The sequence below is a fragment of the Scophthalmus maximus genome, chromosome 9, assembly GCF_022379125.1.
Source record: "Scophthalmus maximus strain ysfricsl-2021 chromosome 9, ASM2237912v1, whole genome shotgun sequence".
Taxonomy (NCBI): Eukaryota; Metazoa; Chordata; class Actinopteri; order Pleuronectiformes; family Scophthalmidae; genus Scophthalmus; species Scophthalmus maximus.
Window position 1 is genome coordinate 15,248,148 of NC_061523.1, and position 260,987 is coordinate 15,509,134.

General features: G+C 42.1%; 17 protein-coding genes, 1 long non-coding RNA gene and 2 other non-coding genes across 38 annotated transcripts; 10 read left to right on the plus strand and 10 right to left on the minus strand.

Annotated features, from left to right (window-relative positions):
* Positions 1–7,890: 7,890 nt before the first annotated feature.
* Positions 7,891–108,772, minus strand: macrod1 (mono-ADP ribosylhydrolase 1). Of its 3 annotated transcripts, XM_035650424.2 has the most exons (11): positions 107,954–108,767; positions 107,305–107,403; positions 106,388–106,495; positions 47,202–47,231; positions 35,930–36,046; positions 20,930–21,051; positions 19,326–19,356; positions 17,033–17,106; positions 13,525–13,606; positions 11,518–11,547; positions 7,891–8,384 (listed from the first exon to the last, which is right to left on the minus strand). In XM_035650424.2, exons 1-10 carry the CDS (start codon positions 108,417–108,419, stop codon positions 11,543–11,545), a joined length of 1,134 nt encoding a protein of 377 aa, XP_035506317.2. In that variant the 5' UTR covers positions 108,420–108,767; the 3' UTR covers positions 7,891–8,384; positions 11,518–11,542. The 3 variants fall into 3 exon arrangements, with proteins under 3 accessions (XP_035506317.2, XP_035506316.2, XP_035506318.2); XM_035650423.2 differs by lacking the exon at positions 11,518–11,547 and having other exon boundaries at positions 107,954–108,760; XM_035650425.2 differs by lacking the exons at positions 11,518–11,547; positions 47,202–47,231 and having other exon boundaries at positions 107,954–108,772.
* On the plus strand, positions 53,445–90,985 carry flrt1b (fibronectin leucine rich transmembrane protein 1b). Of its 2 annotated transcripts, none has more exons than XM_035650417.2 (3): positions 53,445–53,597; positions 82,226–83,269; positions 85,953–90,985. In XM_035650417.2, the coding sequence occupies exon 3, from the start codon at positions 85,968–85,970 to the stop codon at positions 88,170–88,172; it is 2,205 nt and encodes a 734-aa protein (XP_035506310.2). In that variant the 5' UTR covers positions 53,445–53,597; positions 82,226–83,269; positions 85,953–85,967; the 3' UTR covers positions 88,173–90,985. The 2 variants fall into 2 exon arrangements, with proteins under 2 accessions (XP_035506310.2, XP_035506309.2); XM_035650416.2 differs by lacking the exon at positions 53,445–53,597 and adding an exon at positions 61,871–62,375.
* Positions 108,773–109,865: 1,093 nt separating the features above from the next.
* On the plus strand, positions 109,866–120,525 carry fermt3b (FERM domain containing kindlin 3b). 2 transcript variants are annotated; one of them, XM_035650419.2, is made up of 15 exons: positions 109,866–110,054; positions 111,238–111,416; positions 113,593–113,826; positions 115,097–115,213; positions 115,481–115,649; positions 116,910–117,012; positions 117,128–117,235; positions 117,418–117,552; positions 117,734–117,780; positions 117,898–118,022; positions 118,319–118,425; positions 118,546–118,767; positions 118,962–119,086; positions 119,262–119,403; positions 119,820–120,525. In XM_035650419.2, the coding sequence occupies exons 2-15, from the start codon at positions 111,293–111,295 to the stop codon at positions 119,997–119,999; spliced, it is 1,938 nt and encodes a 645-aa protein (XP_035506312.1). In that variant the 5' UTR covers positions 109,866–110,054; positions 111,238–111,292; the 3' UTR covers positions 120,000–120,525. The 2 variants fall into 2 exon arrangements, with proteins under 2 accessions (XP_035506312.1, XP_035506313.1); XM_035650420.2 differs by lacking the exons at positions 109,866–110,054; positions 111,238–111,416 and adding an exon at positions 112,655–112,792.
* Positions 112,068–112,139, minus strand: trnaw-cca. The gene has a single exon. It is a non-coding gene; the product is annotated as a tRNA-Trp (tRNA).
* Positions 116,063–116,134, minus strand: trnaw-cca. Its single transcript has one exon. It is a non-coding gene; the product is annotated as a tRNA-Trp (tRNA).
* trpt1 (tRNA phosphotransferase 1) lies at positions 120,490–124,350 on the minus strand. The gene is made up of 8 exons (XM_035650427.2): positions 124,228–124,350; positions 123,597–123,703; positions 123,288–123,369; positions 122,451–122,620; positions 121,833–122,010; positions 121,505–121,561; positions 121,304–121,414; positions 120,490–121,207 (listed from the first exon to the last, which is right to left on the minus strand). The coding sequence occupies exons 2-8, from the start codon at positions 123,657–123,659 to the stop codon at positions 121,185–121,187; spliced, it is 684 nt and encodes a 227-aa protein (XP_035506320.1). The 5' UTR covers positions 123,660–123,703; positions 124,228–124,350; the 3' UTR covers positions 120,490–121,184.
* zbtb3 (zinc finger and BTB domain containing 3) lies at positions 124,295–129,189 on the plus strand. The gene is made up of 3 exons (XM_035650422.2): positions 124,295–124,430; positions 125,039–125,862; positions 126,139–129,189. The coding sequence occupies exons 2-3, from the start codon at positions 125,042–125,044 to the stop codon at positions 127,184–127,186; spliced, it is 1,869 nt and encodes a 622-aa protein (XP_035506315.1). The 5' UTR covers positions 124,295–124,430; positions 125,039–125,041; the 3' UTR covers positions 127,187–129,189.
* Positions 129,190–129,230: 41 nt separating this feature from the next.
* Positions 129,231–132,028, minus strand: rnaseh2c (ribonuclease H2, subunit C). The gene is made up of 5 exons (XM_035650428.2): positions 131,920–132,028; positions 130,768–130,922; positions 130,492–130,604; positions 129,971–130,090; positions 129,231–129,477 (listed from the first exon to the last, which is right to left on the minus strand). The coding sequence occupies exons 2-5, from the start codon at positions 130,919–130,921 to the stop codon at positions 129,454–129,456; spliced, it is 411 nt and encodes a 136-aa protein (XP_035506321.1). The 5' UTR covers position 130,922; positions 131,920–132,028; the 3' UTR covers positions 129,231–129,453.
* Positions 132,029–132,453: 425 nt separating this feature from the next.
* On the plus strand, positions 132,454–136,805 carry LOC118319789 (seipin-like). Its single transcript, XM_035650426.2, has 10 exons — positions 132,454–132,542; positions 133,266–133,549; positions 133,671–133,749; positions 133,831–133,974; positions 134,085–134,120; positions 134,561–134,695; positions 134,810–134,907; positions 135,321–135,474; positions 135,621–135,702; positions 135,842–136,805. Exons 2-10 carry the CDS (start codon positions 133,308–133,310, stop codon positions 135,907–135,909), a joined length of 1,038 nt encoding a protein of 345 aa, XP_035506319.2. The 5' UTR covers positions 132,454–132,542; positions 133,266–133,307; the 3' UTR covers positions 135,910–136,805.
* A 172-nt stretch (positions 136,806–136,977) lies between these two features.
* si:ch73-22a13.3 (inositol-trisphosphate 3-kinase B) lies at positions 136,978–142,521 on the plus strand. Its single transcript, XM_035649008.1, has 8 exons — positions 136,978–137,117; positions 137,299–138,220; positions 139,170–139,254; positions 139,964–140,177; positions 140,789–140,993; positions 141,095–141,196; positions 141,630–141,701; positions 141,904–142,521. Exons 2-8 carry the CDS (start codon positions 137,345–137,347, stop codon positions 142,153–142,155), a joined length of 1,806 nt encoding a protein of 601 aa, XP_035504901.1. The 5' UTR covers positions 136,978–137,117; positions 137,299–137,344; the 3' UTR covers positions 142,156–142,521.
* LOC118318988 lies at positions 141,807–144,798 on the minus strand. 2 transcript variants are annotated; one of them, XR_004795881.2, is made up of 3 exons: positions 144,436–144,798; positions 143,383–143,556; positions 141,807–142,109 (listed from the first exon to the last, which is right to left on the minus strand). It is a non-coding gene; the product is annotated as an uncharacterized LOC118318988 (long non-coding RNA). The 2 variants fall into 2 exon arrangements; XR_004795882.2 differs by lacking the exon at positions 144,436–144,798 and adding an exon at positions 144,075–144,427.
* nxf1a (nuclear RNA export factor 1a) lies at positions 143,060–155,098 on the plus strand. 5 transcript variants are annotated; one of them, XM_035649003.2, is made up of 23 exons: positions 143,060–143,115; positions 143,375–143,487; positions 145,463–145,522; positions 146,022–146,235; positions 146,601–146,772; positions 146,862–146,945; positions 147,217–147,321; positions 147,564–147,644; positions 148,400–148,469; positions 148,640–148,728; positions 148,851–148,958; positions 149,054–149,163; positions 151,731–151,767; positions 152,063–152,131; positions 152,359–152,414; positions 152,546–152,653; positions 152,879–152,937; positions 153,299–153,414; positions 153,518–153,560; positions 153,665–153,743; positions 154,288–154,470; positions 154,574–154,634; positions 154,728–155,098. In XM_035649003.2, exons 2-23 carry the CDS (start codon positions 143,421–143,423, stop codon positions 154,764–154,766), a joined length of 2,010 nt encoding a protein of 669 aa, XP_035504896.1. In that variant the 5' UTR covers positions 143,060–143,115; positions 143,375–143,420; the 3' UTR covers positions 154,767–155,098. The 5 variants fall into 5 exon arrangements, with proteins under 5 accessions (XP_035504896.1, XP_035504897.1, XP_047190193.1 ...); XM_035649004.2 differs by having other exon boundaries at positions 143,108–143,123; XM_047334237.1 differs by lacking the exon at positions 143,060–143,115 and having other exon boundaries at positions 143,358–143,487.
* A 935-nt stretch (positions 155,099–156,033) lies between these two features.
* Positions 156,034–177,830, plus strand: atg2a (autophagy related 2A). Of its 2 annotated transcripts, none has more exons than XM_035649001.2 (42): positions 156,034–156,586; positions 156,948–157,110; positions 157,653–157,802; positions 158,259–158,361; positions 159,244–159,388; positions 159,939–160,208; positions 160,305–160,404; positions 161,000–161,164; positions 161,633–161,775; positions 162,069–162,147; positions 162,325–162,574; positions 162,681–162,822; positions 163,538–163,636; positions 164,166–164,321; positions 164,650–164,923; positions 165,330–165,402; positions 165,591–165,765; positions 165,867–166,009; positions 166,240–166,361; positions 166,514–166,671; positions 166,847–166,979; positions 167,120–167,304; positions 167,390–167,470; positions 168,807–168,913; positions 169,017–169,109; positions 169,249–169,319; positions 170,054–170,130; positions 170,818–170,988; positions 171,450–171,576; positions 172,240–172,472; positions 172,599–172,828; positions 172,947–173,082; positions 173,323–173,550; positions 173,885–173,986; positions 174,466–174,550; positions 174,804–174,957; positions 175,151–175,220; positions 175,317–175,399; positions 175,611–175,732; positions 175,848–176,002; positions 176,185–176,343; positions 176,601–177,830. In XM_035649001.2, exons 1-42 carry the CDS (start codon positions 156,416–156,418, stop codon positions 176,835–176,837), a joined length of 6,120 nt encoding a protein of 2,039 aa, XP_035504894.2. In that variant the 5' UTR covers positions 156,034–156,415; the 3' UTR covers positions 176,838–177,830. The 2 variants fall into 2 exon arrangements, with proteins under 2 accessions (XP_035504894.2, XP_035504895.2); XM_035649002.2 differs by having other exon boundaries at positions 167,123–167,304.
* An 849-nt stretch (positions 177,831–178,679) lies between these two features.
* Positions 178,680–181,324, plus strand: trmt112 (tRNA methyltransferase activator subunit 11-2). The gene is made up of 4 exons (XM_035649010.2): positions 178,680–178,883; positions 180,014–180,115; positions 180,354–180,446; positions 180,906–181,324. The coding sequence occupies exons 1-4, from the start codon at positions 178,809–178,811 to the stop codon at positions 181,005–181,007; spliced, it is 372 nt and encodes a 123-aa protein (XP_035504903.1). The 5' UTR covers positions 178,680–178,808; the 3' UTR covers positions 181,008–181,324.
* Positions 181,325–183,184: 1,860 nt separating this feature from the next.
* Positions 183,185–191,399, plus strand: tgfb5 (transforming growth factor, beta 5). Its single transcript, XM_035649009.2, has 7 exons — positions 183,185–184,789; positions 186,290–186,453; positions 187,129–187,261; positions 187,363–187,473; positions 189,136–189,316; positions 189,712–189,865; positions 190,880–191,399. Exons 1-7 carry the CDS (start codon positions 184,429–184,431, stop codon positions 191,036–191,038), a joined length of 1,263 nt encoding a protein of 420 aa, XP_035504902.1. The 5' UTR covers positions 183,185–184,428; the 3' UTR covers positions 191,039–191,399.
* Positions 191,400–196,698: 5,299 nt separating this feature from the next.
* Positions 196,699–207,063, minus strand: kcnk4a (potassium channel, subfamily K, member 4a). 4 transcript variants are annotated; one of them, XM_047334418.1, is made up of 8 exons: positions 206,454–207,063; positions 204,047–204,205; positions 202,882–203,156; positions 202,031–202,148; positions 201,306–201,466; positions 200,718–200,904; positions 200,274–200,410; positions 196,699–200,153 (listed from the first exon to the last, which is right to left on the minus strand). In XM_047334418.1, exons 3-8 carry the CDS (start codon positions 203,068–203,070, stop codon positions 199,053–199,055), a joined length of 1,893 nt encoding a protein of 630 aa, XP_047190374.1. In that variant the 5' UTR covers positions 203,071–203,156; positions 204,047–204,205; positions 206,454–207,063; the 3' UTR covers positions 196,699–199,052. The 4 variants fall into 4 exon arrangements, with proteins under 4 accessions (XP_047190374.1, XP_035505652.1, XP_035505651.1 ...); XM_035649759.2 differs by having other exon boundaries at positions 200,274–200,467; XM_035649758.2 differs by having other exon boundaries at positions 202,031–202,169.
* Positions 207,064–207,180: 117 nt separating this feature from the next.
* si:dkeyp-115e12.6 (centromere protein F) lies at positions 207,181–227,566 on the minus strand. 3 transcript variants are annotated; one of them, XM_047334416.1, is made up of 18 exons: positions 227,292–227,566; positions 225,068–225,235; positions 224,282–224,478; positions 223,728–223,831; positions 223,359–223,426; positions 222,587–222,842; positions 220,117–220,310; positions 219,308–219,433; positions 218,945–219,073; positions 216,984–217,106; positions 215,912–216,047; positions 213,813–215,290; positions 212,357–213,196; positions 211,823–212,115; positions 211,593–211,692; positions 210,418–210,994; positions 209,797–209,928; positions 207,181–209,699 (listed from the first exon to the last, which is right to left on the minus strand). In XM_047334416.1, the coding sequence occupies exons 2-17, from the start codon at positions 225,227–225,229 to the stop codon at positions 209,810–209,812; spliced, it is 4,902 nt and encodes a 1,633-aa protein (XP_047190372.1). In that variant the 5' UTR covers positions 225,230–225,235; positions 227,292–227,566; the 3' UTR covers positions 207,181–209,699; positions 209,797–209,809. The 3 variants fall into 3 exon arrangements, with proteins under 3 accessions (XP_047190372.1, XP_047190373.1, XP_047190371.1); XM_047334417.1 differs by having other exon boundaries at positions 207,181–209,928; positions 222,587–222,839; XM_047334415.1 differs by having other exon boundaries at positions 207,181–209,928.
* Positions 227,567–231,520: 3,954 nt separating this feature from the next.
* Positions 231,521–234,470, plus strand: zgc:162144 (RD3 domain-containing protein). The gene is made up of 2 exons (XM_035650184.2): positions 231,521–232,004; positions 232,678–234,470. The coding sequence occupies exons 1-2, from the start codon at positions 231,697–231,699 to the stop codon at positions 233,072–233,074; spliced, it is 705 nt and encodes a 234-aa protein (XP_035506077.1). The 5' UTR covers positions 231,521–231,696; the 3' UTR covers positions 233,075–234,470.
* On the minus strand, positions 233,758–240,676 carry stx5a (syntaxin 5A). Of its 3 annotated transcripts, none has more exons than XM_035650181.2 (12): positions 240,519–240,676; positions 239,884–240,079; positions 238,641–238,711; positions 238,219–238,274; positions 238,041–238,111; positions 237,798–237,914; positions 237,531–237,587; positions 237,325–237,406; positions 235,989–236,075; positions 235,738–235,841; positions 235,513–235,634; positions 233,758–235,116 (listed from the first exon to the last, which is right to left on the minus strand). In XM_035650181.2, the coding sequence occupies exons 2-12, from the start codon at positions 239,944–239,946 to the stop codon at positions 234,957–234,959; spliced, it is 990 nt and encodes a 329-aa protein (XP_035506074.1). In that variant the 5' UTR covers positions 239,947–240,079; positions 240,519–240,676; the 3' UTR covers positions 233,758–234,956. The 3 variants fall into 3 exon arrangements, with proteins under 3 accessions (XP_035506074.1, XP_035506075.1, XP_035506076.1); XM_035650182.2 differs by lacking the exon at positions 240,519–240,676 and adding an exon at positions 240,248–240,473; XM_035650183.2 differs by lacking the exon at positions 235,989–236,075.
* Positions 240,677–246,189: 5,513 nt separating this feature from the next.
* Positions 246,190–259,643, minus strand: vegfba (vascular endothelial growth factor Ba). Of its 2 annotated transcripts, XM_035650266.2 has the most exons (8): positions 258,334–259,626; positions 253,742–253,793; positions 253,456–253,652; positions 253,290–253,363; positions 253,149–253,184; positions 250,569–250,652; positions 248,944–249,168; positions 246,190–248,432 (listed from the first exon to the last, which is right to left on the minus strand). In XM_035650266.2, exons 1-8 carry the CDS (start codon positions 258,409–258,411, stop codon positions 248,411–248,413), a joined length of 768 nt encoding a protein of 255 aa, XP_035506159.1. In that variant the 5' UTR covers positions 258,412–259,626; the 3' UTR covers positions 246,190–248,410. The 2 variants fall into 2 exon arrangements, with proteins under 2 accessions (XP_035506159.1, XP_047190352.1); XM_047334396.1 differs by lacking the exons at positions 246,190–248,432; positions 248,944–249,168 and adding an exon at positions 249,175–249,735 and having other exon boundaries at positions 258,334–259,643.
* Between the last annotated feature and the right edge of the window lie 1,344 nt (positions 259,644–260,987).

Here is a 260,987-nt window from a genome sequence, read left to right on the forward strand (position 1 = left end):
AAAATGACCCTGGTTTATTCAGTAGAATCTCTCTCTGTGTTCTGGAGGCGGGAAATGTCCCCGCGAGCTTAACAAGAAGCAGTAACATAAAGTCAGTCACAAAAAGCCCAGAAGAAAAAAAAAAATTGCGAGAGAAAGGCCACAAAATGAGTGATTAAGTGCCATCTCCAGAAGCGATGAATGACGGATGGCTGCCTCAGCCGACATCATGGTTGGATCTCAAGAGTTTGCTCAGCCTCTTAGTTATTGAGCACCTGTGGGGTATAAAACTGTCTGTGAGAATCACTTGTTCAGCCCATCTTTTTGGCCTTCGTCCTCTTCTGAAGCCCTTCTTCTTGTCTCTCTAAGGTTTATTTTCCCTCCTTTTTCTAACCAAGTAGACTCTCTCTTCCTCATCGCATGGTAGATCTTTCTACATCAATGCACCTCCCAGCCCGCTTACCTCCATTTCTTGCCTGAGCCATCAAATTTTAATGACTGTCTTACGAAAGAGCCCCCAGCGACCAAAAACATCACTTAAACCACTTAGTCCACTAACTGAACAGGTTGGGCATCCTAAATACTTGGACGTGCAATATATTTTTGCTCTAGTGACTGTTTCAGAGAGGAATATGTACAACTATCAACAAAATTCAAATAAAGCTGCTTTGCAACTCCTCGCTGGGCTAATTTTTTTGCAGTCTGGCTGATTTGGAATCAACACACGCCACTGAAAAAGTTGTCATCCGGGAATTGTTGTTTGGCATTTTTTTCCCCAGCAGACGACCCCTAGTCTGGGGCAGGCACCGAGACTAGAGAGCGGCGAGGTGATCTTTGATCGAGAAGTGGTCGTGTAATTCAATTAATTATATTTTGCTCCCGGCAACAGAATCAGGGAAGGGATCGTTGAGAGGGAACACAATACAACTAGGAGGAAAAATAACAAGTGGACTGTGTGTGTGTGTGTGTGTGTGTGTGTGTGTGTGTGTGTGTGTGTGTGTGCAGACACCGTCTGACCCTGCAACCTCGCCTCCTCACAAAACTGTCAAAATCTCTGTGCTTTCACAGGCTTTTACTCAATGAGGTTAGCCCAAAGGTGAGTCTGTTCATCTATAACTTCCCTCCCAAGCTACCATCCATCTCCCCCCCCCCTTTTCTCTTCACCCGCACTCCCCCATCTCCTCTGTTTCATCATTCTCTTCCCTCTCTGCTTCGTTCAGGATCGTTCCTCTCATAACAGTTTGTCCCTGCGGCTCCCATCGCGCCTCCTCCTCCTCCTCCTCCTGCACTCCCTTTCTCTCCCCTAGTGTATTAAGGGGCTTTGACGCTCTCAGTAAAAGCTGATTTATTCTCTGGGTGGTATCGATCGGTTTCTGCATTAAAGATTATAATTCATTATCCCGGCCCCTTTTAATACATTAAACACTCAAAATAAAAATAAAATAACCCCCGCCCACCCAGACTCCCCGTGTCCTGAGGGTGCGGGGAAACACTCTTGTCGAGACGTCCGGCCCTGTCGTCCTGGGCCCCACCTGTGTCTGAGTGTGTGTGTGTCACTGACTCAGACAGAGATACTCACACTCTTCCCTTTATGCAACACTCATACAGTCTGATACACGGCAGACACATCGAACGCAGCCAACAGTGACACAAACGCACAATGAGAAACCACTGATGCAAATGGGCAAAGTGGTGAACAATAGATAGAGTGCGTTGCAACAAGTATTAATTCATAAGCAGAAAATAAATTGCTTTTGTGACCTATGAAGGCAAAAGTACCAAACATTCAAAGATGATTAACCCCCATGACTTTGTTTATCCCTTGACTTTTAGGGAGTCAACGGAGTCAGTGGATGGATTGTCATGAAATCTGGTACAGACATTCATGCTCCTCTGAGGATGATCTTCCTTCCTTCCTTACAGGTCAGGTAAAGGATTTGTGTGCTGCCTACATACTCTCCCCTGTTTGTCAATACAACTTGCCTCTGTGGGATAGTAAGGATTTAAGAAGCACCATGTGTCCCGTATTGATTTTACCCAAAAAGGGCCGCACCAATTCCCTGCACAAAACAAGACTGCCCTTCCCCATCGCCTTGACAGATTGATTTTGTATCTCATCCGTGAGGACTTGAGGGGCAATCCCTCTGATTCTGCCTCCTTGCACTGTCACTCTGACGGACAATTCCCCTCTTCATGCTTACCTCTCCCCATTTCTCCTCTTTCTCCTTCCATTAAAGGACTCTTCTACTTCTCTAAGCTCTAACTCCTCTCTGCCCCCCCCCCCCCCCCCCCCCCCCCCGCCTCTCTTTCCCTCTGACAGGCTTTCAGACAGTAAATCAGAGACATTGATCCAGCGCAGAGCCCAAGTGTCCTGGATTCTGCTAAAGAGCCATTTTCATTTCACAAGCAGTTTACTGGCCTCGCTGCCCCCCACCCGTAAACATCACCCTCCTCCCTTTTCTCTCGCTCTCTCCATCATGGCCTCATCCATACACATCACCCAACTCACCTAACTGCCAGATCCTCATCTTCTCTGAGTGCCGCCCGCTATTTTCTTCCCACCATTTGCGGCCGGCTCTCATCTTAGATGAGAAGTACCGTGACAGGCTTGCGTTTTACTAAGACATACTGATTGCACACACATGCATGTAACCTGCACCTTCATTCCTCCACAACCATTACATTTTGTCTGTTTACATATACAGTAGGAAGCAAGTGTCTTTGAATACCCAAAACCGACCCTTGCACAGGCCACTGTGTTCATCATATCTGTCAGAAATTTCAAATTGTGGCCAATATTTCTCTCTGAAAAGCATTGTGCCTGTTGTCATCATGATTTTTCTTGAACATATATTGTAACACTGATGCTCTGTTAGACTTCTCATGCAGCATATAAACTCATATTCCAATATTCCATATAATGGGTGGTCAAAACCATCCATTATATGCCTCAAAACACTATGTGCTGAATGTAGGTTAGATAATTGCTGACATATATTCTTAAATGGCAGTCACACCACAAGTGATATTAGCCGGTCCACATCGGCTTATTGAAGTGGGACAACAAAGCTGTCAAAGCTCACAAGGTTCCTGACGGTCAGTTGACAAATTCATTATCTCAAAAGCTCGGGCTGGTTGCTTCACACTGCTTATTAAAAAAAAACAAAAAACATTTTTGCTCCAAGTTTCGGCATACCACTGCAAATTTGTGGAAATAATAAGCTAATAATCTCAAACAGCTTGCGGTATTTTGGACTTTCCATCATCACTGAAGGCTGTTGAGTCACAGGAATATATTTTTATTTTTACAATGCAACACATTCCACTGTGGATTGTTAGCAGAAAGTAGTAACATGTCATGAACACTGCTTGTTTCATGCATCTGTGGGGAATTTTTAGGGCACTATTGAGCATTAATTTCACCGTGGACCCTTAATAAAATAGTGTAGTAAACATAGCACACACAGACAGTCATTTCCCTTAAGAGGGCAAGATGCGCCAAAACATTGATCTTTAAAGTAAAAAGACTTCATCAGAATTATTACAATGTCCCCTTCCTTCTTTTTCTCCAACCACAGGGGATAAGAGCGAGTGACAATCTTCCCACTTTGAGTGATTTTGATAGCTGCTGGCAGGTAGAACCAAACGTTGTTATCTAAATAATTAAAATTACTCTACCTAGCACATGCACGTGTCACCTACCGTATATATATACAAAACCGGCACAAAAACAAATTGGCTTATTACACTGCACTTCTCAGGCCTGCAGGACAGTGAACAGTCCAGACACGACCTCGTGAGAATCACATCCAGAGAGTTGAAGTACAAAAAAAACAAATTCCAAGACATATTGCCAAACCAGAACATTTCCCCCACTTAAATATGCAAGAGCATTTCAGCCACACCAGAAAGAATGAATTCAGGTTCAGACTAACAAGTTTATTCCTTCTGGAACAAACTCAAGCAGAACAGCAACTTGTGTCAAGAAAACATTGAGAGCGCAGTAACCTCTTCGCCTGCAACCAACAAAGTCAGCAACAGCCGTCATCAACCAGAAATAAATTCCTCATCAACCACCTGAGCGTTCACCCCCTTCGGATTCTGTTAACTGAATTACCCTCACACATTTTTACTTTCTCCTTCACACACACTTCCACAGCCTTTTGCATTCTGCATTTTTGCCATTGAAAGTATATATACACACACACACACACACACACACACACACACACACACACACACACACACACATAAACACACACACACACACACACACACACACACGGGTGCGCTGTTCGGCCGCGAGCACCGAGTAATTTCCAGGGCCAACAGGATTATCAGTGTATGTTCAGGAAGATGGCAGGGAATCAGCCTTCAAGTTAATGAAACAGTTAGCGTAATTGGTCTTCATCTGTCATCTCAAACAGAACCGTGGACTGTTTGAGGGCGCGAGAGGAAGAGAGAGGGAGGGTGGGAGGGAGAGATCACTGATGAGACAGTGATGAAAACTGGTCGGAGGATAATGAGTCTCGTTGTCTTTTCATCCTCTCATCCTCTGTCTCTCTCTCCCCGTCTCTCTCATTATTCAGAGTGACTAGTCAGAGAAGCTTCACAGTCTGCTGCTTATTAAAAAACCCAGAGTGCCTTTAGATGAGTTCATCAGGCTCTCCATCCCTCTTTTCCCTCCATCCCTTCATCCTCCCGCCAGCTCTGCATCCTCTCATCCATCCCCACCTTGTTTTTCTCCCTTCCCCTCTCTCTGTTTGAACTCCTCCATCCTTCCTCTCTCTGTCTCTTTATCCCTCCCTCTTCCATCTGTTTATTTTTTCCACCATCCTGTTGCGTAAAACAGCAAGAAAGAGATATGAGGCGTGGGATGAGGAGGAGGGGGGGGGAAGAGGAAGGAGACGAAACAGAGGAGAGCCAGACATGGAGAGAATCAAAGAGATCAGGAGAGGAAAAGACAATCCCCTTTGTGACAGATGAAGCTTTTATTCAAAAAAGAGGATTCTCCAAATTTCCTGTTGATATTCTTTTGTAGTTTATTTTCCCCCTACCATCCCTCTACTTCCTGCGGCCCAACATTCCACCTCCCTCCTCCCTGTGCGTCTGCGCCACCGTGGCAGATTGTTTGGAATCAATAAAGATGGCTGTTGGCAGATGAAAGTCATGGGGCGGGACGGTGGCTCGCTAAACACTCATTTCGCTTCACACAAATCACTGCCTGCATCCCGCCGACATGTGACGGCTACATCCTGCAACAAACAATTAAAAAGTGATACAGATGCGCTGTGGGGAGAAGCATGATAGTGCCTGCATAAATACACATATGGTGTGTTGTGACAAGCAGACAGGCAGCCAGAGTAGATGGGATTTGGACAGCATGCAGACAAAAAGGATATAAAGGCAAAAAGAGAGCGAGGGGGGGAGGATTGATGATGGTTGTTAAAAATGAACAGGTGCTGAAGTCCTCCAAAAAAAGGAAAGCTATGAAAGTGAAAAACTGTAAAATGACATTGTTGGAAGAAGAAGTATTGCGACTCTTGAGTCGAGCAAAAGAAGTAACATTACAACATAATCCTTGCGATTCCAAAATTCACAGGTATTATCAGCTTATTATACTTAAGTAAACAATATTTTTTAGAGAAACAATGCATCAAATGAAAATGTGAAAAAAGGTCCCTTGCAGTGATACACTTCAGAGAATTATCGCCTGAATCTGCAGCTCGCCGCGGCTTTACAGAGAATCACTGCGAGCTCCATCTCAAATTCACCGTGTTGGTTCACTCTCATTAAATGTTCTTCCACTTGCAGGAGGCAGCTGCTTTTAGTGAAAATACTCTATTAAAAAAAACACATTGTACACAACCTGCTCAGGACCAAACAGCAGATGGACAGTGACCAGCTGGTGAACACAGTGGAGCATTTAGCAGCTAAAGAAACAACCTCAAGATTAAAGAGCAAAACCAAACTAAAAGAGAGTGATAATTGGGCCACTAGTGTATAAATCAGCAGTGAGCTACAAGTCTGCCATAACAACTTGAAGTGATAATATGTCAAGTGTCCAAACACAACTGAACTGTTATTGTAGGTTTAAAGTACTGAGAGTCCTTTCTCCTTTCAGAGTGACATGTACAGAGCTGCACCACTCTTGTCACACATTATAAGGCATTGCTTATGTTGTCAGTAACACGTGGATCTGTCCGACGGTGACGAGTCAACATGTCTGCTGTTTAAAAGCCTTTTGCTGCCGCGTTGGGGTCGCGTTTACCGGGAACATCCCCCTCGTGGAGTATTCAACACCTCGGACCGCAGAATTCTCTGAAAGGGCTGAGTTTACAAGTTTGCGCTGCCAAACATCAGAATAGCCATAACATTTTGTACAGACCATTGCATTTTATTTATTACATTTCTTTTGCTGACGCTTTTGTCCAAATGGCCTACAGTGGAATCAAACCCTGCCCTTCTGTACCAAAGTCAGCGGTGTAACCCACCAAGCCACCAGCCGCAATCCGTATAGGGTATGTCTATATTATCTAAAATAATAAATATTCCCAATGGCCTCATCTTTTCTTTTTGTTGTTATCATTCAAACTTGATGTATGTAGCACCTTTCAAATAAATAAAATGCAAGTCAGGTGATTGACAAAATATAGTAATTAAAGACTCTTTAAGTCTTTAGAGACCGACAATAAACGAAAGGTAGTCAAAATAATGTTAATAAATAATAATAAAATGTCACATAAAAACACAATAACTATACAAAATAGTAAGATAGTAAAAGGTCAATAAAGTCAAATACAGTCAAATAAATAATAATGATCATCACTAAAAGTTTTAGTAAAACAACATTTTTAAATAATAAAGAAAGTAAATACCAATAATAAAAACCTAAACTTCCAAAACACTACATAAAGGCCAGACTAAATAGATGGGTTTTTAAATTTAAGTTTACGTTTCAGCTCCTCTCAGATTCTCTCGAAGGCTGTTCCAGCTGCTTGGAGCGTGGACCAAATGTTTCTCTATCTGCGTTGTGGAGCAGCTCTGCCTTTGTATTTCCAGCATTACATGACCTGCTTGCTAGCTCGCTAAATTGTTAACGTCTGTGACATCCACGTTGCCGTTGCCTAGCAGTGGTGTTCTCACAACCCGAAACACCCAACATGCCACGCACACAACTTCCCATCGGACCACAAGCACAGGGTTCCATTTGAAGGCAGTATTACTGCTGGAAGTAGGATTTTTGTAATATTATTTTCCAATATGAATTTATGATGAGAGGGACTCAGTGACAATTCAACAGTATTGCTTATTGCTAAGTTTCAGTGGAATTGCATGGTGGAAATTAAACCAGATTCTATTATCATTCTAACAGATACAAACTTTAATTAAAAACAATCAAAATAAGTTCTAGATTTATTGTCTCTTACTGTCTTATTTAAATACCTATTTGTTGAATTGTCACACATTATTATTGGAAAAGGACTAAACACAACATAAATGTCATTTTGATATGCACCCAACCTATCTGATGATACTACTGGCTATTCTTTATATATTACAGAAGTGTAAAATCTTTATCTTCAGAGTAACTAGTACCTACGGTTGTCAAATAAATATAGTGCGGTTAAATTTTCAGTATTTGCCTCTAAATTGTAATAAGAAGTATAACAGAAGCATAAAATTGAAATACTCAAGTAGAACTGCCTCAAAATTGTGCTGAAGTCAGAACTTGGGTAAATTTACTTTCCAGCACTGCCGACAGATAAACAAAGTCCCACTTTCTGTCTCCTTCACATACAGACAGGAGAAAACGAGGATGGAAATATTCATGTGAAGATTTCCCCTGTGACGCTCAGCTCACTGACTCGTATTGCATCTCGGGAAATAATCAATTCTCACACACCAGAAGCCTGTGCGATTCATTTTAATAAGCTTTTGTCACATGCACACACGGTGAAATCCCCATATTCAAACAGCACACACGGCACATAGCTCCGGTTGTTAACGTGATGCAAGGCAAGCACCGACGATCACTGACAAATGGTCGAGTTAGGGCGCAGCTTAAGGTACGCAGTCCATGTTTCACCAGAATTATCAGCATCGCTCCATACATTTCATTTTGACACCTCACACATATTAGTGAGAAGAAACGGAAAAAAAGTGCTCTAATGAACATCTGCCGAGGGGCCGGTATGCACTTCAAAGCTGAGCGACATTAACCTTCAAAAAGAAGCAATCATTCATATAGCAGTCATCCTCCAGCTGAAGAAGGTCTTGGTATGCGTCATCATTGGGGAGAAGGAATCTGGTTGTTGTGTGTTGCAGTACAGTATGTATCCACAGCAACAACATCTGACAGATCCTCTCTCAGAGTTTACTCTTGACAGTGGCTTCTGTGGGAGCTGAGAGAGAAGAGGGGGAAAAGTCAAACAAGGGAAGAGAGCATTTTCACCTTGGTCGTGCATTTTGGCTATTTGAGCTTCGGAGGGATCTGCTAGCGAGGATTAGTCTACCCGGTCCGACGTGGCTGCAGACACATTCAAAACATGCAAACACGTGCACATACACGTCAACAGACGGCCAGTGTGGGTGGTGCCAGGTGTCGGAGACACATAAGGTTCGTGGTGGCGACTTGGAGGGCTGCCTGCAGCGGCTCTGTCACACAGACAGACAGTTCCGCTCCATCTACCAGCCAAGCACCGCTACTGCTCGCTCACTGCTGCTACAAAATCTGCTGCACGTCCATTAGAGGAGAAAGACACCAACAGCGAGCACTGACTCTTTTTTTCTTTTTTCAAAGGGACGCACCTGCGTTTCTGGAAAAATAACAGTCGACAGAGCCAGGGTGAGGGATGTGAAAGTGCCAATCCATGCTTCCAATACTGAAACTTTCACACGTTGAAAAGAAGACAGTCTATCCACCTCTAAAGCTCGGTGGTTCATTATTCATTATATGGAATAAGAAACTGGCCATGAAATCAAAGCTAATATTATGCATTAGTCTTTAAGGCAGCAGAGGAACAAGCTGTAAACACTAACTGATATATTATGACCTGATAAAATTATTGCGGCAAACATGCAAGAAAACAGTTACTTCTAGACACAGAGCCACATTGTGTCTAATACTCACTTCCTTTCAAGCTACATTTCTTTACACCCCCCAACAAAAGCTTTTTTTTTTTTTTTGATGTTAAAAACAGCAAAACAACAGGCTGAAATACATTAAAATGCCCTGTAGAGCGGCTGATAATCCTCTGTGGGTTTGTGACTATAAGTGACATAACACCTTTCACATTACAATATATAAATTCTGACTAATATCAATTTCACTCTAAGTCTATTGACATTTGGTGTAACTGCTCAATGAATCCATTTGGGAACAGGGAATCGGTGGCAGACTTTCGTTCCGTCCACAACCTTAAGACGAACACAAGATTGACATTCGATACGAACTCTCTCTTCTTTGAGGTTCAAACTGAAATCTGCCACTGCTCCTCTCCTACTGTATCTGTCCTTGAGTACAAACGTTGGCTCACTTTTTCCAGATTCCGAGGTTCTGTGTTGTACAGGGAACCGAGACACATTACAAGCTGTTGAACTCATACCCACAGTTGCACATTGTACTGCATGTTCTTTTTCTTAGTCATTGTTACATTTCTATCTTGAAAAAACATCGCTCAGTAAACATCAACATATTGTATTTGAATTTTGTGTACAGCAGAGAGTACAATGGCATCACAGTTTGAGATGCAATTATTTTTAGCAACTGATCTTCCCTGAGGCCTGCACGAAAAGACGAGAGAAATCCTTCATGGTATTGGCCACTACTGTCTGCAAAAAAAATGAAGACTCTTACCCCGGTATCATGGTTTAAAGCTTATGTGAGAGATATATACGGCTACAAAGTTGTTTGGATCCTGCTCTTGTTTTTAACAGGCTGCTCGTCTGTCTCATATAGGTGAAATACTAAGGTGCTTAGTCTAGTGTATGTTTTTATCTTGTGTTATACGATACGTTTTTTTTATGTGAAAGTGTCTGCTGATGTTACATTATTCTGCATTTCTAGATATATGTATCTGTTGAGCAGCATGCATGTTAATGTTATACTGAGTGATACATTCAAACCCGGGCCATTTCTCAGTTGCATTATATTTACTGCCACTGAGTCCACGAAATTTCCCCTTTCATTTAAAATGAAACACAACAGCCCTTCCTCTGGTTTCAGTCTCAGCCTTGCATCACTGGACTGGCTTATGGTTTTGTTATTGTTGTTGTTGTTGTTGTTGTTGTTGTTGTTGTTGTCGTTGTCGTCGTCGTTGTCCATTTTTTTCTCATTTCAGTTGAATTAATGCTATTATTGGTCACACAATCCTGGAAACTGTATTTACTAAATGAATAAAGCCCTTTCATTGTGACCGCAGTGTAAGCTGAAAGCACAGCAGGTGGTGAAGGCACCGACTCAAGCCCATTCTTCTACAGCGCATCTATCTGTGTATTGAGAATATGAATTTGAGCGACCCCGCTCTGTCTGAATAACTCTAACAATTTTGACCAACTTAGATGTCAGAAAAAACTTGAGGAGGTGAACATTTGTGGGATTTCTAGATTATTTTGTCGGTATTCAGTTAGTTGCTGGAGTACTTCTATGATAGCAGAAAGAATGAGATGGTTGAGACCCCTCTCTCGAAATGTTCTGGAGGAGAGAGGTGAGTTTGATTTATGGCAGTGGTAAAGTGAGACATTAGAGGTTATGGCTGCAGTTGTAATACCAATGCTTAATTTGAATAATTGAGTGAATGACTGATCATGCTTAGGAGCCCAGACCGCTGTAACACTATCAATCACGGGTGTAATCAAAACAAATGGGTGAAGTCATCATGTCACAGCTCAAGCCAACACAAAATTTACGTATTTACCTAACTTCATTTAACCACACAGATCAATCCGCAATGATGGGCCATTACTTTCGTTTTAGTCTATTTTGAAAAGTGGGTGAGACAGGAGTCGCGGATGGAAAGGAGAACCTTGGAGGCTGAAATCGTGGCCGTCATCTTCTTTTCTTTCATTGTTTTTCATTGAAAGCAGATATTTTTTCACATTCAGAGGAAAACACCTGCCACATATTCATCCTCAGCAAAAGCTTGTAGACTAGCAAGCTTGAGGCCAACAGTGGCCATTCAGGAATGAGCAGAATGTATTTTAATTTAACTGAGGTGGAAACTGGCAATTTGTTCCCATTATGTTTTTCAGTTTTTCCCCTCTATGACAAAGGATTTACATTTCACACATTGGTTAAGGCTGCAAATCTACAAACAGAAACACAAGGAAGTTATTCCTCCGAACTGACCAAACTATACACGCACGCACATGCACACACGCACACACACACACACACACACACACACACACACACACACACACACACACACACACACACACACACACACACACACACACACACACACACACACACACACACACACACACACACACACACACACACACACACACACACACACACACCATGTTGGTTACCTGAACAGTACACTGCTGTCAGTGGTCAGGCTACAGGGGTGGACACAGAAATGAAGGCAAAACAGATGAGTGGAGTGAGACACGACTTTCCAACAGCGAAATGAGGAGAAAACACTCAAACACAAATTGTATATTTTGCGGGTTGCTCACTGCTGAAAACAAGGTCCTAGAAAGGCGGTAAGAGAATAGTTCTGCATCTTGGGAAACACATTTTTGAGAGTTAGATGATAAGAACAACAGCTGAGTGTAGTTTATGCGGCGTAGCCTGCCTCAGTTTGCTCCTCACATTTACATTTTTCACATCAGGTGTCTCATATGCTGATAAAACCCAGCCGTAATGTCATTTACACTGAGCCACATATGTTCTGTATTCACTGATAAGCCAAAAAACATGACGACCACCTGCCTAATGTGCTGCTGGTCTTCTGTGAACTGCCAAAACAGCGCGGACCTGCCAAAGGCAGGGACTCTACAAGGCCTCTAAGGTTGAAGGTGCTCCGTGGTGTCTGGTACCAGGATGTCAGCAGCAGATCCTTTAAGTCCTGCGAGCTGTGAGGTGGCCCATATCAAAGTAGCTCACGTCTTTACACCTGCCCATTTTCTCCTGCATGCAACCCGGTGTATGTGTCTCTGTATGACGGAATACAAATCTGACTGTAAGGATCAAAGTTTAAATAGCTATCGACTATGTTCCGAGTGGATTTAAAACAAATAATTTTTATAACATATTTTAACAGCTATTTGCTTCTAACCCTGTATGGAAGTGATGATTGCTATCATTGTTGTACTAACTGGCTCAGGTTAAACCCTTTGAAAAAAACAGATACATACTGCAGAGAAGAAGGGATTTCCAGTAGTGTAGCGTATATCGGAAATATTTTACATTGGTAAGTGCAGTTTTAAAGGGTGAAACCTCTTTGAAGACGTGGAATCGGATCTAAACAGACATTTGGATATTCACTGATGACTGATATCAGAGGTAGTGGTATCGGAATCAGACAAACCAACACAAACACACGGATGATTTGCATGGATTGACTCATTCAAAATAAACAAGTTACAAAATGTTAACTCTTGAGCTTTAATGTGTGATTTGTTTTTTAACCTAGACTGAGGGTCCTGAATCCAATTCTGTACCGAACACACTGACATGAGGTTTCTGTCATTGCAAATAAGTGTATATTCAAAAAATATGGACCTTTAACTTTCAAGAATGAATGTTTTATGTCCTTCCAGCTGGGTTTTTCTGGATGCACCTTTTCTTGCGACCTCTATAATATATGAATGGCTGCTGCAAGATGTCAGGAAAGAAGGGTAAGAAGTGACACATTTTTAGTGGTGCAATAAACTCATAAAAAGAAAAGAAATATTGATTTTGTACATTAGATGTTGTTTCTCAGTGAAATATTCCACACCATTACTTGCATGACAGAGTATGTGTAACACAGATCACTATTTGCATTTGTCAAAGTGTCACACATTGAGTGTGTCTCAATGACTTATTAATCACTGGAATCTGTGTTCTGATGAATTAAATTGGCTGCATGAATAAAATAAATAAATTCATGAGCGAAATAACAAGGCTGTTTCTCAGTTTGTCAGTCATGGGAGAGGCCATTCCAATAAACAGAGAATATGCATCACTGCGTGTCAGTTTTTCATCTCTAAATGTCATACAGTGTTTCTCTGTGTGCACTCTTGTGCTTTAAAATCATTTAATAAAAGAAACCTGAACCTTTGCCATTCTGCACGTTTGTGTATTTACATTTTTTTTCTGTCACGACATGTATCTTAACACACACACACGTACTGAATGTGCAAATAGCATGCAGTGGATGATGCAGTGTTTATCACACCAGCGTGTGTGTCTCAGTTAGTGCGTCCAGCCACATTGAACTGGGCTGAGCTGTCCTCACTGTATATTTGTGTGTGTGTGTGTGTGTGTGTGTGTGTGTGTGTGTGTGTGCGCGCGCTCGTGTGAGAGAGAGAAAGAAAAAGACACCTCACCAGCTGGGAAGTAGAGCGGGAGGTTCTGCAGATACAGCTCCTTATCCGTCGGCAAGAACACACAGAAGATGACTCTGTCCAGCTGAGAGACACACACACACACACACACACACACACACACACACACACACACACACACACACACACACACACACACACACACACACACACACACACACACACACACACACACACACACACACACACACACACACACACACACACACACAGAATGACCGTTATCACAAAAAGGCAACAATGTAAAAGTGTGTGACATTGTGTGGCGGTGATATTAGGCGGATGCAGCTAATGCATTAGTCCATTACTCTCCTATTAGCTCCCTATTATAATCATACCACAGCTCAGTGCTTACTACACAGAGAGCTGGCGACAGTGTGCTGTAAAGAGAGAGTGAGTGTGAGTGTGTGTGTGTGTGTGTGTGTGTGTGTGTGTGTGTGTGTGTGTGTGTGTGTGTGTGTGTAGAGAGAGAGAGGGAGAAAAAGAAAGAAAGAGATTAGAGAGAGGAAGGAGTTCTGGGTAGATACTATACTAGATACTACTGAATAAGTACTTGTATTGTGTGTGTGTGTGTCTATGAATGTGTGTATAGTGGAGAGAAAAGGGACTCATGCCCCGAGTGTTATACTGTGTGTGTGTGTGTGTGTGTGTGTGTGTGTGTGTGTGTGTATGTGTGTGTGTGTGTAATCAATCTCATGAGAGATGAGAGTATGAGAAATAAACAGGAGTGGACTCAATCCAGACTCATGGCACAAACTCTGTCCAACACACACACACACACACACACATACACACACACACACACACACATACACACACACACACACACACACACACACACACACACACACACACACACACACACACACACACACACACACACACACACACACACACACACACACACACACACACACACACACACACACACTGCCATAAACATAATAACGTTCAAATAATATCAAGACACTGGTCCAGTGAGTGCAGCTACTTAATGACAATAAACACTCTTTATGCTCTTGTGTTCTTTAGCTCCTGGCCCGCCAGTCTATAAAATTTACATTATGGTCTGTATATCTGGACATACAGTAGAATACATAACACTATATGCCTGATGATTAAAGTTGCAATAGGTACAGTAAAAAAAGAAAAAATGCTTCCAGGGTCATAAACTCCACCATGGTCTATTATTTCTCAAACTTACATTATTACCATTATGATGTCTCTACAAAGTTTTAGATTTTTTTTCCGTTCAGGGCAAGGTAGTACAATTTATAGCCAGGCTGTTTCTATTACTTCCTGCCTGGCGAGGGAGTTAAAGTCTCAATGCTTTCAAAGACATTTCAGCAGCCTGCTCGCCCGCAGCCGGTGTTTTTCAGTCCCAGCTTGTTGCACAATTAACATTACTTGCCAGGATTTGAATGGAGGCTAAAAGGGAAGATATGGAAATTCGTGGTAAGTAACTACTTCCCCTGGGCTACAGTTCCAAATCTCTAACCTCCACACCAAGTTTCCTCCACTTGTGCCATTTTGCAGCCTCCCTCATTCAAATTAAGGGAAATGCTTGTGAGGAAAGATGCAAAATGGCCTCCAGAAAATGGTAGCTGTGGGGAGCTCATTTTGATACTATTGCAACATGGACACAGGAGATGTTAAATCTAACAATAATATCAATATGAATATAATCTACTCTCGCAGAACTGCCTGTCTGTAAGTGAAGCACAGTGCAATAATTCCCCTCCTGAACAGAAAGTCTGTCTGCAGCCAAGTTTGTGGAATGGTTCACTCTGTTCTCACAGATCTGCTGTGTGCAAAGTCTGATGGAAGCAAACTTTACACACAAGTATGAAAGCCCAACCTGACGTGTGATACTGTCTTTTAGATTGCACTTAATAAATGTAAAATCAGTATCAAATACATAAAGTCATGAACTGACTGAGCAACCGTAATCGGCATTTTAAGAGTTTTAAGGGCGGTGAAACAAGAGCATAAGGAATGAACTGTAAATTTAATGCAACACTGTGTTTATCCACTACAGTACTTAATGTGAGCTGGAAAATATGCACGTACAGCTTTCTGCCTTGTAACTGAACATTACAAGGCCAAGATGATGAACATCATGTGATGTGATTGTAATCTCCACTAGTGAGTGGACCTGATTATGTGCGAGGCTGTTTTCTCAAATGTCATACATCGCTTTCGTTCAAAATTTCTTCTTTTTATGTAACTTTGACAATGTCTTGGTTATTACTGTCTTGCAGCATTTTGTAAAAGCATGATCTTTGTTGTTTTATGAATAAATGATTGGGTTTTTATATTATTCCACTTGGTGCAGCTTGTTGGCACGTTGCCCCTCCTCGAGTCCATTTTGTGCCTTACTGTGTCTGCTATTTTCAATTTCCTTTTCTACATTACAGCTTTCCAAGCCAGAGTGAGCTCAACAAATCACACTAAAAAAATATGTAAAACCGAAGCAGCTCAATTCAAGAGTAAACGCAATTTCCTCCGGTAAAAATCCTTATTTTATGTGCATGCAAATGAACTAGGTCTCACAATCTCATTTGTTCACAAAAAAACCGTTCCCCCCCATGAAACAAAACACACAGTTGAGCTATTTCTGAGCAGAACGTAAATAAATGTCTCATTGATTTGGCTTACTGGTCCTTCTTTCAGTCGTTCAAGGCTTGTTGACTTTTGTACTCTATGGTAAATTATGTAATGTTTAATGTTCGCTTATTGCGCTCGGAGTGGGTGATTGCGTCAGTTGGCTGGTATAGACTCTGGAGACACCAGCGCTAACAATAACATCGTCAACACTCTCTCTGGGAGGTGATCCAGCCCGGGAGTTAAAGACAGAGAGAAAGATTGAAAAGTGGAGTAGGAGGAGACTCAAGACGTGAAGACGGAAGAGGGGAGGAGAGTTGAGAGCACGTAAACGACTGATTGGAAAGTTTCTTCTTTGTTCCAATCTGTCATCTCCCCCTCTGTCCCTCCGTCCCTCCCCTCCAGTCATCTATTCCATCATTTTGTCTTTTCTCCGCTCTGTGTTTCTCCGGAGAGAAAGTGTGTGTGTGTGTGTGTGTGTGTGTGTGTGTGTGTGTGTAATTGTGTGTTTGTGTTCGTAGGGTTTAGTCCCGCAAGGAGCTAATTAAAACGCAGACTTTGCCATGAGCATGAGAGCCAGAACTTGGGAGTGTGTTTAAATGTATGTGTGTGTGTGTATGTGTGTGTGTGTGTGTGTGTGTCTCGCTGTGTGTGCGTGCGTGTATGTGTTTTTGTCAGTTCACCCTTCTTCTTGCTCTCACCAGAAAACAAAAACAACAGCTGTGAAAGGAATAATACCTAGAGGAAATGGTAGGGAAAAATTGCCAATCACGCAGTCACAAGCACACACACACACACACACACACACACACACACACACACACACACACACACACACACACACACACACACACACACACACACACACACACACACACACACGCACCTTGTCATGATGTGTGTCCAGATACTCCCTCACAGTTGCTAACGCCTCGTGCACAGCCTGTTCAGGTGGATATCCTACACAAACACACACAACATCAAAAATATACACACAATTTGCAGGAGCAGATGCAGTGACAGATCTGTGTGTTTGCCTTCGGTCGTCTGCATTCTTTTTTTTTTTCACAGGTGTCTGTTCTTCTTTCCTCTATTCTAACACCACGTTCTGTTTTCTCACATCCTCTCATCCTCACTCGCCTGTTCGGGTGGGATGCAGACATAACACACTCGTTGGTTACGGGAAGACAGATTGTGAAAATTGACAGCGCTTCTTCTTTATTCATTCAGCTGACGAGACCTTTCACTGCTAGAAACTGATCCCCACTGTTGGTAAAGCAGCACAAAGGCATTGAAAATTCATCATCTGGCCAAACTGTTGAGCCTAAACAAACACACTGTGGTATTATACAGTAATTATTCCATACGTCCAGACAGGGGGTTCAACATCAGACCATAGGGGAAAACACTGAGGCGTCGAATAACCATCAAAATAAATACATGAAGTATTCACACTGAAAGCAATGTGATATGTCAAATATCAATTATTTGACTTCTTAATGGGATTTTGTTTTGCCTTTCCATGAGTAATATTTAAATCAAATAGCTTTTTTTTTTTATCAAACAAATGTGTTTTAACTCTTCTACATTCATACACTACAAATTCCATCAGCAAATATATTTTGAATGAAATATTAAGTTAACACAAAATAAGACATAATGAGGACATTTTTTCAAGGAACTAATTCGTAAAGGTGCAAGATGCCAATAACAGTCATATTTCTGAAATACTGAAAACTGAAATATAATGTTTTTTGGTCTGCACTCTCTGAGTGCTCTTATTAAGGTTAAGCTTAAATCACTTGATTAATATCAAGGAAAGATCAGGTTCTTAACCTATGTAAAACAATATATTTCCCAAGCTTAAACCAAACAGTTTTTAAATGAACACATATAATACAAGTGTCAAAATTCTGCAATTCCTACTTCCACCATCCACTCAGACCATCTAGTATCTACGTCAGGGTTGCTCTCCTTGATTGGCTGAGGCAGTTGTTGTCCCAGGGAAGTCATACAAATTGTGGGTCTCAGGGGAACAACCACTTGGCAAAATCAGTACGTGCCAGCTGGAATGATTGAAATTGCCTCTGTTGCTGAGGACGACTGCAGGAATTTTGTAATTGTGTCAGACTTTGGAGGGACAACCATATGTTTGGGAAGTAGGATACATTGGTCATATTTTTTCCAACTGAAAGTTGCTCAATTCCTTCAAAATGAATTTGGTTTCCAGGGCTTCAAGTGCAGTGTTTGTCAAAAACTACTACTGGGACTGGCTGGAAGCCATTTTGGCACCACTACCATCTTCTTTTTCAATTTCATCACATCCCAAAGAGGCTGAAACAGTGATGAGTCGAGCTTCATGCCTTCACAGCAATTTAGTCATAGTTCTACCTGTAAACCCCCAAGAACCTTTAAACTTCCCTCTTTCAAAATGAGCTAAGATTGCAGAAAAGAAAAAGTTGTTGGATTTGTTTTTCTTCCTCTATTTAGATATTTTCTATAAAATATTCTTGAGACGATGGGCATAGCAGGTTTTCCTTCCTTCTTTCCATCCAATTGCAGCAACAGAGCATCTTATAACAGTAAAATAAGGCAATCTTTTTCTACTCTCCAAGAAGAAGAGAGAAGGTTACAACAAAAACAAAGAGGAAGACCTGGATAACTCCATGAGTCAATCAGAACTTTTGGCTTTTCCTCTTTCTAGCAATGGGAGAGTGTGTCGACAACCATCCCACCCCGGGGAGTGTTTAAGCACCATCCTTAACTCTCCCTCCTGCCAGAGTGAAGGGGGATTACAGTCAATCTGACACTATCTCTGGTCTAATCTATTTTAATCTGCCAGTCTTAATCCAGGGCCTTAATCAGAGAACCACCTCTGGGCTGCAGGAGATAATGTGACAAGTGGCACCGGGTGGCTCGACACTCTGGTTAAACAGAAACACTGATACTGGAAACAAGGACTGGATGGAAAACACAGCCAGCGTGTGCAGCGTATCAACTCAGGCACACAGATATATTGTTGTTTGATGAAAATGGTTTTGCTCTGCAACAAAAAAAACAACTATTGAATTTAAAAAATGGAAAATTGTGATAACACACACACAGAGATGAAAATGTCATGTATTGCATTGCATTTGTTCTGGTCTGAGGGGAAGACAAACACACAAACACACACTGACCGTAGATTCCAGTGGAGATGCAAGGGAAGGCCTGCAGAGAGACGATGGCAAACAAAGTGGTTTGAGTTCAAATACACACACACACACACACACACACACACACACACAAAGGATCTTGACAATCTCCTGACTGGCAGCCTGTTTTTCCCTCAGACTTTCATATCTGGTCTATTAATTTCATTATTTTTTACTACTACCAGCGTTGACAACTGGAACAATTACAGCACATTTAAAAAAAATATTTTTTTTTTACATAATGGTATTGTTCAAATGACAGGCTTGAAAAATGTAATCTATCTTTTAGTCTGGAGTGGCAGCAGTTAGCGATGCTCACTTTGCATTAGCAGTAACTTAAGACACTGGCATTGCTCTCGGAGAGCTTTCAGTAGATTAGGAGGTTTCTGTCAATTAGCTAAAATTACAAACAGTGACATTTAAGTACAGACATGCATCGCTCCCTGTGGATCCCTTGTGAGTGGGTTGGTAATTTAAAATCAGCTCAGGAGCAATAAAAACGACTAGAGAGGCAGCCACAGGTTGTAAATAGATTGAATGGCTTAACAGTATCAAAATGGAGCTTTACATAATAAAAGGTACTTGAAATCCATATGAGGCAGGTTCATGCCACATGCCCTGGTTCTGAGTTGAGTCATGCAGCCAGCAGACTTCAAACTATATCAAATGTGGCAGATTCTCAACCTGCTATTAAACATGGATGTTGTTTAAAGCAGACAGTGAAGCTGGCCAGTCAGGGTGAGATCAGACATGACTCCCAGGTTCCGTTAAGACCAAAGGCAAACATACAAAAATGGATGGAAGTGAACCAGTAACAAAAAGGTTAAAGGGGTTATCGAAAAAAGAAAAACCCCACTACGCTGCTGCTGGGTTGAAATAGGGTGTAATAAGGTCCAAACCATTTCTGACCAGCCCACATGCATTCAGCACAGAAGTGTTTGCTCAGAAGGTTGCAGCTTTGCTTGTGCAGAGATTTGATTTCAATCTACAGTTACATCTCTTTTCACTTTACTCTTTAGATTTTCAAGGTCGATAATGATGTCACAGTATTGTCTGCATACCTCCACAGCACAAATACATAAATAAATAAAGTTTAGGAATGAAAAAGAAATGCAATTGTAATTGTAAATCTTACAAATACAAAAAAAACTAATTGTTTGCAACTAGTAAAATATAATTCTGTTTTAAACTCTAAAAATTCAGCATCTATCTTCTCACAGCCTCCGTGAGTCTTTCCTCATACTGAACCTCTGAGATTATTTTCATGTTGCTTGAGTGTTTTCCTTTGACTGTAACACCTCGTTCTGTTGTGAAACCTCCCGCTTGTGTGTTTCATAAAACCCTCCTACAAGTAAACACTCCAACCTGCGGCTCCCTCTTTTCTCTTCCTCCGTCCACTTCAGTTTGAATGTAGTTTCCTTTGAAAAATCCTCGCTCTTCTCTCGTCTCAGATTTCTGTTTTAACTATAGAATCTCATCACACAGTCCTGACTGCAGTCCTTGCCTCCTTTTTGTGTCTCTCCTTTAACCTTCCCTCTCTTTTTTCATTCTCATTCTGCCGCCCCTCGGTCTCATGCCTCCGCACTCACCACGGAGCGTGCGGCGTTTTCAGTGGCTGATTGCAGGCTGTTCTTGTAGCACGACCTCAGAGCTTTCCTCTGCTCCTCGCCAACTCCTCCTTGAGCAATCGGCCCCACAGTGTGGATCACATCTGCGGAGAGAGAAGGGTAGATATATATAGATAGATAGATGTATGGACACAGTGTAAAATGAATAGAAGTACAAGGGCAACCTGCACCTTATTTACAATTTTTTTGTGTTGTAGATTAAACTTAAAACGGATAAAAAAAATGGCCATTTTTGTATATTGATCTACACTCTTTGATTCCGTACTTTGTAGAAGCCTCTTCCACAGCAGTTAAAGCCTCTAGTCTTCTTGGGTAAGTCTCTACATTGGCTGAACCACTCAAGAACAGTCGGAGACTTGTCCAGAGGCCGCTCCAGTGTTGTCTTGGCTTCGGCTTATTGTCGTTCTGAAAGTTGAACGGTCATCCCAGTCTCAGGTTGTGTGCATTCATCCATCCATAAACTCTGAACCACTTCTGTCTCTGCAGCTGAGAAGCGCAGCCTACTGCCGCCGCCACGCCTCCCCGTGAGCCATGTGATGAGCGGCGCCTGGCGTTTGCTTTGATTCCTGCCAAAAATAGTCACATTTCCATCTCATAAGACTAGAGAATCTTTTTCCTCATATGTTCAGTCCTTCAAATGCTGTTTACAAACTTCAAGCATATGTGGGCAGTCATATGCTTTTCACTCAAAGTGGCTTGCCAAGTGGCTGGAGAGCTGCTCAGATGATTGTCGTCCCAACAGCGTTCTTGTCAGAGTGACGGTTGGCCCTTCTTGCCTGGTTATTCAGTTTGCTTGAAGGGCAAACTCGAGAAGGAGTCCTGTTGGTTTTAATCTTTTTCACAATTATAAAGGCCACTGTGCTCCTGGGGACACTCAAAGGTCTTAATATCCTTGCCCTGATCTTATACCTCGGAACTCAGAGCTCAGAAGTCATCGTTCCGTTATAATCTCGCCCGTCCTAGTCAAAATTCAGACTCGGAAGGTTAGAGGGAATTCGCCACCCCCACAATGTTTTGGATTGTGGAATAATTTCCCAAGTTTGAAATTCAATCATTCATTGGTACTATTTCACGTTTGATTTTAACAAAACACGTATTGCAGTCATAAACGCCCTGCTGTCACCGGTTTAAATGCTGCATGCAGGTCATTTTTAAATGTAAAGGTGGGGCAGGTAACCCTGAAACACCTGCAACGAATGTCCCGGGTGTTTGTCCTTAATTATAAAGTTAACTGTCCGAAAAAGTAGATTTTGTGTCCAAATTGGGAAATCTGCTGGTTTGTTTGAGGCTGCCAGCCAATTAGCCTGATGACCTCCAGTGTGGCTGCCAGAGAATGTAGCATGACACCAAAGAAGCTCTCTCGACTATTTTAAACTATTCTCACAGAAATGCTTCATTAAGTATGAGTCTACTCAAACTGAAAAGAGTTTTCTGTCTCTCAGCAAAAATGTCTTCAACTGTTTCTAAATTCTTTGTACAATATTATTTGTGGTTTCCTGACATGCAGCAGCTGAAACACACTCGACTAATACGTAGGTTTTTTCTTTGTGAAGTTAATGACTGAGTGAATGTTTTACAAATATTTCATTTGGACTAATTGATTAAATAAAGGGCAAATGAACTGAAGTGTATTGAACTGAAGGCAGAGAGGGGCGTGGAGAGAAAACCTCATAAACAGTCTGAGCGAGGAAGAGAGAGCTGCAGTGGAGACGGGGTTTAACCAGCCCATACACGACTACACCAACACCACCACACATTCTGATGAGGCTCAGCATGTTGCTCTCAGCGTGAATCCCGAAGCTGTGATAAAACCCAGTTGCACCCCTGCCTCTTCACCCACAAAAAAAATCACACTTTTACATTTAATCTATTTTTTTTTTAAACAGGATCCCATGGCAGATCAATCTTGACACTTCCGTCTTGTCAGTTTTGTGTCGGTACTGGACGGATCTGCAGCGTTGCCAGATTTGAATGACACCAGACAGCCCAATCACAAGAAGGAGCCCCATCAGGGGTTTTTGATTGACATGTAAGCTCACGAACAGTGTAACAGCTTATCAGTGAAGGCAATTATTCCATTTGAGCTTATTTGCAATGAGGAACAGGGTTCAGTTCTAATTGTGTAAATTTAGTAGAAAAGCGCTGCCTGCATTATTTGTGTGTGTGTGTGTGTGTGTCACAGGAGTGCAGCCCATGTTAACAGGTTCGAGCGGCCACACAGCCCATGCCTCGCGGCGCGTCATCTCGTTTCTGGGAACAATGCCCTTGATTCCCAGAAAAATAGACATATTGACATCATGTGAGCAGCAATGCATGAAACCAAAACCTTTCACTGTAGCTTCAATGTCTAAGGTGAGGGGCAGGTTTTCATCCCAAACTGCAACAAAAATGATAAAAATTTGTTGAGTCATATTTGCGGGGGGAAAAGAAGAAGAAAATTAACAGAGTTACTGTGTCTCACCCTCCTGGGCCAGATTTATCTTTTACAATTCAAAACAATATTAGTCTAATTAATTATATTAAGATGGACATTAATTAAGCTCTCTCCCTCTCTCTCACACTCACACACACACACACACACACACACACACACAATTGATAAGCAGCTGATTGCACAGCAGAAGGCGGCCAGAGGAAGCTGTTTAATCCAACCCCTTGGGGGATCGGAGACTATTAGGCCGAGAGTTCTGGACTTTTTTAAACATGATCTGCTGATCCCATTTCAGAATCAGAAATCCACAACTAAAGCATGAAAGGCGTCCGTTCCCCTATACCCATTACAGGCTTGTTTGTTGTTAGAAATTGTTACAGCTGTAGCCATTGACAAGGAAATCCTGCCGGCTGACCACAATCAATGGAGGATATTTGGTTTGCGATGCAGGGTCTGCTCATTGCTCCCAGCCACTGGACCAGAGCTCCTGCTGCCAGAAAACTGTACTGTACTGTACAGTGTGTTTTTTTCAAAGTATTTGAGATACTGAAGCTGAAAGAGAGGAAACTTTTGTGAAAAAAGGAAACCTGGTTTCAATCAAAAAATAATTGTTATTAAATATCCTTAAAGAAAAGAAGAAGGCAAGTTGCAGTAAACTTCCAGGGACTGAAAATACAAGAACAAGCAGGAAACCTGGTGTAAAATCTGACTGTAAGAAAACAGTGACCCGTTTAAACACCCAGCAGGTGCTAAGCAGGTATTATATAATTTGTATAGGACTGACGAGAGCACTGAGCAAGAAACCCGACAGTAAACTTATCAAAAACCACACGATGTGATGCTCCGGTGTCCCGCTGAGACCAGAAGTGCAGGGATCAAAGTCTGGAACGAGAGAGTTGCAGATGTGGACTGAAAGAAACTTTGATTAACGTGACAATCCGTCGTCAAGATGCTTGCTGATGAAGGAGAGAGCTCGGTCCCTGAGAAATCACTTAGTCTGACTGCATCAACCTATACAGAAAGAATAGTAAGTGCTCCAATCAAAGCCAGTTTAGACATTGACATGGCTATGAGACACTTAAATTCACCTCTTGCATAGATTTGATTCATGATTTCTTTCATATCTCATGGAATAGAAGATGCATATACAGTACAGAACACTACAGTGCAGCTTCTCATCAGTGACGATCCTCCTGGAGGTGTCATATAATTGTGAAAATTGTATTTTTCTCGGTCAGAAGTGAGATGCGCAGGAGCAAGATTCGTAAACCCCCCCCCCAAAAATATCTCTTTTAAAATCACAGAAGACCAAGAAAAACAGCAAGTACTCATATTTTAGAGTTTGGAAGCAGTGATTGTTTTTCGAATCTGCTGACTTTTCTTAGCCATATTTAAGTAGTTCTAGTACATGAAACATGAAACTTTGTTTTTTGTTTAATGAAGGCTTGCTCAGAATTATTGATTTGGACAACAGCCATTTTTAGGATAATAAAGTAACACGATCATTTGGCTGAAAATAAAAACAAAAAAGGCCATAACCCAGGTTTACACTTGATGTTCATGTGTTGTTTTTGGCTTCATGTTGAGTTGTGCTTCTCATTAAAATTATCTGATGAAAAATGAATCAGCTCATTACAGACACTGGTCCAAACAACTTCCCATCAGAACCTTAAAATACCCTAATGCCGTATTCTGTATGATCCTGCAGCGTCCGAGAGAGTATTAGAAAACCCTTTGTCGCATTAGTACAAAAAAACAACAACACTGGTTTGAAACTGCAAATTTAGGAGCTTCTGAGGACTGGCTATAGAATGAATCACTATTGTGATTCATCACTTGGTGAGCAGCAACATATTTATTTATAGTGCATGAGGATGCTGCGGATGAACAGAACAGAACACGTGAATTAGTTAAAATACAAAGCAGAGGAAACACTTATGGACTCATGAGTTTAATTATCTTAGTCAAACGTGCAGTCGTGCATGAGGGAACAATAAAAAAACAAGACAGTATGAATGGAGAGGAGTACAGTGTGGTCATGACGATACAGTTTGGCACGTTTGCTCTCCACGTGTTTGTCTGTGCGGTGTGAAGTTGTGTATATTGTCGCGTGCGTGTTTACTGTCCTCTCAGTCTGAACTACTGCTGCAAGTAGCCCTGAGTGAGTGTGCGATCTCAAGAAGTCGTTCAGCCATGGCAACACATCAACGGCGCACTCAGCGGTGGCTGGGTTCACAACTCAGTCGCGTGTGTTGTGTGTTGTGTGTTTGCGTGTGTTGTGTGTTTATGTGTGTTGTGTGTTTGTGTGTGTGTGTGCGCGCTGTATGTCTTGTGCTGGTTCGGTTCAACGGTGGGTCACTTGGTGGTCATTCATCTACATGTCATCTGCTAAATGTCACTGCCCCACACACACACACACACACACACACACACACACACACACACACACACACACACACACACACACACACACACACACACACACACACACACACACACACACACACACACACACACACACACACACACACACACACACACACACTTACACACACACACAAAAATACACTGTTCCTGCTAAAATTGAATTGTAATCTTTAATTGCCTTGGGGATTTTTCCTCATTGCCGACTCGGTCATCTGTTTTTCTGACCCTCTTTTTTTTGTTTTGTTTACCGGGGCCATTTCCTCTTTTCCACTTTCTCCCCATCTCTTCCTTCCGATCACTCCATCTTCTGCTCACTCTCTCTGTCCTTTGTCATCACTCTCCTCCCTCCCTCCCTCCATCACCATTACCTCATCCAGTCATCCCACCTCTCCTCTGGCCCCCATTACCCTCTCCTCCACCTCCGTTCTATCCCTTCTTTCATTTGGTCATCCCTCCCTCTCCTTTCTTTTTTCCCTTTACCGTATGCCCCTCTCTCTCCCACTTTGTCCCTCTCATCCCTTTACCCCTGTATCCTTGACTCTCCCTTCTTTCCTTCCCCTATTAGATATTTCCTTCACCACTCTTCCTTACTTCTCCCCTCTCTTCCTCTCTCTCTCCGTCACCTGAGGTAGACAGTTCTGTCAGGAGTCGGCCTTATTTACAGCGTCTCTTTGCTCCTGTTTACATTATCGATCGGCAGGGTTGCTTTAGTTCCACCATACATCATCACCCCCTCCTCCTCCTCCTCCTCCTCCTCCCTACCCCAATGTTACGGCTGCTGGCTCATATTACCCTGATACACAGAGGGGGCGGGGTGGGGGCTTGATGGTGAGATGAAAAGCTAGTGGAGCATGTTAGGATGTATGAGGGATTTATGTGTGAAGGAGTGTGTTGTGGATAATGTGTTGTGGAGCCCGTGAGAGCAGCAGTATTAAAGGGAGAAAGCAGATGTGTGTCTTCTGAAAGTGTGTGTGACTGACAGTAAGAGTGTGTGTGTGTATCTAAAATGTTGAAAACACACCCGCTCACCCTGTATGATGAGTCCGTTGTTAGATCAGAGGTCAGGGCTCTGTCGTACTCTTCCACGCCACACTCAGAAAATCTTTTCTTTATGCACATGGCTTCGTGCACAGAAGAATTTGTGCTCCCTGTATTGTTCCCGGTTCTTGGCCACATGTTGAGCCTCTAAATTCATTCTTTGCTAAGATATCATTTGGTCATCCTGGTTTTCTTTTGCCAGAAGGAGTCAATCTCAGGAGAATTCTTAGGATTAAATTTATTCTGCTGTGTCCCGCCTGTTTTAGCTGGTAAACAGGTAAAGTTGTGGATATGTTGATGCTGAGACCTGTTGGCTTATAAAATATTTCTAGCTTGCCCATCTCTTTTTTTTGTGTGCATGTTTTTGTAGTTGTTGGAAAGGATGGCTATAGGCAAATGTCCAAGCTGCCTGAACAAGCTCTGCTGAATGCCTCTGTGTTCATGTGCAAGGGTTTTGGGACATGAATTAATGGAGAGAAACCAGTGTGAGGATAAAACCTTGTCTCTCTCCGGACCTCAGGAAACTCAGAAAGGTGAAAATATAAAATACATACATACATTTTTCTAACGATAGGTAAAGGCCTGCAACTAGTCAAAGGAAGAAAATTGTGTAGCTTTCACTCACAGCTGACACTGGATAATGGTATGGAAAAAAATACCTTCAACAAGCTTTATCCCCTAATTATTGAAGAAATCTCTGCTTTTCTGTCCGACCGTCTGTGATCATCTCCACGACATCTCATCCGTTCGACTTCACACTTGGTTTGTTTACTGGTGAGGAGTATTAACTGCCCTAACCCTTCAAATGAGCAGTTTGTGAGACCCCAACCATAATCCGTCCATTTATTTTAAACTGGACTCTTTGTAATGTCACTGATGATGAATGTTGAATATACAGCTAACAGCTTCACAGTCAACGCCGCACTTTCCAGGATCCTCAGCAAAATAATCTGGCAGGGTTGAGGTAAATCGGATGAGCGGTGGTCATGAAAATCAAAGCAAAGACACACAGACAACAGATTTCTGGAATTATTAGAAAGATTGAGACACAACCTTTTGAAACCATCTAAATAAAATCCGGTGGACTCAAATGCACAATCAAATTGCATTTACCTCATTATATCAGGTTTCCACAAATCACTGTGGTGGCCTTTTCCTGTGTTTTTCAACAAGCAGTTTTCGACCTAACAGCAGCTATCATTGTGCTAGTTGCACTCAGTGCAAAAACATGCATGTAATGGCCACATTGCATCATCCTGCTGGAAGTTTAATATTTGCAAATCGCCATTACATTAACATGTGCACATGTTGAGCACGTAACACATTAGTTTATGATATGCAGAGAGAATTTCTGCCTGCAGTTGAACATTAGCATGCAATTTGAATTAATGGCTGGCATTACCCCGTGACTTTGCAGTTCAGTGATGCACTGTATCTTTGCCTCTGTGGGGCTGAAAAGGTCAAACTTCCACAAAGAGGAGGGAATCATGACCTATTGTCAAACAGATGAGGCCTTTTGATTTTTACCCTGCAGACTATTTTTTCCAAAGCTCTGAATAACAAGCTTCATCGAATCATAACAAGGTATTCTATGAGATTAAATTCCCTGTGGAACCAATGTCACGTTATCTAGCTGTGCAGTTCACTGGATGTCCACTGTCCAGTTTTTATCTCCTGCCCCTTTTATTTGACTAAACTGTTCTTATAAGCTTCAAACAGGTTCAAATGATTTCTCCCCTTTTGTTAAATTATGTAATCACATAAGCATTTCTATAGCTATTCAACCCCGTAATGTCATGTGTATGTGCCTCATGTAAACTTCTGAGGCTCAATTCAATATTTATATGATGCTTCAAGTACCTTATTTGTGTCTCTTCAAACACTCAGAGACAAAAATTACCAATAATTACAAAAAAATATGTATCATCATGGTTTTGCATTTATTCATACTGAATAGCCATGTTATCTATATAAATTATACTTCTCACTTACAAAACTAATTTCAGCATGTGTAGTGTAAAATCACGAAAATAAAAAATTTCTGAAGTCCAAGCACAAAGAGATTTCCGAGTAAAAATGCTCATCATGGAGGCATAATGACCTCGCTCAGTTATATCTCTGAAGTGACAAGTAACCACAGTGGCAAGATAAATATAGTGGAGTAAAAAGTACCATATGGAAAAATGGAAATACTGAATAACAAAAAATGTTGTCCTTAAATGTACTTTGTCCAAAAGTCTGAGAAAACTTCCTCAAACATTTGGACTCCACTAAATATGATTTAAAGTAAGGCACAGAGCGGGTTGTACTTTCAGTTTCCTTTGAATAGAGACACACTGACTAGTTTCATCAGTCTCATCTTAAACCTTCACCGTCTTCTTTTAGGCACGTTGTTCTGACCGAGACAGCACCCCTCCTCACAAAGTGCTGATGACCTATGTAGATCAGAGTAGTTTCCTCAGCGTGTACAAAAACAGAAATCAATCTGATTACACCTCTAACTATAACACAGAGGCTCTTAGAGATGGCATTAAGACACTCTTGAATCTATGGGTGTTTTCTATAAAGGCCAATCAGATTATGCAAAACTTGCCACTGTAGGCCAAAATATTTCAGAGAGAGAGAGAGGGAGCATTTAGCAATTCAAACACCACTCACTCAGCCAGTGGTACAGATGACAGCAGCTCCACAGCAAGGACAGCAAGAAACCAAGAGACACATCAGCCAAAAATAATGGGATTCATAAGCCTTGATCACCAGCCGCTGTCTGTTGTGGGAGATGAAGGGTTCAGACGACTCTAGTCCTCACGACTCACACAATCTGCCAACTGATGTCCATCCCTGTTGTACCAAAACAGTCCAGACACATGTCGACCGCCTCATGAAGGACAACATCAGAGATATAACTCGTCCTCTTGAGAAAACAGAAGACACTGACTGGGGTGTAAATACTTGGAGACCCACGTTGTTACAAGCATCCAGAACAGATTCTGTGACATTGAATCTGAGCGTCTGTATACCATCACTACAGGCCTTCATCCGAGGTGAGAAAACTTCATTCACACATAATTCACATTCCTGTGTTAGTGTGTTAGTGTGTGAGTGTGAGTGTGTGTGTGTGTGTGTGTGTGTGTGTGTGTGTGTGTCACTCTCGGTGCGTTTGAAAGAGCAGGTGAGAAAACTGGCAAATGACTATTGAAAATGATCCAATTGAGAATTGTTACTACATTTTTCACTCTTGTGGTCTCCACAATTTATATTATGTCCTTGTGCTTCTTTTGCATGTTAACTTACATTTTAACTAATGTTTCTTTCTTTTTTTACTACCCCCTTTGCTGCTGTAACACAGCGATTTTCCCCATAGTGGGACTAATAACGCATTATCTTATCTTGTCTTATGGTATTGCATGCATTGGAAAATGGAGCCAGTGTTCGCTATGAAGCCAAGTTCATGACTACTCAAATCAATCTATGGTGCATAAAATACAAGAATATTTTTTTATTCTCTATTGTCTCATGTTTCTCTAAACTGTAAGATCTCTTTCTCTTCTAGAACGGAGCAGTTGTAACTAGACCCAAAGTTTTTCTGATTGTGATTTATGAAAATAGAATAGGTATCAGTAAATACTGCTTCCAGTGACAACGTTTTGGTTGGGGCATGTTTATGTAAAACATATTGTTGTACATGTTTTATCAAAGGTGTGTGTACGTGTGTGTGTGTGTGTGTGTGTGTACGTGGGCGTCACACTGGCATGGCCCTTAAAAGAACTTGACAGTGAGCCATCTGGTGACACCCACCTAGTCTATTCTGTTTCTGAGCCATTCCAGCTTTTTTTCCCTGCTCATTGTCATTACCCCAGTTTTTTTCTTTTTACCCCTCGTGCTCCCTTTCCTCTCCTCCCCCTGGTCTCTTGCCATTCTTACCTGGGAGGCCACGAGTCACTGCCCCTGCTTTTCATACTCAATGGCCATCCGTCCGTCCTCTCCCCTCCCCTCCCCTTTCTCTGTCTCTTCTCCTATACCTCCATCTGTCCTTCGTCTGTCTTTATCTGCCTTTAAAGCAGGAGGCAGGGAAAAGGCTCGCTGCACCTTTGTGCGCTGGGCCTCAGTTTATGCTCATCCAAGCGGACACAGCTCTTAAATCCAGGCCCCGGCTTTGGCACAAAAGGAATGCTCAGGTCTTGCAAAGGCCCCTATTGCTCTCCCTATCTCTGAAAAAGACAAAGGGGCAGTTATTCTAAACGGGGGGACAACAGTCGATGGAGAGGGGGGAGAAAGATGCCAATGCTAAAAGGAGCACACATAATTCTCTTCATCTCAGAGCGGCCGCAAAGTCGTTCTTCACTCCCTCTGACTCCCTTTTTCCCTGAGCCAAGCAACACTGAGACTTTTTCTTTTTCATCCTTTTTTTCTCCTTCAAGGCGAATGAATTAACCGAATGAATTAACACCAGGGCTTCTGCTGCTGCTGCTATGATCATCATCATCATCATCACCACGCTCATCCTCATCAGCAGAAGCAGCAGCAGCTTTGATGAAGCTTTTTAACACCTAGTAGGATCGCACTGCTGACGCCGAGGCAGGAAGAAGCAAAGACGTCGACAACCTTGTCAAAAAAAAAAGAAAATAGCCCCCCAAACTAGCAAGGTATCACAGTCTAAGTCTTTAGCCCACAGTCTTATCAAGTCTCTTGGCACTACTAAAGAAACCTTACTGCTGATGATGGTTGGAACTGAGGAGGAGTGGGGAGGAGGTGAGAAGGGGAGGGAAACCTGCGAGATACTGTATTAGGGAGAAAATGTGGAAAGAGGAAAGAGAAAATAGGCGGGGGGGGGGGGGGTTGAAGAGACAGAGAGGTGAACAAGTGGATGACGGAAATAGGAGGAAACAAGGTGTTTAAGTGGCTGATCGCGACAGGCAGGAAGAACACATCTTCAGAGAAAGAGAAACAGACACGAGAGAGTGTCAGGGTGACAGACGGAGCAGAGAGACGGAGGTCTTAGAGGAGAGGAAAGGGGTGAGTCCAGGGGAGTGCAGTGAGGATTTTAATTAGCGGTAATTGGCCACCGAGGGAACTGAGACTGGGAGACGGGAAGGGAGGGGGAGCGCAGAAGCCAGTTTTTTGACAAGAGTGATATCTCTCTTGCTTTGTACCTCTCTATTTCCTTCAGCACTTTTTCTGCGCAAGCCTTTCCATCTCCATCTTGTTCTCCCTCCATCTTTTTGCACCTCCAACCGTGTTACTCCCACTCTCTGCCAATTTCCCTCTAAATACAGTTGACTGCAGAAAAAAAACCTATAAGGTATTTGGCAAGTGAGACGAGATAAACCAATGTGTAAAATTGTGCTGAAAAGACGTGAAAGCTGTGCTGCTACAGCTCTACAGCAGGGTTCAGCTTATTCGCCCGCAGACTCTACTCGTGTGGTTCATTCTCACGGCATCAAACAACAGACGAACAACAGTTTGTGACGAGCTGGTGAACTTGGAGCATTTAGCATTCACTCCAAGTGAAATGAATGTGTTGCTCTGTGTCGCTGTGTTAATAATGGCCAGATGTCTTCTAGCAAGTTTGAAAAAAAAGAAAAGAAGAGGGTGATAATATGTCAAAGTTCACAGTTGGTAAACGGTTGCAAGTACTAGAACTCCTAAAGGAGCAGCGTCACTGCTCAAGTGGGTCGACGGCAAACGAATGAGAGAATTACACAGGTCGCACACAAGCTGGGAAATAAGTCAAATTATCCACCACTTTATTCGCAATTCAACAACACATTCAATATCAACACAAGTGCAGCTCCCAGACAATAATTCATCTGCATTATATCCATGGGAAACTATTACGCTGTTACAGTAGTTTGGCATTGATTAGATGTTGAGCACAGTTTATCATCTGATCGTTGAAGCAAGACTGTAAAGCTGTTTTCAGTCACGAACGCAGTTCACAACAACAGGAACATTTCCGGCACATCTGTGGCGTCTGGGCAGAGCACGCGGGAGGCAGGACGTGACGATATTTCACTGCGGGAAGCAATGTTTTGTTATACAGTGATTAACAAGCCCTCTCGCTCACTGTGATTTTTTTCTTAATATTATCCTGCTTTATTCTCACATCAGCTCACACTCAAATTTTTCGTCCTGGTGTGTTTGGCAGGGGAGCGAGGGGTGACTAGGGAACAGGTCGGCAGGGGTAGAGCTGTGTTTATCGGTACACAGGTGAGCTCTGAGGTGCTGGATTGTCCGGACAACACTTTCGACCCACGCTCCCTCGTCTGGCAACCGCAAAACACACACCTACACAAGTGCACATGGATGTCATAGCATACACGGGGCTCGCAAGTGAGCAAGACACTCTGTTATGCGGACACAAACAGACTGATCGCAAACCGTTCCACTACTAATCAGAATCTCATTTACAGTGGCTCATATGCTCCAGAGTTGACAGATTGCTGATTTAACTGCCTTTAAGTGTCAGTCAATGTGTGAATTTATGCAGGGCCGGCTTGGAAAATTCCAGCTGTCATTTGCCAACATCCCAAATTGCATTTGACTCTTGCTAAACAGCAGCCGTAGTGTGCAATGCGCTCTGCGTGTTGCTAGGTTACGGTGCTGGAATGCTGCTGGAAGTGGCTCCGGGATCGTCGACGGACACTCTGCATGGAGGGCTGACAGCCGGTCCTCCGGACCATTTGGCAACTTATGAGTCCGACTCTCTTGGAATCCCACATCTGGTGGCGAGCCCATGCAAATCCAGATCAGAGTGTTGGCTTTGAGACTGGACCTGTCTGTCAAACTCTCTGCCTCTGTCCTGTCAAGTGTCAATTTTATGCGTCGCTCTTATCCACTCGCTCTTATTCCACACAATCCTCTGCCTGCTTTGTTATCTCTGCTTCACGTTCCCTCTGTTTTTGCTGTCTCGCGTCTCTGTCCCTCCTGCTGGGAGATAATCAAGTCCTGTTGCGAGTGTTTAAGCATCGGAGCAGATGCATGTTGAATTATGTCTGGGGAGAAGAGAGCCAGTCTCCAATTCACGTGCAGGGTTACAGCCACGCACACGTGAATGAAAGGTAGAGAGGCTCAGGCATACACATGCAACTGTGCCAGTGAGTGAGTCAGAGAGACACTCAGTCACACAGACATCCTGCTGACAGGTAGTTACAGGTATGAGAGTCATAGGACCTGAAAGGGAGCTCAAACTGTGCACACTGATACACTTCACGCAGACACAGGTAAACACAGTACAGTATGCAGGTACATATTATCATACTGTATCCGCCAGAGAGAAATGCACAGGCACACAATTCCAAACACACTAATATGCGCACGCACAAGGACACACTGTGACCAGCAATAGCATCCACTCACACACATTATGAATTACAGGTAAGATCTTCGAAGTTAAACAACTGAACCAACAAAGGAGAACTGACAATGTGAGAACTCATCTCCTCCTAATTCCCTCCTGTCTTCAGCTCCCCTCGCATCCTTCCCCTCCCCCACATTGCTTTGTTTTATTTTTCATTCTTTTCTTTTTTTTTACCACTCTCCCACTCCTGTCTTATCAATCTTTATTCTCATTCTCTCCATTCTGCCTGGAGCTCGCCTTTGTTATCGCTTCTCTCTCCTTTTTTCTCCTCTGTTCCTCTGTGAACTTAAACTCTCCGTGGAACCATAAGCTGATATCACACAGACTCAGTCCCCCCTTTAATTTCAGTCTTACACACGTGCACACACACACACACACACACACACACACACACACACACACACACACACACACACACACACACACACACACACACACACACACACACACACACACACACACACACACCTGGGTGGTCATTATAATGTACAAAGCTATGCTCTGCATCTTTACTAAATTGGAGGAGTCGGTGGCAGTAACTCAGAGTCATGCAGCGGCATGTGAATCCTTTAAACGACAAGGTAAACCACTACAGATGCAATACCAGACCATGAATACTGTAACCACGAGTAACGAATCGACATCACTCAACACTTCAGCTTCCGTTCATCATAGTTTGATCATCGGCAGACTTGATGAATTCCTGTGATTATTTACAAAATATTTTGAGTGGTTCTTTGCTTGATTATTTTATTTCACTTTGTAGAATGTCACTTTTACATGTCGCTTAAACCAAATGGACCTGCAGCGTTTCTTTTCGTATCTTACTAAAAACTTTTTTCATGGTTCTGACAATGTCGCTTGTGATTCAAGACTCCCCCTCTTCCACATGAACGCGCTTGTTACCGGATAGGGAAACCCCGGGTTGACTGTAAAGCAATGATGTGTTTCTCGGGTCAATTTGACAGATTAGCAAAAAGAAACTGACCCCAAAACACTCACCTCATGTCCTCTGGGAGTCCAGAGACAGAAAGACGTTGTTCATTTTATTTGTATAGTTTTCAGAGTTTTATTTAATTTGGGTCTAAAACTTTCACTGTCACAAGTTTTGACCTCGTGTCTGTTTTGACCTTTCAGAAACAAAATGTACTTATCGATGTTCAGTTCCTCTCATGTACGTCTACGTTGAGAACAGATAATCAAATCCTAAACCTAACACTCTACTCAGGCTCACACATTGTGTTTCCCGTGTCAGGAAAGCAGGGGCTTCTCCATTTTTCTTTTCTTTTTTTTTTGTACTAAAACACCTCAAAAAGCTTTTTCTGTGATGTTGAATCTTCGGTTTCCTCACATTATACATGCTGCAAAGGAGTGCCACTTAATAATTGAGTGCCATTTACTTTGCTATAAATGGAGAGCCGTAAGTGACAATATTATGTACCTTCTGCTGGTGGTTGAGTTTGGGTTGAAAAGGAGAACTACTATCTACTTATTGAAGGGAAAGAAAGTTATTCATGAGGCTGTTATCTTAGATTTTTCTTGGAAAACACAACTGTGCAGCTTTTGCTCTTTATCAGCAACACTCCGCATCTCTGTCACACTTTCCCAACACATTCACACTTGGAAACGCTCCAGCACAGCCACACTGAGCAGCCTCAGAGGAGTCGCTGGAGGTTAAACAAACACTCACACGCTCTCTACTCACACTTTGCCGGCAGGCTGTAGCCACAGGTGATCTTGGCCTCTCCAGTCTCACAGCCGTGGAGGGAAGCACACTGTTTTTTGAGCAGTGGACCTGCAGCACGGTGGATCGCTCCGTCCACTGGGGAAGAGATGACAGGAGATTCAGAGAGTTGGTCTACTTACTGTATGTGCATCCCCTGCACACTGACTACTTTAAAGGAGTCAAAACGTTGCTTGAAGTCGGGCACACACATTTATAGGTGTCAAAGATAAATGCTGAAAGTCCCAGATAATGAGTCGGTATAAGTGCTGAACAGATGAAATCCCTGTCTTCGGTATGTTGCAAACTTTTCACGTCAAATTCTGTTTTGTCTCCTTCTAATAAGTCAAAGCTTCTGACTCTCTGTACGTCAGTCATCTTAATGGATTTTAAGGCCACTGCAGTAGTTAATTGCTCGATTTAATGTATTAAGGACTCGGCTGACTCTGGCTTTTTGGTCAATTAGTCCTTATTAATTACATTTTCATAAATCTACATAATATTCAGAAATGTGTATCCATCTTTGATCCACACCACATCTAAAGACTGTGACTGTGTTCATTTCCAGGAGGGCAATGATGTAGGGAAAGCAATTTTACAGCTGTGCCAATTATAGTTCCAGTCAGAATCTGTGCACCCCTTGCAGTTAGACACATTTCCTCAAAGTTAATATTTGCACAATTTTAATTTCAACAGCTTTATTATTATAGCTCTCAGCATTATGGACCCAGGAAAGTGGCTTGTAACTTCAACAAGATCCCGCTCCGAACAAAAAAGACATAGTACAACAAACAACAAAGTCAAAGGCAGCCAATGAGGAGCTTGTTTCGACCAATAGTCATCAAGTTGTAGTGATTTGATTGACTCATGGTGAGAGCGGCCCTTTGATTCTCAGCAAAGCAGAAAAAGCACAGCCCCAAGTTTTTGTTGTTTCATTTGGCATCTTATGTTTTTATCTGAAGGTTGAAAGTAAACAAAGGATAAGAGATGGGAAATGACACACAACGAAAACAAAGAAAAACTGGTGATGTTGCGGTTCATGGTGTTCGCCTTCAACCCCCAGGCCACCAAAGCACACAGAGGATGTGTTTCAATAATAGAATGTGCTGATTGTAGGAAATGTTTGCACACCGACTGCTGCCTCTGACCACCTCCCAATACGGCGTGCATCCTGTTTATAATTGTAGAGCTCGTGGCATAAACTGAAAACATATTTTGTAATACATTTGTTAGGCCTGTAATATGCAACACATCAGTAAGTGCATAAGAATGCTTATTTTTTTCTAAAAATCGCTCACAGCACTTGGTCAAGGTTAGGGAAATATCCTCCTCTTGGTTGTATAATGAAAAAGGCACTACCTTGAAGCACAAGAAAGAATGGATACATTCACGTTGTTAATACTTAACCCAGGTCACATTTTTCTTTAAACGGGACCTACTTTTTGTTAGCCAGAAGTTAACGGCACAGGCTCCCGAGCTTTGTGCAGTGATACGCCCACTGTCGTACCCGAACATCTCCCTGCGACTTGCAAGAGGCTCATAACTCTCGTTCTTCCTACGTTTCACAACAACGTTGCCAAACAACTCATAATTATCCCAGAATAAAACACATCTGTCTGTCAGGACTGAGTTTGTCACAGCGCTCTGAGACTTGTCAGCACTCGGTGAAAATAGTACAAAACACCCATCCATATGTCACAGCTCAGCGTGTCGGCCTGCTCTTATCTGTGATCGCATACAGACCAGCTGTTGCAGCAGTGTGTTTCGACAAACTTAGGAAGTTCACACAGGGGTCTGGTGTCATCTGAATGTTATTGTGTTATTAAGTTGGCATATCACATGCAGTGCTGAGCTGTAGTGTGCCATGTCATGCTGTGCCATGTTGAACTGGGTTGCACAGTGAGCTATGAGCACAAGTGTGAGGATGTGAAAGGTGAGGTCTGAACACGAGTTACCTCCTCAAGGATGCAGAGAAACAGAAGCTCAGATAACAGACTGAGGCTAAATCCATTAAACATGTTAACATTTAAAACTGAAACTATCTACGTCCACACAAGTGCTTTAGCTCCGTATCAGAATTCATCCCCGTCCATACCAACACACCGGAAACGCATATAGCCTGACCATTGATGTGCACTAAGCTTGTGCATACTGGTGTAGACAGGAAGCAGTTGGTAGTCAAAGAACGTACTATGAATGAGAAACAACAGTGGTGAAAAGTAAGAGCAGGGATTTCTTGTTCTGGACCAAATACGAGGTGGAACCAGTGTTTACAACGATTTGCATTCACCGCTGGTAGTCGAGTCGTGACTGATAAGAACCTGGAAATGAATGAGGGTGACCCTGCCATTTTTAACCTTACAATTTGTGTGTGTGTGTGTGTGTGTGTGTGTGTGTGTGTGCATGCAGCCTTTTTGGTTTCCAATCTCCATGGTAATCTATCCTGTAGCATACTCATGTACACTTATGTATATATCAATTAATAGCAGTACATTTGCTTGTCTCAAGTGTTCTGTTGAAGCTATTAAGTATTTAGCTTGCACGCACGCACACGCACGCGCACGCACACACACACACAGCTCCACCCTTGCTGATATACACCAGCTGAGCCTCAAGCCATTAAAATGGACTGCACAGCCGTGTCCTGTAGCCGCACGCATGGTGATGTAGTCAAACACCTCAGAGATCTACAGTGTCGTTTCATGTTGTCCCGAAGTCTCTGACGACTTTACAAAGGCAGCTGTTTCTAGAGAGGCCACGAATGTATTTTAATCAAACTCTGTGCCTATGAAAAATATGTTTATGTTGTTTGCTCAAGTTCATTTATTTAAAATGTTCTTGTTTATTTTTATCTGACCAAATTTAATGACAAAATCTGTTTTCATTTAAATAAATGGCCACTAAATGACTGGAGGAGGCTCCTTATCCTTACCTCTTTTTTTATCTGCTTCTCTGTCTTTCTTGTTCAGTTGACTTCTCTCATCTCTTTCTTATTGTATTAACGTCCCTCTCTCTGTCTTTCTATCCAGCTCTGTCCTTAGGGGTTTGCTGAGGCAGAGCCATACCGTAGGTGTTAATTAGAGAGAGAGAGAGAGAGAGAGAGAACGGTAGAGACAGAGAGAAGAATAGAACAAACAAGAGAGATGTGAGGGAAATGATGGTTAGAGAAGACGAGACAAGAAAGAGAAAGCAATGAAGGTCCAATAGTAATCGGAAGGCAGTCACCGGGGATAGACAGATGCAAGAAGAGGGATACGTGGGGGAAACACACAAAAATCGTTAGGTACACATCGTAGTGCGCTGAATAGCAAAGTGTTCATCCAGCTTTTTTTTCCATCAGAGGAGAGGCAACAAAAGGTCTTTACAGTGCTTTACTACTCAGTCTCAAGGGTACCTGGGTAAATGTCATTCAGTTAGATCAAACACACACCTGCCAACATTGTTTTCTCACTTCAATGTAGAGGACTGGGCTCAGGCAGCGCGTCAACAACAAACTCAAGGGCAGGAAATTAACCTTTTTTTAATGTCCACTGGCTGCAGTTGCTCATTTATTCCAGAGCTTATCTGCCATTTCAACGTTTCACCGCTTTGATTGATTTTCCAAATGGAAAAGAAAGCCCAGATGATGATTGGAGGTCAGTCAGAGAGTCAATTCATTCAGGCAAGACAGCTACCATGAACATGGCACTACTTGTCGAGGTACTTGTATTGTTTCGAATGTCGTACTAATCGATTCATTTCAAATGGCAGTATCATTTTAACAATTTGAGAGAAAACTTAAATCTTTGAAAAATACACTTGAATTTCAGATTATCTTGTTATCTGGTTTGACCTCCTGTTGTTTTAATGAGAGCATGGACTTGAGCTGGCATAGACTCTGATGACCTGTTATCCCATCTTGATGTGCCCAAGAGCTTCTTATAATGTCGATGGCTTCAAGTGCCCCCATAAATGTTCAATCAGACATAGGTACAGTAGGGAGAATGTGGAGCGAACCCATTGACAGTCTGGCCTCAGTCTTAGTAGTAGTTCACGTTCAGGGTCATTATGGAGCTGCAGCTTGAATCCTTCTCCACAAGAAATGCAAACCAGCATGTCTCTGAAGAGTAGCGTGGTACTTCTCTTGGTCAGTGTGTGGTTCGTTAGGTGTCCAACTCAAGAGAAGGCATACACCCATCTGTTGCTCTCCTCAAACTTGGATTTTATGTTAAAAGGACTTTTTCCCCCCCAGGGATACACTGTGAAATTCTGGTATTTCCCACCCCAAGCGTATGGCCTTTTTGTCACCTCCAGAAAAGTTTCTCAAAAACCACTTCTTGTCTTCTGAGAGCATTTCAGGACAGCTATCTTTTGACACTGTTTGAAGATTGGAATCTCATATCTTTAGTTTTTTTGCAATTTCTGTGTCTCTGATAAAGTTGTTTTTCCCATCTCTTAGGGACACTTTCAATAAATTTACCGTAAAACATTAAAGTGGGATTTACACCTGATAAAACAAGAGTCTGGTCATAGATGCCTAAAGCAATGTCTTTTTATTCATAGTTCAGTACTGGATGCATTGCACCTGTCTAGACGAGTGTATCGCTCATGATCAGGCTGTCTCATGCCTCAAGAGTGATATTCTAAGCGACGTTGGGCTCAAAGGGGCTTATATCACTGGAGTTACATCCATGAAACTTCTATTTCACCATGTCATATTTCTGAACAGGAAAATGCCTGTAGTGTCTGTGTCTGTGTTTGTGCTCGTTCATTCACAGTTACGGTGGCGATTGCATCAGGTTTACAGTGGCAATGTCTTTGCGACGTGTGCTAATCAGTTCAACTTTATTTAATTTCATTGTCTTCAGGATCAAAAATCGTCAACAATTTCGGGCTATAAATAAGGCTCGAAGTCTTGGGGTCATGCGGTGGCAGTCGCCAGCTTGGTGTGGTTGATCATTTAAGCTTTGGAACAAATAAAACATACGGTACTGTAGCTCTTTGAATGCACATATGACATGCAGGTATTGCGATTTATCTTTTAACCATGGTCACAGCATCACATCTCAGGTCATATATGCAGCAAATTGAATCATCCATTCAAAGCCTACCTGCTGTGATGTGCTGCAATTGAATAATAACAAGTTGCCTATCAAACAGTGGCACACGGTTACAAACAGACAGAAACAAGCAGCTGGTATCAGAGACTGTGCTCCGGGTCTGTGGGGAAAGAGCGCACAGGATCTGAACCAGCCATGAAAACACTGCAGGTATTTGATTGGTTTGGGCGTTGCAAGACATCCATACCCAGCACACAATAGATGAGCACAATCCCAATTAAATTTTCATCCACTTACATTTTTTTATTAAAAAGAACAAAATCCTTGCATGCTGGATTTCTTGCAGAGCTAAAAAAGCCAGGGTGAATTTGTGTGTGCTGACATCTATAATCAATCCTCCAGACAGGGAAGGGGTTTGATACCCTGCACTCTCTTGGCTGATGTCCCTGTGTGTCTGCACCTCCTTCTCTCTCCCTCTCCATGCTTTCTCTCCTTGTCTGGATGAGGAGAAAAATGCAGGCGCAGGATAGGCTTGTCTGCTTGCCTCTCGGAACAAATGGACAAGAGAGCATGTATTGTGAATGAAGGGAGAGAGCAGAAGATTAGTTTTAGGGCTCAGAAATGAGACGAGCGGCAAAGAGCACTTAGTGTACCTTCCACATACAGACAATACTGCCAGTGTCACAGCTGCATACATACATTTCCCTGTTTCATCACTGTTTGCAGTGTGTGTCGTGTGTGTGTGTGTGTGTGTGTGGGTGTGTGTGGGGGGATAAGTTTATAGTAGTAGGATTTAACAGGTTGTTGCATACGTGTTAAAGTGTCTGTGCATAAAAGTGCATCTACATCTGATTGGGAGGTAGTGTGTGCATGTGTGTGTCTGTGCATTCACCACCAAACCCATCCTAAATGTTGCCTTGGCAACAAGCTGACTGAAGTAAATGGGTGTCCTAGCTCTGCTGAGGGATTGTGGGAAAGCAATATGCCAGCGTTCCGCCCCATTAGTTTGACAGACAGCCTGTTTGGCCTATAAGAGGTCAGCTGGCAAGGGCAGCCATATTAGTATTCTGTAGGAGAGACCTCCGGATTGGTTTTACTCTAATGTCAATCTACCTGTGTGTGTGTGTGTGTGTGTCTGGTTGTGTGTGCGCGTGTGTTTGTGGCGTGCTGGGGGTTGCAGGCTCCTCGCCAGGTAAGCATATCGCCAATTATCACCTCCCAGTCCCCCTACTTCGCTGGCTCCCTCCCTCCCGCTTTCCCCCAGAGTCGGTCAATATAGAGCCTGTGAGGGAGTCATGATAACACCCAAACTGGTCAGCTGCCGGCTCAGCTGGCTGGTGACTGGTCTACAGAAGCCAAAACAGTCATTTCTATTTCCCTTCCTGCACCCATCCGTCCACTGCATCCTTTCTCCACACTGAACCCCTACTTAACATTCATCGCATCCCCTTTTGACTTTAGCCTTCCTCCCTCTCTTCTCTTCTCCAATCCCCCATCTAGTCTTTTTCCATCTTTGTCTCTCCATTTCTCCATTCTTCTTTTTTCTTTTATGTCTCTCCCGACCCTTTGGGTCCCATCATACTATATTGTATGGTAATGAAGGCTAAATAATTAGCTGGGTTTTTTTTATGGAAATCAATTTGACAGTTCCTACATTTTGTTTGAGTCTCTTGTAATATAAATTCAATTCATGACTGATTCATTATAATCTGTTGATGTGTGTTAGTGTCATTAGGTGCAGCCAATTATGGTGGATTGTTGAGTGGTTAGCATGCGCAAAAGTCAATGGAGTATGAACAACAAGTATCCTTTGACACTGCAGTGATGCTAATTTGGGCTTCCTCTGTCTCCAAGGTCTCAATGAGGGATACATCAATACTGATATATGGTGCTATAGTCTGCAGCTAATATAAGATGGACCTCATTATCAAACAAAGGGAAATTGATTTGCACAGTCGCAGATAAAAGAATCATAGTTCCATGCAAAGCAGAGCCAGGGTGGATTGTCACAGAAATTTGAAACTGCTCCCATTTTATCTGAGAGTCCTGACACTTAAGTTTGTTAAATTAAAAACATAAATAGGGGTACAAAAGAGCCAAAGAAGGAGGAGAAAAAAAGCAATCCATACATAAAGATATAAATTTAAAGTCCATAAGGTCCATGCATACATAAGGTCCATACATATATATCGGTCAAGTTGTGTCCAAACACTCAAGATTCTTCCCATTAATGGCGGCATTTTAAGGAGTTGAATCGCAATTTCTCCGTGTGGATAAATTTAACAAGCTCATGTTACAATTTTCTAAAGCATGGTGGAGTTGGTGTCTTACGTTCTGTATGAATACGATTGTCGCTAGTATCATGCTTAGCAAAGGAGAGGTTTGAATTTATATAGTTAAAAATACCAACAGATAAAAGGTCCTCTGAGCATCCTATACATGCCAGATAAAAGTCTGAGTTCTGTGCGCTTAATTATTGCATTAAATAACCTCCCAAAATTTTACACAAAAGATTAAAATAGTTGTATAAATGGTATATACAGCATCTATGCCAATCTGTGCTAACAATCCCCAAAAACAATGTTTTGCATTTTGAGGAGAGGAAATGTGTTCTGTAATGATTCATACGTGTTAAAAAAAAATCTGTTTCCTACTCACTGCTGATTAAACTATTGGGTTTGTGTTAGCTGCACTATGATGATTTGGCACAGCAGCAATTTGAGATGCTAACATCAGCATCCTAACATACTCACAATGACAGAGTTAACACATTTTTGATGTTCACCATCTTGGTTTATTATGTCAGCATTATAGCAGCTAGTTAGCACTAAACACGTTAAGTACAGTGGATGAGAAAATTGGAAGACCAAAATTTTAGAGCTAAAATTAAGAAAAAAGTTATGACAATTCATCCTGAGGGGTTCAGGAAAGCCTGTACCAGATTTCATCATGTTATCACAATGAGCGGTGGTGTGATCACCCTTCAGACTGACTTTGCAATCCCGGAAGCACTATACTGTGGTGTAGTATATCAAGAAATAAGTCACAAGCACATCACCTGTACCAGCGCCGTACCAGTGGCGCATCACAGGACCAGCAAAATGACAAAAAATAATCTCCGTACACAAAACAGTGTGACATCGAAGACATCAATGCAGAGAAAATTCTTGATTTTTTTCCCTTTTGTAAGATTTATTATTATGTCAACAAGATAAATATTTAATGAAGAGCAGTTTTAATTCAGCCATTCGCAGTGTGACCAGATGGACTATTATAGACGTAGAAGGAAATTGATAACATTGATGCTTTCAGTCACAGGCTGTCCTTGAGCACTAATACACCTGCACATAGCGCTGGTGCAGCTTGCCTTCAAACACATCTTTCATTCGCACTTCCCCTCTGTTCATGAATTCCCTCTTCATATTTGGGACTACATTGAAGTGACAGAATAGTGTCTGAAACTGCTCAGTAGCGTGTGGTGCACACGCTGGGCTATTACACCGGCTCCCACAGAGTCAGAAGTTACCACAGTCTGATAGAAAGCTAACACCGGCTGTCTTCAGTGCCTGCAGACGGAGTGACAACTCTGCACATTAGAGAGCGGGGAGTCACTGAGAGAATGAATAGATGCATGGATATTTATTAGCCCTGCTCAGCAGGTTCGGGCTGCGTCCAAAGAGAGAGAGAGAGCGGTCTATTTTCCTCTATTCTTCTAATCTCCATTTGACAAGGAGCAATCTAAGTTAAACATGAGAACATCAAAGGCCTCTTCCTCTGAATGCACAAAGCGCGATTCATGTCGGAGCGAATGCGGCAGAGTGTCGTCAAAATGACCTTATTTGCAGCTAAAAGGACAGGATGTGACGGCTGTGGTCTGGAGGTGTTCACCACGGGAAATGTTTTAAAAAGACATGGGCACTGCAGTATTGTTTTCATGCATCTCTAAGAACGATTGGCATGGTGATAACGAATGCAGAAATTAGTTAGTAGCTAGTTACTTAGTTCAGTTTAACAACTGAAACCAGTGGCCAGCCAGCCAACATTCGTCCAACCTCCATTGTTCTGTGTGTGGAGTACCACGGACACGGAAAGCGAAAACACTATGGAAAGAAGAATCTCATATGATCACTACCCCCACGGGGGTTGGACATGTTCATTGCGGACATCATTAAACTGTCTTCCAAACAGTTTTCTTATGCAAGGACATGCACCTACTTAATCAAGGTGTTTTGTTGTGTTTTATATATGCGCACGTGTTCTAATATGTGTTGTTGTGTACGTGTGAAAGCACCATTATGTTGTTTTTTTGCATCTGTATTTGCAAAGACCCAATGCAGCACAGTTGTGTTTGTGTGGGACTGTCAGGTCAAAAAGCCTTGCTGTAGCTCAAGGCAGTGCTGTCCGCTCATAAATATCTGGCGAAAATGGCCTGCACACATTAATGTATCTTTCAAACATGAAGCAAAACAAAATATATTGTTGGTTTATGTTTCAGTTACATTCCCATTTCTCTTTTTGATGCCCTTTTTCTTACCTGTTTCTGTTTTCTACCTTCAGATATGATTTTAACCTGATCACATTAACACTTGGTATTAAAAAGAGTCTCCATAGTCCACATTAAGCAATATATCTAATAGTTTTGTCTAGGTCAGGTTACATCCTCCTCTGATTTGCACAGGTCCGAAACGAAAATGAAAAAAATAAGAGAGAAAAAGAATAGCAGGAGACGGTAGTCACTTGTGACGCTATGTTATTGTGTTTTCTTGCTCTCACCTTCACTCAACTGGCCTCCCTTCACTGGCTCCCTCTTCGTTTTAGGATTGATTTTGAGATTTTAGTGTTTGCCTACAAGTCCTTAAACGGGCTAGCTCCAACCTATGTCTGATCTCTTACAACCTCACGCCCCATCAAAGTCACTCAGATCCGCTGACCAGTTGCTTCTGGTCATCCGCAGGTCAAGGTTGAAGCAGAGGGGAGGTCGTGCGTCTGATGTTGTAGCCCCCAAACTAAAATTGAGTTAAAATTGAGTTAGACCGACCCCTACACTTCCTGCCTTTAAATCCCATCTTAAAACACATTTTAACTCCTTGGCCTTCAACTCCGGACGGTTGTCCTTCCTTGTCTTTTGTGTGTAAAACTGGTCCTTTTTTGTGTAGCTCTTTGTTTTGTTTTTGTTTGCGCTTGGGATTTGGGGTATTTTATCGCACAGCACTTTGGTCAGCTGTTGTTGTTTTTATAAGTGGTTTATGAATACATTTGATTTGATTCACTCCATCCACAGGTGTCTTGAATAATATGAGGACTGAGGAGAGGACTGATGCATATGTACCGGCAAACAGCTGCTGCTGCCCGCTGGTTTAGAGCAATCGACTGTAATCATTAGTTGCGTTATACTTGTGTTCAATGTGGTCACAATGAGTCCCTGCGTGGTTTGGCCAATTGGATCAAAGCCCACCTTGAATGCGTCTCAAGTGCATTTACGTCTGCATGTTCATGTGGTCAAGCTCTGCCCGATCACCAACAACACATTTTAATTTCAGGTGTAATTAGAGTATTGGACTTTCCCTCCTTCTCCTCTATTCCTCCATCTAATCACACTTGTCTTTTTCAGAGTGAGGCCACTTTAAAGTTAGTGCAGTGTGTGTGTGTGTGTGTGTGTGTGTGTGTGTGTGTGTGTGTGTGAGTGTGTACAGGTTTGTGCAAATGTGGCTGCCGCATTTGTAATACAGATTTATTACAAGTATCGATTAACCACAGACGTCCAACATCACACACACGCAGCAAAGCACTGAGTCAACAATACACTGAAAAATGACTGTTTATATCCACAGCACTCCACACCCATAAATTATGAACTATCGACTTTGCACCTGCACGCGCACACACACAGACACACACAAACACGGGCAGACAGACGCACTGTGCAGCATGCAAACGCACTTTGAACACCTGCCACAACAAAGAGCTACCTGCTACCAAACACAAAGAAAATACACTCAGACACACCACACGTAGAACATAAAACACACATACACACACCCTTTGGCTAGCACATTGCACTGCATCTTCTGATTAAAAGAGGTACGACATTTCCATTTATTTACTGCCCAGAGTGGAGTATTTGCACCACAAAGCTGCAATAACAGCTGAGGCCTACCAGTATCTTGGCAAGCAAAAGCGCACACGGCCAACAGACCAGACAGGTTGTGACTTACCTCCACCTCCGCCGAGCAGAGTCTTGTTGGCTGAAAGAAAAACCAGACACAAGAAATATTTATGAAAATAACCTGTCTAAAAACATCTGACTCTTTATTTCCAGAGACAAAACATTCAAACGATGAATCAACTGATAGATGGACAGAAAATAAGTTATTCAGTCAACCAAGATTACTGAAGATACAATATACTGAATATGATATTCTCTGGTTCAATCATCTCTGAAGTTGCTTTACATTCATTTAAGTTGAATATCTTGAATATCTGGTTTTGGACTAGTGGTGATACAAAATAAATCACTGGACGACATTACGTGAGAGCATGTGATCTAATGATACATTTAACATTGATTATTCAGTCATAAAAATTGCAGCCCTTATCCAAATGAACACAAAAATGGAACATGTAAACAGTCTTAATTGTTGGCAACAATAATCACTTCTTCACTACATCAAATCTGTTTAAAACCCAATTAGTTAATTAACTGATGAGCAGATCATGAAATGATCAATTAGAATGGCAACTATTTTGATAATAAATCAATAATTGGTGTGAATGCTGGAAGCATTTTCAACATGTTATTCTACCGACATGTTTAAGCCTGTTGTTGTCCCTCTTCTCCTTCCACATTTTTCAACCTAGAAATTTCATTCAAATGCTGAGCTGAATTAGGACATTCCGGCTTCCATAACTTTCCATAACTACCCATTTCCCACTTCTACTCTTCATACTACTTCAGCTTCTCAATTCAGTTAAGCGTCAGCTAACAGCACTCACACTGCAATTTCTTCAGAAATAGCCTTTTCTAGTGAATTTAGTTTTTCAAGCAAAAATACCAAACAGATTTTCTGTTTTATCATTTTAAATTGGATATATTGGGGTTTTGGACTGTTGGTGTAACAAAAATGACATCGCTTGTAAAGAGTATTTTTTAAGAAACTTTAAAAAAAAATTTATTAATCAACAGATAAATTGATAATTAATATAATAATAATTAAACCCAAAATGCAATACAAACCACAGCTGAATACAGTTTTGTTTGCAACAGAAAAATTTTCGAAGTTTCTCTTTTCCTTTTTTGAGGTCATCGATGACTTTGACCTTCCATCGTGAAAACATCTCATCACTCTATTTATCGACGGAACATTTCTTCATTTGCACTGTTGTGTGTGGGTGTGCTGGTCCGAAAATAGCTTGAGTCTTTTCGCTTACATTTACCTACACGGGGGGATAAACATGCTCCACATTTGTCCTTCACAACATAATTTAGTTATTGGTGTCAGCGTTTCTGAACAAGAGCGGTGATCGAGCCAAGTCCTCCGGACGACTGCGTTCACCTGGCATCGCAGGTGTAACTCAGTCCCTGATCCGATGGACAGAATGGGAACCAGCAGGCACCGAGTCCCTTCAGTGTCGACTGATAAGCGCTGCACAATCACAATGAATAGCTTCACTGCCAGCAGCGCTAATGAATAAACCCAAGCATAGACTACAGTCCAAAGGAAAATAAACAACTCTGTGTTAAGAAACCGACGAGGCAATATGGTTCAGTTTGTCTTTTAGTTATTAAAAAAGTAAATCACACAGCAATTTTCTACCTGGATAACAAGCAGGTGACTGAAGCTTAAATATAATAACAATATAATGAGCTCCTTTTCCAGCCAAAGAAAGTATTGAATTAATGCCGGTAGCCTGGCCGGTTTGTGCCAGATCACTACACCTTCCCGGTTTGAATCAAGCCACAGCACATGTTAAAAGAGTGTCAATTGCTGGCTGGGTGACAAGGCTGGCTGCGGCGATATCCAAGAGTTTTTCTCTCCCACATATCCATAAACACGGGTAGTCGGCAGCGCTGGCCCCAGGACATCTGCGGTGTGTTCAGAAAACTGAAACCTGACCACATATTCTATTCGTTCTCCTCAAATGAATCCAATTTTGTTTTTCTCTGACCATGCAAGGAAAATGTGATAAACACATAATTTCTCTGCAAGGGACAGTTACAACGTTATGTCAGAGCACACAGGGGGTGTCTCATTTGAGTTATTCTGTGTCGGTAGGAAATTCGCAAGTTGGGATCACACTAAGATCGTGTATCTGGCAAGTTGCTTTTAGAGAAAGCGAGAGCAAGTGTAAATCCCACAGCCAACTTTCCCTCTCAAGAATCCCTCACTCTTCAACATTTTTCACAATCCCCCCATTGGCTCATTTATGGTAAGTCTCAGTTAATTTCAGCCTTTAAACACACTATACTTCACTGTATATGAGAACCACGGTTTCATTAACATCTCCCAAAGTGCATATCTCCATTCTTCACTTTAAAAATGTGCAGCTCCATACAGCGTGAATTGAAAAGAAAAAAGGAAAAGAGGAAAGCTATCTAATGTGACATGGTGAGTCTATTCCAGGTGCACAGCTTGTTTAAGAGCTGATAGACCTTCGGATGAAGTGAAATAAAATTTGTTCACGTGTAAAAGCACAGACAAATAAAATCTCTCCATTTCAGTAAGTCTCCCATTCACCTTTTGCTTCATAGCTGCAGGCTGCACATAGAGTAATATCAGACACTGGGCCGTGTTAATTTTTTTGGTCCATGCCCTAGGCCACATGAAAAAACTTTCAACTACTGAGTGATGAAAGCTTTTCTTTTTAAAAATTTCCAGTTCCCTGGTGAATGCAAACTCAAATATTTTTCCATGTTTACCCTTTGTCTTTCTAAATTCACTGCACTATCCACTTCCACCATGGCACTAATTTCATCACTACAACAGCAGAGTCAGATCAGGTCTTCTACTTTGCCTGTTTCTCCAAACAATGTTAAACTACCATCAATGAAACTTCACACTAAATCAAGAATTTACCGCCATCCCTTTGTAGATAGGCTTTTAGTGTGCAAGATATAAAAAAGGGGAAAGGGTTTTGTTGACAGTTACATGATGTTGAATTATGTTCCTTTTCACACAAGAAGACTACATAATTCTAGGTTTTCCCTTTTTAAGCAACTCGCGCGCACGAGTTCGTACTTTTCAGTCTGTTAACTCAGGTGCCCCCTGCACACACGTCCGTGTAGCAACAAAAACAACAACAGGTGAGCGCGTCTACTGCAACAAAATACAAATTTTAGTTCCTGTAGTTACACATAACACAAATCAGGAGAAAGGCAAAGAAGAAATTACTGGAATTAATTGTAGCGTGATACCACAATTTCTGTTTAAAAACAGAAACTGACAGCATCATAGTGGTGAGTATATTAATATGACTGTTCTGATTGATTTAGTATTGTGGACTATAGGTTTCTAAATTTACTGTATATCTGCAGTCAGGGTTAATAGTATTCATGGAGTTTACATTGAGTTCATTAGGCTTATGTTACTGGCCTAGTGTTTTATAAAGTGAGATGTATTGGGCTGTTTATGTGAAATGTTTATCAAAAAATATTTTGATCAGCTGTTAACCATACTCCATTGTTTCAGTCTTAAAGGTACAATTAAGACAAACATAATTCTAAGCATGTTGTATAACTATTTGCAAACTAATGTTAGCTGTGTCATTTAGAGTTATTTCCGAACAACAAACCTTTATGTATTTTTTTAATACAATACCATTGCAATTTCATTATTGTCACTATGAACTTAATGGGATATTTTGGCGGATGTCAAATGAGACCAGCGGTTGCCTCACACTAAAAGGTTTTCAACGGCTTAACTTTCTGGTACATGTGGACAAATCCTGTCCAGGATATCAGCAAAACACCACTACGGTTTTACCTTTACTGCACTTCACCCCCTGATGCTTTTACTGTTATGCATCAATTTATGATGTTTAGTGCGTTTCAGGACTCATCTGGTGATGCAGTTCTGAAATGGAATTTTTCCACTTGCTTTCCCTCTACCTGCCTCGTCTACATCGATGTCAGTTGATTTCCCAAAATGTTAATCGCAATAAAAACCTAGAGAACAGTCTCACGGTGACAGTGAAATATGTCTAGAGATAGAAAAAAAAAAAGGCTCTCGAGTTACTCATAACACAACATGTTTTATAGCTACATCACCTTCTGGATTACCAGCGCTGCCATCAGTGCAGACATTTGTATCAATGGATTTCCCCCTATTAAAACTGATGAGTGCCGGCTGCAAAATGGTGTAAAAGTCCCTCTCTCTCCTTCAGAGGGACTGACATGAAAACCAGACAGTAACTGAGGTTTTACACGGTGGATTGTTTTTTTTCTGCAATCACTCTCCATTGTAGCTGCTGGAGTTGTCTCAGTCGGAGCTCACACCGTCTGTGTTTGGACAGCTATCGTAAGCAACAAGAAAAACATACTTCCAAACGCTAACAAAACTGCCCCAGAATTGCCGGGATGCGTTGTTCAGCAGCAATATTATTTGTGAATTTGCCTGATCTGAACATTTGGGAGCACAGAGCCTGCTTATGTATGGGGCCCAGAATTTGGTGCTGCTCCCCTGCATACAGCTCACGTTACAAAGTCATCTACCAGAAATAAAGGCATACATGTTTCTAATAAGCCAAGCAGGACCTGTGTGGATGAAATAACAAAGTTGAGCCAGGTTCAAATGTTTTTCCAGAGCCCTCTTCATCTCCGTCAGATGGATAGAGGGGATGTTTTTTTTCACCACACTGGACTAATGTTGGTCTCAACACGGCCTAACAACGTCTGAAACCCCTTTCCCAAAAGCCTCTCTGACATCAGCTGGAGGGGGGGGGGGTCCAACACCTACATCATGTGTACAGCCGAGGTAAACACAATGAATGCCTCCGAGCAGAGACTGCCTTACAGCACTTGCACAATCTAATGAATCAAGACAAAGACATGCAGCAGACACTTTGTTCTTGGAGAGAGATCAGGGGTGCAGGGTGATCCAGCCAGGGGAGGCCATGACAGCCAGCTATTCACCCCACCTTTGTGTGTGTGGAGGCTCTTAATAAAGGTTCAAACACTATGGCCTTCAGACATGGTCAGACAACATCTTAGTTTGTCTCAAGGATACTCAACCTGTAACAATGCTCTCCTCTATCTCTTTGCCTTGCTGCTACTACTGAGTTCATAATAACATATATGCTTGGCTGCCAAGGAAACTCAAAATGTATAATCCCACAAAATGTTTTCATTTATTTTGCATTTCAGAAAAGGAGCACCAAGTTCAAATTCGAGTTTACCTTCCCTGTTACAAGTGGCAAATTAATTTTCATTTTATCTGCCCATTCACACAAATCCTTTTGCTCCTAATCTTCGTTCATGGGATTATATGATTGAGATTGTCTCATGTAAGATGCAATAGACGTGTAATACATTTCCAATGATCCCATGTAACACTGCTCTTCTCTGTGTAGGTAGGTACTTGAGGCAAAAGCAGACTGTGAGCCCTGTGGGGAAACAAAGCCATCAAAGTAACCAAAATACTCATGTGTATGCACAATCACGCAGTTGCAGAGATAAGGACACACACACACACACACACACACACACACACACACACACACACACACACACACACACACACACACACACACACACACACACACACACACACACACACACACACACACACACACACACACACACACACACACACACACACACACACACACACACACACTAACATGTGCACGCACACATACACGTAGCTGCGGCAGTCACACATACACACTCTGGAAACGCAGACAGAGGCGTTTTGGTGTATGGGTAACCATGGCGACGGCAAGGCCCAAGGTTTGTTACTGAAACCTAGTTAATTAGAGAGAGATAGAGAGAGAGAGAGAGGAGAGAGTAGTGTCGATGCTCGAGGGAAGATGTTTCCCCATCTGTTAAAACCCACATGTATCCTCGACCCGGTCAAGTGTGAAGTGCGTGTGACTGCGTGTGTGTTTGTCATAGTGTTGAGAGGTGCGCACATGCACGGGCCACAGTTGCTGTACGGGCAAAAACTAACACACACTCCCGTCTCCCATGGCGCTGAACACACGGAGGCAAACGGCTTCTCTTTCTTATTGGTATTAGATGACTAATTGTTATAGCTAATGCCGAAAAGCTAAATAAAGCCAGCTAGCATCTGCTGCCGAGACACACCAATTATCAGAGAAGAGAAGGGATCAGGGTGATAAGTTATACATGTACACACAGACGGGGGGTAGTTGACAGGGAGGAAGTGGAGGAGGAGGAGGAGGAGGGGAGGGCTAGGTGTCGGGGGACAGGGGAAGGGCTCGGGGAGGGGGGGAGAGCCACGGAGGTGGAGGGAGGGGTAACGAAGAGGGAGTGAGTGAGTGAGAGAGACAGAGACGGAGTGAAAGAGAGTTGAGGGTGGAGGAGGGAGACGCAGGACTAAATTTGCCGGGAACATAAAACAACAAGATGGAGTGTACTACTTCTTTCTCGGGAGGTAAGTAATCACACCGAGGGCGAGAAAGGGGTAGAGGGACACATGGAGATGGGGGAGGATGGAGGGTTGGACAGATTGATGCATCAGTGAAGGACACGAGCTAAAAGCTTCAAACCCGGCCGAACAGAGGAGCGGGAGCAAGAACCAGAAGTTGGCTGTGACAGAGAGAGAATACATAGAGGGGGCGAAGGCACTCAACAGCAGATGAGTTTTTGTGTGTGTTAGAAATAAGGAGAGGAGTAACAATGATGATGATGAAAACATCATGAAGCTCTGACTTAAAACAGTCTTGTGTGTTTGCTTTCTGTGGCTCTCCATCTTATTTTTCTTTCCATCCACTAGCTGCTCTCTCTCTCTCTCTCTCTCTCTCTCTCTTATTCCCCAGGCCCCAGAGCAACCTGTTTGTGTATTCCTCCCTCTTTCCGCTTCCCTCTCGCTCTCTCTTCTGCCTCTCCCCTGGTCCTAACCACCATTATACCTCTTTCAGTCATTTCATTTCTTGCTATGATTTAGTTGGTCCACTTGAGAATGCCAATCAATTTGCTGCTGTCCTTATGGAAAAGAAGTCAAAGCAACGTTGATTTGCTGCAGGACAAGTGCAGACACAGTTCTGCACCTTTCTTTAAGATTACATCAGATTATAGAAAAATCTGATGTAGTCAAATCTTTTGCAGCAGAGGAAAGTATAACAATTAAAAGAAGAAAGTGGACGAGATGAATGCATTGGCTTTCAAAAACAAACCCCCCTATGGCAGATTAGGTCTATGATGACATGATGTGGGGATTCGCTAATGTCTGCCCCACCCTTGCCAGCCAAACAGTGCAGCTTGACCAGTGTAGTGCTGCATAATTAAATGTTGACTGCATTAAAATACACTAAGTAGTTATTTTTCTGACGGGAAATGCATTTTTTTGCACTTCCAATTTGCTTTCAGCTACAGAGTTTTACTCTAGTTTCATTCACGCACAAAGAAAGTGCATTTCACCTCATGATTGTGACTTTGACATACTAAGACCTAGCCTGGCATAGGGACCTCTCGGAATCATTTTCGATTTCCATGAGGCGTTACCAACGGACGCAGAGCAAAATGCCTCCGGACGCAAACAAGCAGCGAGAGCAACGACTCATGTGACGTCTGTTGAGCAATGCGGACAGACTGGAGCAGAGAGGAGACGCCTGTGATGATGATTCCACAATGTCTGTGAACCGGTGTCGCCAAAAGTCGCTTCTCTCCACGTCACGGTACAAACCCCGCCCATTATCAGATAGTCGGTTGTGACTGGACCGGCGAGTTTTCTGCCTGATCACTTCCCAATGGATGGGATCCAGACCGAGTCTGGCAGAGCAAATGAAATGAGCCTGGGTCCCAGGCTATCTAAGGCCACGCAGTGAACAGAGACAAACACTGCTTCAGCTTTACAACACAAACATCTCAGCATATTCAAATCTTCTGACGCTGTCCTCCAGAGATCTACATTTGTTTGACCGGATTTGGTGTGAAAGTAGATTCATTAGGGACATGCGATGAACTAAAGGTACGTGACTACCTATATATTCTAACCGTGTGTTCACACCTGCAGCAACAATTTGGCACAAAGCAGCTGGTAGTTGCTCATTACAACAAGGAGTGACAAGGGCAGAGATCTCAAACAAATTAGAAACAGGAGAGAGTTGACCAGAGTTCGACTTTATGCAAATGAGGAGTGAGGCAGTCGAGAGACAGACAACTGAAGGGAAGATAAATTTCCTTTGTGTCTTCCGCCTTAAACCCCGCAAACAGCTGCCTACAGTTTGCGTACGTCTTCCGCAGCTTCACAGTGCGAACAGAAACACTCACGACTGACTGTGGGAGAGACCCAGTCAGTCTATATGAATTATAACATAAACAATTATCATTTTAAAGAAACAGACTGGGACAACTGATTGACACCAAGTAAGGGAAATAATTTACAGTAGTGAAAGCTACATTTTTCTTTTCAGTGCAGACTTCCTTGTATATTTGCCCAATCCATTCACATTTAGTGATGCTATAAAATGACGGGGGTACAGTATCAACCAATTCAGAAAAAAAGGCCATGCACATTTTATACATAAAGCCCTGCTCGTCCGCCTGTGAACAAAGGGGCGGGTCATTTATTTTTTAAGACTATAATTGTTTGAATTGTTTCAAATTCTGGATGAATTTAGTAAATCCTAAATTAAGTAAATACATTTAGCAAATCCTGTCATCACTTTTATTAGCACAGAGATACAGGCAGGATGCCACTTCAGAATATATCCAATAAGCCAATATTTCACAGAGGAAGGTTGCAAAGGATGAAAAGTTTTTTTGTTTCCATCTCTGCTCCAACTAGTTTAGCATTGGAGGTGAACTTCCAGCCAGTGTTTGACCATTCATTTAATTACCGTTTAATCTGAAGTATTTTCTTTTGTGTTCAATTATATTTGTTGAGACTTCTTATGTTAAGACCTACATAGAATCAATTCATGAGAAATCTCATCAACATCACATCATATTAATATTTGATGAGTTGTGACCTTCAGGGTCCAAATGGTTCTGCCCATACAACAACTCTCATTAATCCATCAGTACAATTAGACTATTTCCTTTCCACTTGTTTACATGAATGTTTTTTTTTTCCTGGTAAATTAAAGGGATTGTGCAGGTAACATAGTTTAACCTACTTTTACTGAAGACCAAAATTGCCTGCACAGGGCTATTAAACTGATACCATGAGGAATAAGTAGACTATAAATTATAGTAATTTACTGCATATCCACTTATAGTTCCTGAAGGACAACAGCTCCTATTTTTCAAGACCATAAAACCAAATATAAAAAATAAGAAAAACAACGTAATACTATCTATTCAAAAACAGATGAATGGTAAAAAAAAATATTACAACATGCAAAACAACAACACTAAATCAATGATCTCAATTGCATATATCACTGTATAGATGAATTAACAATTTATTTGATATGGTCCTTCACAAAACCAGTTAAAAAAACAACTGTGTGCAGACACAGTTCTGCACCTTTCTTTAAGATTACATCAGATTATAGAAAAATCTGATGTAGTCAAATCTTTTGCAGCAGAGGAAAGTATAACAATTAAAAGAAGAAAGTGGACGAGATGAATGCATTGGCTTTCAAAAACAAACCCCCCTATGGCAGATTAGGTCTATGATGACATGATGTGGGGATTCGCTAATGTCTGCCCCACCCTTGCCAGCCAAACAGTGCAGCTTGACCAGTGTAGTGCTGCATAATTAAATGTTGACTGCATTAAAATACACTAAGTAGTTATTTTTCTGACGGGAAATGCATTTTTTTGCACTTCCAATTTGCTTTCAGCTACAGAGTTTTACTCTAGTTTCATTCACGCACAAAGAAAGTGCATTTCACCTCATGATTGTGACTTTGACATACTAAGACCTAGCCTGGCATAGGGACCTCTCGGAATCATTTTCGATTTCCATGAGGCGTTACCAACGGACGCAGAGCAAAATGCCTCCGGACGCAAACAAGCAGCGAGAGCAACGACTCATGTGACGTCTGTTGAGCAATGCGGACAGACTGGAGCAGAGAGGAGACGCCTGTGATGATGATTCCACAATGTCTGTGAACCGGTGTCGCCAAAAGTCGCTTCTCTCCACGTCACGGTACAAACCCCGCCCATTATCAGATAGTCGGTTGTGACTGGACCGGCGAGTTTTCTGCCTGATCACTTCCCAATGGATGGGATCCAGACCGAGTCTGGCAGAGCAAATGAAATGAGCCTGGGTCCCAGGCTATCTAAGGCCACGCAGTGAACAGAGACAAACACTGCTTCAGCTTTACAACACAAACATCTCAGCATATTCAAATCTTCTGACGCTGTCCTCCAGAGATCTACATTTGTTTGACCGGATTTGGTGTGAAAGTAGATTCATTAGGGACATGCGATGAACTAAAGGTACGTGACTACCTATATATTCTAACCGTGTGTTCACACCTGCAGCAACAATTTGGCACAAAGCAGCTGGTAGTTGCTCATTACAACAAGGAGTGACAAGGGCAGAGATCTCAAACAAATTAGAAACAGGAGAGAGTTGACCAGAGTTCGACTTTATGCAAATGAGGAGTGAGGCAGTCGAGAGACAGACAACTGAAGGGAAGATAAATTTCCTTTGTGTCTTCCGCCTTAAACCCCGCAAACAGCTGCCTACAGTTTGCGTACGTCTTCCGCAGCTTCACAGTGCGAACAGAAACACTCACGACTGACTGTGGGAGAGACCCAGTCAGTCTATATGAATTATAACATAAACAATTATCATTTTAAAGAAACAGACTGGGACAACTGATTGACACCAAGTAAGGGAAATAATTTACAGTAGTGAAAGCTACATTTTTCTTTTCAGTGCAGACTTCCTTGTATATTTGCCCAATCCATTCACATTTAGTGATGCTATAAAATGACGGGGGTACAGTATCAACCAATTCAGAAAAAAAGGCCATGCACATTTTATACATAAAGCCCTGCTCGTCCGCCTGTGAACAAAGGGGCGGGTCATTTATTTTTTAAGACTATAATTGTTTGAATTGTTTCAAATTCTGGATGAATTTAGTAAATCCTAAATTAAGTAAATACATTTAGCAAATCCTGTCATCACTTTTATTAGCACAGAGATACAGGCAGGATGCCACTTCAGAATATATCCAATAAGCCAATATTTCACAGAGGAAGGTTGCAAAGGATGAAAAGTTTTTTTGTTTCCATCTCTGCTCCAACTAGTTTAGCATTGGAGGTGAACTTCCAGCCAGTGTTTGACCATTCATTTAATTACCGTTTAATCTGAAGTATTTTCTTTTGTGTTCAATTATATTTGTTGAGACTTCTTATGTTAAGACCTACATAGAATCAATTCATGAGAAATCTCATCAACATCACATCATATTAATATTTGATGAGTTGTGACCTTCAGGGTCCAAATGGTTCTGCCCATACAACAACTCTCATTAATCCATCAGTACAATTAGACTATTTCCTTTCCACTTGTTTACATGAATGTTTTTTTTTTCCTGGTAAATTAAAGGGATTGTGCAGGTAACATAGTTTAACCTACTTTTACTGAAGACCAAAATTGCCTGCACAGGGCTATTAAACTGATACCATGAGGAATAAGTAGACTATAAATTATAGTAATTTACTGCATATCCACTTATAGTTCCTGAAGGACAACAGCTCCTATTTTTCAAGACCATAAAACCAAATATAAAAAATAAGAAAAACAACGTAATACTATCTATTCAAAAACAGATGAATGGTAAAAAAAAATATTACAACATGCAAAACAACAACACTAAATCAATGATCTCAATTGCATATATCACTGTATAGATGAATTAACAATTTATTTGATATGGTCCTTCACAAAACCAGTTAAAAAAACAAGTTATTGCTGTAATATTGCATTATGAATGCAAACTGCATTGTACTGCATTGTTTAGGTGTTCACTTTTGTGTGTCCACCCTCATTATTCATTACAATATAAATGTATTATTTACTCAGTTTCTCTAAACATTATCTTTAACCAAAATATTGAATCAGCCAAAATTAGCTCTGCTTATCATATCAGTCTACATGTATGTTAACTTATTAGTAACAAGAAAGTGCAGTGCAGACATGTCAATGATACTGTATGTTTGAGGTCAATTAGAAACAGTGTCTGTCCATCACAACACACTGACATATTTATTTTTAAATGTATAATTTCCCACTCATATCTTGATCACAACTCAAACAACTTCAGGGGTCTTTATAACAAAGGTTTATGTTATGTGCGCATGTAATAATGAATCTTACCCATTATCCAAACTAATATCAGAACTGGATTCTAAATTTCAGTAGCGACCAGGCTCTCTTTTCTTTTCTTTTCTGTCAGCGGTAATATTGTCTCATTGTGACTGTGGCAGTCTGTCTTTGGGAGTCACTTGAACTGAATTAGACTAAATCTTGGGAAGCTCTCTCTGGCAGAGCGCCAGAGGGTGCTGGTGGTGCAGCTGCACCCGGACCCAGGGCCCCACGTCGGCCCTCTACAGATGCTCCGGGTGCTGATGATCTGTCCACGTAAAGCTGTCTGTTTGCCGGTCTGCCGTCATGTTCTTCCAGCTAAAGCTACACTTAATACATCTGTGTATACATAACCCACAGGGCTAAACTGTGGTCACTCTTTTGTGAAAGAACAGCCCAATGGTAATAAATGCTAATTAATTGTGAGGCCTTCCTCTAAGGCAAATAAAAATCATTGGTCTCAAAGTCTGAATTAAAACACACCAATAACAACTTAACCAGTGTTGTGTCACAGTTAAGAGACTCTCAGGAAGCCTGATGGCCCGGTCTTCCTTCTGGGGCGGGATGATGTCAGTGACAGTATTTGTGTTACGTTGGCCTGTGTGTATTAAATAAAACTAAAACTGACTCTGGCATATAAGACAGAACTAAGCTTCCTCTCTACATTACCGCCACAAGTGAGAGAAACATTTCTCCCTCCTGTCCTCAAGGACTGAAATCCACTCATTCTCCATGAGAAGGGCCTCACAACGGGCTGCATGTGGGCGGGGCCCCGGCTCCACCAGCTTGTGTGTTTGCTTGTTTGTACTTGCACATATATCTTTGTGAGGACCATTTGGAGTAATGACCTTACGAGGTGAGGAGATTTGGAGAGAGCAGGGGACATTTTTGGCCGAGCTCACTGTGTGATACATCTTCAAAGGGCTGTTTGAGGGTCAAGACTTGGTTGTACGGTTAAGGTTATAGGTTCGGGTTGGGGTTGGGGTTGGGTTAGGCATTTAGTCCTGATGGTTGAGGTTAGGGGAAGGGGCTATGATAATAACTGTCCTCACTACGATAGAAGAAGTACAAGTGTGTGTGTGTGTGTGTGTGTGACGCACTTGTCATTCTAATTCTCGGCGAGTTGTCGGTAATTGCTGGAGCGTGGCGACCTGCTGAACCCCTGTAACGGAGCTCAAAGAACCGATGTAAAGAGTACCCCCACCACACGCGTGAGCGCGCGCACACACGCACGCAGACAGAGAGACAGAGAGAGACAGAGAGAGAATTAACCCCGCGCACAGTCCCGGAGCAAGACGACGAGGAGGAAGAAGAGGAAGAGGAGGGGGACAGAGTGAGGGCTGGAGGCGACACCTGTCAGGTTTTGACAAAAACACAGTCGCTTTAGTTAAAAAGACAGAGGCGCCCTGACAGACCTGGGGGATTAACAGAGGTGGAAATAGAGGCTGGTCGCACCTATCCACGCTGTTTATGCGCTGGGGGGGGGGGGGGGGGGCACGGAGGAGTGAGGACAGAGGAGAGGACAGAGGAGAGAGAGGACAGAGGACAGAGGAGAGGAGAGAGAGGACAGAGGACAGAGGACAGAGGAGAGGAGAGAGAGGAGAGAGGACAGAGGAGAGAGGAGAGAGGACAGAGGACAGAGGAGAGGAGAGAGAGGAGAGAGGACAGAGGAGAGAGAGGACAGAGGACAGAGGAGAGGAGAGAGAGGACAGAGGACAGAGGACAGAGGAGAGGAGAGAGAGGAGAGAGGACAGAGGAGAGAGGAGAGAGGACAGAGGGGAGGACAGAGGAGAGGACAGAGGAGAGAGGAGAGAGGAGAGAGGAGAGGACAGAGGACAGAGGACAGAGGAGAGAGGAGAGAGGAGAGGACAGAGGAGACAGGACAGAGGAGAGGACAGAGGAGAGAGGACAGAGGAGAGAGGACAGAGGACAGAGGAGAGGACAGAGGAGAGAGGACAGAGGAGAGAGGACAGAGGACAGAGGAGAGAGGACAGAGGACAGAGGAGACAGGACAGAGGAGAGGACAGAGGACAGAGGAGAGGACAGAGGACAGAGGAGAGAGGACAGAGGACAGAGGAGAGAGGACAGAGGACAGAGGAGACAGGACAGAGGAGAGGACAGAGGACAGAGGAGAGAGGACAGAGGACAGAGGAGAGAGGACAGAGGAGAGGGCAGAGGAGAGGACAGAGGAGAGAGGACAGAGGAGAGAGGAGAGAGGACAGAGGAGAGAGGAGAGAGGACAGAGGACAGAGGAGAGGGCAGAGGACAGAGGAGAGAGGACAGAGGAGAGGACAGAGGAGAGAGGAGAGGACAGAGGACAGAGGAGAGAGGACAGAGGAGAGGACAGAGGAGAGAGGAGAGAGGAGAGAGGAGAGAGGAGAGATGAGAGAGGACAGAGGAGAGAGGACAGAGGAGAGAGGAGAGAGGAGAGAGGACAGAGGACAGAGGAGAGAGGACAGAGGAGAGATGAGAGAGGAGAGAGGAGAGAGGAGAGATGAGAGAGGACAGAGGATAAAGAGAGTGTTCAGCGTTAACGTCTTGACAACAAGCCGCTCTGGAGTTGAAGTAGCGAAGTTGACGCAGGTTAGATGTCCTGTCGACTGACTGACGGGAGAACTGGGAGCAGAGAAGACGTGGGAGGGAGGAGAGAGAAACGGGACTTTTTATCCGTTTTATCCGAGGTTAGTCTCTCTCTCTCCCTCCCTCCCTCTCTCTCTCTCACACACACACACACACACACACACAGAGGGGGACCACGGGCTGGCAGAGATAACTCGTGCTCATCGCGGAGCTCCGGTGCGGACGCGCCGACCGTCCTGCCGCTGCTCGAGGCTGCCGACCGGGACTTAGCGGACCCGCGGACAACCTCGGAGAAGTTCGGAGGAGGATTTGACGGAGGGTCGATCGACGGGAAGCGGGAAGGGGATGGATGATGAACAGGTATGATGCGGTCCGGGCTGATGGCTGCGCTTTAACTGAGACAACAGCATCGTCCAGAGAGACCGTCGAGTCTCTATGGTGGCGGTATATTCATGTGAGCAGGCTTTCACTTTTGTTGAAATTATGTGGAAATGTGCGCGTTTAAAAAAAAAAAATATATATATATATATATATATATATATATATATATATATATATATATATATATATATATATATATATGGATATGGATATGTGTTCGTGTGTGCAGCTACCTGCTGGACCAACTGCTGAATGGAACCAAAAAAAAAAGTCAGATATTTTTAAACAGCAGGGCTTCAGAGACTTACAGGCAGAGGGAGATTAAAGTGAGAGATTATACTTTGTGAAGAGATAGAATTCCCATTTGCACGTTTTCTCTCATCTTTCTTCCCTAGCCCCCCCCCTCTCCCTCATGTGAGCAGTGGTGTGTGTTTTTCATTCCCTGTTTGTGTGATTGTGTGTGTGTGTGTGTGGTCTCTTCCTAGATGTGTGTGTATTTGCATTTGTCAGAAAAAGGCAAGGACCGTCTTACATGCGTGTGCACCCTCCACCTCAACACACACACACACACACGCGCACACGCACACAGGGCCTGTGTGTTTTGACGCTCATTGCTGTGTGGGACACCAGCTCCACCAAAAACGCACAAACAAAATGTTGCGTCATTCCACTCATGTCAGCTAAACTGCCAAACATCTCTGGCTGGATGTAAACAAACACACATCTCTACACACTCACACGCACACAGGGCCCGGGATTAGCAGTCATACAGGGCCATATTGAGACAGCAGATTAGAATGAGACTCTCGGGGTCAAAGCCGTACAGAACATGGGATTAAAGAAGAAAGGCAGAGATGGATGGATGAAGTGATGGACAGCGGACAGGGGTGGAGAGTGAGCCGCAAAGAGACCAAAAGGGGAGCATGAGAGAAAAAGAGAGAGAGAGAGAGAGAGAGAGAGAGGGCAGCAAAAAACATGAGATTAAAGTGTAATGTCCTAGAGAGGCAGAGGGAAGGAGCGAATCCAGGGCAAGTCGTGCAGATGGAGGGAATAGCACACTGGCAGAATGTGGTGAGAATAAAGAAAAGGAACAGGCAGCAGACACTCTTTCTGTAGCGCCTCCCTTTTGATCTGCTCTTATTTACCCATCTGACAGAGGCAGAGGAGCGCTGCTTGCATAACGCTCCATTTGAAACACAATAAACCAGGGAGGGCTTGAAGGAAAACACAACAGACACTCAACAGATTGTTAGATTTGCCAAACAGAATTCAAATACACAAATCTGGGAACAGAGCTGCTCCCGTTCAAGGAGACAACAGCACTGTCCTTGTGTCTGAATGGCAATATTTGTTTTCATTTTCCTGAAATCTGCCACACTCATCATCCTTCCTGCTCACGCCTCACTTGACTGTTAAAAATCTTCTGCACCTGTGTGAGGCTCGGTTGACTGAGCTTCTGCTGAGTTTCTAACAGCACGTGTGTTTTAGTGCCGGCGTATTTGACACAGCATGTGTTGGCTGTTAACACTTCTGTAGAACCTGGGTGTGTGGTCTTTACTTGAAGCCCAGAGAATGATCCCTGACAGATTAATCTCTTCTTCGGAGCATCTGTTCGTCATTTTGTGTTAAGACGGTCGACACTACTCTGCTACCAGGGCAGCGATGCAAATACCGGGCCGATAGAATACGATCGAACCGCCTGATTTTCTGCCTTTTTTATCAATATTTTGGGGGAAATTGACAAATAATCTTCCAAAGCAATAGCTACACTTAATACTGGTGGAGTACACTGAGTCTCTGTAGTGTTGACTTTATTTTATTGAGGCCCTGTTCTGAATCTGTGCTGACACTGAAAGGCATGGATGAAGTTGATGAAATTTACTGAGTTCAACATTACATTTCTTTTAATCAATGTGTTGTTGTTTGAAATCCTAACGATTCTTTAACCTGCATGAATATACATGTATGCTTTTTGGCCACTTAATAGCAGTGCAAAAAGCTGGAAACACAACATTGACATATTATCACTTCCTTAAGTTGAATGTCATGAACGTGTTTGCAAACAGTTGCTGATTCATGCATCTAGCAGACAGAGCAACAACAGCATCCTTTTAGCTCCATTTTGGTCTCTACCAACTGCTATGGGAAATATCCGAGGCCCTAGTTGCTAAATGCTTCTCTACGTTCACCTGGTAGTTCACATTTGATCTGTCTGTGGGTTTATCAGTGTTTTTTCAGCTGAAGATAGTAGTTGTGGGCTGTAAAACGCTCCATATAGCTGAGGGGCACTGCAGAGTCATGTGATCATTTTCTTTTGGTTTGCTTCCAGTAGTCGGTAGTGAGGGCGGTTTTCCCTGGTGGCAGTTTGTTCAGTGGTGAGCAGTGTTCAAGACTCTGGGTCAGCGCCCTGTGGCAGAAAGAGCAGGTGTCAAGAGGAAGAGATGACTCTCTGTGCTAAGCGGTATGTCTGCTGTCCTGAGGCGAGTTTACCTTCTTATCTAATGTGCCTACCTGAAGGATTCCCGCTTCTATTCATCTATTAATTAATTATTTCACAAAATGTACCTTCAGCCTATCCATAATCTCGTAACGTAGCTGTACGACCAAATGTCGAGGATAGCTTTTACATCACAACACTGTCACCACTGACACCTCTGCTGTATTTCCACGCCTATAGTCATGCCATGCAGTATTAATATTTCACTGCTAAATTTAAATAATTGAGCGGTATGGAACCAAGACTGGACTGTCACTAAGCATATTATCGCTTGTCAACTTTGGCGCGCTCCTAATATTTCCTTTCATTAATGATTGACTATTGGAATTGTTACCCGTCCAAATCAACAACTAATTGTGACAAATGGACGATGTCCATGCTGCTCTTGATTGGCTTGTGGCCTTTTCACGGCTGTTTAATTGATCAGTATGAGAGGAAATCATCATGGCAAATATATAAAAAAGGTGCTGGGGATAATTATAATAACCTAAATAAAATATACAAGTGTATGAGAAGAGACTGGGTTAAAAAATATTTTCCTCCTCATACAAGTAGAACAAACCCCATGAAGAGGAGAGTAGGGGGGCGTGCTGGCTACATACAGTATATATGGGTCTCCAAATATACCTGCGCATCAATGTTTCCAGGCACCTCACCTTATTATAACATGTGTGGGAAACGCTCCACTCGTAGCCAAATTTGGAGTTTAAACCGCCCTCGAGACAATGACGTGATAACAGCGTCCTGAGCGGCTTTACAGAGACGCAGACTGAGACGGCACCCAGGATGATTTACTGAGAATCTTCACATCCTTGAGAAGTACTCAAACTGATTGAATCTATAGTCAGTCAACAACCGAAATCTGAATGTGTTCTTAACGTGTCGACGTAGACTCATCTTAGTTTATTTATATTCACAATCTCTGTCATGCACAACATGTTTGAAGTTAAGGAGTGCATTGTCCCACACTATAAGAAAATGTAGCTCTATCATTTCTACTGATAGAAAATCATAATGATACGTGTGCCCTTAATATGTCATTGTTTCGAGCCTTTTTCATCTCCATCTCCATTCAGTTTCTCGACATTATATCAATTGAAAAAAAAAGAAAATAACTTAAACTGTGTGAAAGAAACAATGTTATCTGCGAATGGAGAACAGACGCTCTCACCATATGACACAGGCCCCGTTTACACCTGTTATGATCATGTGATCTACATCTAGCTCATGCCGCTGTACTGGCACCTGGTATTAATAAGTGTGCTCCTTATCTCAGTTCTTCCCACATTGAGATTAGATCTTAATACTGAAATACGTTTAGTCTCGACTGGGCTGGTGAACACAGACACAGCACAGCCCAGGGAAATGAAAGAACGTCGTGGAGGGACTACAGTACTTGTAGCTTTTGCCACACTTGCTTGAGCTAGAAGAAAGAGGCAGAGTAAGGTACTATTTGTATTTGCTGCGCGATATTTCACTTGAAGCAGCTATAATGCATGGCAATACATATTAATAATGCATTAAATGACATTGTGAAAGTGATTGCTTGTAGTAATGACTACACAAAGACTTATAACCCCAGTTTGAAGCTCCCCTCGGCTTTATGAAGCTTTATAGCGGGTTTCGGGTCATTGTTTAGATGTCGAGCCTGAAGCTTTGGGTCACACTTACCGCTCACATACAAGGCATTCATAGTGGAGCATTTGGCACATAAAAGGGTCGGGTATTTTCCTCAGGACAGACTTAAAACAAAGCTAGAAGAGAGTCTCCAAATGAGTGATAATGTTGTATGCATTCATACCTTGCATTAACATCCATTTTCCTTATCCAGATATACAGAATCTGTGTTGTATGTTGATACCAGGTGTAACTGGGCTCAAACAGTCAGCTCATTCATATGCATGCCATGGTTATCTAACCTCCACACAAAAATATAAGAAAAATAGATTTGTAGAACTGAAGATAAAGAGGACCAACAGATGTGTTTTAGACAACATTACAAAATGAATTCCAAGGAGGCCTAGTCACTGTCTTAGATTATGTATTATGCAATGTATTGTAGGAGGCATGTAACGCTGAAATAAACTGCGTTTTATATAATTGAGGTTATGCCATGTTTTGGCTGAAAATGCCCCCAAAGCACACAATAAATACAATCTGTGAAAAAACCTGAAATAGATAAATCACACACTAGATGCCAGATAAGAGAGATGCATTACACAAGGGAAGGTTTTATAGTTTAGGAGGCTTTCTCACACACAGGCACAAACATGCACACAATAACAAACACAATTGCCTTGCATTAGGCTGTTGTGTGGCTGTATATTGAATTATGGCTTTTGTGTCTGAGTATGTTTGTGTCAGTCCACTCGCTGGTGCAGAGGAATGGTGTGGCAGATGCAGACAGGTCTCAGAGAGTAGGAGTCACACAGAGAAGTTCAGAGATGAGCTGTTGTTTGAGAGCAGCAGAGACAACTTCACAGCGCTTGCTCTGTTCCCTCACCTACTGTAGCATTAAACCAGCCACAGACGCCTCCAGAAATACTGGCACCTTTGATTCAGTAGTGCCAGTTGGAATGAGCGGAATAACCCTAAATAAGAGAAATGAGCTGCGTTCTGTTCGATTATAACTGAGGAGATTATGCCCACTTGTGCAAAAAGAGACAGTGGTGCAGGCTCGACACCAACATACCCAAAATGGTTAGTTTTCCAAAAAACTAATATTAAAGTGATATGAAAAATATGACAGACACAGAGAAGCTGTTCAACAAGGGCTATGAGACATGCAGACAAATAAAGACTTCTGATACAAGTAGGCAATCAACCAAAAATGTCTTCCTCTAGCATGACATTGAGTGAAAAGATATAGGGAATTCATTATTCATTTTTAATCAAGCGTTTTTTCTCCAATCAATCAATTATTCATTTCATCTACAATTTGTCAGAAAATAGTTAGATATGCTGATAACAATCTCCAAGAGCTCAAGATGACATCTTCAAATTTCTTGTCTTGTTCAACTAACAGTTCAAAATCCAAAAACATTTTGTTATCTAACAAAGAACAGGAGCACATTCTCACATTTAGGCTTGAAAAATAACTGATGTAATTAACTGATTATCAAAATAGTTGCTGATAATTTGTTGATAATTTTTCAATTGACTAATGTATTAACCAACTAACCATTTAACGTCTAGAAAGAATCCACTGTACAATTCAATTCAATTTTATTTGTATAGCGCCATATCACAATATACGTTGTCTCAAGGCACTTTACATAGTGAGGTCAATATTAGTACACTGTTTTGTTCACTGCAAAAACACTAACAGAAACATTATCACTAATGTCCCACACTCTAGAAAAACAAACTGTTGTCAATAAGCTTTTATGCTGCAGATTAATAAAAAATAATTACTAATTATGTCATTTTTACCTGCTACTAAGCTTCGCTGTCGCCGGTTAAAGTAACAGCTTAAGTGGCTTAATTAACTTGATGACGGCACCACATTAAACGTGTCTGTTGTCTGTTTGTGTGCTCTCTGCACACCACTGTCAGTACTTGTTAGAGCTAGTTTGTGAGAGATCTTCCACTCTGTAACACCACTGTACTGCGGTTTTGATGAATCCAGCAGTGACACATCTCAGCGTTTCAGGAGATGGCATTTTCCAACTTTCACTGATATTGTATCAATAATTCAAGCTTATATGTTTTATATTTTTGAACAATGACTTTCAGTATTTGTGAAAATAAGGTGTGTGAGATTGACCAGACAACAGCTGTGCTATTTCAATGTGTCAGAAACAAAGGCTGTTTTTGATCAACATTTAGAACATAGATTGTGTATGAGATCAGATTAATTATTGCCAGATACCCAATATTAAGAGTTGGATCGGGCCAGTTGGATGTTTCTTATTCTTTTTTATTTAAGCAGAGACATGGAATCATAGTGTGTGGCAGGGTGTGTCCAGCGGTTCAGCGGGCGGGGACTCAAAATCTGATGTACCATGACAGAAATTAAGGAGAATATATGCCAACTGATGAAAGGAAGCAAAACCAAAGATGTTATTGTTTAGATGGGGGGTTCATTTGAGGAGAAGAAGAATTTCTTTTTGATCCTTATTGGATCAAAGGCTGAGTGGCTGAATGGAGAGGGACATGTATTAAAGCATTAATGCATAAATCAAGCACCTTTGGCCAGGGGCTATTGATTATTTTGGGAGGAAAAAGCCATTAATCATCTCATTTATGAACACAAACTTCATATTTTCAGTACTTTCCACATTTTCATTTTTAGTTTATTTGTGTTGTAACTATGAGATACATAAAAAAAAATGAAAGACATTTTTCAGGTATTCAGGGTTTGTTAAGAAATGTATTTGATATGCAAAACCACAGTGATAAAAAAAAATTAAACAAGAAAAATACATTCGTGTTTCCCCTACCATTGAATTGGGAGGGCGCCCCACCCCTCCAGCAGGAGCCCCCTGCCCCCCCTGAAATGTCAAATTGATTTTAATAAAAAATATTGATAATTATTATTTTATTTTTTGTATTTTACATATAATGTCTAGCAGAAGTCATTTCAGGTCCCTTTCCTTATACACCTTATTCCTCATTCCTGTATGAAAGATTGTGCCCCGCCCCCTCCAAACCAGTAAACGTAGGGGAAACACTGGCATCAATGTGCTACAAGCTCGAGACGGTCTACATTTTCAAATTTAGATCAACCTGCAAGTTAGAAAAGTCTCATTTGGACCAAAACAAGCATCTAAGGAAAACCAAATAGCAAATTACCACAGACTTCAATGGCAACACATAGTGAAAAGCAATCAGCCACGCTATCTGACCTGATAAAATAGCTAAATGAATGTAAGAAAAGCCAATTATTGAGCCATGTTATGTGAGCCATGTAGTACGACACTCACTCAAAGCACGACAAGATGGTGCTTCTTTGTGAGGGCAACAGGGACGAGTATGAGTTTGATCTGGTGTATTGAATTGCAATACATCTCCCCGTACGCAGGGGTCGCGCCTGACTCGGCTTTGATAATCACCCTGTAGCCTTTTCTGGAGTGAGCTCAATGTCTCTTTATAATAAGGAAGAAAGGTAAACAGCGAAAAATGGAACGACTGCTGATTGCCAGAAGTGGCATTGGTTGTTTTTTTAGTTAGTTCCCACACATTTCACACCAAAGTTCTTTTCTTTTCAAAATGTTGAGCTCCAGTGAAGTTTTTTTTCCCCCGACCGAGATAATAATGAAATGGAGAGTGACAGGAAATAATAAAGAGCGAGAGATAAAGTGTTGGTGGGTGAAAGATAACAAAGCTTGTCAGCTGGATTTGAACCTTCAGTGAGGTGCCTGCCACCAGGAGGCCACGTGTACTTCATGTCTTATTGGATTTAAAACAACTTATTTTGTCTGTCAACATTAACACGCACACACACACACACACACACATGCACGCACACACAGAACTCCAGAGATACTTCTCCAAAGGCATAAGTGCTGAGTTCAACCTAGCGAGAGTTATTGTATCCTATCTAACAGCTCCTTCTGGTGGACTTTTTTTACGTGCGTGCGTGCGTGCGTGCGTGCGTGCGTGCGTGCGTGCGTGCGTGTCTGGGTTTAAGTGTGTATGAGGGTGTCCGGCCTGTAAATTGCCTGTCTGTAGATACTTCCTGTGCATACCTCATTCTGAGTGAGACAGAGAGAGAAAAGAGATGGGGAGAGAGAGTGCAAATGCTTTGAGCCGGAAAAACCCTCCATCATATTTAATGGGATTATTTATCCACATACTGTCAAGAGACAATGTGTATGCATGCTGGGCTGTGTGTGGAAGTGTGTGTTTTCCTGAGAGATGAGGTATATCATAGCATCTCCTGGCACATAATATTGCAAGCAGATGACTGTGTAGGTTTTTTGTGTGTAGATAAATTTAATGAATTCTTCCAGCGTCGGACATATAAAACAACCAATATTAAAGCTGTTTATGTTTCATTCAGACAATGGCCTAGTCTGCTGATGGGACGGAGGCTCCTCTCTTATATGAATATGCTTTTATAAAAACTATTTCTCTATCTCTGATGGCAAGGTAGAGAAATCAGCCCTGCATGTTGTGGGAGGATTTCGCTCACCACTTCAGGGGTGACAGTCTGTGAAACCTGCAATGAGACCTGCCTCACTCTGCCTTTAGGAGCTGCCAGCCCACCTCAAAGCTTTCATCTGTGAGAGTTTCTCTGGCCTTTCAGTGTCCAATGGTCTAATTGCCATTGCAGAAGGCTTTTGCCATTAAAATGTTCAAATTTTTAAAGACAGACGGGGAAATTTGGCTTCCGTCAGAAATTGTGGACACCCATCATTAAGCCTGCATATTTGTTGTCCAACCCTATCGGAGGAGAAGCAAGTGTTTGAAGTGGCTGGACTCGAGCTCACAGTGCTGTGAATATATTTTCAGCACCCGAAGCTGCAACCCTCAGAGATAATAGTTTTATCTACTGCTTGTGAATAAAAATCTTTGCGCCGCCTCTGTACCCCACAGTGTGAGATCTGACTATTTTAATTACTAGGTGCTGTGGTAAAATAAAGCCGTCAGCATTTTCATGATTCGCACCATATTTTTGCAAAACACCTTCACTCTGGGTGTCCTGTGTGTGTGTGTGTGTGCGTGTGTGTGCGTGCGTGCGTGCGTGCGTGCGTGCGTGCGTGCGTGCGTGCGTGTCCCTTTCTCTGCCTCATCCACCCTCTTTTCTTTCCTCCTTCTGACGACCTCTCCCTCTTTCTCTCTCATCTCCATCACTGCCCTCCTTTTCACCTCCTCGCCTCCACTCTTAGGCTGTCCCCACCCCACCACCTCCTCGGCTCCTGCTCTGTTCTCCTCTCTCCAGCAGCGCTCTCTGTCAAGGTCTCGTTTACTCCCTCCTCTGCTGTTCACTCCCTCCTCTGCTGTTCACTCCCTCTATGGTAACCGGCTTCCTCCAGGGCAAAAATTCTGCAGCTCACTTCGTCTCCCTGTCTGCCTCCATCTATGCTTCCCTCCTTCCATTTTTCTTCTTTATCCTCTCTCTTTCGCTGCTTTTCACTTCTTTTTTTCCATCTTCTCTGTCCCTCTGACAATAGGTTTCAGGACCCCTTTTTTGAAAAATTCCCATTTGCAAAGCTCGCCTCTCAGTAGCTTGCTCTCATCTTATCACGGTTGGAGTCTTGTCCTGGCTTTACTGCTCAGAGGATGTAGAGGGAAAGAAAGGAAAGGAGGTGTAGTCACAGCATGGAACTCTCCCAACACACACCGATAAGGTTGCAGGGAAGGATTTAATGTAAAAAGCTTATCTATGATTTTCTTGCTTTGCAAAGTTTCCCTCCAATAAACCAGAACCAAACTGAAATAAACTCTATTACGTTAGGACTATGTGATGATGATAAAAAGATAGAAAAAAACATTTCCACAGTATCATTATATTGTTACTCTTTGATACACAGTCCACTATTTGCATTGCTTAACAAAGTACTAATAATTAAAAACCGCAACAGAGAGACTTTGACTTTTAAGTCAGATAGTTGGACGGGTGAGACACTTGCTGCCTCTGAGAAAACCTTTCCAAGCCAGTTACAGCAGAATAAATGTAAAGCGCTGTTGTGGAGAAACAAGATGTCGGTCGTGTGTCAATACGGCTGGTCAAAGTGGACGAGACAGTCCATAATTGGACCAGGCTTTCTTTACCTAAGTCTGACACAGAGCACATACTGTTCACAAAGCTGAAAACCTGTTCGAACAAAGAGGAGAAATACTGTTAGACAAAAACCACCCGAAGGTGAAGGTGAGCTGAAGTTGCTGGTGGTTGCACTCGAGCAGTGGAGGCTCAGGTATAAACACTCACATCTAACTGTAACATCTGCTGTTTTATAAAAGCAGGACATGGTGTCGAGAGGCACGGCTAAAAATGAAGGATTTTAATTGATAATGTATCCTAAGATACGAGGTCCCTGACTGTAAGTAAAAGGATTTTGACTCACAGGATTGGTTTTTGTTAAATTTCATCCTATTTGTGTCTGTTTGCAGTTCACACGGTTATTGGTCATTTTGTAGATTCTAAATCTAAAAGCTTAACAATTTATATACTGAAAACTTAAAACCTATTTTGAAAAAATTGTAAAAAGTAATAATGATAGAGAGGGAAAAAATAAAGGAATCAGACAAAGATGCCAGGGAAAAGGGAACTATAAAAAGGGCTGGCAGAGGAAAATAGCCAAACAGGAGACAGAAAAAAATCCCTGAAAATTGGAAAAAGGAGGACAGAAGACAGAAAGATGACGTGTTGGACAGTGACGGCCCACTGTACGAAGCAAATTCAGAGATAATTGACCTCAACACTCATCTGAGTGAGCTGGGAGAGAGAAGCAGAGATTGTGCCATAGTGTGAACTGCTATATAAGTGGGAGGTAGTGTTGTCACAGTGCATAATGGTGTTGCTATCATTATCACTGGCTAAAAGAACAAAGAACATGAGAGCTGGAGTGTGTGCGTGTGTGTGTGTGTGTGTGTGTGTGTGTGTGTGCGTGTGTCGGATAGAGAGAGCGTCACGGCAAGTTCAGGGGTCAAAAGAGCTCGAAAGTGTGTGTGTTCAGAGCAGAGAGACGGTGACGGTGAGCATGTCTCTGTTTATGTCCGTGTGGAAAAGATCTGGAGAACTTTGTGTGTGTGTGTGTATTTGTGTGTGAAAGGCAGCCATTTTAGGGGAGCAGCTGCTGATCGTGACTGGTGGCGCACAAACCATGCAGGCACAGATCTGCGTAACATGTTACAGACTGTGTTAACCCTTTCAAATAGAAATTATGAAAACCTCAGTTAGGGGTTTTTCCTACGTGTTAGTTATTATTTTTTTAAACAGGTTTTTCTACATTTTCACTCAGATGGAACACATGACTGAGTTTTCAACCGAAGAAATGTATTTAACAGATTAAAAGAATATATGATGTGAAATACTATAAAATAAACTAATGCATTCAAATATTTTACCATATTCTAACTCTGTTCATAGCAGTGCAAAAACATTTCTTAATCTGGCTCCTGACTATGCTGACTCTGCTCTATCTTTCTACTCCTCACCCCTGTCTCCTCCTCCCCTCCGCCTCCCCCTGTTGAACTGTAGACATATCTATATTCAATGGCATGTCATTCGCTGTCCTTCCTCTGATTCATATTTTGGCCATTGCATTTCCTACAAATGTATTCCTTTCTTCTTCTGTCAAGGCCAGATTTCCTTTTCACTTATGGAGTGCATACACAACTGTATTGTGCATTATCATTTATCAAATCTCCAGGAAATAGTTTTAAAAAGATATCCATTATTTCTCAGCCTCAACATCAACAGCATCTTCATCTCCACTTTCTTTAATAATGCTAATATTTGGGAACCCTTAACTTTCTATTCAACCATTCATCATCACCGCCACAAGCATCATCCCTCACCCAGAATGCTCCTCGATTCTTTTGGCCTTCTTTTTTGCAACCTGGGCTGGCATATAGTTACCTTTTTTTTACTTTGACCATTATAATCTGATAACATGAATCTGATTTCACGTGATCTGTTTCAATCCAAACCTGTTTGAGGGATTTCAGTGCTTAACTGTAAATGGCGACAAATAGCACAGCTGAAGAATGACATTTCACTGTGCATCCAAACCCCCACAGAACAGGGCTTTGTCACATCAAATGGATGAAATATGGGATAAAAGTGGAAAGAACATTTGTACGTAGCTGCCACTTAAAAGTTACTTTACAGCTGTGCTAAAGCAATGCACTTGTGTCTCTCTAAAATCATTTGATCCATTTCTGAGTAAGTGAGCGTCAGGGGCAGATCAATGCTCAACTTACTGAATGTTGAGTGTTGTAAGGCTCGTTGTGCTTGACTTTTTTCCTTCTTTCTTTGTGGCTCCAAATCTGGATGATGCCGTAAGCAGCTCCAGTTTAGGCAGGATGACTGTCCACATGTCATCCAATAAAACTATCTGAGGCAGCCACCTACAGCCAATCGTGGACTTCTGATGCCACCTTTTGCAAAGAAAGCTATTGCTCAGTTGGGAGCAGGAATGACTTAGAAGACTCGCAGGCAATGTGACACTCGCTGTGTTTGTGGACACAAATGTTTTATACTGTCTGGAGGGCTTTTTTTTTTGAAGAAAACTAATTTGTTTTCGTTTTTGTCTTTGTCCTACAGGCAACACTCAGTTAATTAGTCTGATGGATGGTGTTTTATTACATGACTAATGTGGAACAAACATGTTTCGCTAATGGAAAAGTTGGAAAAAATGGAAATGGACAATGCACACTAATTTATTTTGAGTCAGTGGCACATGCACCGTCCTGCTGACATAAATACTCAAGTGCACCAAATATGTATTAATCCATAACTGAAAACAGAAAATAACCCCCAGATAATCCATTTTAAAACATTTTAAAAATCTACACGTTTCAAGAAATGATTCAGCTGTGTGTGGGGTTTTTTTTGTTTTTTTTAGTCAAATGACAACTGGGCTTTGGGTTAAGAGCCACGAACGGATTAGGAAGGTCAAAAAGAATTGAAGGACGAACTAACGCTTTTTTTCTGTCATCTTTGGAACTAACTGACAAAGAAAAGACCCCCCCCCCCAAAAAACATCGGCCTTGTCCTTTTACACAAGCGCGCACGCACGCACACACACGTGTGCTTGTTACAGCCAAGTGATGCTAGAAGTGATTGAAAAAAACACTGTATTGAGCCTTTCCCTCCTTCCAGATCTCTGCTGATTATCCCCGCTCTGTTTCGTTCCTCATCTCCTCTTCTTTGCACCTCCCTCTCATGCTAAATGGAAGCTGTGTGCAGCTGTGTTAGGAAGCTAGTCACATCCCTCTCCCTCTTCTTTTTAGCCCCTCTCTGAGTCTCTCCCTCTCTTTTTCATTTCCCACCTCTACCTTTCTCTCTGTCTATCCTTGGCACTCTCTCTCTCTGTCTTTTTCTCTCCCAATTTACCCCCTCCATCCTTGGCTCTGTCCACACCAACACCCGCGACTGATTCTGCCAGAGTCATGGCCTTCAGAGCCTGACAAGAATTCAGTGCCTGCATGCCCCATGCATGTGTGTGTGCGCGCGTGTGTGTGTCTTCAAGCATAGATGAAATATGAGCTGTTAAATGCGAATGCTGGGTTATGACGTGAGTACTATGTATGCCAAGTACTCACGTCAGTCATGCATGGAGGAGTAAAGATGAGCACACACACACACACACACACACACACACACACACACACACACACACACACACACACACACACACACACACACACACACACACACACACACACACACACACACACACACACACACACACACACACACACACACACACACACACACACACACACACGGCGTTCAGTGTGTATGAGAAGTAACTGCAGAGCTTCTGTGGTATTATCCCGGAATCACATTTGCGATCCATTTGTCTGTGATACTTGCCACACAGACACAAAACGTGCACAGAGGCAGGCCCTGGATTCAGGCTTCACTGACTTTAAACCTTGCTCAGTCTGACAGTAATTTCTGCCTCCAAATTACATTCCAATGGCTTCATAAATCTGCTGCCTCCTCCTCCGCCGCCTCTTTCTGCCTCCCCCCACCGCCTTTGCCTCTCTATCTTTCCCTCCTCTCTGCTGTCTCTCCTCTCTCCCTTTCACTCTAGCCTCACTTCATTTTTCCTGTGTAAACCTCCATCCTCCTCTCTCTCCTTTCCCCCCCTATCACTCGTTTTCTTGTTTCCCCACACTCCTTCTCTCTGGCGCTGGCTCAGTAAATGAGAAACAGGGAGGCAGAGATGGGGAGGTTACGTGTGTGGGGTAGTCAAACAGTGTCTCTCTCTCACACACACACTCACACTCACACTCACACACACACACACACACACACACACACACACACACACACACACTCTCTCACACACACACACACACACACACACACACACACACAAATCCATACAGATACATATGCACACCCTCACAAAAACAGATGTACACACACGCTCAGCCACAGATGTGCCCACATAGAGTACACAAAGAAATGTGTAAATACACACACACAAGCACACATCCACAGTCAAACATCATAAACAACACATTACGCTTTGATTGAAAGACAAGCATTTGTGCTGCCATATATTTCCTGTTCCTCTAAATTGACTTGTGTGGGGGAATATGTGCCACACACACACACACACACGCACACACGCATGCACGCACAAACACACAAGCATATATTTGCACACTCTTTGCGATTTTAATGAGAGTGTTCATTTTACAGATAGTGCCTCTAGGTGAAATAATTGCCAATGTTTGGCCCTGATGGCGGCTCCAAGTGTTCTCAGGCCAGTTGTCTTTATGGGCCATGGTGGGCCACAAAACACACCCCTCATCTCCCTCACCGCCACTTTAACTACTGCTCTGCTGCAGCCGACACACACATGCGATGAAGACACGGGCATAATATGCGTAAGCACACAATGTAGACCAACTCACGTATTAAAACTAAACACACACGTACACACACACTGAGGCAAAGGCCAGCAGAGAACAATATGACCGTCTGACAATGGGGCTCGGAGGAATTCTCTCCTCCATATTAATATTCAGCAGAGTGGATGTAGGGAGACTGTGTGTCAGCAGGGACGCATGCTCATCAACCTCACTATCACTGGGGTTATGCAGCCACATGATTACAAAGTACTCAGAGTTTGGTCCCCAGCCCCATAACTAGTAATCCCTAGCCCCTACTCCCTCATTTCCTAGCTCCTAGCTTCCTACAGTGCACACCGAGTGAGCGTGCTGCCAAATATCACAGATGTCACTTTTCTTTGCTTTCCATTTTGTGAAATATTCTGAAGAGCCTGACAGAGCAAAGAGGTGGATGGCAATGGAAATTTGTCAATGTCCTGCCATCACCCACTACAGGATTTCAAAATTGTGATTCTACGGTTCGAAGGTTATCTGAAGGAGACTCTTTGGAAAAACCAAGGATTTCATTTTCCCCTGTAATTTGATGAAAATGGAAGAAACACTCAAGCTAGCACTCAGCCTGCTGGTTCTTTAACATCAGGCTCCTTTGTCTTATTCCCATCATTTCCTTTTATCAGAGCAACGATGTACATGTACGCACCTGTAGTCCAGCACAACACAACTAGTATATAGTTATAAAGCAGTGTTCAGAGTGCAGATGTAGATACATTTATTTTATTTTCTTCTTTATTTTTAAGGACAGTCCCTTTGAGATAAAATATCTCTTATTCCAGGTCAAGATGAAAAAGTTTCATATATTGATATAAGCACGGTCAGATAATTTAAAAAAACATAAACATAAACAAACAGACAAAAGCACAGAACCTACATAGCAACATACGAGAATCAATGGCAAAATTTATTATGGTTTAACCTATTCATAAGTGGTTTTTATTTTTCCATAATCAATTCTGCCATTGATTCTTGTATGTTTCTGCCTAGGTCCTGTGCTTTAGTCTTTATAAATTTGTTTTAAGTTTCTTAGTTGTATGATCAGTAGCCTTCTCTGCTGGTCTCTGTGTCTCAAGCAAAAATGCTAATATCTGATCAATATTGAACAACAGAAAGAAGGCAGCATCATAGTGGGAGTGGAAGGCACAGAAGCCACAGTGAAAGTCATGCACTGAAGTGTGCCTGTAGGATACACAGTTGTCATTGACTGGCTCACAAGAACAGAGTGATTTCTGTCCCCTCGAGGGATGAGATGTTCTCTGTGCTCCCTGTTATGAGGAAGAAAAAAAGTACATAGAAAAGAGTCACAGTGGAGAGTTAGTCAGAAATGTTTTTGACCTCAACACTACATGGGTGATCTGCCCAAAGTATGGCAACTGCTCTCTTTATCACCCTGTCTACTCCTCACTCATTGTGCGAGAGTGTAAGCAATGAAATAGGGAGAGATGCTGAAATTGTTCTGTTTAGAAAATTACATGTTTTACCAATTGAAATAGAAAAACAAGAATATTTCACACTTTATTAATGAGTACTTCTGCCTTTCGAAACTGTACTTTTTAATGTCCTAATGTCTGTGGTCTGCCTCGACTGTGGTCCTCTGTGAGGACCTGTCTTTAGTATATATATAACATCTGAGATTCAATTGTGTACATAATACAAGAAATAATCTAACAATGACACCTTGCAGTCTCAATTTGGTGACAAAAGATTCCATGATGTCTAATCTGGGACTTCAATTAGTGTTTTTTCCATCATTGATTAATCAGTCATATTTTCTCGATAAAATGACAATTGCCCATAACAAATTTCCAAAAAGCCTATAAGACAATATATTAAAATTGTCTGACCAACATACCAAAACCTATAGATATTAAATTTACTATGGAAGACAAAATATTTACCTTTTAAAAGATGGAACAAGTGAATTTTAGAAATATTGTTGATCACTTAACTTGGCATGTGATCTCTAGTGTCTCTTGCCTTTATTCTGAATACGGAGAGTTGCCATGAGAAAAACGACTTTGACTTGATCTTTGACTATGTGATTTTATAGTTAAAACATTTTGAAGTTATAATGCAGCTCTATAATTATACATTGCTAATAAGTGCACTTTTAAAAACTGCACCTATTGACATCAAAGGAATGAAAATCATATAAAAGATGCAATAAATTCAAAGAGCACTCAAAGCTCTTTGTGATCCAGTGAAAGAAAGCTGGCTACATGTCAAGGGTTGTCATTTCAGCTTCAACAGATTAGGTTTAATCTCTGTCTTAGATGTTCGGATGGTTGATAAATGTTGGTTATTAATAAGGGAGATATTTCCTTTGAACTGACAAGAAGAAGCCAATGACTTCCTGTAGCACTTTCTGACTTTCCGTAAACTCGTGACAAACATAGTTTTTTCCTTTTTCCTCTACTAAATCCCTGCTCTGATTCATGCTCCCTATTTCCTCCTTTTCCCCCTCCCCACCACACTCCCCTTTAGCAAGGCTGGATCCTGAAAATCCATCACTAAAAGTTTTAAGGACAGCCGCGACACTATACAGATAGAGCTGCACATATTGATGACTAATGGACAATGGCAGCGAGCTGTGGAAATGCTGCTGATGTTCAATATTCACATCTTGTCCAATGCAGGCAGACATTTTTCCTGTGGTATGTGAAGATTATTGCAGAGTGTAAAAGTAGTTTTGGACCAGACATTGCAACCAATTTAGCGGACATGTTCTAAAACGACAGTTAGTGTTATTAAAGGCAACATCTACTCTTAATACATGACTGATGGCATCCAATTAAAAATCATCATTTGAATTATGATTTGGCTGCTAAGCCACTTATAAGCTCTGGCCTCCAAAAAACTAACACAAGAGGGCTTAATCGTTTTGAAGTACTAGACATCAATCAATGGATTACAAGTGAATGGAAGAGTATAACATTTTATAATGTTCCTACTGCACCAAACGTAAAGCTCTCTATACGTCTACACTGTCCTTGAGTACACCACCATCTAATTTCTCCTTAAACGCCTATCACAAAGTCAACACTTTCTGCAAACAATGTGTTTAACATTCCGTCCCATGTCGAGCTGTTTTCATTATACATGTTAGCCACACTTTGCACATATAAATCCATTATACTGTGCCAAGAATTGGATATTATTCTGGAACTGTTTTATAAAAAGGACAATTTATTTCACCACACGCTGCCAACTTCATCCCACGGCAACCACATACCTTCCCCACTAAACTGCTCACCCGGTTAAACAGAGTCCTTTCCATTTGTGTAACCAGTTACAAACTCACTTCACTCTGCATTTAGACTGTTGGGTGCACAATTTATGGCCTTTTTAAATACCCTTCAAGGATGCACACGAGCACAGACATGAACCTATTGACCAAGTTCTTCCCTGCTGCAGCATGTGTTCTTTGAGAATGAAAATGAGGACAGCTTTATTTGTCTCTATTTGTGTTTAAGGCAAACTGCATGATAATTTCCCAGTTGGTTATGTAGTCTACTTACTCTGGGATGAAGTGAACAGACGAATGTGAGCAGTGGACCAGATAATGGCCTTGATGAATCTGTCTCTGTACACTCAGTATGCCTTATATTTCTAAAGTCAGTGTTCACTAGGGGGTTTGATTCTGCAACAAGATACAGGCACTTAGCGTGTGGTGGTTAATTAAAGCTCCAAAGCTTTACTCAAGTTAAAAAAAAAACTAAAAAAAACAAACAGATAGAAAACATTGAGTCACCTTAATGGGAGGTTTGTGTCCGTTGGGAGCTTAGTGGTGTGCATATGCAGCACTGACCTTCAGGAATATTGTCACGAGGTACTTCATTTTAAACGGTATAACAATTCTGATGGGAATAATTTAGCCTGTGCCTTTTAGTATTCCGTATTGTGCCAATGTTGAAGCCCAAGATCTTGGTGCCATTTAAGGAAAGCTGGTGTAAAAAAATAATATAACTAAGACATGAAAGTATTTTTATTCATTCAGACCCTTGTAATCAGCACACAGATACTGTATGTGTGATTTCTGAACTACTCAAGCAATCTTCCATTTCTTGCCATTAAAAATGTTATATTTGTTTTTTGTTTTTAAATAACCCTTGAAAATACAATTTGAGGCTTTTCAAACATTCTTTTACAAATTTGAAAAGTAGAGACAAGGACCTTTTGGAAATATAGACACAATGTATTGTCACTGTTTCTTCTAATGTCAAAAGTTTTCACACTTAACTCAGAACCCACTGTGAGATCATTGTAGATGCCACAAGATAATTCATGGCAAAGGTAAAAATGTATCCAGTGCATTTATCTTTAGAAATTTTACTTACAGGGATGCTAAAGAGCAGCGTTATGAAACACCATACGTTGGTTAAAAGTTTACAGCGAATGTATGATGTATTCAGCCGTTGATGCAGATACACAAGTGGGCTTAATCATTCAGACACCCTGGAGTAAGACATGCTACTTCTGACAAGTTCAGTTTAATATTCACCTTCACCAATGTACAGTTTTCATGCATCCTCATCTTGCAGCTCAGTTAAATTATATTTACTAAGCCATTTGTATATTTGCATTTTAAAGTTGTGTCTGTCTATGTACTTGTTGTTTATTCTTGTGTTGCTGTTTTTGTGTGTATGTATGTGTTTTTGGGAGAAAAATAATAAATTCATTACTTTAAGTGGACAACATACAGCCATACGAAAAAATGTAGTGTTCATTATTTAGTGTTCATTTCAACGCCCAAAAGAAAAATCTAAGACTGTGCTTTTCTGCTCTATTCTTTCAGGTTGGTGCAGGGTAACACCCCTTGCCTGGTGAAGTCTACTTCAGGACAACACACAGAATTCCATTCAACTAATCTGTGGGCGAACTTTTCACCCTGAGCCACATGACTGGCCACCACCGTGCACCTTAGAGTGGACTACATATAGCATTAACTGTCATTTGACTGCTGCATCTGAAGATGATCTGTGTGAACTGAGAAGGTCGAAATCAAACAGAGGAGAGAGAGGCTCAAACTGCGAGGGAGCACAACTCAAACTCTTGCAGTCTGTATTCAGCATCAGGTCAACCTGTCCATCACAGCCTCCAAACCTGCTCATTACCATCACTGAAGTGTGACATTTATGTTGTCATAATTGCCATATTACGGCCAATAATAACAGATCAAGTTTTCCAAAATAGTTTTTTGCTGGATTTTTTGTGAGCAGTCGAAATCCCAATTACACTGTTCCCACCACTGCTCATTAAAAAAGACCACGACCTGGCAATTCAAAGCGAGTGTAGTACGGCACCGTACTATTTTTGCACAACCCACTGATTGCATGAATATCCAGGATTACGTTCTTCTTCCAAGAAGGACCCTTGTGCCCCCAACCATCTTCTGACTGTCTGCCAAACTTTAGCATTTAGGTGTGGAGGGGTTGTTTTTCCCAATTAGGCCTCTGGACACTCATTGAAGATGACTTGAGTTGACAGGCCTAAAAGCCCCTTACCAAAAAAAAAAAAAAATCTTTTACCCAGAGAGAGTGGGAGCTTGGCAGCAGGACACACAACACACAAATGTGGGTGCCGAGGCGTCTTTGAGCCATGCTGGTGTCGCTACTCCCGGAGCCCTGGAGTACAGGCTATCATCATCCCTATCATCATTCATCCAAGCTGAGGAAGATTCAACGGCCCCAAGGAACGAGGCTACGCTTCTGAACAATTCGAAGAAACTGCGCTTACACACAGAGATCTTCAATCACACGCACAGACACACTAATACTACTCTCCACAAATCCTTGATTCGGAAAAAAAAAAACTGCAGCGGAAGTGAGAGACTGAGCAGGTTAGCAAGCCTTCGGCAATCTCACACACACACACACACACACACACACACACACACACACACACACACACACACACACACACACACACACACACACACACACACACACACACACACACACACACACACACACACACACACACACACACACACACACACACACACACACACACACACACACACACACACACACACACACACACACACACACTTATTCCCTTAATTTATTCCCAACAATAACAATCTTAAATTTTGCTTTCAGCTACATTATAGGGGGGGAAAAACACAAAAACACACACTGGCTCAGTGCTCCGACAAAGCCTTTTATTTCAGAACATGATTGAAGGAGGGGGGGGGGGGGGGGTTACAAAGGGAGAGGGAGGTGAGTACAGAGGCAAGAAAGCTGAGGCCAAGAGGGAATGGGAAGTGCAACTGAAGGAAAAGGGGAGAGGACTGAACCAGAGCTGATTGATCTGATCTCAGAGTGTAGGATTCAATGAATGACTTGGGAGGAAATCAGAGGATTAGACAAGAGATAGTGACGTAGGGAAGGGAGGAAGAGGAGGATGACAGCATGAAAACCTGAAAGTGGATATAATAAAAGATTATGAAGGGAAGGAGGTGATGGTGGGCTGACGGGGAGAGGTAGATGGCATGAAAGATAAAGGTGCAGGGAGAGGAGAGCGTTTCAAAGAGAGAGCGACAGTTGGAAAGAGAGGAAACGAGCCAGGAAGGGGAGAAGACAGAAAATTTAAGGATCATTAAGAGGACGACGTGTCGATAGGAAACCTTGGCATGTAGGCAAAAACACACAGAAAGGTTCCTGCCAAGAGGATTATTTATGAAACGAAACCAGGGATAGTGTGGCACTGAAGCATGTGCTAGTTGATATTCATAGAGCATTTCCCAATATGGTCTCAGCTCCTACCTTGACACTCCCTCTTGTGCGCATATGTTCATCCCCCTTACTTTGTCTGTCTCTCACATGCTGGCACAGCTTAAAAATAGTCTGAGTTAAGATGAAAATAAAAAATACCATTGAGAAAAGAGAAAAATATTCTGGGTCCATGCCAAATTTCATGGGACACAATACTGCTAGTGTCAAGCTGAAACAGGAGCTGGTGGCTGTTGATACAGATCTCGTTTCACATACACATACTTACATGTACCGGTACACATAGTGTAGCTATATTTACACCTATCTTACAAGGAAAAAAAACAACCATTTTTCTTTTTGGGGCAAACCCAGCTGATACTGACTTGAGCCTTCATTGCCAGGAACTCATTTCCCCACTCCTCCTCTGACGGACTGTCCAACTCTCCATCTGTCTCCTCGCCACCATCCCTCCCTCTCTTCCTACCCCCTCCCTCCATCTCTTCTATTGTTGCCATCTCTTATTTTGCTTTGCATGGATTTTGACTGCAGCCAAGGGGCGATTTTGCATCTAGCACTGAGTTCACATATGAACGAGCACACATACACATGCCTGCATGTACAGAAGGGGAGGAAAAAAAGGCTTGCCTTTAGAGGATTTGTTTATCAAATGTGCTGTCAAATCATGTCAGGCATTTCATGTCAGGGCACATTTTCCAGCCTCAGGCTACTCAAAAGAAAGGATTGTAACAAGACTGTGCCACAATGCAATTTCCACAACTTTCACCAGTGTATATTATTCATATTCTATAAATAATGTTCAGTGAATTGGAGTACTCAGAAATCATTTTATCTGAATTGTAAATTTATGTTATTGATGTTGGTGTCAGGGATTCGCTTGGAGACAAGTCACAAAACATCGACCGAGCAACGTATTAATGTTTCAAAAAATGCATCTCTGTAAAACATCTCGCTAAAACATTTCTGGGGATTTCAGGACCACTTTTTTAGATAATTTATTGAAATTTCACAAACAATAACAACCAAAAGCAAACATGCATTATACATTTTAGCTTGTGTTTTAGAATATACGGTACGTACATTAAGCAACCTGGGAAGGTCTTTTGCTAAATGTTTTCCGATCTCGCTTTCACATGTATTTACTTTATAACTTCCTCTGAGCTGTTAGCTGTAGTGCAGTCAAAACAAGTTTAGTACTTCTGTTGTCTTCAACGCTATCAGCAGCACTGTGGGCAATTAATCTGATTTCCTTCTCCCCCATCTCGCCTTCATTTTAGTTTCATGTCACTCAGTCAATTTCCGTTAATCTCCCCGGAAAAAAAACTTCCTCAATTATTTTCACTCCCTGCAACTGTCACTGTCCAATTTTCTCCATCTCTGTTGTCCGATTTCCTTCTCAGATTCTTGTAATCTTTGTTGCCCACTCACCCCACCCCTGATCGCACTCTCTGCCTCAATGTGTCCATTTGTGTTCTGCTTGGTTGCTCTGACCCATATAATAGTGGGCAGGCCGTCGAAATTACATCTGACTGTTCAATCCACAAATCTTCTAGACTTTAGAGATAAAAATAACTTTAATTTTTAACAGCAGTTGGAAAATACAGCACTTGAGGTTAAGTGTGTGGTTTGTCCTTCACATTTATCTAAATATTCTGTCATTTTGCCAACAACTCTTTCTACTTTCTCTTTTGAATGTAATGAGTTACCCCTCCTTTGATTTTACAATCAGTAAATTGCAGTTTTTGTACTTGTTTTAATCCCGTTTCTAATTTCTTCTGTGTCAATCAGGACCTGTGTACCAACATGGCAGCAGAGAGTCTTGCTGAGCTCCGTGATTGGCTCTTTCTGCTCCTCCTGTGCCTCACCTTATTGGCCGAGGTACTGGAATTGGCGGCAGCGGCAATTGCCATGGAGACGGGCGAGGGAGATGAGGGCATTGTTTGTCCCTCAGTGTGCCGCTGTGATGAGGGTTTTGTCTACTGCAACGACCGCGGCCTTAGCATAATTCCTCCACTACCGTTAACAGCTGCCATCCTCTACTTGCAGAGCAACCGGCTGAGTAATGCCGGCCTGCCACCCTCACTGGAACGCAGCACTTCAATACGAGTGATTTACCTGTATGCCAACCAATTAGATGAATTCCCTATACACCTTCCGCCTTCGTTACGGGAGCTCCATTTGCAGGATAATAATATACGAACGTTACCGCGGTCAGCTCTGGCTAAGTTACCATTACTAGAGCGTTTACACCTGGATGATAACTCTATATCCACAGTTAGCATCCAGGAGAGAGCTTTTTCTGGGACTCCACGGCTTCGACTATTGTTCCTGTCTCGAAACCACCTGTCAAGCATCCCTGCAGGCTTGCCAGCTTCCTTGGAAGAGTTGCGACTAGACGACAACAGAATCAGCACCATCCCCACACATGCCTTTCGGGGGCTCTCCTCACTGCGACGCTTGGTTCTGGATGGGAACCTCTTAGCCAACACACGCATTGCAGATGACACCTTTTCCCGTCTCTCCAACCTAACTGAGCTGTCACTGGTCAGGAATGCCCTGCAGTCACCACCTGTCAAATTGCCTTCGGCTCATCTGGTACGACTCCATTTGCAAGACAATGGAATGACCCACATACCAAGGGGGGCGCTGGATGGGATGCGGAGGCTACAGAAGTTGGACCTGTCAGGAAACAATCTGACCAGTATCCCCCGAGGACTTTTGAAGGACACAGAAAGCCTGGAGATGCTACTGTTGCGAGGAAACCCCTGGTACTGCGGCTGCAACCTTCGCTGGTTACACGCCTGGCTGCACAGCCGGGGGGCGGGAGTGACAGTCAGAGGCCTGACCTGTCAAGGGCCCGAGCCTGTAAGGGGCCAGACCCTGAGAGACCTAACCTCCCCGATGGAGCAGTGTGAAGGCCCCCCTGCTGGTCCCAGTACTGGAGTTGGGGTGAACCCAGCAGAAAAAGATGGAGGAAGTGAAGATGGTGTTGGAGGGGGCCAAGCAGTGGCTTCTGTCCCACATGGCAGCACCACCACGGCCTCTCTGTTGGTGCCAACACAAGGTTCCCTTTTTACCCTGCGAGCCAAGCGGCCAGGCCTTGTTATGCCTCTGCCTCCCAGTGAAGGTGGACATGTATCAGGGGAAGCCTTGGAGTTGACTGTAAAACCTCTTTCTTCGGACAGTGTACTGGTCAGTTGGCTGTGCCCTCAGCCTGCACCCTCCTTCCGCTTGTCGTGGCTGAGGTTGGGTAGCAGTGCAGCTCTAGGTTCCATAACAGAGACATTGGTTCCTGGAGAGAGGACACAGTACCTCCTTACACAGCTCACCCCACGCTCACATTACCTCATCTGCCTGCTGCCACTACGACAGGAGACCTCCTTTGGGGGTTCCAGCATGGGTTCATCTCGAGCTGGCAGCATGGGCATGGACACTGACAGTAAAGACTCAGCACCAGCCTGTGCTCAAATAGAGACTGGAGAGGCTCTTGTTAGTTCAGGAGCAGAGGGGTCAGATAAAGAGGGACATGACTCAGAGCTAACAGCCCTGCCTTTAGCCGGGATCATTGGGGGTGCCACGGCATTGGTAAGCCTGTTGTTAATATTTGGCATCTTCTGCTGGTATGGACAGAGGTCAGGTTACATGTCCGGGGACTCAAGCTCCTACAGCAGGGGCCGGGGTGGAAAACATTATGATGACTATGTTGAGTCAGGCACCAAGAAAGACACTTCCATTTTAGAGATCAGGGCCCCTCCTGCAGGGTTTCAGATGACAGCTATGGCCCATCAGTCACTGCAGCCTAAGCTGGAGGATGTCACCTATATCCACACCATTTTCCCCTCCTCTTCCTCTTCCTCCCAAGCTAACGGGACCTACCGGAGCAGCCAAGGAGCTGGCAGCCTCAACGGCACCATCCTCAGCCAAACCAGCCACCATCATGTCACTTATGGCACCAACCGTGGCTACAGAGATGGTGGCATCCCTGACATAGATTATGCCTATACGTGATGATACAGGGACACACTCCCTGAGCCATGAATGCCACTAAGGATGACGACCTTTGGCTAGTGGCCATTTTGCCCTTGGTTTCCAAAGTACCCTCTGTGCCTCTGCTGGTTCAATTCTGATTGGTTTGTTAAGTAGAAAAGCGTGATTTCAGCTATGTTGATTGAACATTGCTATTGAGTGACAGAAGTAACAGTCCTGCTATTCTCTGCTACTGTATACTACATTATACAGTAGGACATTCTTTCAGCTCTACTTATAGTTATAAATGGTTACGTTTTCTCTTTTGATATCTCAGTGTCTTTCAAACCTACTGTTCTTCTCAGCTCATAATATTACACTAACTTATTTGAGGTTGATATACTAGGCTTAGCTGATTTAGAAGGAGAAATATTTATAAAATGAGGAAAAGGCACTTGATGTGTATAGAGATAGCTCTCATATCTTCCTACCGACTGCAAGCTCTGTGCTGTATAGATAAAAGAGATGACAGCGAAAGAAATCAATGGTTGTTATAACCCACAGATGACAATGCATCATGGTTGACATGAAAAGATGTGTTCCTAGCCCGCTCCTTTCCTCCGGTTTACTCCCCTGCTTTTTAATTTTTCTCCCTTCCGCCTCTTTTTTTTTTGGCTTATGCTCTTTCCTTTTATTTCTCTCATGTCTTTTGTGGTGCCGTTAGCAGAGGACGACTTTGTTCTCACCAAGGGAGCTGACAGCAGTGATAACAGTCCTGACAGAGACGGGAGACACAATCCACAGCATGGGGAGACTAATGAGAGGGAGAGGGAGAGAGAGCAAGAGTGGGGGGTGATAGATAGATGGATGGATGGAGGGGGAGAACATGAAAGAAGACATGGAGAGAGAGAGAAGGGTGCCGTTTTGGGCATTGAGACGCTGACAGAGGTGTGTTGGCTCAAGGCAAAGAGCGAGGACAGAAAAGTAGAGAAAAAAGGCAGATAAGTAAAAAGCAGGGCGTGTGACAAATGCAGCGGCAGGAGGTAAAAAAGCACACAAAAGGGAAAGAAGATGGGGGATCAAGAGGAGTGCAGGCGGGCTAAAGAAGTGGGGCGACAACTGGAGTAATGTAACATCATCATCCAAAAACTGGCTCAAGCTCTACCCACAGTGAATCCACTACTGCACTCAGCAATAAATGAGTGATAACAGGCTGCACACTCCCTTTAAGGACTGATGGTTCAGTTGCCTGTGATCATTACAATTACAACTCAAAGACTCAAAGAATGTATATTGGGCAGATTTCACATTATGTATAAGGAATCTTCATCAAAACATGGAGCCCCTTTTGCACCCTTTACACACAGACAAGACAATCAGAGCAAAACATTAAAAATTATTATCATTTACAGCTATTGTCAGTTTGTATTGTAAGTAAGATTTTCATCACCACAGGAAACATGACAAGCTTAAGAAGAATGGCAATAAAAGATCTCCCTCTCAGGGTTTAGATAAGGTACAGCATGTACCAAGTTTCCATTGTGGACTGGGCTCATTATTAAATTGCAAATGAAGAGAGAGAAATCTTGTCATAAGTCTTATAATAGTAACCCATTATCTTCTAGACGCTGGTTACCTTTTAAATTAAAATCTAAAATAAAACGTTTTAGCAGTTTAAACTCTTTTGGTGGAAATCAAAACTGCTGTGATGCATTTTAGGAAAAGTTCAACAAACAAAAGGGTATGAGTGGGAATTATTTATAGATAGAACTTGGGATATATTAATTTGAAAAGTGACAATGAAAAAGATGACCAGACAGGAATGTGTGCTTTTAGAAAAAAATGAAAGACCTGACGAATAATTGTACCTCATCACCATGATGTTAAAATCCCAGGAAACTCCAACGTTGCTATCACCTCATGAGGTGTTGTTTTTCATAATTTCTTGACATTTTGTAGAAAATTATTATCCGAACATCAAAAAGAATTAGTTGCAGCCCCACAAAATTGTCTTTATCATTATCATATCCCATCCTAGAAGAGGGTATTTCATTTTTTTGTATTCTAAGTTGAATTGAAAGTAAAATGTAAAACACCTGAAATTTCAGATTTGACCTGGTGCATTCTGGGAGATAAAGTACATTGGTTGGCTCTGGTTGTCCAGTTAGGCCTTAGCACAGTATAGATACAGTTCTGATCACAGCCTGAACGCTACACTGTGCAGTTCAACGCAAACAAACAACCTAACTACACACAGCACCTGCTTCCTTGCTGCCTTTCACTGCCCCCCTGCTTATACTTAGAGGGAAGAGGAACTTCAAAAGACAACAATAACAGAGGAGAGGAGAGGGTAGAGCAAAAACAAAAGAAAAGAAAAAAGATGTGTTGAAACCCATTCTGACTTTCAGTAGCTCTCTTCCTCTTTTCTAGCCTGTGCTACTGCGCACCAGTAATATTGGAAGAGCTCAGGTGTGAGTTTTTTGTTTTTTAAGTTTATATCTGCAATTGTTTTTGGTTTTCTTTTTTTATTAAAGAGCACTGAAAATCCCTTTCATTATGTATAGAAATCCGTTTCCTTTAAAAAATGTCACCCTCAGATGTGATAATGAAAACACTCTTATGTACAAACATAGAAATGGGTGCAAAACGCTATTCCATTTATTGGTCTGTCGTCTTTTTTCTATGAGGAAGAATAAAGACCTAAGGAAAAGCAGTTTCCGTGACTTCTCTTTGTGTGTCTGTCTGTGTGGGTTTCATTAAATCAGAAACAAAGGCTGGAGTATTCAAATAAAAGATTGGGATGCCTTAAAAAAATAAAAATCAATGAGAAGCTCAGATTATTAATATGATTTAGGACGAGATGGGAGCGGACCTCATTAAATCACACACACTGGATGAATACATCAGCTGCTACACGCTCCAATACGGTTTGGAAGAATCTGCCAGAAGCAGCCGTATGTGTTTTTATCCTGAGACGTTCGGCGTTAGTGTGGATGCTTTTATTCTCTGGGCCTGTGTGTTTGGGTGAAGACATGCCTCTCATTCTAAGTGAGTGCTAATGCTTGTGTAAGCATGGATCAATATAACGAACGGGGGAGTGTATAAGTGTCCATCTTGAAGTAACTGCTTGTGATGGGTGTTTGTTAAGGAGAAGAAATATACTGTATGTACTGTAGATGAAATTTGGTCCGTTGTTCAATGTGTGCTGCCTATGTCTGAAAGAGACAGGGATGGAGAACAGAAAGCAGTGTGAATTTTGGTACGACAAGCGATACTTTCAATATTAACAAACTTTGGATAAACAGAGTTCTGCCTTCTGTGCAGTAGCGGGGGCGGGGCAGCGTGCTTTAACAGGTAGTCTGTGGTCCAGGTCTTCTTCTACGTCTGCCGTGTGTCTTTGATCACAGGCGACAGCTCTGAGTCAAACGTGTCTTCTTCTACGTCCGCAGTGTGCCTTTATACACAGTACCCTTTATACGTACCCAACTCTTTTTTGAAAACCAAAATGCTTGACTCTATAATTGCGGTGGTTATGTCAGATTATGTGACTAAAATGCCTGTTTGGAAATCGGGCAGATGTTATGCCTGCAAGCACAACAATGGCGTCTTCGGCTTGAAGGCCTCGTCTTTTAATTCAATGTATTTCTGAAGATTTGCCGTATATGCCTTTAACAAAATGAGCTCAACTCGCCAATGTACGATAAATGGTCAGCTGCATTGTGAGATTTTCTTCACCACAGTGCTGTCTAGAATGATGTTGCAAGACGCTGCATCACATGGTAAAGTTTTTTATAGCATTTGCATGCATTATATGCTCCTTTAGCAAAAGGTCAATGTATTCCGATAAATGCATGCATTTGGGGGGATTAATGCATGCATGTACACATTTCCCCAGCTAGGTACAAAGAACAGAATATATTTCAACACAATACCATTTTTTGCACTTAGATACAGATGTCCCTACAAACTTTTGGTGTTCAAGGACACAGTGGAGCAAAAGAGAGAAATGTACAGACATGGGAGCTCAGGGACCGACTCACTTGAAAGTACAGAGAAATAGGTACACTGTGCATCAACATCGACGAAAGGTTGAAACACATGCGCACAAAACAGCCCTTCGAAATTTCAAATATTATACATATGCAGATTTACAAACCTGTAGCCCCAATCCTCACTTCAGCTGTGAATAAAACTACAGACAAAGATATACATGAATTCTAAATTAATTGCAAAAGTCATTGCCGTTTGACACACACCTGTGCACCTTTGAGCGACAAGGGACTTGGGGCCCCGAAGGACCTCGACGGAGCTGGATAACAAGCACTGACTCTTTCCTCCTCACACAAACACACTGTAAAAAAACAGTGAAATACCTCAGAGGTATGAAGTGATCCGACAACAACAACAGGGTTTCTTTGTAGCAATGGATGGAGAGGACGTCACAGGGATAAACAAGGCAGATAGGAAACTAAGACGGCCTCCAGGGGATTATAATACCAACAGTATGAATTAGGCTGTCTATCAGAGAGGGAGAGAGACACTTTGGTGCTACTGCGAGGTGCCTCAAGTGAGAAGTAACACACAAAAAAAACCTTCCAACGAGAAGTGCCATAACCACACAGAGAGCATGTACAAAAAGATAACAGAGTTGCCCTTGTACTGCAATTGTCCTCTATTCAGTTCCAAAGCCTAGTGTGTTTTATCTTTTAATGTGCTTAATTAGAAGCCTGTGTACCAATAGACTTTTTGGTAACTTTGCTGTCAGGAGCATCTGAAAAGAAGACGATTACAGGCAATTATAACCTAAAGTAGTCTTTATGCTGTTTCCCTCGTTATCTGTCTGACATAACACTGACTGACATAAACTGAATAATTTTCTTGGTATGATAAACCATCAGGCATTCAGTTTCATCTACTGTCTACATGTGCAAACTGTACAGAAACAAACGGCTGTGGGGGGCTTCAGGCGGCAGGCTCTTGCTTAACTCATGGTCGGCTTACTGCCCACCTCTCCGGGGCAAAATTCTGGACCCCAGCACTTGTAGTTATGGCAACTTGTGATTTCTCTGGAGTACAGACTCTCAGCCTTTCTTCAGAACAGGCAGACACATCACAGCCAAAAAATAAATGAATTCCAGGAGCACAGTAAATTATTCATTACTTAGTTGAAAATGCCACAGAGTGGATTATGATCATACCAGAAGTCCAGCACACACAATGTGCTGCTGGACATTTCATTCATTTAAAACAGTAACAGCCTGGTTCAAGGGTGACACAACTGAAATGGGGAAAAATGTCAACAAATATTTAGCAAAGTAATGGAATCACAGCATTAATCACAGGCTTTTCTTCTGTAAATTTACAAGAAAAAAAATATTTATCTGCTCTCCCTCTCTCTGCCCCCCATGACAAAGTATAAGACAGGTGCTATTCCATATTTTTCTTTTCTCAAATTAATACAATTACAAGATCCAAAACCAACTATGAATGTGTCGAACTACTGTGTATTTTCTGTGAAGAGCAAGCCTGATATGTCTTATACCTGCAACTCAGGTAAATTCCCTTCAATTTTCATGCAAATATGTCAAACATTATCTGTATCCAGGTCCTGAAATGGCATTGGGCCCTGGGTTATCTTGTATAGGTAAAAAAGTAATTATCGAAGAGAAAGAAAAAAAATGTTGATGGAGCCATATTGTATCAGTGAGTATGTCAGCCTGTATGGGTTGGGTAGTCTATAAAGCACGTTGCAATGAAACAGTTTGTCCACCAGTTCTCTGATATACTGACCATTACTGACAACTTTATTGTTCAGCTGTTGCAGTTGTGCCTCAGAATAAATCTTAGTCACAGATCTTTTAAAAAATTCAATCGAGATCCTTATAAAACAACAGTGTAAATGTGTTTATGTAAAAGATTAGTTATTATATCAAATATCAAGGATTTTTTTTAAACTCTCAAATATCATTAGTGTTGACCTCAGCAATAGATGTTCTTGTTTTTGTTTCTTTGTTTTAGTATTTTCATTCTCTTTTAAAGGTTAAAAAAAAGACTCGAAATGTGACACTTTCTTCCTTACAAAACATATACTTGCTGGGTGCTGGTTATGGGATATTCTGATATTACAAAAAAAGAAAAATACTGGCCTCTTCCTTAAAATGTGCAACCCTTGTTGATCACTTGCACGCAAAACCAACATGAGCATCTTTTACATTACATTCAATTAAGTATTTGTATAAAATCTTGAAGCGAACTCTTTCAGTATGCACACACCAACAAAATAATGTGCAAAGATTAACAGCTCTCACAGGTAATGGGATCACACATGCTAGTGCAGACCACGAACCCACAAACCCATTTCTTGAGATCTTGCAAAATTAAAGGTAATGACTTATTTGACTGGAATACAGAGCTACAGCTGCAATTTCACAAGGCAGATAGATCATTAAAAACTCCTCTAAACTTTAATCATTTTATAAACTGTATCGGATGTTTGAAAAAATTGACCTTGAATGCTCAATGTACACAACTCTTACAAGCGGATGCACTGATTGATCAACCCATCTGTCAGTCCAGCTCTAACCAAGACGGCCAGTTCCACCCATGGACAATAGCAACAACAGGATAAGTAGATAAATAGCTCCTATAAATAGCCCTGTCATTTCCTAAGCTCTGATAATGCAGCAGGGCCGACAGGATGCACATCGGGCACCACTTCACAACAACACTTGCGAGATAATTACAAGAGTGTTATTGTGTGCAGTGTGTGCCGTGTGTACTCCCTGTACCCTCTGCGTGTCAATGTGTGATTATGTGACAAAAGCATCGTCTGCGATGGGGACATGTGAGTTGACAATGAGGGGCCCTTGTATTTGCTGGTTGAGAGGAGGGGAAGAAGACTCAGGGTTAGCTTGAAGCCCATTTTAAGGGTAACAATGATACATCCTTTGTACGTTGTTCACTAAGCTGTGATTAAAAAGATGAGAAAATGGAGGCTCATTGTCGGCCTGCATTATACTTTATTATTCAAATAACGCTGCCTACAATGCAGTTAATCTTCCCCAATGTGCCTTTAATTTCCATATCTAATTTTTTTGTGTCTCAGTTCTCTTCAATATTATTTGCACAGCTGTTTCGGCGAAACTGGGTTGAACTCTAAATGAAAAGCATCAATCATCAATCTTCAAAGGTTGATAAACTCATTAAAAAAGCTATTTATCAGGCGATTGTGGCCTTTCTTAATGTGTGTGTTTTTTATGACAGCATAAGTGTTCGACCCGAGCGGCCAAGGAGACGAAGACTTTGGATGCAGAGCCAAAGCCTTGATGCTAGACTGATTACTTCCCTGGCACTAAAACCAATATTTGAAAAAAAGGGCAGGCGGCAAACTATTATTGTCATAAAGAACTGGGAATGCAAATGATTATAGCTGTACTAAGCAGTGCATTAAGGCAGGCTGCAGAGAAAATTGAACTCTGCCCTACACAAGGAAAGACATACAAGTTTGACAGCTGGCTGCATTACAATTCACACATTATTATCCCACTGGCAGAACCTCAGAGGACTTTATGCAATATCAATAGCCCTGGTCACATTTCCTCAGCCATTTTGCATGAGAGATGGCCTCAGAAACCCCTTTAGACAAAGCGCTTGTCAGATCAAGTGGCAGCATCTGAAACTCCCTGATTTTAAAACTCTTTCATTGTTTAAAGTAGTAATGAACTGAAACCAGCTTCCATCTTTGACCTCCTCAGATTCCTGCCCCAAACAACGTTCCAAGTCAGAGCACTTTTCCACTGTCAGTCCCAAAATGTGGAACATTTTATCAATCATATCAACCAACACGTTTAAATGTTGGTCTCAGAGCCAACTTTTGTGTTTGAGTCGCCTCAGTTGTGTATGACAACATGAAAGCTTTAATACTGCACTCTGATCAACGTTCTTCTTACATGTGCTCAATAAGTCATCCCACAACTGACTTAAGTCTCGAACTTAACTAGCCAAGACATCATTCTTTAAACAACTACTTCCATCGCTTCTCTTGTGTCATTGAGTGTCATCAATGGAGGACTCACTTAGGCCTTATGTGTTTATTTGATTATTGTATCAAGACAACAAAGACATGAATAGGACTAAAGGCCAGATTTACGAGGCCTTTTGGGCCAGTTCGACAGGCACAGATGTGATGCATTCTGCAAAAGATGTGCCACTGCTGCATTAATCAAAAAAAAGATACAGCAGACATGAGTCGCATGTCATTTTATGCAAGTATTTGCAAGGTGCGCATCTGCCCTCATTGCCTATGCATTTACCGGAAGATCACATAAATAAAAGAAGGATACATGTAAACAGAGGTTTGTTATGAATTCTGCTAGATTTACTGTGGTCATGCAACTGTCAGTTTTGCTGGGAAAATTCTCAGCCTTTTAAGACCAGACATAAAAGGAGCTAAGGCTGAATTTATATGAGACACAAGACAGATTGAAGTGGGAAAAACAAACATGTATAAAACTAAAACGGATGACTAAGAAGAACAGCAATTAGGCTATCAATGAAAATAACATGTGATAACTGTAGAACAAAAAACAGTCGTAAAGAAGTTACAGCCTGTATTCATCAAACTTGAATTCGAATTAGTTTATGGCCTCAATGTTATGATTAAATATTTCCAGTAGTAGTTTATGTAGAAATCGCCTCTCTCCATTTTGGTTAGACACACTTCCCTTGTGCCATAAATCAAGCCTTCATTTTTCTGTGAAATCTTGTGCACAATAGCAGTCATGTCATTATTAAACTACATTTACACATTAACCACATGAAAAGAAAACAACGCTGCGCAGGAGTCACAACGCTGCGCAACAAACCGACGCAATTGAACGCAGCACCTGCCTTGATGACACGCATTGATGGGCCAAGTGCTGATGATCAAGATGACTCCTTTTCTCTTTTACTTCCTCATTCGCTCCATCTCCTTCCATCTCCCACATCGGCCCAATCAGACTAATGAGGCTCACACTTCCTCCATCTCTTCCTGGTCGCTAAAGTGCCGATTGATTGGAGGGGTGGGAAAGCTTTTAACAAGGGAGGGGTGGGAGAGAAATAATTAGCACAAATGAGCTTTTCTGCAAACTCCTTCAGTTTGGCTTTTCTTTTTCCATTTATTTACTGACTCGGACAACATTAGGGATTAACTCTCCAAGGGTATGTTAACTTCTCAGTGTCAGGGTGTAAATCAATCTGAAGCTGTAAACTGAGGCCCGTTTGCCGAATGCCAGTGTCTCGCTCCTCTCAGGTCACGGCCCTGAGATGATGTCTAAATGGAAGGGAAAGGGAGGGGGGAGGGGAGAGGACAAAACTCTGGAGATGCACAAACCAGCCGTGAAGCCCCTCTTCCATCTTCCTACGCAAATTGAGACACAAACTGGACATCGGAGCATCCCGTGGAAACTCGGGGCACTGAACCTTGAAAGCTCAAAATCTTCAGTACGCAGAGAGCATTACTGTCGCAGCCTAAATGACCAGTAAAGTGGTCTTTCTGACAGTTGTGCCGTAATTAACTCTGACAGATCTGGACTGGAAAACTAGAGCAGCACTGTATAAATTCATGCATTTCAATTCTTGCCATTCAAGTATAGACACGGATACAAATGACAAAGTAGACATAACAACAAAACTTCAGCGCTGTGATTAAAAGTATGAGGTATAAGCGTCATTCTATGACTGACCATGAAAGAAATGTCAATGCCAAACACAGTTTACACGCTACTTTTAAGTGAATTTGAAGCATTTAAACTCTGATTCCACATAGTGGTGGGGCTCAGATCATCTAAAGCATTAAAAATATGAAAGCGTTTTAAAATCTGAAGGGATTTTTTTTTTAAACCTAAAAAAGAAAAAAAAACACAGAGAGAAACTACTATAACCTAACTGTTCTCCAGGACCAATATTACTGTACAGGGACCATGGTAATTACAGCAATCATGTTTCCTTGGGAACAGGCAATTATACTAACATTAAATATCTAAATTTGAATTTCACACCAACAGTTCTAGAAAGAAACTTTTAATAGCCACAGCTTCCATAAAGTCCAGTCTTCACTATCAGAAGAAAAATATACTGTACACAAAGAACGCGGACCATCGGGACTGCAGCAGCTGTGTTTACACATTTAATCCAGTAATTTAAAGGTGCACAGATGTGTTTGTCTCTGCCCTCAGTGGCTGTGAATCAAAGATGGCAATCAATGGCTCTGCACTAGAGGTTAAATCCATCCTCCCAGACTACCACGCCTGTAAAGCAAGTATTGGACGAATAAATGTTTTATTTGATTGATTGAAAGTGAATCAGCACCAATTTGATGATAAATCATGTCGGCAATTTTCAAGTAAATATAGTCAAAAGTTTGCTGGTTCCAGGCTTTGAAATCTGAAAGCTTCCTGTTTTTCTTTGTCTGATAGTAAACTGAATATTTGGCAGACATAAAACAACTCAGTACTGCTCTCACCTCTGCTGACCAACCAGTTCCAGACTTTGCTTTGCACTTCAGACAATTTTTCACATTATATCTTCGCTGAACATACACTACACCACATACAACAGAGTTCATCGTACTTGTTGCCCTCTGAGTCGTACTCAGGCCCGCTGCCAATATGATGTTGGGCTCTGGGAATTTGTGACGGTTATGTTTCATTATTTTGGTGCTAAAAACAGTTACTCCGTTCAACAGAACAAATAAAACATATATTCAACAGCACAGTAAAATTTGATTTCATTGAATCAGTGGGAACTTATTAGTTATTCTGTGAGGTGCACCACATTTACTGTATATTGCCCGGCCTTTGCCCCTGTTTACTGTCCTCACTGATTGAAATCCATACAGACCAATCTTACTCTCCCACTAAAAAAAAACAAAAACGGTTTAATGTCTCTATGCTCTACTGCTTGATGCTCAACACAGTCATTTTGTCCTGGTTTAGTAGCTGGAAGGTAGAGTTGAGAGGTGGTGAAGTTTTGACAACCCATCTCATTTAGTCTGAAACGAAAGCAGCATCAGCAATGCCAATTTGCCTCTGTACAGTAAGTGCTTGAGTGTACCGACAGTTGACGGGCATATTGTGAGAACATGTTCATTAGCAGTGCCCCACAAAACACAAAGTCCCCGCAGTGGGGATACTGCTATAGGAACTACAGCTAAGGAAGAGCAGTTACTATGGCAGGGAGAGAGAGTGCAGTTCATGAGGGATCTTTAACCTGCTCTGCTTCATAACAGCAGCATAGGAACTGATTTTATGATTGAGAAAACAATACAACTCTGGCTAAATTAATTTTTAATATACTGAAAGGTAGTCTGAGAGGCAAAAAGAGATTTGGATTCTATCTCATTTAAATTTTAGGATCCCTGCATCAAAACACACAAATATACTCAGGCCAGTTTTGTATCATCTATTTTAAGGTTTTCTTTGAGCAAACACACCACACACACACACTCAAAATATTTGTCTGCGACTTGGTGTGACATTTCGCATCTTGTAATATGAGCCTGTCCTAAGAGGAGCTGACAAGAGCTCTGGGGTAGATGTATGGTAACTGCAGCACAGTGAGGCCACAGTGTAAAGCCTGTGGGACCTCAGCAGCATGAGAAGTCTCTGTTCGGGGCCTCGTCGCCTCCTCAGACTCCTGGTACTACGAGGGAGGGTGGGTAGATCACAACAACTTGCCTCCCTGGATTAACACCCGTGATAAGTGACTTGTTGACAGAGCCCCAGGTATGAGTCTTGGGCGATGTGATCACAACAGGACAGCTGTGAGTACGTTGGTTTAGACCTGCCATTAGAACGCGTCTCCACGTGCGTCTAGAGTGATCTGATCTAATTCCCTGTTCTAAATACGTACAGCAAATTGCATTGCAAAGACCAAGAGCACTTTTTTCTTTAGCCGCAGACCAAATTTTCAGACAGCATTTTTTTGTTTAGAATTCATCCACGAGAATTCATTTTTCATGTTGTTCAAAAATATGACCCAATTGGTGCGAGAATGTGTATGCACGCAGAGGAGGTCAGTTGAGAAGGTGGTCCTTCAGTGTGGCCCAGACCAGCTCTGAATGGGGTCCAGTCACTCGGATCTCGATGTGTGTCCACACATGTACATGTCCATTTGTGATTGGATGCATGCTAACGCCAGGTCTAAACGGGGCCACAGTAATGCCTTAAAAACAAGAATTTGGAAGCAGAAAAAAAAAACTACAACAACAACGTGATTATAATCTGATAACTGCTACATGATTTACATACCAAAACATAAATACAGACTCAACAGCTTAAGCACAAGAGACGGGAGGAAATAGTGTGGAATTTAAAATAGATGTGCGAAAGAAATCACTTAATCCTTGGCTTGATGTTGCAAAATCCCTAATAAGTGGTTTAGCAAGCAAACATTGCTGTTGTGTGTCCCCTATTACTCCATTCAAATGGGGAAAATGTAGCACAAGTAAAATCTGAGAAATAATTTTAGCTGCTGTGAAGCAATTTAGAACAACAAGTCAGGCCTGACAATCTGCAATACACACTCTAGCAGCGTGGCGAAAGCAGGGATGTCTGCCAGGCGCTTTTTGGGGGCGCTGAGCGCAGCGCTAAGACCCGTTGACAAAGCCAGCTGAGAATCAGTGAAGCCTTACAGAAGGAGTATGACGCTGTGCCACTGTAAAGTAAAGCTCTTGTAAGGGGCTGTACCTGCAAAGCCAAGGGTTCTCCTATTTTATCCTCCTGGCATCACCAAACAGGATCACTGAGCACAACCCTCTCACCCTTCTGGTCCAGCTGTTCAAGTCGATGTCCTGCTGCCTGTCTGCCTGTCTGTCGGAGTTCAGTCATCCATGTCTTCCAGAATCCAGGTACCTTCATCATTTACAACCCACAAGCCCCACAACCTGCCCCACTACAGCTATCGGCCAACATCAGCAGTGGACTTCACTGGAATCAATAAAAGTTGCTCCACCACTGAGTTGAATTTATATTGCACCCGATGGAAGCATCCAAGCTCAAAAAAAGCTGACGCTGAATTATTGATGACTACCCCATGCATCCATCCTCATACAGCGTATTGTAATTATGAAAAATTAAGCTGATATTGGAACCTTTCCCCTGTACTGATGCTCGATTCAAGATGACATTTTTTTCAAAGTCAGACATTTTTTTAAATCATTTAGTTGTTTCGGGTCAGTTTATTTTAGTATTTCACATAAAGTACAGTAGTGTCAGAGGACCATATAGGATCCCTCACAGTGCTGTGCAGTCAAGGTGTGCCACCTTACATGGCACCTCCACTAAAATCATTAAAAAAAAAAGAGAAAAAGAAGTTAATAACATTCAAAAAGTTCCCGTGTATTTTGTGTTGACCAACTAAGGACTACAGCCCTAAAAATATATTAACTTTGAAGGAATAATTGACAACATTTCTGGGGGGGAAGATCACCACGCTTTCAAAGCCTGCCATTAGTCATTACAGGCTTGTTTGGGCTTGAAATTCACAAATGTGTTCCTTTTTTTTTTTAAACGTACGTCACAGTGATGCGGTGCCAACGGTGACAATGATGTATTCTGTGGAATTTGCAGGTGAGACATTAAGTGTTGTTGCCCTTCGACTGGTTTCTGACCTTTTTGCGTCCCTGTCTGTCGTCTTACTGTCCTTGCTATCCATCTCCTCCTCTATCCATCAGTGCTTCCTTTCTAGGTTTCTTATCTGTGGGGACGTTACAGTATAATCTATAGACAGACTCTCTCTCTCTCTCTCTCCCTCTCTCTCTCCCCCCCCCCCCCCCATTCTGTCTGTCACCTGCAGGGCAGGGAAACTATTGGCTCTAATCTTGTATCTCTCAGCTGTTGCCACAGTGAGTGTGTTTCCAGTGCCAACCAACAGCTTTATCGCTGACCTGCAGAAGAAAACCTGGGAGACCCAATCTCATACACACACACAAACACATGATAGGAAACCTGCAAAGTGCACACAAAACACACAAAAACATAGACCACATCACATGCACCATCAGTCCACACATGCAGACGTACATGTAAGTGATCTTGTCAATACATCCAAGTACATGGCGTGACACACACACACACACACACACACACACACACACACACACACACACACACACACACACACACACACACACACACACACACACACACACACACACACACACACACACACACACACACACACACACACACACACACACACACACACACACACACACACACACACACAGCAAGCAAAACTGAGACTGAGATAGGACCAGAATATTCTTTATCACTTGACAGTGCACAGCTTAATTTTAGGGACAGTTTTTTATAGTCGAGCCTGAAAGATTTATCAGCCTACTCTCACACACAAAGTTCTCTCCACTGAAAAAAAAGGATATTACACAAAAATACTGAGTCGGTCTAGTTTTTTAATATTTTTCAATTAAATTCTAAAGTTCTATACCGTGAAAAAGGTTAGGCCGAAATACGTAAGATTTAATGGCCCACACAGTAAACAGTGCTGCAGCTGAAAATACAGTAAGTGCTTGAATGGAAATGAGGAATAAAACTTTTGCGAGTGAAAGTGCAGCTCAGTAGAGCTAGGCAAATTTGCATTTAATCAATTTGGAAAAAGGTTTTAATGCAAAGTTAGTTGCTGAGATGTTAAACACACACACACACACACACACACACACACACACACACACACACACACACACACACACACACACACACACACACACACACACACACACACACACACACACACACACACACACACACACACACACACACACACACACACACACACACACACACACACACACACATCTCATCACTCCAACGCCATTTCATTGTGCAATCCATCTTAATCAGCTAGCCCATCAGAGACAATATATCCTCCCCTCCATCTCTCTCTCCTTCTCCGGGCGGAGTGATTGAGGGGTGTAAAGAGGAGGATGTTTCTGCCCCTCCCCCTATAACCCCCCCACTACCTCCTCCATCACCACCTCCTCCTCCTCCTCCTCCTCAACAGGACGGCTCTTAAGTGCTTGTGGGTTTTTACGTTTATAGTGTTTTATAGGAGTGGGCAGGAGCCAGGGGCCGTAAAAGTGTGGAGGGAAGTAGGGAGGTGGGGGCGGAGGGGTAGGAGGAGAAGTGGAGGATAAGGAGAAGGAGTGGAGAGTTACTGTAAATCCAATCTTTATTGAGAGCAACACAAGCGAACAAACAGCGCCCGCCCACCCTCCTTTGCAACGCCAGGCTTACCTGATCAATGACTTCTGATTAAGGAAAGGAGGGAAGGAAAGGAAAGGAGGAAAATGGAAAATAACCTTGTTTCCACCTGTTAATTCACAGGTCTCCAGTGCTTCTGCATCTACATGTCTCCACCCACAAGTGTGTGGGCGTCTCTGTCTGCATCCATGTGCGTGTTTTTGTGCATCTGCAGTCCACTGCTCACCACCAGCCAGGCCTGGAAGCCCCCACACCGCCACCACCACCCTCCCAACCTGCCTACCAGTCTGTCAGTACTGCGTATAATTGGCCACAGTTGGCTTCAATTGAATGTTTGCTGCCTTAGGGGCTAAACGATGCTTCAAGGCCTTTCAGAGCAGCCAGAAAAAAATCCACAACACTCCCTTCATGTCAAAAACCACAGGCACCGAGTGGCTGCTCTGTAACGCTGGAGCTCTGCTGTTAGGATCTGCGACAGGAGAACGTGTTAACCAGTAATTTTCTAAATGAGCATAACCAACCATCTCTTTTATAATTGTTCTCAGTTACAAATGCCTGTTCACTGCCCTCGTGTTTTTGACGTCCTTTCTCTTTAAGTGCGACTCTCTCAGCCTCTTAATCATCAGTAAGTTCGGCTAGTCATCAAACAGAAAGGTCAGCCACTTAGTCAACAAAATGACCACAAAGACAGTCAGCTGGCTGACCAATCAGTCAGACAGAAAAGGATGATCCGACTCCGCTGCCCAAAACTCCTTTGTGGGTACCCTGTACCTGCTTGTTGCCATGGCAATGCAGTCAGAGATTTAAATACTAGCCTTTGTCCTCCCCCTGCCTCTCCTTTATCTTCTTTTGACTCCACCAGACTCTCTGCATGCTTTTTGTCAACCGGTGTGCTGACTCTCTCTCAGTCATGTTTCCTCTGGCACTGTTGTGTTTTTCAGTGTCCCCCCATCACCTTGCCTCGTCCTCTATGCTCAACGACACTTTACTAGCCGTTTCCTCTTGTTAATTCAATGCTACTTTGCATCGTGCGACTCGGTAAAAGCTCCAGTAAAACACAAGACAAAGTCGCATCCACAGAAACACAGAGACCAATTACAATTACCTACTGCACATGGAAAAATAATTACTTACATAATTACTTAAACAATTGTAGGCAGCTGCATTAATGGATGTTTGCGATGGCACACGCACAAGCATTAATGTCATAAATGACAGTCAACAATCAAAAATATTGACTTGATGCATTGCTGGCACTGCATACACCTGCTGAGAGTTTGCTGCCATTGTAAATCTATCATTTACTGCTACAGCCTCATCAACAAGCATCATTTAGGCATGCTGGCCTGCCCCACTCTTCCCTGATGCTGCGTCTGTGCCAAGACTAAATTTACCCCCAATGCCCAAACTCCCTTGTGGGAAAAGGTCTTCAGTGAATGAACTGGCTTGTGGCTCCATCTAGAGGCCAAGGGAGAGACTTAATCTTTCTTGAAGCAGCTGGTTAACAAAAAAACAACTGAAATGAGCAATGCCTGCAAAATATTGCTCTGGAAAAAGCTTTTTAACAAGAGGACAATGTTTACTAAGATAACATGACTCCTTTTATTAAGATGTAACAGGCTAATACAGTATATCACTTGCCTTTATTAGCTTTTTAGAATGCATTTGGTATTGGCTTGTCATTGTTATTCGGCTCAGTTATGAGGGTTAAATGTATGTGTTTGATGTATTATTTCATTAGTCAATATTACACTGGTTTATCTATGGAAGCCCCAAATAATGGTGACATTTGTGAATATGTTCTCTTTGCAAGAATTCTTAATGTTTTTGTTTTTATTGACCTTTATTTTATTGCAGTATTTGTTTACAATTGGGTAACTAGGTGGTTTCACAAACACCTAGATTAATATGTTTGTAAAAGGGAGCTGTAGTGAATTAATAAAAAAATCCAACAGAAAATAAATCAGCAAAAAAATTGTAATCGATAAGTTACAGTTGTTTAATCAAGCAAAAATGACTGAACAAGACCTGTTGGTGTCTTCGTGCCTTTGTAGTATAGAAAATTTAATCTGATGAGGTATCCAAATAAATGATGCAACTATCAGCTTTGTTCACTGACACATGATTTTCAAAGTTTTTGACCAGTTTTTCCTCTCTAGATTAAATCTACAGAGTTCGGCCTTTAAATACAGACTCGGTCAATAAACTTTTTAGTCCTGAGACTTCTCATAAATGTGATTACGTAACGTTGCTTTGCCTTTTTTTCATCCCGTCAGCCATCCCTTAGATTCTCAGCCATTCTGTTGTTCTTTTATTCTTCTGTACTATACATACACTAGTTTAGAGAAAACTTCCAAGCATGTTGGTAACCACATAAAACCTTGTAGCTGTTCCTCCCACACACTGAGAAAGCATCAAACCCATAATGACAGCACAAACCGCCCTCACAGGTGTTTTGTGCTATATTTATGGACAGAACGTGCACATCACTGAACAAAGGAACTAGAGGCTGCGCTCAGTTTAGCAGCAAGCCTTTGAAGCCCTAACCCTATCTCATATTTCCAAATTGATGGATTTCTTCTTCATATTCTTCTTGTGCATGAGTTTTTTTTTTCCCCCTGTTGAATACTATTACCTTTGTTGCAAATAGATGAAAGAAAATCATGTTCTATTACATTTTTCATTTTATTTGTGAAAATAGATCCTTGGTGACCATGTCGGATGACCACACACTGTTTCAGCTAAACACACACACACACACACACACACACACACACACACACACACACACACACACACACACACACACACACACACACACACACACACACACACACACACACACACACACACACACACACACACACACACACACACACACACACACACACACACACACACACACACACACACACACACACACACACACACTTAGACACACTTAGACACACACTTAGACACACTTAGACACACTTAGACACACTTAGACACACATACCTGCATTAACAATAGCATCAATCTCCAGCTTGGTGATGTCACCAGTGTAGAGGGAAATCTTCTTGTCCAAATTTTCATTCCTTTTATAGCGGCTTTGCTCAGACCCACCTGATGATGAGACACATACAATATAATCACTCAGGATCTATTTTTTTCTTACCTGATAAATCTGCACAAGGGATATGTCTTGCATGGTTTGTTCCCATATTAAACATCAAAATAATAAACTTAAAGCCACTGGACACCAATAGTCCACCCACACCGGTGTTTTCAGATTAGACCTCTGGTCAGTATGTGGATGTAGACAAATAGGGTTTGACTGACAGCTCCACTCTTCTCTTAATTTTGTAGCACCCGTTTGGGCAGGATGAATTGTTGACCTGTGGTTTTTGTTTTTTTTACAGGTAAATTGTGACATCTTACAATCCTACCATTAACCATAGTTCAGCACATTTTCAATGTGACCATGTTTAATCAGCCAGAGTACTTTAAAAAAAACACCTTTGTAGGTGTGCAGAGCTTTTACATTAGTGGCATCTAAAGATTTATGGTAAAAATAGAGAAAAATATGTTTATATCACTTCTTATCAACCCCAGGTCTTGGTTTATGGGTCTGTGTGAGTGTTTCAGAGGGCATGCAATGGCCAAATTTAGAGAAACTAGAATTCACATTGGACAGCAGGATATTAATAGAATTTTGGACAAATAAATGACGATGAAACATATCAAGTCTAATTACTGAAAATGAGTTGTTTTCTGTGCATCAAAAACTTGTGTAAAAACAAGTGTTGCTTCTCATTTGGATTTGCTCTTGTTGTAGACTTATAGTTAGTCGGTATACATGTCTTTACATCTCTCACCACCAGCTACCCAGGCCTGAATGAACTTGACAGTGACTTTGACGTTGGCTGTCTGACCTGCAGTGGGAGTCCACACCGGGATGTCGTCCAGTGGCACAAAGTCAGACATCCTGTAGTACTGACGCCTGTCCGTCACCGACAGAGACAGCAGGACGTCTGAGGGAGACGATAGAGACAGAGACAAGACAGTAAACAATGAGTGAACTGGATATAAAACATCTTGCTATTCATGATAAAGGACAGAGAGACGTGGTACATCTGTCACACTACACTATAGAGAAGGCTTAGGAGGAATATACAAATATACAACATAACTCATTACACATCTGTCACATCATGTCACTCAATAAAGTGTCGCAGATGGTTGAATAGATAAAAAACATTTTGATAATGCATGAATATACCCGATAAAAAGATCATGTTAATAATTAATAACAACCAAATATACATATAAAACTATAGAGACGCTACTCTGGTATGACAGAACATTTCTTTCTCTCTCTGGTTTCATGGACTAACTCATTTTTAATGTGATGAATACTTGTCATCATCTTCCATTCTGAATGCACGGGTTGCCCTTTAGTCTTGTGATAACTGATGAGTATAAACCGAGTAATCCACCAGGGAAGTGATTGGACCAATGTTGCAGCACCAATGTTGCAGCACTGTTAACGTGACATGTGAATCTTCTCGGGGATGATCTCACCCTTGATCTCCTTCCAATTTCCCTCCGCGGAGTTCAGGTTAACTTTGCGGGGCATGGCGGCCAGAGTTCCTCGGGTGCGGAGAGCCAGGACCAGCGCGACTGCGCTCACTCCAACGGCTGCACCGAGGGCAAGCTTGCCCAGCCAGCCTCGCCTCCCCCGGGGCGAGGAGGGACCGTTCCCGGGGCTGGACCTCCCGAGCGCTGCTGCTGCAGCTGCTGCTGCTGCTGCTGTTGTTGTTGTTGTTGTTGTTGTTGAAAACGTCTCCGCTCGGCGGGGGGCAGCGTTAACATGGCCGCGGGGCGGACCTGTTGCTGGCTGCCCGCCCGGCCGGGGGCTTCCAGGAGCCACAGTGTGTTGGAACTTGACACCGGCCCCCTGGAAGTCTGCGTGAGCACGGGACAGAGGGCCGGTGGAGCAGCGGAGGGCTCTGACATTTGAAAGTAGAGCTGATATTTGCCGTGCCATGCCTGAGGGACACTGACGCTGCGAGTTACTGGAGCTTGCCCACAGATTAGTGTCGACCACAGCGTCACCGTGCTTCGGTTTCACTTTCGGCGCGAGCGACGCACCTCACTATCTGCAGTTGGAGCTCGTGTACCATTTTGTTTGGGACGCTAACGTGTGGAATGTACCATTAGCAAGGGGTGCCACTTAACTGCCACTTAAACGACTAACCTTGACCTATGTTAATACGTGTTAAAGTGGTGTGTGGTGCCCTCATTTACGAGTTTACATTACTACCAGTCAAAACGACAGCGTGACCCATGTTGCTCTTGTTCTATTGCTGTAAGACTTCACACCGAGTGTACACCCTGGTCCAGAGGAGATGGTAGCGCCGAAGACAACCGCCAAAAGCTCACGCCTCCTTCAAAGACGACGGAAATATTGGAATCACGACGTGATGCAGCGAAAAGCGATAAATATAATTCATGTACTGAGTTGTGTACGTTTCTTAAACGATGTTTGAATTTGGAAAGTTACTTTGAATCTTAATTTAAATGTTAGTTGCTGTATATTTCTCGAGAATGAGGCAGCCTTCAGCGAAAATAAAAACTGTAATACCGGCAATACTCTCTGCTCTATGTTCTTTTCATTTAAACATAGTTATATGAGAGAGCGGTCTGCTTAGTGTGTTTCACATATTATCTTCTAAAAGGATAGAGTGGGATTATAGTTGTCTCCTCGCCCTGTTTGACTGCGTTTCACTTTGTTATCCAAATCAGCAGACTGTAAAACAGCCCCTGAAGGCAACATTATGCCCCCGAAATATACATTATGTCGCCCCCTAGCGTCTTCAACTCAGGAGAGTGTGTCCATGTTTGTAGTTCAAGGAAGGTGTAAATGTAGAGTTATTTCCCCCAAACAATCTACTCTAATCGGGCATTTCAATCATAATTGTCTGAATATGCTTCACAGAGAATTTGCAAGAGGTCACTTATGTATTTTTGTTTTATTTAGACAAAATTATATTCAGGTTTTTCGAGAAATGCATCAAAACTTCTTCCAGTTTAAGATGCAATTATCAAAGTATTTGCTCAATTTTATAAGCCTTTACTTTATCAGTCTTTACTCTTCTTTGCAATGTATACTTCAACAAAACCAGCAGCTACCATGGAAAAGGTGAAAAACATCCAAACTAACCAAACAGACTCACCAATCAAATATGATCACCAATCTACCATGGGTCGTATGTGTGCCTGCTGTTTAGAAGAAACCAGACAAATGGACAAAAGTGATAACGGCTGTTGTTTGTCATTTTACATCTCTTCCTCATATTCTGTACGCATACGCACATGTACAGTGCCTGATATGCGTAACCCACTCTGTCTGTCAGTCAAAAATTAGCCCATTTCACATTTCCGCCTGGCGGAAACTGTCAAAAAAAAAAAAGGAACAAGCCTTTCTTGACAGAACTGACAAAAGCAACACAGACGAAGCTGCACAGACCACAACCTGCCTAACCCCAGAGAGAGAAAGAGTGGCGAAAACTCCTACACAAAATTTTTACAGAAAACGAGGGAAATTTCTTCCGAGACCTGACAGAGGCCCGGGGATCCCCCAGTTTCCATTTTTCAACACTTTCAACAGAGGAGACTGAAGGTATTGTTTTTCAAACACTGTGTGTGAATGTGTACTGGTGAGTTTTACAGCATGAGAGAAAGAGAGAAAGCATAAGGACAGAGAGAAAGTTGTGTAGGCTTGTGTATGTGGAAGGCTCATGTACTGAAAATATCCAAGGTCATTCATAAGGTCACATCACTGGATATAATATAATGTGTGTGGTTAACTGATCACATATCAGAACCTAATGAGATAAAGATAGAGAGAGTTTAGGCCTCCGAAAGAGGTGAGGAGTGGTGCAGGCATGGCCTCTTTTCTTTTGCCATGGAATTGTTTATGAAACTAGTCTTGGAAAATACAGTTACAAGGGTCATTATCACATATTTGAATTCTTAAACATAATATCTCTAAGTTGAGCTTATACGTCAACACAAGTGCATCAAGTGACTGTTTCGGCTCTGCATGAACATCACGCCTCGGGTGGGTCAGAAAGCGGAAGTGTGTGTCCATGGTGATAGTTCAAGGCAGAAAAAGGAAGTGCTCTTTAAACTGGACATGTCAGAATAAGGTTATCCATCCAGTGTGTGTGTGTGTGTGTGTGTGTGTGTGTGTGTGTGTGTGTGTGTGTAATTGCGCGTACATGCGTGCATGCGTGTGTGTGTGTCAGTTATTCAGTCAGTATCATGTGATATTGAATCCTGCAAAAACAAATTTTTTTGTTACATGACATGTAATTCACCTTTTCACAGCAGTTTTAACCTTCTTGAAAATGAATTATTAAAACTACCCTTTATGTTGTATTTTCAGCATGTAATGTGATGGTTTTGTTTTACAGTTTCAAGTATGTCAACAATCTATTCACACGTCAAAGGGCATCATTATTTAAAACTAACATATACAGTATATGATTGTAAAATGACTAAAACAGTCTGACAAATTTTCATATGAGACCTGAAGAAATGGTTGTTGGCTGTTTAATCAAACCAAACAAGTTAAAGTGATTAAATATCCGTCTTCTTTGTCTTTGTCTGAGTTGCACATATTTCCACAAGATCAACTACATTTATTAAACATAACAGATCATCTAACAGTAATTTAACGACCAGCATTTTAAACCACTTATTATCAGTTTGACAATATAGATCTATCATGTCTTTCTCTCCATGTGTGTTTCTCCTGCCCTCTTCTCCTTCCCTGGTGTCTGTCTGCTCCACTCTGTCAGACCTGTCTCCTTCGCCCCTCGATCCCTCTCTCTTTCGTCCTCTCGCTCTCCCAGAATGGCAGGGTGGGATCTGTCAGTCACAGTGGAGGACCTGGGCCCTGACGCCCCACCTGTCACCCTCAGCGTGACCTCTGACCTGCACGTCGGAGGGGTCATCCTCAGGCTGGTGGAAAAGACACGTAGGTCGCCGTCTGTCTGCCTCTGGTTGTCTCAGTCTCTCTCTCTAAGTCACAGTGCACACACAAATTGTTGTAACATTTCCATGGACACACAATAATTCACATATATTGTACAGGTAACACTTTAATATGGTAATTAAATACATGCTGAAGCAGCCCATGAAACGTGATCCATGAGATGTGATGATTTAAAAAATTAATCATTCCAGGACACATCCAACAGGCATTAAATCATACCTAACCTATATTCATCCCGTTCCCTCTACTGTATATTAAAGTCTTGTATTTTTACATATTATGAAAATACAAATGGACAGATGTTTAATTAGCAAACAAAATAATAATAATTATGGTAATAATAATAACAATGATAATGATTATCCTTTAATCATTGTTGTTACCAACCGACTTTTGTGGTTAATGGGAAATGGCTGCTGAAAACTATAGTTTCTATAGTTTTTTTTAGAGACATTTATATGTTATTATTTATCTAACTCACCCCTAAAAAGACAAAATTTTCTAATCATCAATATAATTGATACTTGACTAATCCAGCTATTCAATAATTCAGAAGCCATTTTCGATGTCTTGAACGTAAATTTCCAAAAGATCTCATGCACCATACATAAAAAAACAACTAATGCCAAAGTTTGACCCTGACGTGATTTGAACACGCAACCTTCTGATCTGGAGTCAGACGCGCTACCGTTGCGCCACAGAGTCTGACGTTTCAAGTGCAGTTTATGATAATAAAAATGCTTTACAACATTTCTCACATCAGCCATTATGAAACGGAATATTTGATAAACACAGGTGTTGCTGATGATATGAATCCTCCGTTAGCTCTAACCAGAGCAATCTAATGAGAGTCGCGACAACGGAAGTCCAACATACAGACTTCAGATAGTTCCCGGAAGTTCTTGGCACGCAATTCGAATCCATTATTCAAAGCCACGGAAACGCGATTTTTGGTAATTAGTAGTCAATGAATGTACCGATTTACAAAATAACAGACCGAAATGCCTATGTAGTTACTACTATGTAGTTAGTCGATACGTTTTTTTTAAATCATAAATAAATAAAAAATAATCATAAATCATAATCCACTAATATGCTTTAATGCGCATGTTGATTTGAAACATATGTGCTGATAATATACAATCTGATTATTTAAACGTCTTGCCGTATAATCTATTACCCATGAATGCAACACAGACGGTCCATTGATCCATTCCTCTGCTACTCTAATGCGCTGCTGGTCACTTCCGGGAACTATTGAGAGGCTCCATAATCCGCCATTGCTGGGAAAAAAATGGTCCATTGGAGTGAACGGAGTTGTCGCGACTCTCATTAGAGGACTCTGGGTCTAACTCCAGGTAAGATAGCTTAACCGTAATTTTTAACTCTAATTTAATGTTCTGATCCTCTACATTTCAAATTAGGTTAGTGGAAAAAATAAGCACATTGCTGACTCGTTTTAACGGAAAAGAAACGATGTTGTTGTCAATGCAGAACCTACATCATACACTCAGTGGATACTTTATTAGGTACATCTGTACAGTCTAATGCAATCCAATACAACTCAACCATGAATTATACTTTTGTGAAGCTTATACATTTTCAGTTTTTGATGACAATTTTTTTAAATATAATGCAATCTAGCGCAACCACTCCCACTATGTCCTCATCTCCTTTCTGAATACGTCAACAAAAACTGAGCATTTATAATAATGTTGTTCTGGAGTTCATTGTACCTAAAGTGAGGAGTGAGTGTATGTATCAACAGTATGATTCAGTAACTACACAGAAACTAACAGATTTTTGACACTTAAACAAAAGAAAACTACTCATAAAATTGGAGATATATTGACGCCTAACCTGATTTGAACACGGCCTCATGAGCTGTAGTCAAATGTGATCCTATCATGCCACTGGTGAAAGAGCAAATTGATAATTGTCTTCTGGTTCTCACTTCAATATTACAGAATAATTTGTGTTTGTGATTCAGAAAGCCACTTTTGAGATATGTGGACTTTGAAAGAGATCAGTTGTGTCTTTGTGTCTGTTCTGTAATTGAATAAGTCAAATCCAGGTTTCACACATCGATGCTTAATCAAATGAATTTAAACTCTGCCTCGGTTTTTAATTGCATCAGTTTTGTGTCTGTCCTCTGCAGAGATTAAGAGGGATTGGTCGGACCACGCAATATGGTGGGAGCAGAAGCAGCGGTGGCTACTGCGGACATCCTGGACTCTGGAGAAATATGGCATTCATGCCGATGCACGGCTGCTCTACATGCCCCAGCACAAGCCCCTGAAGCTGGGTCTGCCCAACGGCATCACCCTGAGGCTCCACGCCTGCTTCTCCAGCCCCGTCTTTCAGACACTGATGGGCATCTGCAGAATGCTCAGTACGTTCTTTCTTTCTTTCTTTCTTTTTTTGTCATGTAACTATTCCTTCAGTTCCTTTTTTCTCAGTTTTCTTGCTGATTCCAGGTACTCACACTGTTGATAATAACTGATAACTGTTCACAATCTAATGATTCATGATGTGTAAAAGTGTCTTATTAAACAGTTGCAGTCTAATTGGATGTAACGACACGCACATTTCCAGAAAACAAGACCTTCGCCATCTGCTTGGTGCTTTCATTTAGTCTAATTTTGGCACTTCCTCTCAATTGCTCAGCAGACATCCCCGGGAGTTGACAACATACTGGAAAGCTTTTGAAAAGCAGAAGGCTGAGGGGAAATAAAGAAATCTGTTAGTAGAAAACCAGCTTAGAGGGAGCAGAGGTACAGATTAAGAAAGCGACGATTTGCATCAAAATTTACCATGCAACAGGTACTTCAAACACGAAGAGGAGGAGCAGACAGAAATAAAACTCTTGTTAATTGGTAATACATTACTCTGTTTCACCATAGAGCATGTAAGATTCAATCCACTCTTCACATAGCACGATATGTTCGACCTTGATGTGATTTGAACACGCAACATTCTGATCTGGAGTCAGACTCGCTACCGTTGCACCACAGAACCTTCCCGCTGCTGCTAATTGGTCAAGAAATCAACTCATAATCCAGTTTTAGAGGTTAAAGTAGTTACCTTTACATTGAAAAGTTATCTTAAAAGGTTTAAATAAAGCACCTTTAAAAGCCTATATCAGGGGGAGTGTATCTGAAAATAAAGTAAAGTAACCCATTCTAGTTAGCCATCAACTGCACGGTGTGAGTATTAAAACTCGTATTACTCCAGGACATTAATGCACTGAGTAGGCTGACCAAACAGAATACAAATACATAATATGTAACAACATGTTATGCAACTTTGTGATCTGACACACTCCCATTGCACCACATATTACAGTGAAGTGAATTTAAAGCTGCATGTCAGGCTTTAAAACCAACAGACTAAATTTATTTTTTCTCAGATTCCCTAGAAATACATATTTTAGACTCACTCAGAATTTAGAACCAAATTGATCTTTGATCGTATGAAATCAAATGTGTGCTTTGTAAACACAAGTGTCAAATGAGAATAATCTGAGCAGCAGAACGATTCTGAGATTCAACAGTACACACAAGCATCTGATGTGGACATGCCACCATTACATTACAGCTGAATAAATTGCTTAATAAAGCTACTTTCATTTATATCCGTTTTCTTCTCTGTTACCTCTGCAGACATCCGTCACCCCGAGGAGCTCTCCCTGCTTCGCCCTTTAGAGGAGAAAAAGAAGAAGAAAGACAAAGACTCTGCAGAGGAGATCTACGATCTGACCGAGGTGCCCCGCTCCTCGGGTACACTAATCACACTCCATTCACTCTCCAGGCCCGACATGCACACATACGAGGAGTGGTGTAGAAAAGCTTGAAATTTAAAACTTTAACCTATAAATGTTTCAATTAGACATGAAGCACACTGGAGAAGTTTAATCACTGAGCCTGAAACAACTCTGACAGACGTTTTCATGACTGTTTTCACAGCTACTGTGGGTTTTTACATCATAAACTGAGACATTTATTTGAGACGTTAGATTTTTTCTCCCCTGAAATCTTCCTTCGCAGTGTCCCGGCCCTGTCTGTACAACGGCATGCCAGCTCACTTTGCTGACTCACCTAAGATGGAGGCCATCTACAAGATGCTGTCAGTTACTCAGCCTCCGCCTGCACCGGAGGTCGTCGCCAAGCAGTACCGCCCAGCCAGTGTGGTGGACAAGGCCCACATCAATGGCCGGTATGCCTGTACATTATATAAACCGGTACATGCATGCTAAAACTAACCAGCTGTAAGTGTAGGACGGCGAGAAGCTGTGGCTGTTAAGACTAATACTAATTTTGGAACATGACGGCTATATATCAAGAGTATTGAGCCCATACATGGTGTCACCTCTATTTTACTGTTTGCTGCAGCCCTTGAGAACACAATTTATTTTTAAATTTCAGTATTACACCTCTTTAAACTTGGGTTTGAAAATAAAATAAAGATATTTACTCTAACTCTACCATTCAATAATGATTGAGAAAGGGTGGAAAATATCATTAAGACAGATGGCTTTTTAATGAACTTATGGCGTTGTTGCATTAAATTTCTCCGTACACTTATGATTGGGCTTTGTGATATTAATGCTCTTGATAAAGCCAAATGTTTGACCCTGACGTGATTTGAACACGCAACCTTCTGATCTGGAGTCAGACGCGCTACCGTTGCGCCACAGAGTCTTACAATACAGTAGCAACTCTGTGAAAAATTACATAAACCCATGGTCAGGGGTAACGCTAATGGTTTGCTCTATAATGAAAAATAATCTTTATAAATCTGCCCCCTATTGTGATTTAATCTGACCCTCCTTTCCAGATTCAGACACCAGTATGCCACAGTGAATTTTACAGGACAGTGAGCCAGCGTGCACAATACAAGGACCCTTAGACCGAAGCAGTTGCTTTTCCTACTGTAACTGTAAAATTTTGAATGAAACACATTCCCCTTCTATTCAAATACAGTTGCATAATGTGCATCATGTGAACTTCCAATGCTGTAACTCACAGACCGCAGTTCCATTAGCTCACAACAAGAAAGACCCTGGATCAGTCTTTATTGTGATCAACTTTCTTGTTGCTTGTCAAAAAAGTTCCTGTTGTAACCACTTATCAAAAGCATTCATAGGTTTAAGGTCTTTAAAATGGCTTTTAGTGAGTGTAAAAAACATTGCATAAACCATATGAAACTTAAATCAAACAAATGTTGATTAACTCAATAAGTTAATTAATACAAATAAGTAAAATAAAAAATGTATCTATACTTCCATTTGTTTAAGTAACTGAACATGCACATCACGTGTTTGTGTTGTTTTTTCCTCACGTTATTCAAATTTAATCTCTGAGGGATTTTATGTTGGAACATCAAGAAAATATACATTGTCATGAAAAAATATATAATAATAATAATATAATATATTTTTTTTACGTATAAACTTACATATACTTTTTTTCTCAGGTGGTTGGACTCATCTCGTTGTCTTATTCAGCAGGGCATCCGAGAAAATGACCGACTCTGGCTTCGCTTCAAATACTTTGCCTTCTATGACATAGAACCCAAGGTGTGTGTGTGTGTGTGTTTGTGTACATGTTGACTACAGTATGTTTACAGTACAGTTAAAGTACGTGCCTTCTTTAACCTCCATCTTGTCACTCCTCTCCTCTCTGGCCCTGCAGTACGATGTTGTGCGTCTGACGCAGCTTTATGAACAGGCTCGCTGGTCCATCCTTCTGGAGGACATCGACTGCACCGAGGAGGAGATGATGCTGTTTGGAGCTCTGCAGGTAAAAAACCCCACTGCTGCTGCTAAAGGGGAAATGGGTGTATTAACAGTTATGAAAACACTGTGTTAAAATGGACACTAAAGGAGGTGGAGGATTACCTTACCTGGGTTATTTTCTAATTTGACATCTTGTTCATGTTTCTACACTTGTCACTCTCCTCTCTAATATTAAAAATCATGTAGTACCACATCAGTAAGGTGTCTCAGTCAGAGCCCAAGCTGCTGAGCTCCAGTGCAGCCATGGATGACCTGGAGTCAGCCCTGCAGTCCCTGGAGGTCAAGATGGATGGAGAGAGCAGCTCCGCATCCGAGATGCTGGTCAGACATATTGGAATCACTATCTTACCTAAACTAGACCTCACAATACGTTTGTTTGAAATATAAGTTAAAATAGAGCTTTTGTATAGAAAAAAGGAACAATTAATCCCAATAATGACTTAGTGTTGCTGTTCATTGAAACAGAATGGTGAAAGGGGGAATTAATTTGTCTTTCCTCCAGGAATGCATGACTGCACCAGAACTCAACGACTATCTGAAGATTTTCAGGTGAGATTCATTTCCTGAAAAACAAGAACATAAACTTGACTTTTCAACATCTTAGGAGTGGGAAAAAAGGGATCTAAGTTTTGTGGTGAAACTGAAGCATGTGACTATATGTTTCAGGCCAAAGAAGTTGACACTGAAGGGATACAAGCAGTACTGGTTCAAGTTCCAGGATACATCCATCTCTTATTACAAGAGCAAAGAGGAGAGCATTGGAGAACCCATTCAACAGATAAACCTCAGAGGTATAGAATATTTTATCATTATTTTCACTATCATGCTAAGTCAAGTCATCAATGTACTCAGTTATCAAAAAGCCCCTTGAATATGTACGAATTAGTAGTCATAGTTTAGCAACTAGTTTATTCAGATCTGTGCTGCTAAGACATTACCACATACAGTAGTACAGTATAACAAAATGCTTACAAGGAAACCTCAATACATACATACATGTGTGCCTACAATATTTGAATCAGTCTGACCCATAAAGTCACGTGTACAATAGTATTACATGTTGCTTTGATATTCATCCTGCACACAGGATGTGAAGTGGCTCCAGACGTTAACATGGCTGCACAGAAGTTCCTCATCAGACTCCTGATACCAGCGCCTGAGGGCATGAACGAGGTCTATCTGCGCTGTGAAAATGTGAGGTCACACACACACACGTCCCTCCTCATCATCATGTGACATCCTGTCATTTCCACCACCTCTGTCATTGTCTCACTATCTCTCTTCCACATGGTGTCCATGTCTCTCGCCCTCCAGGAGCAGCAGTATGCTCAGTGGATGGCCGCATGTCGGCTGGCCTCCAAAGGCAAGAGCCTCGCTGACAGCAGTTTCCAGAGTGAAATAAAGAGCATCCACTCCTTCCTGGCAATGCAGAGGACCAACCCTAGTTCCCATGGCAACACACCTGCCAATGATGAAAGCATCAATACCCACAGTCTTGTATCACCACGCTACCATAAGAAGTACAAAACCAAACAGGTGCAGTTGCCATAGAGGGAGAGGGATTTGTACACAGACACACACACACACACACACAAAAAAAAGTGTAATTTCTCATATTTTCATCAGATTTGACATGTAATAATGGGCTTGATTACCAATAGATAGACTTAATCGGTTCAGGCTCGAGACACCAAACATATCTGATCTTTATTTTGTGCCTGTTCCTCCAGCTGACCCCTCGTATCCTGGACGCATACCAGAACGTGGCTCAGCTCTCACTGACTGATGCGTTGACGCGCTTCCTGCAGATCTGGCAGGCGCTGCCCGACTTTGGCCTCTCATACATCGTTGTCAGGTGAAGTTTGGAGTTTAATTTAAAGCCTTGCAGAATTCAATGAGTGCCAGTTAGCATTAATTCAATTCCACTTAATTAGAACTATCACAAGTATGAGTGTTGATAAGTAATAGTATCCAAAGCCAGATTTGGGGGGGGGGGGAACTGGAAGCTGACAGACATTTTTGACCAATAGGTTCAAAGGTAGCCGAAAAGACGAGGTACTGGGCATCGCCCCCAACCGCCTGATCCGCATCGACCTGGGGGTGGGTGATGTGGTGAAGACGTGGCGCTACAACAACATGAAGCAGTGGAACGTCAACTGGGACATACGACAGGTCAGACTCACATTGTAATACGGCTTTTGTCAGGGAGGGCAGTTTGTTGGTGAATGAGCTCAAGAGAAGTTTCAGTGTACGTAGTGGTCAAAACAGGTGAGTGACTGAACTACGACTCTGGACACACACAAACCAGGCACGACTTTAGCTACACAGAACAAAAAGAATTACCTCTGCTAAACGCTGGTTGTAGGATTAGCAGTAAAACTTCTGAAATGGGAGTAGTTCTAGTTCAAATAGGGAAGAGTATAAAGGAACCCCTAATGTAACACCAACATTGTATTTTGGTTGCAAGCACATTTCATTCCTGCATTTATCTTCAAACAATTTACTTAATTTGTGTGTGTGTGTGTGTGTGTGTGTGTGTGTGTGTGTGTGTGTGTGTGTGTGTGTGTGTGTGTTTCTGACCCCTCCAGATGGCCATTGAGTTTGAGGGCAATGTCAACATTGCTTTTAGCTGCGTGACTGCTGACTGTAAAATCGTTCATGAGTTTATTGGAGGCTACATTTTCATGTCAACGCGCAGTCGTGAGAAAAGTGACACGCTTAATGAGGAACTCTTTCACAAGCTGACTGGAGGCCACGAAGCTCTCTGAGGCTAAAACTCAGAATGGATTATTCATGTGGCATCCCGGCACATTAATCACAAAAGATGGTAACAGTATAACAATGGGTCAAAACTAGATATTCTGTTCATGTTTAAATGTAGAAATACCTTTATTAGTCCATTTAAGTTCTTATCTAGCCTTTGTTTCACAAGTAAGCTACATCAGTCAGAGGATGGACTTCACATGAGTGCAAGCCAAGTGATCCTCATGCTGACTTCCACTTTCCTTCAGGATGGACTGATGGTGGAACAAACCACAGAGTTCAGCATCAATAGGAAAACACAATCTCTTGGAAATAAAAATATTTGTTTTCACACCCTTTTAGTATCCACATTTGTTATCAGTATTATTCAGGATGCAAAGTCTTATTATATCCAGAGGTAGAGTCTTATTGTCACTTAGACTTTTGCTAAAATTATTTGGCACATAACTGAAGCCGCATTATCATCGGAGCCAAGGAGAAACAGTGTATACCACATAAACATAATAAATAAACAAAGATTTATTAAATACAGCAACTCACATTTGATTCTTTGTTGTTGTCCCTCCTTAGAGTCATGACATATGGTCACTTCTGTTGTTTGTAATCAATTAATTTTCTCCTCTGACATGATGCGAGTGTGTCCTTATCTTACAAGAAACTGTGAAGGCAGTCCATTAACTAAAACCACAGTTTCTGCATCCTCTGCTTTTCCATAGACACATGACTAAACACACATGCAATGTCTCTTCAAATGTTTCTCTGTTTAAAGGCCTGTGTCTGTTTGTAACCAGTGTTATATATTTTACAACTGCTCAGGTAGTCTGTGTGCCATAGTTTATTTTAGCACAAACAATACAAAAAAGAAAACTAACCCTCTATATTTAAAAGTGTCATTTGCCAGCACAAGTTGGTTGAATGGTTATAAATATTAAGAAAAATAAATAAAACGAAATAAAGATGCTTCCCACGATTTGTGTCCCAATAACTGAAAAATGACAAGTTTTCCAATTTAGTTCATTAAGGATGAACCCTGAATAGACTATGCTATTACTAACCGAAACCAGTTCACTGCTCCTGCCAAAGAGCCAAGTGTTACCAAGGGAATTAGGTTAAGCACCAACCAACCACGGGACGCTAGCACTGTCAGGTCAGCCTTCCTACGACCAATGACAAATCGGTATCCGCAGCTGCTACTGCAGTGGCAGGATGCTTCCTGAAACACAGGACATAGTTACCTCAGTGAACAAGTAAATACTGGCCCTAAATCCTTCAAAACAAATCAGAAATTTAATGTGATAGTTTTTCTTACTTGTGGGTCTCAGTCTTAAGGCTCTGCTGAAGTATTTTGGAAGAATTTTCCCCTCTGAGTCACCTGCACTCAGCAACACACCATTCTCTGACCAGAAGAACTCAATACCATCTGTACAATCAGGAAGAAATATAAAACACGTGAGAGAATGTTGACTACACATCTTGACTGTGATGAGAAGCAGAAAGTGTCTGAGCTTACCAGCGAGAGCTTTTGGTACATCGATAAACACAGCAAGATCACAGTCTTTTCTCATTCCTGGTGGGAAAATGAAATAACTCTGTAGGAACAATTTACATTGATGTTCCAAAGACATGCTTGTGTGTGTCTCTCTCTCACACACACACACACACACACACACACACACACACACACACACACACACACACACACACACACAGTCAAAGATCATAAACAGCACATTACGCTTTGATTGAAAGACAAGCATTTGTGCTGCCATATATTTCCTGTTCCTCTAAATTGACTTGTGTAGGGGTATATGTGCCACACACACACACACACAGTTTACCACTGATGACGTCGTCCTCCCCTGGGAGTCCTGATGCCAGGTGGATGTGTGTCCTCTTCATGCGGCTCAGGCCCTGCAGCTGGATGGAGTTCCATTTGCCGAGGTAGGAGCCATGGACGGCCTCAGCAGGGCAGTCTGGAGAACCAGTCAGGACCGGTCTCAACTCCAAATCCCTTACCTGACCCCCAACAGTGGAACCATTAATACAGCAGTAAGGATGGGGGTACACCGGACCAGATTAAAATTCAAACACTGAGACGTTTGTTAAACCTTAAAAAAGAACACTTGGGATACGTTTTGTTGCTTAATGAGTTTGCAAAGATCTTATGATGAAATTTGAACTAATGAGGCAAAATTAGGAGTAAATTAGGACTGGATTAAAATCTTATGGGTGACTGCAGAAATACAAGGAGAAAAATTAAGACGCAACTTTTCCTAAACCATGTTGAGTCCTATTTAAAAAAACTAGATTAAATACGTTATAAGACATTTAAAGGACCCGCTGCCACCCTAGGTTTGCTGAGAAAACCAAATGTCCCCTTTTCAGTACCATTCCCAGGTGTGCACGTCTCTTTTCAGAAACACAGCTCATCATCTAAAATACACTGCTCAGCTTACCTGCACTGAATGGCCCTGATTGGCTCGAATCTGCAGGCGTCCATCTTCTGGGTGGGAACGGAGCTTGAAGCGCTGCTTGTCATTTGTGGCCACGACCCGCTCAATGTCTTCCAATGAGTACAAGTGAAACTGCGAGTGAGCCAGGAGTTCCTCCACATACAAGAACCCATCTGTGAGGAGGACAGCTGTTATGGCTGTGGTCACATTTCCATTTCATCTTGAACTCACCTCTATGCATGCTGCACAAGAACACATTTAGAGATCGCAAATATTTCCAATGTTGGCATTATGAATGATGTAATAAGAAAAGCTCTGCCATTTCTAAACCTGCAAATAATAGCAACAAGCTATATGTCAAGATGTCCATCACAATGTCAAGTTTTGCTTGACCCCCAAAAAGTACACCAATACCATACCATATAATAACCCTTATAAGGTACTTTGGCTATGGGTCATAATCTGAATGTTTCAGTCAATTGAATTATGTGATTGAAGTACAGACCCAAACAAATATCTTACCTTATCTGTTCAAATGTAAAGAATCTGTTTATCGTCTGTGTTGAGTGAGCACATGGGTCTTACTAAAATGAAGCAGACTAATATATGAAAGTAATGCAGTTTTATAAGTGTTACATTTTAAAGGTGGCCCGTGAGAAGCATTTCCTCTTGTTATGTCTGTTTCAACCAGACTGAGAGCAACAGGTGAAAATAATCCTCGTCTGAGATGAACATTGGTCAATGATCTGCTGAAATGCTTAGCACATTAGAATGGAAAAATGAAAAAGTCCCTCTTGTCAGACACAGTGACAGTACCAGTGAGGGCGGGGATCAGCTCACCTGTAGCCATTAGAAGACCCATCTGGTTGGCTCCGTGGCGAAGAGCATATGACATGGATTTAGACAGGCGGACGTCTCTGTCCTGGTCGGGGATGACAGACAGACAGACAGACAGACAGGCAGACTCAAACTCAGCTCTAATTATAGCTACAGTTCCAAAATAGATCCTGGACTTCACCACACCCAGCAATCCATGGAGACTGCCTCAATAGCCATAGTCACAATCATGTCATGGATCAGAAATCAGCTTCTGAACTATTAAAGAAAAACGGGGCACTGGCTCATTCTGTGGGGCTGCAATTCTCTCACCTCTGCACCACGGTTTCTTCTCCTTCCTCTGCCTCCTCCTCTTCCTCCTCTGTCAGCGTCCATTTAAATGCAGACAGCTCCGTCGTTCAGATCATGATTTAAAGCTGCTGAAAAGGCACCGGGCACACATAGCGTTGGGTTTGATTCGAGTTTGAGACGTTGGACGAGATCACACCTGTGGTGGTCGACAAACTGCTGTCACAACAGACAGACATGCAGCCTGCTCCCACTTCCTGTCGGTTCCCCCCACCCGCCTGTAGGTGGCAGTGTGCGGGCTGGAGTGCAGCTGTGGCGGGCGGTGACCTGCCACCACAGAGGAAAAGAGCTGCAATTTTAGTGTGTGTGTGTCTCGGAGGAAAACAACCAGACAGGCAGCAGCCGCAGCAGGTAGGAACATTTCCACCGCATCCACGACAGTGTGGGGCACAGCAGACGAGGACCGGTGCTCTCTGTGTCAGGCTAGGTCTCGTGCTAATAGATGCTAACAGATAAAACCGGAACTCCTGCTGCTGCTGGGCTTTGACACAGAGGCTAACTTGGCTAACTAATGCTAGCTTAGTTGACCTGGAGCTGCATGTTTTTTCTTATTGGACCACCATGACAATATTTCTACAATACATTTAACATTCACCTTCTGTCCACTGGCCGTGTTGTCTGTGTGTAGCGTCACGCGTGAAGACATGAACCGGTCCCCGACGAACACTGGACAGTGTCACTGCGCGGAGGAATTCGGGCAGATCACCATGGAAACGTACTGTTGAGGATGGCAGTTCTCCGAAGACCCAACTGTCAGTAGCCCTGTGTACAGACAGACACTAACAGGCCACACTTTCTGTGAGTATCCTGCTTCGTACATGTTTATTAAAAAGTTTTTTATTATTATTGTTGAATGATGATGTTATTCATCTTATAAATGCAAACACTGTACTAAAATTGCTAATGTTCAAGGGCTAGGCGACTTGAAACAGTCAAGGCTCTCCCACTTTTACCTCTTCACTACTAGTCAGAGTAACTTTACTTTAAGTACTGTACTAAGGTATACATAAGAGCTGCAACTAACAATTATTTACATAATCAATTAATCTGTCGATTATTTTCTCGAATAATCGATTAGTTGTTTGGTCCATAAAATGTCATTAAATGGTGGAAATAGTGGATCGTGTTTCCCAAAACTCCAAGATGATGTTTTGTTTCGTCCACACACCAAAGATAGTTAATTTACTGTCACAGAGGAGCAAAGAAACCAGAAAATATTCAGATTCAAGAAGCTGAAATCAGAGAATTTTGACTTAAAAAAAATAGTAATCAAAATAGTTGGCGATTTATTTAGTAATCGATTAACTGTGGCAGCTCTACAGCTGTCTTGTCACGTCATGATGTATTTAAATCTCGTCATCTGTATGTCTCTGCTCTCTTTCATTTGGATCCTCTCCACTGCTCAGGTGATGGAGTTCCCCCAGCATTCCCAGCAGCTCCTGTCAGCGCTGCGCTCCCAGCGTCAGCGGGGCTTCCTCTGTGACTGCACTGTCCTGGTGGGGTCATCCTGTTTCCTGGCTCATCGGGCTGTTTTGGCCTCCTGCTCGCCTTTCTTCCACATGTTTTACTCAGATTCCCCGTTGAGCAATGGTGGAAGCAGCCAAAACGGCTCTGTCACGCTCGACAGCGACATTGTCACAGCTGCTGCATTTGGCTTGCTCTTGGACTTTGTCTATGAAGGTGTGTTGCAACTGGAGGAGTCCCCGCCAGTGGAGGACATATTGGCGGCTGCAAGCTTTCTGCACATGAATGAGGTGGTGAGGGTGTGTAAGAGACGACTGCAGAGACGAGGGCCTCTGGCTGAGGCCGACAGTACTCGCTCTGAAGAGACTGCAGGCGTGAGGAAGTCAATAGAAGTGGGAAGAGAAGGTGGGGGTGACGGTGGAGCTGAGCCTGTGGTGGCCATGGCAGGAGATCACCTGAATCCAGTTGACATGGCAGTGCCACTCTTGCCAATGTGCATAATGGCGGAGAGGAGACAGTTGGAGTGTGTGAAGTCTGAGAGGAGGAATGGATCAGAGGCACGGATTCACACTACTCTGAGTCCGGATCTTGCTGATACCACCCAGCCCGGTATGGATGCCCCTCTTCTGCCCCCAGGCGGAGAGCTGGAGCAGGGCCGCATCACTGGTCACTCTGTCCCCACCCCTGGGCACACCAGGCTGGGGACTGGAAGCCAGGGGGAGAGGTCCGTACTCTGCAGCCCTTGCAGCACCACAGAAACCTACAGGTAGAGATCTGTTTTAAATTCATAGACTGTTTTTACCAGGGAAATATGAAAATATAAACATTACATTTGCAATACAATTTACGCTGTACACTATATATGAGATTTGTGAGCAGTGTTTTTTCCCCCATATCCGTCATTAAAAAAAATGTAACCAATATTTATATAAAATGATATTTGGATTTCTTTGCTTTACGTGCATTCTGCTCCATATACACTATTTTTTTTGCATACTGATGGTCATTCTTGATATTTGTTGTTGTCTCTCTCTTCCACCAGCCACAGCAGCAACCAGCAGCCCTCTTCCTCGTCGTCTTCCTCTCTGTTTCCAATGAGTCTGGCTGGTGGTCGGTCAGTCGTTGCATTTTCAGAATCCAGTTTCTCCCCCAGCTCGCATCAGGAACTACCACGAATACCCCGCCATAATCACTCTATACAGAAACCCTCAGAGACTGACCACAGAGGTTCATCAGACGGAGGACAACAGGTGGTTATGTTAATCCAAGCCCCTGCACCCATTTCTCACTTACAAACCAATCCGACACACTCGCCAATTCAGCGTGCACCTCCCCAAATCCGAATCCAGAGTGCTTTGTCACTCCAAAGCTCCGACTTTCACATTAACTGTCACACACAAACCCATAAGGGACTTGAAGAGAATACGGGAGCTTCACCCACCACTCGAGATGGGGGCAGAGTGAGGACAGACAACAGTGATGAAGACAGTGTGAAAGTCAAAGTGGAGGCCATAGTTATATCTGACGAAGAGCTGGAGGAGGAGAAAGAGGAGTTCAGAGAGAGAGAACCAGTGATGGAACTGGACAATGATTTTGAAGATGACGTCCAGGAAGAGGAGCTGAACAGTCCTTCATTTCTCCACTCCCACCCACAGGCCCTATTACAGATGGCCTCCCATTCAAACGATTACTCCTTCCCTCTCTCACCCTCCTCCTCCTCTTCCGGGGCTGGTCCTTCCTCCCATGAAACCTCCTCATTTGCTGCCTCCCTGATTCCTCCGTCCACAGCCCAGCAGCATTCAGACCCTCCCGCCTACTTCCAGGACTCAATGGGGAACTTTATGGAGGATGTCCCCACATGCAGCGTCTGTGGGAAGACGTTCTCTTGCACGTACACATTACGGCGTCACGCCATTGTGCACACACGCGAGCGCCCTTACGAGTGCCGCTACTGCTATCGGAGCTACACACAGTCAGGCGACCTGTACCGACACATTCGCAAAGCTCACGACCACACACTGCCTGCCAAACGTAGCAAGGTCGACATGGAGCCGTCCCTGCCACCACAACCACCACCACCTCTGAGCTAACACACACGGCTATATTTCTATATTTATACACATATACCAAACTTTGATCTAATGTCACAACTCTAATTCTACCCTCAACAGTAACTCGAGCAATTGGCGGTTATTTTCTCAATCAGTCAATTGACTGTTTTGTCTGTAATATGTCAGAAAATGGTGAAGATGTCCATCACAATGTTCCAAAGCTCATGATGGCTTCTTCAAATGTCTTATTTTTTTCCATCTAACACTTAAAAACTCAAAATTGTTATAACACTAAAATGAAAAGCACCGGAGGGATGCATACCCCGCCGCGTTGTATGTAGGCTACTATATATACTTTATTTGTCCAGCCACAGTTTCATAATGATACAATTTTTTTTTACACAACATCTCTAACTAAGTGTTTTGTGCCGTTGCTTCATTGTAGAGCTGTGTGCAGTGCGCTTTGCCCTGTTGTCACTGGCCCAATTACCAAAACTAATTAATACAAGGTCATCTCAACAAGTTGCTCCTCTGTTTAGCCCCTATTTAAAAAGACAGTTGCACAATTGCCACTAGTTGTGCTGCCTCTTAACCATCAGCCAATAAACCATCCTGCTACATTTATTCAAATATCTCTAATATTTTTATTATTATACCATGGCTGTTTATTCTAATGAGGACAATTGGATCCCCGTAAGCACAGAAATACAATAACTCATACACAGAGTCAATGGTCTCCACCAATGAACCCAAAAAACGATCTGATACCTGAGCGATTGTGTTACTCTTACTCTTTTTAAAATTTCAGAGTTTTAACATCTTGGTCTTTTATTTATACATTTGTTTGGGTATAAAAACAATCACAAACTTTATTGTTGTAAGAACGGATGAGTCAGGAGATGTACGAAAACGTTTGAAAGAGTTGTGACATCCTAAACCTACTGTTAGCTTTATCCACTCAAAACACAAGAGAAAGCTGTTGTATTTTGAACTTCAGTTGAATCAGTTAATGTTAATTTATAAAAATTGCCTTTCCAGTGTGACTCTGTGCCAGTGAAGGTTGACTGATGTTGTAACATTGTATTGTTTTGTGTTTTATTCACAGAATGTGGCAGCGAATGTCTGCAAAAAGTATCAGATCAGAAACCGGATGTGTCATTTTAAATCTTATAAAATTTTAAATGGAGCTTCTCCTTGCATCAGTTTTCATAAAGCCACTTCATCAGTAGCAGATGTATTCAGTATATTTGATGAAGCAGGTAAACGTGTCTTGTTTCTTCATCTCCTCCAGCAGTGCAGTGAAGTCTTTAATTAGGAAAATTCCTTAATGAGGCAACTGACCAAGGAATATAATATATAAAAAGTGGCAGCTGTTCCGAATTATCCAAATATTATTCTCCTTTTTTTTTGTAAAGACACTTGCAACAAAATTTGCTGCACTGCAACTTCTCTGCTCTAGCTTTGTTAAAATGACAAACGATACAGTGGCCTACAGTAAATTCACTCGCAATTCACTCTCAGCACCGTGCCTTGTGTCCTGTGGTGTGGTTTCTTTCAGTCACATTTTTCATTAATTTTTCCTTGACATTTCCAATCAGCACAAAATTAAAGGAGGAAAATAGGTTTTAATTGTTGACGTTGACGTTCCCTGGTAGGATTGTGAAGTGGAGGTGAGGGAGGAGTGAGCAACTTTTGGGATCCACTCTTTATGTTGGGCTCTGCTCATTGTGTTGTGTTTCTCCTGTTGGAGAAGAGTGAATATACAGTACGAGTACTCTGTGACACATGCAGAAATTCTGCCTTCTCTTTTAATGTTGAAATTGAATCTGTGAATGTGCCTCAATAACTGTTTGATGCTTTGAATTTGTTCTTCTGCACCATTCCACCTGTTTTGGGATTAGTATGGGTATCAGTATAGAAACCTAAGAGTTTTGGAGTGGATACTCATAAGGGACAGTTGAGTCAGTGGTTGTTTAGAGTTTCAATGTAGCAAGTGTTCAAAACATAAATATTACCTTGTGATTAAACACTGTTCAGACTAACTCGTGTAAATATTGTGATTGTGACTCACACAAGACACAGGTTGGTCCATCAACATTTTTTATTTTCACTACGAAAGAACATGTACAAAAATATGAACATCACACCTGTAACTTATTGCTCTGAAACAGGAACACCACACTGGATAGCATGTGTTTAGTCTCATCACTGACTGTGGCCAGTAACCAGCAAACTGTACATTTATCTCTCACACGCTGAGGTGTTACCGACTGGCCTTCTCTGAGCAGGAAGGTTTGTCTCTCTCTTCAGTCTTCAACTGGCACGTGGATCTGTGAAGAGACAAAATATCAGTGTGTACCCACACATTCTTCTGCTTCTGTATCCTGGTATTACAAAACAAATGATACTCTTAATTAAATATTGTTGTCAATATACATTTTTTTGTCGATATTTGTTGAACTGAAGAGAAAAAATATAAAGGACAGTGACGAAACACTGCCCCAAAAGCAACCTGCTACCCAGATGTCCATTTTATTTTTCATTCATTGAGCCATTTTTTTTCCTATTAGTCATACAGATTAATTGCGAGAGGACAGGACAGTTGATTTCAGACATGCACTGAAGTGCCGACATTTTCCTGAACTTTTCCGGAAGGGCTGTATGAGAGAAGGTAGATGTCCCCAAATGTTGCCCTGGACATTTTACAGAATTTTTCCTGCCAGGTTAGATTTCGAAACAAACCAAACAACAAATGGACAGGGGCGAAAACATAACCTCCTTGGCAGAGTAATAAATAAACAGCTGCAAAAAAATAAAACTCACTGCTTCAGCTAGCTCAGGCCAATCCATCGCCATCACAATGGTGTCGTCAGAATTTGGAGGAGTCTCCAGGTTCCAGTAAGTAAGCTTGTCGAACACAGAGGACACCTTCAACGTCCTGTCCTGGACACGGATGCAACAAAAAAAACAATTTAGCATCATGTAAACACTTAGTTGTATGAAAATGTTTGGTCAATATGGGAAATTGCATATTTTGTTCACTTTTTGAGGAGAAAATAAGTAAATAAAACGTCAGCCAGCAAACAACTAAATTTGAATACACATTTCATACAATTTTAAGAATGAAAAAAGAAATTCTGACGAGCAAAAGTCTGGGCATCCCGAGTCAGGGCTTAGCGACCTGCCTTTGGCAGATATCACATTCAAACACTTTTTGTAGATAGCTGAATTTTCTATTAAGTCATTTTTGACCTCTACACCCACACAAATGCACGTCTGATTTCCCCATGCAGTCAATTTTGTGCCTCTTGATCCAGACAGAAGTACAGTAAAGTGGTGCTTACCTCCTGGTCAGAGCCAGGCTTGTTGATCTCCTTCAGCACCAGGCCGGTGTAGCCCTGTGGACAGCTGAGCTCCTGCCCCTTCAGCCCACGTCCTCTGAATGACACCGTTTTCTCTGTAAAGGGAGAAATGCACAAATGGCAGCTGTTAGAGACTCACCAGTGTGTCCAAAGGATGCAAACTGATCCTGTAACAATTAGCTTCATTCTACTCGTCGAGAGGCTTTTAACTTTGTAAAACTAAAAATCTGATAAAGACTGGACATATTGTGAGAGTACCATATTTGCGGTCTTTAGTGGTTGCGATGAAGAACTGTGAGACCTGAGCCGGCCCGTTGTGCTCAATCTCGCAGGGCAGTAGGTGGACTGGCGCTCGCGGTGCCTGGCCCACTGGTGATACGTGAACACGGGTAACACTGGTGTTACAGGACATCCTGCAACCAGAAGACAGGAGAGGACAAATCAAGTAGTTTACTTACACAGTGTGTTCAGCCTCAGCAACCCTGTTTATGACTGAGACAGGCTGTCTGGGCTTTTATTTCATCGTTCTGGGTGTTCCCAATATTCAGGTCCTGATATTTTCCTCTCATTGATTTTATCTCTCTCAATTTTATCTAGTTTAACTTTTATCTTATGTATTAGTTTGAACATCACATTTTCACACGTTAGTCTCTATTTGTTTGCGTTTACATTCTTTATGTGCACAGCTTCGTTCAGGAACTCTGTCTTTAGCTGAAGAGGCAGGCGGCTTGAAAGCCACTGCAGAGGAGGACAGACTTTGATTGTTCTGTGAGCTCTGTGAAATCGAGAAAGACAATTCATTTCTTGTTCTATTGTCCTTCCTGTGATGAAATAAGAGATGCTCTTTTTAGTTAAATGTCCTCTATTTCTGTTTGGTTCTTCTGACTTGATGACTATGAAAAACCTGAGTTCTGATTTTATTTGCCAAGCCTGGGGGCCTCGTATTTAGTTTAAGGCTGACTTGTAAAACAACACTGTATTTTGCAATGGAACACTGCAACTGTAATGTTGGTCTACATTTGATGAAATTCAATGTGCAGTCTTAGTATCAGCTCGCCAATCTCCTGTAAAGTCCACTGGCGTCATGTTAACCACTAGAGGACCACAACATTATTGGCTATTTAATTCACCAGTTTAAACCTCTAAGATATGCAGATGTGCAGCTTTCTCTGTATATTAAAGTGAATATGAGTTTCAGCCGATTACACTACAGGAAGTTCGTTTCGTGTTGTTCGTGTAACGGGGGGACTCACTCGTATCTGTATCTGCCCGCGACCACCAACAGTCAACACTTGACTAAATGAACATCCCACTTCAACTATTAAAGTGGGATGTTAATCGGTTCCCGGTTAACAGTATTAAACAAACCTGTTGTTAATGATTTAAAACCAACAACAACAAACACGTTACCTTCCTGCAGTTCTCCGGTGTGCGTCAGTCGCTGCGTGTGACGTAGGAAGCGTCTTCTTCTGCGCACGACGATATTTTCGCGGGTTTTTTTCTGCTTGCCCCTAGCGGGTTGCGCCCCCTGTCGGTGACAGATTATTATACTGAGAAATGCAAATGCACGCTGTGTTATAATAATAATAATAAGAAAAACTCTGTTCCACTATTGCAACTACAAATTTCTGTACAACAGTTGTGGATTCAGGGTAGTGGGGTGTGTGGGGGTCAGTAAATGAGAGACTTTATGTATGTATGTATGTATGTATGTATGTATGTTAGTTGTATGTGATTTGTCTGTTGTATTTTTTGTTTTATGTTGGACCCCCTTGAAAACGAGATGGTTCATCTCATGGGGTTATCCTTCAATAAACTTCAAGTAAACTTCAAGTAACTCTCTTCCAGTTGGCCGCAGCATCTTTAGTCATGTGGGATGGAATAAACCCTGTCCAATCACAGCTAAGCGCTAAGGAGAAGTTATTGCTTCATTTTTTACCAGCATTTCATCGAGATAGTGTCATGCTGCGGACCGAGACACTTTAGGGAGAGTGATTTCCTAACAGCTCATCGTTGGCCAACTGAAACCAGAGGTGAGTTTTTGTTTTATAAAAAGACTAATTATTATTGTTATAAATGCATGTTTGATCTTGATATTTAACTAAAAATTATTCTATACCCCAGCACAATAATTCTCGCCAACATAACTCATATGATCTGAAAATCTAGCCAAGTTTATATTGTGCCAAAGCTCTGGTTGCTTCTAGTTAAATGTCCCCTGAAAAAAAAATTGTTAACCAACTCAAAGACACAAATACTTCAGTTGGTGACACACACACATGAATTGAATTTGTTGAACTTTAAGATAACAAGTAAAAAAAAAGAAGAGGGACAGTTGATAATTATAACTTAAACAAACGTAATTATTTTTAGTTTTACCAAGTGAAGTCATTTTTGGTACGTTTTGGCGAGCCATTTTCTTTTTCAGTGTAATCAAGTCAAAGTCGCAGTTGGCCATTTGCACAGACTTTAGTCATCTGATGTGAAACGCCTCTGCTTGTGACTGAGATTGGACTCAGTGGTTTTTCAGTCATTAGTATTATGAATGTAATGTAATGTAATGTCCAAAACCTCAGGACAGGAAAATATCAGTAACATCACTGGGTTGTTGTGACTGTGTACAATGCTCAGTGTGCCTTAAAAGCTCATCACATTTCAGTCTCAGTGATTGTAAACAATAACAATAATAATAGTGTGTCTCTTTTAATTAATCTTTACAATCACCTTCTGCTTGGTGAATCTTTTTTTCTCTCCAGTTCCATTATCTTCTACCCCCGCCTCTTGGATTTTCAGATTCCATGGATCAAGAAAGTCACTTACATTCAGGAGACCTGTCAGTCGTCATTGGTGGGACGTTTCTGAGGCTGCGGGATGCCGTCACCATGACGATTTCAAACACCCGTCAGCGAGTCATGCGGAGCTTTATTGTGTTCTTTTTCACCTTGCTGCTCCTCTGCCTCGCTGTCTTTTTATACGGAAGCTTCTACTACTCTTACATGCCCATGGCAGCTTTTTCCACACCAGTGCACTTTCACTACAGGTGTGTATGTGACCTGCTGAGAGCCAGTTGCATCAGGAAAACACAGACTGTAGTTACTGTTTGTTTCAATCCCTCTGTCCTGCTGTCACACTCACTCATTAATTCACCTTTATGTGTGCAGGACAGACTGTGAATCCCCCACCTCTTTTTTGTGCTCTTATCCACTGGCCAACATCACTCTGATGAGGAACAAGAAAAATGTATGTATGAACGTGTGTATGTATGCATCTAACTCATTCATCAGCACATTTTATAGAAGGGTGTCATCCTTTTTAATATAGGTGCTGACATTTGGCCAGGCCTATCAGATCTCTCTGCAGCTGGACATGCCCGAGTCCCCAACCAATCAGGAGCTGGGGATGTTCATGATCAAGACAACCTGTTTCTCGCAGGAGGGAGGCCAGGTGGCTTCCTCTGCTCGCTCTGTGAGTTGTACTAAGTTTTGCTAATACGTACGAACAATCAAATAGTGCTTTATTGCTACTTCCTGTTAACCCCAACATCTCACTGTTGCATGTTGCTGTGCATTTCTCAGGCAAGACAACTGCTGTCGGCCTCCAGCACTCGCTCTGTGAGTACAGCACTGACGCAGCACAATAACCTCTTAATAGCACAACCTCAGGTCCGGATTAGAGCTGCCTATGCTTGCTGCAGAGATCCACTACAAGAGAGGCATTGTTCAGCTGAATGAGAAGACTGAGACATGATCAAGATAGATGCTGTCATTGAGTTTGATTACTTTAAAACTGTGTAGTCAGAATACAGAGACACCGTGTATTTTGTAATTCAACTGAATGCAACAATGAAAAAAAAATACTTCTCACACTATATTCAAGATATGCTGATATATAGTTATACAGAGGATAAAACGTCTGGGTCCAGGTCAACATCAATCACTGAAAATATATTTGCGGACATGTTATCACACATTTGTAAAGACAGATAAAACAATAAATAGATTTCTAGTAGTGTGTTGTCGGGATGACTGTGTTGTTCTGTTGTTTTGGGCAGAGCATGCTGCGATACCGCTCAGACCTGCTGAGGACGATGGGAACGCTCCTGTTCCTCCCAGCCTTTTTGACCGGAGCCACCGAGCAGAAACAAGTGCTGGAGGTGGAGCTCTTCTCCGACTTCACAGACGACCCTGTGAGTAAAGTGCTGTCCTCTACGAGTGCGTGCGCATGTGTGAGTGTGCTTGAACAGCAAACAACAAAGTATTTTGTTTCAAGTCTACCCAATAATTTTTCTCGTCATGTCCAGTATGCCCCATCGGCCACAGCCGTCATTGAGATCCTGTCCAACAAGGTGCAGATCTACTCATCTCAGCTGTACGTTCATGCTCATTTCACCGGCATAAGGTGAGAGTCACTTACATTCTTAAACATGAATTTGTAACATGAAAATTCAAACTGAAACAATACACCGAGCTGTATCATAGATCTGATTAAATTTCTCTTTGATGAAACATCACAAAGAAAACTATTAAATTGTAATTGTAGTTGCACTATGTATTTTCTTTTTTATGTCTGGGAAGCACTTCATAAACCAGCTTTTTAAAGTTCTATATAGATCAGGTTGATATTATCCTATTATTAAATTCACATATTATACCATACTAAAGCTGTAAAGGAAGTAACAGTAGAGAGTTGGCAGTTTCCCCCTCTGGATAACTGTCTGAACGTTGATCACCCTAAAATACAGTCACCAGTCTACAACAACTGTGATGCTGTAATGACATATCTCTTTGTTTTTCTCCGTGTCTCTTCCTCAGATATTTCTTGTTCTACTTCCCTGTCGTATCAGCCCTGGTGGGTGTGTTCAGTAACTTCATCTTCCTCAGTGTCCTCTTCATCCTCAGCTACATGAGGCCCCTGAGAGCGGAGTGGAAACCAGAGCAGGCGATAGGACAGGAACTTCAGACAACAGTGAACTCACCGCACACAGCTTCTTCTCTTTAGCTGCAGTTTATGATTTTGTGTTCATGCCAGTGTGAATTATTGCCAAAATCCTCTCAGGTGTTATAGCTCAGACTCAATTGCCTCTGAGTGCTTGTTTTCCTTGTTGTTTACAGCTCAGAACAGATGGACCTGTGTCAGAGAGGGAAAAGAGCATGAACAACAGCCAGCAAGAGGATGAAAAAGATATTGTTGCGGGTACAAAGAAATAACACAGACACACTCACAAAGGCACACAGAGATGTAATGTTATTTGAGCTATTGCCATCAGTCTCTTGGTACTGACAAAGTGAGTGTCTTATAGCGTGTTTGACTGCAGAAACAAATTCTTTGACAGGTACTGCAGAGCTGCTGGGTCCCCTTCAGATAACCCCCACAAATCTGAGCCGGAAGAGACCCATTTGAACTTTGGCGACAGCACAGAGCGGCCGAACAGAAATACACTTGGTCAGGTTGAAATAAATTAATTATAGGCAGTCCGGGGACATTAGAGAAGGAGAGAGAGAAAGTAGAGAGAGCAATCCTGTTAGCAAAATGGAATGATAATGATTAAAGAGCGACATGTGGTTGAGAATGAAAGAGCCCGTACAACACTGAAGGATATGTCGAGTGACGACCCGAGCTGCTCTGTTTGCGCTGTAGATCTTAAAGGGCGCTGTTTCCACTTTTAACATCATGTACTCTGAGTCCTCCTAATATCTGTCCTTTAATGGTAACACCTTGTGATTTACAAGAAGAACACATCTGAAACCTCATCACTTCATGCAAATCTATCATCAGGTTCATGTTATTTTTCCGAAGTCCCAAGGCTTTCTTTTGTAATCCTCATTCATAATTACCATTTATTTCTTAACCTCTCGTCATCACAGTCTTTGTCTGCCAATCAAGACAAACAAACCGTTTTGAAATAGAAGCTGTGAGTAACATAAAGACATTTTACCAACAAAATATGTTATTGTTAAGAGAAACAGGATGAAATAACATCTCTTGGTAATGATCTGAGTTGTAATATCTAATAATGTCACATTTTGGTGGTTATGGTTATAAATATATTTTATTTCTATTTATGCCTATTGTATTGAACACAGTGTGGAGCTGTTTCTTTTTGGAGTTAGAGCAATCATGCAGGATGAAATGTTACTTTGAAATGTTATTAGAGCAAAATGAAGAACTATGATACAAGCATATGGGGCAACCTGTGGATTGTTTAATATAAAAATATTAATATTGTTTAATATAAAAAACTATCGTAAATTGATTGAGTTTTACACCAAAATGTATACAACTGCAATAAAACATTTAAAAACCCTTTAAGCCTATTTGTTTAATCTTCTAGTTGGAAAACACTGCCCTGTAATTCCAAAACACAATCATATTCAGTGGGAGGACACAACTCTATTTCCACCCTACGCAATTCCTGGATGTCCTGTTGGCCTGGGACACAGCTGGCCAAATTCCAGCAGCTGCGTCTGCGTGAAGCTTTGCAAACTTAATAGCGTCACTGCATGCAAAATATGGCATCAAGCGGAAAGAACAAGGGAGAGATGTAACTCGCGGACAGGCACAGAACTTACTGTCATTGAAAGCTAACAGGTGGAAGACACAGGTATAAGGTAAGTTGACTGAGACATTTATGACCATTTGTATCATTTAGGAAACAGCTCTGAATGTTGCTGAGCCTGGTGTAATATTGTAATATTGCCGATCTTAGCGGGTGTTTAGACTTGTAAATGCATTTCCTCAAACATATTCAAAGCTTTCTCTTTTCAACATTTCCTGTCTGTCCTGTACAAGTACTCGTGGAGTAGATTCAACATCCAGCCTCCTCAGTGGTTAAAAGATGGACACAATAGATGATAACCACATGGAGGGAATGAAGATGGACATAGAGAATAAACAAACAGTGGATAATAACGTTTCTGACAGACTATCAGACGAGATGCACCGACCCCTCGCGATCAGTGAAGGACCTTCCAGCAGCTGCACGGAAGTCAGAGTGAGAACCAGACCCAAACTCCAGTGGACAAAGAGCTTCCCCCCTTACAATCAGTGCATAGGTGGACTCGGAGAGTGGGACAATGAGCTCAATCCAGAAACAAGCCTCCATCACCAGCAGCATCTCAGACAGGAGGTGATGAAGGACGACGGTAAAGAAGACACAGAAAGAAAAGAAGATGCTGAGCTGAATGCAATATGTGCAAGGGATGAAGTGAGGCTAAAATGGAGGGCGAGGAGGAAGGAGAGGTTAGGTGGGAGCTATGACGCCGACGCAGACCGATGGGAGAGAGGAAGATGGAGTGGGAAGAGAAGAGTGGAAGAGACTGGTGGAGAAAGGGGTCGTGAGGATGAGGAAAGGGAAGGGAGCACACACAGTGAGTGGATACACTTGACAAGTACAAACTCCTGTTTTGCAACAGAGATAAAGGAAAAGGGGAGCGAGGAGTGGAAGAGTAATACTGTTTCAGTGGAAGGGGGAGAGAAAGAGGCGAGCGGGGAAAAGCTTGAGGGGAGGGATGAAGAGGCTGGGGAGCTGTCAGGAAGGCGAGGGGGCTCCACAACACATCCTTGGGCCTCCCCACATCCAATCCTCTCCAAGCTTTTACAAGCCTCCTCCACCACCTCCAGCTGCTCCTCCATCGGCCTCTCCTCAGCAGAGAGTGACGAGGCCTTCAGTGAAGGAGAGGATGTTGTCAAAAAGAGGAAGACATTGAGGAAGGTGAGAACGGCTGAGATGAACACAGAATGGTTGGATGCAGGTTTTTGGCTACATTTTCAGTCTTGGCATTTGCTGTCCCAGTATAAGTCGCTCTGTTTTTCCATGTTAGGCTTAAAACTATATTTCTCAACTCTTCTTTGCACATGTGGTCATCGCAATTTGCATGGGATTGAATGAGGACTTTGACAAGGTGAGATTTGAATGGTGTTTGCATGTCCGACTGTCGCTGATCCAGATAGGCAGAGGCAGACTAGGGAGCAGATCCGTATTATTTTTATGCAGTGAGCAGTAATCTATCGTGACTGAATCAAAAGTGACAATTTTTAAAAATAACGATAAATGAGCATTAAATCGGTGACGGAAATTATGCAAACCTTCAATTTGAAGGATGAAGTCCTGTGAACATTTTCTTCAAAGTTCACCTTAACTGAGCATGCTCAGGTTTTCATGTGTTCTTTTTTTCAAAGACACGCCTGTGTTTATGTATTATACAAAACAGCTCAAAACTGTCGAGGAATGCTTGCTTGTTTGTTAACACTCAACCAATACCAGTTTGTTATGGACACTAAAGATCTAGGAGGTGCTCAGATTGTATAATGTGCCCTACAAGTGTCTCTCCATCTCAGATATAGGCTAATACCATAATGTGAAGGGTCTTTAGGTTGTGTTTTTATCAGGTTTTCAAAGAGAGAAATTCCCTTGATAGATGTTTTTTTCCAAAGAAACTTGCAAAGAAAGTACTAAGGATGAATGAGGATGAATTGAGCTTCACAGGCCTTTTTGTACCAAGGCCCTTATGAAGGTCTTACTTACAGGAAGAGGCCTTTTGCAGGATTGTAGACATTTAGGTTTTGCTGAATAAGCTCCAGTCCCTTGGTGAGAGGAACAGCAGGTAACCTTCCAACCATGAAGACAACAACATAATCTGCTCTGCTTTTTTGTGCCTTAGTGCCGCTCCTGGAAAACCTACCTGACCATGATGCACTGGTCGCTGCGGCGGCAGAGCTCCTGGGTCCAGCTGGCTGGACATCAAGGCACGTGTGTTACACTTCATCCGAAACAGACAGCACTCAGAAACTACACCTTTGTGATCAAGTCTGCAAATTTCATAACTGTCTGACCCATTTCTTTGTGTGTCTGAAGCTCTACACGAGCAATGATGAAGAAACTTTGCATGTACATGCATGCATGGAGAAGAGTTCCGCTCCCCTCACGAGATAGAACTCCATTCACTATTGTGTTTGTTTCTCTGCACTACTGATAACTATATGGACCACATTGCCCCATACATAAACAGTACTACTTTTAGCTCCACGGAATCAGAAATAATGAAAAACAACCACTCTTTCAACCACGATGCATTTTAGGTTCATTCACGATGCATTTTAGGTTCATTCAGCATGTTTTTGGTCATGGATCATACTTATCTTGAAGTAAGGGATTGTCACCTCATAAAGGACTACCTACCTAGTATTTGACCTACCTATAATTCATTGATTTTGTAAAAGTCAAGTTGTGAAAATCACACAACTGAGCAATATTAAGCTTCAGTGAAGATTGAATACACAATCAGAAATTATCACCACTCCATACAGATTATTTAAGTGATTAGGACTTTGGTGTTCATGACTTAACAATACTTTTAGAATAGGAAGAGAGGTCCTGATCATATCCAAATTCTTATTTTTTTATTTATAAAATGAACCATAATTGCATCTTTTGTCCCTCGTCCCTTGTCACCAGGTAACTTCCAGCTGAGTGGGGGAGGGGAGGTGCTAAAACTGTATACTGAAGAGGAGGCAAAGTGTCTAGACTGCCTGATGAGAGACCCGCTGAGACCTTTTGTCCCACAGTATCATGGCATGGTCACCAGGGGGGAGCAGTGCTACATGCGCCTTGAAGACCTGCTGAGCGGCCTGAGGAGACCTGTGATCATGGACTGCAAGATGGGACTCAGGTAGGTCTGATGAGTCCCATTCTGATTGTAGAGAGTGTTGTACATTCAGCTCATCTCTTTTTTCTACAAGTCGTAAGCCTTATGTTATTTATATAAATAATGAGATTCTCCATAAGCATTCCAAACATGGGACCATCTCTGATCACCACAGGTCTTCACTAATTTACCACTTTGTGTAACTCTGCCAAGTTTCTTAATAGTTCATTAAAAAGATAACATGTTCATTATGGAACAAAACAATCTCACCTTAGGGTCCATTCAGAAACTGTTCATACATTTCTTCATACTATGTAGAATGGATTTCATCTTATTCCCATTTTCAATCACCATTATGTCCCTAATTTATTAAGTCATTTAGTACTTTAATTGGTAATTCACATAGGAAGCAAATCTTCTCATTTTAATGAGGGTTGATTTCCCCGATCATCATTTGGATTTGACAGGGGTCGATTGTAGTTTTTTTGTCCGAATAGAATCAATATGCCTTTGCTGTGGTTGGGTTTACATTATCCCTGATTGGTCAGGAAAGCCTAACACCGTAAACAGTTTTTCCCCTCATATAGCACTATATATTTTTCTACACAATATAGTATGTGGGGTTTATTTGTTAGGACATACCAGGAGGAGGAACTGGCCAAAGCTCTGAACAAAGCCACCTTCAGGAGCGACATGTACCAGAAGATGGTGAAAATGGACCCATCTGCTCTGTCAGCAGAGGAACATGCACAGAGAGGTGTGACCAAATGGCGCTACCTTCAGTGGAGGGATACAACCAGTTCTACTTCCACACTAGGTTTCAGAATAGAGGGCATCATGGTAGGTGTGGAATAACCAATAAAACCTACTGATCTGACCTGTTTCATTCACTAAAAGTCTTCAAATGTGCCATGACTGCTATTTGTGTCTGTTTGATTCAGATGGCTGATGGCAGTGTCCAGCGGGACTTCAAGAAAATTCTGACTTCAGCTAAAGTCACAGAGGCGTTTCTCTACTTCACCAAGAGCCAGCTGGACATCCTGGTCAGTTCTGTCTATTCTAGAAACACCAGTTACATTACTCTGCTTTGACCTTGAAAAAGCCATCCTTAATCTGCTATGGAGAGCAAAAATGTAATCTAAAATCAGGTATGATTTGTCTATATCTGTGTGTATGCAGAAAAGAACATTGTTCTGCTCTGGCAGCTAAAACTTTACAATTGGAATTATTTAAATATTCCATCCATCTTGGCAAGATTTTCCAAATTGATTGGGAGAAAATGCATATTGTAAACTGATACTAATGAAAACAGACAGAACAGAATCTATAAATGATTCCTCACCTTTTGAAATCAAAGTTTTAAGTGTGTCTGAAACTTTTTTTCAACCTGTAGATTTTACATTGAATGTTTTACACTGAAATACTTGTTGCAGACAAGTGTTTCAGTCTCTTCTGTTTTTCCATCTCTGCCCTCAGAAAGCCTATCACACCAGACTACTGGCCCTGAGTGATGCCCTGACAAACTCATCATTTTTCAGAACCCATGAGGTTGGTTTACAGATACATCTTCCCTTTTTTGTTCAATGCTAGCTGAAGTGAAGAATGTGGATTTGAAATACAAGCAAATGCAAAAAGAGAAAGAATTCACCAAGGTCTTTTTCCTGATCTAGTTTATTTTCACCTCACTCAAATTGAACCATGCTTCATAATGAATCTACTATTTTTATTTTTTCACGTTTGACCTGATCAGGTGATTGGCAGCTCGCTTCTCTTTGTCCACGAACATAGCAGCAAGGCCAGTGTGTGGATGATAGACTTTGGGAAGACGACCCCCGTGCATGACACGATCAAGCTCCGACACAACATCCCGTGGACTGAGGGTAGCAGAGAGGATGGCTACCTCATTGGCCTCACCTCCCTCATCACATCTCTGAGCCAGGCCATCAGTGTGGCCTCCTGTCAGGAGGAGGACAGCAGTGGAGAGGGACAGAGTATTACATGAGGCAGATGGAGGGTTGTGGTCGAGATAGCACTTTGATGACAAATTAAGAATCAGGGGGACAAAATACATTGAACTGTTATCTCATTTCATTCACTGGAAGAGATGAAAGAAGCTGATTTGTTATTTGCAGCAGAAGAAACTCATAATGAGCCATACATGCATATATGGTTGAGCCACTTCGGGGTCTGACAGTTTTAAGTTAGTCTGTCTTAGAAAAAAAAGACTAACCAAAGAATAAGAGACTTTAAAATACAGGTGAATATGTATGTTGCAATATTATTATTAGGAATTTGAATGATTTATGTATGATGCATCTGAAAATGTATTATCCTAGCGAAAATGTGAAATAAACAATGAATGCCCTGATCTGGTCAGTCTTATATCACAGTTATCGTTTGACTTAGTTGAACCAGCTAAACAGAGAACCTTATATTCCTGTTATCACAACCAAACTACGTGGTTCTATTTATGAAACCTTCAAGAAATTATTAGGAAAAGAGATCTCTCTGTAAAACGGTAACAAACGCTAATATGTATGCCTCATTCAGGTGCTAGTCGGAAGATCCTACTTCCCACTTGTGAAGTTTACGAGGATGTCATGTTCAAGTGCTCTGTCTGATAGAATAGAAAAATCGTTCATAACGGAATCTGTCCTGTTCTCCGCCATGTTGAAAGGTTCTGTTCCAGACCAACTATGGAACTCGGGTATCAAAATTTTATTCGAGTTTCCCACTCGTAATTTCAAGTTGAGTGAGTGGGCGTTCGGTTCATGCGCAACTTCGTAGTTGGCAACTCGCATTTACCATGATACCGATACCACGTGAAGGCAGCATTAGTCGTGCAGATCCCGGGTAATTCAGTTCACGTGATTGAAAACCAGCCACCAGGTGGCGCCATGTTGTTCATCGTACTGCAGAGAAGTGAAGCAGAACGGGTTGACACCGCCCGAACCTACCGACAGTAAGCAGGTGCTCCACATATCAGCACATAGTATTTATGTATATTACTACGGACAAAATAAATTAAAATGTAATTATTGTCAGATTATGTCTGTGAGTTCTGCCGGAAGCTCCGCCATGGCAACGCTAACCGTTGGCTAAAGTTAGCTGACGCCAATTATCCTCCGCTCACCTGACTTGAAGCTGTTTAAAAAGTTACAATTTGAAATTCCGCTGCAGAAAACAAATTAGTTTGTTTTTCTTTTAAACGACAATGTAAGATTCGGACCGTTTCCCCGGAAGGCTGATTCTGAAGAGGACTTCTGAATGGACCACGGGGCTTTGTCTCAGAGAAGTTACCCCAACCTGGTGGTTACACGTGTGCTGGACAACGGTGAGTTCGGGGTACTGATTACATCCGGGTCTGCTGCCCCTGCCCCCGGCAGGAAGGTCAGGGCGACGTCTGGTGGGCACAATAAAGCTCAAATGTTACATATTTGAATATTAACAGCACTTATAAAGGTGCCTGCATCACTGTGCTGCACTATTTTTTTTAATGTGAAATTGACTTTGTCAGAGATTATAAATTGTACACAGCGCTAAACCTGATTGTGTTTTACCATCATCAGGTCAAAAACTTCTTTAGGCAATTATTGCCAAAATATCATATTTAAATTTGGTGTTTGGTATCACACATGGTGATAATTTACCATGTGTGAATCAATTCTCAGCAAAAAATATGCCTTTGGAATACCTGGAAATCTGTTTTTCTACAACCAAACCAATACAACTATATCCTGTTAGTTTTTTAATGAAAAGTTAAGGTGAATATAATTAGACCAAGAAAAGATTAGGGCAAAAAATGCTGCTTGTCAAACAGTTTTATTGGTGTAGAAGTAGGCTACTTTGGAAGTATTCATAAAATATCATCAGCACATGTTAAGTCAGGGAAATTAAGGAAAGTTAAAGGATAGGTAATACATTCGTTCAGCTGAATTCGCCTGCAGGGTCTTCCTTGTAGACGACCTGGGGCCTTTACTACGAAGCGAGTTCAACACACCCAGGATGTTTTCCTTATCTGGTTTGACTTAACTTAACATTGACCACTCTGGACCACCCTGGATAAGCTGTGCTACGAAGCTGGATATTTACTGTAGTCAACCCTGGGTCTTGCGAAATGAAAAGAAACACCGATACGTCAGTTTGGTTTACGCGACATGTGAAAGTGACATCCTACAAAATAATAAGATCAACTAAATCAAAAAAACTTGAATATTTTTTGGAATGGGATGAGTAGTTCCTTCACTCCTAAAATAGTTATGTACACACTATTGTACGGTACCTTTGCCTACTTCCCGTTTTCACAATTTTTTTTTTGTTCTGAATAAAATGTTTCATTGTAATGATTCATCTCCTGGTTTGTAGGCTTGGTTCCAGACTTGAAACTTTTTATATAAGGATTTTATGGAATGTCAATGGAGTCGGTGAGTCAGAAATTCCCTTCTGGAACCGTTCAAAAAGTGGGTAGAGCTCAATATCTGCTTTGCTTTATTGTTCTTCACGTTACTCTAAACTCTTTTGTCCCAGTCAGAATACATAGTGTGGAATGATGACTCTGGTTTCCAGTGATCCCATTGGTCAGTAGCTGGACTGACTGACTTTGATCCCTTATTTTGAACCTCATCATAAGTTACCATGGTGACCCGGTAAGAAGATAGGAACCAGCTTCCATAATCACACAATAGCCTCCAGCCTCTGTTGGGTCCTTTTGTTTTCCTGTTTTTTTTTCTTTTTCTGTTGACTTTGTTGGTACATGCGCAGTTCTTTGGAAGCGTAAAAGTCTCTAGTCCGTCCAGCAGCGTTAACTATATAACCAGCTAACGGCAGCCTTCAATAAACGCTAAGCTATAGGTGAGCAAAGTGTTCCTTTATACAATGTTTTACTTTTCGACCGCGGGCGAGTTTAAAAGAAATTTAGAAAAATCCCCCGCTCCATTTCGGGGACCCGGAAGAAGAACACTGTGAAACGAGCACTTCCTGTTTCTTCTCGTCAACGCGCAGTCGGAGGAGCTAGCCAGGCTAACGGCTAATTAAAGAGCACTGCCTGCGACCAGGTCTTTGTCTGTGGTCCACTCGGCATGTCGGTGTTTCTTCCACTGTCTAGACTTTGTGTCGTTTGAAACAGAGACACGTGGTTTTCATCCATTTCCCCGCGCTGCGTGTGTGTGCTTTTTGTTTATTTTTTGGCCAACAATATTCGAGAAATATGGCGGATGGCGGGCATTACTACAACGGTAAGAAACCATGTTCACCACAGCATTAATCTTACATCTTCTATGCTGTTTTGTTTTTTTACCACTTGTCTTCAGACCGCGAGGACTTGATGGTGAGGAGAGAGGTCAGAAGGACTGATCTCACGGTCCTAGGAGGTAAAACTACATGTATAGGCCAAGCCAGGGATCTGATTATGCCAATTTACACACACTCACACGTTTTTACCAAGTGCGTTATTATTATTATTACCGATTTCTTTTTATAACCATTGGTTGATATGTGAAGTCAGAATACATGAAATACAGTTAATGTGGTGTCACATGGCAAGACATGCTGACATGGTATCCTGTAGCATGTTTGTTCCTAATGTTAACATGGTGTGTTCAACAATGTAAAATATTATATACACACAAGTGGCTTTTGATCCTTTAAAGGTTCTGTCTCTTAGTATAATTCAATAGGTGTAGTTTACTTTCCAGTTAGAGATATAATATCTCTTTCCAAAGTAGTGAATAATTTGATATACTGACCTTTGATCTTCAGTTTTATGTGCCGACAGAATTGTATAACTTTGATTTGTATTTGATCTTGTATGTTTATGATGCAACATTCATTTTAAACTGATTAACTTTTGAATTCTGTTCCCTTCCCCAGAGCATGATGACAGGACCGCGCCACAACAGTTTCGTAGCCGCAAAGGCAGAGGCGCCCACAAGGGTCGGTCATATGACAGGTCTCGCAGAGACCGCCAGCGGGGGAACCACCAAGGTGGCTTTGGAGGTCCTGGGCCACGGGGCAGGCTTGATGATATTGATGGAGATGTAACAATGAGTGATAACCCTCAGGACAACAGCTCCCAGCACAGATTGTAAGTGTGACTGACGAGTCAGTGTGTTGTTTTACACAATATTGATGGTTTAACTCCTTATTAAAAATAAAGTAGCAGATAAAGACTCACAACAGTAGAAAAGTTTATTATTAGCACTTACTATATGCATAGACATTAACAAACACACCAGGACACTCTTCTTCGGTTATTTCTGGGTCATTGGAAAATACCACCACACGGGAGCAGTAACTTTTTCGGGGTAACTAACTTTAGACCCTGGTTCCTCTGGTCAAAACACAGGTGAAGTTTCACAGTTCCCAAGAAGGTCACTGGAAAGGTCCCCAAGGTAGACACAGGTAGACACAGGCTAAAGGAGGATTGTTTTCCATGTGTGTCCTCTTTAGCAACCCATATGGAAGAAAAGGAGATGGGAGGTTTGACCGAGACAGGCGACATGGAAAAGGGGGAGGCGGTGGTAGAGGTGGAGGTGGTGGCTTCAGAGGAGGCAACAGAGGTGGAGGGAGCGGTGGAGGAGGAGGAGGCGGGAAAAACCAGTCAGGCTGGTCCAAAGTAACAGTGAGTATTATTAATATCCACCACAGGACCATCTGGTTACCTTGTAATCTGTCAAAGGAGGTCATATTTTATTTTTGTCTGTTTAACAGATACCACATGGAAGAAAATATGACAAGAAATGGTTAATGACAGCTCTTGAGAAAATCTGTTCAGTGCCCTTCACCCCTGTACAGGTGAGATTCAGTACTGTCTTATCTAATCGCAAAACAAATTTGGTATTTTGATTTTGTGTGAAATGTGTGAATGATGGGCTCTGTCAAATGATGCGTAAGCCTAAAGTCCCGTCATTTTTCTTTTTTAATGTCATGCCAGGTGTAAAAAAAAAAAAGACATCTTCAGTCTCAACCTAGACAAACTAGTAAACTGGAGATGTTAAGGAAGGGGTTGTTTTGAACAATGTAGATGGATTTTAATTATGTTTTTCTCTCTCCCCCATTCATCCAGTTCCATGTTGATCACGACAGGGCTCATTTCTACGTGTATGATACCTCTGCTGCCATTGCTTTACGCAAATGTTCTCACAAGATCACAGACACAGATGGTTATAAGGTATTTAGGGATGATGATATCATTTTTACTCATTTTGCTAAATAATTTGCCAATGTCCTTTCTGTCATGTATAACCAGATTATGCTAACATGTAACAAGGTTACTGCAGCTTGTAGATCATGTAGACACTAAATTGGTGTTCGGTTCATCCCCATTTCTTTCCCTGTTTATTTAGACACAGTATTGAATCACTCTATATTACTATTTACTAGCCTCTCCCATCTGATGTTTGCTCCCTTAAGGTGGAGGTGCATGTCAACCCCCACGCTCCACCCTCCTTCCTCCTCGCTGATCTAAAGCCGGAACACTTGGAGCACCTGAAGGTGAGCTGAACGATCTGAGTGGGTCTGTGACAATAATAAAATTTTGTGATGTCGATTAAAGTCTCATTAATACTAAGTAGATCAATATCGCTAAAGCAGCTTTCAGACATACACTTTAGTCCACACATTTTCCTAAATTTTTTTCCAGAGGGGCAGTATGTGAGAATGCAAATGTCTCTCTGGATATGTTTAGGAACTTTTCCTGCCATCCCCCTAGTAAATTTCCATGTGAGAATACAGCAGGAAAATCTCTGGAACATTCACAGCATGCGAGTGGCGCTCTACACAGGATCCACCCCTCGTCTGACTATTCTAGAAATTTTCCTGCAGTTGCCAATGTGTCTGACTAAACAATCTGCTGTTGTTTATGTCATATGTGGGCAAACTCCCCAAAAAGTTTCACACCTAATTTTTTGAGTTTATGTCTGAAAACAGCTTAAGAAAAAACATGCTGACTCCAAAATTACGTGGTGTTTTTTTTGCAGTGAGGTCAATCAGGTTAATGTACATTTACTGGACTGTATTATAAGTGTATTGTCGGCATTGCATTTGATTTGACAAACGTGGAATGGAAATTTCTCAGGAACAGACTTGTTAGGTGTTTTTTGTGCAGTTGTTGTTGTTTTGAAGTTGATCACCTTTTCTTTCTGCCCCCTTTGAATTTATCAAAATAAACAAGGAAGTTTCTATACATTTTGAAATTTTTTTGCTGTTCATATCTGGCTACAAATGTTTGCTCTGGTTATCTTTCACAGCAATGCATGGCAAAACGTTTTGATGGCTCCCAGCAAGCACTTGACCTAAACAACATCCGGACAGACCCAGGTAATTATACTCTCTCTGGCATCCAGTCTTCCTATGGTCTAAGGATTCAATAGATGGGACAGACAATTTTAGCTTAATTTAACTACTTTACTGCAACTGAAAATTATATTAAATATATATATATTTTTTTTCCATGTATTTCTGATATCTGATTTAATTTTATTAAACAGACTTGGTGTCCCACAAAATTGAAGTCACTTTGAATCGGAAGACACACATGGAAGCTGTCATTACGATTATTGAAGAAAACATTCCAGAGGTAACATTAATACAGTGTATTTTTTCATATATATACTGAATTTCAATTGAAATGATTTTCCATTATCGTAAAGTAATGGGTCAAACTGAATGTGCTTACACATATCTCCTCTGACTTGCCAGCTGACTTGCTTGAACCTGAGCAACAACCGTATTCACAAACTGGATGAACTCTCTGAACTGGTTGCCAAGGTGCCTAATCTGAAGACTCTCAACCTTTCCCACAACGAGGTGAGACTGGCTGCACAGTTGATGTAATATAATAACTAGACATGTTGGAAATCCTCTCCTGACACTGTCTTGTTGTCTCTGTGGTGGTCCTCCAGCTGAAGTCAGACCGGGAACTGGACAAGGTGAAAGGCCTGAAGCTGGTGGAGCTGTGGCTGAACAGGAACCCTCTGTGTCTTTACTTCAAGGACCAGGCCTCCTACATCAGGTCAGTCAGCAAGTTTGAGGGATGAAGGGAGAAGCTTCTGTTGAGCAGACACAGTGGTGACAGTTTGTGTCAGGCTAGGGTGTCCATGAGCCTATAGCAAAAGTAATCAGCATTGTGGGCTCCACCACTGCCTTTGGTACAGAAGGTCGTGGCTCGGTTCACGGTTAAGGGCAGGGCTACAAAAACTTAGGCAAGGCCCTAATGCTACATGTTTACCTCTGATATGAGTCAAAAAATCGATGATTGTAAGTCGCTTTGGAAAAAAGCGTCAGCAAAATTAATGGAATGAAATGCTACAAAAGAAGATCAAGCTAACTTGTGCGTGTGTGAGGTAGCTGTACGATAACTGACACCATTTCATAAACAGTTGAGGATAAACTTAATTACTGTAGAGCCAGCTGACCTTCACGGTTAACTCCCTGTGTTTGTGTATATTTTGTGGTAGAGAGAGGGGGAAAAGAAACACATAATTTCATCTACAGTTAGTTCAAATTGTTCTTCTATTTTTATTTATTTTTGCACATTTCTTTCAACTTGATTAATATTTCCTTTTTTTTTCCTCAATATTTTTAACAAACATTTCTTAACTAAAAGTTCCTGAGAGGATCATCAAACCATGATGCACTTCCACACCGTTTTCCTTCCAGCTTGCTTAAACTCTTCCACAGTTCAAAATCTATCTTGTCTATCTTGGCAGTTATTCACCTTTTATGTGGGACATCCTTTCTTGGTCTCTTTTATGGTCCTCAGTGATGCTGTACCCAGCACTCCTCTGCTGTCATCCTGGTTAGTTTTCCATTAACTGCTGTAAAATGCCACCACACAGCTGCTGATATAGAAAAATCTTGATAAGAAGCACTTTTTTTTAAAATAATGACATGTCATGTCAGCTTGACAGTCCTTACACAATCTGCTGCTTTCGAAGATATGAACCCAAAACAGTCTCTTGTGCAATATTGTACAACAATGTAGGTTGTTTATCGGAGAGAAGTCAATCCACAGTTGTCTTGACAAATGTTTGGATGAAACAAAGAAAATCCACAGCCAATGATTCCCATCCCCTTCTAACAGCCTTGCCCACTCGGCCTCCTGTGTCAGGCGAGTATGGAAGGCTGGATAGCCCATGACGGGTAAGATCCCACTTTAAAACTCTGGGACAACCTAAGGCAGGCACAGTCACGATTACTCAGCCTCGGTCCCCATGAGCTCCGGCTCACAAACAATGTGACGAGAAGGAATTGAGAAGACGGGACTCCACAGAAAAAGCTGTTGGGCTGAGGCAGAGGGGGATACGTGTCATTATCGATGACCAATGAAGAGCCAAAGAACAAAGGCAAACTGTCTCTTCCACTAACTTGGTTCTATCTGGCCTAAAACAGGCCTCTTCTGTTCAGTGAATGAAGTGGACAGCTTGACAAATACCCTTAACTAACTTCTGAAGGAAATGTGATCTGAACTGATAATTGAAGTTCACTTTTACCCGAAATAAGTCAACATACGTGAGACGGCACTCTTCCAGTTTCTCGTGGCTGTGATGAGTACAAAAGGCTCAAATATTAAGCATAGAGAGCAGAGTAGAGAATTCAACTCAAATTGTATACTTGATAATATCCCAGTCCCTCTGTAACCAGAGGTTTGGTACCCAAATCAAGGAACAAAAAGTCCTTTTTCAACATGTGCATGAAGACATCTCTTCAGAATTGATGGTGACTGTGAGATTCTGCTTGTGCAGTAGGGAAGACTAAAGGATGAGTGGTGGAACTGCTGGGTCCAGCACAGTTTGAGGCCAGCTGTCTTTTTGTTGATCTCTGTTCTCGATTTGTTTTTTCTTTGCTGCTAAGCACTGGTACACACACTGACAGATTCACTCACATGATGATTAGGGTTAGTCACCTCCTCTGAATGTTAGGCTACTTGTGCTAGTATCTGTGTGCATTTTACTTTTTTTTTTTTTTACCCAGACCCAGTTTGGTTTTGTGGTGACGTAGATTCATCTGCTCCCCGACAACTTGACCCGAGTTTGGGGGGGGGGGGGGGGTTTGTTAACGCGAGACTGGCGACCAGCTCTCCCATATATCATCTTTATTTTACTAATTAAACATGGATGTATTTGCTGGTTTCCAGTGCAGTCTTGAGTCGTGGGTCTCTGCATGTTTATATGTGTGCGCTCCTAGAAAAGTGTGCTTGTGTTGCTTCCCCATGTCATATCTGTGTAGAGCTCCATATTGGGGGAAGAGGGTGAGTATACTTGTTGGTAAGTACACTTTGGGGTGGGAGAACCGTCAAAGAGCACAGCATGAAACTCAAGGGAGGATGAGAGTGTATGATAGACCGGTTGTTGATTTACTTGTATCCAAAGAAGAATAAATCCCTTGAGAGACACTGACTTGATTTTATTCTTGTTCTTGTGAGCATAACAGCTTAAAATCACAGCAACTGAAAGGCACAGGATGACATAAGTGGGTCAGCACATGTGACCGACAGTAGAATCAAAGTTTTTATTGTTGATCTGTGTGTGTGGTTTGTCATGATAACTTTCCTGCTTTTGATTTCTTTTCCTGCACTAGTGCTGTGCGGCAAAGGTTTCCCCGGCTTCTCAAACTGGCAAGTTCACACTTTTATCTTCCTTCATCTTTTACCATCAGCCTCCGTTCTGTTATTTTGTCAATTTAAACTGTTCATTTCTGTATGCCCATATTGTTGTACATTTTTGTTTATATTGATTAGAAAGCAGCAGTTTACACAATTTAACAAATTTAGACTGTTCGTGAGTAGTAGCAGTATCTCAATGCTGTGAAATCCACTTTAATCCACTTCCATTTTAATGCACAGTGGTAGAGGGATCCACCAGTGCTTATTTCTCTTGTGTATCTTCCTTCCTGTGTGCTTTCTTGTTTAGGACGGTAATGATCTCCCCCCACCCATTGGATTTGATGTGGAAACACCCACCACTATCCCTCCGTGCAAGGTTACTTTTATATTTTTTAATTTTATGTCATTTTGTGATTAATGAAACATTTTTTACTTCAACTTGTATTGTGACATTTCAGAATTACATCTCCAATGTGTTAATTTTGTTAATAGTTGATTCAGTGGTGTAATGTTAAGATACACTGTCATCCATGTTCAAGTCTCAAGATAGTTACTGTGTTCGTTATGAAAATGACAATTGCTTTTTTCCATTTGACAATCCAGGGCAGCTGTTTTGGCTCAGATGAAATCAAGGCTGTCATCCTTCGCTTCTTGCAACAGTGAGTATCGATATCTATAAGTCTGTTGATTGTTGGCTGTTTTCCAGCATTAATGCACTGATTATGTGGGCACGTTACAATCAAAGGGACAAACAGAAACACAGGAAAGATATTTATTGTGTCTGTTGCAGGTACTACAGCATATATGACTCTGGGGACAGACAGCCACTTCTGGATGCTTACCATGATGGAGCATCATTGTCCCTCACAACACCTTACTCCACCCAGAACCCCTCCAGGTAAGAACACACTTCTACATACATGTTACAGCACTGATAACACATGAAGGAATGGGATTTATTGATTCGTTATGTCATTCATTTACAAGATTCACTCCTGACATCTCCCAGAGCTAAAAAATAGATGGATATTGGTTTTGATTTAAAACCCTGTTCTAAAATAAAAATACATTGGTGTGGATGTAGTCTTAGCCTGAGCTGTATTTTCATTGATTCTCTGTTTAGGAGCAGCCTGGGAGAGTATCACAAAGACACTCGAAACCTAAAAAGGATCAAAGATACAAGTGAGTTTACCTTTCACGGGGGGAGGGTTACCTCCTGAAAAGGAGTTTGACTGGCTGAGTAAGCCCTCGTATTAGTCCAGTGAGAGAGTTGAGCATTTTGTTGAGTAGAAACAAAATATATTTTTATGTACTCTATTTCACCAACTGGGGAATCAAATTGTTAAAAGTTAGTGGATGGGGTTTCTTTGTTTGTCTATAGGGGGCTGTATCCCAGTAAGTACCTAAAAACAGTGACCGCCTCGTTTTATTTGTGGGACTCTTGCACATTACCCATCAGCCCGTTGACCTATCATGACATCTGAATTGTTGTGCCTTAAAAATTTTGATGTGAAGTTTTCCCTCTGAATCTTGCCTCTTTTAGCGATGAGATTTCGATTACTCAAGCACACACGACTGAACGTGGTGGCTTTCATCAACGAGTTGCCCAAAACTCAGCACGACATTGCCTCATTTACTGTTGACGTAAACACCTACACAGTAAGTTAATTTTTGTTCAGCTGGCAAGCACTCTTCTTTGTCCTCTTTATCTCACGGTGAATCATATCTCTATTAATTCTGCAAAAATGTTTTGCGTTTACAGAACACACTACTGTCATTCACCGTGAGTGGTGTCTTCAAAGAAGGTGAGTTATTTGCTCATTATAAATTAAATCATGGTTCTCACTCACTGCAAAGATGAATTGATGGGTATGTGTTAAAACTAATTTGTATCCTGTCTGTTTTGCAGTTGCTGTTGATGGTAAATCCCGAGACTCCACAATGGCCTTCTCTCGAGTTTTCGTCACAGTCCCAGCAGGGGGTTCTGGGTAAGTTTAGTGGGCTCCCAAGGGTTTCTCTCATCTTTCTGTTGTCCATCTTGTTTATCCCTATGAAGGTGCTTGCTTCATTGTGCAAACATAGTAACAACAGTTCATCCCTGTCTGGTCTAAAGGATACAGCCTGAATAAAAAATCTGGCCACATTTGGTACTAAATTCAATTTCTAGTCATAAATAATTTTCTCTAAAACATGCAGGCACCGGTATTTTTTCCTGAGCAATATTTTTTATTCTGTTATTTGATTAAACATAGTGACCATAAGTACACTTGAGTTTGTGTCAGTCTAATAGCAGTTTATTAACAATCTTTAGAACTTATCTAAAAATGTTTCAATAAAAACTGAAAGTTTTAAAACTTTGAAGTTAGGATTTATTGGGCAACAGTTAGATTTCATTAGTTTCAATAAGTGTGTATGGCAGGTGAAACTAAAATATTATTGTTCAAATGAGCCAAGAGGAGGAAGTCCATCACCTCCTGAAATACCACAAACATTTAAACTTCATTGTCTTCCTGTGCTTCTTCTGTGCAACAGTTTGTGCATCGTAAACGACCAGCTTTTCATCCGAATGGCCACTACAGAGGAGATCCGCAGAGCCTTTGTGGCTCCTGCCCCTACTCCATCTTCCAGCCCCGTCCCCACCCTCACCGCACCACAGCAGGAGATGCTGACAGCCTTCTCACTGAAGTCTGGAATGAACCTGGAATGGTCCCAAAAGTAAGGCTGTTTTTTTTTTTGTGTGCATGGTGTGTCGACAGTGTGGCATGTCATAATTAATTCAGGTAATTCTAAATATCTAAACTCTTGTTCTCTGTCACAGGTGTCTTCAAGATAATGAATGGGATTTCAACAGAGCGGCTCAAATCTTCACTCAGTTAAAGGTAACAGGGTTTACATTGATTCATTTATTTTCCATACAGGTGTGATCATTTTCATAGCAAGGCCCTAAAATGCTTTTCTCTCTCTCTTTCTAGACGGATGGCCATATCCCTGATGTTGCGTTCATAAAATGAAGAGTCGAATCATGCTTCTTTGAAATAAAATCTGCAGTTATTTTATTTATGGCTTTTGTTTTATCTTTAACTGTTCAACTTCTGTTTTATTAAAAAATTATGTAGATCAAGTTTACTTTACTTTATTGGTTTTCTTTTAGCAGCCAAATATCAACAGTTTGACCAAATGACTGATGTTATGATACATCCTTAGCTGCTATCACAACCTTAGTTTGGATGGTTTGTATAGAAATTCACTAGATGTTTTCATAGGAATGAAGATGGATGGCTGACTTTGTTCATCATAATTTGTTGTATTCTGTTTAACAATAAAAATATTTTGCCACAACTGATACATTTATCTTGAGCAGCAATATTTAAAAAAAAAAGGTCCAGGGTGAAAGTTTATTCTTAAACTTCGGAATTCTTCACACTTGAAAACAAATTCAAAGGTCCTGTTTGTCTTTTTCAGAAGCTTTAAAGCAAAGATTATGTGTGATGTCAAGCCTGAAGAAATCTAGAAAATGAGTGGGCTTGTCTGTAGTTTACTGTTGATAAATTATTCTATTTTCATTGATTAACTTCAAATATATGCAAGTTGTTTTGCAGCCATACTTCTCAAACGTTATCCTCTTGATTTGGACTGAGTGTATGTTGTGGCTCTTTACTTATTTATTTTCAATAACCAGTGTTTACTAATTAAGTGTTTCATTAATGTTACTCCAAATTTGATGTTATTTTTACACGGATCTTAATTGTTCCAGTTGCTTATGTATTACTATGAAGACCTTGTCCCGTAATTATGATTTATGTCATGAAAACGAGAAATGTGAGAAACGGTTCTGGTCGTTATCAATCATTGCTATTTGAAAGGACAGGCATTATGGTGGTGACCCATTTAACACTGCATCCTATATATCTTTATGAGTATGATATTTTTTCAAGTTATTACTTTGGAAAATGTTGGATTAAATGTTAAAATCTTAATAATAATAATAAATTGTATTTATAAAGCACTTTTCAAGTGCTACCGAGTACAAGACAAGATGAACGGGTAAAAATAGATACAAAGTTTAAGAGGACGCTAAATTTGTGTTAATAGATGTAAACTTTTTCCACTGTGTCCTTCAAAGCATTCTTGTGTTTACATTGTGGGGAATTAAGTAGGAAAAGTTGGCCACGTCTTTGTTTTGTTTTTTGACCTCACAAAGATGGCGCTTGGCTGGAGTCGCGACTCGCTTCCGGGTCTTGCCTCTCGTCGCGGTGACGTAGGACGCACGTACGTTCACCATACCATCAGTTGGCGTATGATAACAATAAACAACCCCCGAAACAAGAGGTACGCACCGACGGGACCTGTCGCTCCGTTTCAACTCAAACGCAACGAAAACATGAGCCGCGACCGCTACGGACCGTCGCAGTAACGTCTCGTCCCGTAACGCGGCAGCGTCGTCCCGCCTGACACGAAGCATTTTCTGGTTTTGGTGTCGACCCGAGGGGTGAAGCGGAGTTTCGGTTTACCCCTTCCTTAGCCCCCTGTAGCTAGCCGTGGCTCGTTCCTTGTTGTCGCACACTTTGCGCTAGTCTGTTATGCAGTTGCCGGAGGACTGTAGTCGCACTCGTGTTCCTCCGCCGCCCCATCGCTCCCTCTCCCCGCGGTCTCCGGCCCCATGTCTCGCTGGCTGTTCCCCTGGTCGGGCTCGATCAAGAAGCGGGCCTGTCGGTACCTCCTGCAGCACTACCTCGGACACTTTCTGCAGGAGAGACTGAGCCTGGACCAGCTGGGCTTGGACCTGTACAACGGCAGCGGTGTCATCAAGGAGATCAACCTGGACGTGTGGGTGAGTTGTGACTCGGGCAGCAGGGAGGCTGGCTGTCGGCGGCTACAGCGGCAGGCGTCGCGTGTTGTTGTCGGACTCGTGCACCCTCGGCGGTTTCGCAACTGCACTCGAGTTCAACAACAATCTCCGGCGTCGAGCTCACAGACGAGCTCGCGTTTCTTCGAGGAAACGCACTCAGGGGAAACGCATCGCCAGATCAGCTGCATCTGTCACTAGTGTCTGAACACTCAGCCCCCCCCCCCCACAGACAAGTCCTCCTGCTAACCGGTCACTTCCTTGGCCAACATGAGACAACTGTTATTGCGTTGTTCCCATTTCCTCCTCACAACTGAATCGCTGTGGTTTTCCCCCTCGACTCCAGGCGATCAATGAGCTGTTGGAGTCTCTGGGAGCTCCCCTGGAGATAGTGGATGGTTTCGTGAGCAGCATCACGGTGACCATCCCCTGGCAAGCGCTCCTGACCGATCACTGCACCTTAGAAGTTACTGGTCTTCAGATAACATGTCGACCAAAGTACCGAACCAGTAAGTTCACTCAAAAACATCTTCTCGAGTCAAGGGTTTTTTCTAGGGTTCTGTGCTGTCCCAGTTTCCTGAACCTATTCCGACAAACTACTGATATGCAGAGATAAGTGTGCAAGATTTAGTATTCCAAGTATTATAGTATTCTATTCTAAGTGCAATCCAAACAGGTGTACATATCAGAATGTGAATGGGTTCATTTATCATCTGTGAAGACCTTGTTTGCTCTCTAAATGAAACCACTTCTCCACAGCTACGATTAATCACAATAAGTACATATTATTATCTCTAATCTTGTAATATGTAATATTTGAGATGAATACATGACACATGCTCGCATTGAATGTATAAAGCTTCTCAGTCACAAAGGTGGTGTACACATGTCACTTTGCACTACATATCTGCTTCAGTACAGAGAAAAAATGACTAAAGGAGTGTAAATAGCCAATACAAGGCTGATTTTGAATCTTCAATAATAAAGCTTTTGTACAGCGTCCCTGCAGTGCAGACATCACTGAATCCCATGTGGTTTTGTTTGCACTCAGGCGGGGGTTGGGACTCCCAGGGCTGGTCATCCAGCATGACCTCCAGCATGCAGCTGGCTCAGGAGTGCCTGAAAGACCCCCCAGAGGCGTCCGAAGAGCCGCCTGCCCAACTGGAGGGGCTTGAGATGTTTGCACAAACCATTGAGACGGGTGAATCAAAGTTGTGTGTCCTCACTTTGTAAACAAGCAATGGTGCAACATACTGTAGATACAACCAAATGTTCCCACAGTAAAGTTTGCACACTCTCACAATATAAATGGGATTAGCTGTATTTTAATTCTACATGAAGTATGTTTCTGTTTTTCATCTGTGTCTGTCAGACCCTGATGAAGACCTAGAATCGATATCTGTTGGTCTGTTTGTCTGTTAACTCGAAGATTAGATTAATAATTTTAGCTCACCTGGCGACAGAGAGCTTAAGTTTTCTTCCTATGACTCTCTTCATTATTCAACATCCAGCAAGACTTCTGTGATATTGTTTTTGACATTAGTGGGAATATTTGTCCAATGAGAAACCCAGATGAACAAACAAACAACTAAGAAAATATGACTTGAGGGATCAGTGCTAACGAAAGTTTGCATGTCTCATCTCTGTGTGTGCACAGTCCTTCGGCGTATTAAAGTCACCTTTATTGACACTATCGTCCGCATCGAGCACCAGCCCCTGGACCTGGAAACAGGCGTTGCCTTAGAGATGCACATCAAACGGTAGGTTTGAGCAAATTTTTCAACATTCACTTACTGAAGGATATAAATATAGTATATTTTCCAGTGTAAGTCCTTAAGATTATTGCTCTTCCTTCATGTTTTTTTGTATCTTTTATTTGTTTGTTTTTTAATTATATGTATGTCTCTTAAACCACAGTGTAGTGGTAAGTGTAGGATTTATACTGTACACTGTAGTTTATTCATTTCATCACATTAATTGATAATCAAGACGTGTGCAATCAAAATTTTAACGACAGTGATTGTTGCTCTTATTGACTGAATTTTTTCTCTTTTGGTATTTTTCTGTGACACTATTTAACCCTTTTAGTTTTCCTGGCTTATTGACAAAGCCTCTCAGGATGGCCGTGTTGATCTGGGGTCAGTGACCAGAAGGCTCTGTCATTTCAACAGCCTGATTCTTAACAGAACAACTGATCCGAGATTCCATGAGGCTTGTTTCACTGGTAGTAGTGATTATTAAAGCAGAAGCTTGTGCTCCTGCTGTCTCTCTGATCAACTGCCCTTAAGCGATGGAGGCACTTGTGATGTAACTGTACTTCAGTGGTTCAGACCTTACAAAATATTAAGTGCTTCTTGTGCTGATCAGCATGTCACTGTGAGGTGTATTGATTTTTGAATAGTGGCGTAACTTCCACAAATAGTTTGAAACAGTTTTGTGCCCTAAATCAGTGTTACTATGAAAAAAATGGGGGAAAAACGTTACCATAAACCAACGTTCTTGCTGTCACGATGCAGATTTGGATTCTGATCCATTTGCAGCAACTCCTTTCTAACGTCTCCACTTTTAACCCCATGTAATGAATTAACATTTTTGTACGCACTAAATGATGTGCGTTTTTTGTTTGCACGCTGTTGCTCCAGGCTGGAGTACTTTGACGAGGCGGTGCGAGATCCAGCCAGCCAGACTGCCGTGCCTGTCGACATCCACCAGCCACCTGCCTTCCTGCACAAGATCCTCCAGCTGAGCGCTGTTCAGCTGTTTTATGACAGCACCGGCACAGTGCAGGTGATGGACACCAGTCTGTCACTAAGGATTCTATTTCCTCCACACTTATCTATCCTAATTAATAATTTGACGATCTGTCTACTTGTGTACTAATGTGTTAAATTGACTTACTTGTCTTACCCATTTATTAACAGTGTTATGAATGATTGTAAACTAAATACATTTAGAAAAGGATGATGAGTCGATCTAATGGGGCTTTAAAGTTTCATGGTCTTATTATTGGATCAGGGGAAATCTCAGCCTCAGACTTTGATAAGTCAAATTATGAATCATAGTGATGTCCAAACAAGATAATTAGATTTTCTTTTATACTATGTAACATCCCACAAGGTGTTATAGACAGGTTTTAAATAAAATACTAGTGTGTCACAATGGTGTAAAAGCAGAAAACAAGCAAACATACTTGTGTTTTGTTTTCATAAACAAGCTTGGATGTTATTTCTCTTTAAAGAAGAATAAATGGCAATAGATTTTATGAAAGATACAATCCTGAGAGAATCGTAAGTTTTTGGTAACAAGAAATGCTCAAAGATTTTACTTCATTTTTCAGGGTTTTCCTGAGGAGAATCATCCAGATTCAGCAACAGCAAGTGAAGGACTGGAAGAGGAGGAGGAGGAGGAAGAAGAAGGAGAAGAGGAGGAGGAGGAAGATGAAGAAGATGAGGAGGAGGAGGAGGAGGAGGAGGAAGATGAGAAAGCACCAAAGCCCCTGGCTGCCCCTCCCTATCCTCCGTCTCAGCCACTGCTCATAGGAAGCTGCTCCGGTTTCATTGAGACCACCGTCAAGATCAAACAGAATGAAATGCTGCCTGGACCAAAGGTGTGTTTGTGTGTGTGTGCGTGCCCGTGTGTGCCGAAGGTTTAGTAAATGCATCTGTTCTCTCATATTGACTCTGTCGTTGTCTCTGTTCATCAGTTGGAGTTGGATGGGAAGGTGGGCTGTGTCCACATGCTGCTGGCTCCAGATCAAATAACCCACCTGACAGACCTGCTGGCAGCCCTCTGCATAGACATTGGTACACTAAAACACTCTTAAGAATCTGTTTTCACCCCAACTTGAATGGCAATTAGCATTAGCATGTGTTTGATAATATAATGGTGATTATGTCATCTTCCTTTTTGATTAAAAGATAGTGATTGGTCAGCTGAAAGCAAAAATCTGTCAAAGTATAGTCAGATTATAGAGATCTCTGTGATGCTAACATGAATACAGAGTAATCAAATAAACCTTCTGAGTAATTTTCTACACTCAAATAAAATTGCATTTCAGTGTTGAAGCAAGGACAAATACAAATTTCTCTATAATTGTGCTTATGTTGAATAAAAGTTACATTCTTGCTTACATTTTTACATGCACAAACAAAATATGACCACAACAACACCACCACTATATTATTCATCACTTCTTATGTGTCTAGAAAATACGAGGGAATTGTGTGGCTACGAGCTTTAGCAATATATAAAGACAAACTGTTTCCCCAGTAGCTCAGAGCGAGACATTAGAATCACAGACATCTATTAATGCCTCATAAACATGTGTCCACACACTTGGTCTCCGTCTGGTTCGCTTCCTCGCATAACATGAATTTATTTCTCTGTCCTCTCCTTCAGAGTCAGAGACTAAGTGTGGTGGAGTGCAAGGCCGCCCGTTAGACTCAGACGACCTGCGCATGATTGAGGAAGACCTCAGTAAGCAACTTGGTTCCAGTCCCAGAGACGGGGATTGGGATGAAGAGCCTGACCTGGAGCCTTATGTCACTGGCCTGGAGAATGGAGGTACACAAAACAACAAATGTCCATTAATAATGTATCTGTCTGACATAAAACATAACCTCAGCAGGCCTCCTGAACGCATGGAGTTAGTTATAATGTCAGACACTGACATTTTTACTTATACACATACATATAAATAGATCCTTTCATTTATTACTAATCAAGTCACAAGTTTAAAACAGCAAACATAATTAATGAATAAAACAAAATGAGGTTTTATCAGATGGTAGATCAATATTTAACTATAACATTTCATTGCAATAAAAAAACTGCCTGGACATGTAAGTTTGTTTCCTTTAGTGTTAAATGAAATGAACACAGATTCGGACATCAATATGAAAATGATCCTGCCTCTTCTTTCCTTGCGGCAATTTGCAGGTAATGAATAGATTGTAGTATGTACTGTAATTTGTGCGTGTGTGTGTGTGTGTGTGTGTCCATGTGTGTGTCCGTGTGTCCTTGTTCCTGCAGATATGTTTTACTCTATGGGTCCTACTGGGATGAGCAGTAGCATGACATCTGTGCGCTCCGGCAGCGAGCTGTCAGACAGTGACATGGAGTCCTCTACACAGAGTCTTGCCAGCCTCACACAGCCTGCAGCACTGTCTGCACAGGTACTGTGTGTGTGCGTACGTGTGCGTGTTGAAGCATTTACATGGCTGTTTTTGTGAGGCTAAAAGGCCAGGAGAAAATAAAAGATGACATCCCTGATTATTTCCCCCCCTTGTTTGTCTGGAGGTCAATGGTTAATGTGCAAATCAATATAAGAATTATCTAGTATTATTATTACCAAAAATTAAGCTCTGTTATCTTGTCTTCTTTCTTACTTACATAGAGCAACAATCATAGAAATGGAAATTGTAAATGTACTCATTAAATCATAAGCAATTGTTTTTTTCCCTGCCAGGGCCTTATGAACTGTCCCAGGAGATATCCTGTAGCGGGCTGTCTGTCGAGTGTACCGCAGGCCAGCAGCCGGACCAGAGGTAAAATCAGCAGTCTGCAGTGTAAAGTCTGTGAAAACTACATTTTTCCAAATTATACTTAGTCAGACCTGCATGTTCCCACTTTACAGAAACATTTTTCCTTATGTTTTTCTTTTTCAGTTTTTTCTGAGCTAAGTGTTATGAAATAAATCTGAGATTGCATCCTCTTCCTTGCAGGACGCTCACACAGCGGCCAGGCAGAGCAGATGAAGCCTGATGCTCTGTTGCGTCTGACGCTTGGCGGGCTCACCCTAACCCTGCTGCAGGAGGACCCGCCTGCTAGCACTGACAGAGCCTCGTCATTGGCTCAGGTGTCTCAGGTGTTCTTTCGGGAGTTGGCCTTCTTCAAAGACAGCATGTTCAGCGAGAGAGACTTCCACCATCTGAGAGGCGGCTTTGCCAAAGCCTGTCCACACTCTCATCTAAGGTAGAAAAACACAGACATATTTTGTCCAGGCTGTCAGAATGTCTATTCTAATTGTGTGTCCAATTCTCATTCTCATTCTCGTGTCTCCTGTTGTCCTCTGTCCCAGACTGACGGGAGCAGCAGTGCAGGTCGTTTGTGAGACGCGAAGCGGAAGACGCCACAGCAGAGCCGTGACCTCTGACATTTCCTTCAGCAGACTGGAGCTGTTAGAATGCCTCTGGGAGGACGGAAGACCCCAGTACAGCGAGGTAGAAAATCTCTTTGTCTGTCTGTGTGCTCTTAAACTGACTCTGGTGTTCACACTGTAAGACTGTAAAACTAAATTACAGCTTTGTGCCTGAGATTTTTTATTAGGCTCCTGACCTTAGGTCATCGTATTTTCATTGTAGCTATAATTGATTGCAGTAGCAGCAATAATTGATCACAGTACAAGATCATTGTAAGGTGTAGTTTCTCATTGTCTGAACACGGCAATCTCAGCTGTTCATTTTTTCTTTTGGAACAAAATCTTATGTTTGACTGCCAGCATGAAATCACGATGAATGTCATGTTGCAGGAACAAATAAAACAATCCCACAAAGGGGCTTCTTGCAGCCTGATAGTCATGGTGTATATCACACTCTTCACTGACTAACTGGGAGATTCTTGTTTAATGTCATAGCCTCTTTGCTCTTGTTTCCTGTCTCTCTCTCTCTCTTGAAACTGTCAAATAAAGTCACAGTCCCCAAAAATAATAAAAAACTTCATATGAATCATGTGATATGTGAAACGACTGATAACACTGAAGTTATTCTGCCACATGTTTGAGATTTAAAACTAGAAATGAAAGGGACCCAGATCAAAGATTAACATGTGAGATGATTATATCCCATATAACCAAACCTGTTGTCTGAAGGTAGTTTATGTTTGTTGTTCACTTATTAAGCTGATGAGAAAGACTTGTCTCTCTTTGCCTCTTTCCAGTTGCTTCAGTTCCAGAAATCTGGTCTGTTCTCAATTGGAACTGCAGCCAGACCATGTGCCCAACTACACTATAGCCTCAGTGAAAAACACCTGCGTAAGGTACACATTTACACACACACACACACACACACACACACACACACACACACACACACACACACACACACACACACACACACACTAACTGAGTGAAAAGAGCAACCAACTTTTTAAAATGTTGTCTTATGATTAGGTATTGGAAAGATTTATCAGGAAAATATTTACCCTTGTGAAGTATTGATTATTTCTACAAAATATTATGTACAGCACAAAGTATCATTATATGGTGTATGTCCTCCATCATCTTGGTTTTGAGGATGATCTGATGATCATTTGTGTGTGTGTGTGTGTGTGTGTGTGTGTGTGTGTGTGTGTGTGTGTGTGTGTGTGTGTGTGTGTGTGTGTGTGTGTGTGTGTGTGTGTGTGTGTGTGTGTGTGTGTGTGTGTGTGTGTGTGTGTGTGTGTGTGTGTTTGTGTGTGTGTGTGTGTGTGTGTGTCTGGGTGGGTGGGTGTGTGTGTGTGTGTGTACGCATGTACGCATGTGTGTGTGTGTACGCGTGTTTGTGTGTACGTGTGTGTGCGATGTCAGGGTAAACAGCGGGTGGTGCGTCGGGAAAGCGTGGTGCGGGTGGAGCTGGCAGAGCTGACTGCTGAGCTGGACCTGGACATCCTCAGTCGCCTGGGTAACCTGACTAAAGCCTTCAGCCACTGTCCCACACAGACTACTGGACCGGGACTCGCTCAGGTGGGAGCCCACAGACATTAATCCCATCGTCTAAGAAACATTGAATGTTACATGTGCTGAATACAAACAGAACCTCCAAACAGATCAGAAAATACATTGAACAGTGACCAGCACTCTCTTAAAGTTTGCAGTTAGTCACATTTAAAGCAGTGGAAGTGAATTTTATGGGTTAGGGCTGGCCTATGGTTAGGCCAGCCCTAACCATAAGTCAAGCTCATCGGTGGTCACACTACAGGTGTGACTGTCTTTATCCCCTAAAATCCATGTTGTGATAACTTTTCTTTTGATATACAAATTCCAATGTATTTCTCACTTCCTTCTCTCTTAGACCCAGAGCAGTGAGCTGTGCTCCTGCTTCACCCTCCTCTCCCCACACGCGGTCCTCAGGCTTCGTTTCCCCATACCTGACCTGCGGCCCCTCCCAAAGCGTCGGCCTCCAACTCAGAGGGCAGTGCGGCAGGAAATCTTGGTGCTGGAGCTGATGGAGCTGGAACTGAAACACCAGGAGGCACCGGACCTCCAGGGTGGCCAGACCATCCCTGGGCAGCCGTGGGCTCCATGCCTCACCCAGCTCCTAGAGGCCTCCTTCACTGACCTGCATGGTGGGAACAAGCATTTATCACTAGTTGTTTGACTGATGATGCATGAAAGGACAGCCACAGTAAACTGACCAATGCCTGTCTTTTGTTTATCCGGGATTTTATTAGTAAATATATTCAAAACAAGCTTTAAGAACAACAACTAATATCAGAGTCAGACAACACAATATCAGCCAAACTATAGCCCAACTCTTAAGACATTGAGCGTCAGGTGGAGACTAGAGGCAGATAATTATTCACGTCATAATAAAAATGTCTCCGTCGAAGAATACGAAGAATCAAAGAATACTATTCCATTTATAGTGAAATAATTTATTAAATGTGTATATACCACTTATAAATTATACATTTGGAGATTTTACCGTAAGTGAACTGCAGAGCAGAGAACTGATGTGATGTGTCTCACCAGGGTCGTTTGAGGGATGGGAGGGTGGCTCTTTCCCCTGTATCAGAGTGAAGAAGAATCGTGACTCTCTCCCCAGGTCAGTAGTGGTGATCATGATGCATATTTCATGAAAAAATGTTTAGGTAGAAATCAATACTAAATCTCTCGAAGAAACAGTTGGTGTTTCTGCTTCTAATCTTATACATGATTGCTCATCAAATCAGACAGATAATATTGTCATAATCTACTCAAACCAGTATCACGTTTTCATGTTTCTGTGAGCAGGATATCTGTGCATGTGCGTGGAGGTGATGCTCAGGGCCCGACAGCAGGTCTGAGTGGGACGAACATGGGCCTCATCAGGGACCTGGGGGCCGCCTTCTTTGAAAGTCACTGTGAACTCAACGACAAAACCAGCTCTCCGTTCTCCTCCAACCGCACCATGTTTGAGACGGAGGAGGTGGGCCCACACAAAAATATTTACATCTCATGTGCCAGCCATCTTATCAACATTGCCAACCTAAATTATTTTTGCTGTCCTCTCCTCCTTCCTCGTTTAAGATGGTGATTCCAGCCGACCCTGAGGAGATGCGTCAGTTTCAGGCGCAGTGTGTCGCTCAGTGTCAGTGTGCTGTGGACATCAACCTGCCTCTGGCCTACATTCTCCTACCCAGCAAACAGGCCTTCCAGAGCATCTACAACAGGTATTTCAAGTGTAGCGAGAGAGAGAGAGAGATTTCTTTCTTCCAAACTCACATTATCCAGGGATCACGCCAAAAGTTGGGAAATGCTTCAGTAGAATGTCTCCAACACAATTTGATATTTTGTTATTTACAAAATGTTATTGTTCTCCAAGTTCATTCAGGGTCAAATTTACTCAAATCCTGCATCAGAAGTAACAATAGTTTTCTTCTCCGACGTCTTTCTCCAAAAGGATCAACAATGATCTGTTGATGTGGGAGCCGCCTCCCCCTCCTCTCCCCTCAGCTCGTAGCCCCGACCACAGCCGCCATCGTCGCGACGAGTTTCAGCTCTGCAAGTCGGCCTTCAGACTGGGTGGGTTTGACATGTAGATCTGATTGACATCGAAGCAAACAGCCTGCCCAAACATATTTTATTAATCAAGCAAGTTTAAATGAGTTTTGTTTCTCCATTGTTCAGTGAAATTAAACAGTTAACGTTTGTTTTCATCTGTTTTGCCGTCATAGACTCTGATTCAGAGGAGGATGAGCCTCCGTTCTACTTGGCATGTGAATCAGATGGAAAGACACTGCAGTCGGCTCCCCGCCCAAACCACAACCTCAGTCTCCTCTCCCTCACTGTGATTATCGGCAAAGGACGCCTTCAAGCCAGAACAGACAGGAAGGTGAGCCTGGTGGCTGCTCATCATAGTATCAGAGGGACAATGAATTTAAGGAAGGCACTGATCAGGGTTCACTGTAACAGGGCTTAAATATGTTGTCTGTTCATCTGTTATGTTGGGTTGTTCATTCAAAATTTAAAGTTCATGTACTTGTATTTATTGCATATCATTAATTCAGGAGGACCAGAGTCATGGGGAGATCATACTCGACCTGGAAGGAGGGAAGATATTCAGTGTTGCGCAGCACCAGGATGACCCTAATCTCAATTTCCTGTGTCTGGAGAGCAGACGAGTGGAGCTCTACCACAAAGGTTCACATTGTCATGTTGTCAAAAATTTAATTGCGACATAATTATTATTTTCCTCTTTGGATTATGTTGAAGTACATTATTACTAAGTAAAGAATATATTGTATCTTCATCAAGCACATTTTCCCTCCACACCACTGCAGCAGTGGTAACAGACACCCCCATCCCACAGCGATTGGAGATACCAAGCTTCGCTCCCCCAAAACACTTGGACCCTACCATCTATCCCACAGAGGTGGGTGTGAGCAGCGTGAGCGGCAGGGAGGGGGATCTACAGATGTTATCCACAGCCATCAAAGTCACACTGGACCTACAGAGGAACGTCAAGGTATGTCCTCATTGTGTGCCTGATCTTGGTGTCGTTGCATGTTTTGAAATGATTTGTAATATTTGTTTTCTGTGTTTCATTGTAGGAGTTCCTTGTTGCCCTTCGACTTCAAGGTGCCACCATGCGACATTACATGGCACAGAGCAGTCAGAGCTGGCATGAGCAGGTGAGAAGCAGCACAAGAAAGCTAAAAACGAGTTGTGTTACGGGCAGTAAAATTGTATCTTTACCTTGAAAGAAAAAAGATTTTTAAAAAATACCTTCTAGTTGTAGCTCTTTTATTATTTTCTTGTTTTGTTTTTCTGACCGCATACTTTACTTGCCTACTGAGCAAAGAATTTTCAGATAACTTTCAGGGAAATTACAAATGTGGGGATTTTGTGTCAGAGGTAGAGATGGCTCTCTGTGGACCAGCATTTTTGACAGCATTTTGACGAGTCGTGCTTAAATATAAATTTTGAGACTGTAAAAAATGTAGGGTACAGAAAAAATGGAGAGGGAAATGACAATTTCTCTAGTAGACAAATGGCAACTGACGATTTTTCTGTCCAGACAATAACAAAAAGAAAAATCCAGAGTGCTAGAACACAGATGACTTGACCAGGAACTTTATCCTGTCTGTGCTGGAAGCTGTACCAGTATTAAAGAGTAAATAAATATATGCTATATACATTGTAGTTAGTGAAGAATTATTTAATACGACAAACTCATCTCATCTCATCTCATCTCATCTTCAACCGCTTATCCGTGGTCGGGTCGCGGGGGCAGCAGCTTCAGTAGGGGGCCCCAAACTTCCCTTTCCCGGGCCACATTAACCAGGTCTGACTGGGGGATCCCGAGGCGTTCCCAGGCCAGTGTGGAGATATAATCTCTCCACCTAGTCCTGGGTCTACCCCGAGGTCTCTTCCCAGCTGGACGTGCCTGGAACACCTCCCAGGGGAGGCGCCCAGGGGGCATCCTTACCAGATGCCCGAACCACCTTAACTGGCTCCTTTCTACGCAAAGGAGCAGCGGCTCTACTCCGAGCTCCTCACGGATGACTGAGCTTCTCACCCTACAACACCCTACAATACGACAAACTGCAAAACCAAATAGATCAGCAGACCCATGCTGTTATTACAACAAGTGCATTTTGTTCTGTTTTATTTTCCAGCAAAGCCATTTGGGTTCTAGTTTGAAAACAAATTAGGTGGCTGAATTTAACATGTTCATCATTTGCTGTATCAAGAAGGTTCTGGGTTCGAATCCCGGTTCAAGCCAACCAGGGCCTTTCTGTGTGGAGTTTGCATGTTTTCCCTGTGTATGCGTGGGTTCTCTCCGGGTTCCTCCCGCGATAGGCTGGCGACCTGTCCAGGGTGTACCCCGCCGCTCGCCCAATGTTAGCTGGGATTTGCTCCAGCCCCCCGCGACCCTTAAATGGATAAAGCGGTAGACGATGGATGGATGATATATTTGCTGTATTTTCTGCCAACTGAGTCTGTTTGTGTGTGTGTTTGTTACAGCTGGTTGACTTCCTGGATGTCATTGATGATCCAATCCTGGGATACACAGCACCTGCCGTTATCACTGTGCTGCACACACACCTCACTACCTGTGCCGTTGACTACAGGTATATATATATACACCTGAGAAAGTGATTTAAATTAAAATAACAAGTGTAAATAATGCCTTTCTCTGTTTTCACCCTAATCCTCTGCTTTTCTGTGTGGCAGACCACTGTATCTGCCACTGCGAGTGTTGTTCACAGCAGAGTCATTCTCTCTGTCCAGTAATATCATCGTCGACACTGCCACCTTCCACCTCAGGTACGGTGTCCATTGAATAAAACACTTGCTGAAAACTTTTTGAAAATATTTTAAAATTTTGCTCGTCAGTTTGTGCCACATTACATGAACAGGTGACTCTTTATGCAAGTTGCGGTTTTTCTTGTTGTGTTGTGGTCAGATTCATCCTGGATGACTCTGCTCTCTACCTCTCTGACAAATGTGAGACTGACACCGTTGACTTAAGGAGAGGTAAGAAACGTGATGCACATGTTTATGCTGTGTACACTTACTTTGTCTCATCAGCAGAATCTTTTCATTCTGGCCCTTGTTTTGTGTTTGGTTGTTTGTCGCCCTAATGTTGAAAAGTTAGCTGGTTACTTGTAGCTGTGTGTACCTGTCAGTTTGTAGTGTGTCTGAGAATTATTTGACACTAAGTATTTGGGAAATGCAGTGTTAGTGTTGGAGAAGTTTCATTGTGTTCAAGAAATACATTTGTGACGAGTAAAGATGTGTGGGAATGGTTCCACCTGCAGAAACAGACACAGTACTAGTATTAACAAGAGTGTTTGTAAGCTGCACTTATACATAAGTCTGAACAGGATAAATGTGATTGATATCTGAGATGGTATTAAGCTGAAAACTAAAAAACAGCTGTGTCCACTGGTTGAAGCTAATTTTCTTTGAAATAATAAAATTCAGATGAGAAAGGCCACTTGACTTGCAAAAGATGGCGTCTGCCATTTTTTCTTACACAAGACTTCAGAAGGACTTGCAACACTTAGAGGGCTCCCTTGTGAAAATGTTCTTGTATGACATATAGAGAGATGATTGGAGCATAAACAGGCTCTTTACCAGGTACAGAAGCACAAAAGGTTTGTGAATCTACAATACAATTGGACCTGGTGGTGAAATATATATATGTGTGCATGTTTTGAATTCTGATTACTCAAATAAAACCCCCCATGTTTTTCTATGTCACACAGATTATGTGTGTGTTCTGGACATCGACCTGCTGGAGCTCGCCATCACCACATGGAAAGGCAGCGATACAGGCAAACTGGTGAGCGCTCGTCATCCGTTTACATACCTGTTTCCTTCGCTTTCACTCTGCAATCATGAAGCACCACAGCAAAAGAAATTACTGCCCCTGCCAGAGAAAATGTGATCGTAAACAAAACATTATAATTTGGTCCAATTTCCTTCACAAACCACTAACGAGCAGAGGCCCTGTTTATAAATATTTGTTTTACCATAATGAAGTCCCACTATAATAATAGCATCAGACTTGAAACCTCTAATTTTATGATGAGGGTCATTTTTCCGTTGGACTAAACCTAACAAGGCACAGTAAACATGACGTCCCTCAACAATGATGGAGCCGTCCTTTTAGCCAATCAGTAACCAGGTTAACAAAAGGTGTGACTGGTCAGTTTAAAGTTGGTCATTTAACTGTGCAACTATATTTTATAGGTCCTTTTATGAACTGTTAAGTCCATTTTATGTTCTTTTATACTTACTTAATCCTTATTGTTTTACTTTACTATTTGTTTTAATTTTTAGTTTTTGTCGCCCTCAAATCCTCAAATGGAAAGAAAAACTAGAGTAGCTACCTGATTTGATTTTTAAACTGTAAAACGTGATTGAATGAGAATGGTATTTTTCTGTGATGTTCCTCTCTTCCTCCTCTCCCTCTTCTTATGATCTCACTCTCTGTCACCACTTTTCCTCATTCTCTTGTCTCCTCCAGACTCAGCCTCTCTTCGAGCTCCGCTGCTCCAACAACGTGGTCCACCTCCACACCTGTGCTGATTCCTGCGCTGCCCTGGTCAATATGCTGCAGTACCTGGTCTCCCAGGGTGACCTACACCCCCCACCGCGACACGCCTCACCCACTGAGATCGCTGGCCAGAAATTACCAGTATGTAATGTGTATTCACTGGAGAATAAAAATAACAGGAGAACTGAGATAGTGCAGACTTCCGCCAAGGCTGAGCAATCCCCCGCTAATATGCTGCTTCACCCAAAACTTGCATTCACAACTCCATCTGACCCACATCATTTTAAGATCCAGATTCAGGATCCTCCCAATATATTTGGGAGGATCATGGCTGAGACCTATCTTTGATTAAATAAAAACAGAACCAATCACATATCCTCCTTGTTGCAGGTAATAAATGGATGAAAATTAAATATTGATTTTGTGTTAGGCGAGTGCCACTTGTTCTACCCACTGTAACGCTCGCTTGATAGTGATCCAGTTCAGCCAATGACGCACGTCACAAGCACTCAAAGATGAGATAGAATGAAATGGCTACAAAGAAAGACTGCATGATTTATTGATGCCATGAAATTAAAGTCTGTGATATTCTGTCTTTTTAGCTGTCAGAGTGTCCTGCATCGGTGCTGCCCTGCCCTCCAGCTGAAACCGCTGAGATCAACCAGTACGATCTGGCTGATGCCTTAATTGACACAGAGAAGAGCCACAGAGAAGAGAGTTTAGATCCAGGTACTGTCGTGTTTGTCACTTTTTTTTTTGCACATCTGGTCATACCAGCAGGATCCAGTTCTGTAAAATGTCAATAGGAAGAGCACTGTGGGCTGGTTTTTGTCAGATTTCCCCAACACAACACATTTTACCGGCCTAAGAATCCAACACACAGTTCTTTAATAACACTGTGTCTTGGTCTTCAGATATTCATCAGGCATCATTCATACTAACAGCATCATGCATGTAAAGGCTGTAGGCTGTCACCTGGGGAAAAAACCTGCCAATCAGAGGAGACCAGCAACACTTCTATTGCCATACAGTCAAATTAAGAACAATGAGCTTATCAAATGTAAAAATATATGCAATAAAGCTCATAAAATCGTAAACATACGTAGTAAATTTGTCAGTAATGTGGGAAATGGTTTTCCCATAACAGAAATCTAGCCATTAAATAAAATAACTTGTTTTACAATTCAGTCCCATATTGCACGATTTAGCCCCTAGTTTTTACAACCTTTTCTACCTTATATATACTTTTATATCTATGTTGATGTCTGTATGGATTTTCTTTTCAAACTTAAAAACATTAACATCTAATGCAAGACAAGTGATGATTGCATTACCAGCTTGGTTGAGTTATCCCAGTTCTTTGCTTAATGTTGGATTTTCCGGGTATTTCAGGTTCACCCTCCATGCGGCGAGGCTCACCTGTCTCTGTCTACCTGTTCCCGGGTGAAGCCCCGAAGCGAAGCCCCTCCGTCCTGCAGGAGGAGGAGGAGGAGGACTCTGAGCTAGATGGTTTGGTTGCCACAGCAACAGAGGCTCAGGCAGACGTGATGTCGGAGGAAGGCTCAGACGGCTCCACCGACAACGACGACTTCTGCATCCTGGAGGCCCCTGGCATGGGCATTCCTGTGAGTCTGTCCTTGCCTTTATGACCCTCTTTTGTCTGATGAAAGTTTTCTTCACCTGTAGCCCCATAGCATGACTCTTTTTCAAATCTTTAACCTGTGCCTGTCCACACATGGTTTTTGTTACAGCCCAGGGATGGGGAGCCTGTGGTGACTGTGCTGTCCCAGGGGCCCATCAGGGTGAAGGACAGTCACTTCTCGCGGCCTCGAGGCAGCTCAGACCTGCTCCGAGCCCCCAGCCGCTTCCCGGTGCCCCAGAGCAGGGTGGTGCTACGGGAGATCTCTGTGGTCTGGCATCTGTATGGGGGCAAGGACTTTGGTGGCAAACCCATGTCCATACATGCCCAGCAGGCAAACAGGTAACACACACACACAGGGCCACGAGTAGGTGGATTTAATTAACACATAAAAAATTACTCAAGGTGCATACGTTGTTTGTTCAGTTTTTCTCTTTTCACTGTCTTGCTCTCCTTCCAGAGGTCGTTCGGTCCCTGCTGGTGTTCGTATGTCCCCGTCTCGCTCCGTTGGCGCCTCTCGTCCCCAGAACTCCTGGCGATGGGCAGGAGGCAGCGGACGTCAGCACACACTGCTGATGGAGATCCAGCTCACCAAGGTACAGTGATAGAACACAAAAAAATAAACACACTGTGCTATAGATACTGTAAGTACAATTCTGAGGTACTTGACTTAAGAGCTTCCATTTCATGTGACTTTATTTATCTGCTCAACTACACTTCAAATGTGGTACTGTTTACTCAGGTACCATTTTCCTGTTACCTCACCGATTGAGATTTATCTGCATTCTACGATATGGTCCTCTTCCCCAACATATTCCTCTGGGTTTGTCCTCCAGGTGTCCTTCCAGCATGAGTCCTACCCATTGGCAGTAGCGGGGCCGGATGGGGAGGGGTCAGTGGCAGCCATAGTCGGGGTTGGTCCTGGCAGCGAGCAGCCCCTCTCCAGGCAGGTGTTCATCGTCCAGGAGCTGGAAGTTCGCGACCGATTGGCCTCCTCACAAATGAACAAATTCCTCTACCTCCACACCAGCGAGAGCATGCCCCGCCGAGCCCACTCCAACATGGTGAGACGGCAGAGAGGCGAGAAGGGACTGATTTATAAACTGCTAATATGACAGATGTGATGAGGGGGTTTTGACGGAATTTACCTGACTGGGACTGAACCAATCAAATGTTGTTAATTGTCTTGTAGTGCTTGTAGTTCAGTTATTGTAAAACAAGTATATCCGAAGAATATTTGGTAAAGCTTTGATAAGGCTTGCAGGATTCTTGTTAAAGGGGGCAGGAAATAACTGGGTAAAAAAACTTTCAGCTGGTTTGTTCTTCTTTATCAGGATCACCTCATGAAATTATGGGATACACACTATATGATATTAATTTTGTGTGTTATTTTTATAGCTGACAATGAAGGCACTGCAGTTGTGTCCAGAGTCTGGCCTTGGTGGTCCAGAGTGCTGTCTCCGGGTCAGTCTGCTGCCACTACGACTGAACATCGATCAGGTAACTCCAGCACCTGAAACTGAATACTAACTGCTACTGTGTAATGTGCAAAACAACCCAGTCTCAGAGTAACTGACGCACAAAAGAAGAGAGTAGAGCCTTCCAGCTCTACTTTAGAGTGTTTAATAGTAACTGACTTTAGTTCTCTCTTTTGACTTCTGTTCTAAGCTGTTCTATGAATGCCCAGGGAGAAACATCAACTCTGTCTACAAAAATGAATTGGCATATTAATATAGCAATCAGACATTACTTTTCATATTCACACTAGAACTTGATCAGATTACAGAAAACATGTAACTACTTTGAGTAATAATTCTTTCATGACAGTTGTTACAAATTACAAATAAAAAAGTCCAACTACAGCTCTCCTTCCACATGTCAGAGAAATATTGGCATATTGATGAGTTGGGACAATACATTGTGACAGGACTCCACGTCTAACCTGCCTGTTTGTGGGGTTTTTTTCATCTCTTGTCCAGGACGCACTTTTCTTCCTCAAGGACTATTTCAGTAATCTAGCCTCCTCTGTTAACCCTTACCTGCCTGTGGACCCTGCAACTGAAGGTGAGCTGTGTCTGATGGTGTTTTTTGTTCTGCTGAAAATTTCATCAGGTGTCTCACATTTCTAATGTGAAGGGATTCTGACAAAATTACCAACATTTCAAACAACATCCATCATGCAGGCTTCTCTCATATGCTACGCAGCTTTTTGTGGAGTTTGAGCATGTTAAACATTTGATCCAACATATACTTTAATGCACGTTATTGTAAATATGTATATGTTGTTTCTTTAATATTTCTCTCCATTTATTTTCAGTGAAGGCAGACCCCTCCCAGAAGGTATCTGATGAGGCGGAGGTAGCTGCTGGTCTGGGACCTGACCTCACGGCTTCTGTGGAAACGACCTACAGCGAGCAGAGCTCCTCCTCTGCTGGCTCCTCGTCCTCCTCTGACCAGCCAATCTACTTCCGGTATGTAGACACTGATCCACCGGGATACATCAAGGGGAGAACAAACTAATTTCAAATGTTTCAAAATTTTAATCTAGATGGTAAGAAAGCAGAACATCACTTAGAGTGAGTACACTCTGCCCGCTAGTCTTACATGAATGAAGGTTTAAGTTATTGATTAGTATTTTCCCTATTCCTTCTCTCTTTTTTCCAGGGAGTTTCGTTTCACCTCTGAAGTGCCTATCTGGCTGGATTATCATGGCAAACATGTTGTCATTGAGCAGGTGAGACGGTTCATCGGTCACCTGGCCTGACCAAAAGCTTATCAGCTTCAATCAGGAAATAATCACCCTCCGTCTGTCCTGCTCTTTCTTTCACAGGGAACGTTTGCAGGAATCCTGATCGGCCTGGCCCAGTTAAACTGTTCCGAGCTGAAGCTAAAGAGGCTCTGCTGCAGACATGGGTAGAAAAACGCACCGCTCTGTCAAAACAAACACCTCATTGGTTGCTTGCGATACATCACTGTCATCTGAGAGTGTCTCTCTAATTTGCAACTGGTTCACTTCAGTGTCGAGACGTTTGTGATCTTTTAAGACTAAATCATTGTGTTTGAAAAGCAAACCAGTTGCGTTTTCAGGTGCGAGTCTCAGTTTTACCTCTGCAATACTTCCTAGTCTCCTCGGTGTCGACAAAGTGATCCAGTACGCCGTCACAGAGTGGCTGACAGACATCAGGAAGAATCAGCTGCCGGGCATTCTGGGAGGTGTTGGCCCAATGCACTCAGTTGTCCAGCTGTGTGAGTTGATACTGCTTGTGTCTGCTTCAAACACCTTCAGCTTAACATTTGTATGTTCTTTATTTTGTTTCAGATCATCGTTAATCCCCTCTTTTCTATCTCTCTGTTTCTCCAGTCCACGGAGTGAGGGATCTGTTCTGGTTGCCCATAGAGCAGTACAGGAAAGACGGGCGTATTATCCGAGGTCTCCAGAGGGGGGCGGCATCCTTCGGCACCTCAACAGCATCAGCTGCTCTGGAGCTCAGCAACAGGCTGGTGCAGGCCATACAGGTACACAGTGTATTTCTATACTGGGGACTGTGAATTAGGCAATCTAAGTCAAAGATGACATAAGATTGTTCAACTGGGTGGAAACCTACAATAAGTAATCTGCCTTAAAGCTTTAAACAATCTATACAACATATTCTTAATAAGAAAAGGAAAACTAATTTCTGGTTTCTATCTGGTGTCAGGCCACAGCAGAGACGGTGTACGACATCCTTTCTCCCACGCCTCCTCTGAATCGCTTCACCATCACAGAGGGCCGGGCCACCTCCAGCCGACCCCGCAGAGCCGCCCAGCCTGCAGACCTCCGAGAAGGTGTTGCTAAGGCCTACGACACTGTCAGAGAGGTACGCCCACAAAGTTGCCTTCTCTAAACTGACTATGGGCCTTTCTGGAGAGCCGAGAATCCAAAAATAGACAGTCACATGCATTTTTCAGCTCAGTTACTTTCTAGCAATAATTGTGTTGTTGACTTCCTGCAGTTGTCTAAATATATGAGAAACCCAGTTTAAATAATAATAGAAACCACATTACTGCAGCTAGATTTCTGCTGAAAATGTTTTTTTTCTAACCTGTACATGATTAATTTTCTCCGCTCCTCCAGGGAGTGATTGACACAGCTCAGACTCTGTGCGATGTAGCATCCCGCGGCCACGAACAAAAGGGGCTGCCTGGTGCTGTGGGAGGCGTCCTGCGGCAGATACCACCCACCGTGGTTCGACCCTTGATAGTTGCCTCTGAAGCTACCTCCAATCTGCTTGGTGGCATGAGGAACCAGATCAAACCAGACGCCCGGAAGGAGGATTTCCTGAAGTGGCGCACAGAGGATGGTCAAGAATGATGGCGGCTTTTTGTGTGTGTATGTGTGTGAATGAGAGAATGAGTGTGTGTGAGAGAAAGATTAGGGACATTATGATTTGGGAAAGTCTGAGCTAAAGGAGTGGATCCAGGGCCTGAATGTGTATTTGCATGTGTGTATGGTCTAAAGAGTCAGCTTGTGCTCCAATGCAAAAACAAAGCAACGACTAATTACTACTGCAGTTACTAACACCCAGTGTTTTATGTGGCTCCATCATACATGGACGTACCAGATTTATTATTCTGTTCTGCATTCAGCAACAGCTATCATCATATCCCTCCTCTCATGCATTAGTCTGCAGATGTTCTGTGCACACATATCACCATCACTCTCAAATGACTGATTTTTAATTTAACCAAGGGCAAGAAGGATTATCATTCTCAAGGTTTTTATTCTTCGTCAGAAAGACACTGTGGGCACTTTGCATACCCTGAATTAAACTGTTTGTGTTCTAATTTGGCATAAGTAATTCTACTTCATGCGTAATCAAAATAGTCTTAGCATGTCACAACTCCAGCAGCCCTTGTGAAGTAGAGACAGAGAGAAGTGCCCTTTGACAACACCCTTCAGATGTTGGCAGATGGTTTTCACCGACTTCACAACACTGTTTGACTAGTTCAGCTTTAGCCCCATCATGCACCCACTTGTTTCAGTGCTGTTATTTTGTGCCATAAACCTTGCAGAGTGCTCATTTTGATGAGTGTGTGTGTTGCCTTCCTCTGTCCTGTCCTCTCCCTCTACACACTGGCTTACAGTGATACACACTTGACTGAATAGAAACACCAGATCACATGAAAATCTTTAGCACATTGGATTCTATTAAAGCTTCACAGAGTCAAGTTAAATTGTTTTTTTTTTTACAAAGTGATGCCAGTCGACGGCTCTTCTCCCTGCATTACAGCTCATTTGTGCTTATGTTTCCATGAGGAGTTTAGGACTAGGGCCTGGGATCTGAATTAAACTTCTTAAACTGTCCTCAGAATTGCTTTGCCCACTTCTATAGAATATCTTCCTTCATTTATTATGTTTCTTTATTTGTTTTTTATTTTGTTAAAAACACAAGTATTGTCATACTCATTTTCAAAATAAGAGTTGAGAGGATGTGAATCTTGTGACAATGGAGGAAGAATAATTTGGGGGTTTGTGATTTAAAAAGGTTTTACATTTTTATCCTTTTTTTGTTTAATTGTGTGTGTGTGCGTGTGTTTGTGTGTGCGCGTGCGTGCGTGTGTGCAGATGCATGTCTGACGGTGACAGGCTGATACTTGTTTCACCTTGTGTGTAATTACTATTTACTATATCATAAACTGTATGAATGACTTGTATAATACAAAAAACAATGAGTATACAAAATTAATACGAAAAATAAAAAAATGTCATTATAAAAACGTAACTCTGTCTTTCTCTGACATTTATGCTGCAAGCTAACAAACATTGTTCCATTAGTGTAGGTGGTGAAATTTCATGAAAGTACATTTACAAAAGCTTACTATTACATTAAGTAAGTATTTCCATGTTATGTTACTTAAAACTTAAAGCTTCGCTATAAGACTAGGCCACAGAATAATACTGCTGCAGTTTCCTAAATCAATTGTGTTTTCTAGCTGATAGGTCCCAGCTACAGTCAGTAGCTAATTTGAAGTGATCCAAGAATCACTGAAGAACCTACAGTGATTCTAACTGTTATACGATATAACAGTGGTGTGTTGTTGTTTTTCAGATCACACTTAAGTAATTCCTAAAATGAGATTTATATGTCTGTATTTAAAAAAAGCTACAAATATAACTTAGGAACCAACGGCGGGGAGGCTCAAACCAAGGGGAACTTTTTTTGCGACGCAACATCGGCTCTTCCGGTCCACATGTAAACGCTACATCGTGATTTACATGTAGATACAGATTAGGTTTGACTGTCTGCGAATTTCTTTGCCAGTAACTCATCGGCGTGTCAACATGAAGCTGCTCACTCACAACATGCTGACGTCCCACGTGAAGGGCGTCATGAAGGGATACCCGCTGCTCATCAAGGTAAACTGCGCACAACTGGTTAGCGGTTAGCATCGCTGCTAACACTAGCATAATATGCTATAATCATATTATGATCTTGTGGTCGGACAGACACTGACACGAAGGCAGGCTGTTGTTTTCACGACAGGATGTATCATTGTTGTTTATATTTCCAAGCCCCCCTGGTTGTGGTGACAGTCATTTTACAGGAACAGGAGCTGACTGATGCTGGGTGTCCATGTTATGGTTTACATCGGTGCAATATGTTTTTAATTCAGTCGGGGCAAGTTTATTTGTAGAGCACATTTCAACAGCAAGGCAAATCAAAGAGTTGTACATTCAATTTTAAAAGCAATGGGAATAAACACATGTACAAGCACATTAAAATACCTTAATTTTTAAAAGTAGAATAAGATGAAAGTTACAGTTACAAGTTACATAAGAAATGCGTAGATCGTTTATTTACTGAAAGGCGGCGGCAAACAGAAAAGATTTAAAAGAACAAGAGTTGCAGCAGACCTGCAATTTTCTGGGAATTTGTTCCAGATCTGTGGAGCATAGAAGCAGAACACTGCCTCTCAATGTTTATTTCTACAACACCATCACTAACCTAGTTACTGAAACAAATAATACAAATTATAATATCCAGATCGGCGTAAACACTATAAGCCGATTGGAATTAGAATTTAAAGCAGGGAACTTAAAAAGCAGAATTGTACTGGATTGAATTGTATTGTGCAGGTGTACACACGTGCATTAGGTGTGTGTGTAAAAGGTTTTCACCCAATGTATTTTATCATTCTTCATCTTTAGGTAAAGATCAGATTACAACTGCTCTTGGTTGGCAGTTTGCTTGCAGGTGTTTCTGTGTGATGGTGCTCTAGTATTATTCTGTTTTATAGTGTTATTCACAATATACCAGAGTGGCCTCTGGTATATTGTGACAATAGAGTAATCAATGTCTGTTGCCAATTGGACAGTAGCAATCGACAAGACTAGGATAAGGAAAGTATTTTATTAACCATACATATATCCCTGAGAATACACCTCCTTGTATGGATTTCAAAGTCACAGAATATAAGTAGTATCACCTGTTCATTCTGATAGGTTGTTATTTGGTCTTTTTTTAATGTAATTCTTTTTGTGTGAAGGCAACTGAGGTGAAGGTGAATGAGGTGGAGTTCAACCCTCAGTTCGTCAGCCGGATGATTCCCAAACTGGAGTGGAACGCTCTGGTCCAAGCTGCAGAGGAGGTCAGTGTGACTGAGCTGCAGTGTGATGGGATTTAATGCTTTCTCACTATCAACCTTTTCTAAATCAGTACAAACATCCACTACTGATCACTGAGATCATGGGTTTCAGATTGACTCTAAATTTCTGAATCCAGTTCATGGATTTCAGTCGGTAACATCCATTTTGAGAGGCTCATATTCATCTCTGCGGTGCACGGTCCAGTTTGAATTCTTGCTACATTGTGTTTTCTCTCAATAGCTGGGTCATCGCCAAGACCTGCCAGGTGAGCTGGTGTCGGACTACGAGAAAGACGAAGAGTTCCTGAAGAAAGTCCACAGAGCACTATTAGAGGTAAAAGTGTAATCGGTCATCATCAATCTGCTTTTTTGTTTCCTCAAGTAATTGAGTTTCTTTTGTTTTTTTAAAAGACCAGAAATAGTAAAATAAACATCTCTCTCATCTTCCCAGTAGCTTTGATGACTTATTTTGTGAGACTAAAAATCCCAAACACCAAGATATCTAGTTTTCACTTATATAAAGTAGAGAAAAATCAGGATTTGTTCTTTGTTATTTCATACTAGATAGAAACATATAAATACTCTTAGCAAGATTAAGGTGGTGGCCTTCCACAGATTTGATCCTAAATATGGAAATGTGCTCATGTAGCCGATCCACGGTTACCTTGGATACCAGAGACAAACATTAATTGAAAATAAATATATAATTTTTAGAATATTTCATACTTTTGTCCATATAAAGTATTGTTGCTCTATGATGAAATCTTTGTTTTTAACTTTGTGTGTGTGACAGGTGGAGGTGATCGAGGGCTGTCTGCAGTGTCCCGAGTCAGGACGAGAGTTCCCGATCTCCAGAGGAATCCCCAACATGCTGCTGAACGAAGACGAGGTGTAAACACCAGCTCGACGGTCCTCGTCACTCAACCCCACCCCAAACTGTCACTCAGATGGGATTGTGGAGAGAGAAAGAGGTTGGACTCTGGTTTGAGTTGGTGCCATGAGAACGTTCGCCACACTGTTTGGTTCATTGTAGTTATGACATTTGAAGTGGCTGATCCTGCCAATGGAAGGAAGAGATCTGGAGAGTAACGAATGGAAATGTTCCCCGTGAGAAACCCCCAGTGGTTTTATCTGTATTTATTTTTGTAACTGTTCGGGCTTTTTCTTTTTCCTTTTTTCAATAAAACTGTCGTCATTTCCATGACAGTCAAAGCTGTTGTAGGTTACTGTGGTAAAATATGGATTCAGTTATATTACAGGCACGCTGAAGCCCACTTGTGTGTGCCGAGGCTCGTAACCCCATCTCGCCATCTCAGGGTTTTAGAGAGTCCTGAGGGCCAGATGACGTGGCAGTGCCTGGACTATATTTGGCAGAAAAAGTAGGCAGGCTAGAAATTGTTTTCGAGGAAGTCTTACTTTTTTTTCTCCTTTAAGCCACATTGCAGGACACACACACACACACACATACACACACACACACACACACACCCCACCCCACCTGGGTGGGCTCCTGTGATGCAAGAGGCCCCACAGTGTGTCTGACCTTTTCAAGAGAGAATTTTTTTTAAAGAACGTTGAGGTCCACAAAGATGAATTAAGTGTTTTTCCGATCATTTCTGGCTCTGAGATGGCGCAGCAGTCAAGTTGGAACAGGGGCCATTTGTTCGCAGGCAGTGTTATCATTTTTAGAAACCTTTGCCAGGACAGATGATGAAGGAGGGGGGTTTGCCCTGACCAGAAGCCTCAAGGCAGCCCAAGTCTCTCCTACCTTCCCCTTCTACTTACAGCAATTACAGGCCTTCCACCCGCAACTATAATAACGGTATAATGGGATGGCAGCAGAGCAGCAATAAAAACCATCCCTGACAGATTAACAGTCCTCTCCACGTCCTGAGCTGTAATTAACAATGAGACCGAAGAGGAACAGAGAGGAAAGAAAGGAGCTAGATTTAGGGCATGAAAAGATAGGGGTGGGAAGAAGGGATGGGCTCTCAGTGGAGGGATTTAATAAAATTAGGATAAGCCTGTTTGTGTCAGCGTGAGCTGGAAATCCCACTACGATCCAGATTAAAGCCGCATTTTGAAATCTCTGGCATGGACCAAGGCTTCCTCCATTTTAACATTTCCTGGCAATGATGGTAACCACTCATCTGTGCATGAATATGAAGTGACAGGTCTGAGAGAGAGAAACTGAGAGAGAGAAACTTAACAAAAAGGCTCGTCTGGCTCAAGTTTCCTGTAGCCCAGTCTTGCAACATATTCTGAGACCACAGGGGGTGCTGTTGTCACACCCGCGTCATATATGGAGATTGGGCGAGAAAGATTCTCCTGTTAACGACTTAGTTTGAGATGTTTGACAACTCAAAGACAAGTTTGCTGTGATCATGGGAAGTCATGTGAGAGTTAAAAGTTATTGTGCGTTGGTCATTTTAATGCTGCAGTCACGATGTCAGCAGAACGGAACGAAAAAACGTGTCACCACAAACTAGGGAGAATTAACGCAATATTCCAAGGTGGTTAGACATGACCAAGTGCTAACTGTAGTTATAACAGTTTGTTAACAAGTGAAACCAGGTTATAGTCTGTTGGTATTATTAACTGAGATGAATTGACTATATTCGTGTTAATTTAGTTTTCTTCATGTAACCGCCAGCAGTGATGAATTCACAGTTATTCGTCCAATAGTTTTACATTATAGTTAGATTCAATACCACTCCGGTTTCTGTTGACAAGGACAGAGATGACCTAGTGCAATTTTAGTTAAACTTGATGAAAACTGATTATTGTTTATAGCAACAACCACCTATTAAAAAAATATATTATTTAGATATTTAGAATCCTGGGTTCTAAAATGAACTAGCAAATAACTGAAAATGTAGAACTGGTCCTTTAAGCCTGCTGTGCCCTCATGGGATGTTTACCTGCGGAGAGAGGGTGATTCTGGCATTTTTGTGGAAGCAAGAAATTGCTAAATATGTGTTTGTACCTCCTTTAGAGAGAGAGGGGGGGGGGGGGGGGGTATGGCTCTTGGCTACATAATCATACACTCCCTTCACTTTGGTAGCAAGCAGCCCCACCTCCACCACCACCTCTCTCCACATCTCTCCACATCCAGTCCCTCCCTCCCAGACTCCCTGTGTCTGGGGCTCTGTGTGGATCTGCACAATAATGGAGTCCCATCACTCAGCAGCGCTCGGTGTCTTCAGTGGAGCGTTCGTCCCAGCAGACATCACACTGGAGCTCGTTTAAACTGGGGATTTGTAATTTACTGTCCACTTTGCTCTTTTTAAAAAGAAAAAAATACTCACAGCATAAGGACTTCTTTCATATGCCTTTTTTTCTGCGTCATGACTTTTTCCGTAGTCTTGTGTTTGTGTGAGGGGGATTAACAGGCCCACCGTGGTCTCCAACATAAATCAACACTTTTTTTTCTCCCCTACGTTTGGGTGCAGGCTGCTTCTCTGTTTATCTATATCAGGGGATGGGAGGATCTCAGTGGGGTTTAAAGAAGGCTGTGACTAGAGTTTCTGGGAGCGGGTATGGGCCGGTTGTCTGCTCCACAGATGGTTCTCCCGGAGGTGAACGCACAGGAGTGCTGCTGCTGCAGATGAAGTGGGCAGCTCGCGTTTTCGCTCGGAGGGTTCGCGACATGGGCTGAGCTCCTGCGACGAGCACTCTTTTCTCCTGAAAGCTGTTGAGTCTTTCGACGATGGACGACGGAGACGGATAAAAAAACCCAAACGCAAATCAACTCATCGGACACATCGCTTCACCTTTACACGCGGAAACTGCGCACGCAGCACCGGCACGAGACCGCTCCGCAGCGCCGAGCGCACCAGGCTGCAGCCGAGCGCACCAGGCCAACCCAGGCTCCAGCATCGGACGATTCTACAGCGGAGTTTGGTCGTTGTGTGATGATATTAGAGATTTAGAGGCAGTTTTGTCTCCCAAGTACTAGTTTCATATAAATATTTCCCCTTTAGATTTATTAACTGAAACGACTGAAAATAATTGACAATGCGCCGTTTTGTGCCTGGTGTTAAAATAGAAAGGCGCGTGTATGAACAATGTTATAAAATTACCATAGAAGAATAAGAGTGAAGTCAGCAGATGTGGATTTTTTTTTTGTTGCTTTGACAAAAATGCCCTCTTCGAACTGGATGTATGGATTTATTTTTTTTTCTGGCTTGGGTTGAACGTTCCGGTTTCAAATGTTGAATCACTTTACGCACGTCCGCGGTGCTCGGCTTTGAGGCTTCGCCCGTTCCCAGTGCACCACCGTGAGCCTCTGCCTCCTCCCGCCTCCTCGCCGGACAATGTGGCTCCCACGCCTCGCGCTGCTGCTGCTGCTCCGGTTCTCCGGCGTGTCGCCGGTGGACGGGTTCAACACGTGTCAGTCCATCAACCTGGACGCGCAGAAGTCCCGGCGCATCGAGGCCGTCCGCGGACAGATCCTCAGCAAGCTCCGCATCCGCAGCCCGCCGCCGGACGAGGACGAGGAGCCGCAGCCGGGCCCCGTGGCCCCGGAGGTCATGCTGCTGTACAACAGCACGCGAGAACTGCTGAAGGAGCGCGCGCGTCTGGCCGAGTCCGCGTGCGAGCGCGAGAGCAGCGAGGAGGACTACTACGCCAAAGAGGTGCAGAGGATCGACATGCTGCCCCCCCGGACCAACACAAGTGAGTCCACGTCTGGGGTGTGGCAGGAGGTTGTCGACGTGTGGTCCGGGGGCCCGAAGGACCCGCGACGGCCCAAATCTAGTTCTCTAGAAATGATCCAAATTCATAAATAGAATTATGGTTCACAACCTTCTGGCCTCTGACGCCTTAGTTGATGCTCGATTTCAAATACTTTTAGAAAAGTTTGGGGAGGTTGTGTTTTATAGTATTGTAGAAATGTTAGTAAAATCTAACTATAATATTATAATATATTCCCCCCTGTCTCCTTCTTCTAATCACTTGGTGACCAATCTTTGGTGTCCAGAGCATCAGGGCAGGAACCACAGACATCATTTTAGTAGTAATCTATTATTTTTCTTTTTAAATCTAAATGGACAAGTCAAGAAAAGTGAGCTGATGACTTCAGCTCCATCAGTCGTCAGTCACATAAAACTATCAGTGTGTAAATATATACAATATATAAGTATTTGAAAATCTCACTTGAACTATTAGAAGAAAAAAAACTTGATCCATTCCTGATTGTTAAATTGCTGATGTACTGATGCATAAGCAATAGTTTCATGTTGCATCTGGTGCAGGTGGTTTCCAACTGTCCACTCTGTAGTAATACACTACTAATGCACTATGACTGATATGGTTCATGCATCATGTGACACTTGACTGTAAATCCCCATATTTAGCATCTCTAAGCAATGAATTTTAATAAATGCCTTTTACACATAATGTAGTCGTAAGCAACTATATGGATGTTTTTATTAGTATTTGTCAACAATATAGACATTTGACAGGATTACATTTTTACTATATTAATTAAAAAATATATCTGTTATGTTTAATAATTAGCATCCAGCTATGAGTGCCCCACACACCTGTGTACAGTATGCAATAAACATGGATGTAATGTTTATGAATGCTAAATAGGGAGACTTACAATGAAGCCAAGCTGTACAATATTTAAACAGGTTTTATCTACAATGAATCTAATATCTAGAACTGTCAGATCCAGTAAATGGATTAGAAACATTTAATTCAGTAATGTTTCACACAGTGGCCTGGTTTAACAGGAGAACTGATGGGGGCTGCATCACGACTGCCCATTGAAACAAAAGTGATGGTGTTTGGTATTTGAGGGACGAGTGGAGAAATAAAGTTATCAAGAGTTATCCTGCCTCCTTCGACAGATACTGTAGATGTCAACTTGAGCGAGGCACTCACTTCAGTACATGAATACATGACTGTCGATGCGTTAGGTGATGTTTCATACAGTTTAACCCTTGGATGCAACAATTGCCCATCTATTAAACATAAGACCAGACACATTTACTCACTGTGGCCAAACATATCATTTAGTCTCGAGACACTCATCCGCAGTAATTATGTCCGAGACAATGCATCAGTCCCGCGGCTCTGTTTTAACCAATGGCATAAACACAACGTTGTCTAACAAGTCTTGGGATGTTGTTGGAGCATCAGTCATCCTGTGTGTTTTATCCCGTCCAGATGCAGTGCAGCCAGCAGCGCCCAACCCCCACTACAGAGTGGTCCACTTCGACGTCAGCGGAGTGGACCTGACCAACAGCACCCTGGTCATGGCTGAGTTCAGGATCTTCAGAGCTCCCAACCCGCAGGCCCGGGCCTCACAGCAGAGGGTGGAGATCTTTCAGGTAAATGACAGTGTGACGCCGGGGGACATGTCTCAACCACAAAGCACGCATGCAATCGGCAGTATCAGTGAGGCTGCTTTTACATCTAAATCAATGCAATTTTCCTGCAATTATGAAGCAAACACTGAATCCATGGTTCTTCAGAATCACCCCGGGCAGAAAAACTCACAGGAGTTGTCTCGTGTCAAAGCCACAGAATAATGTTTTCATCTCTTTCTTCATCCAAAGGGACGTTCAAGTGCGTCCTACAATTTAAATGTGTCTTTTGTGTTGATTTCTCCTTTCAGAATTTTTGGGCAGCAGGCCAACTAGACTGTTATGACCCTAAATCTTAATCAGTTAAGCTGAATTTGGCCTGAAGGAGATATTCTTCACCTCTCAGAGAAAAATGTTAGCCCCAAGGAAGTGACTCAACATGATTTAGGTGTCTGATTTAAGTTCTGAAGGTTATTATTGGTATTTATAATGACACAACAATGTTATGATCTATGCCGTTCATGTGTTATGTGAAATTTAAGGAGGATAAACTCACTGCCCCCTTACCCACAGTGTAAATGACATGATCTGCTGTCAAGAAGAGAGGAGAAGAAAGCAATACATGCTGCCTGTGTGAGACTCTGTACATTAGCTCCATCACATTCTTGTTTTTCTCTGGTTGTTGTTTTTTTGCATCAGCTGCTGAAGCCAGACGAAGATAGCACCTCCACTCAACGTTACATTGACTCCCGCACCGTTCAGCCGAGGGCTAAGGGATCCTGGATCTCTGTGGATGTCACGGAAACCATTAAGGACTGGGTGTCAGATCCAGGTCAGCCTCAGCACCAGGCAGACCGTTCCCCCATAATGATCCATCGAAGCTGTGTTTGTATCGTTCATCTTTCTTGTCTGTTTCTCTTCCTCCTACTCCAGAGAATAATCTTGGCCTGAAGCTTGGTGTCCACTGTCCCTGCTGCACCTTCGTCCCATCCACCAACAACATCGTTCCCAACAAGAGTGAGGAGTTGGAGGCTCTGTTTGCTGGTTTGTTGCCGTTCCTTTTGTTTTCACTGCACATCATGCAAACCAACTCGTGGTACTCGTACTGTACATGTACATGCATGGTGGATGATTAGAGGAGGGTTTTTTATAAGGCTCAGATGATGCCCAGTGACACTAAATCTTAAATTGAACTTACATTTTTGGCTGAGGGAAGATTTTCACACCTCTAGTCCCAGGAAAGTGAGTGAACTGAGTTGAACGTTCTGTTGCAGAGAAGCTGTTTCATGTCAGAGATAGACACACTAAAGGAAAGACTTGAGATTAGAGATGATTTGAGACTTTCCTGAGTCCTGCAGCAAGTATCTGTAATGGTTGTCTGTTAGTGGATCTCTGGTCAGCATGGAAAGATTAGTTGGGGAGCTAACCACAACACATAAACAAACAAATCAATAAACATGACAGGCAGTGTGCCAAAGGTTTGATAAATTGTACAAGTCATCAGACGAAAGATGAACCACAGTTTCATCCCAGTGGCCATAAAGATGAGAAATGAAGCTTTAACAGGTTGGATGTAAAAAGCTTTGTAGGGGCATTAAAAGCACTGGCGGAAGATTTATCGGCACAGCAATAATCCTGCAGGTCACAAAGTGTGAAGATAAAGTGCAGACTGTTCTGGGAGGCGCCTCGAGTGATAATAGAGAAACTGGTCTTCCACACACGGTGATGCGACTGAATACCAGACAGTCTGTGTTGCTGCATTTAGGCTCCAAATTATGGCATTTCTTCAGGATTTACACTCAGCTGAGCCAAGTCATGCTTCTTCTTTTTTTTCCACGCTTGAAAAAAAATATATCAACATTTGATTTGCTGTGAGACAAGTAAGGGCTTGTTCTGACTTCTTGAACGCCCGTAGTTTAGAAACTCATGAAAACATGAAACAACAGTCATGTAGTCACTCATGGCCTCAGAAACAACTAAATCATTTGATTCCATCTATGTACCATAATATATTTTAAAAAACTTCTAAATGAATCCTCCTGCCTCCTCAGAAAACTATTTGAAGTGTAAAAAACACACCTAGAGGATGTTTTACTTGTATAACTGCAGCAGTGCCACAGTGTAGAACTACTTCATTCCTGCAATATTTTACTGATAGTTTTACATTATGCAGAATAGTTCATTTCAGACAAAAAGTACAGTATGTTATATTATTGGATTATAATTATTGACTATATACATTTTAATGTTGCAGCAACAAACATGGATGACAGGATGAGTGAAATTGATATTTGCACTGGAGTTGAAATATAACATTTCCTGTAAGGTGTGGTATATTGGAACTGTGAAGTAGCATAACATGGGAATGCTGAAGTATAATACAAGTACCTCAAAACTCTCTTTGAAGGGGGCAGTAAGTAATTTAAAGCAATACACATTTTGTTAAAACCAAAAATGGTGCGGACCGCAACCGCACAATACTGTGTGACGTTGAATTGAGTTGATGCTACGTCTCAGGGGTTTTGGCCTCAGGCGTTAGTCTCACACACCCGAGGCTGCGGGTTCACGGCCAGTGCAGTAAAATCACAGCAACAACAAGGAGAGAGACAGGCTTCCTCCAAAATCACTTACTGCCCCTTTAAGTACTATACTTAAGTAAATGTTCATAGTAACTTTGCGCCACTGTACACACTGTACTTTCCGTAGGTTTGGACGACGAGCAGCTTCGTCAGATGAGAAAACCCGGTCAGGTCAAAGGTCAGGGGGACTTCAGCTCCAAGACGCCGCACCTCATCCTCACCCTGCTGCCCAGCGACAGAGTTGACAACCCGACCAAGAAGAACCGCAAGAGGAGGGCGGCCGCCACAGACACTACAACCTGCTCCCGGTAGGCCGCCAAGGAGCCGCATGACCGACAGCACTGACACTGTTCCCGGACTCCTAGTCTCATGCTTCTGACATCTAGTTGTTGTGGGCAGTGGGTTTCATTTTTTCCTCTCCAGACCTCAAACTCACTTTGCAGTCTATTGTGTGGCAAAAACTAACAACACTGACCCTCTGTTTAGACTGCAGGCCAACAGGCATGCAGGGTTTTATTTAGACTACCTCACTACAGGGGAAAACTCTGGCAACGTTGCGTGGTCATTACCTTGCGGGGGCTGCTTCTTCAATGGTGACCCACGGCCATTTTCCCATGACCCAACTTTGGGCCCTTGCCCCAGACCTTGAAGAGCAGGACGGGAGTTGAAATGGTGTGTTTGTGTCTCTCTCTGTGTGTCTCAGTGGCTCAGACCAGGGCTGCTGCTTGCGCTCGCTCTACATCGACTTCAGGCGTGACCTCAACTGGAAGTGGATCCATGAGCCCAAAGGTTACAAAGCTAACTTCTGTGCCGGCAACTGTCCTTACCTCTGGAGTGCCAACAACCACTACAACATGGTGAGTGGGTATCGATATGTAGTTATGGCTTGAAATCAGACCTAAACATTTTTTGGTAGAGACTGAAACGTGTGTACCATGGCACTTAAAGCCCGGCCTAATTCTTAATCTGTTCTTAATCTGTAGACTGGCGTAGACTCGTCTCCGCAGTAAAATACTGTGGTCTGGACCAAAAGTGCAATCCACTTTCAGCCAGATTTCAATGTACAGAATCCTAAAATGTGGGAGACGTTTTTCCCTTAAATGAGTTTAATGTGCACCATGGTTAACCCCACTGTCATAAATGGGCTGTCACCTCGCAGAAGCCTGTTGCTGAACACATAGTATTACACAACGCAGCCTGTTTGTCTCATGGCTTATTGGCCTGTTGTCACACAGACTCTCATTCTGCTTGAATTATATTTACATGACACTTAGGTCTGCTGCCATGAAATATTTTGCTGCTGTCAAAAATGCCACTGTGACTTTCACAACAATTAGAATTTGCTGGTTTTGACGGAGTTTGGCAGTTTTTTGTTGTACATGTTAAAGTATGTGAAAAAGAAATAGAGAAACTTATGGTTGGGATATAGGATAGTACCAATGGTTGAACTTGATATTACCGTAATTGATTTACCTGCTGAACCTTCTTCAGACAGCCCCTCAAAGAGTTGAGGTCATATCCATACAACAAGTTTAGAGGAAACATTCTCAGTCATTATCTTTGAAGAGTTCAACTCAGGACTGTGTTGGTGTGGTTTGACCAAAGACACAGACATTTTTGGGAAACAGGCTTATTTGCCGTCTTACCGAGAGTTATTGAGATCAACCACTCGCTCATCTGTCAGTAAATACGAAGCCGAACCGCCAGCAGCTGGTTAGCTTGGCTTAGCACAGAGACAAACACAAACACACGTGAAATAACTGTTCTAACTTTGGCACAAAACTGTTGTGTTGGTTATTCGTAGTAAGAAAACTGAAAACAAATATATGTTCAGGTCCTTTAACTTTCCTTTGTCTCTTTTCCCTGGTCAGATTCTGCCCCTGTACAACAAGCTGAACCCCGAGGCCTCCGCCTCGCCCTGCTGCGTTCCTCAGGACCTGGAGCCCCTCACCATCATGTACTTCATAGGGCGCACACCTCGCGTTGAGCAGCTCTCCAACATGGTCGTCAAATCCTGCAAGTGCCGCTGAGGGAGGCGAGCTCAGAGGAAGAGGTCAGAGAGGAGAAGAATGATTACAGGACTCAAAGTACCAACTGCTTTGCTCAGGGGGAAATCAAAAAACAAACGAGGACAGGCGAATGAATCCTGTGTTCATTAATCTTCGTGGTGTGGTCGCCTTTAGCAGATTCTTCAGATGTTTTTTTGTTGTTGTTTTTTTTTACTCTGTATGACTCAAATATCCGGATTTGGTCCCATTCTTTTCACGCATAAACACTTGTCAACATTTTTATTCATTCTCTGACACTTTTCATCTGATATAGGACACTGTAAATATGACACATAGCTGTATTAAACCTGTACCTGGATATTAAAAACAGGGTGTTGTGTGATTTGGCTACGTTTGGTCTGCGTTAAAAAAAGGATTCTTTTTATCAGCATCTTGATTCCACCTCGTTTGTGTCCCTGCGGCCGCGGGCAGCCAGACGTGTGCTTGTTTGCTTTAGTTTTGAAGGTGTTGATTGGAAGGGGCCGTGGTGGAAAGGTTTGCAGACGGAGATCCTCAGGCGAAGGGAGCAGATCGAGAAGAGAGAGAGGAGCTGTGTCCAGGCAGAGGCCCTGCCAGCTCTCTGCGGTCCCGGGCTGAAATCTGCCCGGCGTAAACAGGATGTGAAAGGTTTCCAGACACCGACCCGACCACTCACGGAACGCTACATTTAAATGCTCCCCCTCTCTCTCTCTCTCTCTCTCTCTCTCTCTCTCTCTCGCTCTCTGTTGCTCAGGGTTCTGGGATTTGTGGTGGGAGGAGAGACGGAGAAAAGAGAGGCTTTGAAAATGAGACGTGGGATGATAGGGCTGCATTTGGAAGGGCAACAAGTTTGGAAGGTGGTATTTTGCAGCCTTAGCAAATTTGTAACTGTTTGGGTCATGCTCAAAAATTCTGTAAACACACACTCATGCTCATTTTCTGAATGTGCATCCATTATCTTATTGTAAAAAAGCTGTCGACTCATAACTATTCCTATGCTGTCATTATATTCTGTCGTACCTATGTTTACCATCAGTCGCTCATTGATTCACTCATGCACACACGTGCACACTAACACACACACACACACACAGACACACACACACATGCACACTCAAATATCCACACTTTTGATAGAATGTCTAAATGCTGAAAATAAAAAACATCCCCGAGGTTCATTTTAAATATAGGCCCTCTGGCATGCCAGTGGTTTGTGTGCTTGTGTGTGTGTGTGTGTGTGTGTGTGTGCGTGTGCATGTGCATGGTAGAGAGTGAAAAACATTTGTAGACAGATGTTACTCTGCTGAGATGTGATATTATGATGTTTTTATTATATCTTGTTTTGTGTGTGTGTGTGTGTGTGTGTGTGTGTGTATGTGTGTGTGTGTGTGTGTGTGTGAGACACAGCAATAAGAATCAAATCAATACTCAAACTGTTTTAAGGGTTGGTGAACATATTCTGCCATTCCTCTGCTGTTTAGTCTAAGAAAGTGTTGATTTGTCTCTGATGTTCACGCCTCCACCCATATTCAGTGGAGGTAAAGGGGATTTAGTTTTGACTTGTGCTCACGGCGGGAAAAAATGACATTTTTGAAAATTGGCATCTTTTATACAAACAGTTTCCTACAAGAGTTCCGGTCAAAAGTGTTGCCGTCAGTCATTCAAACAACGTTTCTGCAAAGACTGTTGACACAACAGACAGGATTAAATTCATCCATTTCGCCTCTGAAAATCTGGGCACATAAAAACCCAAACTGTTTCCCTCAACCGACTATTGAGGGTAAGAAACACAAAGTGGGGTTTTTATAATCTGGATGGACTGAGCTGTTAAACTGTCCGTCGCCATGGCAACGGTACTTCTGCACTCATGGTTGGCAGTAAAGTTTCTCTGGATAAACTGACTACAAACGCACTTTGACAGGGAGCTGAGGATTTACACGGCATCTGTTTGTGCCTGTGGTCTGTGTCACGGCCGTGGTTCAGGCGCGATAATGCTCTTGAGTGTTGTGTAAAACGAATTAGTCAACACGCAGCAGCAGTGGTGGAAAGTAAAAGTACAATTACTCCAATGCTGTGCACAAATACAGTATTGAGGCTCAATGAGCATTTCAATTTAATGTCAAATGATCTATATTTATTGTGTCTTACAGCTGTAATTAATATTTATTCTACAAATGAAGATTTTAAATACAAACTACACAGAGTTATGATGTCAAGATATGATGCAATGTCATAAATTGATTCATAAAATGACATAAATCATAACATTACTATAATTCAACGATAGTGAGGATTGAATTATTATATTATGTGTTATTAGGTTATTTTTTTAATTAGGAGTTTGTAGGATTGAATTTGACAACTCCTGACTGTAATTTTTTTTTTTTTATAAATATTTGCATTGTGGGTTTTCAACACACAAACAACACAGACAATTCCAACAATGCCAACAATACACGTGGCCACAAGCACTGACTATTTGGCTTTGATCCATGATAAATGATCCACATAATCAATAGAAAATAAAATAATAATAATAATAAAGAGAATTGTATCCTGGCACAAATATGTTGTAGTATAAAGTACAATGTATGAATGGGAAAATATGCAGATTATCAATACACTGATCGGCCACAACACTAAACAGGTAACTGGCTTAAGTTACCTCACCTTTAAGAACATTCACCTGTTGATACCTTTTACTTCACTAGGAGTATTTTTTACATTGTTGTACTTGTAGGCTACTTTACTTTACTCACAGCACGGAGTAGTAGTTAGTGTTGACCCTTTTTTAGGTCGCGGCCATTTGGTGCAACAGGTCTCGTCTCTGCCTCGTCCTCATCCTTACCTGCCTTCATATCAGAGACTGCTTATTGACTTTATTTGGCCATTTCAGTCACTGAAATAAAAACTGAAACAGCTGGTTTCAACTGGTTATACGTTTGTGCACCACAAATAAAAATGTTCACCTCCATCGTCTAAGAAAAACATTAAGGAACCTATCAGTGTGCTCAGATGCCACTGCAGGTGCATTAGAAAGATTTTTCGTTTCTTTTTTAACTTTTGTGTCTTTGGTGAACTGAGCCTTCTCCATTGACCTGAAACTTAATCCAGCCGTTGTTGGAGATACGTCTTTTTGGGCAGTGTTGGGTTTTTTATCCGAGCTGCTTCTGCTGTTAAAAATAACATAAAGAGATACAAACTTTTCTCCAGCCACAGTGAGAATGCAGCCTCACTCTGTGTGTGTGTGTGTGTGTGTGTGTGTGTGTGTGTGTGTGTGTGTGTGTGCGTGTCAGAGTGCTATAGTGCCTGGGCTGTGGCAAGGCTCCCTTCCCCCTGAGTAAACTAGCCCCGGCATCTGTTAGTCTTTTCCACTTAACTACCTCTTGCTATATCCAACCTGTATTTATCCCACTGTAAAGCGCCTCTGTCTCACACTGGGTCCCACTGTCCTTGCTGTGGTATCGACCCCCGCTCTCTCTCTCTCACACACTCACTCACACACACACACACACACACACGCACACACACACACACACACACACACACACACACACACACACACACACACACACACGCACACACACACACACACACACACACACACACACACACACACACACACACACACACTCACTCACTCACTCACTCACGACTTTTAGCCTCTGTATAGCAGAATATATAATGATTTATTGCTCTGGCTCTTGACACACTCCCTCACACTTCCCATACTCCATGAAATGTAAGAGAGCCTTTGATAAAGGTTGTGGAAAAATAATTAAAAAAAAACAATGATCTTTTTTCTCACATGCACCTAAGGGTCTGTATCCAATGTAGCTCACATTCTACATTTTGAAAACTCTTAATTAATCACTGGTACAGGTTATTTCTGGCAGTCTTATTAAATTCCTGCTCTCAGGGCAACAGGACACGTAAACACAAAATAAAACATCGTGCAAGCAGCATCTTCTGCTGACAAGGCAGAAGATGCTGATCTGTGGCCGCAGCATTGTCGAAGCCACTTCCTTCAAACAGTCAAACTTGGAGACCAGAGCGGAGCTTGTGGCCCAGCCGGTACAAAGCAGCGGAGAGATCAAACCCCAGGTTGAGCCTGGTTGTTCTCTTGTCAAACGGACGAGGGCGACATTTCTGTGATTTCCTTTCTTAGATTCATGTCAGGGCTGATAAGTTTGGAATCGTGTGAAAGAGTGCTATTGTGCTGTATCTATTGACTCCAGGCTTGGAGTGTTTATTGACATTACAGTCTCTGCGATGAGTTGAACAGAGGTCAGGTTAAGTCAAGTGTTTCTATTATTTTAGTCCTCCCAGTTTACAAACACGACGAGAGCAGAGTAGTAGAAATACAGAATCCCTAAACATGACCTCAATGCTAAAACATAAAATTAACCTAAAACATCAGTGCACAACAAAACAAAAACTGAACATGAAGAGCAACATTTAAGTGAACTTTAAAGAATATATCCTGCTAAATTCCACCTTTGTAAAGTATGTCACACTGAAACATCTAGCTTAATTTAAAAACATCAATCTTGAATTTAAAAGAATAAAAGTTTAATCTATCAATTTTTCCTTGTAAATCTTTACACGATATAATTAGTCATGCTAATCAAATGTTAAAGGACAGCTATTACATGTACAACTTGATTTTCCAGCAGAGACCTGATATTTGACTGGTTTTTGATGAATTCTGTGTCAGTATCATTCTGAAAGGAAACAAGCATTCACAATGCTCTTTCAAAGATAAAGAAAAGTTTAAAAAACAATAAAAACCACCTACGTTGGTTTTTCCGATATGAAACAAGTTGGACTCCAAGAAATCCCAGAGGATGAGGAAACAGACCCTCAACAGGATTGTAGCATTTCTTTCCTTTATTCTGCTTTCTGGAGCACAATTGAGCTGAAGTTTTGCACATTAACACGTTATTTGAAAGTGTGTAGATATATATTATAAATAGAATTATAATATAATATTTTAGCTAAAGATATATATATATTTTTTATCATACACAAATCTTCTTGAGGCTACAGATCAGTAACCTGATGGTTTGGTTCGTAAGCATTGAGAGAAAAATGTCATCAAAATTAGCCAGAGGCCAAAGTGACATTTTCACAATGCTTGTTATGACCACTTCATAAACCAAACCAATTTTATTTATTTTTTTTTACTGGAAAAAAAAATCTTATTTGAGAAAATGTTTGACAAATTTGCACTGAATCAACAAATATTGAAATAGTTGTCCGTTTATCTTCTTCCAATCGTCGATCAGTTCGCCTCTTCTTGTATTGGCTGTTGTAGTTTAATTCATAACAAAGGATCATATTTAGCTATAAAGCTATATTTAACAAGCAAAAATCTTAATTTGAAATGTAACTTTAGTCATCAAGTACAATATCTATCTCTAGCAGTGGAGTAGAAGAATAAGATTGTATGAAAAGAAAAGATTCAAAATTGTAAATTTACTCATTTTACCACTGAATTTAGGGAATAACACTCAGATTCACAGGACAAAGTGTCGATCATTTCTTGATATTTCGATTAAGTTTTTAGGTTTTACAAATTACGTCCCCTTTCTGAAATTCACGTTTAGAAGTTAAGGCCACACATTTTGTCTGAAACTGATGAAGTCACCAGGGAAACACAATTCAAACATCCTGACTCTCCACCTTCTTTTTTATTGCATTTTTTAAAAAAGAATGAAAAGGAAAACATTCATAGGTCAGGAGTCAGACTCATAATGACAATTTTGCTGATGGGCCACGGACCGGCATAGAGCCACATGAATACCTTTCTCCTTACAGACCACTGTCAACAAATTGCTAAATATGTGGGAGCCTGAATCCGAGTGTGGATTCAGAACGTTACTTATTTTGGCTCTGGCAGGCGGCGTGCTGCCACAGTTTTCTCGTGTAGTAGCCCCTGGTTCTGAGTAAGCAGGAACTGATCCCACATCCACCAAGAGCAGGGTTCATTCAGGACTTTCAGAGTTCGGGTCATTTCACACCCGCTGCTCTCCACTGTCCCGACTTCATTCTGCATAGCAACTCTGTACAGCATGCTATAAACTAAACTTGATTCGTGTAGGGTGAGTGCAAAAGAAATTTGGATACCATACAAAATACCATACAATTCATCCCCTCCTCTATGCGCTATAGAAATAAATTTGACTTGACTTGACTATACTAAGGAAATTATATGTGTACTTTATTTGTTTTGAGATCTTTCTGGAGCTGTCTATTTAGAGTTTTGCCACTTTTCCAGCGTGAACACGCTCAGAAAGAGTAAGTAGTGTATCCATAGGCGCTACAGGCTCCGGCTAAGTAAAGGGCATCATGTGCATCGCTGAGGTCAAACACAACTTCCTCATCTTAAATCTCCATCTCCATCATTTCCATCTATGTTTACAAACTTGTACTCGCCCTCTTTCGTCCCTTGTTGGTACAGTAATGTTGTAGCTGTGTCGTTTTGTTCAGTGGAATAGTGCAGTGGCTGAATGAGTAATATCATGTCATCCGTGTGCACTTCATCACAAGCGAGATGGGGACCCAAAAACTACAACACAAAACCCAGCTCCACACTGGTAACAGTGTTCACAATAACATTAAAAACATCATAAAGGCATCTTCACACACAAGCCCTGTTGATATAGAACGACAGTGTAAATCTGATAATCATCACTTTAATGTGTCACTGTAAGAGAATATGAGGCAGCCAACTGCTGACAGCAAATAGCTCTTGAATGGCGTGTACACACGTCGAGGGACACTGGATCGTACAGTTCTCAAACGCCACAAACTTTTAAAATAACCTCAGCGTTACTTTAATAGCTCTCTGGCCACTCGTGCCCGAAGGCGAGCGCACAAAGCCGCTTATCATGCTGGAAAGGGCCTCAAACATTTGAACACAAAGCAGTGGACAGTAACTCTCTAACCCTGAAAAACATTCAAGAGTCGTTTCATGAACCAGCATATTACATAACCTTTAAGGGAAATAGTTAGCTGCCCGTTTTGTAATCCTTCAAACTCTCAGGACAGTTTTCATCTTGAAGAAGGTTTTCAATAGTCAGGACCTGTTTGACAGCATCACACAGCAGACAGGCACTGGTCTGAGGGTGAGTACTGACGTGCTGTTGTTGTGGCTCAGCTCCTCCACCACCCGCAGGTTGTTTTTTATTTCATGGTACTAAGACACCCAGAGCCTGACGCACTCGCCCTTGTGATCAGCTCAGTCGATGAAGGCCCAAACTGCATTCGCACTCACTGAATATGCGGCATTTGTAACTTTGTGAATCCTTCCTCCGCTCTCTCACCCGGTTCTTTTTCGTAACTGTGTATTCATTTTCACCTCTGCTGTAAAACCCCGGCTGGATTTGAAGCTATTAGTCACTGAGCAAAGAGAAGCCTCACAAAGCACCAGCTTAAGTCTGACGTTTACCGAAGAATATGTCTGTGGAGAACAGACTGAGCTCAGAGGCTGAAAGGCGGATCAACATTGTGGATAATTATGTGTAATGGTGTCTGGATAATGATGCGACTCTTTGCCTCCTGAAACCTCACATCAGGTGTGGCCGATTTTAAATTTAAATATAATTGCTTTGTTTGAAAGGCCTGTTTGCCTCCCTCTCTTCAGATTTATACAAAACCCCCTTTTTTCCCGGGCACTTCCAGACAAGTCATGTGCACTGTGTTCATGTTGGTATCTCTGTGAAGGAGCAGTTGTAAGTCATCTACTGTCTATTTAAAGAGGCGACTGTCCTGCGCAAATATCTGTTGAGCTTTGCCAGATCGCAAAGTAAAAAAGCAAAATTTATGGGCTGACTTTGCGAGGCTAACCATAAAAAGCATTGATTAACAGCTGACAGGTGAAGTAAGATTTGGATATGGTATGCATTTTGTGTTTGAGTGAGGTCATCAGGTTTTGCTGTAAATGGCCTTGTTTTGGATTATTTAGGTTTTGTCAGGTCTCGACTTTGCACAATGTCGTGGATGTTTGCGGTCGTCAGAGCGCAGGAGCTGAATCTGTCTGCTTCTCCGATTGGGGCCGGTCTGACAGAGGGGAGTCTGGAGGTGGTGTGGGCGGGTTGGATGGTGGCTGCATGTCACTGTTGGGCCTTCTCACTTGCAGAGGGCTCCACCTGTGTGGCAGCTGCCTCCTTATGCTCCTCCTCTTGGGCTTTCGCGGCCGTTTCCTCTTCTCCTCAGCCGATGGCTGAGCGCGGTCGCTCAGCGTGTCCGAGGACTCGTCGATGTACGCCAGGTTCTCCCCGAAGAAGTCCAGCAGCTGGCAGCTGGCGGAGGAGGCCGTGTTGAGGGGAGGGGAGGGGAGGATGATTGGAGGGGGACACGGAGGAAACAAGTGGGGAGGAGGGGGAGAGCAGGGGTGAAATGTAGGGGTAAGTGCATGTTTGTGGCAATTGTTTTCTACAGATCCACGTTTCTCTCCTGGAATCAGTTTGTGTTTCTGTTGCGCCGTGTCCATGTCTGCTGCTCTCGATCCGCCCTTCTCCATGGTGCTGATGGTGTAGTAGGGCTGGAACTGGTGAAGTGCCAGGAAGGAAGAAGAAACCGAGGAGCCGTCAGATCTGGAGTCGTAAGAAGACTCTGATCCAGAGAGAGATTCTCCCTGCATTGCTGCAGCTGCAGAATCAAGCTTTGAGGTGGAGTGGGCCACAGGGAGGGAGAACGAGCGAGCCAGCAGGTGAGGAAATGACCTGCTCACCACCTGCAGATTCACAGCGGGGTCGACTCTCAATCCAGGCCCTGCTCTCGGGACCGTTCCCCCTCCAGCGGCGCTGACCCGTGGCCTTGACCTCGCCAGCACCGCCCTGTCGAGGGCTGGACGGGCCTCCAGCTGGTTCGTGGATCTGGAGATGCCGGCCCAGCGGTTTGGCAGGTGTCCATTCTCTGATCCCTCTTGAAGCCAGTATCCCAGAGTGCCATGGGCTCCCCGGCGGACACGACGACGCCCGCTGCGTTTCCATCGCCGGCGCTGCAGGAGGAAGGGGTCGTTGAACTCCAGAGGGTTTGGGATGCGGAAGTCCATGGACATGTTCTGGATGTTCTGGGTCCAGTCTGTGGCGTGGGCCCTCAACTCCTCCATCTGAGAGAGGGAGAGAGACATGAGCAGCAGAACAGAAGAAGATAAGGGTCTATATAATGTGAGACAAGAAGAGCAGCTGTTCCTCTCGTGGCACTTAGTCCTGCACCATATGTGTCTGACCTCAGCGCGGGTCCTCTTCGACAGCACCCTCAACCAGTTGCCTATCATGGTGAGGATGGAGGCGAAGTAGGCGAGACCAAACACTATCCACAACCACACCAGAGGCTTGAAGAACAAGCCATCCTCACGACCACCACCTGGACACAGAGGGAGTGGGGTTGAATGTGTTGTGCCGTTTATTCCTTTGCTCCCCACTATGGACAGAGGTCAGGGGTCAGGGTCAGACACATTCTGGAATGTCGTTTCTTGTTCAGTGAAAGCTCTACAGGCTATAGACATGATTTCAATGAGGGCGGTGTGGTTGGAGGCTTTTTCTATCAGACCAACTGTCCATACCCAGAATCATATTGTTATTCCGTGTGTGGGTCTTTACCAACATGTTGGAAAACCACTGCTCCAGACCAGTTTGTAATTGAGACTCCGCACAAGGTTTTGTGTCAGTACCTGGCACGTAGTCTCCGAAGCCGACGGTGGTGAGAGTGATCACGACAAAGTAGAGCGACTCCAGAAGAGACCAGTCCTCCACTCTCTGAAACACGACTGTTGGCACGGCGAGGAAGATCAGACAACCAATCAGGATGGAGAGAACGGCGGAGATCACGCGCACGGTGGTTGGCCTGACCATCCGTTTCTACAGGAGAGAAAGAAAATGGCAAACGCAGAGTCAGTGTGAATTACGATAACTTTTTTGTGATAGAAAGAAGATGAGAATGAGATCAAATTTAATGAAACCACAGAATCATTAGATTTAAAAACAATTGGTGTGAATTTAAGTCTCAACAAAAGAAATGATCTTACTGGCTCTTCCTCTAAACAAACCCCATTTGCCGATGAGAGGTTTGTTGACCTCTGCTATTTCCAATAATAAGCTTTCACATTAAAATCTATTGTTTAAATAAATTATAATAAATAACAAATGAGAATACTTCACAGCGGAGTTAGGGATAAACAAAACACTGGTGCATAGCTGTGATTCAGACAGGTGTTAATCCAACTGAGCTTTAGTTCCTGGGCAGGGCGGAGCACTCTCACCAGAAAGAGGGTCTCAATCTTGGCCACGGCTCTCCGCAGCACGGTGCCCATGTGGTCACTCACTCCAGCCAGCAGGATGCCAAACATGGGGATGCCCACCAGGGCGTAGCAGACGCAGAACAACTGGCCGTACCACGTCCGAGGAGACAGGTTCCCAAAGCCTGTTGAATGAAAACAAAACAAAAACAACACTAAGACCTTTGGCTGTTAATATGAACGAAATATGAAGTTGTAAGGAGACTCCGTATTTTAATCATCTTAATTTGGAGGGATATGCAGTACACATAGGCTGTGACCGTATCGTTTGTGACCATGTTTTGTATCCGTTCATTACATAGATTTAGATGCCTATTATTAAAGATGAAAAAGAGAAATAAAGGACTTTTCGATTGTACCGATAGTGAAAATATGTAAATAAATCAGTCATCAGTGGATGAAAAGGTCACTGTCATTTGTAAATTCTTTTAGAATGGCCCAGCTTTTAGCTTATTTTTGGATTAATGTGATATTCTAAGGGTCTAGAGATCAGCACTGCTGTCTTGAAATGTGTAACCAAATCTCCATGTCTAAAGTTTCTCAGGCCCCAAGTTCACTTGAATGCAGAATCCCCTATAAAACAAATATGCCATCAGCATTATTCGTACGGTTAACAAAGTACGGGAAGCATTTTGTTGTTGGAGGATCTTCAAAGTTTCCCCCTGAGAGTAAGACCTACTGCCACCCACCTATGGTGGTGATGATGGTACCACAGAAGAAGAAGGCGGAGGGCCCGTCCCAGCGGCTGGTGAAGTTGGCAGAGAGGCTGCTCACATCCAGGCCTGCGTCCACCGCAGTCACCAGTCCCTGAAGTGGAGGGAGGAATGTCTGTTCACAGAGTCAGCTCGTCCTGTTTAGACTTGTATCTGTTTAAGCTTTAGTTGATTGTATTTTAATTGTATCTGTTATTCTTATGTTGCATATGTAGCTCATGCCTCTCTTTGCTCACGGCCACAGAGCAGCACAGATTAAGCAGATAATATAAAGAAGGAGATACAGTAAAATCTGATGAAAACATTGGATATGTGTTAGATTCAACATAACATTAAATGACTTAAAGACAGTAAATGAAAGGTACTAACCAGCCTGCTTGTTTATTTTACAAAAAGGACGGAAAATAATTTGGATCACCTGATAATTACTCAATAATTTGCAGATTTAAATCGGCCATCAGCTAAATTGTGCTGCACGGTTTACAGTACCAACTTTCCTATGGTAAATAGGAAATATAGTAAGCCTTTCTCATATTTTCAGTAGATTGATACCTGTCCACTGGTTAGGATTATGTTTTATGACAAATAAATAATTTAGGTCATCTGACCACATCCTTTCTTCTTTCACATTTCCACTTCAAGAACTAGATAATCATGTGTAGGATTGTTGAGAGGTATGAGCGATAGTTACATGTCTATTTATGTGAAACCCAATGTTATGTGTCTTTAGGTAAACATTCGAGTCATCTCTCGTGTCAAGCTTAATCACAAAGCGTCAATTCTGTATAATCTACACAAAGTGTTTTGGTGACATCATGTGACGATACCTTGATGAGCTTGTGGAAGTCCAGCTCGGTGACACAGGAGTTATTATCGAGGAAGTTATGCTTGGTTCTGAGCAGGTCTTCGTACGACGAGCTCTCCTTGGGGGCCTCCAGGGTGCGGAAAACAAGCGCTCCCATTCCCAGGTACAGCATGACCCCAATCAGCAGGGCCAAGAGGGTGGTGTACCGCATTTTCCCCCCGGCCCTCCAGGGTTGAAGGTCGGAGCTCAGAGGCCAGGATCTGGTCGGGCTCCCAGTCAGGATACAGGGGGGCACAGCTGGTCATAAACAGGAAGTTCCTTTTGACTGTACTGTACGTGTGAGCGTGGAAACATGTAAACAGGGAACAAGTGTTCTTGGAAGGCCGACAGATGTTAACAACCGTTATTTATAAATCGGTGTCAGTGTTTGACAGGGATTATGTAAAGAAACAATTACTGAAAGGAAAAGTGAGCTGAAGTTAGGAGCTGATGTGGTGTAAAATGATAATATTTGGTGATAACTATACTTTGACCCCACTGAGTGGATCTGTGGACTGTAATGATTGTGCAGAACAGATGAAGGTTCCTGGTCATAAAATGCAGATTACAGTATGAATTAGTTTGGTACCGTAAAAAAGTAGGTTCAGGTTCAAGTCTAAACCACAAACACTGTTCCCATCCCTGTATTATAAGCACACGGAGAGACACTGCAATTTTTATTCCTCCGCCTATTAATTGTAAAGAGAGCCGTTCATAATGTCATTCCCTAGTTAGCAATGAACTTCGCCGCATTAAAAACAATAAAATACAAGATCATGATGTTCACAATACAGGATGATGATGGGGACAAGGGGCGGGAACATAATATTGTCCAGAAATACTCCAGACACATCTCTGTTTCCTCTGTGTCATTGAGGAGTTGTGTACGGTGTTTAACTGACAGCATGCCCGGAATCTCTCCAAACACAAAACATATCAAAGAGATGTGTTCAGTGCACGATCAAACAAACGGCCGAACAGACGGTGCAGTGTGTTGAGAAGAGCGTCCAGTGTGCTCACACCTAAATGCAACATTGTAATATTGAAAGAGACTCTTTTTCACTTTCAAATGTTTTTTTGTGGTTTCTTTTCCGACAGCGTATGTGATAGAGAATGTTTTATAACCGAGCAGACAGTAGAGACAGTACCTTAAGCCACTGATGTCAGGAGCTCATCCCATGTTAGAGCTCCACAAGTCAGGTGAAACATTTGGCTCCTCTTTCCAGCTTCTCTCTCTCTCTGGTTCACTTGTCGTCTTCGGGGCTCAGCAGTTCGGCCTTGGGTCCATTTCTTTCTTTCTTCAAGGCCTTTGAAGACAAAATCACTTTAGATTACAAATACATGCAGACACGCATGTAATGTGTTCACATGTATTGCACAGCTTTAGGTTGGCACAGTTTCCCCGTTTCTCTCTCCATTTCAAGAGGTCATGAGTGTTCACATTGTTGGGACTTTGTCATAATAACCAGGGAGGGAGTGACACACACCAGGCCGCGCTGCCAGCGGCGCTCACAAATGATTAGACTCTGCCAAAACTCCAGGCATACATCTTGACATTAATCGAAAACATGTTTATCCCTTATCTTCATTTGGCTTCTAATAATTTCTTTGATCTGTGTTTACGTTTGGCGCGCGCACACACACACACACACACACACACACACACACACACACACACACACACACACACACACACACACACACACACACACACACACACACAGAGGGATTCAGGAGCTTCTTCTCCTGGGTCGGTCGGCCCTGGTTGTGTCCACATGGACCTTGACAACGTCTTGAGATTTCCCAGGTTCTGGCCAACTGTTAGCATTCTGCGCTAATGGACTGCTGGCTTTGGTTGGAGAGCACAGCCTCGCTCTCTGCCCCCGGCTTCAGCACCGACAGATATTATTAGTTATCGCTGTCTAAACCTCCGCTGGCATATTTTTATATTTTGCTAAGATATGGTGCGAGGGGGCTTTAGAAAGAGCAGGGCTGTGATCTTATCATAAGCTAAACAGTGAGGCAGGTGGGGCGATAAATCATGAGGGGAGCTGTTTGAAATGAAGCACAAGGCCGACAGAAGATGTACATGGGCCATTCTGAGGTTTTACATTTAAGGAAGGTGTGTTATACAAGTCTGACCAAACAGAGGAACAACAGGAACTAAGAAAACATCACTCTCAAATCCATTTGTCAATAATCTCATCATCGTGTTTCTGGAGATGACGAGACACTTTAACAGCTTTAAAAAAACCTAAAAAAAAACACTTATTGTCACTCCACTGTGAGGTTTTTGCCTCACTGTGCAGAATGATGTATATCCAGAGTTATTATTTTCAAACCGAGCTGCTGGGGGAGGACAGTGGGTCTGGGCCGTGTCCTTAAATGTGTATTTAAGACATGAACACACCGGCAGGAGCTGTTGGCATCACAACTAGTATGGAGCCAATCCGGGGCTTAATGTGACCCTTACATGAAACAAGCGTGATGTGGAAACACTATGAGTTCTGCAGTTAAACCTTTGAAATGAATACTATTTTAAAGCAGAGCGGGGTTTTTAAAAAGAAGAAACAGGCTGTGGAAAACACATATACAGCAGCGTTTATAGTTCAAAGTATTAGTGAGTGTTTTCGTGTCTTCAAAATATCAGAGCGGTCTTTAACATTGTTTTATGACTTTTCTCATTTTATGAGAACATTCTAGAGCAGAAGATATATTTCAGAAATCTACTAAAGAAAATGATGAAATACTGAATTCTAAATACAATGGATTGTCATATGCTCTTTATCTGTGATTGATGTTGTCTGCAGTTTACACACAGCTCTACTAATCCTGAATCTGAAATGACTCCGACAGAGTTAGAAAACTCTCTCCATGGCAGACAAAAGAATATATACATACACATACATATGTGGCAGCCTGCAGACGAAAATGTAGTAATTAAAACATTACCAGTGCTGAGGGAAAGTAGAGCTCCTTCAGATGTAACTACCCGCCCAAAGTATTTGTCAAATACTTTGGGCGGGTAGTTACATCTGACGTCAGGAGGAGATCACAGATTTCAACTCTGGTTCTCTTCTTTCACTGGGAAACAGTGATCCTCAAAAAATAATGATAGGACTGTTTTTGGATACAGAAGCAGCATAGAAAACGATAAACTGTCTGACATCTTGTGAGGCCACGAAACCAGATCAAACGCTTTAATCAAACGCAGCAGTTTTTAGCAAAGGAACACAGATGCACCAATTTTAATACATTGCTTTTAAATTTTGCACTTCTGTAGAACCATGGGTTGAGAGAACTAAAATGGTTCAGCAGGTTCTCAAATCAGCGTGAGAGTATTTACTATATTTGGAAAACCTAAATTAAAAAGAAAAAAGGGAATTCTGGAAAAAAATACCCACGAGCCACACATGCAGACTGAATATAAAACCAAGCAGCGTGCATTATAAAAACAATAATCTATAAAGTGAAAAATAAACCCCGTCTGTCATTTCTCAAGAACACAGGTTTTTATTTCTCAGCGATCCCATGAAAGAAATACATTTTTCTTACCTTCAGTTTGAAGATGTCGCTATCCGAGTTCGCCTCATGCAGCATGTGCTGTTCGCTCACCATTCAGCACTCAGTGAGGAACTCTGTGTTTGTGTGTGTGTGTGTGTGTGTGTGTGTGTTGTGAAAGTGCATGTGTGTTTTCTCCTTGGAAGGTGTTTCCCCATTCTTGTGACCCTACATCACTCTGACAGAGGAGAGCAGATCGGAGTAGGAGGAGGGGGAGAAGAAAGGGACGAGGGAGGCCTTGGCTCGAGTGCATGTGAAGTCCATCGCAGCGCAGAGAGTGTGATTTAGTGGCGTCAATGCAGAGGAAGAGCAGAGGGCCCAGAGTTTCCTGAGCTGGACGTGGGGGGGCTCGGCTCTCTAAATCCTTCGCCCTCCCAACTCCTGTCTTTTTGGGAGGTGGAAAGAGACACTTGTTTCTTCAAAGTCAGACTTATGTTCCAAACTATTCCTCTTGCTGTTGAGGAGGAATTGCATCATGAAATGAAACAGGCTCTAAATTTGGAAAGCTCAACTCCTCCATCCACTCTTAACTTCTTTGATCCGAGTCCGCTCCTCAAAATCTTTCAGTAAGTTATCCACAGTGCACATGACCAACAGGCAAAGGGAAGAGGACTGTGGTAATTGAGGAAATACTTATGTGATTTCACCAAGATAGAACACAGTCCTACTTCTCAGCCTCGAAGGCACTCAAAGATAAATGAATCCAAAAGAGAGACGAGAGTACAGAGCAAGCCTTTTATTCTAGTCAAAAAACACAACATGAATACATTCACACGAAAGTGTCCAAAACAAGGCAACGAGATACACAGTGAAATTCCCTGCTCAGAGTCCGACAGTCCCACCTCCAAACAGCACTACAGATCCCAGAGATATGAAGGCAGCTGACAGGCAGGGGGAGTGTGTGTGTGTGTGTGTGTGTGTGTATGTGTGTGTGTGTGTGTGTGTGTGTGTGTGTGATGGTGTCAACATGGCAGATTAACAGCGATGGTATCCACTCTGTTCTGAACTGGGTTAACAAGCCAAGAACGGGAAAGAACAACTCTACCTCAACACAAAATGGAGACTAAATCAATCCACATTTTTAACACTAATGTGTCGACATACCTTCGGCTTAAATGATCTCAAGTGACACTGAAGGCAGCACGGCAGGGTTTTAAAGGACAGGTTCAATTGCAAGTTCTCCTTGAAACAACATCAACATGCTAATATGTGTATTAAAAGAATAAATGATAGTATTAACGGTGCCCTCGTCCAAAATCCAGCGTTTGTCTTTTTGATACTATCCCTCCACCAGAGCTCACATAAACACTGTCCAGGGGGAAATAAAGAACACATTTTGTACTCCAAAGACTTATTTTGGGCTGATGGATTATTTAGGATGTCCACACGCAGGCCTCGTCACAAAAATGTAAACAAGGATTTTTTTTGCAATAATTTCACTTCATTTCAACAGAATCCCTGTGATTGATTGAATCATCTCGGGAGAGCGAAGTAAATCTGTGCAAACATTTCAGTCTTGCATTTTCAAACTTTGACCTGCAAATTCCAAGATGGAGGAAGCCATTGTGGCTTATACTAGCTGTGTTGCACCGTTCACTTTTTATTTAACTGTCTCTGTCAGAGTATAAACTGCTGCACTAAAGTTTGCAGACAGTTAATGAGACAAATGTGTCTTTCGAACAAACAATGTCAAGTCACCGTCCTGTCATTGCCGAGCTGAGCTCGGAAAGCTTCATCTTCCATCTTCCTTAATAATTTCATAGGACAAAATGGTGTACAATGGTGAGCAAAATGTCCTCAATAACTAAACAGAGCAGTAGAGGGGAAGATAGATCTATTCTCCAGGAGCTGTTGTGACTGACTATCAGGAACCATGTCCAACTGGCCACGACAGGATTGTCACCAAACTTCCTGACTTAATATTTAGGTGCTGTACGATGTGACCAGGCCTTAAATCAGACAACTGAAGTTTCTGAGTAGCTTTTTTCAAACTTTAGAATGTATTTGTGGATTTTGTCGGCCATCTTTTCCATGGAATCTGCTTTAGAAGCAGATCTCTGCAGCCAGGAGAGCAAAAAGGACCAGTGGCCCATTTCAATGTCCCTGTGGGCACGCGAGTTCAGTTTTAGGACTAGAACTTGAATAATGTGAACCTATCCTTTCACTAAACCTTGCAAGCGAACAAAGTGGTGATTATCCTCTGGTATAATGCAAACTGTACATGAACTCCAAAACTCATCTACACAACCTGAAGTATAGACACGTGGGCTGCTCATGTCTATGGCACAGTAACAAATGTGCAAGAAACAAAAGCCATCAAAACAAATAAATTAAATATGATAAAAGCAGCTGATTCCCTCCTGTGTGCTCTGCTAATGGATTAAATATATGTTTAGTTCATCACAGAGTTACTGACTAATGAGGCTCATTAGTGTAAGTAGGAGAAGCAGAGCAGCAGAGGGAGGAGAGGGAGCAGAGTTCATCACCATACATGGAGCGGAAACCAATACGAGTTAGACTGAGTCATAGACATGTATTCAGTCCTCTCACACACACGCGCGGGCACACGCGTCAAGAGGACACACGTTTTATTCACAACTAATGTCACACACACATTTTCTCTACGGTTTAACACAAGTTTTGTAAACACCCGTCCTCTACTAAAACACATTCAAGTGTCCATAAATAAGCCACCTCATGAATTTAAAAGAAAAAAAACTATATATATATATATATGACATTTTCACAAGAGGCTTTCTTGGCTTCACCCTTTTGGAAAACAAGTCAAACTTATCTTGACAAGTGTTTCTTTTCTTTTTTTTTAGAAAAGCATCAGCTGGGCACCGGTTCATTCAAAGTGGGCCGTGGCCGGACCCACGTGCTTCATCTGAGTTACTTCAAACTAAACAGTCCCTTTGTTTTAGTGGTTTACGTCAACAAACTTCACCGTATTACCGCCTCTGCACCTCAGTACACAGGTGGGTGTGAAGTCACTGCAACATGACGCAGCAATCACAGGATAAATTAAGACATTTTAGATCCTCAGCAGAAGTGTTTGTTCAGCCACTGTTACCTGCAAACACTTAACTTCAAGTCCATGGTTGAATGCATCTTTTGTTTTGTTTTTAAACTGGTCCTGCATTGGTTTAAAGGACTGAAGTGCTTCATGTTGCTGGTGAATGTTTTTGCAGCGCTGCTGTCGTCCATCACTGAGGTGATTAGTGATCAGTTCACTTCCATCTGTAGACAACCGACATGAAAGTATAAACTTCCCCTTGAGTCTTGGATTGAGTCCAAACTGACACAGTGTTGGTTAGGGCCTTTGTCTGGAGGTTACCTGTAGCTGTGCTTCAATCGGTCTCCTCTTCCTGTCCCAGGTCTTTCTGAGGGACAGGTAGGACAGATGTCCCCAACAAACCTCTTCTCACAATGTAGGGACATGAGGGGCCACTGGGGATGTCGGCAAAACCTGCAGGATGGAAAGACGGAGAAATGAGTGAGAGGATTTGGGACCAGCGGATGAATAAGAGAGCATAAAAAAATGAAAAATAAATAGGAGATGCAGAGAGAAAACAGGGCAGGACCACCGAAGGCCAACGAATACTTCTGCGTTTGATTCAATGCTGTAGATACAGAGCTGCTGTTTGACGCATACATTGAACCCCCGCTACCCATTGGTGATGTAATTGCATAGTGATGCAAACGAACGAACAGGTACTGAAATATCTACCTCCAACATGTGTGAGGACACTTAAAGGAAAAAACATGACACATAAATTGTTTATTTCCCCTTTAAGCCTAGTCAGCAAACAGCGGAAGTCTTTTAACTCAAAATGTCAGGGAACACAGAACCACCAACGTGAAAAGGGTTTGTACCAATTATGCAGTTACGCAACTTTATACACACCTAAAATTACTCAAGCCTGATGTTTGTTTTTTTATGAGCTAATAAAGTTACCTTTCATGACGACTTCTGGCAGTCCGTACGGTTCATACTCGGTGTCGTCAAAGGCGGCAGACAGCTGCGTCCTGTTGCGGCGGATTCTTTCAGCCAGACGGGCTGGGTCAGATGGGATGGGGAAGGAACCTGAAAACAACATCTTGACTCCTGACTCTGCCCCCAAAGATGATGGGATGGGGGAGATCGGAGGTGAATCTACTTCCTCTTCTTCCTCCTCCTCCTCCTCAGTCTGTGTGTAAGCACAGTGGAGCTCAGATGCTGTTTGAGCAGCGTGAGGATACAAGCTCTCCTCCGTCTGACTGCTGACACTTGTCATTTCTGTCCTGATGGCTTTCTCTGACGAATCACTGCTAGTGTTCATTTCACTGGTTGTTCTGGAAGCGTTTGGATTGGCCACAGGGTTCCCCGTGTGACACTCTGTGGTTTTGGTCTCATTTGGTCCTTTGGTAACGCGTTGACCCGTTTTCTCCAATGACTTGTGGATGAGTTCAGTGTCTCTGTTCTCTTTGTGTTGGGGTGGACAGGTATCCGACCGCTGTATTAGGTTTATCTTCTGGTTTTCTTTTTCAGATTCCTACAGCAAGACACAAAACACAGCAATTGGGGGCCTAACAGCCACATGTGGACAGATAAGTCAAAACTAAAAACTGTAGCTTTTCAATCTCAATGTAGATTACTTAACAGGTCCACATTTTCTTGTAAGTTTCCTGGAAATAATAAGAACTATGCAATTTGGTACAAATTGTAGGCTTATCAGCTTTGTGTAAACCCGAATATATATTCAGTCATGGTTAATAATAACTATTGGAAAGTTAATTGTCAATATATGCTACATGCTTCCCTGTGGACAGAGTTTGCATTTCGTCTTCTCTGCACTGACTAAAGGACTCGTTGGGTTACACTCCCAATTAATTTAGTTTTAACCCCATCTTTTTTCTTTTATTTTCCGTACAATTTGCACATTACAGAGCTCTTTCACAGAAACATCCAGGGAAATTATTTGGAAATTACAGCCTTGTAAAATCAGGTGTCGCTGGAAAAACAATTCTGTCCACACTCCTTTTAAATGGACTTCATTCATGTAACTCTAGTAAAACATTCTAAGAAAACTTGACATGGAGTCAAAGACATCTGGTCTGTAAGCAAGTGCTGATTTTTAAAAACCAAATTACCTCGTCAATCTTGGCAGCGTTCTGGTTGTATTCCTGAAGTGTTGCCATCTTTTTGGAGGAATGGAAACTCTTTGTTTCAGGAAGGTTGTTGTGCTGCAGTCTTGGCGTAAAACAAGAAAAAAAAATGTACTCCAAGCATACAACCAAAAAGACAACACACAATACATATATAAAAACAGTACAAATATACAGAATCATTTTCTTCTCCGGCTATGGCATGAGAGTGTTACCTGGAGAACAACATGCGGCCCTGCAGCTTGTTAGAGGAACAGGAGAGGAATAGCTCATCCTCTCTGATGACGGCCACGTTACTGGGGCTCTCCTGACTCGGAGCCCGGCTCTCGGTCCCCGGTGGGATGTGGGTCGTCTCATCAGTCAAACCAGCAGCAGAGCTCTGGTCCTGGTTTTGGAATTGGTCAAACGTTGGAGCTGGTTGGGAGGCCAGTCTCCACAGAGCGAGCTCCTCGGTCTGCTGCTGGGTTTCCTCAGAGAGAGCCCGTAGCTTCATCTGCAGCGCCACCACCTGGACGGGATGGAAAGGACGAGACAGACATTCCTGATAAACTAGAGTAGTGAACAAGTCAATCTTAACACAGTGATTCTGATAAGTTAAAACACTTCAATGTTCTGAAACATTTCCACGTATAGAAACAGGATTAATAATTAATCATCCTGTCTTCATGACTGTGTCTAACTTAGAAACATATTTCTGTTGCTGTTCTCTAGTTAGACATGTCACATCATTGCTGTGATAAAAAGACTACCTGTTGCTCAAGGTGGTTGATCTGAAGAGGAGACAATTCCTCCATCTCTTCTTCTTCAACCCCTGTTGTACCTTTATCTTCCCTTTTAAGATCTCCTCCTTCATCTCCCCTCCTCCTCTCATTCTGCAGTAGTGACTCCTGTCCCTCAGTGGTGATGTTACTCTGCACACTAACTGGCCTGTGCTCTGTCAAGCACAACAGAACAGCATTTCCTGGGTTTTGACTTTGCTTGTCTTCTCGGTTTTTACGGTCAGTCTGTAATGCCAGGCTGTTGGTGTCGGAGACAGTCAAGGCCTTTATTCTTTGTTTCAGCAGCTGATTCTCCTGACGCAGAACGAGCAATTCTGCAACCACATCTGCAGTTGCTCCATCTTGACTACACTCACTCAAGATGCACTCATGGCTGCTCTCAGTCTGAGAGTCCACAGAGCCTGGACGTTCCCCGAACAATAGTGCTTCATCGTCCTCTTCACTGCTAACGAGTGTTGGTGTTTCGGCAGCGGTCTTAGTTTGACCTTCCTCTCGCTGTGCAGTAGAGCCCGCGTCTGCCAGTGAACTCGTAGTGTGGACGGTGACCACGCTGTCCTTTTCCTCATTGGATTGTAGCTCTATGGTGTCCTCCGACTTCTCATTTCGCCTTTCTTCTCTTCGAGCTTCACCCCCCACCCCTTTGACCTCTTTTTCGGCTATGAAAGCATCCAGCTCTTGTTTGCATTGCTGCAGTTCTTCTCCCTGGCTGAGGAGGGCACTCTCCTTCTCCTGTAGCTCAGCTAGAAGGCCTGAGATGTGTTGACTCTGCTTGTCAAAGGCCATGGTCAGCTGCTGGGTCTGACACGTCACCTTAAATAATCGTGGGAGAGAGAGAAAAACTGATTTTGAAACACTACCCCTTGTAATCCAATGTGTTTTAAGAGCAGCTACACAGCACATAGCACTTCTTATTTAACATACTTTCTTAATTGAGTCAATACTAATACTAAAATTTGCTTTCATCTATCAATATGAAAATCTGTCTAAGAATCAACGCCCACTGGAAAAAATTCTGAATACATTCATACAATACAACATTGTTCCATCAGCTCTTTTTTTTGAAAAATAAGTAATTTGGCCTTGTCCTCGTCCTTGTCGTCTTTAGTCAATGCTATACATGACTATATTTTAACTGAAGCAGTCTGTAATACAGAATTCCTTTGTGGGACATCAAAACCTTACTTTATAGACGCCTCGAGAGGCCGTGACCTCTTTCATAAAGAGGAATGAATTCCTTTTAATCAGTTATATCCATGTAATGTGAGCAAAATTTTTATTATTCTTCTGCATCACAACACCGTCCAAAATCATCCTTCTATCCATCAAACTCCCTTCTTATATTTTGGGAATATTTTCCTTTGTATCGTATAGATATAAATTGTTTTTGTGAGGCTGGACAATCTTAATACATGTAACCTTTATTTACCTGGCTCTGCAGGGCCTCTAGTTTAATCTGGTTCTGGTCGGCACGTTCTGTTTCCTTTGCTTTCTCCTTCTGCAGGCGCGTCACCTCTTTTGACAAATCTGCGGGAGCAGATTCACATGTCTGGGGTTGAGAAGGTTCCTCTCTCTGGTCTGACAGAGACCCTCCCTGATTGTTTTGTCTGTCGTCCTCCAGGTCAGAGGCCAATGGACCCGTTTGCCGCTTATCTGACAGAGGTGAGCATTCTGGAACTTTCACGGTTTGTTCTTCTTGAATTAGATCTGCTGTTCCCTGAGATACAAGCCTGTTGAGTTGGTTGGTGGACTGGCAGAAGAGGAGGTGCTGCTCTGGAGAAGGAAGGAGTTTGTTTTCACAGTGAACAATGTTGGAGTTGAGCTCATCATCATGTAGAGTGAGGTACGTCAAGGGGCTGTTGGCAACTGAGAGTTTCTCCTCTCCTCTTTTCTCCTCTTCTTTTCTGTTGCGCTTCAGTCCCTCCAATTCAGCTTTAAGTTCTGCCAGTTTTGTGCTCAACTCTTTTTTCACATCTTTTTCTGTGTTTGTTATTTGGTTCCTCTCCTCTTGTTCTAATGCCAACTGGGCTTTCACACCTGCTAGCTGCTTCTTTAGCTGGATATTAAGTTCAATCAATTCACTCTCTCTGTCTTCTAGCGCTTTGTTATCCACCTCCTCCTCCTCCTCTCTCTCTGTCTTTTGTCTTTCCTCCTTTCTGATCTTCATCTCTGTCTCCAAAGCAGCCATGGTCTTCCTCAACCTTTCCATCTCAGACCTCTCACTATCCAGCTGTGCCCTCCATTCCTTTTCCTGCTCCTCCTTCTCCACAGTCTGACTGGCATGTTTGCGGCTGAGCTGTTTGAGCCGAGTTCTGGCTTCTGCCTCGGCTCGTCGTTGGGCTTCCAGGTCTTCCAGCCGTTTCTGGAGTTCTTCACGTACATCATTCATCTCTGAACGCAACATGGCATTCTCCCTCTGGAGTTCTTCATAGGCCTTGACCTGCTCTGGCTTGACAGGAGGTGTCTTTTCGGCAGGAGGCGTCAAACTGGTGATGGTGGGCATACCAGCAGTGGAGTGAGAGAAACTAGAGAGAACATTATTAAATGCTGAGTGCTTCTTTGTTCCAGAGCTGTCACACTCTATCGCCTCATTTATACCCAGGTTATCTTCCTTGTTCCTTCTGTGTCCTTCCCTTTGTAAACTCTCAGAGTCTGTGAGGTCAGTGATGTGTTCAGAGTCGATGCCTTCTCCTGGCTCTCTGTCAGGAGGGTAAGATGCTGTAATCTCTACCCTTTTCTCGTCCACGTACTCCTCTTCCTTCCTCTGTTCGGCTCGGGTAGTGGTGGCGGGCCTCTTAGTGTAACTTGACGGTCGAGAATGAAGAGCGTATGAAGGCTGAGGGGAGAAACTCTGTCCAACGGGACAAAATTGCACAGTTTGTAAAGGTTCTGGTGCAGCTTTTTGCTCTGGAGTGAAAAGAAAAGAAAAACAAAGAGCGGAATAAAAAGGGATTCTTAAACAGAGACGTGAACTGAGAAATATTAGCCTGGATAAAAATGTATCTTTTTTACCATTACATTCATCATACCCTGCTCGCATTTCTACCATTATTCTCTGCTCTTGGATTGTTTTATTTCTTAGTTTTCCTAACTCAGTAGAGCAGCCTTGTGTCCCCTTAAAAGACGCTATATAAATTATTATTATTACTGGATTTGTTTATTGTATATTGAAAAAGGTATGATGAATAACTGACCAGCAGGGGGCAGCACTGTGGTAAGAGACTGATGCATGAAAGGAGAATTCATACAGAACGTTCTGTCAATGAATGTCAAGCACTTAATCATTAGAACCTATCCACATAAATAATGAATGTCTGTCTTTTTTTGTTTACTGAATTATAAATAAATCAACAGTCCACCTGAGATCACTGGTTCAAGCCTGTGACAAAATTTGTTTGACCTGCTGTTGTGTCTTCCAAGCGACACTGATAAAATCTCTCTACAAGGTGTCAAGATTGATAACATCAAATTATTAAGATTATCTTGAGTATACATCTCATGACTGGTGGATTTGTCCTCTGTTCTCACCCTGAAGTTCTTTGAGGAGACACAGGGCGTCGGCTCGCTCCTCGGCCAGTCTCCTCCCCTCTTCCTCTAGACCTCGCTCTCTCTTCCTACTCTGCTCCAGACTCACTGCCGCACCCTCTGCCTCGCGCATCGCCTCCTAATGAGTGAGAGAGAAAGGGGGATTAAGAACAATAACATTTTCCATCACAAGGACTGAATTCATTTAAAAGTTGTACAGGTCGGAGTGGTAATTCTCAGCTGAAATGTATCACTATACAATGGCCTCATAAATGTTGTACAAAAAAGTGATTGTTATCTAGAAATAGTATATTTGTATTTTGACTTCAAAGCATCTAAATCATTAAAAAGTGTTTATTCCAGATAAGACATAATAACCAAGCAAGAAAAGTAGACCGATTTTTCTAGGTCTCAGGACTCAGTCAGGATGTCCTGATAACAAGTGATGATTTAAGAATGTGTTAAGAACTGCAGTACATATAGAGTGTAGTGTCACAACAGCAACAACCCACAGACAAACAAGCCACAGATAAAGGCAGCATTATTGCAGATTTATATATAGTATGTGTATAAAGACGTTAACATTTCTAATATGAAAGCTCAGCAGTTCGCATCCAGATTCTGTATTTTAAGGTTTAAAGCTCAGTCGAATAAGAAGGTTCATTTCTTGCCAAAGTGACTGGTTGAGGAAGCAGTTGAAAAACTAATATCAGGCATCTAGTCAATTTAGCTTCCTGTAATTTTTCTCTAATGCTACACTGTAAATAAAACATGACAATGCAGCTGGATGATCCAAGAAGCCACAATTTAATTTATAATACACTCATTGTCAAAATCTTAGACTGACATATGACACAGATGATTTTAAAAATTTACAGAGTTCATTATAAACCCACAGCTCAGCTAATGAATAATTGACGTATGCAGAAAGGACCATCACTAGGGTGTGTGTGTGTGTGTGTGTGTGTGTGTGTGTGTGTGTGTGTGTGTGTGTGTGTGTGTGTGTGTGTGTGTGTGTGTGTGTGTGTGTGTGTGTGTGTGTGTGTGTGTGTGTGTGTGTGTGTGTGTGTAATACCGTTAGTCTGGCTTGTGTCTGTGCTTCTTTCTTCTGGCTCTCCTTCAGCTGTCCCTCCGTCCACTTCAGTTTCTCTTTCAGCGTGTCCAACTCTTTGTCCAGCGCTTGTTTCTGTAGAGACAGCTGATAGAGGAAATAATGACTCAGCAGCTGCTAGAAAAAAACATTGAAAACGAAATCAAAGACATCTGGGGTGAAAGGATGTGAGAAAAAAAGATCCATTTAGGGGGTAAAAACAATAAAGAAGAAATCAAGACTAAATGGCTGTTGTTGTAGGCGTACAGTAGGAATCAGGATCATCAAAGGGAACGGGAAGCAGGAGAGCAGTGATCAATAGCGAGCATTAGCTGTGTCTAATGTATGATCTTCCTCTCTGGGGAAACTAATGAAGACTTAACAAGCTGATCGGCTTCCCACCAGTGCTGATATACGATTCTGCACATTATCTCATGAGCAGTGTGCAGGTAGGTTTAGTTCTCACATTATATTTACAAATCTAACAAACGAGTTGTTACAGTCTTGGTTCCTTCACGTCCGTGTTTTTGAAGAACAAACAGTATAGAGATTAGTTTATTAAACAGGGAACAAGATATTAAACAAAGCTCATTGTGACAATTTACAAAAATCTGAATAATCAATTTTGGAAATTAACATAAATAGTGTCATAAATAGTGTAACTTACTAATTTCCTCAGGAAGTAATTCTTTATCATTGAGAGAATAAGCAGGGACTTTAAACTTATTTTCTGCAACAACTCAACAATTCAGCTGTTTTTTTTAAATTTGTGGATTTCTGCCAATATTTCTTCAGGGCTGTAATGATTTACTGTTGACAATGCTTCTATTAGTCTATTTACTTTGAATATTTAAAAGAGAATCTTAAGAATTATTGAGCTTCTACGAGTTACTCGTGACTGAAACTGTTTTCCACGGCATAGAGTAAAACACTCATTCCATTAAAGTAAGTGTAAATACACTTTGCATGAAATGTGTTCTATCAGAAGCTCCACGTCATTAGATTCAACCCAAACTGTGCCTCTATTATGTGTCGCCTTATCAGATATAACAAGATAACATCTGTGTGGTTTACAAAGGGCTTACAGTACGGTTTTATGGGACGTTGTGGGTAAATGTGGGTTATGAAAAGGTCATTGTTATGAATTTTTACATGTTTAAAAGTGTAGGAAAGAAGGTCATGGAGTTATTATTTTTAAACATGGTGAGCCTCCACCATTGTGCTGAGAATGTGCTATTAATCTGCTGATTAAGAATACCACATTCCTTCCAGTAAAAGAAAAAAAAAACTAAAATAAAATGAAAATATACAACACTGTCTTCAACCACAAACATACTCCTTCTTCTCTGCATTAATGCAACCTGCCTCAAACACTCACCTTTGCACATAAATTCCATCCCTCTTCACCCTCATTCCGCAGTCATGCCTTTACGCCTCACACGAGGAGAACTGACTATTTCTCACACACAAGCGAGTTATATGTAATATGAGTTATGAGTTGTTTTTTTCATGCTTTCTTAACCAAAGCGTTCTGCACCGTCAAAAGCAGTCACACTGTCATTACCTTCGCTGCTCAACCTTTCCACTGGAGAGAAACCGAGAGGAGAGGAGAGGCAAGGGGGGGAGAGAGGAAAAAAAAAGAAAAGACAAACACAGAGAGCAACAGAGTGAAACAGGGAGTGAGAGAAAACAACAAGGGCAAGAAGCAAGCGTGGGAGAAGAAGTAAGATATGTTGTTATTATTATTGACCCTAGATAAATTTGATAAAAGTCCAAGGAGAAGGAGAGAGGGATAGGGGATGGTGGCAGAGAAAACAAGAAAGAGAAACAGGAAAGAGCTGAAAAAACAGAGCAGACATATGTACCAAAATTTAAACAATTTGTAAATGCATGTTTGACTGGGCCATGTGTGTGATTCTGTGAAAAACCTTGGTGCAGGCCTTTACCTTGTCAGCCTGGGCCTGCAGGGCATTGTGGAGCGTCCTGGCCTGCTGGAGCTCCTGGTTGAGCTTATTCACCTCCTGCTGATGCTGCTTCTCCAGACACTGCCTCTCCTTCTGAAGCTCTGTCAAATCCTTAAGCCAAGCCCCCCCCCCACACACACACACACACACACACACACACACACACACACACACACACACACACACACACACACACACACACACACACACACACACAAAATGAGCCAGTGTCTTGAACTGTAATATGAGACAAATGTATCTTTACTAATATGGAATCAAAATAAAAAGTAATCAGGAGTTTCCCCTTGGTTCCTTTGGTTGTTTCTCCGTCTGTCCCCATCTTACCCTCTGATGTTGTTTCTCCAGATCCTTAGCGCGCTGTTGGTGCTGCAGTCGGCTGCTCTCTGTATTTTGCCTCTGACACCTCAGCTCCTCTTGCAACTGCTTCAACCGTTGCTCAGCTCCTGATGCCTGTCACACAAACAAAACACACTCTTTAATACTGTCACAACTTCATGTGTCATTATCTTCACTACCACCATGGGCTTGAAGCACCTACCCTACTAAAGATATTGCAACTTTTCCAAAGTGTAGATGTGTAATGGCAAAAAATGATGGCCATGTTTGTTGTTTAACTTACCAATCTGTGTACAAGTCACATTTCTACATGAAATGAGGGATCACATGTTTCATTGTTTTCATTTTAACTTGTACTGCTTTGAATCTTGTAATGCTGATCAATGTTCTGCATTTGACAGGCATCAGGAAATCTTGAAAATTTTAGAGCTTAGTGTAGCTACTAAACAAAATTGGTGATTAATGGGAAAACCACATCCTCTCCCAGTCTCTCCTTGGCATTGTAGACTGTCGCCAAAGAGTTAGGTTTCACAAATACTAGCTGGATTGTTTTACAGCATAGAACAGAACAAGGCTTAACAAGTTCCTGATAATAACAAATTCTCTCAAAAGTAAAACGTTCCCAATGTGCATTTTCGAAAGCTCAAAGAGAAATGTCTTGACAAATGAGGCCAACACCCATTTTGTGACCAAAAACAGCAAGGCCTCAGGAAAATAAATAACACCTGGAATGAAACATTTGTTTTCAGTAGTAGTACCACCAGCAGCATCAGTATTTAGCAGAAGTGTGTTTTTACCCGTTCACCCTCCTGGGTCATGCGTGTGCGTGCCAGGCTGAGCTCGGTGCCAGCTTTCTGCAGGCTGAGCTCTCGGGCGGCGAGCTCCTTGTTGCTTTGCATTAAGTCGTTCTGAATCGACTTCAACGACCGGGCCTTCGCAGACAGCTCCTCCTCCAAACACGCCAAGCGACTCTGAATTTCTGATACAGATACTGGTGTATGGACCAGACAAACAGAGACATACTGGTTAATAAGCTATTGTGGGGTCTCAGAAAAATGCATAACTAAGACAATTAGAGCCCGACGATATATCAGTTGGCCATAATATTGGGTGAAAAGAGTCTTTCACAGACATATTGGTATCTGCGTTTATTTGTTTGCCCATATGAACTCTTATTTTACATAATACACAAAGTTAGAAATGTTTATTTTCTTGGTTCACGCTTTATATATTTGGTTGTATTTGTGTTTTCTTTTCATTTATAGTTATTTATGATAAAGTTATTGGTTTAAGTGTAAAATATCATGCCTCAAATACAGTTCTTTTTATTGTGGTTTGATAAATACATCTTAGATATATTGGTATCATTTTTCAACTCCCTAATATCAGTATTGGCAAGTGGCTGAGTGGGTGGAGGGTGAGAAAACAAGGGAGAGGAAATGCTTGAAAAGAAAATTTTTGACATCAGCAACAACTGCTTGATGTCTTACAACCGACCACCCACAGCTGGCAACATAGCAGCAGCACACAGCTGGGTTTCACATATGAGGTCAATCCATACAGACTGGCTCACTGACCACCACAGCTGCTGTCACTCTGTATGCTGCCTGTGGCTGCTGATTTCCAAAGCCAGGGACGAGATCAATTTCCTGCCTGTCCAACATGTTGCCCTGTATCGTTTTCCTGACACCAAAAAACAACAACAACAATCTGCTAACAAAATATTGAAAATATTATTGAAAATATGTTCCATCTAGTGTAAATAGAAAAAAATGACCCTGGATTCTTTCTTTTCCTTTTTTCAAACCCGTTTTGACAGATTAAAAGAAAAGACCAAAAAAATCCCCACTTGCCTTGAGGAGAGCAGAGCATAATAAAAAACACAGCAGAAAAAAACTAATGACTAAAGTACACACTGCATTGCCCTTCCCCCTCTGTGTCCCAGCAGCAAAAAGAAGCATTTTGTTTCACAGTAAACTGTCCCCATCCTCCTCTGAGCGCGCGCGCACACGCACACACACACGCACACACACACACACACACACACACACACACACACACACACACACACACACACACACACACACACACACACACACACACACACACACACACACACACACACACACACACACACACACACACACACACACACACACACACACACACACACACACACACACACACACACACACACACACACACACAGCCGCTCGACTCTGGAGTCAGCAGGAGCGCTGACTCCAGCTGAGCCAGTGATTTCTACATAGCCTCTTATGTAACAAGTTTTGTTAAGGTTATACAGAGTACATGAGATTCAGGATGATAACATTGCTTTACCTGCCCTACTAGTCTCACCAGAACTGAAAACTGAACTAAAACACATGTCATGATTATTTTTATCTTTATTGCTCAGCCTGAGAGCACAACAACTGCACTCCAGTGAAATTGCTCAGTATCTGTCAATAAATTAGTCCTGATATAAATGTGAAAATTAGAGCAATTTCAAAGGTTAAAGATAAGCCATGTTATGTATTTTATTTCAAAAATGACCAAAACTAACAGCGAATTGATCCGTCTAACAAGCACGGAACATTATCGGCATTGTAGTTTATTTAGCCTCGTCTCCTTTGCTTCTGTTTGTGAGACATGAGCTAAAGACTACCGTCAAGCTGTTTAAGGAAATTACTGAGCAGTTTTTGTAGAAAAAGCTTAACATTTGAGACCAGTTCTTAAAGATTTACATCTTTAATAGCAAACCGAGACCCACAACCGAGCCAGGTAGGGAAGTTTAAGTTCTAAGAAAAATTACAATTTTAAAGGGATTTGTTGACATAAGAAAAAATACATAAATCACACCAGCCTTATCATTTCAGGCCTTCTGAAATCACACTTTGGCTAATATGTGATAGTCAACACTGAATTATTCTGACTAGAACTAACTGGTCATTTCTCAGTCAAAAGGGAAGACCATCAGTGTTCAAGCCTTTGCTGTTGTGACCCCCAGGCTCTGGAACCATGTTCTTACTGACCTAAGGTTGGTCAACAACGTCGACTGTAGTTAACACCATCTGAAAATATTTTGGGAATGACAGTGCTTTTATTGACATCTATTTTTACAATCAATTATTCTGTATATAATATTTTTGTTTTTTAATCCTGATTTGAGATTCGGTCAGCACTGTATGTATGTGTGTATACAACTGCAAATGAGCAAAACACATTCGTGCCATGTAACCAAAGTGACCATGTGACGTCCACACTCACTGTCTGTCTCTGTCCTGAGCTCCATCTCCTTCCCATAAAGCCCCGGTGCCGGCTGGCCTCGACTGATGACATCAGTGCTGGGCGTCTGGGGAGAGGCCGGGGATGGTCTCCTGGTTTTTGGCCTGCTGTCATCCCGTTCCCACGGAAATGCAGCCGAGGGAGTGGAGAAGGACTCTGATTGGTCAGACAGATGGTGGTGGGGTGTGCTCTTGTGTTGTTGTCTTGGCAATGAATTGTCTGAGAACTGGAGCCGCTGCTTAAAGGAGGAGGAGGAGAAATGGGTACATTTTAGCTGAATTTACAAACAGCATGGATCCAGGACTCAGACGCTTTCTTTTTGCCTTAAAACAAGATTTTATGATGTAAAGTAAACAAAAGGGGAACTGATCATATTTGCTACGTCATTAAATAAGGTGCAAGCTGATGTGCCTGAAAACCAACAACACAAAATCTTCAGTTCAATAATCTCCCTCTGCTTGAGTTAACTGTAAACGGTATGTGCGTGACAAGGATTTTCCCATTCTGAGGAGACGTGCGCTTAGGTTTGCGTCTCTGTTTGGGACAGCCCCCTGCTGTGATCAGTTAACAATAAGCCAGGACACGCACTGATTTAAATTAATTAGTCAGTCAGTGGAAGAAAGAACCAAAGAACAATCAAATTGTGAAATTCTGTTTAACTTTTTTACGTGAAGTGAATCAATTCTAACAACTAATGGATTACAACTTAAAGCGGTCTACACTCAGCGAAACATAAGCATATATTGATACTTGCCCGGATGTGAAGTGCTGTGCTCTGTGCTTCATCTCGATGCCAAGGCTTCTCCTCCTCCTTTCTGCTCTCTACAGGACAAAAACACAGCATGTGGATTAAGCTTACAGCCTAAACCCGATCACCAAAGCTGAATGGAAACGACAGCAGCGAACAACCCAAGTGGTTCACTGACAAGAGAGCAAATAGAAATACAACAATCCCCAGAGAGTGAAAAGCTGGGAACGGAGAGAGGCTGAGTTTATTAACAACTGTTTACTTGGGAGTCATATGGTTTTCTGTTTAATAAACTATACAGTGAATTAATGACAAGATAAAGACAAACCCATCTGACAGTATAAACACATGAGTCATAAAGTTACAGGACTGTACCATTGTGTTCCCAGGGTGAGGTCGTATTCCAGCATGGAGTAGAAAACAAAGTTGTATCTGCTGCTCTGCTGCTGTTCTGTAGCTTCTCAAGCTCAGCCTCCAGCCTGCCACAGAGACAAACAACAGCGGTCCAGTGTTTTAGCATGGCACCATTCACATTTATCAACCAATGAGAATAATTACAGTTTTGTGCCATCTAAAAAGAGGTACCTCACAAGTAGGTAAAGTATCAGGAAAGATGATAAAAGTAGACAATGGGCCAATTTTATAGTTGTATATCATTCTGACACATCAGCCTCCATTTAACACACACTATTTCTTTTACATTGGGGGTCAAACTCATCTCGGTTTTATACTATGGATGCCAATTCAGAATGCTGATCTGTTACTTTCACTGAACTTCTGACATTTCATCAATTTCCCTCTTAAAGAGTATTCCGATTTTATTTATAAATCATATTTCACTGCCAATTTTAAAAAAAAATTGGGGGAGGGCAAAACAACACACCAGACAGAGAAGCTCATTGTCTCTGAAGATTTCCATTGGTTCTGACCTTTTGACTTCCTGGGTGAGCTTGTTGTTGAGGGAGCGGGCAGAGTCTAGCTGGCCCTCGAAAGAGCATACTTGTGCCTGCTTGGTCTGAAGCTCCTGAACCAGGCGCTCCCTGCTGATCACTGCTGCCTTGGCCTCGTCACGAACACTCTGGAGCTCCCTCTGCACAGACTGGAGCTCCCCACGTACCTCCTCATACTAGTAAGGACAGGAGACAGTGGAGAGGGGAAGGTATAGATGTTTGGAATACAAAAACAATATAACCTGCTATAGACGACTGACTATGACAGTGTATGGCAGATTTAAACACATCATCAAATATAACTCAGAGTTATTATCAAAAATTACCTTTTTTCTTTTACTAAACAGATATAAAATGGAGAAAAAATATCTAACTGTCATAAATAATGACAGTGCTGTATGAAGAATGTAATGTAAGGTTTTTGTATTGTGACACTATACTTCAGTACTATGCAACCTGTTAATAGGTAAAACCAACCAGACTACCTGGCTTGACTGGGTAAAGTCTGAATAATGAATACTATTTAAAAAGCAAACTTTAAAATTAAAAATGTACCAAACATCCACACACTATGAAGAGTCTTCAATCAGAATCAACTCTGAAGTATTATATCCAGATCAGCAGGTACCTTATAAACTGAACTTCTCCATTTCTGTCAATTACGATCAATCCCACTCTGGATGTCAGCACCACGTCCTTTGTCTCAATAGCACTATAGCAAATTCACTAACATTCACACTTTCATAATTACGAACGTGTTTGTACCTTAACAGTCTGTTTTTCAAGGCTCGTTTGGACTTTGTCCAACTGTAGCTGTTTCTGCTTGCTCTCTCTGGACAGTCGCTCCTGATGGATCTGCAACTCCTTCACCTTTTGCAGGACCTGTCCAGACAGGCCCACCGTCCAGTCCTCCTCAGCCCAACTCATATCTCTCTGGGAAAAAAATACAAAAATGTCTTCTTCTTTTTTTTGTTTGCCTGGATTATAAGACACTCTGGAGAAACGATTTCCTTTCTTTGCTAAAAGGCCAGTTTGTTTCTGAGAATGACGGGGGTGGGGAGTGGATGATTGTGTTTGACATCAACAAGGAATTGTGCCAGCTGATCTGCCCTATTGCTGCTGGACATATCCTGAATCAGCAATGAGAGTCAGAAACCAGCAACAGTCACAGTCTGAAACAAAGAGGAAGTGTAGGCCTGTTTAATAAAGCTATAGTATTTAAACAAGTTTCATCTGTGCCTCTGGCTGTGGTTTCTGTCTTGAATATGTTATGTTGCTAAGGCTTTGATTCCTCCCGAGACACTGGTTGTCACCGCTGGGCAGCTGTAATGCAGTATTTTCCAATACAGACCGCCTGCAATGTTCCAACGGCACTTAAATACCTTCTCTCTCTCAAACTCCTGCAACAGCAGCTACATGTTTACATAAAACCAAACCATTTTTGATACAAATATATGAAGTCTGACACTTGTTTTGGAACTAAAGTTGCTAACAATGCATTGACCAGCACTTTGTGTTTACAGGTAATATATGTAAATATACAATATCAACACACACAAGCAGCAGCAAAAGTGACAGTGTCAGCATTAAGAAAAGCCTGATTAAAAATGACAACCTGGCCAAACCTGTAGAGGTTGCTTCTGCAATCTGTTCCGACATGCATTCCAGACTCACAACTACTAACAGCACAACTCCAGGCAGACAGTTTCCACCATAGCTCACGGGCTGTCACTTTGTTTACCTGCTTCTGAAAAAACAAGGACGGCACAAAAAATACACACCTGAACTGACAAATATATGAGTGGAATACACACACCTCCTATAAACAGCCAGAGAGGCTGAAAGAGTCTGAACAATAACATGGTGGGGAGGGACTTCTTCCAAACGAGTGAGTGTGTGATTTCATTCGGCTGACGTGTTAAGCCACGCATTCATGGGAACAAGATCCTGGTTCAAAAAGCGTCATTTGGTCCTATTTAAGGCTGCAACTATCAATTGTTTTCAATAATGAATGACCAATCTGTCAATAATTTCCATCATTCAACACAGCTATAGTTTTGTGGAAAAAAAAAATCCCTGTTGCCATTTCCCGAGGTGAAATCTCGATTTACAATTCTGCAGAAAAAAGAGAAAAGTAGAGAATGCTCACATCAATGAGACGCATGGACCAGATTAGTTTTCCTGGATAACTGACAGAACACAATTACCCTATTACCAAGGTTGTTGCCAGCCAGTGTCATTAACTTTATCCTTTGGGCTTTATTTATAATATCCTAAAATATTGAACAGATCAGACTTTAATAGGGGCAGAGCAACCTCGCGCACCTGTTGCCCTCGTTGCCCCTGATGGTTTCACAGTGATGAACCTTTTGTCAAGATGGAGACGTGATGGGTGATGGGTGTCCCCCTGACCCAGTGGTCCAGACACACAGTGTACTTGCAACATCAGTGGTTTGGTTGGAATTGTCTAGTAACACCCCCTTGCTCCCATTCATTGTTTCCTGTTCGTGTCCTCAGTTGCCCTCAATTGAAAAATGGAATCAAGTATTACATGTGTGATTTAAGACCTATATGTTATAGACTATGATACATTGGCCTTGAAGTCAAAGAGGATTCGACGCCTCCGCCACTGGAGCAAGTTGTTTATCTATCGGGGGGTTTATTGACGAATGAGTGAGTCCATACATTGACCGAGCAGCCTCTGGATGCAGAGGTCGGGTCCAGAGCCGACATGCTGCTCAGCCAACGTCCGATCACGAGGTTCAGACAGAACAAGAGACAACTCTCCGCGTCCGGGGAACAAAAAGAAGCTGGGTGTCAGCTTAACGTCCGCCATGAGCCGGGGCAGCGGCCCGACCGAGGACTGTCCTGCCAGTTGGCACCGCTCGGTCCACCAGCAACTAACTAACCAACTAACCGTCTGACAACTCAACAAGTTAGTTAGCCGCGTTGCTACAAGCTAACTCCAGAGGCCACTGAAGCTACTTACTGTTCACTGTGCGGCGGGTACAAAGAGCCGCCAACCGCCCGGCTCCCTCCCCCGGAGCGCGGGGACGTGCCTCGGACTGACACCGCTGTCTCAGGGGGAAGACGGTGTCCGGCTCTCCGCCGACGACGAGGCGACCGTGGACAGAACCGACGCGGTCGCTGACGCTCACTGACGCTCACTGACACTTGTTCGCATCTGACACGAGATGCCGCGCGTCTCGTGCAGCTGACCGGCGACGCTGGGGCACGCACGAGGCGGGGGGCGGGGCTAGTGACGCAGCAGCAGGAGGATGTCGTGGGTGGTGGAGGTTGAAGGTTGAACCTCGGATGACCTCTAGCGACAACACCTCACCTGACATACAGAGTCTCAGAGACTTTCCGAGACAGTTGATAATCTGTCGGCCTCTGATCCTTGTGTCAAACGTCACATTATTTCCTCCATCTCCTGAGGAGACTGAGGTCCTTTGGTGTGCACAGGACGCTGTTAAGGACTTTTCTACGACACTGTGGTGGCATCTGCAATTTGCTATGCAGTGGTCTGTTGGGGCTGTGGAAGCACTGAGATGGACAGAAAGTGACTGAATAGTGCTGGTTAGGAGAACCGGCACAATTGAGGAGGTGGGTGAGAGGAGGATGTTCGCCAAGCTGACATCCATCATGGACAATCCCTCTGACCCCCTCCACGAGACCGTAGGGGCCTTAAGCAGCTCCTTCAGCAACAGACTGCTGCACCCCCAATGCAAGACGGAACGCTAACGCAGGTCCTTCATCCCGGCAGTTGTCAGACTCCATAATAACCATATTTAATTTAAATACTCTTTATTCAGTACCATTCCATGTATAGTGAATTTCCACGAAATACATATATATGTATTCATTCATTCATCGTCTACCGCTTTATCCATTTGAGGGTCGCGGTGGGGGGGGCGGGGGGCGCTGGAGCCAATCCCAGCTAACATTGGGCGTGAGGCGGGGTACACCCTGGACAGGTCGCCAGCCTATCACAGGGCCACATACAGAGACGGACAACCATTCACTCTCACATTCACACCTACGGTCAATTTAGAGTCTTCAATGAACCTAACCCCATTCTGCATGTCTTTGGACTGTGGGAGGAAGCTAGAGAACCCGGAGAAAACGGGGAGAACATGCAAACTCCACACAGAAAGGCCCTGGTTGAACCAGGATTCGAACCCAGAACCTTCTTGCTGTGAGGTGAAGGTGCTAACCACTACACCACCATGCAGCCCTGCATATGCTTATGAATAATAATAATAATAATAATATTTTCAACCCACTGCACAATAATTTTGCACTCTGTATATGTAGCTTTTTGAAAACAATTTGTTTTTGTATTTTTAATTGTATTTTTGCTACCCTGTGTGATACTGTGCTGCTGTGACAGGTGAATTTCCATGAGCGGGATGAATAAAGTTTTCTATTCTATCTATTTTTGCTGTAATATTTGATTTTGGTTGTTTGCTTGCTTTTTTTTGTTGGTAAACTGATATATTTATAATGGTTCACAACAAATGTATGCTCTTTGGTCCATGGTGATTTCATACATTAAGAAAAATGTCTGGTAAGACGGAAATAGGATTTATGAACTGACACAAAAGCCGTAATGTAGGTCGGCTTTTTATCTGGATATTGAAGGCCTGTATAATGTACTCTTAAAACTCCCCTTTACTTCTGCTGATGCTGTGCATTTATATTAAATATTCTTGAATTATTTTTTGTGTTTAATCAAATGACCACTAAACGTAAACGTTGAGGAATTTAATGGTTCAGCATAGGAATATCAGACGGAAATGTTCAGGAAAGGGGGCTTGAAAGAAGACAAAAAGAAAATGCTTTACCTCCATGTTTCCAGCAGTAGTTGTTTTCACCTACCGGGTTACAAATTCAAAAATAATTTTTACACAGCAGAAATTTGAGATCCATCTGCATCCACACATTTTTTAATAATTCTTAAACAGATTTTGAGGTGGTTTTCATTTTTAAGATAAATCAAACACGAATATATTACCCCTACCAGATCTTCTAGCATTTTATCACAAAATGATGTGATACTGACAGAAACATAATTAACAATTGTAATGTGGTATATGATTTTAAAGATGCAGTATAAAAACTGCAACAAGAGAGTATTGTTTTTTTTATCTTAAATTCTGACGATAAAAGAAAAACACATTTCACTGGCTCTAACATCATAGATAATGCATGAAATTCAGCAATATACAGCTTCATACCTTACCAGTGCACAGACAGTCATTAATCTACTTTTCTGATACTAACCTCCTTTAACCTGTCCGTGCTCTATCTGGGTGACCTGGTTTGTCTGTTAATCCACTGGGTGATTGTGGAGAGAGACAATTAAAAGATTTCTGCTTGATAAAACTGTGTCTGAAGTTTGTTTTATAAAAATAAATTAGGATATAAACAATAGAAATTGTGACTGGCTAATTAACAAATTACCCATCACAACTTCTGTGTCTACGTGTCAAGGGTCTGCAGATAAAAAAAAGAAAAAGATAACAGCTTAATCTGGCATTAATCATTTTGTGTTTAATGTAATTTGTGCATGGTCTTTGTTTAATACAGAGAGAAAAGAGGTACTAAGATCTTTTATGCAACACTTAAGTTCAAATAGTAACACCGCAGTATAATAATTCTCTGTAACAAGTCCAAGGCATTAATTAAAACTGGTCTCAAGTGAAAGTAAATAAGTATTAGCATCAAATATGCAGGAGTGGGATTTGAAAAATAAATATTATTGAATGTTAATTATTGATGCCAAAATGTACAAACATGACATTAATGTTGCAGCAAGTTAAAGTTAGTCTAATGTTCAACTATTTTAAATACATAATCAATAATAATGCATCATAATTCATTCATATTTTGTATCAACAATTGGAATTTGCTAATTAATTCATCACTAAAACCGTCAGCCATAAATAAATGGTTTGAATGTAATGTAGAGTTATAGTATTTTTAATGAAGATATTAAAAAATCCAGTCACAGCACCCACTGTATAGGCAACTGTACTGTAATTAGATTATAATTTTCCAGGTAGGCTCTGGATTTGAATGTAATCTGGGATTTAGTGGCTCAGTGCTGAGTGGTGCGGAAACCCAGGAACTATCCTGCAGTTACTCTACATACAGTACCATATGTGCATATGTGAGGCAGACTGCTAACACCAGAGTTTATAAGTGTGAGAACAAGAGATTATGTGTTGAGTTATGTAATCGTCATATAACGCTTGATCGTAGCAGTTTGGCAATTGTAGGGGTGTCTGAAGAATTTTTTTCTGCAGACTGGGAGACTATTTTTCAGACTTCTGGACTGAGGAACAGTCTGAAACTAGAATGTATACTGGTTAAATTTGAATGAAGGCCCAGTGAAATCTCTGTCAGTGTAAGTGTTTTGAGGTATCGTTGAGCAAATATCAGTCCTGCTTACAAAAACGTGCAAAAGAAAGTGAATAGGTTAAAATGAAATGAAAATTAGCCATGCATGCTATTGTGTAATCAACCCCACATGAATTCTGTCCGTCACACACACAAGCACACTCCTTACCATGGGGTATTCTCATGCCATGAGATAAGCTCATCCCGTCACTCATTCTTTATTAATACAGGATTACATTTATTCTCAATCCCAAACTCACACACACACACTTCCCGCGCTCCTCACTAAAGTGCACGCACTGTCTGCCAGGGACCGTTAAGGTAGCAAGGCAGTCAGGTAGTGGTGTACTGGAGTCGTGGGAGTTTCCTCCAGTTTTTGGGATTTGTCATATGCCCATGGAGGCCTGCAGTTTGTTTAGCTGCTAACAGAGGCTTTACCAGGCGACGGGTGGATTTCTGTCTGACAAGAATAGGCCACAGCTTTGTCAATCCAGTTTCATGAAGGTAAGACAATAATCAAACCTGTTTGAACAGTTGATAACAATTGATAATAGTTGATAACAATTGATAACAGTTGATAACAGTTGATTACGGGTGATAACAGTTTTATACTGACCACTGAGCTATTTGTATTCGCACATGCATTGTTATATCTGTTATGAGTCATGCTTCCTGAAACAGACTTGATAATGAGAAAATAAATCTGGCATGATGGCAATAAAGTATTTGAGAGGTGTCTGTCTTGGTGATTGACGGACTCTTAACATTTAAAGAAGACAAGATTAAGTTATTTGCAGCCAAGTTTTACAAAATGCTTTCAAAATGTAAAATAGTCAACAGACTGACTACTGCAGTGATTTTTAATGGTTCCTATCACTTGCTTAAAGTTATGTATGGTGAATGCCACATCCAGTTACAAAGCCTAACGTTTTACTTCTTCCACCTCTAACCTGTGACACAACTCTCCACCAATTCTGTCCTTCTTTAAGATGTTTCCTTGGTCCGCTGTTTTCTCCCTTGAGCCCAAAGTCCCTGGCCAGCGCACCACTGAGGAGTTGGTAACAAATACTCTTATGTTGGAGCTTGGGGCCATGGTGAAACGCACCGAACGCATCCGTTTAGAGAGGATGACAGAGGGCCGTCGCCGTCGCCGCAGCTCCTCCTCCACAGCCGACTACAGCTGGCTGGCCAACGCCCCGACCCAACAGCCCTACGAGTTGACACCCAACGACCTACTGGATCTGCAGGACCTGTGTGCAAGGATCCCTCCGGCACAGTGCGGCCCTTTGATCGTCAGGTAAGGAAGACAACAGGAAAATCAGGGATATATAGAGATGGGCAGACATACTACATAACTTTAACTCGGCCAGACTGAAACACACAAGGACCTGAGAGATGGATAGACACAGACATGTTGGACACTGAAAGAGAGAGACAAGTTGCACCACAGTATGTAGAAGAAGAGAACTACAACGCAATCCCTGCAACACCCATAACTCTGAAACAAGTTGATACTTTATTGACCAAATTCTTTCTCTGGGAGACTGGGAGAGTACATGTATGACATCTTCAAGTAATATGCCCATGTGTAACCCAAGAGGAGCTTCTAAACAGTGCTCAAGCACCTGCTCTATCCTTCCTTACAACCACGGAGGGTCATGCTGAATTCATCGTTGACTTCTAACTGATGCAAACTAATTCTCATTAAACTATACAAAAACATTTTACTGATTTGATCTTATCTACCTTCCAGTAAAATTGAGTATAATTAGAGCTCATATCCTGCCAAGGGCGTGGCTACAGATTCTGGACCTGTTTAAAGCCACACCTATCCCTCCCCATTGTCTCTTTTGCACTCCTGAACTTGCTTCTGTCTTGTTTTGTTGCGACTGTAAAGCTCTGTAAACTCATTTGTTCAGTGATTAGGCTGGTCCTCTTCCTCATCATTCCTTGTTTTACTCCCACTGCAGGTTCAGGAGGCTGGTGTTGCAGATGGAGCCCGAGGTTCACGAGGTTGCCCGGCTGTTTCGCTCGGTACTGCGTGAATGCGTGGACGAGGTGAATGGAAACAAATACTTTCAGACGCAGGACCCGGCGTTCGAGAAGCAGCAGCGCAGCAAGAGCCTCTCCTTCGTTTCTTTCCGCACAAAGTTTCGCACTGGGCACTTCTTCAAGGGCGGTGGCATGAGAGGCTCCAGGGGGGATCTGCAGCAGCAGGTGGACTGGTCCGACGAGGAGGAGGAGGAGGATGGAGGAGAGGAGGAGGCCATCAAGGCCAGGGCAATGAAGGGAAGGAGCAAGAGCATGCCAGAGATTATGCCTATCGAGCAAAGTGCCCAGGGGTTATTTCTAAAATCAAATAAATGATGCTCTCTAATCAACAGTTCCTGATCATATGATGCACATCTCCCAAACTGTCCCAGTAAGGACATATTGTATAACAGACAGGGCCGGTGACACTAGATGAGGGCAAGTTCAGCTCAGGCCTCATGTGGATGTTCAGCAGCTGCTTTGGATGACCAGCTCACTCAGTAGGTGCTATATTGTATCCATCAAGCAAGACCTTGCAGGGAAGTACTACAACCTTTGTAATTGTATTTTTCATTGTGAATGTAAAATGTATTTTGGGGAGATAAATACATAATGTTCGCATCACTTCTTTGTGATTAAAACAGCTGCTTTTTCCACAAATCTGACCTTTTTTTTGTTTAAATGTACATTTGAGTGACATTTGAGACTAATGTGAGATAGATGTTAAGTTTACACTATTCAAATCTATCAGTATTGACAGAAGAGGGACACAAGATGTATGGATCTTTTGTTGTTTATTATGGTTGACAAAGCAAAATATGAATATGTTAATCTGTCTGGGCCTTTACTGTAATAAACAAAGAGTGGAAAATAAATTCCATAACCCTTTGTGGCGTTAACATTTGGAATGTAAACTGCAGCGTCACCTTGTTAAGCACCTCTCTGTCAGTCAGCTTCAGCATGGCTAATTATATCACTGCCGACTAATCCTATTATCTCAACAAAATCTCATCCATGAATGCCAGCACCCCATTGTTATTTTATTAATATGCACTTTTCTTATCATTACATCATTATCACTATATTCACTTTGTACACTGAAGTCAAGGCATTTGGCTAAAAGAAAAAACTGGGGGAAAAATATGAAGAATGCTTTCTCTCTTCTTAAAAACATGTGGTCATTTAAATAACATCCTGTGCATTAGATAAAGGGAAGCAACAACAACAAGGATATCGAACCAGACACTTCCAGGGAATCTTGCTGAATGAGTCACTTTTATCAGTGGGCCTTCAAAACCAGTGTCACACCTTCAAAATCACTTATGTCAAACCTGGGTCCTGTTCTGACACTCACAGGTTGTATTCTTCCTGCGGCACTGAATGTTCAAGGTTTACACTATTACATCAATTCAACCTGCCTCGTGGCTGGCAACCAAGGTTGAATTTAAAACAGTTTTCTTACATAACTAAACATTTCGTACAGCTTCGTTCCTGAATTATATTAGTAACGCCCCCTTAAGCTGGCTCTTACTGCCTTCTTACTGTGTCATGAGACAAAATGCCACAATGTCACAGTTCATTAAGAGTCCTCATTTGGCAAAAAGACTTTGAAAGAAAAACAAAACTTAAATGGATAAAAACATATTTCACATCATAACTGAATGGTGTTAGGTGTAGAATTGCAGATAAATGCAACACAGTCGGTCATTCTCTTCACTAAAAAGCAGGCAAACTAAGAAGCAAAAATAATCTGAGAATAAGTTTCAGTTCTGTTGTTTGGCTTTGAAATGTGACAAAAAAGGAAGGTGTGAAAAGAAAGAACGAAATCTAAATTAAAAAGACAGTTTGCAGAATCAAACCATTAAATTATAGCCATTTTGATTAAATGTTTATGAATAGTTTGTCAGAGTAGAAGAGCAGTTGTCTGCTCCCTCTATACAAAGGGGGGATTTTAGATAATCTTATCAGTTTAATTGGAGTTCAACATCTTCATTCTTCACTGGATCGTTGAATTAAGATCAAGAGTCTGATGTTTGGGAAAATCCGACAAGTCTGAATTACTGGATCCCAAGTCTCCGTCAAACCGTCACTTTGACAGAGAAGCATGTCCTTCAAAACTGACGTCTGGACATGTCGTCTCAGTCCAGCTTTAGTTTGCGCTTTCACTTCCCCTCATTCAATGTGCTTCTCCCACTTCATTCAGCCGCTCCTCCTTTTGTTAAGCAAAGAAGACGACAAAGACGATGAAGAAAACAACAAGGATGAGAAAAATCTTGATCATCAGCCAGCGGTTGGAGGAGACTGACTGGAAATATTTGAGGATCTCTGTGTGGGCAGCCTCTACGTTCAGCTGAGTGTCCTCCACATTTGAATCGATCCTGTAAGAGACACACGACAGGCAGAGTGATCAGTGAGACTGAGCGTTTAAAAACAGAATCAAACTACACAACATTTCATTTTGCTTCAATCATTCGATTTTGCAGATATTTCCCATATAGTTGTTCATATCAATGGTATTTATAATGTTTGTATATCAAAAATATACTTTAATATATTGTGTTAATGATTTCAACCATCCAACCACCAATTCATTATTTCCAGAATTCTTTTGAAAGGAGAATTACATGTAAGAGATTGTCTTCACTCTCAAACTAGTCTGCATTTATTTATCTCCATTTCTTTTTCTTAAAACATGTTCTTGCTTGTTAAACATTCTTTTATGTCCTTAGTTTCCTCGGTCCTTGATACTCCATCTGTTTCAATCTCCATCTCACCTCTGGATCGTCTCCTCTTGCTCTTTAACCATGTGCGCCAGCTGCTGGAATATAGAGCCCAGTTCCACAATGGTGCTCTCAATGTTCTGCATGGTGTCTGCACGACTCTGGATGTACGAGTCCTGTAATGACAGTCAGCATGATTTTTTTAAATGGCCACATCAGGGAACATAAAAGCAAAGTTTACATATCTGATCACAGTTTAGACCAAAGGTTTCAATCTACCTGCTCATCGATAAGTTGGAGTTGCAAGGGATTGGTCTGAGAGTCCATATCGACGGCCACATGCCCAAGACTTTGGGACTCATCTTGCATCAGGACTGAGCTTTCTGAAAGGAGACAACAAGCAAAACACAAACACGCATTCAAAAAGATCAGACTGAAATGCTCAGTGGCAGAAGGGAAAAGCAGTGTGAACAGCGGTTAGACACAGCTAGTTATACCCACTGGGAGAGTCAAACATTCCAGGGAAATACCTTTTAAATTTGAGGTTGTATAGCCCTGGTAGTCAATGCGTGGCTCACGAGCTGCATGCGGCTCCTGGGCCCCTTTTTTTCGGCTCCCTAAAATATTTTTTAATTTTTGCATTATAGAGGACCAGATACAGTAAAAGTCATTCAAAAGGACTTTGAGCAGTTCCCCATTACAACAGCTGATTTTCTGAGAAGTACACTGGAGTCAAAGCTTCTGTTCAACCTGTGCCATTTCTGTATAAATTAAGTCAGTAATGTGCCCAATGTAGATACATAGGAATTCAAAAATATAAAGGAATGGGTATAAGTGCAGTAAAAAACCTAATACTATGGTAATAAAGACAGCTTTTTTTTTTACAACAAGCTCGTGCTACGAGGAGACGATTGCCTCCTGTAAGGGTTCAAAATAAATATCTTAATATTTTTATTTCAAAAACTTTTTGCTGACATGCTAATTAAATATAATGGAAAAAAATGATGTAGTTTTAAAAGTTAGAAGTGCTGGATGTTACCATGAGTCTCTGTTGAGAATCATAATCAAGCTAATTTTTATAATTACACCAAGATCATGTCAATTACAATAACTTGTTAGAAACAGTCTTAATCACCATTTAATGTAAATTTGTGTTTGTATTTTTGTAGAATTTTAAAGGTATTTACAATTAAGACTTTACTTGAAATTAAAAAAAATCTAAAAATACTGAAATAGTACAGGCTGCCCAGAACCTTCTACTGACAGTGTAAATGTCTACACAGGAAGCGCTTGAGCTCCCCGTATTAATTAGAGGGTCTCTGGTAAGAAGCCTGTTTAGCAATTTGTTTTGCAAAATGTAAACTGGGCCGGAGCCAGATATGTCGAATATTGCCACAAAACCAACACTGAATAAAGGCGTGTTCACTGTACTATACTTTCTGAAACTGCCAGCACAGTTTTCCTGTATTAGACCACTGATCAAATGTGGGCAATGTTTTAGGTTAAGGCCGATATTTTAGAAATGCTGAAAAGACACTGGGGATATTATTTGTGACGAATATGAGGGTACATCAATCAACGTATGAAACCAACCTGAAAACAGAATGTTATAATAAAATCTTAACACTCCCTATGACACTTGTCTGTGCAGCAGGAGATGATTTTTAGTCTGTAATCTGAATCCAAGACAGCCCCTCGTTGATACTGACCAAGTTCAAACCTTGTGAAGGATTTTCATCAGCACAAAATGTGTCAGTATAGAGTGAACACTCCCTTAAGAAGCTACAACAGCATGCATTGTTTTCCTGTTGCTGCCATTACTTTAATGCGAGACCCTTGCAATAAAAAATATGTAGTTAGACTTACTGAAGTTGTTGGCCATTAGAGGAGAAGACGAGACAGGAGGCTGGGAAAACTGCTCTCTCCTGCTACGCTGCTGCTTCAGGTTCTACAGGAAAACAGAGGAACAAATGATGGAGGGGGTAAACATGATGTGTCTGATTCAAAACTGTACTTAGTTGCATTTTCTGACTTTGATTGACAAAGTACAGAAAATGTGAAGTATCGCTCACCTCTTTTCTGACTTCTAAGACTGACTTGAAGTCTTTGGACATTGAAGCCAGTTTGGACTGTGGACAACAAAAGATAAAGTAAAATAAACAACATCTTGATTAATAAAGAATATCTTTTAATTCCAAATGTTAGTTTAACCCTGTTTTTTCCCCCCATACTAGAAAATTCTTGTTCCAATCTGGCCATGGAAGCTACATTTACGAGGATTTAAAATAGCTTCAGTGCAACTTTACAATTTGTTGTGAATTTGACCTTGTTAAATATACCTTTAATGACACCACTATGGTGTTTGAGTGGGTCTGGATATGCCGGCCACCCGGAGCTCCGCGGGACTTCACCAAGTCCTGCAGTTGTGCTATCAGTTTGTATAGACTGTTGATGTCCTGAAACCATAAACACAGAGGAGGCAGAAATGTATTTCCAGGATTGTAGATAGCTGCTCTATTCATGAATATTAGCATGGTAGTTTACAAAACCACATTTCGCGGGATATTACCAATTCAACTCACTTGTTTTATGATGTACGTTAGCTCCTCAATCTCCACCGCCTTGTCGTCAAATAGAGATTTTTTCTTTGCCACTAAAATATAAAAGAATACATGATGTAAAATGAGAGATATCATAAACAAACTCAAGAATTTTATAACACTTTAATTGCATCCAATAAAACATTATTGGAACACTTACAGATTGTGAGCTTTTCCAGCTTGGCAAATGTATTGCTCAAGTCTTTCCCAATTCTCCTGCAGGGAAACAAACAAAAAGTTTAGTTTCTTTGTCACTCTGGGAAATATGCTTGGTTGAATTCTTACCAGGAGTTAGAATAAAGATTATATCAACTTTATCTGTGTCTGTGTCTCCCTGCTTACAGTCTATAAGATAAGCTAGGCCAGGCATGCAATGGGTAAATCTTCTCATTTCACTTGTGATAATAAAATTACAGTATTTAGAATTAAAATTGTGTTAAATGTGCAATAAGGATGGGGAGGACAATAATGTTTGAATACAAATAATACAACCCATAAAATTCAACATAAAAGTACAAGTACATAGCGCCAATATTCATAAGATGTTGAAACACGTGACAAAACAGACTGTGAGGAACTTACTTGGCCATAACTGTGAAGTCACTGCGATGCCTGAGAGCGCTGAGAGCTGGTTTGCTGGGCTGGACTCCATTCTGCCAGGGGAGGAAAGAGACAAGAGATGAGATGCAGAGAGAAATCTAAATTTAGAGGTGGAAAAATATGGCAGGTCTTCTCAACATTGATTTAGGACTAATAAATGGGTCGTGTGATGGGGAATTAAATGATTCCTATTGACCTACTAAAAGTAGTAGTCAATAATTATGCAAACAAAATGATCCATGTATTTCCTAATACAAAGGTTACGTGCTTCATTATATTACTTATTATTAGTAGAAATTTATGCTATGCTTTTTGGTCAGTTGGTCAAACTAAGTGGTCATATTTGTGGTGTCACTGTCAGCAGTGGGAACTGGTAAATATAGTCCATATGATGTTTTAGGTTTTCAAAGAAAACAATAAATTGACAATACTGCCATTTTAAGATATAACGTGTAATACATTTCAATGAGGATTCCTCACATATGTCAGTTAATGAATTGTGACACAGCTGTAAATTGAAATGTTAGTGCTTTCTCATGAACAACAACTATTGGTTTTTTTCGGATGTCTTAGCACTGCCGACAGACTGAAATGTTCCATTATAATTTTGATGCCAGTTGATTTAAGAGTAATACATGTGGAAGACAACACTATTTCTCATCAGGGTATCTGCACGTCTTAAGAAGCCCTATGAAGACCCAAATTCAATTCTCTTTCTAGATCTCTGGTTATAGTTTTGTGCCACTTTTGGGTACTTTTGCTCGTCTTTGATGTCTTTCAAATGCGCCCTTTGACTTTCAAACAAGAAATATCAGTCACTTTTTACATTCAGAGGCTCTGAGCCTGGGACTACCCAACTCTCCTATGGGCCTGAGGGCCAGTTCATAAATCCCTAAACGTCACATTAACTGAATTGAACTACAACTTTGAAGACATACTGTATATATCAAGACATTACTGTAGTTAATAAATACCAAAGCTATTTTCTTTTATTGGTTTTAGATTTGGTGAACACTGGAAAAAAAACACCTATTCTGTTTGATGCTGTTGCCTGAGAGGGGAATCAACAAGGAACCAAAACCAAAAGTAACCAAACCAAGTTCCTCAACGCTACAAAAACGCTAAAGGAAACAGTGGAGTTTAAACTCAGACACTTTTATGTGATTAACATGAATTAATCTTTTTAATAATGTGCTTTGAAGTCAGGTGTCCTGTGCCAACGTACCTGTCTGCCCTGAAGAGATTTACAGGCCGACTGGAACTCGAGGGTCCGGTCCCGGCACGTCATCCTGCCGCCGGGAGAGGCTCTTCAGTAACCGCCGGGTCCTGCTCCGCTTCGGATGAGTAAACAGACCTGCCGCGGTGCGGACGCACTCACATCCAAGGCGGGGTGTTCGTCATGGACACCTGGACGTACATGTCTGAAACGGGACGCGTCGGAACAAGGTTTACGACAGATCACACGCGGACAGTCGGAACTTTACCTGAGACAACACACGGTTTGGAACCGTTAGCTCGCAGCTCGCTAAGCTAAACAGCAACAATGACAACAACCAGGCGACAAGTGGCAGTTGGCCGCCACGACTCACAAAGACAGCAGCGGGCGAGCTAAATATACACATGATTAGGTCAGAATGATTATCCGGAGTGAGGAGCAGCCTCACAGTGTCTGTGAAGGCCGCCCCAGCACGACACAGCTGATCGCGGCCCCACCGACTAACAGGCTAACGTTAGCTGCAGAAAGCTAACCGGTATTTTCATACGGTCTCTTCTGCTTCACCTTCGTAAAATTCGACCTAAACGGACCCGGTGATGTTTACCCTCATTTAAAAGACAAAAAAACGGTTCGATAGAACTTACCTGAATCGATATTAGATCATATTTCGAGAGCTCCCGATGTTTCTAGTGAAAACTAATCACCGTAGGAGTTAAAGTTCCGATCCGGGTCATTTCCGGCGTTGACGTCACTGCCACGTCTACTTTACCAAGGCAGAAAATCCCTGCAGGTGGAGGAAACCACCACCAGGGGTCCCCCTGTCTTCTGTTCACAGAGGGGGGACGTTGATATTTCTCATCATTTCTCATCATATATAATGTAAAATTAAAAAAGTTCAATTGAATCTGGCTTTTATGTCGTGTGTTATCCTTTTGTGATTTTCTATTCTATTTTCTTTTAGTAAAATTGTGGAGTTGATCATTATTTTACTATATTTCAACTTCAAGTTTCTATTGCTTGTTTTTTATTTTCATGTTCAAATAAATATAGGATATAGGATTTTTGTCTATCAAACGTCTTACTGTTACAACAGTAGAGTTGAAGAAAATCTATTGTGATATAAAAATAGACTGCACCAAATGCAAACAGTGAATTGTATAGTATTGGATATTCATTTTTCTCAGGGTAAATGTTAGAGAATCCTGTACATCGGGGGAAAGTTGAGTCTGTTGGAGCCTTATGGTGAAAGAATATGGACTCTTGGGTTAAATAGTATGTTATCAAATCAACATTATAAACAGAGGAACATAGCGCACTTACTGTATCATAACAAAAAGAAAGCTAGGACATTTGGATCACTTCAGACTGATGCAGGCAAAACAAGTTGTGGGTGAGATGAATCGTTTTAGTTGGAGGGAGCAGAGGAGGAATGAGCAGACAGACAAAGAGAGAATGTGATTGGCTGCTGCCTCAGGTGAGTCAACCTGCAGGTACCGTATGGTATGGTGGGGAGAGAGATAACATCCGGCAGGTTCTCTGATCTCCCCTCACTCCTACTGGTACCCGCATCCTCCGTCTGACAGGACCGAGCATGCCAGACCACAACTATGCCCTCACCTATTTACCTGCCAGACCCCCGACCACAAAAAAAAACCCAGCCTCCCACCCTCCCCTATGCCCTGCACCACTCCTTGTACACCCCACTTTAATCCACTGAACATATTTCTCCCTCAGAACACTCCTCTTTATGCTTTCACACATTATTTGATGTTTCAATCTGGTGAACAATTATTGTATGGATGGCCATGAAACTTTGTACAGACATTCATAGTCCACAGAGGATGGATCCTACTGACTTTGATGATCCTATTACTTTTGCTACGGTATAATGTATGTCAGTGTAATAATGTCAAAACATTTTTACATTTTTAGTTTCCCATGTGTTGTATATGTGGTACAGGAAGAAGATGTACATTTTTGTAAATTAGGAGTGTCTTGTAATCCCCAAAAGGGATGGGCCAATTCAATGTGTTGGCATGACAAGGAAATAAAAATGAATGTAAACATTTTTCATCAAACTTTGATAAAAGTGGACTTTGTGGTTATGGCAATTGAGCAAAACAAATGAGGGGATTTAAATGTCTTGAGAAAGGCTTTCATGTCCACACTAAATTCTCAACCTGACTTTACAGATATAGTTATCCATGTAGGTAAAAAGAACAGTAAATCTTTGATCAAGGCTGATGTCCTTCAGTTGACTGAGACAAACGAGGCCTGTGGATCCATGTTTCGGTTGGAGATAACGCTGTTTGTTTGTTTTGTAAAATAAAGTGAAAAAGTTCACTGTGTTCACAAGAGACGTCCAAAAACATTAACTTTCCTGTCAGCAAACACACATGGCTCACACTGCACAATGTGAACTCAATCTCCCTCTTTCTGACTCACTCTTTTATTCAACCCCCCCCCCCCCCCCCCCCCCCCCCCCCCCCACACACACACACACACACACACACACACACACACAGGAGTGCTGATACCATCTAACAACATTCACTTGCAGACCAGATAGCGTACAGTACCTGCTTCAACACAGCTGCTGCTACAAAAGCCAAGAGGAAACCACGACTGGAGTCATTAGAAAAACACAACTATGAATGCAGAGAAAGCAAAGTGGAAAAATACAGGAAGTCCTGACACATGTGTAAAGACTGAGCCAGACAGAGGGAGATGGATGCTGAAGCGAGGGGTGCAGAGAGATGGATGGAGGCAGGCGTAGAGGGAGAGAGACAGAGACGTGTGAGCTGCTGTAGTTGAAAACATGGAAAGTCAAATTAATGAATGGAAGCCACAGGAAAGTCTGATCAGAGACAATGTTTCTGTCTCTCCACATTTTGGGGTTTCTGTCAAGCACAGAGCTTAAAAAAGCAGATTTTGGAGTAAAGGCATCTTTTCTGTAGCATCATGCATGAGTCACTATGTCCCTTTCTCTCTTCATCTGTCTCCCTAATCTTGCAGCTATATTTAGTACTGGCATGATGCCCTTCCAGACAGAAAGGTTGGCAGCAGCATTAGCTCCTCTCCTTGCCTCTCATATTTTCTCTTGTCCTGTCTCCTCTCTTTTGCTTTCCGTTCCTTTCATTTCCTTTCCTTTGCAGACATTAATTTATCCCGCAAATTTCATCATCACCATCAGCGTCACCATCATCGTCATCATTAGCGTCATCATCACCGTCATCATCACCATCATCATCACCATCATCCTCATTACTGATGCCAGGAGGACGAAAGGCCTGGTGCTCAGCAGTGTCAGTGCAGACCGGCACAGTATGACCACAGACAATATGCTGTCTCATCAGTCTGCAACTCACCTCATATGAAAACCACACAGACTACACCAACTTTTGTTAAGTGATCATTTGGGGTGAACGCTGAAACTTAGTGAAACAGAAGCACAGAGCAGATGGGGTTATCAACTCTGCAAACAGACTCAATTGCACATAATTGTAAATATATTCTCTCACAGTAGGTAAAAGTAATAAGCACTACCATGATATTAAAACTATTCCAGTCAAAGACTTACATACACATTTTTACCCAGGTAAAAGTTCATATGTATCAGCATTTGCAAAATGTAGTTAACAACTATGAAAGTAGAACTCATAATGGTGATGAATTTATTTGTCTTTTTCATGTTGTAACTGAATGAGGAAGATTCAATTTAGAGAGAGGCATTTTTATTCTATATGATTCAGGTTCAGGTTAGAAAGTCATCAACTTTATTGTCAATTCCTGCAGTATTGTTCCAGACAGAAAGGAATTGAAAAACCGTTTGTCTCGGATGGTGATGCTGCCTAACCTCACTTAGCAGAGTAGCCTGTGACTGTCGCGAAATTGATTTCATGTCGTTGAAGTTAGTTTAAATCACATTTTGATATATTTAATTACACTTTATTCTTTGAGTAGCTCCTTGGTGCAAGTAGATAAGAAAGCTGAGGAAGAAACAATGATGAAATGATATGTTTCCCCTTCATCCTTTAGACCAAGTCATTGACAGTTCTTCAAAATTTATTTTTTAGATTTCATTTAAGGCCTCTGACTATTATTAATAAATTGCATAAAAGGCATAAATTCATAAATACACTGTTCCTGAAGTTACTGCTCTTTGCTTAGTTCTAACAAAAAACCAACAAGTTAATTTGCCACTAAAAGTTTAAAGTAGCACAAACTGGAAATACTTGAGTAAAGTCCCAGGAGCCTACCTCATAACTGTATATTAGTGAATGAGTTATTTTCCACACGCACAGTGTGGGGCCTTCACACCTTTGTACTTGACAAGCTTCTGACTCAGCACAACAGAGGAGAGGAGGCGAGGCAACAATATTATGTCTCATAACACTACGTCACAACAGGGTGGCACTGTAACCAAAAATGCCTGTTTGCCTTTCATTACCGTCAAATGAGAGATTAAAACAAAAGCAACGGGGGGGGGCTGAGGTCAAACCAGAGGGATGTGAGACACAAGGACGACCGCATGGATAAACAGCGACAGGAAGAAAATGAGAGGTTTATATGAAAAATAAGACATTTCCTTTAATAACATCTGTAACATTACGGTTGTGTCCTGGTATCATTTTCAATATGTTTGACGATGCAGTATACACTTTCATGTGGACATTGAATTGATTAATTGGCATTTGTACTAATACAACATTTAAACTGCATTGTTTTCTACAAAGACATCATAATAGGGCACAAATGGTGTAGCAGCAAAAAAAGAGTGTAAGTTTTTCTTTATACATTGGGCTACAGTAGTGCAATGTATTGGCAGAGAGGGGATTCATTTGCAAAGTACAGCCGAAATGAAGTTACAAATACATTTCTAACATATCCTGTACGTCATACACAAGGTCATGGCTGAGTATTAGAGATTATAAAATGTTACATAGTTAGTAAGGGTTCTCTAGGCTACTAAGACACTGGAGGCGAGACGAGGGGTACCTTTACAGTGCAATGTAGACTGTGTGGATACAAAGCACGCTGATGTTTGACACTCACACTAGAGTAGGACATTTGAATATGATATTTATATGCCAAAGCTGTATATCTTAAAATAGTTATGAGAAAATCTGGTCACAACAATAGGAGCCCCAGTCATCTTAGGGCCACATTTCTTTAAACATATTATGAATGTCTGCATGATTGGAGCTTTTCAGTCGGAGTACATCCATCAGTTCTTCCCTTAACATAATTCTTTTATGTTGTTGTTGTTTCTCCTTTCAGACTAATGTAGAACATGTGCTTTGCAATCTCCAACACAAGTGCAGTCTTTACTGAGGTCCATGGTTTCCCAAGTCATTTGTTTGCTTTTACACAAAATCCCCATATTATTAAGATATTAAGCTTGGAAAATGTATCAGTTTACACACCCCCAAAAAAAGAAAAAAGCGTCAGCATAAAAAAAGTTGCGAGCAAGACCAACGTACAAGGGGAGTTTTGAATTTGGGGAAATACACTTTTCTTAGGGTCTTGATGAGAAGATTGATCATTGCCATGTCGGTATATATGTATATCTGAGTGAAATACTGCCTTTTAAATGTGAGACAAGAATAATTTGCTGGGAACTTTCTATTTGTAAATCTTATTGCGTATCATAAATATGTAGCAACAGTCAGTTAGTTTAATTTAGCACAAAGACTGAAAACAGGGGGAAGACTAGCTTGGATGGTCCAAAAGTAATGAAATCAGTATATCTGTACGTATTTATACTCAAGTTAAAAACTTGAGTATAAATACGTTTCACAAGGGGTCATGAGCAGGACTATTTCTAAGACCCAACAAATCTTTCGGGGCATAACCCCTGTAAAACTACAACGTCATGTTCTCACGCTCTCATTTTATACAGATTATTCTACAGTTTTGGTTCTTCTACATACATTTTGTCGCTTTCTGACACAGGCATGCTCGCCATTTCCGGCAAAGGTCAGCTAAACCGACTGCTGACATGATTTTCATATCTACCATTGAGGCACAGTTGTATCAATCTTCTCATTGAATTCTCAGCAAGAGAGCAAATTGGTGGTTTTCCCAAAATGTGAGAGCATTCCTTTAAAGCCAAGAACGGTCACCATTAGTTTGAGCCTACAAATGCTTTGGGAAACAATGTCCTGTTCCACATTATCACACAGTGTCTGGTCTATACTCTGACGGCCAGGTCAGCTCTCCTCTTGAGAAAAAAATGTGTCCTCTCAGATCATTAAAATGCACTCTCAGAAATCTCCTATATTTTCCTCCAAACCAGTGATTATCACTACATAATCTGGTGCTGCTCCGAGTCTCTACACTGGAGACCGTGCTTTATTGCCAAGTGTAAATAAAAACATCTTAATCTCAAAAGAGGTGTGAAATAACACAGAGAGAGTAACAACGATGCTCTAATACTTGGTCATTAATATGTTATGATATAGAGGTAGTGATTGAAGCATGATGATTAACAGTAATAACAAACACTGAACAATTAACTTGAGCGTGACCAAAAAAAAAAACTCATCACAGGACAGTATAAATACAGAGCTTATAACACCGGCCACGGAAACAAGATTCTTTTGCTTCGAGGCTGACACAGAAATAATTCCGACTCTGGACCGCAAATCTGTTTTTAAGGTGACTATTGTTCAATCAGCAGGATGACATGAATCCTAGGGGAGAGTATGGACATGAATGATGGAGTTTCAAAGATACTGTTTCTTGGGGATGGGTTTGAAACCCCCTGACCTGCCACTGTGGGTCCTCGTCACAGTGGCAGAGCTCTGGCTTTAGCTCGTCATGCTGACTGGCAAGCAGCTCAAGACCTCACCCTTTCTGAACCAGACGCAAATCAAATCCCGGTTCCCACCCAGCAGCCGAGCAGCCGTGAGCTATCGTGGAGTAATACCGTGAGATTCGGTCGGAATATAAACAAGTCATGTTCTGAATGAATAATACTCTTTCCATCCCGGCTCGAACATGTAACAACAACAGACATGTTTTCCTTTCACAGCACTGGGAACTGCTATTTGCTTGGTTTCTGAGTGCTGCGGACAACGCTGCCCCACTGATTGTTTGAAATACACATTATAATGTATATAGTCTCCCGTTTGTGGCCCGTGTGAGCCGTCTCTGTTTAAATTCAATACATTTGGGTATCGGTTTGGATGCCGGGTGTGTTCATAGCCGGCCACCCAGCACGACTCTTTATGCCGATGGATTAAGGATGAACAAAACAAAACAAAGACACATTCGGCAATATAGAATATCTTTTCAATCAACTTTACAGAATTATAATAAAAATATAAAACTCAAGCATATAACACATTGTGAAGAATAAGACAATGAGAAGACTTTGCATTAAATCACAAATATAAACAACTGACATTTATTTGGAACTGAACAAAAGCTTATGGCTACCTGCATTCATTTCACATAGTGTGTGTGTGTGTGTGTGTGTGTGTGTGTGTGTGTGTGTCTGTGTTTGTGTGTGTGTCTGCATTTGCAGTGTTCCTGGTATTACAAGTGTGAATGTTTGTGTGTGTGAAGCAGTGGACAGGCGCCAGTTCCTCATTATTGTCATTCTCCTCACTGCCTAAAAGCGAGGCAAAGAGAGGCAAAGGGAGGCAAAGCGGCTGCTTTCAATCGAGGTGCCGAGAAAAAGATGGAGACAAAAGGCCCAAATTAAACAAATGCCGGAAAGCGGCTTGGAGAGCCAGCCCCGTGGTCATGCGCTTTGAATGAGAGAGAACGGCTGCAGGGATAACCCATCTGGGTCTTTCAGAGGGAGACCACACAGATACACGCCATCCCAGCATTCAGATCAACTATAGGTCCACGCACACTGGGGTGCCAGTTCATGTGCATATCCTGTGTTCTCCTGGTGCGTCTGAGCGTGTGCCCGTGTTCCCAATGTTTTTCATATCGTCTGCACAAACATTGGCCTCTCCTGAAGCATCAACACGTACAGTAGGATGTCTGTGTAAGACCGGGCCACTTTAGCGCTGTTGCTCTTGTACAGTATGATCATTCCCCTTTCCACTGTTCTCCTGTATTTCTGCAGAAGAAAGTCATTTCTCAGCTCCAACCTCCAAGCCACAGGAAGATTGTGGGCATGTGTCCACCAAGGAAGATTTTTTTTCTGGTTCAAAGTTGGACCCTTTCAGCCACTTTCATTCCTCCACTCACTGCGTGAGTTTTGTTGCTCTACATGTCTGTGCATGCATGTACATGTGGCCTGATGGAAGCCGTTTCACAAAAGCGAGGAGGTTGTAAGATTATCTGATTTCACACACACACAAACACACCTAGATCTACAGCATATTCAGGCTGCAATACTGCACGTGTTGCTTTACTAGGGCGCTACTACAGGTTCTGCTGCTAATATTTCCTTCAATCTGAGATAGTGGATGTCCAAGTGTCTGTATGCTCCATGGCAGTGAAGCTGATAGAGGACGATGAATCAGCAGGGGCAGGTGGAGAGAAGGAGGTGAAAGGAAAGTGGAAAGACACGTCAAGTCCTTATGGCATCACACCTGGAACAATAAGTAATAAACAGAGTTTTAGCATGAAATACTTTATACAACTACACAGCTGATGCTCCCATATGTGTTGGATTATTCAATTCTGCACAATATGAGTTTGGAGATGATGTGAGCATATAAATGCACTTTGTCCAAAATCAAATATGACCACACTGGAGGCAATTTGGGGTTCGGTGTCTTGCTCAAGGAGTCAAAGTGTCGACCCTGCAAAGTTTTCTCATTGCAACAAACAACTGATCTATTGATCAGAATCTCTACTTAGATATCTTAAAACCCACATGTAAACTGAATTATGGCTACAACAGAGGAGCAATGGGAAGATGCTCTGGAATGAGAACATACAGCTTCAATTTGTATGAGACACAGCCAGTTCCCGTTCAAGATCCTTTACTGATTAGATTTAAATTCAGAGTATTGGGTTTAAATCACATACCTGTATGTTCAAAAACCAGTAACAAAAGTTCATGCGGCAGATATTTCTTGGTTGTGCGTGTGGACTGACCTGCAGCGGTGAGGGTTGAGCCTACGGCCTTTCTTGCTGCAGCTCTCGGCTCTGATCTTGCAGCGGCACTGACATGATGTTGCATCCAATGCCCACTTCCTCCCTTTGCATGGGCGGCTACAAGGCGTCGGAGAGGGAGACGGAGAGGAAGAGAAGGTGGTGGGAGGAGGTGATGGAGGAGGAGGAGGAGTGGATGGTGGAGGAAGAGTGGGGGGAGCATGGGTCCTGCATGAGAGAGGGGTAAAAGGAGTGTGGTGAGAAGTAATTGATTAACTAGAGTCTCCAGCCTCACTTAGAAGCACTGCAGTGCCTGATGGGAATGTCATTCGTTTTCCAGGTATTTCGTCCAAAAGTGTTGGACGAATGAATATTTCTGACATTGCTGTACGAGCCACTCTCTAGGACCAATACATGCTCTAAAGATGTAGCCATTTTGACGTTGATCCCATTCGAGGTCATTAGCATGATTTAAATCAAATGTAACGCTTGTTTGAACCTGCACAGTGCCTGTCTGAATCACACACACACACACAATGCAGAGTGTGGGAGATGCATGACAAATGCGGGACATTGTGTCCTGAGCTGCTGACAAACTCCCTGCTCTTTCTGTCCATCCGTCGCTCTGTCCGTTTCCATGGTAATAGTCACTTGCCTGTGATGCCTATAGTCAGTCGCCTGTGAGGCCTTCAGTTTCTCTTCCAGACGCTCTGTACCTTCTGTGAGTCTGAGAAAGTTGCCTGTGTCAGTTGGTCCATTAACTGGAGCTGGTTCTGCCAATGTCTTCCCGGGAGGCTGTCGGACCAAATGAAGTTACTTAATGAGGCACAGAGAGGCCATCTTTGTTCACATCCTGATGACCACGCCTGCCGCTGGCATGGACAGAGGACGCGGCATTTGGGGGTAAATACCCAGATTTCACCCCTGCCAGAGTCTGAATAAAGCCTGTTCTGAGTGATGGATGGGTGCTGAGGGACATCACACCCAAACTGAGCCACCTCTGGCCCCTGGGGGATGGAAATGACAGACAGCAAAGTGAAGGGGAAGCAGATGGAAAAAAAAAAGTTGGAGGGAAAAGAGCGCTAACTAGTTTGTCCTTCACTGCTCTGGACTGAAACATGGGGATCACGGCACATCATTTTCCTCTCCGATCGCAGTGCAACAGGTTAATAGTTTCCAAATGTTTTTACTGTCCTTGAATCTTTCTAACTGACCTTGAATGAACAGAGTTAAGAATTATTCATTTATCAAGGAGGCTATGTTATTACTTGTATTTATTTGTTTGTTTGATAGTTTGATAGTTTGTCAGCAGGATTACGCGAAAAGAACTGGACTTACAGTATTTGCACCAATGTGAAGTAAGGTGTGTGTGTGTGTGTGTGTGTGTGTGTGTGTGTGTGTGTGTGTGTGTGTGTGTGAGAGAGAGACCTTGACTGGTGCGGCTGTAAAACAAATTGTCCTTCAGTAATAATGTAAACCAGATAACCTAGTTTGTTTTTCTAATCCAAACATTCACACTGAGGCTAATTGAAAAAAATAATGTCTAACACAAGTAAAAACTCAAACTCAAAGCTTGTAACTGATTAAAAGAAAAAAAATCAAATGTGCAAACTGAATATTCAACATACGCAGCTCTGAAGGCTCCACTTGTCCTCTGTCTGGACTTTCCCCTCTCCCTTTTCTTGTCTTTTCTTGTTGGCTTCAGATACGACCTGAGAACATCAGACACACACTATGTAACACACAGTTAATCGAAGTAGTTTAATTTTTAATTTGTAAGCAACAACAAACACTATAATAAAATGAGTGTCCATTACCGAGTAAATATCCTGACATGATCTCAATTTACTGCATATCCTTGTTAAATGTTTGTTAAGATTTGCATTAGTTACTTATCATTTGATCAGACACATTTCATTTTATTTAAAGTCCATTAACAGAACTTTCACACAACAGTCGGGGTTAAGTGGATTTCAAGTGAGCATTGCAAATTTAGTGTTAATGTAATATGTTTTTAGAAAATAGATAGAAGTAACTTTTGATATGATTAGTTTGTTATCTGTATTTTATTTTTTAACTCTGTCCAACTTTTGTCACATTATTGGTTTTGTTGTATATTTTCGAAATTTATGAATTTAAAAGTTCTACGACCAGTGGTGGAAATTAACTGAGAACATTTAATGTGCTGTACTTCAGAACAATTCTGAGGTACTTTAACTTCACTCCACAACTGATTATCCAAATGATTATGTGTTAGGCTGAAAGATATTCAGTCGGACACTTATAGTAGCAGTATGTCTCCCACCACTGAGTGGGAATAAATCACTTCACAGAAAGTGCCAAAAAGTATTGATTACTATGTTATTATACTTATACATTAAACTCCCGCCAAATGCATTGAGCTTTGTATTTTTGGGCCTCGTCCACACGCTGCCTGTAGTTTCTTCCTATTTGTCGATTTTCCGTGTCCAGCATTTACTGAGCACAATCAGTTTTATATTTACTACTTTAGCTGGTGCCCTCAAAGGAAAGTGCATCTATCTCTGGTTTTAGGTTTTCCAGCTTTAATTGCTCGATCTCACGCTTGTCTAATCCCATCTGCTGAAAACTGTATTGAACTATAAAACATTATGGGGACAGTGTTTACCAGCTCTGCCCTGACATTATTAACAGAGTCTGCTGCTGCTGCTGCTGCTGCTGCTGCTGCTGCTGTTATCTTTGTAGCTCTAATTCACTATCATGGATGCGTGACTCTGCTCCGTCAGTCTGAGAGAGCACATGGCAGGGGAGATAAAATCATCACTATGGTGACAACAGGATGAGGGCCGTCCCAGGGGATGCAGGGAGAGAGTCACACAGATGCTAACTCGCTGAGGGACAAACACAGACACGCACACATTAACACATACCACATACAAACAAATATTAGCATACGTAACACAAAACTCTGTCACACAATTACACTCATGCAAAGAGTATGTGCACATGCACATGTAGAGATTCAGCAGGACCACACACACACACACACACACACTAGCCCTGACTGACTTTTAAAAAAGCAAAAATCTACACACACATACGTTGGAATCCTTTATTTATGTCCACATCCAAACAGGAAGTAGGGGGACATAAACATTAAAGATGCAATCAAGTGATTATCTGGTTGGACCTGGCAGTATGAGGCACACAAACAAGGATCAGGGTCTGTTTCAGGGTTTACAGCTGTCAGTGCTGGCTGACCCTCAACAAAACATCTACCTCCTGGTCAGAAAGGTTTCTTTTAACTTTTAGAATGAATCTAATAAACTAACATCAGAGATTTTTATGTTCTGTTTCTATTATGTTTTAGTCCACTGGTTGTACATTAAAAAGGCATACAATCAACTTGCTACAGATTCATCCCAGTGACATATTTGTCATATCTAACAATATTGTTAGTCTTATTATTAATGTGCATCATGGTAAGCCAGCTCTCTGAGAACCACAACATGTAGCCACAAGGTGTCTGGTTTTATTCCACCAACCCCTTCATATTTCCTGTTGTTGCCAACCATCAAATGAAAAATGTGATGTATTAAAGGCACTACACTACATAGTGGGCTGCAGAAAAGCATCATATTAACAGCCTTAACTGTAATAAGTGCCCTACTTTTTTTTACTGGACATCGCTGCTTTTCCTGTTCAAAGAAGCACAAGCTCATTGATTCTTGTTACTTTTTCAATGTTTAACTGTTAATTGATTTAACATTACGTCCCAAGTGAATACCGACATGTTTAATGGAGTGACATAACACAGATGATTTCGCCTGTGATTTTTATTTATTTTTTTACCTTTGAAGCAAAGCAGAATTTCCAAAATGGTCAAATCAACCCATATCACAAAATTTCTGAAGTCAATTGAAGAATGCTGGCATTAAATAATGAATATTAGAACAAGTTGCAGATAAGTGTAACCTTGATTCAACACTATTAAGCCACTTATAGTTAATAGGATTTCATCAGGCAGTGCTGTTTGTGGCTGAAACACTCCTCTGGATACCTCCTCCGCATTAGTAGCATCAGCAGCAGAATTAAAACGGCATCATAAGTGCACAGACCTCACAAAAAGCAGCTCACCAAAGTATAATTTAAGACTAACAACAACAGAAAGATCAAAATCCAGAAAGACAGAAAGAACAAAGATGAGGGGGAGAAACTAAGTGTGTTACCTTGTTGTAGGTGTTGGCTGGAATTGTTCTTTTAATCTGCAAACAGATAAAATAGCGTAAAAGGTGCAGTGAGGTCAATGAACGGCATGCGCATCATGAATCTCCACCTTTGAACACAGATGATGAAAGTGTTTTCATTACCTGCACTCACACTGGCTGTGCTCGACAAAGGGCAACTCAATGAGCTCATGTTTCATGAAGGAGGTCCTCATCAGCTGCACAGAGATGAGAGAAGATCGTGTTAAATCACAGAAATCTCTCACCGTTTCACTTCTCGGGATTTTAGCAAGTGCATCCGCGTGGATACCTCCATGGTGAGTGTGTGTGTGAGCGAGGGCACACACTCCAGGGCCTCGTCGGCACAGCAGCCTCCACATCGCCTCACCGACACACAGGATGGAACAAAAAGGTGGTGGGTCTCCCCCGGCAACTCCCGCCAAACCTCCACCAGTGTGTCACGAGGCTCGCATCCGCTCCTTGAATACACCTCCAACCACCGCCGCACTATTGGACCAACGCAAACAAATATAGTGCGTGAACTTTAGTCTTTCAGCCTGATGAAGTAGGATTATTTCTAGGAACGGGGCATGTACCTTCTCGACCTTCTCTGGATTTGGGGGAGTCTGCCGGCCGCCAGTGAGCGAGCTAGAGGAAGAAATAAAGATAATGAAAAAGTCCATGAGAAAAAGCATCTGTGATATGCTGGTTCACCTTCCATAAAAGTCATGGATGTAGATCTGGATCCTTCACAAAATCGAATCACCTGTTACCATAGCTGAGACCTATCTTTGATCAAAATGTCATGCGCATCCGGCCATAACTTTTTAGTTATCCTGCTAACAAACACACAATAAACTGAACCAATCACATTTCCTTCTTGGTGGAGGAGATAAATGTTAGAAAAGTAAAGAAAGATCTATAGTGTCCAGTAATACTTGGCCTGGTCTCAATCAAATCATCAAAGACAAAAATCCTTTTCTAGACCTAAAATATCATCATATCATCCGCAGTGTGTTTGATGCTGACTCTCATGATTTGCACGATGGATTTACTAAATATAGAATCATGTCAACCTAAAAAACATTTCGGTCAAAAATGTTGTGAGCAAATATCATAACCACAAGAGGGACATTTTTTAAATAACCTTCATCTTCATCACTCATTTAGTGCAAATTTCTGCTGTTACTGACCATTAATCATTTTTCGTTTTTTCTGATTCTAACCATTTTATGCCAATACATCTCATGTTTGAGCCATGACCTGCCAAGGCTGCATGTCAAAGTATTTCCTGTTAATGAACACCACAATAGTTCACACCTGGCATCTGAATAGGAAAAGATCAATAATGCATGGTGGTAAGTGACAGAGACACATGCCAGAGGGAAAGAGCAAGCCCACAGTCGTGTGACAGCTAAATTAAACATACCTCGCTTTAGGCTCAATTATGAAATATTCAATGCACAAATGGGGTTATTTGTGCCATTTTAATTTGTAACTGAAAATGTTCACAACCAAAATCCAACCATATTTTCAACTGCACAAATGTCTGACGGAGGGATCTGTTGTATCTGGTACCTTTGCCCTCAAGGCTATCACCGGATTATGGCGTTTGAAACACTTTCAGTAGCCCCGCACAGGTTAGATATTGAGAGATTCTGCCACTGGATTTCTTGACGATGAACTGTCACGGTCAGTGTGTAGCTGGGAGTCGTCGAGCAGGACAATTATGACATTTTTAAAATATGAGCTGAGAGGAGACCCAGCATATTTGGTTTAACGCAATCTATCAATCCCACATTTTGTTGCTTTTTTTCATTTCACCTCACGTTACCCTGTGGAGTTTAGTCTCACCTGCTGGGATCACCACTGGGAGAGAAACATACTTGTTAACTGTCCATTTACTCAAGTTATTTCTTAAATACATTGGTACAACTCTGAGGTCCTTTCATGTCCTGCTACTTTATACTTGTACTGGATAACATGGAGGAGGCAAATAGTAATAACTATAAAAACCTTCTCAGATTCAGATTTTACATTCAAAAGCATATGATGGCTCTCACGACCCCTTGAGCTGCTACAACAGTCAAATGCTGCACACACGTTGATGCATCTGCATAGACAATTTAATGATGTCAAATACAATAATATATCAACCACAGGAGACATTGTACTGTGGAACCAGTTCTTTAACCTCTCTTATTATTTACTGTTCCTTAAGGAGGATTCTGAATATAGGACCCACAAGAAATTTTGTATTTTTACATTTCCTCTACTACTGAAAAACACAAAAAAAGAGAATCTGTGTTTTACAGCCCTCTGTTTTATTCACTGTAACACACACACTCACACACACACACACACACACACACACACACATTATTTGACTTATGTGTGTGAAGACCAAGGCCATTTGTAAGGGAATGTAGACTTTGTCCAGTTGCGCCCCTTTAACTGCTCCACCCCTTCTAACAAACACACACACACACACACACACACACACACACACACACACACACACACAGACACACACTGATTTGGCCCACAGTGATTCTGAGTTAAGCTGGGACTGAGGTCATTTTGTTACTGGTAGGATGTGAGCTGCAGTAAGTGTGTCTTTTCTGGATCAGTCTTTGACACAAGGCTAAGATTACCTCCTTTTGGCAGCCACATCTGCGAAGAGCTCTCTCTTTCTCTCACACACACCCACACACCCATTCAAACACACACACACACACACACACACACACAGACACACATCCATTCACACACACATACACACACACCCACACACCCACACACACACCCACACCCACACACACACACACACACACACACACACACACACACACACACACGCGCAGATACAAAAACACACACACACACACACACACACGTGCGAATGGACACACTTGTGCCAGCCCAGTGCCATCTGCACTGGTATTGCTGTCTGTCTACTGTCTAACACATCAAACTCTGAACCACTCCCAGAACACACTGTACAGATGGACCAATTGTGTGTGTGTGTGTGTGTGTGAAAAAAACCTTGCCCTACAGCTATCTCCCACACACACACACACACACACACACACACACACCAAGCTTCTTCATTACAGGAGGAAAAGGATGACCCCCTTTTTCAAATAAGCAGTCTGAGAAGCAGACGGCATGAGAGTACAGTCTCGGGTGTGAGACAGCAGCTGTGAGCGGGTGAAGAGGCTTTTCTGTGCACGTTGCCATATGCCATGTAGTGTCTAGGGTGACGAATCACTAAAACATACAGTACACAAGCAGAGCAAAGTCAGGGCTGGATCCCACACTGCCTCTGAGCACTGCTTGTTCCACAGAGACGTCTCTAGACATAAATAAAAAGCCAGCACGTGCAGGTCTCTCTGTGTACGTGCCAGTGTGTGTGTGTGTGTGTGTGTGTGTGTGTTGTAGAAAATGAGATCATGTCACAGGAGGACCAAATCAATACAATCATTTGTTATCACAAAGTAAACCTTTTTCACCATGAAGAATTGTAGGTACCACTTTTCTAGTAAGGGACCCATTGTAAAGCATTATAAAGTGAGCTAATTAGTGGCTTTGGGGCAAAAACGATTATAGGCTGTTGATCTGATAAATCAGCTGAAAGAAAATGAATTGCCACTTTCGATACTTGAATAGTGGTATGAGTCATTTATCTTATCCACTGCCATTTTATTTCTCTGCTATATTAATATCTTTAATTAAGATTCTGGGTTAAACATAACAAGAAATGTGAAGACTTCCCCTGAGCTCTGGAAAAAAGGCACTGGGCTTTTTTGTTCTGTGTTCATGTCCTTTTACAACAAACTAATCTATTAAAATAGTCCACAGGTTAATCAGTCATGGAAAATGGCAGGTTGCAGGGCCATAAATGACCATCTCAATGTTTTATAGATCAGTTATATCTAAGTCATCAAGAACAACTTTTGGGTTGCCAGGTCGCCGGCTAAAATACCTCCTCTAGCAGAACACCTGCTTTTTCTGTTTAGCTAACTAGCTCATTGATTCGTCAGGGAACCCCTCAAATTGAACGGTAGTAGACTCATACATTATTCATAACTTGACATCTTGGGAAATAAACGTCTTCACTTTCTTACTAACAGATAGATGAGAGTTCTACATTCACACCTGTACAACAAATATGGAGCTACAGCCGGTTGGTTAGCTTAGCTTAGCCCAAAGACTCAAAACAAGGGCAAACTAACTAGCTAACCTGGCTCTGTCCATCTGTTGAAGATATCTTCCTCTTCCTTACAATCTCAGCAGTTATCAAGTTTGATTGAATCTGTGCAAAAACAACATTAAACCATTTTTACTCAGGTTTATGTGCCAGACAATTTTTGGGGGAACAGTTGTTAAAATAAAGTGATGAAAAATACAATGTTTTGACACTAATTATTATTTGTAAAAGTTATACAAAACAATTTAAAAAATGTTTATTAATGAGCTTTAGAGATGTTGGAAGGCAGATTTTTTTTTTTAACCTCAGGACACCAGGCTAGCCGTTTCCCTTTTCCCAGTCTCTCTGCTAAGCTAAGCTAACTGGACTGTCGTCTTCACATTTAATTGTTGAAATTGTTGGCACATTTTGACAACAGTCAAACTTGTTGATTGCAAGATTCTTGATTTAAATACCCTGAATCTTTATTTCCTACAAAAGGAACTGGCCATTTCAGGAGTCCCATGCTGGGGGAGGATTTTTCACAACCTGGCAACCCCAAAGTAGGTCTTACCAATGGCTTATGAGTGATCTACGATACTTGAGTGAATTATTCATCACAGCTTATGAACTCTTTATAATTGCTGCCCTTAGATAGTGGCACTGAATTAGTTTACGACAGTGACAGGAGTCAATAAATACCAGAATGTGATATTATAGTAATTACTGAGTAACACAAACCAGCATCCAACAAGATTAGTATACAGCCAAGCGATTTTTCCTGTCACAGGGCCAGAAGTGACAAGTGTCATTGACCTAGGGGATAACTTCCACAAAGCCCCACGTGATTTCCAGCAGACCGTGTTCATACAGAAAGGATGTTAATCGAAGGCGATCGATTGACTACAAATATGAACTAGAGATGGATCTCATGGCCGGTGGCAGGCTGACCTCTTCGGTCCTGCAGCCTTTTGAGGTCAAATGGTTGCCATACATTACCTTGGCGTGAGACGTCGGTATTCTGGTGAACAGCAGGAACTGAAACATTCCTAGAATAACTTGCAGCATAATCCCCATTGTGCAGGAGTCCAAGGGGAACGCAAAAAAATATTTTTGGGCCAATCCAAAAAGAGCCAAACCAGAAGGTTCCCTTGTCCGACTGTCTCCAATTCGACTCAGTGTCCGGTTAAGGACGCAGACATCCCGCTGTCAGTCTCCAGTCTCCAGCCCCCCCAGGGTGGCATCCTCGGTGCTGGAAGAAGAACTTTATCTAGGTCCATTTTATTCTAAATGATCGAAACGACACCCAGAGACGTCGACCTGAAGTCGAATGACAGTTTCCTTCATCGGCGAGGCGCTGGAGTCGAAATACATCCATCCATCACAGGCGAGTCGCTATTTCACATCGGACCGTGCACAGATCCTGCTCTCCACATGACAGTCGGACAAACTTTCCGAGCTGTTCCCTTGTGCGTACGGAGGAGCCCGTCCGTGTGCTGGTCCTGGTCCCGGGGAGCTGCTCGGGGGGCGGGGGGGGTCCGGGGGGGGCCTGGCTCATCCCGGTTCCCGCTGAAACCTGGTGCTATCACGATCCCTCTCTGTCGCCGACAAGCAGAGAGAACTGCCCTCGTCCAGCTACAGGACGTTCGTCCGGTGACGATCCTCCGCCGTGCTGCTACGTGCGGACCGGCAGTGCCGCATATCGCTCTCCGCTGCTCGGTCACAGTGTCTCCTCGCTGTCGCTCCCCCGGAACATGTGACGTTTCCACTCCAGGCGCATCTTCCCGGTTTTTTTTTTTTTTTATCCTCTCATATATAAACCTAGAATAACATCCTCCGCTGACATGGCAGCTCGGCTACGGCAGAGCAGCCGGGCAGAGAGGCAGCGGACACACACACACACACACACACACACACACAGGTCTGGAAATGTGGCAGTCTTCATTTGTTGTTGTGATCGGTTTCCTCATTTCCTTTGCCCTTGAGACGCAGGCTGCGGAACCATTGCGCTGCCAACTTTCTCCAAACGGGACAGGCGCACTGGGTACAGGTGCAGCGCGTCCATTGGTCCCATCAGGGGGGCCTCGGGGGCCTCCGGGGCCCCTGGCGAGAGGGGATCAGGCCTGTAGCTGCCCCGGTATGTTATTTGATCAAATCTGGGGGTTTCAGTTGATCCTACAACATGCAGTCGGTTGTTTTACTGACAAATGCTTGTGTTCAGATACAGAAAAATAGAGCAAGAGTCAATTAGTCAATTGACAGAATATTGATTTTCGGTTTTCTACCAAATAAACTGAATGTGAAGAGGTCCCCTTGGAAACTGATGGAAACATGTCCATATTTTCTGACATTTTAAAGACCAGTTGATTGTTTGAGAATATAATCAATCGTAAAAAAGCATGATGAATGAATATATATATATATATATATATATATATTTATTTATTTTTTTTGGGGGGGGGGGGGGGCAAACAAAACAATCAAAGACTCCTGTATTTTTATTCCTATAGTGTCGTGACGAACTAACAACTTAAACTGAGAAAAAACAGTTGTGTCTCTATAGGTCTTATTCACAACTTGACAGTGACAGTAATAATAGTGACATTAGCAATATAGTAATGTGTGGCTAACATGAATGATGGCTAGTAGATTCAAGTGTCCCAGTATGACACGACAGTTTGACAGTGAGTCAACGTGCACAACAGCCTTTTCCCCTTAAGTGAAACAGCTATACTCAGGAACTCAGATATAATTCACAACATGTTCCAAAGGCAGACATGTCAAAATGTCTCATGTGGAAAAAAGCTTGTTTGCCTTATAACTGGTGCCAAATTCCATTAAAGCCACACTAAAAAGAAATAGACCAGAAAAACGAAATGTAGGAAATCCCCAAATAATTAAGATAGTGCATTGCACTTTGGATGCTGGCTGTTGTGTGTTGGGCAGATTTTATTTTTATAAGAGGGCAGGCAAGTCAGATACAAAGACGCCTAGGTCGGTGCATAATTTGACACTTTTCTGCAGCTCATCAAATGAAAGATAAAAATAAAACAATTGTCTTTAAAGCTGGATTTAACTGGATAGAAGCTCCCTTCCCCAAGAGCCCCGTCTTCCAACAATGTGTGCGTGTGTGTGTGTGTAGGCATGCGGACACCAGAACCGCAGTCATTACGGTGTGTTTGGGTTATGACAGGGCACTCACACGCCACATGAGGGTGAGGGTGTCTGTATGCTATGCGGGGATAAGTTATCTCCTGCTGACGTCTCAGGACAGGGGCCGCTGGTGACAAGAAGACCGAGAAGAGAGAAGGGGCACTATAGTTTCCTGAAAAACATTTCACATACATTTCTAGGATTCCATAAGGTCAGTCCATACTTGTGCAAGTATTCTTTAAAGAAAAACAGTGGAAACCGAGCCCTTTTTCCATCATGTCATTTGCGAACAATTGCTGAGTTTGCACTGATTTATGCGCCGTTTCAAAATGAAACACAGCTTTCATGGCATTGTAAATTTGCAAATATACAACGTATCTGTATCTGTAATTGTTATCAGCAAAACGACATCTGCAGCTTCAAAGGTGAGTTTAGAGGTTTAAAAGATCTGTTCAAATACCCTTCATAACGACGGAAAATAAACTTCAGAATTGTAAAGC

Excerpts from the sequence above, each read along its gene's own strand:
- kcnk4a (XM_035649757.2), bottom strand. The coding sequence starts at position 203,070 with ATGCGGTACACCACCCTCTTGGCCCTGCTGATTGGGGTCATGCTGTAC. Across the intron at positions 200,905-201,305 it reads AGATTGAGACCCTCTTTCTG|AAACGGATGGTCAGGCCAAC; the intron begins GTGAGAGTGCTC and ends TCTCTCCTGTAG. Across the intron at positions 200,154-200,273 it reads CGAAGAGGACCCGCGCTGAG|ATGGAGGAGTTGAGGGCCCA; the intron begins GTCAGACACATA and ends TCCCTCTCTCAG.
- fermt3b (XM_035650419.2), top strand. The coding sequence starts at position 111,293 with ATGGCAGGGTGGGATCTGTCAGTCACAGTGGAGGACCTGGGCCCTGAC. Across the intron at positions 117,781-117,897 it reads GACTATCTGAAGATTTTCAG|GCCAAAGAAGTTGACACTGA; the intron begins GTGAGATTCATT and ends TATATGTTTCAG. Across the intron at positions 119,404-119,819 it reads TCAACTGGGACATACGACAG|ATGGCCATTGAGTTTGAGGG; the intron begins GTCAGACTCACA and ends TGACCCCTCCAG.
- trpt1 (XM_035650427.2), bottom strand. The coding sequence starts at position 123,659 with ATGGACGCTGACAGAGGAGGAAGAGGAGGAGGCAGAGGAAGGAGAAGA. Across the intron at positions 123,370-123,596 it reads GAAGAAACCGTGGTGCAGAG|GACAGAGACGTCCGCCTGTC; the intron begins GTGAGAGAATTG and ends ATCCCCGACCAG. Across the intron at positions 121,208-121,303 it reads CTTAAGACTGAGACCCACAA|GAAGCATCCTGCCACTGCAG; the intron begins GTAAGAAAAACT and ends CCTGTGTTTCAG.
- trmt112 (XM_035649010.2), top strand. The coding sequence starts at position 178,809 with ATGAAGCTGCTCACTCACAACATGCTGACGTCCCACGTGAAGGGCGTC. Across the intron at positions 180,116-180,353 it reads TGGTCCAAGCTGCAGAGGAG|CTGGGTCATCGCCAAGACCT; the intron begins GTCAGTGTGACT and ends TTCTCTCAATAG. Across the intron at positions 180,447-180,905 it reads TCCACAGAGCACTATTAGAG|GTGGAGGTGATCGAGGGCTG; the intron begins GTAAAAGTGTAA and ends TGTGTGTGACAG.
- tgfb5 (XM_035649009.2), top strand. The coding sequence starts at position 184,429 with ATGTGGCTCCCACGCCTCGCGCTGCTGCTGCTGCTCCGGTTCTCCGGC. Across the intron at positions 184,790-186,289 it reads GCCCCCCCGGACCAACACAA|ATGCAGTGCAGCCAGCAGCG; the intron begins GTGAGTCCACGT and ends TATCCCGTCCAG. Across the intron at positions 187,474-189,135 it reads GTTGGAGGCTCTGTTTGCTG|GTTTGGACGACGAGCAGCTT; the intron begins GTTTGTTGCCGT and ends TACTTTCCGTAG.
- nxf1a (XM_035649003.2), top strand. The coding sequence starts at position 143,421 with ATGGACCACGGGGCTTTGTCTCAGAGAAGTTACCCCAACCTGGTGGTT. Across the intron at positions 146,236-146,600 it reads AACAGCTCCCAGCACAGATT|CAACCCATATGGAAGAAAAG; the intron begins GTAAGTGTGACT and ends TGTCCTCTTTAG. Across the intron at positions 152,132-152,358 it reads CCACTATCCCTCCGTGCAAG|GGCAGCTGTTTTGGCTCAGA; the intron begins GTTACTTTTATA and ends TTGACAATCCAG.
- rnaseh2c (XM_035650428.2), bottom strand. The coding sequence starts at position 130,921 with ATGTCCTGTAACACCAGTGTTACCCGTGTTCACGTATCACCAGTGGGC. Across the intron at positions 130,605-130,767 it reads CACTAAAGACCGCAAATATG|AGAAAACGGTGTCATTCAGA; the intron begins GTACTCTCACAA and ends CTCCCTTTACAG. Across the intron at positions 130,091-130,491 it reads AGCCTGGCTCTGACCAGGAG|GACAGGACGTTGAAGGTGTC; the intron begins GTAAGCACCACT and ends ATCCGTGTCCAG.
- atg2a (XM_035649001.2), top strand. The coding sequence starts at position 156,416 with ATGTCTCGCTGGCTGTTCCCCTGGTCGGGCTCGATCAAGAAGCGGGCC. Across the intron at positions 157,111-157,652 it reads TCGACCAAAGTACCGAACCA|GCGGGGGTTGGGACTCCCAG; the intron begins GTAAGTTCACTC and ends GTTTGCACTCAG. Across the intron at positions 173,551-173,884 it reads GCCGAGCCCACTCCAACATG|CTGACAATGAAGGCACTGCA; the intron begins GTGAGACGGCAG and ends TTATTTTTATAG.
- zgc:162144 (XM_035650184.2), top strand. The coding sequence starts at position 231,697 with ATGTTTCCTTGGTCCGCTGTTTTCTCCCTTGAGCCCAAAGTCCCTGGC. Across the intron at positions 232,005-232,677 it reads TGCGGCCCTTTGATCGTCAG|GTTCAGGAGGCTGGTGTTGC; the intron begins GTAAGGAAGACA and ends CTCCCACTGCAG.
- stx5a (XM_035650181.2), bottom strand. The coding sequence starts at position 239,946 with ATGACGTGCCGGGACCGGACCCTCGAGTTCCAGTCGGCCTGTAAATCT. Across the intron at positions 236,076-237,324 it reads TCTAATGGCCAACAACTTCA|GGAGCCGAAAAAAAGGGGCC; the intron begins GTAAGTCTAACT and ends AAAATATTTTAG. Across the intron at positions 235,635-235,737 it reads TCCAACTTATCGATGAGCAG|GACTCGTACATCCAGAGTCG; the intron begins GTAGATTGAAAC and ends CTGTCATTACAG.
- macrod1 (XM_035650423.2), bottom strand. The coding sequence starts at position 108,419 with ATGGCACGGCAAATATCAGCTCTACTTTCAAATGTCAGAGCCCTCCGC. Across the intron at positions 47,232-106,387 it reads TGATGCTATTGTTAATGCAG|CCAACAAGACTCTGCTCGGC; the intron begins GTATGTGTGTCT and ends TTTTTCTTTCAG. Across the intron at positions 8,385-13,524 it reads CCCGCTCTACTTCCCAGCTG|CTCCCACAGAAGCCACTGTC; the intron begins GTGAGGTGTCTT and ends CTTCTCTCTCAG.
- vegfba (XM_035650266.2), bottom strand. The coding sequence starts at position 258,411 with ATGGGGATTATGCTGCAAGTTATTCTAGGAATGTTTCAGTTCCTGCTG. Across the intron at positions 253,364-253,455 it reads CACACACACTCACCATGGAG|CTGATGAGGACCTCCTTCAT; the intron begins GTATCCACGCGG and ends ATCTCTGTGCAG. Across the intron at positions 253,185-253,289 it reads CACAGCCAGTGTGAGTGCAG|ATTAAAAGAACAATTCCAGC; the intron begins GTAATGAAAACA and ends ATCTGTTTGCAG.
- LOC118319789 (XM_035650426.2), top strand. The coding sequence starts at position 133,308 with ATGGATCAAGAAAGTCACTTACATTCAGGAGACCTGTCAGTCGTCATT. Across the intron at positions 133,750-133,830 it reads TGATGAGGAACAAGAAAAAT|GTGCTGACATTTGGCCAGGC; the intron begins GTATGTATGAAC and ends TTTTTAATATAG. Across the intron at positions 134,121-134,560 it reads CGGCCTCCAGCACTCGCTCT|AGCATGCTGCGATACCGCTC; the intron begins GTGAGTACAGCA and ends TGTTTTGGGCAG.
- si:dkeyp-115e12.6 (XM_047334416.1), bottom strand. The coding sequence starts at position 225,229 with ATGAGTTGGGCTGAGGAGGACTGGACGGTGGGCCTGTCTGGACAGGTC. Across the intron at positions 220,311-222,586 it reads GCTCAGGACAGAGACAGACA|TATCTGTATCAGAAATTCAG; the intron begins GTGAGTGTGGAC and ends TCCATACACCAG. Across the intron at positions 210,995-211,592 it reads ACGCTGCCAAGATTGACGAG|GAATCTGAAAAAGAAAACCA; the intron begins GTAATTTGGTTT and ends GTCTTGCTGTAG.
- si:ch73-22a13.3 (XM_035649008.1), top strand. The coding sequence starts at position 137,345 with ATGGACACAATAGATGATAACCACATGGAGGGAATGAAGATGGACATA. Across the intron at positions 138,221-139,169 it reads AGAGGAAGACATTGAGGAAG|TGCCGCTCCTGGAAAACCTA; the intron begins GTGAGAACGGCT and ends TTTGTGCCTTAG. Across the intron at positions 141,702-141,903 it reads CATTTTTCAGAACCCATGAG|GTGATTGGCAGCTCGCTTCT; the intron begins GTTGGTTTACAG and ends TGACCTGATCAG.
- flrt1b (XM_035650417.2), top strand. The coding sequence starts at position 85,968 with ATGGCAGCAGAGAGTCTTGCTGAGCTCCGTGATTGGCTCTTTCTGCTC.
- zbtb3 (XM_035650422.2), top strand. The coding sequence starts at position 125,042 with ATGGAGTTCCCCCAGCATTCCCAGCAGCTCCTGTCAGCGCTGCGCTCC. Across the intron at positions 125,863-126,138 it reads AGCACCACAGAAACCTACAG|CCACAGCAGCAACCAGCAGC; the intron begins GTAGAGATCTGT and ends CTCTTCCACCAG.